Below are 211,507 nucleotides of genomic sequence, written 5' to 3'. Positions count from 1 at the left end.
CTGTTCAACATCTGGCAAAATATAAAAGCTAAATCTCCTGGAATCACTTGCCACAGATCATGGCATTAATAAATATGAACGCGGACAGCCTGTCTGCCTGATGTGTCCAAGATTTTTAGTAAGGATGTTGTCCAGTTTTAATTACTGTGTGACTTCAATGTTATAATATGATTTTAAGTTACCTCATTGTACTGTGACTTCCACTGCTAATTAAATCTACTTGTAATTAAAAAAGCTGCCCGATGGAAGTGCTGCTTGATAGCTTAATCCTTTATATTGCCAGTTAGTTCCTAGAGATAACCAGATTTTATGTGGCTTTATTTCTTTTTTACTTTTCCCAGTTTTCCCCTGTTGAAACTCTGCTTGTACAGAGAGTTCTTCTTTCGTCTCCTTAATCCCACGATGATAAATAAAAGGAAAATTCAGTCTCTCTATGATTTTATGTGGAAGAGGGAGATCCACTGACCTATATCCGTACTCAAACCTGAAACTGTAACAACCAGTGATGTAAAAAACCCCCAACACTTAGAAAATCCTGCAGCATTCTAAATCTTATTTAATATACCAGTTCTCTTGTATTTCACTTACTGTCATGATATTTGATTTTCAAATGGTAGCGGTTTCAGCCTCGTAGGCTCCACAATGGTCACAGTTTGGTTGGGTTTTTGTTTCAAAGTCTCTCTGAAGAATAAAAAACATTCATACAGGCAAACTTGTGAAGGGGCTTCCCCCTTAGGATCACTATAGCAGTGTGCCTTGTCAACAGATTTGTGCTGTAACACACATGCAAAATAAACCACTGTGCAGCTGGGCTCTTGGGGACTGCGTGACAAATTGCCAATGGTTTTGAAGGCAGATAAACAGGCTTTGCAAAGAGACTTTGCTAGAGATTTACTGCTCTGTGGGAAGGAGCCAGTACCTGACTGTACCACGTCCTTTCTCATGTCCCTGGAAGTCTTCTGGGGGCTATTTAATGTCTTTCAAGGATGCTGGGTACTTCGTGCACTACTTCTCCACCCAACAGTTTTGGTCTGTTTTCTTGCCTTTGCTGTAGCATGTATTGTTTTATTCCTCTTTCTCTTCTTCTGCCGGAATTTACTGTTCTTAACAGAGAACTGTTAAGAGATGTGGCTCAGCTGTTGGCCTCCTTATCTCACTGAAGCAAAGATAATCAAGGCTTACGAGCTTATTTTGATTTTTGGGAAGCAGCTTGATTTTTGTCACAAAACTGAAATCCTTGCCAGTAGTTGTTCCTCAGTTGTGGTGTTACTGGTCATCCCAGATCTCTCCAACACGGTGTCAGCAGTGAATCATGTCATCTAAAATGGTCTCTCCGAAGGTGCTCCGTAGCTGGTAGACTGGGCGAGTGTGCAGTAGTGCACTGTAGCATCCATGATGCTAACACCCAGAGGCAACTTTTCACAATTTCTCAAAGATTTTGAAAAGTTTCCAAAGGCTCAGTTAGACAAAAGCCGTGGCCCAACGGCAGGTCCTTACCAAGAGGTGTGAGAAGCCAAAACAGGTGCAGGTCCAAAGCACTCCTCCTAGCTCTCAACCACAGCTCATTGCATTGGGTTTAGAAATTACCGTATTTTCTGCATCAACAGGCAGATTTCCAAGCTTTGTGGGAATGCAGCAAACCTGTGTGACAACAGTGTTGCTCTGCGGAGAGTGTGGGTGTTTACCCTGCAGCAAAATCAAGTGGCACATCCAAGTACTCCTCTCTGCCTGTGCTCTTGGACCAGCATCCCAAGCTTAGCATTGTAGGAAACCGAACAACCAGGACTTTTGTGAACCCTAATCCAATGCCAATTAAAACACAGGAAAAACTTCTATTGATCTTACTGATTTCCTTGCTGTAGATCAGCTCTCACTTTCAGCCAGGTTGCTCTTGATTTTTTTCTGAAGACCTTTATCTGCTGAGAAGCACTGGATGATCAGATGTCTGCAAATCTTGCACGCATTACTCAAAATGTTAGCAAATCCAATATGTTACACATGAACCAACATGTTTTCTGAGTTGTTTGTGTAAAAGATGAAAAGAAAATTGTTTATATTTTTTCATCCCAAGTGATTATTCTGTTGTACAGTCTAAAAATGCTGTTGTACAAAATTTTATTTTTATTCTTGTTTTATTCATGGTTTTGTCTTTAATCTTCTATATAATGACTTTATAATATGAAAATGCACATTGGATTTCTTTCTCATATCTTGTTTCCTCAAAGTATTGAGAAATCCTGTACTGCACAATAATGTTTATAGAATCTTAAGTGTGTCAAACTCATTTAAAATTATAATTGTGTGTCTAGTAAGTAAATAATTTATACCACTGGAACTGATAGTGTTTCATTGATACCTAATTTCAACGTAGGGAAAACATGTGAAAAACGCTTTTTCAGTTATTCTAGGACCTGCTGCCATTTGGACAATACAGCTTCAATGAAGTATGAGACAATGTGGAACTGGCCTGCATTTTATTAGATTTTAGTGAATACGTCTTCTTAAACCTAGCTTACATAAAGAAATTCCTTTAAAAGGGGATTGTTAAGAATTTCTGCCAAATATTTATATACCTTAAAAATAGCTTATCTTCTGGAATTTAATAACAGTGGGTTAGCTCTTTAGCCTTTAATTAATTCCTTTTGCTCTATTCTAGCAACACAAAGTGATTGCAAACCTGAGGTAGGCCAGTAGCTCAATGTCTTCCAGGCACCGTGTAATCCTCCTCTGGCTTCCCTTCTGCGGTCGTGGTGGGTTGTCTAGCTCTGTGTTTATGAGTGGACAAATGATCAGAACTGCTCTGCCCTTGCAGCAGGCACTGCAAAAATACAAAAATGCTCTATCTACCAGAGAGTAAGACTGGAACTAACTGGGAGGCCCAGTGGCTCAGTGTCTGTGCACGCTAACCTGAGTCAGTGACATGATGCTCCTTAAATGTTTCCCTTCTCATTCACCATCCTCTTTGTGCTTTGACCACTCTGCCAGAGCAAGGGGCAATGCAGAAGTTTGAGCACCAACAGTAGAAAATAACAGCGGATGGGAATGGGATAAAATTTAAATCTTCCAAGTCCATGCCAACACTGCGTTGCTCCCTGTGAGACTCTTGTACCAGTTTGCAGTGATGATGCTGAATCCCACCCCTGCAGGTACATGGAGCTGCAAAGCCACCAGATCATTTCCAAGCGCCCATAGCCTGCATCAAACCTCAGGGCCAGTGCTGTAAAGACCACTCATCTACCTCACTAGAGAAGGCCCTGACATCCAAGTCTTCAATACCTTGTGTCTGCTTTGCACCAATCCATGTCTGCTTACTCACCAACCTGTACCTCGTTTGTGTTCTCTTCCTGCAAAGATCTGCTCGTAGTCTCAAAACTGTCTGTAACTTCATTATTGTACAGCTTCGAGCCTCAATTCCAGAGCAGGCTGATAAAAAAAATAAGAAAGGCCAGCTTGTTGTTTATCTAATTAAAGTTAATCCTCTTCAAGTGGCATAATCTTAAATTGGGGCACAAAAATGAAACTAATGCCTCTCCCTGTTCCTGCGAGAGATAACTGGGGTCTGTCTTAGTGATTTGAGTCTTTCCTGGAAAGATGAAACCATGCAATGAGGGGAAACTACCCTTTAATTACTGTTCTCCTTAATTCATTGACTTGCACAAGCATCTTTTTCAGTAACTGTATTTGCTAGTATATGAACAGCATGAAGTCAGATACCAACAACATCCACATAAATTCAACATCTTCCATGCTTCTAAAATTTCCAGAGCCTATTTGACAGCCAGGATGAAGCAATGCCTGGCTGATATCAGCCCTCTGTATGCAAAGCAGTTACCTGAAACTCGTTTGCAAGCAGGAGATTATCAGTGGTTGTGGGCACATATCTTTGATCTTGTCCTCGTTCATTTGAGCGTTGGGTAAAATATGTGCATGTGAGTATCAGAAAATCCAGAACAACCCATGCCGCAACTTCACTCCCTGGCGAGAGGGTGAAGGCACAGACAGGCAGATGTTCCTCTTCCTGATGGAAGGTGATGGATGGCTCAGTGTGCTCCACCAGTCTTGCACCACCTCAGCCTGCTGGAGAATGCTGGTTCTTCCATTGCATCCTGCCTGTTTGTTTTATCCTCTTGTGGAAAAGCACAGATACAGAGGTAGGAGATTTTGCCACCATTCATTGCAACAGCATCAGCTTATACCATGAAAGGATCCACACTGTGGTGCCATAAGATGTAATTTTCCTTGCCAGACAACAGGACTGGGCCTTGTGTGAGCAAAAGAAAGTCCAGTTTAATTCAAAATAGACTTAACAGAGCTCATCTGAAAGTCATGATCCTCTTTTAGGAGAACCCAGTTGGGATCTTTTTGCCTCATTTTAGGTGTCTACTCCAAAGCTGCCTTTGTATCCTAAACACGGATGTTACTTTATGTATTTGTTAGAGATATAGTTAATACTGTCCATGGATATAAAGAATGATTTGTTTCATCCTTGAGTTGAAACATGCTTTTGGACAGGTGACTTGTGCCTTAAATTTCACTCTCCTGTATCTTTTAGGTCTCCATTGCTGATATTGGGAGCCTCAATACCTGCCACAGATGTAAATACATATGCAGCCGGTCCCTGAAGCTAGGTGGGGTGACTGATCTGCCAGTTCCTCCTGATGTGCGAACAATGTAAGTCAATCTGCAGCTTGTTTCTGCAGCAATTATGCAGAGCAGCAATTACATTTCTGCAGCAATTATGAGGAATGGCACTGGAGGTACAGGGAGATGCGGGGAAAAAAAAAGAGAGAGAAGGAAATATAGCAGGGATATTGGCCAGGTTGTGAAATCTTTAACCTAAGCCTATTCTTCAGGCCAGCGGACAGGTTCACAGATCTGTGAACCACAGCGAGTGGTTCACAGATCACATCTGAGGTCAGGACTGGGAAGCAGGTAGAGGGCTGCTCACTGTGAGGGACCTCGTTTCTGCCTGGTGCACCTCTGCCTGCCTTACTTTAGGGAGTTCAGGGATAAGGGCCTTTAGATTTTGTCAGGGATGGAATCCCTGTTGATTTGGTGAAAAAACTGTGCAGCGGTCTCCAACAGGATGAGAAGGCAGACAGGCAAGAGCAGCAGGAGGTCATAGAGAAGAGGAGGCCATGGGTAGCAGGGCTTTTGTATGCAGTGGGAGCAGAGCCCTGGCTGAGGGTTCAGCAGGCAAGCTTGTCTCTCTGCCTGCCCGTTATGTTACCAGCTCTCCTGAATGCACCTCAAGATGGTGGGCTGGGGTGCAAGGGCCAAGCTCCTGCCTAGGAATGAGGTTGGCAGGGAGAAAGGCAGTGGGAGGAAGAGGCAGGAGGGGAAAAGGGATAAAGGAGATTTGTGTCTGATGGGGAAAGAAACTGCAATTTGTTGCTGTCCTAAGCAGCCAACTACTTGACTAGAACATCACTTACCCATGGTATAGTTAGAAATACCCTCTGGGGACAATCCCTTTGAGATTTGCCACCAGATTTGTAATGCAAAAAACCCAAGGAAAGCCTAGGCAGACACTACGCTAGATAAACAAGTTGAAAATACAGATTGATAAATCTAAGGTGAGCATCCTTATGACGACACTGCAAAATCCAGTGTCCACGCAGCCCAGCTGGCCCTGGGCGGCTGTGGCAGTGACACCGAGCGACAGGAGGGCTCCCTGCGTGGGGGGCAGGTTTAGCAGAGGGCACCTCATTGTGTGGCTGATCAACGAGTGTCGCCTGGCACTTCAACCTGTGGCACAGGAGTTACCTGCGAAGCAGAAAGTGAATGTTTAATAAGGCATCTGGTTTCCATACATATATGTAAACAGAAAAAATATATATAGAAAATATATATGTATGTATATATAGAGAGAGAGGTTTCTATACAGGGTATTATTAGGGCTGCAATCAGAATAATTATAGCACTACTTGTGAACTCTGCTCTCCACCCTACCATGGGAAATAACCCGAAAAGTCGAGGCAGGCTATGGGGCTGGCGTCCTTCCCATGGGGCTGTTTCTTCCCGGTTAGTGCTCTTTCCCACTCCAAAAGGGAAGAATTCAGCTGCCTTCAGCTGCAGCAGTGGAGCCTCCTTCCCTCACACATGCCTGACTTATAGACCGTTTTAAAATATGCCATGGGGGCGTCTAATATGCTAATGAAGAAAGTGGGTGGAATAGCAGGAATTTGAGCACAGCTAAAAATGTACGTGCCTAACAATTGCAAATCAGCCTGTGCTGAAGTTACCTAAACGGGTTGGCATTGGTGGAAGGTGGGTGCCTCTACACCTCTTCTTGTCAGTTTTCAGTGAGTACACAGCTAAAAAAAAATCATACGCCTCTGTATATGGGCCTACTGTTTCAGCCAGGGCTATCGGCAAAGGTTTGTATCAAAGTCCTTGAAAAATACAGTTACCTACTTTCCACTCTTAATACACAGTAGGAGGAACAGTCTTTTCATGCAAGCACATCCTAGACCGGTTGCAGGCACAGTATTTTAGGTATGTCATGACATCTGGGTGCATGAACAGAACTATCGTCTTGAAATGGACTTCTAAAATCTTGGCTAGTTTTTGCAACTAGATCCATGTCTGGGGTGTATAAATGGAGGTTCCGCATATTGTAGCAAGGCCTTAAGTTGCTCCCAGATTTGTGTGATGAGGGGTATAAAATTGCAATCTGGTTTTGTTTCTCCAGCTCAAGCCTAGCTCTTCCATTGCTACTTTTATATGATCTGATTTTTCAGATCAGAACTGAAGTTTTCTGGGTGCATGAAAGAAACATTTGTAAGCACAGCTGCAGGTAAATATTTTTTTTAATGTATACCTGCAACTGCAGTGTCTGAATCTGGCTTAAAAAGTGAGCAGGGGATGCCCCGGGCTTGCTGCTGCTGCAGAGACCCGGTTTGAAAGGCTGCACCTCTGGGTGCTGCGGTGTCGAGGGTCTTGCAGCCGCTCCTGCCAGACGCAGTGGATGAGGAAAGGCTGTGAAGCTCTGGGGTAGGGAAGGGAGACAAATACAACAACCCTCTGACTGGGGAGGGACTCGCAAGTTCTAATACTTTTAGCTGAAGGTAGGTATAGCTCTGAGCACTGACCCAGTGGTGTAGGAAGAGAAGATGCAAGACCAAAGAGGCCATCTCTGAGGGGCAGCAGTGAGGTAAGGGATCGAAGCAGCAGAGAAGCACCAGGATGTGGGGTTTGGTGACAAGCAATGTTTAATAAAAACACGCCAAGGCAAACTGGAGAAGCCATAGGAGAAAATTCATGAGTCCAGGGGCAGATCCATCTCCATGGGGACCTGTGGTGGAAGCATGAAGATCTGCAGAGCTGCCGAAGGAGTGCCCCAAGCCCTGCAGAAGGTAGAAGAAAAGAGCTGATAATGCAACGAGCCTGGCTTGTGCATGGAAGGAAGATATTCGTTCAGCTACCGTGCACTGGGGAGGCAGTGGAGGCTGCTGGCAAGGTCACGGTCCAGGATGGGACATCCACAGCCAGGGAGTCAATGAGGGATGAGGGAGTTGAGGGAGTGAGATGAAAAATAATGTTAGATCTGAGAACATTCTCAGTCCCTGGAGAGAAGAGAAAGGAAATTGGTGCAGAAAACCCCAGAGCTGTGAGCTCACAGGTGAAGGAAGCCAGGAGAGCTGCTGGAGCAGCGTGGGAGGTGTGAGGAGGAGTAAACATTTGGGTGAAGGCCTGTCTTTCTGTCCCAGGATTATCTGCTAAAGCGCAGCAGCGCCAAATCCGTGTTTGCTGGATCCCAGCTGCCCAGCAACCAACCTTCTGCAGCTGCGCTCTCACCAGCCTGGCTGCCCCTGGGAGAGGGAAGAATGGTTTGTAAAAGGATGTGTTTACCCTGTTGCCGTGTGGCAGAAGTTATGCACAGCGTGAGGAACATTAACAGCAGTCTGGTGCAGAAGAGGATGGACCTGGGACTCCAGTCCTCTCTGAAAGCCAAAACCATGTTGATTTTTTTTTCCCCAGGATTTCTGAAGCTCCCAGGAAGAGGAGGGGGTGACACCCTGAGGTGTTTGCCATTGCAATGTGGCTATGTGGAAAGCTGGGTGCTGCACTGTTTAAGATTCATATGAATAACTTAACTTTTCAGTTTGATTTGAGCCAAAGCTTTTCTTTTTTTTTTTCCTGCTGAAACAAGCAAACAAGTGAAATGAGTTCAGCTTTCTTCCTTTGCACATGGTGTTAGCAAGAGAAGCGCGATGGCTTTTCTCTAGGCACCACGCCAGAACAGAGGAGGTGGAGGCTCACTTCTTGCTCAGCAGTGAAGATGTTGGGTTTGGATGTGAGGGCCCAGATGGAGGTGGCACCATGTCCTGAGACAGGTCTGACCTACACTCTCCTGTGCTGGGGCAGCCCTAAGCGGTGGGGGTTAGAGGGAAGGGGAAGGGTCCCTTACACACTCCCAGTGTTGCTGTATTGCCTTATTTTAAAAAATCTTTAAAAAATCACTAGGCTTGGAGCCCATGAGTATTACCCTCAGTTCTGGTGGCTGGGATTTTCATTAAGTAATGGGGACAGCTGAGTTTTGGTGGGAATGATCTCAAGCAACAGAGTTGAAGGGAATCCCATCCAACAGTGACAGCAAGGCCTGCAGCATGACTTGCAGGTCCCCCAGAGGAAAAGAAGAGTCGGGAAGGTTTGTATGTCAGTCTCGGGTTGGCATTGGCTAGTACACCAGGAGCAGAATTGCCACGTGGGGCTGCTCGCATCGTACCCTCCTCGAAAGATGAATTTAAAGTTGTATTTTTTTTCATGCTAGAAATACTTCTAATTACTTCCAATTCACATGCACTCATCAGGTTGTATAAACGTCTCGGACAAAACACACTTGCAAAGACTTTAGTTCTGGCACTAGTCCCATGTGCCAGCAATGTTGTGGCCTGCAACTGTCTCCTTATCCAGGGAGCTGGCTTTAGGCTTCATAGAAATAATGTCAACTGAATCCTGGACATCAGATAATCTCAGGACGCAACACTGTCCCCTTAGTTGGCTGCCATACGTTACCTTCAAAAGGGATGAAGAACGTGGCCTTGAAAGAAGAAAACCTTATTACTGTTAAAAAGCATAAAAGTTTGCAAAAACACATGGAGGAATAAGTTGGTCACTAGAAAAGATTATACTTTTCTTCAGTTTTGCAGTAGCTGAGTGGTAGATTTCTCAGAAATGGTTACAATAGTCAGGAAATAATGTAAAAATGGAGTTCACTGATGAACTTGCACTCATGGGATAACCTTCCCCTAGTCTGCTCGGTAGCTGGCACATAAGAATGAATGCACATGAATGTGTGTGTGTTTAAATTTGTCTTTCCCACTTATGTCTAGTGAACTAATTGATGGGGGAAAAAAAAGCTATTTTATTATTTAATATTGGTGGCTGACTCAGTTAATTTACTTTTTGTTGCTATTTAATGATTTAGGATGGTTGTTAATATTGTTTCATTATCACCAAGTAGTTCAGATTCTGGGCTGAGTCTGGGCTTTTATTAATTATTGTTAAATTTAAAGAAATAAAAAACATTGCAATGTGAGGAGTGAGGAAAAGGCAGATGTATGAGGCAGCATTATCCATATGTGCTCTACCCCCTGCAGCAAGGATTTCTCTCCCTTTCTGCTCATTTACTGTGTGTTTATTTGCCTTTTCATTTTCCCACGATGATGTCAATATTAAGGGGAAAAATGCTGAAACTAAGGGATTTTAACATTTGGTATGGAAGGATTACAGTCTAGAAACACTATAAAAGGTTCCTAGTCTTATTTTGAAACCTTTCATTGACCTCAGCATTAGCAGAACTTGGCTCTAAATCATTTGGATTATGGGCGCTCCACAGGAAATGTTCAATATTACGTGCAGGAAAGTTAAGAATCAGAATGTGCCTTTCTTTAAAAGGAAAACAGAATTTTCTTAGAAAACAAAGACCAGACTCTAGCTGCAGTTTCACTGGTGGGATGAGCTGCAATACAGGCTCCAGGCCTTTGAGCTGCCAAATATTCTGTCACCCCAAAGCCAGATCTTTCCTCTAGCTCCTATTTCCAGATTTCCTCTCCTTTATACACACACACACAAAAAAAGAACTCTAAAATCTAATGCTAGGGACTTTATCTTGAATGCCATATGGATTGTTTCCATATCTTCATTGTTTTTCTCAGTATTGTTATGATATTTGCTCCATACACACCTGTTCTGGTTTTGTTAGTGAGGGGGGGGCCTAAGGTGGTAGCTTCTGTAGGAAACTGCTAGAAGTCGCTCCCCTTTGTTCAGTGGACTCGGCCGGGCCTAGGGCGGACCCGCTGCTGGCCAAGGCCGAGCCAATTGGTAGCAGAATGTCCCGTGATAACGCCTCTGCGATAACGTATTTAAGTAGGGGAAAACAGGAAAAAGAGGAGGGAAGATGTGAAGCAGCTGAGCGGGGGGCAGAGAGGGGGAGGCGCGAGCCTCATGGGCCTTGCAGGCCTCACCCTCTGGCCTCCCGCCGGGCAGCCGACTGGGCCCAACTCGGCCCGGCCCGGCTGCAAGAAGTGGAGAGGAGATGAGAAGTGAGTAAGATGTAAAAAGGATCCTGAGAGGCGTCTGCCAGCCTGTTGTGAGGAACGGCTGCAGACGCCAAGGTCAGTTCAGAAGGAGGGGGAGGAGTAATATGGCTCCTGGCCAAGATTCCTCTGCAACTCGTGGTGAAGACCATGGTGGAGCAGGTTGTCCCCCTGCAGCCCATGGAGGTCCACGGAGGGGCAGAGATCCACCTGCAGCTCGTGGAGGACCCCACGCCAGAGCAGGTGGAGGCCTGAAGGAGGCTGTGGCCCGTGGAGGGCCCGCTGGGGCAGCTGTTCTGAAGGGACTGCACCCCGTGGAAGAGATGACCCACGCCGGAGCAGTTTCACGGAGGACTGTGGCCCGTGGGAGGGACCCCACGATGGAGCAGAGGAGGAATGCGAGGAGTTCTTCCCCTGACGATGATACAGCGGCGTAAAACAACGCGTGATGAACTGACCGTGACCCCCATTCCCTTTTCCCCCCCTGTGCCGCTCGGGAGGGGAAGGTAGTAGAGATAATGTTAAGCCTGGGAAGAGGGAGGGGTGGGGGGAGGTTATCTTGTTCCCTGTCTCATTCTCCTGCTAGTTTTAGAAAATAAATGAATAGTTTTCCCCAAGTCGAGTCTGTTTTGCCCGTGACGGTAACTTTAAGGATTTCTCCCCGTCCTTATCTCAAACCTTGAGCCGTTTTTCTTATATCATCTCCCCCTGTTCTCTCGGAGGGTGGGGGGAGCGGGAGAGAGACTGCGTAGTCTGGTCCTGATCAGGGCTGATCTACAACAGTTATTTTGGCGCCCAACGTGGGGCTCGAGGAATTTGAGATAAGGATTGAGTTTAATTGGGAGCAGTAACGGGCAAAACAGGGATTGAACTTGACAAAAGAGCAAAATGATTATGGGGAATTTATGTTCTGATTGTGGTGAAGGGATAAGTGGTGAATTGTTTGTTAATTGTCTACCCACTGTTGGTGTTGTGAGGATATTATTTTGATTTTGGTGCGGGGAATTCTATTTTCTTCTGTTGATGTGTGTGTATTTTACTTATAATACTTAAATACGTAATTCGCAGAGGCGAGGGGTGGAATGTTCTGGTTTTGTTAGTGAGGGGGGGGCCTAAGGTGGTAGCTTCTGTAGGAAACTGCTAGAAGTCGCTCCCCTTTGTTCAGTGGACTCGGCCGGGCCTAGGGCGGACCCGCTGCTGGCCAAGGCCGAGCCAATTGGTAGCAGAATGTCCCGTGATAACGCCTCTGCGATAACGTATTTAAGTAGGGGAAAACAGGAAAAAGAGGAGGGAAGATGTGAAGCAGCTGAGCGGGGGGCAGAGAGGGGGAGGCGCGAGCCTCATGGGCCTTGCAGGCCTCACCCTCTGGCCTCCCGCCGGGCAGCCGACTGGGCCCAACTCGGCCCGGCCCGGCTGCAAGAAGTGGAGAGGAGATGAGAAGTGAGTAAGATGTAAAAAGGATCCTGAGAGGCGTCTGCCAGCCTGTTGTGAGGAACGGCTGCAGACGCCAAGGTCAGTTCAGAAGGAGGGGGAGGAGTAATATGGCTCCTGGCCAAGATTCCTCTGCAACTCGTGGTGAAGACCATGGTGGAGCAGGTTGTCCCCCTGCAGCCCATGGAGGTCCACGGAGGAGCAGAGATCCACCTGCAGCTCGTGGAGGACCCCACGCCAGAGCAGGTGGAGGCCTGAAGGAGGCTGTGGCCCGTGGAGGGCCCGCTGGGGCAGCTGTTCTGAAGGGACTGCACCCCGTGGAAGAGATGACCCACGCCGGAGCAGTTTCACGGAGGACTGTGGCCCGTGGGAGGGACCCCACGATGGAGCAGAGGAGGAATGCGAGGAGTTCTTCCCCTGACGATGATACAGCGGCGTAAAACAACGCATGATGAACTGACCGCGACCCCCATTCCCTTTTCCCCCCCTGTGCCGCTCGGGAGGGGAAGGTAGTAGAGATAATGTTAAGCCTGGGAAGAGGGAGGGGTGGGGGGAGGTTATCTTGTTCCCTGTCTCATTCTCCTGCTAGTTTTAGAAAATAAATGAATAGTTTTCCCCAAGTCGAGTCTGTTTTGCCCGTGACGGTAACTTTAAGGATTTCTCCCCGTCCTTATCTCAAACCTTGAGCCGTTTTTCTTATATCATCTCCCCCTGTTCTCTCGGAGGGTGGGGGGAGCGGGAGAGAGACTGCGTAGTCTGGTCCTGATCAGGGCTGACCTACGACAACACCTGACTCTTTTCTCCCTTTATGGAAATATTCCTTCAGTACACTGGAAATAGTGAGTCACAGATTAATCGATTTGAGAAGGTTAAGGAGAGCAACTCTGTGGGCTCATGAGCCTGACCCATGGGGCCATGGTTTTGGCATGGTGCCCTGGGTCTCGTGGGCTGGTGGGTTCTCAGCTGCAGCAATATAAACCAAACAGCATCTCCTCCCTGCAGCAGAAGACATTTCTTTCATGGTAGGTGTCCCCAGCAGTCTTAGCAACGTGCAATCTGGTTATATCTGAACATGAGAGTGGCTCTTTTTGATCTTTGGCAGAGGCAGAAAGCTGTGGACCATTTGATGTTCTGCGTGCTGAGGAGGCGGCTGGCTGTGTGCACTGGTTCTGCCTTCGTCTCTGGTTGTTAGTCTGTTCCTGAGGTCAGGTGCGATTCCCATAAACTGTCTGAGCACCAGTGATTGCAGCACCAGTGTACATGAGTAAATAAAAGAGGTTACGCTTGCTGAAACTCCTTAAGCTCTGTGCTGCTTATTTTTCCCCGATTTTTGTTATCTTCACATTGGAAGCTCTGTGCGTCTGGATTCTCGATGATGGGACTGCAGAGTCAGATGTGAACACGTGTTAGGGGAAGAGATGTCCTCCCTGCTTGGTGCCTCTCTGCCTTTGGGGCCATTCCAGGCTCACCCAGGACGTTGCTGCTGACTGGCTCTGTCTGGAATGGCATAAAACTGAACCAGCGTAAGGGATTCATGCGTCTCAGCTTTCTGTCCCCAGGTTTGTTCCCCAACTGTCCCTCCGTGCACACTTCTTGTGCTGCTCATGGCCAAATCTTCACATGACAACACACAAATATCTGCAGCCAAGACCTTATTCTTCACCCTTACGAACTCCCAAGTGAGGTTAACTGAATTGGCAGTTTTCTGAGTAGTTTCTTGCCAATAAGACACAATGTTTCTCAAAAAAATATCATTTTTACCCATTCTAGGAAAAGCCTGATGAAGGCAGGCAGACTTTCTTCAGGTTATAAGTAGCTGAAAGAGTCACTGATCACTTAACATAATTTACAAAAAAAATAAACCTTAAATGCTGCCTTTTCTCTGTGGCCATACGGCCTGTTAAGACACCTCTCTGCTGAATCAATTCAGACAGCGCACATGTAGTAGTTTAAGGTTTTTTTAATGATTCATATCTGTCTGAACCCTGCAATCACTGTTGGGTCGTTATTCAGACCTTACTCAGGGGTAATTCCCATTATATGGTGTTGCTTCTCTGGCAGATGTTGCAACTCCTGGCTTTGATGTCTTTTCCTGTCGCTTTGTGCCAGCACCGTTGTATCAGCTGAAGTGGCTCCTGATGTTGGTGTTTCTTCCTTTTTTCATCTGTTGAGGAATAGGTTGAGCTAAAACCTTGGAGTTGTGACTCCCCAGAAAGACCCTCTGCAACACTTGCTTGTAGTTCGATGCCTATGAAATACAGCAGACACATGCACACAGAATGCATTCTTGCTTTTCTTCTTTCTTACTTTCAGGTATGGGAAAATGCTTTCCTACAGCCTGCCTTGGTCATCACAGAAATATGTTTCTGATCCTGGAAGTGGATGGTTTTTGTTCTGGAAAACGGTGGAAGAGGCTATTTTTGCAGCTTTAAAGAAGTATCTTCCTCCTCCCCTCATTGTCCAGTCCTTGCTCCCCCTCTCCTCTATTTCCACAGAGCTTGTGGAAACCCTGATGGAACAGCAGCTAATGCTATTTTTCCCCTTTCTTTGCACAATTTTAGTAGGCTGGATGGTAAGGAGATGTCTACAAGCTATTATATAGGCCGTGCTAGTTTGACGCCTGATGGCCAAAGTCAAGAATGAGGACAGGAAGTGGAAATCTATGTTCCAGTTTGCCAGGTGCCCCCAGGAAGCTGAGACTGTCTGTACATCCTATTTCCGTGTTTGAAATGAGTGAAAATAAGGCAGATCTATTCCACAAGTCTATTGTGAAGCTTTATCTACTTCAAATCTTCAGGCAACAAACAATGCAAAGAGGCAAAGAAATTTTTTTTTCTGCTTGTTTGCTCTTTGCTAGATTTTGGGAAGGAAATTCCAAATTTGCCTGGTTCCTGCTGTTCTAAGCCATTAGGAAAGGTTTTTCCATAAACCTATATATGCATAACAGTACTAACAAGAGCTATTACTGTGATGACAGACACAACAGTGTGATAGCACAGTCAGTGGAAATCCCCTCCAATATTATCATAGAATTATAGAAAGGTTTGAGTTGGAAGGGACCTTTAAAGGTCATCTAATCCAACCCCCCTGCAAGGAGCAGGGACATCTCCAACCAGATCAGGTTGCTCAGAGACCTGCCCAACCTGGCCGTGAATGTTTCCAGGGATGGGGCATCCACCGCCTCTCTGGGCAACCTGTGCCAGTATTCCACCACCCTCAGTGTAAAAAATTATTATATATAAATATAATTTTATATATTTATATATTGTATATTTATGTATTATAAAATATCATGGCAACATTTTTCTGGACCCTACTGCCATGGTCTTGTTGGGTTAAAAAAAAAAAAAAAATCACATCCCTTCCATAGCTGTGCTGGTGAAACTTCAACGGCTCGAGCACAACTTAAGCAAGGACTATGGTATTCTTTCTGTTGTTGCGGCTGTGGGGATTTTGGGTGTGAAGAGGTGTGGTCCCTGATTGACAGGACATGGCTGGCAAAAGCCTCAAGCACAGACACAGTTGTACCAGCCAAACCTGTGGATTTTGGTTGTGGGGCAAGGTGGGGCTGAAACAGACTCCACTGGTGAAATCTCAGTTTTAGCAATACCCTCCATCCCTGTTAGAAATGCTTCTGCAGTGCAGCTGCCTCAGCGAAACACTTACAAGACAGAGATGGCTTTTCTCGGGCAGCTGCAGAAGGGAGCTTTTCAGTACACTAAATGTTTTGTTGAGTAATGTCTATTTTCTTTCTTTTCAATTTTCCCAGTCTGTGGCTGAAAGGCTGCTGTTGTAAGCCATGGCTGGGCAGGTAACCATCTGTTAATGAGTAATTTTGTCTGATATCGGCATTGATCTGGTCCATATTTGCAACGTAATGTCATCTCCTGAGTGGGCTTGCTTGGAGCTCCTTGTTATTGCTATACCACGCTTTTAATTAGCTCCTGAAGGGAAAGAGATGGGAAACGTCTGGATGGTAAATTGCCTCTGACTGCAAGCAACATTGGATCAGCTCCTCTGGAGGTGCTTTCAAATGCTTGCTGAGTACACCAGCGATCATCTCCGAGGGCCAGGCATTTTGTAAACCCTTCGCTCCCTGTGGTTTAGGGAGAATATCTCACTACCTGGCATTCCCATCTACCCATAAAGACATTAATGATTAACAATGATAACAGCTCTGCTTACTTAGAAAACTAAAATACCCTAAAGTCAAGTAAAACCCTGTCCCTTGCGAAAGCTCATTGCTGATTCACCCTCCCGCTTCAGCCCAGCCCTGGAAGTTTCCCTCTACCTGGCAAAACCTTCATGAGAGGAGAACAAAGATGAAAGTCTGTGCTCCTTTCACTGTTGTCTTGGCTCTGACTCTGAGCAGTGACTGTGCAAGGATGGTAAGTCTGATTCTTCTGTTTTGGAGTGGTGGATCACCGGTTGGCAGGGCAATGTTGCCTTGGGGTTGGATGAGTGAAGCTGTCGACCAGACTGAAAGGAAGAGAGCTTCAAATGAAAAACAAAAGGGATTTGCTAGATGAAGGCTCACAGCAATGCTCACTAAGCTGGGGGGCTGTAGGATGTAGGGCTGTAGGTCCCACATGTATCTGCGTTTAAAGAAATTCCTTACATCCATGCCCTGCTAGGCAGTAAGAACGGGAGGGGAGGAAGGACCACAAAAATTGAAATATTTTGAAAATGCATCTCAGAAATGTGTTGACAGAAGCAGCTACTTGCAGTAGCATGGAGGGAGGGTGCTCCCCCACCAGACATTATGGCTACCTGATAACTGAACACGCCAGCTTAGGTAACCATCTCCTTTTCAAACCTCTCCCTGTTTTCATGCCATGCCCTTCAATGTTTTCATCGTGTGCTTTGTGTCTTTTTCTGGGGTATGTCTGTCTGCAGAGCAGCTGCAGCACTGCTGAGCATGGCCCTGATGGTTTGATTTTGCTGATTTGCTTAAACCCCCCCACAGCCTGGCATCCACCCTGGACTAGCAGTGGATGCCCAGCTGTGTGGCTTTGTGATCAGCCTTATTTCACTAGCTAGTTTAAAACTAGCTCAGATATACTTAAACGATGCTGTAATCCTAACTATCCCAGTGAAGCACGGAAGTATCTCCTTAGGCACTGCAGGTAGGAGCAGAGAGGAATATTCATGGGCCCTAGGAAGATCAGCCCTGGCTGAAGCCACTGGAGACTGCTTAGTGCTGGCAGAATCAATGTAGTGTGCAAAGCCTGTTTTTTCCTCAGAAATGTTCAAGCCCTCCCTATATATTTTAGCAACAGCTTTGTCTTATCCCTTACTTGTTATGTCCCCTCTCCAGTTCTACATTCATGATGTTCTGCCTCCTTGACTGCTTCTGTGATTTTTATTTTGCTATAGTTCATCTGTCAGCACCTTTGGTGGCAGCAGCACTTTATGTGTGTTACCATTTTTTTATTATTTCCTGTGGCTTAAAATCAGCTCTTTGCTTGCTGATTGGCGAACCCAAATGAAGTAGAGGTTGCTTTTTTAACTAATGCCCCGAGGGATACAGCTAAATGGCAGGAAAAGTCAAATGCTGGGATATTATTTGTAACTGTGAACTGGCCCCAGAACGTATATATGTTTCCTGCCGAGAGAAACAGGAGATGTGTCCCTTGGCAATAGAAAGATATAATGGAACAGAGCCTTGGCCTTTTTTTTTTTTTTTTTTTTTTTTTTGTGCTGTGCTGGGTTTTTCTGGTTTAACAGAGACTTTTCACGAGCTGGTGTTTATCTACCCTTTTTCACCAGACTGTGCCCCAGCAAAAATCACACGCAAATAATAAGATCTTTGCAGAAGTGCTGGGAGAAACACATTTTCAGGGCACTCTACAAAGTATGTTTGTCTCTATAGGGTAGTTCCTGGAGTGAATTTCTGTCTCCAATCCACATTCTTTTTTTTTTTTTCTCTTTGTAGCACTACAAATCTGGGGCAGGAAGAGGCTCAAAACATGAGTTCACTCGCCCACAAGGTACAAAGCCAAATCCAATAGGTTTCATGACAGCAAGAACGATCTGCCTGTCTGTATCCATGCTGTGCAAGTCAGTAGTAAGCCTGTCTTTGTTTCAACATGAACAAGGATTATGGAATGGTTATGCCAATAGTAATTTCAGTGTAGAGGGGAATTTGGCTCAGGAATTTGGGGTAATTTTCCTTCAGGTGTGGATTAAAGGGAAGGTACTGATGGGATTTAAGTTTGTCTGAGCTGGCGTGGCTTATATTCAGTCTTAACATAGTGGGGCTGTAGATGTGCAACTCTATTTTAATCAGAGCTGAGTCTCTGGTATGACTGTGAAGTACATAAGCTCTTTGTATGTACAGGTTCAGCTTCTGCCACAGCCCTTGATCTCTCTGTGGGAGAAGTGGTTGAGTCCCATGCAATATGCTGGGTTGCATTTGTTTTGATGGCACCTGAACAATCAGGCATCCTGGCTGTGTGGAGGGAATTGTAGACTTCCCTTTTGAAAGCTTTTGTGGTCCTGTGCTTTTGCTGTTAAGGATTACATAAATTGGGCCTTAGTGGTGCCTTTACAGCTTAGCACAGCCTTTGCTGGCCTTTGGGATGCAATATATCTTCTGAATGGGGATGTATTTCACAACTCTCCTAACTGCTTATAGCAAGAGGTATCAGACAGAGAAGGTAAATATCTGAACGTTTGCTGAATTAGTTCAGACTAATGAAAACCAGGCTTGAAAAAGGGATAGCAGAGGGGCTAGCAGTACCTATTTCACATTGATGGATAAGGGCACAGTTAGGGCAGATGGAGTGACCATAATTCCAACTGGTTAGGAAGGGTTTGGACCACAATGATGGGTTATTTTTTTCTGTAATGCTAATATCTGGCCTCAGCAGCTCTTTGAGAGCTGGGCTTGGTGAGGGTTAACAGATATCACAAGGGTGTGCAGGAGCCCCAGCCGTGATGGAAGGGGTAAGCCTAGGACAAGAAGCAGTCGTGCATCATCACTGAGAAATGGAAATGTGCTGTGCTGCCAGCTCGGTTGTATGCCCCATTTCTCTCCTACGGCAACGGTTAGCTTCCCATTCACAATCTCAGCTCTCAAAAGTGATTGCTTTTAGTTTAATGGTTAAACAAGCTCTGACAATTTTTCATTGTCTTTTTTTTATCTTCAGTCTCCTTCATTCTCAAGACTCCTCCTGAAGTATTTTTTTTCTGCTAGACTCCCACTAGCCTTCCTTAGACACCCACCACCCTTCCTTAGACTCCCAACACTGACGTGGTAGATGTAAAACTTGCCCATTTTAGACACTGGTCCCATCAACTTCTCCCCACTTGTAAGGAATCTGCTATCCCAAAGGGAAGGTGGTATGATCAAAATTATCTATCTTCCCCCAGCCTTTAAAACCTTCTTTCTCTTGACTGTTTCTATTTCAGTTTATACTGTCTGGTGCCTTAATTGTTTTAAACAGATGTTACAATGTGATATGGAGCCTGAAAGGATACTACTTCAGAAATCAATTTAGTATGCTATTACAATACTACATAATTAGAAATGATAATTGCAATTAATGAATATAATTGGCATTTGCTGTACCAGAAATCGCAATATATTTTGAGCTGAAATGATCTGAGATCTTTATTCTACCGCAGAGCCCATTAATCTTTGTTGATTCAGTCATTACGTAGGATTTTAAGCTGCTTCTTACGCACTAGAAGTTGCAGAGACGCAGAGTCCAAAGTACAGCTGAAAAAACTTGAAGATATCTGTCTTCATAATTTCATATAATAACACATAATAGATACACCTGTGGGTTGGATTTCACCTACATGATGAGGTTTTTATTCTTGTATTTCAGTGTTTACGGAGGATGGAAATTTATGCAAATTTCCTTTCCGGTACGGTGGAAGGGTTTATCACTCGTGTTTATCAAATCTATTTTCCCAAAAGAAATGGTAAGTTAACATTGCTCATAAATTAAGACAGCATTCAAATTAAAATGTCATCCTTTTAGTGCTTTAATTTTGTTTTTAGAATAATTAACTTGATGTTGTGCCCAAGGAGAGCCATACAGTTCCCCTGCTTATAGTTAGGGCCCTCAGGTCAAGACTTGTGCTCAGCGGGGAGGTAGCCCAGGTGCGGGGTCTCCAGGGCCACAGAAACCTCAAGAACTGCAGAAATGCTTCCTTTCTGCCTTCATATTGGAATTGCAACTTATACAAGTGGCAAGAGCTTGTACAGAAAGGGCAGGATTGATGAAATGACCTGGTAGAATGCTCTGCTGAGGGAGAAAGGAGAGATACAGACACCTATAAGAGATGACACTTGGTTCAGGAATTGTTTGATTTGTGTGGGCCATACTTGTACTGCGGTGAGACCATCTGATTTTTGAGAAAAGTTGTTCCCACCCCGACCTCTAATTTCTATGCAGATTGACACTAGGCCTGTTTTGGACAGTGCAGTACTAAGAGGTGAGATATTACTCCTGCTTGTTGGGTAATGATTTATGGCCATGTTTAAGGCCAAGTCTCCTTATTTTGGGCAAAGGTTATTCTTTTATGTATGCAATTAAAAATTGTTGTTAAAAATATTCATTATTCATTTTGGAGCAGAGGCAAACAGGTGGGAACCCTGCTGCAGCAAGCAGTGAATAAATAAGACTAACTTTGCAGACAAACCTATCTAATGGGGATATATTAACACAAGTTAAAGGCAACAAATCAAGGCATACATGGGTACCAGTAATTTGAAAATACATGCACAGATGACCTATGTGAAAGGCATGTATTCACACACTTTCAGGGTGGAGATAATACTTTCTAGGGTTTTACTTGCCCATACAGTGCTGAACTCTCATTTTTTATACTGGACTGTCTAATTTTTTTTCATGATCTGTGTCATCTTTCTGATGGCACATCTGTTTTAAGTGTATGTACTGGTGTAATGTAAACACCACAACGTATGCCTTCTTGCACACATAGACATAGAGCTTCAAGCTAGGAGACCACTTCTGAATTTCCCCAACATACATAAATACAACCCAGACAATAAAAGCCTCAAGGAAATAAGAATTCCAGAATATCTTAACTAAAGGAAAGGAACTGGAATAATTTTCCAGTTTGTACCCTGTCTTTGATGAACTGTAGCCACAAAGAGTTTGACCTTTGGACCCACTTAATTTCATGCAATGCTTAAGATGGATCTTGTTGATACACGACACTGTGTATTTGCTTTCAGCCAGTTAGGCCACAGAAATGGAAAAAAAATTGAAAAACCCGTGAATGGATAGGATCCAAGGTTAGAGCACACTTTAGAGATGACCTTGGACAACTTTCTCTTGTACTTCCGACTTTTAAAAAGCCTTTTACAAGCAAGGAGATGAGGAGGAGGACAGCTGGAGCTGTTTGGTTTTGACAGGCCATTTCACCCTGTGGCTGACCTTCTGGCCACTGTTTACTTTTCTTTCATAAGCTAAAAGCAATGTAATGTGTGACTTCAGGCACAGAGATGCTGGGAAAAGAGCAGTGGGGAAACCTGCTCTGTGTGTTCTTGTGTGACTTGGCACTAGCCCATGCTGGACTGATGCTGAATGACTGATCCCATGGGACCTGGCAGGCAGCAGGCAAGGGCAAGGCTTGTGTCCTTCCTGCTCCTGCCTGCCTGCGAGTGGCTAGTAAGGACAGAGATGGTGGGAGGCTGGATGCAACCTGCCTTTTTGTGGGCAAACACAAGGAGACCAGACCAGAAGAGTGCTGGATTATTAATGAGTCCATGTCCTCTGTCATAGAATCATAGAATGGTTTGGGTTGGAAGGGACCTTCAAAAATCACACAGTCCAACTCCCCTGCAAGAAGCAGGGACATCTCCAACCAGATCAGGTTGCTCAGAGCCTCATCCAACCTGACCTTGAATGTTTCCAGGGATGGGGCATCCACCACCTCTCTGGGCAATCTGTTCCAGTGTTCTACCACCCCCAGGGTAAAAAGTTTTTTCCTAATATCTAGTCTGAATCCTGAATCTACCTCCCTCTATTTTAAAACCATTACCCCTTGTCCTGTCACAACACGGCCTAGTGAAGAGTCTCTCCCCGTCTTTCCTGTAGGCCCCCTTGAGGTACTGGAAGGCCACTATAAAGTTTCCCCAGAGCCTTCTCTTCTCCAGGTTGAACAGCCCCAACTCTCTCAGCCTGTCCTCATAACACAGGTGCTCCAGCCCTCTGATCATCTTCGTGGCCCTCCTCTGGACCAGTTGGACAGGGTCCAGAGGAGGGCCACGAAGATGATCAGAGGGCTGGAGACGTCAAGTCATACTTTAAGGCAGGTCTATAGGCAGGAATCTATGGTGTGAGCCAAAGCCTGCTCGAATTTGCTTTAATTTTATTATATGTTTTCACATACTACATATAACACAGGTATTTTGTACTAGCCCATCATATTAAGTTCTATAAAACAATAGTCATCCTGCAGAAAGCATTTAAGAGCAGTGTCTATCTTATACAGTGCTGGATATCTCATTTACGAAAGCTACTGGGTTGATTCAAAGGGCTAAATGTGGAAGGCAATCAGACATGACCTTGTCCAGCTGTAACATTAAATGTTTCAACATAAATCAGAGTCCTGACCGCAGAAATCTCTCCCTGCTTACTCTGAGAGCAACAAACAAGTTGTACCTTGATAAATATTTATGGAAAACACAGGAAAAAACCCAAAATAATTGGAGTATTCAAATAACAAACTTCCTTTAACAGCATCCTGTATTGCATTTCCCTTTAATTATAATCTGTTTCCACAGATAAATTCCTATTTAGAGGCCTCTTGCCACGTACTGAAGATCTCATGTAAATTTGTCTTTTGAAGAGAAAAGATTAGCTGGAATGGTTGCTAAAGTTCATTGGTACCTCCAGACAGACAAAACAGTGTGAGGAAAGACAAAGTGGGGGTGCAATGAACACTCGTGAGAGCAAATGAGGAGAGTGGTCTGAATTGTAGTCAAGCTGTGGCTGCAGGGATGTTGCCAGCACTCTGCCCCTGTGTCCCATGGTGGGATGGGCTCCCTCAAGATCCTGCTCAAGGGGAATGGTGGGAGCAGATTTTGGCCAGATTTTGGCTTTGACTTGGAAGGTGTTGACTCATATCCTGGAGAAGTCTTGTCCTGCACTCGAGTGCTGGATATATGGGTCCCGTTGTGCCAGGTTGCAAGGGTGGGCTTAGGTCTGTGCAGGAAGGGCATGATCTTACCATCTTCTCTGGAAACAGGAAGATTTGATGCTTTGGCCAAAGACTGAAAACAATGCAAAGGAGGGCTTTTTGGCCAGCTGGATTACAAGCTGGAAAGTTTATGCTAGTCCTGGAAAGGAGAAGGACATGTGAAGTGAGCCAGGAGACACCAAGCATCAGGCTCTGGATATTGATGGTGTTGGTGGTGGTTGCTCTGGTGTTGTCAGGTGAGGTCTGGCCATCTCTTATGGTCAGAACAACACCTAAAAGGTCTGAGAGAACCTTCACGCCTCAAACATGGTGATAGGATGAGGCGTGATGGCAAAGCTCTTTCCTTCCACCAGTTTGGCCCTGGCCTGAGGCTTTGCTTGCTCTCCCAACTGTCCTATTATTAAGGTTCCCAGTGCTCCTTATGGGTAAGGTAGCCTGCTTTCCATTTATCCTGCCTACCAGTTAGGCCTCATCTGTGATACACCATTTTGTCTGTCCATTCCTATGTTGTTTACCATGCATGGATTTAAAATATTGTTTGAATAAATCCCTAGCAGTGGACTTCTCTGGTGTAATTAATTAAGTATCTGTTTCTTTAAGTTTCCACTCTTTTATGTGACAGGCTGATGTAAAGACAATTGTTATCCCATAAATTTAGAGAGTGGGCCCATTTACAAGCAGCACAAAGAAATAATAAGCCTGTTTGGTTGGTGTGGCTGCTGGAGGTAACATCCCGTGAGACCAGAATGTCATCCCATTTTTGGTAAGCCTCCCAGAAAAGAAGAGATTTTAAAAAGAAAAGGAGAGACTAGTGAAGTAGCTTTGAGGATGCTGACCTTCTCCCAGCGTGAGAGATATGTGGCAGAAAATATAAAAAGATGATGTGAAAGTGCAAGAAGCCTGGCACTGAGGAGGCAACCTGGCATTACAGGGGAGGACCAACCTCTTTGTAGTCACTGCACAGTGATAAGGAAGGAGGGGACTGGTTGTGAAGAGCATTGGGTGGGAGGACCAGTGGGTTGTGGAAAGCTGGTGGAAGAAGGCTCTGTCAGAGTCTCTGATGACAAAAATTGTTTAAGAGGGGAAAAATTGAATTCTCCTTTTGCTTAGAACTTGGCTGCTACTGGACAGACTCCAGAGAGTATTAATTTGCATACACATTTTTTTTCCCCCCAAAATAATCAGAGTTTGCTCAAAGTATTTAGATATATATGGGGCCTTTTCCATTTGCCTCTCTCAAGCTGCTTAGTATAATGTCACTCTATTAAATCAATAATTAAGTCAGAAAAGTTTGGATACTCCTTCCCTGTCATGTCTGGCACAGACGAAATGTTCAGTCAGAGACAGTTTTGCCAACAATGACACAAGCAGTGCACTGCCAACAACCACTTTTAACTTGCTCCTCACCTTAATCCTCACGCGTAATAAACTGTCCTTTAAAAAAGCACGATCCACTTCCCACCGAAGGAGCACAGAGAAATTGCCATTAACGCCCAGCAGAGTCCCACAGGCCTTAACGCCTGTGAGAAAACAGCCTCTTTAGGAACATGTTAATTTAATCTGCACTTTTTGTGCACCTTATGTAATTGAGGTCACCAAACTTAGTATGCATGGCCTATTCAGACGCTCCATAGGAATTAAAGCATTTTAAATACCACATAGCATCTATTAAGAAGCAAAGCAGGGCAGTTAAAATGGTAGACATGATCAACAATAAAATTTCAGTCTAGCTCGTGATGTCCTAGGGTGAAAAATTATTTGATAAGGCAACTGCTCAAGGTATGAGAAAAAAAACACACAATAAAAATAGATTGCCAGGCACATTAAATAAAGCAAACTCCTGTTTCTTCCAATGCCTTGTAGCCACTCATTTTGCCGTGTAGTGGCGGCTGATATTTATTATGCTGCATTAGAACTGGTTAGGAAGGATGTTTTGGTGGATGGCACATGGGGACAAAACATAGACCTCCAAGGTTCTGCCTCAGTTCAGTCACACATTCTCTGTGTGGCCTCAGGGAAGCCTATAAGTCTACCTCTGCAAATGGAGACTAGCAATTTAATGCTCCTTGGAGTGCTATGAGCCTTGGAGATAACAGACTGATGAGGGCAGGTGTTGTGGTTTTGTTTATTGAGGGGGGCCCTAAGGTGGTAGCTTCTGTAGGAAACTGCTAGAAGTCGCTCCCCTTTGTTCAGTGGACTTGGCCAGGCCTAGGGCGGACCCGCTGCTGGCCAAGGCTGAGCTGATTGGTAGCAGAATGTCCCATGATAACGCCTCTGTGATAAGGTATTTAAGAAGGGGAAAACAGACAAAAAAAGAGAGAAGAGAAGATGTGAAGAAGATGAGCGGGGGCAGACGCGCAGAGGGGGAGGCGCAGGCCTCATGGGCCTTGCAGGCCTCACCCTCTGGCCTCTCGCCAGGCAGCCGACTGGGCCCGACTTGGTCCGGCCTGGCTGCAAGAAGTGGAGAGGAGATGAGAAGTGAATAAGGTGTAAAAAAGATCCTGAGAGACATCTACCAGCCTGTTGTGAGGAACAGCTGCAGACGCTAAGGTCAGTTCAGAAGTGAGGGGGAGGAGTAATGCGGCTCCTGGCCAAGATTCCCCTGCAGCCTGTGGTGATGACCATGGTGGAGCAGGTTGTCCCCCTGCAGCCTATGGAGGTCCATGGAGGAGCAGAGATCCACTTGGAGCCCGTGAAGGACCCCGTACCGGGGGAGGTGGATGCCTGAAGGTGGCTGTGGCCCATGGAGGGCCCGCTGGGACAGCCGTTCTGGAGAGACTGTACTCCGTGGAAGAGATGACCCACGCCGGAGCAGTTTCACGAAGGACTGTGGCGTAGGGGTGGGACCCCACAATGGAGCAGGGGAGGAATATGAGGAGTTCTTCCCCTGACCATGAAGCAGTGGCGTGAAACAATGTATGATGAACTGACTGCGACCCCCATTCCCTCTTCCCCCCTGTGCCACTCGGGGCGGGGGGAGGGTAGTAGAGATAATGTTAAGCTTGGGAAGAGGGAGGGGTGGAGGGAGGTTATCTTGTTCTCTGTCTCATTATCCTGCTGTTTGTAGTAATAAATGAATAGTTTTCCCCAAGTCGAGTCTGTTTTTGCCCATGACGGTAACTTTAAGGATTTCTCCCCGTCCTTATCTCAAACCTCAAGCCGTTTTTCCTTATAGTTTCTCTCCCTGTTCTCTCAGAAGGTGGGGGGAGTGAGAGAGAGACTGCATAGTCTGGTCCTGGTCAGGGCTGAACTACCATCAGCAGGGAAGGTGCGCAGATAAAAGAGCTGCCAAAGTTTGTCTGGGTACGATTCCCATATGCGACATAGCATGCAGGATTCAGTCCGCTGCTCTGCAAAAAGGAGAGGTTTTATCCGTGCATTTGGAAATCACCCCTGTGTCAGTTATTTCCTCATTTCATCTGGCAAGTCAAAAAATAGAAATACTTTGAAGGAATTGAGTGTGAAAAACGTTTGCCCCTGAAAGCCTGGAAAAAGTCCCTCTGAGGACAGTCTCATACCTCTGTAGATTATTAAAGTAACTGAAAGGCGTAAAAAATGGGTTGGGTCCTGTTTTGCTTGTTTTGTAATGAATAAAGGTTTGGTTTTGGTTTTTATTTCTGTCTTTCATTTTCTAATCTTAGAAATAGAAAGAAGGTTGGGTTTTTCTGGAGAATTAATTAGAGATCTTGGGTCCTGCTTCCACATCTCGTTCTTAATCTGTGTTTTGTTTGAGAGAAATGGGGCAGAGCGTCTTTAACAACAAGAAAAATAATATTTTTTCCTCTGATGTTAAGAGATTTTAATGAAACAGATGCTAATTAGGAAAAAAGTATGAATTTCCAGACTGACAAAGAATGAAGGCCATATAGTTTCAGTGCAAGCATCCAGGTGGTTTAAAGCTGCGCTAAACTGCACCTTTAATTCTTTTCAGGTGTTCAACAACACACAACTATGACCGGGACAGGAGATGGGGACACTGCGTTTTGTTGCCCAAAGACCACTCAGGTAAGGTGACCCACTGGCCATTGCTGAGTTGCTCCAGGTACCTGGCTCCTACTTTGCCACCTGCAGTAAGGAGGGATGGTGCCTTCAGTGCTGCTGTTATTTGGTGTTCATAGAACAAGCCTCCACATTAGCTGTTTCCGGGATCTCTCTGTGACTCTGCATAACCATAGCATGGGACTGTGAATATCACACAGTCTTTAATTCACTCTCTGTTGACTAACTTGAAATCACAGAAGGAAATTATGGTAACACCAACATGGAAATCTGAACTCCTGCCAGAGCCGAGCACAGAGGTGTTCATCTTCTCCCTCACAGCTTGGATGTGCCTTTAATTTTCCGTTCATTTAATCAGTTACATTTTCTGCCTCTTTGATGAATTAATTTTTTAGAAGACACAGAAACATTTCACACCCTGTGAAACACGCAGCCATCACTTCCAGCTGTCCTTTCTCAACACTTCAAGGTAAAGGGCAGGCCTTCAAAACCAGGCTTCCTTGGGCTTTGGGCTGTGTCAGGGAAGACAAGAGAACAGACACATTCATTGCAGGAGTACTGAGGGACAATGAAAGGGTTACTTAGCCGAGCAATGCTACAGCTTTATGTGTTCACCAAGCTCCAGTGCTACAGTTACCTCATTGTGAAAGTCTGTCTAAAACGGGAAGCCAAGGTCTGTGGCAAACTCTCCTTTCTATATAAGTTGCTTTAATTTACACGCTGGGTGGAAGTACCACGTTCCAAGCAGTTTGGTGGGGAACACGCATCCCTGTCCTCAGCAGTACCTTGATGGCTGGCCCTTGCTTGTCTCTGTCTCCCTACCTTGATGTTTCATGAGTTGGATGCTAGGGAATCTCATTTTATAAGGAACATATATATCTAATACTCAATTTATAAAGAGACAGATCAGGACTGAAAAATAAGGTTTTGCACTCATCAGACTTGCTGCCCCTGAGATTTGTTTTGGGTCTGTGTCTAAACCCTGATCGTGTTCCTCTTTTCTCCTTTGCACTACTTTCAGATGTGACCTGTCTTGTTTAGTCTGCGGGATGTGACCAGATGCCCTTAGATCTTTGCTTGCCACTTTCCAATAAAGGGCATTTTCCACCATCGCCTTATGGGGAGTTCTCTGTCATGTCAGGAGACTCATTGCCAAGCAGATTACAATCTACCAGAGCTCTTGAAAAGCCAACGTTAGCTGAATCATACTGAGAGTCTAAAATTAAGCAGTGCACAGCATCATCATTTTAAACTTAACAACTTGAAATTATTTTCCAGCCTGGCTTTAAAACAGATTAGCAGTAGATCAGAGACAAATGACCTAACCCCCAAACAAGCAGCAATGCGTGTGCCTTTGTAATGCAAGTATGTCAGACATGAACGTAGAATTTATAGAGAGTTCATTCTTACGAGAGTCAGGTTATGAGGGCTGCGCTTAGTTATTAATGAGTGCCCTCCCAGAGCTTAAAATGTTGGAAGTGGTACCTCGTTACTGCGTTAATCCTCCGTTGAAGCACTGACTGTCACGGTGGTGGCTGGCTGACTCAAGGAGGCTTTTCCAGTAGCTGAAGGAGGAGTTCTCCAAGCCTAGCATTGCATTTCTGGGGATGCCTTGTGCCATCTCTGTCCCTCCCTCAGCCCATTGCCATGGCCCTGCCAGCCCCACATGACGCCATCTCTGCAGCGAGCTGGATGGCGAGAAGCTTTTTTGGACTTTCTGGCTCATTTTTGCCGTTACCCACTGCAGCACTGGATAGGGTGGTTTGCAACAAGGAAGCCATCCTGTCTGCCTGCCCCTTGCTGAGGGGTATCGCTGACAATATATTCTAGCACCATGTCCTGGCTGCTGTTTTTTTCTTCAGAAAAAAAAAGTGTTATATATGTGAGAGAGGAAAGAAAACAGAAAAAAAGGATGGGGTAGCTGGAAGAGATCACTAGTGGCTATTAGGAAGAAAAGACTTTATTTGAGAAATCAAGAATTTTGTAAAATGAAATTTAAAAGTCTTTAGCTGTTCATTTATGTATAAACATAAGTCTCCTTATTTTTATTAAGCAGCAAGCACTGTCTTTGGACTGGGAAAAGGTTTAACAGATGACCAGCCATAGCTTAAAGAGAAAAGGCTTATGGTGAGGATGAAAGGAAGGAGCGGTGTAATGGCTAAAGGGAATTTCAAGTGAATGGGAGGAAAGTTTGCATGCTGGGGAAGATACCTAGGAAGAAAGAAGCAGTCAAACTGAATAACGCTTGTCTTTAAATTGTGGTAAATATATGATTTTGTTGTGAAAAAAATCCACTAAAATACTAAATCTTTGAGGAAATCTCAACTTTATAGACACTTGAAAAACAAGTAAAAATGAAATTTTGTGGGGAAAGAGTATCCTTTGGCCAGGAGAGATTGGTGAGGATTGTGTGAACTGGGATGGGGAAGGAGCTGCTTGAAAGCAAAGGCTGAAGCATGAACTCTCTCCAGATCAACACTGTGTGTACCTGGGGAGTTGACTGGAAACCAATGGAGCTGCTTACAAATTAGTGTTAAGCAAGCGTTGGAGGCATTGATCCAGAAAAATACATTTGCCAACCTGCCAACTTTAAGAGAAAGTTTAACCAAAAAGTGTTTAGCTTCAGGATGAAGTGAAGCTCAGCTAGGAAGGCTCTGCTGGAGGGAGATGATAGTACTGCCCTGTTCAGAGGCAGAGCTCACCGTAACAACACGCAAGGCTCTTGTTCACCCCCCTCACAAAATCAGTGGGAGCTTTATTGCTGCCTTCAGGTTCCCAGAGGATCCTCTGCTCCTGCCCAGGAGATCCCTGTGGAGACAGTGTATAGTACGTGCCCGATGTGACCCCTTCATACACATGAGTCAACTGGGCTGTGAACATGTAGCTCATGTATATGTACATACATATGCATAAAAGTGCAATGCCCCTACATGTGGGACTTCCAGCTCTTGGGCAGTCTGATAGGACTACAGCTCTGAATGTCTGGAAATCTTGAACAAACGTCTAAAACCCCAGGGAGGCCCAGACTTGGGAGAAAAGTGCCAGACAGTGAGGTTTTTTAAGAGACGTTTAGACTGATATGGAAAGAGGAAGTAGAGGGATGCAGGCTGCACAGGCAGGAGGAAGAGGCAGCATCCTAGGAGGGACTCTGAGGAAGAGCAGTCTGAGTTCTGGGAAAGGTGGGTGGCAGAAACTGAAAATTTTTGTGGGAAGATATGGTTAGAATGGTGAGATAAGGCTACTGCTTGTTCAGCAGAGCCTCAGAGAGGCGAAGCTGAAGTCAAGGTAATTGCTAGCAAGCATGGAGTGTTTTTCCCATGAGGGTGGGGAGATACTGCTGGGTAGCTTTAGACATCGGCTGAGCTTTCAGGGATCTAGCACTCCCCAGTTACTGCCTAGTTAATGGTGGGCAGGATTCCCTGTGGGGAACTGTGATGTGTCCATGTGCTTATGAATAGAAGTTGTTCGTGGACTTCATGAAAGATGGGGAGGAATGCAGAACATCCCAGGGAAGTCAGGCTGGAGTGGTGGGTGGGATACAGTGAGGGACTCCAACTGGGAAGGAAATGGAGCACTGGAAGTGCTCTTTGCAGATTTAACAAGGGTGCAAAAAAATGACTTGAGCACCACTGTATCAGAAGATGGCCTGGAGATCAAGTCATAGTTTGGATGTGTCAGGAACAGGAAATAGAGGATTTTCCTTTGAGGAAACATTACATCACTAAAAGTTTCATAACTATCAAACTGCAGGCAGTAGAAACATCACTGCCTTTACTTGCTTTCCCTTGATTTTATCTTGGAGTGAAACTACCAGTGAATACACCCAGGCCTGCTATCTGATATTGATTACACCACTCTATTCTGAAGTAAATATTTTGATCTGTGCAGGAGAATTTTCACATTTACACCACTGCAGCAAATCTCAGGATGTGTCTTTCATGCCTCTCTTCAGCCCTGTATGCATGTGCCTCTGTTTCTGTATGTTGCATCCCATGCTTAGGACCACGGACTCCAGCTGAAGGAGCACCTGGATTGAGTAACTCAACAGTTGCCCTTGCAGAGTTTGACTTGCATTAAAAAAGAGGATCTGAATGCAGACAAGCTGTGGGGCTAGCTCTACAGCAGGTGTAAAACATGATGTTTGTTGACTTCAGGGGAGATAGACCCCTCAATGCTGCCTGAAATCAGGAACAACGGCTGGCCAGCAAGACTCTTATACTTTTTACATTGCACATTGCCAAGTGAAACGTCTATCACAGGGATGAGAAAGTTGTCCTGGCATGTCTCTTCCTCTCCCACCCTATTTTCCCATGATTTATAAAATTCCTCTAAAAGCAGAGGTACATTAGACTGGTTCAGTTTAATCTTGCTTGGCCTGATTTACTTGGTTGTGCCCTTATTTTGCTTCAACATTTTTTCCTTTGTTCTATGCTTCAAACTTTTTTCGTTTGTTAAAGCTGTCAATTCGTTTTAGACAAAATCCCAAAATCCACAGCAGATCCTCCTGTGGAGGGTTGTCCTTTGTGTCATTTTAGAGAGAGATGCATAATCCTGGTCATTGGTGGTGAGATGCGAGGTGCGCAGGGCCGGAACCCGGGCGGAGGCAGAGCCGCAGCCTTCCTCCCCAGTGTAAAGGCACAGCTCCATCTTGTGGGCATTTCTCCCATCGTCTTCCTCACCACAGGGGCAGCTCTGGCAGCTTCATGCCTGCCTGGAGCTACCACCTTCGGACAAGTTACTCTGGCAAAGGAGGTTCAGCTCAGTGGTTTACTAAACGATTTTTAAAAGCTAAATAGATAGAGGTGCTGTACAACTGGAAACAAAAAACAAATGCAAATTGGTTGGATAAACACTGTTTTAGATTAATAGGTGTTACTGAAACCACCGTGCATTGAACCAAAATGGTTTGTGTAACCAAGCCGACACATAACACAACAAAGCACACTTATCTGGCACCTATTAACAACAACTTCTTATGTGGCCTGTCTAGATCACTGTGCAAACAACCCTTGCCAAAATGGAGGGACCTGTTCTCTCGCTCATGGCCGTAGGACGTACCACTGTACCTGCCCCGAGGAATTCATGGGCGAGGACTGTCGGATGAGTAAGTATCTTCTTCCATGAGCGTTACAACATGAAATACGAGCAGTAAGTAGAGCTCATTAATGTTTGCTTAATGAAAAGGTAGTGCTGTTGTGATGGGAGAGACCACTGCAGCAGGAATGTTTGTGTAGGCAGAGTTCCAACTGGTTGTGAGAGACAATCCATTACTGACAGAACAGCTGAAAAGAGCTTGATTATACAGTTATAGATCCAAGCATGCTCTGAGCCAGTGAGGTATTAAGCTATGGGAAACACAAAGAGCCTCTTCCCCTCCCTTTGCTGTTTTAAAGATTTAAATATCACTTACAGGGTTGGAAATGGCTAATAAAATCATCCAGTAGTAGGGCAGGGAGACATGAAAAAACAATAACAATTCAGGTGACGCGTCATCGCTTATGTATAAGCACACATGGGTCCAGTGCAGCTTTTCCTGTGATGTCAGCTTTACACCTGGGCAGCTGCTTCACCTTCAGGAGAGTAATTTCCTAAGAGAGTCAGGCCAAAAGGCTTTGCTTGGGTTATTTTTCCAGTTTTATGATGGTGTCACTCCCAATGTACTGCACGTCAAGTGAGGAGTTAGGCTTTTACACTGAGGATTTTCAGTTGTGTTTGCTCTTCCCTGCAGCTCCAGGCTTCTCTCCCAACATAAGCAAAGAAGCTTTTTTCGGTCCTGGTGCTCCACATCCATCTGTGGATGACGCAGTAAAGTGGGACAGACACAAGTATATATATTGGATGGGGCTCTGAGCAACCTGATCTAGTCGAAGATGTCCCTGCTTCTTGCAGGGGGGTTGGACTAGATGACCTTTGAAGGTCTCTTCCAACCCATACCATTCTATGATTCTATGATATACCACTGATGTGATTTTTTGTATTTGCTGAAGGACCTTTTGGAAGCGCTTAAGCAATGGTGATGCCGTCATGCTCACAGGGCTTTAGGAGAAAGTCACCTCTGCCTCGAGGTCCTTGGAGCAGCTGCTATAATGGCTGAGTGCCTCCACACTGTGGAAGCTGGCTTGCTTAACAAACATATCTGCTCAATAGGAAAAAAGAGATGAGCAGGGAATGATGGAGCCTATGGTCTCATTCCTCACAAGAAATAACCTCAGAAAGCTTGTGTTGTTTTTTAAACTGTCTTTTAGAGAAATGTTTTGACAACAGTCTCTACGAGTTCTTTGATGTCGGCATGAGCTGGTCAAGAGTCCAACAAGGAGCTGTGGAGCACTGCACGTGTGTGAACGGCCAGATTGAGTGTGAGCATGTCGAACACAGAAGTAAGGCACTGTTTTGTATCACGGCTGCTGGCCTGCATGGAGTGAGGATAAAGGACACTGAGGATATCAAAGCCTGAGTGGTGTTACACACAGTAGTGCTGCTCTCGCATCTCATGTACCCTCCCCTTACCTTTCCATGTGTGAGCAGTAATGTTGACCTAGGAAATCACTTCAACATGTCCACTCATATTTGAGGAAGAAATTACATGTATTAAGCTGAATTTTAGGAACACAACTCAATGTTTTCTTCACCAGGGATGCAATCCTAAACTTCAGCATGTAAGAACAGGCAACAGATTAATATAGTAGAAGTGGTAAAATTTCTGACCTTACGAGCTCTCTTCCAAAACTGTAACATGCCTGAGAGGTACACCCTCCTCTGTTCTTCTCCTGCACACCTACGATCGCTTCGTATTGCAGTTTCACATCTGGGATTTCTTCCCAACCCTATCCCACTCTCGAGTTGCCAGCATGTAAACTCTACCTGCCTCCAGGATCCCATTTGCCCTGTGTCGATCCCAGAGCCCCCATGATTTTTGGTCCAACACACCCATTCCTGGCTGGGGAGATGATTATGTTTAGAAGCCTCTTCCTTGTTTTGGGGCTCGCAGGTGCCTGACACAGCTGGCCAGCTAGCTGCAGGGCATGTGCTTTGGGTTGTCACTTACCTGTTGAAGGCAGCCCACCACCTCCCTTTTGGAGGGAATGATGCTGGGAAGCAAACCACATGTGTATGTGCTCTGGTATGGATAGTCTGTTATTTAGTCTGGCTGACTTTTACCCTGCCCAGACTCCCAAGTAACTTACAGTACTGGGTAAAAGAGGCATTTGAAATAGGTAGGTGCTTTTATTCACCCCTTACGGAACTGGAAACTAAAGCATGGAGAGAGTAGGTGGCTTTCTAGGACTGGGAGTCCATGGGAGAGTTGGGAAATTTAATAGGACTTAGTATTTCCCAGTCACAGATCCTAAATATTTAACTGAGCTCCCTGCTAGATATGCTATTATAAACTTTAATGCAGCTCAGTGGCAAACTTGGAATTGGCAGAACCTTCTGTGCGGAAAGAAATGCTAATGCCCTCACCATCTCCACTAGTAATAATCACCAGTAGTCTGTATCAGTAATAATAAGATCATCACCCCCATTTCACCTATTGTTCATTGGGTAAAATTTTTCAACAGCTAGGCTGACACATTATCCAATAAAAGTAAAAACAGTGAGACAGACCTCAGTAGGCAGAAACCAGCAGTTTACTTTTCTTCAATTTATATTGTGTGGGTCTGAGATGAGTGAAAAATGAAAAGCTTCCCCAAAATGTATATGCATGGAGAAAGTACTAAAGTAAGTTAAAACAGATCGATTCTCTTGAACAGTTTGTACCTTTTGTTTGATCTTTGCTTTCTGCTTGTAGGTTGTGTTCATGATCCTTGCATGAACAGTGGAGAATGTAAAATGGTTACCTTCAGTGGGAAAATAGTATGTGATTGCAAAGGAAATTATGCAGGAAAGTATTGCAATATTGGTAAGTATAACAACCCACCAACGGGCAGAGAATTTGGAGTTTTCATCTGGGTGTGAAGCTGGTGGTTTTTGCCTCTATACATTCTGCCTTTGCAGAGATTTCTTGTAATAAGCAGAGTCACACAGAACAAGTGTTTAATGTACTCCTCCTGTGTAAAACATAACACGCTCCTCACCACCAAGACCCTGATTCTAAAAATATTTGTTCATGTCCTTAACTCTATGGAAAATTAAGCACAGAAATTGCAGTCCAATTACTCATGCCCATAAAAAGAGCGCATGCTTCCATTTTGCAGGATCAGTCGCAGAGTTGTACTCTAGTGCAACCGCTTCCCCATAGGTCCATGCATCCTATGCTGTTGCCTCCTAAACTAGGGCTTTATGCTCTGACAAAATCTAGCAGCTGACTCTATTTGGTGGCACTAGATTATTGTGGGGCATAGACAAAGATGCAATGCACACCCTTTGTTTGGGTTACCTTGTACTTCAAATTAACAGCACACCTAGCCTGGTACAGCTTACCTGAAAATCCTTAGGTGCACCAGTGGGTCAGGGCAGATAAATCTGCTTTTTGGTGCCTATGTGTTAGTTCTGGGCTGCTTCCTACTAGATGCTACATAGTTTTTGATATAATTTTCCTCCAGAAGTTTTAGTATTTCTTACTGCAAGTTTTAAATCTGCTTCTAAATCTTACCTGCATGCTAAACCCTCAAGTTATATCAGTGGCTACTTTTCAGATACAGCAGCTTTTAGGCATCAATTATAATAGACTTTGAGTCATACCAGCCTGTGATCCCACCAACTCACTGGTTGTGCCTTTCTGGGTACAGATATCCCAGGGCACATCAAAATTGAAGACAAGACTCCCAGTAGCTGTCGTGGGCACATAGTTGGTCTGAATGGGTGGTGGGTTAAAAAAACATGGTAATGAACACTGGAATTGGTATCTGTTATTCCTTCATGTTATCCTGATGGTTAAAAAATGGTGTAGCCATCTATTCAAGCTGGAAGAAAAAATCAATTTGGGAGACCAGCAGTGCAGCTAGAGTAACAAAGAGTAGGAGTGAACTGGCAAATTGAAAGGTGTATGAACTGGTCCTGAACCTTCACCCCCCAGGTACCCAGTATATCGTGTAAAATGGGCTTCTGACTCAATTTTAAGTCCCTCCTATGGGGGGTAGGTCTGGGTTTTTTTTGTCCTTGAGCTGCCCTAGTGGGATTTGTCCCAGGCTTTGTGAATGCTGCTGCGATGATTGGGCGAGGGGATGCATGTGCACGGCGCACATGCCACTTGGCACCCCGGGGAGGACTGCACGCTACTTGTCTTCAAATAAAACTGCTTTTCACATTCCCATTTCGTTACCAGCTTCCCCTGCCCAATGCGGCAACGCTGTGCATAAACATCCACCCAGCACGGCTTGGATTATAAATATCAGGATGACAGTGTTAGAGCTGTAATGCTGGTTTCTGTCTGACTAGCTCAGAACAAGAAATAAGCAGGTGCTCTTTGATTACTTGAAAATAATAAAGCAAACATTTGGTTTGCTAAACAAATGGCTTTAGATGCTTACAATCCATCTGTGTTCGGCTGCTGAACACCCCCACACAAAACAGGAGCTGAAGGATTGTGTTTATGTGTCAGGGCCCTGCAGACAAGTTTAAAAATGAAAAAAAACTCTTTGCCAGGATTTAGTAATCCTAAATTAATGCAAATAAATTAGTGCTGGGGTCTGTAGACTTGATAGTATTGTCACAGGGGCAATGGCATTCCTGAGAAAGAACTGGGAGCTTGTGCTCTCAGAGCACATAGAACTGATTTTTAAATATATGTTGGATTAATTTTTTTCTTCAACTCTTCAGTTTGATGCTGTGAGCACAGCTGGCTTTTTTCCTTTGTTTTCCTTTTTACTGTCTTGTATAGTTTCCCTTGTCTAACAGAACAGAATTGTGAGGTTACCCTTTAGTTTGAATAGCTTATGGTTAGAATGCTTGCGCCAGAGAATGTTAGAGTCTCCAGAATGTGCTTTATTCTAAATTATTCATTAATAGAGGCAACCTTAAACCCAAGTTGTAATGCAAAAATGTCTTCTTTTTTAAAAAAATAAGAGAAAACAATCAATTTAATAAACAGTAAGTACGCCAAAATGCTATTGGGCTGTGATGCGTTTGAGGTCTCTGATGATATCCTCTGTCCTTGATTTCTACAAATAACCACTAATTTTCATATGTTTCTGATGGAAAACCAGCTAATTTATTTTGATGTCACACTCACAAATATTAATAAACCAAGTTCCATCCTGGCTCAGATCACAAGTCTAAGTACTATTGCGAGCTGAACATCGGCAAAATAGAGGATGACTGAGGAGTAATGTAAGTAGCAGAAAGTTACGGAGAAATGCCACTAGTTGAGGATTTTCTCAGCAGATGACTGGACTATCACATTTAATAGACTTTTACCTGTTTTCCATACATTTGTCTAAACTCTTTAGAACTCCTCTGTGCTTCTGCCTTTCACAGCATGCTATGTCAAGAAGTTCCAGAATGCAAATAGATGTGATGAGAAACAGTATTTTCTATTGTTAGCTTAAAACTTACTGCCTGATAATTTCATTTCCTTCCCTTTGAAGAGTGAGTAACAGAGAATAATCATAACTTTCATGATTTTACAGACACCTATCTTCTGTCCATTCGTTGCTTCTTTTTTTGGACTATGGGGTCTCTGCCAGTACTCAAAAATAATCTTTTCACTGTTCTTAAAATTATCTTGCACACAATCATTATATATATATGTGTATTTATATTTCCAGCCATTATCCTAGTAGTCATGCAGTTACTGTCAAATTATGAGCTGACTTAAAAAATATTGGAGGTGATAAACATAACATAGGAGACATCTATAACAAAGGAGATCAATACACAAATGACAGTTTCTAATATAGATTTCTATTCTTTGTGGTAATACATTGTTTTCTAGCCCTTAAAGAAAAAACCTTCAGTACTAAAGAAAGAACTGCCATTTTAAAAAATATTCATAGAATCATAGAACGGTTTGGGTTGGAAGGGACATTCAAAGGTCATCTAGTCCAGCCCCCCTGCCAGGAAACAGGGACATCTCCAACCAGATCAGGTTGCTCAGAGCCTCATCCAACCTGGCCTTGAATATTTCCAGGGATGGGGCATCCACCACCTCTCTGGGCAACCTGTGCCAGTGTTCTACCACCCTCGTAAAATTTTTTTCCTACTATCTAATCTAAATCTACCTCCCTCTACTTTGAAACTGTTACCCCTTGTCCTATCACAACAGGCCCTACTGAAGAGTTTCTCCCCATCTTTCCTGTAGGCCCCATTTTAGGCACTGGAAAGCCAGTATACTCAGGTATACTCAGAGCCTCCTCTTCTCCAGGCTTCTAACACAGTTTATGTACATAAGATGTCAGTTAAGTTTAATTTCAAAGAAAATGAGATTCATCACCAACAAATCCCTCCCCAAACAGATGCTGTTTAAAATTATTCAAGGATCTATTTTTAATTAAGTTTAATTCATAATAATTGCACTTAAATATGCAGTTATTTTCAGAAATAAGGAGTTTGTATTGAGTGTATCTGCATTCACTTTGGAGACAGAGTTCCTGCTGAGAGAGGTCTGCATCCAAGTTTTAGGTGAAAATTCAGAATTAATTATCCAACCATGAGTAGCAATAGTTGTCTTATAGTACAGAGAAAGTTACAAAAAGGGCCCGAATCTTTATCACTTTGACAGTACTAAATGTGAGGAAGAAGTTTAAACTAAGTAGGATGTGACAGTGATATTTTATCTCTGGCACAAGTTGGTATAGAGATGGAAGAGGGAATTGTGAAGATATTTTGGGAAATGTTTAACTTCAGAAATGTTTAACTTCATTGGAGGTGATAACTTATGATAAACATTTATAAACATGGAATTGTAAAACTGCTTTGACATTTTATGTTTCTTTGAACTGACAGGAGCCACGGTAGAGATGCTGGGTTAATACAGAGGAACAAACAACTAAAGACAGAGAACAAGCTATTTGTCCAGAGGATAGATAATTCATTATAATAAGTATTTATGCAGATGTTAAAGGGAGTTGGAGGGTGAAGGAAGGAGATGTTGAATTTTTTTTTAAGGGATTGGTGCCTTTAGGTTTCTGTAGTTGAAAACCCACCATTGCATTCACACTATCGCCTTTGGTTGACATGCAAATGGAAACTGATAGATATTTTGCCCTATTTCCCGCGTAAAAGCACTTCCCTTTCCTTACCATTGCTTTGGTACTGGTTTTGAGTGTGGGTTGTTAGTAAATTTGGGGGTTTATTCTTAATTGATTGTGGGGTATGCTATTGGGGTATCTTTATTCAGTTTAATTAGCTGCCAAGCCTTTTCCTGAAACATTTAGTCTATACAGGTGGCTTTGTTGTGTTACTGTTGAGGAGAGGAACAGCTGGTAGTCATGTGTAGATAACTGAGGTGGGATTTAGCACTATGTATTTCAATGGTTTGTCAGCTTTCAACTGGATTTTTAGGGTTTAGAATTAACGTAATCATTGGGTGGTACAGAGGGCTAGCCGGGGTTTATTTCAGGCCTGTTTCTTGTACTAGGACTCACCAACAGCTCAAGGTCTGTTCTTGTAGAACCATTTGTAAAAAAAAAAAAGGTAGCCATGTAAATCAGTGGGATGGATGAGTTGTGGCAGATTTTGGTACTTTTCATGATTGAACTAATGAAGAGTTATAAAGCAGGCAGATGGAAAGCCTGTTTGGATTTGTGTCACTGTGGTTGTGGGTTGCAGTGGATGGTAGGTTTAAGAGTTTTGGGAGAACCGCACAGAGGATTATATGTTTTGAGTTTTCTTTGGATTAAGGTTTAGGCAGCAATAATGTTTTTGCTAGTATTTTAGTCATGGAATCATAGAATTGTTAGGTCATGATGAAGTATGAAGTTGTTGCAGGTATTTTTGAAAACTCTATCTTTTCTAGTGGGCTTTTTCCTAGTAAGGGTATGGGTAATGGAATTAGAGGGGTACCATAGCTTTAAAGAAAGTATGACTTGGAATGCTAATTGTGGAAGGTTTATGGTTATATAAGGAGAGGTGTTGTTGTATGTCAGAAGTAGGTTGAAGACTTTTAGAAAAGGAAGATGACAGAATAGCTGAATATATAATTACATATAGGGAAAAAACATCTTGGTCACATCTTTGGGGGTTAAACTGGAGGAGTTTGAGGTAATGAAGTAAAAAAGACAGCAAGCCCACCTTTATAGTGGCTATTTTACTGAAATAGGGTGTTTGCATTTTTTAACTAAAAAAGGTACGTTAGTAAAGAAAATTCAGCTCTGGAGGCTAGAGGGGAAGTTTTAAACATTTTTCTTCTGAAGAAGACAGTGAGAAGAAAATAACGTATCTTCCCTTTTTGGTTTGTGTTTACCAATGTTATTTTATAATCTACTAGAATGCTTTTGGATTAGTGTTTAATTTTTTATTTTCTAGGATTCCAGGGGGGAAAAAAAGAAATAGGGTAAAGTATAATAACAAGGTCAGTTGTCTGACAACAAGCATTCAACCAGTCAGTCCCTCACTGAGCTTGAATAAGTAGGTCTGCTACTAAGAGTTGAGGAGGATTTGTAAGGGAGCTGATGTTGCTTGTTGTTTGCATGTATGAAGCACTGGAATTAGTAATAAAACTAGGATGGAAAAGAATTAGGTTAGTATTCCTCCATGGTTGTTGAAGAATGGATGGAAAAGCAGATTAAAAACCATCATTATGGTTTTATATGGCTTGGAGAGGTGACTACACTGTTTGCAGGGCTAAGGTTTTATGGGTTCCCTGTCAGGCTGCATGAGGGCAAGGCAAGTGTTAATAAGGCAAGGTTAATTAAGAGAAAGCCTATGGTACTGTTGCAGAAATAGTAGGGGTAGGTTGGATTTTTGTCAGATTTTGAATTATTTCAAAATAATTCAAATAATGCTGGAGTTCCATGGAGAAAAACTAAGTCTAGTAGACTATCACCTGCACTGATAAATGGTAGGAGGAACTAGAAGATGAAGTGAGTATGACTTTATCAACTGAGAACCCACCTCTGATTCATTGCACTAAGATGGTGCCAATATAGAGGATGATGGACAGGAGACTAGTTTTAACTATGGCTTCACAAAACAGTAATTAGCGGTCTTCCAGTACCTCAAGGGGGCCTACAAAAAAGATGGGGAGAGACTGTTCAGTAGGGCCGTTGTGACAGGTCTAGGGCTAATGGTTTTAAAGTAGAGGGAGATAGATTTAGATTAGATATTAGGAAAAAATTTTTGACAATGAGGGTGGTAGAACACTGGAACAGGTTGCTCAGAGAGGTGGTGGATGTCCCATCCCTGGGAACGTTTAAGGTCAGGCTGGATGAGCAACCTGATTTGGTTGGAGATGTCCCTGCTCCTTGCAGGGGGGTTGGACTATATGACCTTTGAAGGTCCCTTCCAACCCTAACCATTTTATGATTCTATGATCATTTATGGAGGCGATACTTATGAGCAATAATTGAGACACTACTCTGATCTCCCAGATTTCTTTATAGAACTAGGAATGATAACAAAGATTTTGGCTGATGTAGAGAAAAAAGGAAATTAAGAAGGGAGCACCATATGCATGGAGGTCATGGCCTAGTCCTTTACACTTAACATCTTCTTAAATGTGGGCTAGAGAGGAGAAAGCTAATGAGCTATCCTGTCAACAGCACAGGATATAGCAAGAATTAACTCTATAAGGGTCATAAGGCAAATACCAAGGAATAGGCAAAAATTTCTCCAGTCAGAGATAGGAAGTGGTTGGAGACCCACAGAGGACTTAATTCTTACCAAAAAAATGAGGTTTTTTTTTTCAGGTATTGGTGGGCACTAAGGTTTCTGTGGTGCCTTCTGTGTTCCTACAGTGGTACCTTTTTAGATGACAAGTTTTTGTTGTAATCCTAGTATAAACTAATACGATTAATATTACCAGCTGCTAATATGAAGCAGCTGCTTAGTCCTTACTCTTACGATAGGGTGCCTGACTTGGCAGCGGTGTTAGTTATTGGGTGATGGTTAATTTAGGGCCATAAAGGTGTTTTTAATCCTATGTTTTATTTATTTGAGACATGACAGTGGTATAAGTTATTTCTGTTTTACAGAGGGCACATCTCTTGAAAGGTGAAGGGACTGACATCATTTAATCCATGCGATCTGTTTTGCTGTAGAATTGCCAGTTAGGAAGGCAGTTGAAGGGAAGATGCAGTAGATGTGGTACAGCAGCTCGCAGGCTTTCAGCTCACCCCTTGAATTACTGCAGAAGTCTCCATTGCATTGTTTGTTTCTCCCATTGCCTGCTTTCTCCCACCAGCCCACGCTGGGTGCTTCAGGTGCTCCAGAGCCCCCTCTCTCATTACAGGCTCTCTTCAGAGCAACTGCTCATCCACTGACCATCATTAACTGCTATACAGTCTGTTTTTTTTCCTGTCCAGAAACTTATCTTGGGTCATATTCTTCACACATAAGGACCTACAGGTCTATTCAAAAGAATGAAAGCTTTGTCTATGAATTAAGCACTCAGATACTCTTGAAAATCCCGTAAGGTCCATGCAACAGGTTGTTTCCCTGTCAAAGTAACAGAGCACTGAGATTTGCTTGTTACTGCTGGAATTTCTTTCCCCTACCTACTGACAACGTATTTTCTACATCTGTTACTCATTTTAGCTCTATATGCTTACCTATTTGCTTGCATTTATGACTATAAATAGAAACCATTGTGCTAGATTTGAAGATAATCAATAGAAAAATTAAATGGAAAAAGAGCCAGTCCTCCTTCTTATCTAGGATATTACTATTCTAAGTTATAAGAAAAGTAATAATTCATCATAATTGCACTTAAATATGTACTCATTCAAACTGGCAGAGTTTAGAGATTTCTGGATTTAAACCTTTATATGAAAGGTTTCAACTCACTCAGAAGGTAGATTTGTACATTAGCTTTTCTAACATAAACTTCTTCAATTTTAGCTCAGTTGATCTTACTATTTGCATGTACGAAGGTACAAAAAGACTTTGAAGAAGAAATATATTTAAAAATAAGTCTAGTTTCAGTGACTGGAGTGTGCCATCCTTATGCTGGGATGCAACCTAAAGAGATCTTCTGTGCTATATAAATCACTTCGTTTTCACAGTCTTAAATCCATCCTTGTTTTACATGCTAAGTTTCTATTAGATTTAATTCATGACAAAAAGATGCCAATTTTTCAACATTCCTGCCTAGTTTTTGGCTCAGACGGATTGAATGTCTCATAATTGAGCAGGGATTTATTTCAGTGTTAGGGGCTGTCAGTCCAGAGGTTTTATTGCTATTCAACAAACCAGAAAGCAGCACAACTATTTGAATCAAGTATTTGTTATAAATTAGTGACATGCATTGTCTGCTATTGAATGAAATCTAGATAAATATTATAAATGTATGATTGAATTATATAGAAATATAGCTTTATACCTTCCCTTATACTTCAGTTATGGTTTATGTTCATTAATTTGGAAACTCTGAAAGCTACAGTGGGTGCTGTTATTCTCATTTTTACAGACAGGTAACAGTACGTGAAAATGTGAAGCAATTTGTTTCAAGCCAGGAACAGTCCAGTCCTGGGGCTGCTGCCATGCAATATCCTGCCCCTATGCTTTAGGCTTCACAGTCTCATCATTAAAGATGGCAACTGCTTTCTTCTCTGCAGTCTATGCCCACCTGGCCACCTTCCTAGGTATCTACAGAGACTTTCAGTGGTACAGGGAGCCACTGAAAGATAAAACAAATCTTCCTTTGGGAGCAGGGCTAGATTAAGAAGGATATGGACCTGATGGAGTGAGTCCAGAGGAGGCCATGAAGGTGATCAGAGGGCTGGAGAATGTCTCCTATGAGGACAGGTTGAGAGAGTTGGGGCTGTTCAGCCTGGAGAAGAGGAGGCTCTGGGGGACCTTATTGCGGCCTTCCAGTACTAAAGGGGGCCTACAGGAAAGACGGGGAAAAACTCTTCAGTAGGGCCTGTTTTCTGAGGTATTGCAAAAGGAGTAGGCATGTGCTCCAGGAGAGCTCTGGATGGAGGATGTTCTCCTAATTCCACCGAGGTTCTGCCTTAGTTTATGATTTTCTAAAGAGCTCTTCCACATGTATAGCTGGTAATTAAGACACTGGAGAAGACCTCTTGTAAAGGCAATTGCAAGCAGAGAGGGGATTTCTGTCCTCCTCCTCTTCCCTCCTCTCTGTTTCTGCCATCCGCTGATATAGAGCAATACCAAAAAAAGAAATTAATCTAACATTGTATTTAATAAAAGCATAACAGGTTGGTGAGAGATAAAACAAAGTATTACTGAATGAAGGGCTTACTTAAAGCTATACTGTCCCAGAATTGGAACCATCAGGGCAAAAAAATATTTTTATTAACAGAATGAAACAACTTATACATATCTAAAAGGAAAATACAGTCAAAGCTCAAAAACATTAGGAAAATTGCTGATGAGATGTTTGGGGGAAAAGAAAATCTTAAAATATACATGGTTTTCTACAGAAAGACTTACAAAAGAAACTCATACAACCGTTCAAGTATGTAACTACAGAACCTGAAATAAGATCTGATGATAATAAAAAGTCTTGTGAAATGTTTTCAGGAAGTTAGCAATTAGAACTGGTTGGATAACTGCTATTTCAGGTTGCTTTAATTTTAAGTCCTGAAGCTGTTTTTTACTGAAAAATTAAAAGGCAAAGAATTGGTGTGACATGCTGATAAAATATGCCATCCTAGCACAACTAGAATGTTTTATGTGAGCTATTTAAACTTCTTGGATTTTAAAAATAAAACGTAATAGGAAATTATTTCTAGTTTTAAATTTTAATTTTTTTTTTTTTCTGAAAAGAAATAAACAGTGGCAATAGTGGTATAGGTCTGCAGAGTAACTTGAATCTGCATTTGCATCAACACTTTCATCATCTGAAACTTTTGGCCATTTTTACTCTTAACATAGTGATTGGCAGTACCGCAGGGAAGTGAATGAACAAGAAAAATATATTTTGTCCTCTGTTACTTTCTTCCACATAAGAAAATAAATATCTTTCAGAGTTACAAGAAGTTGCAGAAGCTATAAAGAATTGAGAACAAACAATTCCCAGTCAGAGCAATCCATTAAGAACTGCTGAAAGCAGACCACCTACACAGCGTTTCTGACAAAGAGGGAAAAAGAGATTTCTTTTTTTCAGTGCTGCAACAGTTCAAAAAAAGAATTAGAAGCAAAAGATCTGTAAGACTGCAATAGCATCAGAGATTTTTTTTTTAAACTATTTGTTGTGAATTATAGATGATAAAATGTATCATCTTTGCGTGTACTTGTTAATGGCCTTAGATACATAATGAAGTACCCTTTAATGAGCAGTGATGTGGGTACTGTGGTGCTACTGAAGCCAGTTAAATAAAGCTTGGAGTGGAAAATAGACTGATGGAAAGCTACTAATGAAACAACAACTGTGTTAACCTAGATGCTTCTCCACAAGATATGAGATTACTTTACTCCTGTGCCCAAAATACTCTTTATAAAACCAAAAAGAAGAAAAAACCTGTCTGAGAGATATTACTATTCCTCTCAAGAAGTGCAGTATGCAATCCAAACTTCTTAGTTACAGGAGGAGAACACAAGGGATGATTTAGAAAGGGGCCAAATTCTTCCAGTCTTCGGGCAGCTTTAGCAATGACTGGCAGACTGACGAAACAGAGATTTTAAGCCTGACAAGGATGAGCACAACTTCTAAACACCATCTGCAAGATGTCCAAACCATTGGTATTGCAGAATATGTCCCTCGTTCTGCACTGAAATAGAATCTCTTGTTTCATTCTCATAAAAGTAATCAACTCTAAATCATTCCTGAATGTAATTAATACAGTACAAATAAAACTAGCACCTGATGCTTCCCTGGATAAATGAAAGAAGTCAGCACACAGCACGATGGCGGTATTTTCTTGACACTGTTTCAGGCAAACAAAGCAGTGTAACTTACAACTTGCTCAGAAGACAAATGGCAGGGATGCCAAGGAATGGTTACTATTGCTAGCAACACAAATGATAGACAAATTATTTTCTGTGAGCTCCTAGATTATGGTTGTTACAATATAAGTTGGATTTAATGTTTAATGTTATATGCATAGTTATTGAAATAAAGGGAATTTGATTCAGGGATCAGGTGGGAGAAAATGTTGTCTCACCATCTCAGAAGTGTCTGCCAGGCCAAGCTAGAAAACAAATTTTGCCAAGTATTTGTATGCTAACTCGCACAGAAATTCTTGCACCAAACTTTTTGACCTCCGGCTCTCAAATTTATGCCGTATGCTTGCTTGTGGTTTTGAGGTCTGTTGCTACACTGATGACTTGGAAGGATATTTAACATCAGCAATTCATTGCTGCAATTCACTGTTTCAGTGCTGGTTGTATTCCCTGGTTCAGATGTCACCTTATTCTGTCAAAATAAACAGATCTTTGACAATAGCTGTCCACACTGTGTGGTGTGATAGATCATCCTCACAGTGTGTTTTTCAACAGTAAAGGAATATCATGATGTTATATATTTAAGTATGTTTATAAGTTTAGAAGAAGATTTCCTCTAGTCTTGCAGATGTCAAGGATAAGTCATGCTGACATGGCTGGGATAAGAAACCCTCTGAGGCTTGGTCACAATTAATCCTCTTTGTACATTAGATGGTTTTGTGTTTCCTTTGGGATACTCTGAGCTGTGTTTTGAGGTGTAGACTTTCTGCTCAGTGTAGCTATTTGTATACAAATGCCTCCCCATATGTTTTTCAGCTATAATACTGGTATGTGCTGTTGATAGATCTTAGCAGCTGAGTATACAGGTCATAGAACATGTATGTGTCAGACCTATCTGAAGAAATAACCCATGCACAGGTGACAAAGAAATGAGTTTTGAATAAGAAAATTCAACCTACTAGTTAATTTTTGCAAAAATTATATCTTTGCAATATGCAGCTACATATATATAATACACATGGGTATAGTGTGTATATATATCGGAATGCATGAGGCCATAAAAAGAAGTATTTTCCAAAGTCAGACCTTTTAAGCACTTGCTGGCAGGGCAGGATTGTTTTCACTACTTTACAACATCGATATCTCTATCTGAGCTGGTTGGCTTAAGCTCCTTTTATTGGCAATGGAGATTAAGTCAATGCAGTCAAGAGTGTATGGCAAGATTAATCTCATCTTTAAAAAGTCACCTCAAACAGGCTGGATCAGTTTGGCGCTAGAAATGCCTGTTTCTCTTAATTGACTAAAAAGGGAGTCTCCAGTGATGAGCTCAGTTGTGTCTAAAATTAGAGACAAGGAATCCCAACCATATTGCTGACTTTGCTGCAGATTGCTGACTAAAATCTTCCATACTCAATACAAATTTTAGGTCTAATTTTCTGCTGTATTGCCTGTTGAATAGTTATTTGTGCCTGTGTAAAATGAAGTTAACTCACAACTAATTTTGAACAGAATTTTTAACTGCTTTGGTTCTTTGATTAAAAAAAAATCCTCATTCGATGTACTTAATATTGATTCCTGACCAATGCTTTGGCAGTTCCTAGCCATCGGTGCTATGTTGGCAACGGCACGGAGTACAGAGGTACGGCAAAGACGACCATTTCTGGACACAGCTGCTTGCCGTGGAATTCAGACTTGCTTTACCAAGAGCTTCATGTTGACAGTGTGGAGAAAGCCATACAGCTTGGCTTGGGGCCGTTCTCTTACTGCAGGTGAGAAAAGTTCTCATTTGCCTTGTATTTGTAAATCAAGAGACGGATGTATTGTGGAAGGGAGAAGGGCCAGGAATCTTTAAACAGGTGTTATCCTTGGCTTGGAAAAGCTAGGCTGACTTTAACAGCCTGACATGAGGGTTGAAAGTGTACAGAAGACAAGATCTGGTACACAGGCTAGATCAATAGCTTGGTCTGCCAAGTAAAGCTTAGACACAAAATACTGTTGCAAAATCCAGGTCATTATTTTTTTCTGGGAATTTTTTTTTCTTTCAAATGAGCCCATAGTGACTCCATAAATGACTATCCAAAAGGAGAAAGAAATGCACTAGCCAAATTGAAATTATTAACTTTTGATTTCTAATCCTTACACTGTGAAATACGTAACATAAAGGAAAATATTTTCAAAAGTGGAAAGTTATTTGCAAATGAAAAATGAAAGCAATATACTTCAATAATGTTGACATGGAATGTCAAATTTCTTTCCTTTCTAAAGCAAATGTCTTGCTTTTTCAAAGCAAAATTATCGTAAAATAAAATTTCACAGTGTTTCAATTTTGATTGAACCACACATATGATAAACTGCATTTCTGCTCAAGTTTTCTGTTCAGCTGTAATGAAAATAGCTTGTGGTATATACGTTTATGCTTTCTTCTCAGTCGTGTTATGTTCCTCCTGTCTCTGAAGTCTTCGTGAGATCAACGGATACCCACAAACAAAAGAAATGTTTCCATTTAGAGAGAATCCTGGAGATGAGCAATTGCTAGAAACGGCAAACTTCAGATGCTTCTCCATAAATTACTGGTTGATGTCTAGGATTTGTTGGGGTTTGTTTTGGGTTTTTTTGTTTTGTTTTGTTTTCTTTCTTCTTCTTCTTCTTTTTTTTTTTTTTCATGGAAGTTAGACCAGTATTTCAGGAAGATCAGAATGTACTGTACTTCCTAATTTGTTTGGTGATAAAAAGCATACATGCATGCTGAAAGTACCTCCAGCACAAACTAATAAGCCTTTCCAAGGCTTGGTCCTGATTCAAGCACTTAAATATGAGATTTATGGTGTCCCAGCATGGCAATTTATTTGGCACGTATTTTAAGCTTTGATAAAACTTGATCCCTTTGATTTGCATCACTGAAGCACAATATTCACTTGGAGATTTGAAATGCAAAGAATAAAGTGGTGTAGGAGCTGATGTGTTCACGTTCTGTAGAGCTGAGAAAAAAAAGCTTTTCATTTTTTTTGTCAGCTTGTTACAGTTCCTGGGAATATCTCTGCTACACTATATAATCCTGCAGATATCTTCTTCTTCAAATAGTCTAATTTAGAAACATTGTTGGCGGAAGATGACTCAAATCTGTGTTGCTTCTTCAGTGCTGAAAGAAGTGCTTTAATCTTTTTCTGAAGAGCAGTCATTAAAAAGAAAAAAAATATTGAAGAACCTTACAATAATAGATACTGCTCCTGATAAAGCCAACTGAAATTAGAATTACTGTTTATCTGGAGCCCTGAATTACCTTGTCTATTTTCTTGGCCTACTGAAGGTCTTTCTGGGTCTTCAAAGTTTCCCTATAATCTTGGAGCAGTAAACTGAGCAAATTTCTGGTTACTTATATGGCATTGATAAAAGCAATTAGTCTGTGCCACGGAGGAACCCTAATGGAATCAAACGAAAACCTGTTTAACACCAAGGTAACAAAGGACTAACTGCTTCTGATATTCTTTTTCCCTCTGCCTTTTGAGGAATACAATATTTTCGTGAGGTAATCTTTCATTTCCTCAGACTCTCCAGGAAATGTGAACCTGAGCTTCTTAAATTCATTTTTGCTAGCTAATCTTGTTATGGATTTTCTATGAACCTACCTGTGTTGGAATTTCCTTGCTTAAAAAAAATAATCTAAAAAAGGAATCTCTCCCATGGGATTTAGTCCTGACAATAGCTGAGCTGATACCTGTTAAAGCACTTCAGTGTGGGCTGTATTTAAACCATGTGAACGTGCTCATGCATCCCAATACTTGTAGGCAAATTTTACAGGTGTTTAGTCATGTGTCTGTATTTCAGGTCCTAGAGAACCTTAGACTGGGTTAGCTTTAAGCATGGAGAACACTACTGAAAGGCTGCTCACCCACTTAGGTGTTAGCAGGAGCTTCAGTGCTTGGTCAGATGGCTCGAAACCTGAGGGTGCTGTCAGTCCTCTGCATGGCGCAGAGGAAAGAGCAGAAAACCTCTGGGAAGCTTGGAACAACAACATGGTTAAAATCACTCTCCCTCTGAATTAATTAGAAATCCAGATGATGATGAGAAGCCATGGTGTTACATCATGAAGAACAACAGTGTGTCTTGGGAGTACTGTGACATTCCATCCTGTGGTATGTAAAGGCTCTCTTAAAATCCATGTTATGAATGAATTAAGAAAGATTTATTGATACTAGAACAAGCTGTAACTGTATAATTTTGAATGTTCTAGTGTTCCCAAGAGTGCTGAATATTTTACTGTTTGCAGTAAATCAAATGATAACAGCAAGCTTCTTTAACATTTTTGGGAGTTGCAATACAATCTGTGATTTTTGTCCTGAAACGCTGTTTAACAGCAGTGTCACACTACTGCTTTCAATCAAAATCATCCCAATAGCACCAAATTTTCTGCTAGAACATGGAAGATGCCAGAAATGATTGATGCTTTGGTACAAATTGTCATCATTGAGGGAATTACGGGCCCAGAGAAGTGAATGAGTCTCTGTGAGCAAATAGAGGACTGGATCCTGAAGATGTATGAGACACGTTTAATTTAAAAAACTAAAGATTCTACTCTTCCCCCAAATTAATATTTAACTGTTGTTAATGATGAAGCTGACCTTTAGAATGGACTTGTAATCTGACAAGTCAGTTTATAAAGTGGTCCTTTTATTTCCCTTCTATGTTTTTAATGCATTTGATACATGATACTAACATAAGTGTCCTAGTCCTTGCTATCACAATGGCAAAACTCAGTCCAGAATCCAAAAAACGAAGATGTGATGTATCATACATTCTGTTGTGCCTCCTCTGGTAGTGAAGGTTATATTTGTAGTGGTAAACGAAACAGTGTCTGGGGATGTTCATGGATACATTTAATTTACACTGGGACGTGTGTAGCCAGAGTGTTTGGAATAGGCATAGCTTTCAGTCTTGCAAATATCCTGAGGCACTGAATAAGATTCAGTTGTATGTGAATGTTTAATGACAAGTTAATTAACCTTCTTTTAAAGACTCCTGTAAAAGTTCCAGTCCTTAGAAACCAGGAGGATTTACAGTCTGATGCCATACCCCTTTATATCTCAGCAAGCAGGGAAAGGAGGCCACCAGTTCCAGACAATGTAGAAACTTTTGCAGTTACCAGAAGACCATGTGGGAGAAGACACAAAAAAAGAACTTTTGTGAGACCTAGGATTGTTGGGGGATCTTCATCTCTGCCTGGATCTCATCCCTGGACAGCAGCTATATATATCGGAGAGAGTTTCTGCGGTGGAAGCCTTATTCAGACTTGCTGGGTGGTGTCAGCAGCACACTGCTTTGCTAACAGGTAAACTCACTCGTTAGTTTGACAGTAGGTCCTCTCCTCCTCACAGTCACCGTCTGCTTGTGACTCACAACCAACCTGAACTGAACAAGTGAGAAAGATGAGATTTTAGGCCAATGTTTCAACAGGACGTTCCAGCAATTTGAGTGCAGTTCATGAGCTAACAGAATAGCTTGGAGTCCTATTATCTCACAAGCCCTTCTCTTGTTCCTTAAGGAGTCTCAAAGGAGGAAAATGACCCAGCCAAAGGAACAAGGTAGCACTGAGCAGGACATAGAATGGGAGCTTGCATGTGCAGGCATCTGCAAGGGGATAAAAGTATTTGTCTTCTTCTCAGTTACTTTTTTCAACATTTATGCTTGCTTTGACGTGAGGTTTGAGCTCATTGCTGTGTTTTGTTCAAAAAGGCTGAGACAGCCAAGCAGTGATCTATTTGAGACAATAAGTTACCGTTGGGTGACGCAAATAGAGTGGGCCGAGCTTTACAAAAAGCCAAAGGGAAGAACTGAACTGCTGTTAAATGTTTGAGGCTGATTTCTTGAGAGGTGTTTTGGAGTTCTTTTGAGTTGTTTTGTCCTCCAGCTGTGGGACACTAGAGAAAATATTGGCTACAGGTTGCTTTTACTTTATTCTAAATATTTCATTTTCCACAAATGCTGGACACTTTCCCTGAATTGAGTTTGATCACACTGATGGGAAAAATATTACATCATTTCATACCCATTGTTCCTTTGCATAGTAAAGAAGCCAAGAGAAACAGAAAACCTCATGCCAGAATACATACACTGATAGCTTGTAGAGCTAATAATACCGTTGTGAATGCTGTGCTGAAGCACTTGGAGCTCGAGCCACAAACGCATTTGTTTTTCAAATGTTGTGAAATAGCTACTAACTTTGGCAGCTATTCAGGACATTTTCCACCCACTTCCAGCTGGTGGTTTGGTACATACAGATTTTCCATAATTGTTGCATTGTAATTTGCACTCTTCCGTGTGTTTAGTACCTCTGTTAGCCACAATTTCAACTGTTTTCCGCTAGGCGACAACAGATACCTGTGCAGCTAACTTGGTTTTTGGTTGTTTTGTTTTTTTTTCCCTTTTCTGTAAACCCTCCTGTTTTATTTCTTTTCCTGAATGAACCACCTGTAAGTCATAGTAGAACCATTCAGTGCCTTTAAAATCTATTCTAAATACTGTTCTGGGAAGCAGACTTCCACTCTGTTCTACAGGCCCAAAATCTGATTTTCAAGGAGGTTGGTGTACCACTGCAAGAACACTGAGAAAATCCTTACCTTACATATTGATTGAAAAATATTTTATCTACTTCTTGTTTTCCAGCCACTAAAAAATAAACTTTGCACTTTCATTTGTTAATTGTAAGCATAGTTATTGTTGCAGGGTATCTGGCATCTCTCTGTGCTGGGAATTAGCCAGAACCTCTTTCCTCTAAGTACATTACTGTTGATCATTGCTTTGTGCTCGGTACTGGAAGAGACTCCGCGGTGCTTTTGTATCAGACAGGCAGTAGTGATGCACTGGGAAACGGCGATGCTGGTAACCTCTCTGCATGTGTGCATGATGTGTGACAGCGGATATTTTCTACTCCTGCACTGGATAACAAAATAGATGAGTGCTCCAATTTTGAAGACACGTACTAACTAAATTAATTGCACACTTCTGCACGTGCAAATTCAATAGGTTTTAAAACAAGAGTGAAATTTGAATTCTGCTGCATTTCAAACCTAGAGAATTTACTGCCTTTCAGAAAACTTCTTGATTATTCCCAAACGTCCCTTTCTTCCCAACTGTTATCCTGGTTCTTATTAATTGTCTGTCCTAAGACACTGGATATGAGAGGATTGTGGTCTTTTTAAGGTAAACAATCAATGGCTGATAAAGATGGTGTGAATTACAAAAACGGTATTCTCCTCTGGAGTGTGGTTTTTCCCATTAGACCAGTGTGCTGTTGGGACCTTCCTCCACCAAGTTGCTTTAGATTCTAGACAATAGATTTAACATAGATCAATTCAATCTCAGAGCAGAAGTGGTGATAGCCCTTAGGTGGAAGCTGCCTAGATGTTCCTGAGCTGTCAGCCTGCCAGCACCTTTAAAATCTTGACCTACGTCTGTAATATTTTAAGAGCCTGGTTTCCCAGAGAAATGAGAGATCCACCACTGACTCATCTTTTGGTACCTCGTTTCTTCCTCAGTATTTTTTGTACTCATTGGCAAGGTCTGGTCAAGGTTGACTCAGTTAAGTTTCGAGAACAAGAAGTGCTTGCAGCCCCTGCAGATGCGTGTTAGCTAGGCAGCAGTACATGTGCTTGCCTTTTACTTCTGTCAAGGAGTAGCAGCCTTTAATTAGGCTAATCAGGACCTGCAGAGCCTGGAACTCGCTGTAACATTAGTCATCTCTTTCCTGGCCCACAGTAGGTAGGAAGCCTGGGAAACAGGTCAGGGCATTATGAGTGGGTAAATAATGCATGTGTTGGGGGGCTGAGGTTATCACAGTTCATAGGGCACACAGCCATTGGAATTTGGGTTTTGTTTGACCTGCTAATCACAGAATTGCTTGTTCTCCCTTTTGTATTACAGTCCACTAAAATCAACCATTAAGGTAGTTCTGGGTCAGCATATATTTAATAAAACAACTGATGTAACACAAACATTTGAAATAGAGAAATACATATTACATCCTCAGTATTCTGTGTTCAACCCTACGGAACATGATATTGGTGAGTATTTTTGTTCTTATGGTTTTATCTTATGCTTACTCATTAGTTTCAAGTTGAGTTGATCTGTCAAAAACTGCCTTCAGAGTGGAAAAGTCATAGGCATTAGGAGAAGCTTTCGAGCAGAGAGGGTTTTTAGTTCTACCAGAGTTATAACAGCATCTGAAAGCTAGACAAATTCAGATAAGAAATAAATTACAAATTTTAAATAATTATGATAATTAGGCTTTCGAGTAATTTACTGAGATGTATGGCAGATTCATCATCACTTTAAGCCTTTGTGGGATTATGCATTTTTTCAGCCGAACCTGAAACTGTGGGCTTGATGCAGGAATTGCTTGGTAAAATTCTATTGTCTGTATTGTATAGAGGATCTGAGTAGATGAATATAATAGGCCCATCTGCTCTGAAAATCTGTTACTGAGATAGAGTTAAAAATCAGCTGTCTTATCAGTCAAAAGTTAAGTGCCCTTCTGATTGACCTTATAATATTAGTCAGAATGACAATGGAACAGCAATTTGCTTCTTATTTTCTCATCTGCTCTTGTGGAAGGTGGCACGTCACCCTGGGGTACCAAGATGTGTGAGCACTTGGTCTGTGGGACTATTTAATAGCCTGGCATTTGGGATATCTTAGGTCAGGCATATACTAGTTTTTTTTTTTCGCTCCCAGATGGTGAATATGTTCCACTATGTAGCAAAAAGCATTCAGATTCTATCTCTTGGTCACAGCGTACCAAGGTATTACTCTGCTCTGAAATATCCTGGTCTAAACCACCGCTGGGACATTGAGATCTCCTAACTTTTTAAATTACTCTGAAATTTGGTATGTGCAATGTCCAAATCTAGGGTCAGCTGAACATGGAGTTCCTAAGATGTGCCACACTGCAAACAAAAAGGCAGACAGAAGCTGGGGGAGGAAGATGTAGGGACACATCCTGCCCTGTCAGTGATTTCTACAGATGCAGCAGAAGAATTATCTCCTGCTGAAAATACTTTTCTAAAGGAAACAGACTACCACTTGACTGTTTGCTTGGAAATTTGAAGGATTCAGAAACAAGCAAAGTTGGTAGGGAAAAGGAGGAAGGCGAGGAAGAGCAAGATGCTGGGTGTTGGAGCACGGTTTGTGTGGGCTTCTCAGCCTGTGAGATATAAGGCCAACAAAAATGTAGTCAGTAGAGAAAGAAGACTATCGAGCAGGATCTCTCGCTTTCCACGCAGCTGTGCTCAGAAAACATGGAGCTTCCAAAAGGCGTGATGTGAAGTAATAGGTGCATTCACATTACCTCAGCTCCATCCTCTTTGAGCAGTGTGCCCAAACCCAGCATACTGCCCTTGTTACACCAAGCACAAAGTCCCCTTTGTTGCTCTACAGCCAAACACTGGAGTCTGCTACAGAGGAACCAACGTTTCTGCTACTTTTGACATCTTCTTTCAGTATCAAGCTCATGATGCTGCAGGGCTCCGTCTTTACACTGTTTTTAGCCACATGAGGGGATAGCAAATGTTGTGTGGGTTGTGTAATTTTTTGTAGCTTTCAGAAGCTTGGGTTTGAAATATTCTGATTTTTTTATTCCTTAATTTTCAAGATCTTGAATTTTGCTGAACTCAGTGATAACAGAGCATGAAATACACCAACTCTTGCAGTAATTACTTTTTAAAATCAAATTGGAATCAGGCAAGTGGCCAGATTTTCAGAAGCAGTGAGCACTTGCACATCCCACTTATTTCAGCTGAAAATTGTGGATATGTCACTGTTATTTAACTTTAAGGTGGGAGGAGACATGTACTTTTTTTTATCTTCCTCCTTCTCTACAAAGGCAGTGAAGCAAAATCTGCATAGGGAGTGCAGCATAAAATAAATATTCCCACAAGGGGAGTAGCTGAATGTTTCAGCCTTCAATTTGCTGTGAAATCAGGTGCTGTTGAGATGAGTCTGTCTGTCTTTGATTGAAATATCTTAATTAAGAGAGGCTTAGGGGATAATTAAAGTTGTATCTGAGACCCGTTGCTGCCAATCCCATTAAAGAATTGGAACAGTCACTTTATTCCTCCTGTATTTTCTGTTCTGCAGCTTTGATTAAGCTGAAGAAGAATGGCCAGCGTTGTGCCGTCAAGTCCCAGTTTGTTCAGCCCATCTGCTTGCCGGAAAGTAACACTATTTTCCCTGATCAGTTCAAATGTCAGATTTCTGGATGGGGACACAGGCATGAGAGTGAGTAAAATGAGAGCTGGTATCTGTAGAAAAAAAACTCATGATAATTAAAACATAATGCTCAAGTATATGTTACACAACTGATAGTCTGGTAAAGTATTTTCCAAGGGATTTCTGGTGGGATTCTTTTTACTTACTTTTAGATGATTACAACATTTACATCCAAAACAGTCATCCTGAACTTCCTTTATAGTCCTTGGAATTTGGAGCATGGTTCCCTTCACCAAATGTTTGCATCTATTTTAGGATGAGATGAGCTGTGAGCTAGCTAGATCTCCGTGGACTTGGAGGCGAGCAAGTAGCTTAGTTGTAGGTGCCAACAACTTGACACCTTAGTCAAGTGAATTCTATCCCTGGTTTCTCAAGGTAAATATCAAAGGCTGGAAACCAAACACAATCAACTTACTAGTCTGTGATGGAGGAGATCTTTACCTTCACCAGCAAGAAATTTTAGAAACATCTACAGGAGAGGACTTTGGGCTAAGAAGTGCTTTGATCCACCTTGAGAAAGGTGGAAAAATCCATCCCATCCTTTCAGATGAAGAATTTCAGGATTATGAGGCTTGGCTATGCTGCTTTGATGTGGAGATAGCAGAGACCTATGTAGATAGATGACAAGGGTGAGGGAGCTGGCTGCCTCATTTTGATAAGAGATTTAGTATAAGTAAATGCTGTCCTGGTCTAAATGTGTAGTCTAAAGGCAAAAAGAGGTAATTGAGCCTTTGATAATTGATGATTTAATATCACACCTGGAAAGAGGAGAGGGCAGGAGTGCTGGGGGAGTGTTCCTGAGTCTCTAGGAAATGGGAAAACCCAAAGTGGATTAATATCTGGACATGGCATACTGTTAATTAAAGGGCACGGAGTCTGACTGCAGGAGCAAAAAGTGATCTGGTCACTAGAAAAATTATTATCTTTTAAAGAGATCCACAACGTGAATATGACTGAGATGTGTTAAGTGTGTTTGTATGTTGCATTGTGCATTGTGTTTCCGTATTACACTCTTCACATTCTATAAAAATTACTCTTTTCTTTTCTGGGAATTTTTTAGACATATCTGGCTATTCAAATGTCCTGCAAGAAACACTCATTCCAATTATTCCTGAGGAGAAGTGCAGAAGCCCTGAAATTTATGGAACAGAAATCACTGAAAATATGTTCTGTGCTGGCTACTTTGATAGCAAATCTGATGCTTGTCAGGTAATGCTGTGAGTCACCTCTAGGCAGAGAATACAAATGTATATTATTGCCAGAAATGTTGCAGTGTTACAGTGCTTACTTTTGACATTACAGGGTTCCTAAAGAAAAGAAACGTTCCTAAAGAAAAGAAATGTTCCTAAAGAAAAGAAACTTATGTGACTGTACTATTTGCTTCCATCTTCATTTTTAACCTGTTCATTGACAATCAATTTCTACAGAAGGGCAAAAAAAAAAACCCCTCCAGGGTGTTATATTCCTCCTACCTTCACAAAAGGCAGTGGCTATGCATTGGAGAGTGAGTTGCTTTAGCCCCTGGCTGAGCTTGCAGTGTGGTGGCAATGGTTTGCTGGGCTGCTGGCGGGGATGTGCTGGCAGGCAAACCAGCACGCACCCGTGCGGAGCCACATCCCAGAGCTGCTGCCTCTTGCCTGAGTGGAAATAAGGATACTTGGGGAGGAGGCGGGGAGCAGTGGTGAGGTCTGGAGGAGGAAGGAGCTGAGGTTACTCTAGTGGGTGGGATTTAATGGTGTAGAATATCAGTCAATTGGAAAATGTGTTTGATGACTCCAGTCCTTCATGGAATGACCTCATGCTCTTACTCCCACGCATCTCTTTTTGAGTTATGTCACACCCTGGCTCTCAGTAAGGGTGCAGAATTGTTGTGGTGATAGATGAGACTATTTTTTAAACAAAGGATAGGATTATTCCTTACATAATCCTTCAGATTTTATCTTCAGTTCATTTTGAAGGACGAGGGTTATGTTCTATTAGCATAAATAGGGATCAGGCAGCACATAGCTAACAGCTGACAGTGAGATTCAGTAAAGCAAAGAGTATTGTATATACTGTGTGCTGGAACCCCTGTAGTGATCACAGAAGTGTCCAAAGAAAGGTATTGAGTGAAACGGCAGCAGCCAGCAGCGGCGCAGGGTTTCCGGGCCAGGGCTGAGAACTGGTTGTAGTTACTGGCTGCAGGTGTTCATGTACCCAGAGAGCTAGAAACTACCTTGCTGGCTCAGTTTTCCTTGCCTTACCCAGGCAGTACAAACACCAGATGCAGCATTACAGCATATTCTCGCTCCCTGGCATGGAAAAACAGAGTTGATCAGGAATGAGAGGGAGAGAGAAAAAAGCAGAGGGAACGAGAGAGAAGTTGCACACAGACAGGTCTGGAGAGAGCTGCAAATCTGAGAAACAGATTCAGAGTCACAGATATTGCTGAAGAACAGTGCTCATCATATGAAATCATTATTAGTGAATCATTATTAGGTTTTTTTTTTCCCTATTGGCAGACTTGTAGTGTGGTCTAAGGAGAAATAGCATAGACTTCTTAATGTCACAACAAATGTAGTTGACCTCTGGGTTTTCTCAATGTATGCTTAGGAAATTAGACTAGAAACCATCTGTTATGTTTAAAAATATTTCAAGATCAAGAAACACCAAGTAGATAATGTGTTCTCTGTGTTCTCCTTGATTATTTCTTAAAGATTTTATTGGAAACACTTTTTTTTTTTTAATCAGTGCATTGATACTAAAGTTTTGAGAAGAAAATAGATCTCATACATAAGACTTCATTTAATGTCCCCCATCTATCACAGAAATCTCCTAGTATAAAGGCAATACAGTTTTCCTACCTATGTTGCTCTCAAGGAATTTTCTTTTTAAATAGAAAAAACCATATTTCTCCTTAGTCTCAAATAACTAGGGATGGCTCCTTTCACCAGTACTGTTGAAGTCATATTTTTCTTTCCATTTCTAGCATTTTCTTTTCTGTAGAAAGTCAGTCTAAGATTAAAAAAAAAAAAAAAAAAACAACCCTTTCCTGAATGCTTGCAAGCTTTTAAATAAGTAGAAGTGTTCCACACTAATCCTTGTTGTAGTGTGTCATCAAACATTAGTTTGGTCTTATTTTTAGTTTATGGTTTTAACGACAAGGTAAATGCTCAATAGCATCAAAATCAACAGATGCAAAAAGCCCATATGCCACATAAAATTACAGCATCCCACAGTCACATGGAACAGTGTGTATCTATGCAACACCCTTCTTTGAAAACTTTCATGATCTCTGACAGTTGCAATAAACTGCATTGAGAAACTCTCCAAATATTCTCTGCCTTATGTAATCCATCCATGCAGAGCCCATATTACAATGTACTGTAAGCCTCAAAGACTTCCTTACTCCCATTGGAAGTGACCCAAATCAACCGTGCTCTTCAGTGGGTGTCTGAATATAAAAGAATTTCAGATTTTTAAACAAAATATTTTGATACTTCTGTTCAATATGGAATTAAAAAATTACAGCACTATATTGGAGGTGAGTGTGACTAAAAAAAACTTTTTATAATGAAACTTTAGTAGACCACTGCTTCCATATTATTTTTTAAGTTTAAATCTCACAGGCAAACATTCTTAATTTAGGACTTTCCCAAACTGATCATTTTCCAGTTGCTTTTTATCAAATAATATAATATTTGCTTACTTTTAACCTAGGGAGATTCTGGTGGACCTCTGGCTTGTGAGAAAAATGAAATCTCTTACCTCTATGGAGTTATCAGCTGGGGAGATGGCTGTGGCAGAGTCAACAAACCCGGAGTATACACACGAGTGACGAACTATGTAAACTGGATTAATGAGAAAATAAGTCCTCAAAAAACTAGTTGAACAGTTAAATATGCTAACATTTGGAGCAGAGTTCAGGAGTCTTTTGGTTTCATTAAAGTGGCATAAATATTTTATTATAAGCTAGTATGAAAAGTGTAACGGTAATTCTTAGCAATTCCAAACCAGACCACCAAAAGCGGGTCTACTCCATCTCATGTCAGCATCCTTGATGCAGAATTTTAGGGCTGTGGATTGCTTTTTACACGAGACTGTCTTTAGCTGGCTTAATAAAACAATCATGTCGAGATAGCGCATCAAAATCTACAACTGTTTGCTGGTGGATTACATAAAAAATGATTTGAATGTGTTTGTGCCGTTTCTGGTGAAGTTGTCATCCCCCAAACCAACCCGCAACAACCTTGTCCTTGCATTCTCAGATGAGATTAAAAGATAAATAGGAGGAGCACCAAAAATGAAATTTCCTTGATCTCTTGAAGTTCAGGTCAAGAGACACCAATAGAGCAATGCAGGTGAAACTGCTCCTCAGCTGACTGCAACAAACCAGTTCCGGGGAAAAAATAGAGGCTTCAGGTTTTGATTCAGCCAACCTGTAAGCATATTTTTATTTTCTACTGACGTAAAATTAGGAACATGCTTCGGAGCTCTGCTGAATCTGGTGTGCAATTTTCCAGCAAGGTTAATGCAACACCTCCTGAAAGCACAAAGTTTCTTGCTGAAAAATGTTGGAAGTCAGTGCATCTGATTTCAGGATAATTAGAACATTTGCGGAATGTGAGCTGCTCCTCACCCTGAGGACAGCAGTGGAAAATGCTTCACCTTGATGATAAATGCCTGAACATTTCTTAAATTTGACAGTGTTTTGAAGATGTCTTAGATTTTGTACTAGCAAGTTGTTCGACTGTTTAGATAATTCAGAAAGGAGGTTTCTCTTAACAGATTTTAAAACACGATGGCTGGGGGAGCAGCTTGACATTTTCCGTGGGGGTTTGGTAATATCATAAACCATAGGCTTTGCTGTTATGGTCTGTGGAATTGTTATGGGAACAATCAAAGGAATTATGACAATATATAGCTGTTTAGAGGCTGTGGACTCAGCTGTGTAAGCAAAAAAGGCATAAAATGATTCAACAAAAAAAAACTGTAGTCTGATAAAGAAAATTACTTTTTTTTTTTTTTTTTTAATATGGGGAACCTTTAGCCATGTCAGATGTGTACATTTGGAAGTGTTGATATGAAGTGTTCTGACAATGAACGTTTTTGAATTCTCTCAAGTATTTCAAGCAAAGCTATATTTTAAGATACAGAATTTTAAAGTGGTGCCTGGATACTCTTGTGTTTTGGTTTATAGTGCTGGCAGTGTCTTCATGGGTTTCTTAGTTGTGGTGAATTATTTCAGCAGTTAAAAGAAACTTTGTAAGGAAAAATAACCAAACCCTGAATTTGTGTAAGTATAAATATATAACAATGCTAATCTAGATAAATGATGTAAACTGTTTAATAAAAATGTTTACCCTCTGTTTCTTTGACTTACTCTGTTATGTATAAAGTGACAATTAAATCTTTGAATACCTCTGTAGGTTGTTCAACAGGTTGAGAGCTGGTAGAAAAATTAAATAACACTTCTCTGTGCTGGAAGGTATCTGAGAATTTCTGCATAAGGATCAATTTTAGATGGTGGTGCTCCCAGTTTTATGCAAGTGTCACACAAAATTTCCAGCAGGCAGATGTAAGACCTTAGATATGATTTTCAGCTATAAATACTGTGAATACTAAGATCAAAGTCTTCAGTTTGTTTTCCTGAAGCACTAAACACTAGCTTGAAGAATTGAGATCCACCTCTGGGGTCTGATTCCAAAACAAGCTGAAGACTCTCGCCTGGATTTGCCTTCCCGGCCATTTGCAGTACGAGTCCGGCTTGCTTAACTTCGTGAAACTGCACGACTGTGTAACAAGACTGACTGTACCTGCTGCTGAAAGACAAGCACTAAATCAGCGTGAAGGAACTATTTACTCTTCTTTGGAAAGGATTGCACTGGAACAGGTTTTTGCACATTTTTGCCATTCTAAACATCCATATCTTTTCTGTGACTTCAGTTTCACTATGAAATTAATATCCATCCACACTGTGCATGCTTTTAATCAGGTACTTTTGTGTTATATATATATTTTATCGGTCATCTTTTGCTGTAAAGGTGGCTGTTTGATAGGAAAGGTGTTAGACTGGTGTTTCTGACAGTTTTTGCGGAGCTTTTTTAGCTGTCCTGTTCTCAAAATATAGCAACATATAGCAACATATTTCAGCATATAGCAACACCAGTACAATCAATAAGATTTTTTTTTTAAACACATTGAATGTTCACAAGTGAAGCAGTCTATTTTCCACCCTCAAAGGCCTAAATGACAAATCTTCAGCCAATACTGTCACACTTTGAATGCACTAAAATGAATTTGTGGCTTTAAAAGCAGCCTGCTTGTCCACAGTTACTGCATTCATTCAGAGGAACTAAATTTCACCATTTGAGGATCTGTTGCATGGTGCCTAGCCCTGCATTAAATCCACAAACCAGACTAGGAGTGGCAAGGAAATGTCCAGGTTAAACGAGAGGTCCTTGCCTGACCTCTCACGCCCCTGACGTTGGTCACATTCCTACTGGGCACTCCAGGACCTTCTGCCTCCTGCCTTTCTGTGGAGCATTACCCCATGGAAACTCATCCTCCATATTTTTCCCCATTCTCTTTAAGTGCGTATCACTCTGGTTAAAATGAAAATCCGACTTAAATTCACTAGTAAAAATTTATCTGCTATTTTTCCTAACATATGTCTTGAAATCAAATTAGAATGCAAAGCCAGTTGAACAAACACATCCCTAATTCATTACAAAACACACTTAAAGATGGTTTTACTAAATTATATGTTCTTCCATGCAAACTGACCGATTCAAAGGGAAGGAATAAATGCAAACACCTAAAACTCCCTTCTATTATGTTCTTGAAAGAAAAATGTGCTGTGGTGCTGTTTAAAAAAGGCTGAAGAACTAATTACCATCAAATAAGATGCAGTGGGAGTATTTTTAGAATAATGGACCCTAATTAGTCCATTGCTCGTTGAAATAAATCCGAGGACATCATTAACATATCTTATTCTATTAATTGTAGCTGCTCTGAGTTTGGGGTAAGTGGGTTGTTATCTCGTGACAGTTGCATTGCAAAGGAAAGAAAAAAAAATAAAGTATTTTTATCTGGGGTAGTTGGCTGTACGCCTTCTGGGAGCCAAAGGGAGCGCTAATTACAGTTTTTGAAGGAGAAAGCTGGGCGTTTTCAGGCAGCCGCCGGTGCGGGGGCCCGGGGAAGGTGCTGTTTCGGCCGGCGTCCGCGTCCCGCTCCGCGGAGGCAGCGGGCGAAGGGAATGCGGTCCGGGCTTTCCCGCCGCCCCCAGGCACAGGGCTGCCGCGGCGGTCAGCTGCAAAGCCCGGAGCGGGAGCGGGGGCGGAGGGCGGCGCTCGGAGTTGATCGGCTGGGGCGGCTCGCGCGGGGCTATTGGCCCGGCTCGTACCTCCCGCTGCCGTAACCCTGGAGAGAAAAATAGTAATAATAATTAAACAAAAAACCCTCAACACCACAATAAAAGACATGAATAAAGAGCCAGTGGAAAGCTCCCCGCCACCCCCTCTCTCCCGGCCCCTGCCTGTCCCCCTGCCCGCTGGGGCGGGGGGCGCCGGGGAGGGCCGGGCCGGGCCGCGCTGGCCGCCGGCCCGCGCCGCTCGCTGTGCCCGTGCGGGGCCCTAATAAAGCTATTTTGAAAGTGACCCCTCGGCCAGAGCGCGGGGAGGGAGCGGCGAGCCGGGCGCAGCTGTCCGGAATCATGACTGAAGATGACGGATTCCGTGGTGGTGGAGGGTCACGTCAAGTTGAGAGATGGAAAAAAGGTCCCCGCTCCCGGCGCCCCTTCGGCCCGGCCCCGCTGCCGGCCGGGGGTCCCGGACCGACGCCCCCCGTCCCCTTCTCCCTCCCAAGGAGGGGAGAGAGCCCGCTCTCCCCCGCTCCGGCCCTGGCTAACCCTCTCCTTTTGCCTCTCGTTGCAGTGGAAGAGTAGGTGGCTGGTGCTGCGCAAGCCCTCCCCGGTGGCAGGTAAGAGCGGGGGCCATCCTGGGGGGGTGGGGGGGCACACACAGGGTTTGGGGCCCCCCCGAGGTTGGCTGCCGCTGGAGGTGGCTCTCCTCAAGCCGTCGCTGCTCTCTCCTATCTGGTTTTTTTTTTTTTTTTTTAATTTCTAATTAGAGGAAGGGGGAATAAATTATCTGGCAAAGAACCAGATGGCCAAAAATAGGAGGTGGCTGCCACCGGAGACCCCCCCGCCCCGAAGTGTAACGAAGGTGGAGGCGAGGGGAGAGCGCGGAGAGGTGTCGCCGGGCTCCGCGTCTCCTCACGGCCCGGGGCCGCTTTTCCCTCAGGGGAGGCCGGGGGCAGCCCGCGCTGCAGCGCTGAGCCCCGCAGGCCGCGGCCCGGATCTGAGGCCTCTCCTGCCCCGTTCGGCTGCCGGCGGCGCCCGGGCCTGCTCTGTTGGGTTGGGCAGCTTAGTACCAGGCGCCGACTTAAACCAAGGGGAAAGGTGACTTTTCAAGGCACAGCTATTTGGTTCTGGTTTAAAATACAATTTTTTAAAAAAATATTATTATTTCTGCAGGGTGATTGGTAGCTGTAAAAAAAAAGCTGGCGTTCTAAGCTCAGTAGTTATTTTTGATCAGTGTTTTGACATAAAATATCACTTTAATTTAAAAATAAAATGACATTTTGAATTAAAAAAAAAAATCACTTCCATGCTTCTGAAGGGGAAATTGAAAACGTTGTTCCGAGTGGATGTTTTACCGCTGGAGAAGGAAAAGTAGGTTTCAGGTTTCCCCGTCTGTTCCCAACGGGGAAAACGTTTGGGCCCAAAAGTGTATGTTTCCAGGGCTAAATGTTGCTTACACTTAGACAACGTGAATCTGCATTGCTGCAGAATGGATTATAGCATCTTTTCTACGTTGTTGCTGGTAGACTGAAGATTTCTTGGTAATTGAAGCTCTTCTGACCTCTTTCTTACTTGAGTTGTTGCAGTTATGTGTTAGCGTCTTAAATGCCTGTATTTTGGCTGAATCTGTTAAACTTGTCTGCATGAATGGTTGTCTGTTGATCCTAGAGCTAGTATCTACACGTGAATATGGGCTTGGATTTCTAACATGAGTAAGCCAGGTTTGAAGGAGTATGATGAGGGAGCTTGCTTTGAAAACTTATTGACTGATAAAGTAGCTTATTCCTCAAAAGCAGTATTTTTATTCTAGCAAAATTAGCCAGATTTACCAGAAAAAGCCCACAGTGATTTGCTTTTCCTGATCTGCAAATCATAGTTCTTTCTTCAGACATGCAACTGTATTGCAGAATGCTTAAGTATCGTGGTTGCAGCTGTTTTTGCTAACAGGTGCGCGAAAACAATGGGGAGTCAGTGCAAAGCTCCGCTCTAGTTAGCGGACAGTTCAGTCTTTCAGTCATTTTTCACCTCTTTGGAGATTTGCCAGAGCTTTGCCCAGCTGAGGGCTGCAGGGCACCTCTCCAGGGCTCAGAGCACCACACCCCAACATTCATAAAATGGTGTACATGGAGCTTTCTCCTTTGTGGTATGTAGGCCTGGTTAAGCTGTGGATGTTGCAGCTTTCATATCGACCATTAATGGCACTTACAACTGAGTGCTATGTGATAGGAAGGGAACCTGGGGGAAGAGGAGTGCTCTTGTTATAAAAGCAACAGGTGGGAGAGGGCTCTTCCCTTTTTCTTGTATTTTGGGTTTGCTTGTGAAATGTGCTTTTCCCATGGAACTGTGGCACTTGAATTCTTCTGTTGCATAGTTACTGTGTAATAAACACCTCTAGGAAGGGGTTAAAAACAAATAGTGACACCAGGAAGTATTTTTTTTTTTTTTTTAAAGAAAAGGTGTGGCACATAATGATTATTTAGCAATGGCTACTGTGTAACATTTAACTGGGAAACCTGAGCTGACACTAACAATCTGGCAGCGCAGTCTGTTCACCATTTAGTAGTTGAGTAATCTGTGAACTACAGTAAGAATTTCATTTGTGGTTCAGTATGTTCTAATGGAAATACAGATGACAATAGCCTCTCAGTCTTTACTGTTTGTAACGTGAACAGCTATTGCAGTGTAACTCCTAATGTTCAGAATTAATGACTCAGTCCTTTCCAGACTCGGGAGACTATCTGAAAAACCACTGGCTTTTTGAAAAGTAAAACTTTTCAAAGCCTCCTTATTTCTAAGCCTTCGAGATTACCACTGAAACATGCCTTCAGTGTTTGCTCCTTGAAAACAAGGTCTACAAACTACCTGAGGGTGGGGTGGGAAAAAGAAACTGAGTTCTTACATTGACTGGATCAGACTGACCCTGCAGTTGTCTAAAGCACCTTTGTGTTGAAGCAGAGTACTCAGAAATGTGTTATGTTCTATGTCCTGCCTCATCATCTCTGACAGTTTTGCTTCTTTTAGACTGTTTGCTCATGCTGGTGTACAAGGATAAATCTGAACGAGCAAAAGGGCATAAGGAGAGGAGCAGCATGACCTTAGAAGACATCTGCGGCTTGGATCCTGGGCTCTCCTATGAGGGCTTGAATCATACGCTTGCAATCATCTGTCTCTCTCAAGTTGTGATGCTGGGATTTGAGAACAAGGAAACAATGTATGCGTGGGATGTACGAATCCGCTACAGTTTAGGGGAAGGTAACCTTTGTCTTCCCACTTTTTTTTTTCCTTTCCTTTTTTCTATTTTTTTTTCAAAGTGGGGGAAAAAAGCAAAGCGTAGCTAAAATGCAGGTAACAAAGTACAGTTAAGGAAAAGACTGTCACTCATGTGAGAGTGAAGAGACTGGTCTTCTCCTTACATCTTAGAGCAGATGTCCCTTTTGATTACAGTACTACCCCGTACTAATGGCTAACTATGAGAGTTCTTAACTTAGTTTTTGATTTTGGCACTGAAAGTGTGTAGTTTTGAAGCAAAGTGATAAAACTTCTACTTCTGGTCCTGCAATTTACTTGGGAATTTTCACAACAGGATTCAGAGGGAGCCTGAATTAAGAGAAGCAGAGTCCAGAGTAGAACTTGGCTAGTTCGATCCCAGTTTTCTGAACTGCCTACTAGATGTTGCATTGATAATGCTTAGTGCTGATAGAGTCAGGAAGAGACATCTTCCAGTGAGGAGTGTCATCAGACACAGTCTTTCCAGCGAACTTCACTCTTATGCATCCTTTAATCTTACTGTCTTTGTTAGCAGCTCTAAAATGTACAGTGGTGAACAAAGAGTGATAAAATGGTAATCCATGGTATCTGTCTTATGTTTGTTTAGTCATAACTGGGAAGGAGGGTAGGTATGTGGGAGACACACATTAGCTATCTTAATCATTTGTTACATATGCCTTGCCATCTGTTGCATTCGTGGACTCGTTCCTTTGCAGTACATAGAAAGATGGCCTAGGAATGTTACAGTATTAAAATGTGAAGTGTGAGAAGAGAGGTGTATGCATGTACCGCTTGGAGCTGTCAAATATGAAGCTTTGCATTAGGGGAAAGGTTAGAGGAGGTTTCAGAACATTACAGGCATAAGTAGCTGAAACAGTTGGTACACTTTGATAACGTAGCTGTATTGTGTTCTGGTTCTGTTTCTTTACTAGATTTGGGATCTATGTACAGCACAGAGTTGTCCTAAAACTTGAAGGAGAATTTTAATTTGACAGAGTGGGCCTGGTTTTCATAGTCTTGCACTGATGCAGTGCTGGGATGGAGAGAGTATTTAATCTCAATCTGAGTGTAAGAGTTATGGTTGTGATAGGAGGAAATGCAGAAGCAGTGAAGAATTTATTTTTAAAGGAAAGCTGTGAGTCAGGTAGGAATAGAGCCTATTGGATGATGATAAGTGCAGCCATGGAGTAAAGATGGAGTGGGAGAGAATGTGTGTGGAGGTGAAGAAATGAAGAAGTAAGAAAAAAAAGTATAGTTGGTTGAACTGGCAATAATTTGTAGAATGCGAATTGCAAAAAAGGTTAGGGGAAGGGAGGATACACCAGAGTATAGAATTTTTTGGGGATTTTATCTTTCAGTGCAGGTTCAGTTAGGAGAAAGAAGTCAAGTTAAAACGAATCTAGTTTGAGTAGACAGAAATAGAAAAGAGTGGAGGCATAGAAGAAGGGAGGATGATGACTGGTGCTTTTTCTTAAAGTGTAGTTATGGGTGCCTTTGTGTGCCCTGGAAGTAAGGTGGCTGGATGATAAAAATAGACTATGGACAGATGACCTCAGAGTCTGGGAAGCCAAAAAAAAAAAAAAAAAGTGAAAGGAGTTGATGCTGCTCTTGAAAGAAGACCACAGAATGGAAGCATTTGCACTGGAGTTGCCTGTGTTTTATCTCCATTTTTAGCAGTGAGGTGGACGTGATTCCTGGAATAGAAGAACCAGGATTAGAGAAAACAGTGGAATTAAGTGAGCTGAGGTATAGGTCAGGTGTAAGAAGAGTGCTCATTTTGAGAAAGTTACCATACTGCAGGTCAGCACATAGCTGTGAAGAAGAAAAGATTAGTTAAAGGAAATGAGGAACTTAAATAGTACTTTTTGGTCATGGGTATATTCAGCTCTGTATCTTATTAATTTTTTTTTTCCCAGAGTAGGAGAAATAGATGGCTAGGGATAATTTTGAAAAAAAAATCCAATATACCAAGGCAGCAGCACATGGCAAAGGCTTCATGTCCACATCTGTTTTTTTTCTCTACTTTGCCTTTGTTCGTATTTGGATATGCTGTTTTTTTAACAGTGGTCTAGAATCTGAGCTGCAGCTCTTTGTTTTCAGCAGCTGTTGTAACTTGCAACAGATTATGTGAAGAGTGTGCTCCATTCTTCATTTATGAGGCAGAAAGAACCCTGATGCTTCTGCTCCCATGGTTTAATTACCAGCAAAGTAGTGGGCAGAGGGATCCAAAATGATATTAAAGATTCCTTACTGAAAATTATTCATCAAGATGGTTTTGGTATCTTTTTCATAGTTTATGTTTAAGCAGGTTGTGTAACAACTGTGTACCCAAAAGGGGACATCGTGTGACTATTGATTTGCTCCCTAGTAGTACTACTCGCAAAGCTGTAAGTAGAGCTGTGATTAGTTGGATCTATCTCTGTCTCCTTGCACATTTCACTCGAATGACTTTGTGGCTAATTCTGCTGGAGCCTTAGGGAACTTACCAAATGCATGACAAGGATGAGGAGTTGACTTACAGCTAACATGGTAACTAAGAATATAGCAAGTATTTAAATGAGAAGCAAGACTCAGACCTAGCTGAAATTAATGATGCTTGGAGAAGCATAGGCAAGAAACAGAGAAGAGTGGTTGTAAGTGAGACTCCCTGGAAGTTACCCTGTAGATTTCATAGGCAGGTAGCTGTTTCTATGATCTTTGATGGACAACCAACAGCTAAATCCATGTGCTTCTTGATAAATGCTCCACTGAAAACCTCTGATTGGAAATGTAACAGTCCTGATGCTTCTCTCTGCCAAGACAGATTTCTTTTTTTCTCTTTTTTTTTTTTTTTTTTTTTGTCTAATCAGAAGATGAAAGAAACTAGAGGAGTAGTGGAGGTCAAAACGGTTGTTTGAGAATTAAGTGCTTGCTCGCTTAAATTTCTCCCTTTGAAACACTGTGCTATTTGAGCTCTTAAAGTGATACCAATAGTTTATTATTCAGAATACAACAGTTCTGGAGGAGATGATGAGAGACTAGGCTAGAGCACCTGCTACTTCAGGTAAGGACCCGTGCACTATAGGGAGTTGGGACTTGAACCTGAATTTTGTGAACTTGAATGAGACAGGTGTTTCCTTTTTTCCCCACTCCTCTGAAGTTTAGGCTGTGAAATATGAAGAATTAACTGACATCTAACTGACTAAACATCTAAGAGTGTTTATTACCTATGAATCACATAATTTCCTAGTCATTTTTAATGTCTGGGCATCTACCGTCACCAACTCCCAAAAGATTTTCACAAAGGTGGGAAAATGTAATTTTCCCCATTTTACTGCTAGGGAAGGAGTGAAGCACTTATTAAAGGTTGCAAATGAGTCAGTGACAAAGTTCTGGTTAGAACTTGCCTACTTCTTTGAGCCTGGGCTTTTAGGCTCCTTGGGCACTGTGTTACGTGTGTGTGTGTATGTACATAGGAAAGGAGAGGCACAGGCTGTTTAGGGGAGGAGACAGAAAGAAACCCATGTAGTGATGGAAGAGGTAACTGAAGTGCGGGCTGGATTACTGACTAATTGGAAATCAGGAGTAGCCTGGAAGACTTAGGATAAATTAATGTAGCATTACAACTTAGTCATTTGTAGCATTAAGTCAAGATGTGTGGGTTTTTTTTTTGTTTTTTTTTTTTTTTTTTCCAATCTTAAACTGGCATAAGAGGGAGTAATGAGCTTAGAGCTACTTACATGGGGATGTCTGGGCTCTACTTAGAATCTTTATGCTGGAGCCTAGGGGTTTGGGCAGGTGTCCACATACCACAGCTCAACAGAATGGCTCATGTAACATAAGTCATGGTACCTTACTTTTGTTTTCTATAGTAATTTTATTTTTCTTCCTTATCTGATAGTTCATAGATTTCAAGTTTTTGTAGCACCTGGCACTAAACTAGAGAGCGGGCCTGCTACCCTGCACTTCTGCAATGACATTCTCGTCCTTGTAAAAGACCTTCCTCCTAGTGTCATGGGGCAATGGAAGCTCTCAGATCTGCGTCGGTACGGAGCTGTTCCAAATGGATTCATCTTTGAAGGGGGTACCAGGTGCGGCTTCTGTAAGTACAAATGGAACCTATCTTCTAAAAGTTGTTTGAAACCTTTTGTAGAAATGTAAATGCTAGTCTCAAAGTGGAGATTGCAGAACCAGCTGTGCTGCTTTGTCATACAGGCAGCCTCATATCAGAGGCTACTGGGTAGATTTCTGCAGGCTTCAATTCTGCTGTTCAGTAAAAATGTGACTATGTGGAGTCCTGATTGAACATCACCTTGTGGATCTCCAGAAGATGTTTAGTCAACTGTTGCTATTGGACAAATAAGAGCAAAAATAAGGTAAAGAAATTTTATTGTTTGTGTCATGCAAGAGATAAGGCAAAATGGTTTAATGTACAGATTATTAAATTTTATAGTTTACAGGCAACAACAAGGCTCTCATTGTGTAAATGCTAATGTCCAAATCCTCTAGAGGACTTCTAGCTCCTAAAAGTTAGGAACTTCTGTCTGTTAGTAGCTTTGTCACTTTATGGGACCATGAGATTCATGGCCTCAGAATGAAAGCAAGCAAAGCTGAAGCTAGTTTCTGTAAGATACTTCTTTACTTCTTTAGATGGGGAGAAATCTCTTGTTCCAATGTCCAGTTTAGGACTTCTCACATTCTCACTTCAGATAAAATGCAAAGCCTCCATGCAAAAGCTGAAAAGGAAAGGTAATTAATGCACTGGGATAGTACCATGTGCATCATTAGAAAACATAAGGTTCTAACTTCAAAAGCAGAGTTTGAAGCCATGCTGAATTGATGATCAGTGAGTGCAAGTGGGCTTGCAGATTGCCAGTTGGGATGTGAAGTTGTTTGACTTGTATACTGAAATGTGAAAATAATGGATTTCTTCAGTTACCAAAGTGAAAAGATAAAAGGTTTCAGACTTGATCCAAATTCAAATATATTCTTCCTTGGGACTTTTGGCAAAATTTAAGGAGGAAGGGGAAAGAAATTATTTTCGTTGTTTTACTCTAGTGAGAGGGCTATAGGTATAGCCTGTGTGGGAGCAAACAGAATGACATTAAAAGACAATGGTTTTCAGTTAGAAACTGGTATGGGAACAGCAAAACAAGTGCCTTGTTTCCTAGCAGTGTAGTTTAGACTGTGAGATAGTGTGTAAGGGGGAGTCAGCACAGTCACCTTTTCCCTCTCTCTTGTGGGTAATGGAGTTGACCCAGACTAAACTTGAATCTGCAGCTTACTGTAGGTCTGCCAATACCTGCAGTTTCAGTTCAAAAAGTTGGTTTTTTGTTTGGTTGGTTTTTTTTCCCTCCATGTAGAATAAAGCAATTGTTCATTCCTGTCTCTGTATGCAAGTGCCACTTCAAATGCAAGCTGCGCTTGGAATAAATGTGTGCACTGCTATGCCGACATAATTTCGATCTGCTTTTTGAATTATTAACTGAAAACAGAAAGCTTAATTTTGAACTAAACACTTCAGAATGCTTACAGGGAGAAAATTTCCAAAAGCTGAACCACAGTGTGTTTTTTCTCTGTTAAAAAGCTACTGCTGTTTCTGGAAAGCTTGTGTAGAGTACTAGTTTCTGAACTAATGACATCTGAAATAATTTAACTATGGAAAACTTATATTTAAAGTACAGGGAGCTGTAACAAGAGAAATGCTAAGCAATCTTTAAGTAAGATTAGCAGTGATTAGGTAGATAGAGTGCACAGGTTATAGAAATTATCAATGTAATTCCTCAAATGAGAGAATATAAGACTTAACTGTTTGAGTAATTTGTAGCCCTGAGGCTCTCTAGGGAAGCAGAGCCTCTGTAATTTTTATTAAGTAAGAGGTACAGCAGCACTGTATGTTGTATTTGTTTTTTCCTTTGAATCTCAATGCAGGTGCCTCAAAGGAAGAAGACAGTAATTTCTTGCTAATAAGAGCTTCAAATAATGGCTTGATTTTTGGAGTATATAGCTGATTGCAAATGGAGTATCTGTTAATTTGTGTTTTATGCAGACTTTAATTAGAATGTGGAAGGAGACAATATTCTGAGGACTATCTGAAAGTGGAAAGGACTAGAAGAAAATAATGATGGATGTCAGAACTTATGTTCCCCTTTTTAAAAAAAAAAGCACCAAACAAAAAGCCCAATTGTTGTTATTGTTTTTGGTTTTTTTTTTTTGGTTGTTGTTTCATGCTTTTTCTAGAAGGACTGTTCAGCACTGACTGACAAAGCATTTGCAGGTCATTGTCTGAAGAGTCCATTTCTTAGATGCACTGCAATTTTGAGAAGGACATTGTGATAGGCTATAAAGAACGGATATTCAGGACTCCTGATTTTTATGATAATGTTGATGAATGGATGTGACTTCCATTCCAGTTTTCATTATTGAAAGCATAAAAGTAAGGGGTATTTGCAGATCAAAATGAAATGTGCTGATTTATTTACCACCCATTCTGTATGGAAGGATCTTTCTTTAGTGGCTGCCTGAACCAATGAATTTAGAAAATGAAGCGCTTCTAGAGTGCTTCTCTCTACTAGAGAAGCACTCTAGTAGAACTGAGTGCTTTGCCTTCTTACTTGTATGGGTTATATTCATAGAATCATTTAGGTTGGAAAAGACCCTTAAGATCATTGAGTCCAACCATAAACCTAACACTGCCAAGTCCACCACTAAACCATGTCCTTGAGTACCTTTTAAATACCTCCAGGGTTGGTGACTCAACCACTTCCCTGGGCAGCCCATTCCAATGCCTGACATGCAAAAAAAAAAAAAAAATTTGGCTGCCCCTGCCCTGAGCCTCTCTGTAGCTGAAGCTCATTCACACATACTGTTTGAAAAAAAAAATGGCCTAGAAGTCAACTGAGAGGTTTATTTAGAGGAATGGGCTGAAAAAGGCAGCCTCTCACTTTAAGTTGCTGGCTCAATTAGTATGCAGTTAGTGCTTAATTAATGACCATTGGCCGTCAGAATCTTGAGTTGGAGGTCAGTGTGAAAAAATTGAAGTAGGGTAATAAAAGGGTATGTTAATGCTATGAGAATTCAGGCTCTCCAATGTTCAAGTACTTCAGGATTAGCTTTCAGAGCCTAGTTTGAAGATGCCTCATGTTTCCTAACAGTGTCTCCTGAAAGAGAGAGAGACACTGTAGGACCCTTGGTACCCTTTGAAAGAACAAATGATACTGCTGCTGCTAGTTGCAGGATAAGCAGGAGTATTTCTATGGTCTTTTGATGTTTTGATTAAATTATGTGCTTTTTCCTTTCTTTCTTTCTAAGACATCTGCATGTGGCTCTTAAAAATAATTCTGAAATAGTGGAGGTGGCTACCAGCATATCTGGAAGGGCCAAAGGAGAAAAGGAGGAGCTCTATAACAAATAGGAGTTTGAAAATTAGAAGCAATATAGGTGGTTGAACTGGGGCAACATCTGGAATTTCTTGAAAGATTCTGGGTTACGTAGATTAAAACTTCTGTTTATGTCCAGATATTGTTCTGTTGCTGTCTCCTACTTAGGCCTACTGCAGACAACAAACTGTATTGTAACATTCTTATCTTATTTTTAGTAGTTGTGCCTATGTCTTGCCAATAATAGGAACCTCAGTTGTCATTTTCACCACAGAAGAGCAGCCTGAGCCGTGCAGCCTGAGATACCTTCTGAAGGGGGTTGCTCAAGGCCAGGATTGATCATGCTTGTTGGATGACATGACGATTGCCGTAAACTGAGCTGGCATGGTTCGTACCTGTCCTGTGGCTAAAAGACTTCAGGCTCTAGTGTGTCTGGCGTCTGTTAGGAGTAATCATTCATGGGAAGGGACTGACTTTTCCTCCCTGCTTTCACATACAATACAGAGATTGAAGTAATTTTTGGTTATTGTGCATTATCAGGATGTGTTTGCCCATGGATTTGCTTTTATTAATATGGTGAATTCAAATAAAATTAGCAAGATTTAATAATACTTGGAAGTGTTATGAAATTGGCAACTTCTCTTGAATGTCTGGGAGACCGAACAGTGCTGTACTGCTAACTGCCAGAGACGACTGGCTTAGTGTTTCAGCCTCGTGCAAGTGGTTGCAGGCTGCTTTTCACCGAGTCTCCTCCATGGAGAGAGTGAGTGAGCGAGCTCTTCAGTCTAGTAAACAGCTGCATGGTATTACAGTGATGCATACCACATATTCCTCAGCTTCCAAATGCCTGTGTACCAAATCTGTTCCAACACATGACTGAGATGTGTAGTTTCTAGTAGTGAATCTCAGCTTTCTCCAGAAAGCAGAAAAGAAATGTAATTACTGGCTTTTATGTATGCTTTTAAAGCATAACTTTTAGTTAAGCCTTACCTATTTGTTCTTCTCACCTGATGTCTTTTGCAAGGACCCCAGAACTTCTTCCTTCTTTTGCAATCTAGTCTTACCTAGCAAAACAAGAAAGAAAACATTTCCTGTGAGAGTTGATCAGTGATTACAGTGATCATGTGAATAATAGAATCTTCAAATAAATATTTTATGCATATGTGTATATTGGATTTGTATCCATGTGCACATGTGGATACCCTGTTTGCACCTGTTACGTAAAGGCTGTCACATTTGTTTTTGTGATTTGCAAATGTGTGGTAGTTCTTTGCAGAAATCATGCTTTGATGCAGGCCAGCAGCAGTTAAGCAGCCAGCTCACATGCACACATTTACTTTTTTGTTTCCATTAAAGTCAAAGGTTTGTTGAGCCTCTTAGGAGTTTAAGTAAGACTCTTGACAATAGTGGTAAAAGACAAAGTGGTCCAGATGTAGTCTTTATGTACAGAAATATTTGAGGAATCTTTTTTTTTTTTTTTCTGAATGGCAACATGGATGTGTAAGATGCTGCTGAATTATCAAGCTGCACAGTGAATCACTGCTTGAAATATGAATATCTTCTGTTACGTTGTCTCTGTATCCTGCTTCCTTATTGTGTATGGGATGGGAAGGTCATCTGTTCAGAGCCCAGCGAGGCCTTGTGCTGCCCAGCCCCCTCAAGAAAGGCATGTCTTCTGGCATCAGTGTGATTCATGGGGGAAGAGCCATACCATCTAAGATTAGGCAGACTGATTTCCCTACACTCCATCTACTCTGGGGGGGGAGGAGAAGGCAGCTCAAAGGAAGGTCTGAATTTCAGATAATTCATGTATGTAATGAATACATACTTTGCACCCAGCTCTTTCTAGTACAGAGTTCTCTGACTCTTTGGCATCTCTTGGGGAGGGGAGATAGCACAAGATTGTGAGTGAGTCACCACCAGAAACTTTCATACATGTCAGACTGCATGATGAGTGTTGTAATCTCCTAGACGGTCTTTGATACTGAAGTCAGGGCCATGAGGAAATGTGGGACAACAAAACTTGTTTTTAAAAACAATAATAAAAAGCAATACCACAGAATTGCAGAGTTAAGTAGGCTTTGCTTTGGTTTACATTTCATGAGCTAGTTTTTGCTCATCTTTCCAGTTGCTTAACCATAGCTTAGTGTTTTAATATTTGTCTATCTTGAGTCTCAAGGAATCTGTTTGAGACCTTGTGCTCTAGAAATGATTGTCAAGCCAGCCCTTAAGTATAAATTTACTTCTACCAGTGAGGGAATTCTAATTCCAGTTGAATTTATAGCACTTCACCAAATGAAATAAACTGTACTAGGAACAGGATTTCTGTTTCTTTAGCTGGAGAGGTTCTGATCAGTAAGATCTGAAGAGGAACAAATGTGACGGAGCGACAAATGAAGTTACAAAGATGCTGCAAACAATATTGTCTTGAATAGATTTAAGCAAAGCAGGCAGTGACTTAGACGTGACATGAATTGAAAATGACAAAAGAGTGTGCATCAGAATATACTTTTCATAGAGTGGTCGCTTTACTGTTTGCTGCCTGTATCTAGTTTACTAAAATAGTTAATTTGGTTTGTTGTCCACTCTATTATCCTCTTCGTTTGAATCCTGTAGGAATTTTGTCAAGAAGTTAAAAGTGTGTCCTTTGCTTAAGTGAAATGTGAATATCCCGTTGGACGTGAGAGGGCATATATGTGGAAAGTGATGGGGATGCAGGCATTCTGGTCAAGAGCAGCTCTGCTGCTTTAAGTAAAATTGGCAAAAATATGCATGAAACTTTTTTTTTTTCCTCCTGATGTGAGTAATATTTGGACTGTCAATTCTCAAATAAAATGTTCTGTGGAATATTTATAGACTTGCGTGTTGTTCATGTAGCCATATATCATGCAGCTCAGAACTTGTTTGTTTATTTAGTGATTCTCATTCTAATTTTGCTTGGGGCTATTCTTAATGAATGGAAAGCAAAACATCAGAATAGAGCAAAGGGTAAAGATCTGATGACAACCTGTGGAGTTGTGTTACTATCTTTTAATAATAGACACATAGGACTTAGTCTAGGAAAATTTTTAATGTAATCCAGCAGTATAACCAAATCCTAATTCACTGGGATATAAAAAGCTGCTCTTGGTTAAAATCGGGTAGAAGTAGAGTTAGCTTGGTTCATTTTGATGAAGGCACTTCAAGTATCTCTGTCACTTGCCTAGCTAAGATTTGATCTACAAAATTTTAGGGGTAAATAAGAATAAAAGATCCAGACAGCTGTTGAGCATGTGACTTGTCATTTGGCATTACTCTAATTGCCTGAATCTTAGAAAATTAGTATAAATTATTAGGTAGCTACTGAATTTATGTGTATGTTTGTGATATACTGTGTGTATGCTGACCTGAATTTTTTCTTTTTATTTCTTCTCTCTGGAGAATGCAGTCTCTGGTTGATTTCTTTTCATGGCTTGTACTTAATACTCTTTTGATTGCCATCTTATAAATACCTTCAACTAAATGTATTTCTGATGTATCTATGTGAAAAACACGTATTTACGTTGTGCTTTTTTGCAGGGGCTGGTGTTTTTTTCCTTTCTTGTGCTGAAGGAGAGCAGATCAGCTTTCTGTTCGACTGTATCGTCCGTGGCATCTCTCCGACAAAAGGCCCTTTTGGTTTGCGTCCAGTCCTACCAGGTTAATATAGGAAGTATAGAGTAACTGAGTAAAGCAGGAACTTGCTATGTCTAGTGTTTATATTGCTGTGATTGTAAGAACAGCTTGCAAACACTAAGAGTGTAGAAAGTGCAAAGTGATTTTCATTCTGAAATGTCACAGTACAGATTTATCAGTTGAATGTACTCAGTTTCCCCCTGCTGCTCTGGCTCATTCATATTTCTGGTGATATCGCTAACTTTAGCCTTCTCTTATTTAACAGTACTAAAATATGTCAATTTGAATTGAAAAGAACCTTAACCTTTAGTTTTAAACTTACACAGTTCAACTTGGATCCATGTCTGCATTACTATTTTGATAGTTTAATGGAGAACTAACTTCTGGGGCATTTAGAGTTCATCCACAACACTTAGAACTAGGTCTTGCCAACCTTAGAAAACTTTGTCAGGCCTCCACATCACATTTCAGTTTTGCAGCTTGAGCTTTTTTTGTGATACGCAAGGATTAAATTACTTTTCCTATTTCACAGAAAATGCTGCATGCACTGTAATGTTCAGAGAGGAAATTAAATGGCACCATAGTAAGCCCTGTTGCCTTTTGACTTTAGCAGATGAATACATGTAATATTGAGTTGGAATTACCATGTCAAACAGGACAAGAGTGTGGAAATGAGATTGCAGAAAAATACCTGTGAAGTGGCAGTGGGATATAGTGGGAATAGGCTGCAAAAATGGTGAAGGATGAGGCAGGATTTGTGGGAAATACTAATACTTAGGAGTTTATGTTTACGGATTAGGCAGCTAATAGGTGTTAGACAGGGTTTTATTGCTGTTATAAGATTAAGATAATTGCAGGAAGGAAATGTGATGGAAGATATTAGATCTTGATGTGAAACTTGTGAAAAAAATTTATGAAAAGTTAGTTAAGGTAAATGCAGTAGATACAAGGCTCAGTTCATCTCTTCTTTCCCATAGTTGTAACACCAAAATAAGTAAAATAATCAAGAAGAATATTGAGCAATAAAACGTCATTCTTCTTATATGATGATCTGTGTTTGCATTCAACTAAATGGAGTGTTAAAAAAAGCAAAGAACAAAAAAAAAAAAACCAGAAACCCCAAAAACAGTGTCAATACTTAAAGCTTTGCCATTGAAGTCGTTTTTCAGCATATCTAAAACTGTATTACACATATACAACTCCTAAATCTTTAATTTAACAAAAACTTACATCCAGAAAAATTAAGCATACAAGAAATTATTCTGTTGTGGTTTTAAAAAATTATTATTTTAAAAATTTTAACTTTAGATTACACATTCTTTGAAAAATCTTTTTTAGAGGCATGTAGAATTAAATCTGCTTTAATATCTTAGTTATAACTCTGGCATTTGTGGGTTGCTATACATAGCCACGTACCATATTCCCTTCCCTCCTTCAAGAGCTCTGACCTCACTGAAGTGCATAAGTGGATGTGGCATATCCTGGGGATGATTTCATGATTTTTGTAAGGGAAGACCTCTTTTCTGAGGTCTTTTTCATCTGTCTTCTGTGTTTGATGGCCTTGCCACTAAAATGAAGTGGGCATGTACTCAGCCACTTGATTTCATGTTGCTTCCTTGCAGAGGAGCAGTGTTCTGTTGGGAACTGTGCTCATGTTCTTGCAGACTCCTCTGCAGCCCTCTTCCAGGCTACTTTGACCCCTCTAACTTACATTTCCCTGTATCTTTACCCTTGTATCTTCCAGTTTGTTGTCACACCCTATGTAGATGCCCCTTCATAGAAAACTTAGAAAATTTTTTTTTTATGTTCTACTTCATTTATTATCCCATGCAGAAGCTTGCACAGACCTGTTAAAGGCACAGGTACAATACCAGTGATACATCTATAAACTAATTTTCCCTATCAAGTATGCTGTAACACGGAATGTACTGTATTGCTTGAAAAGGTCATGTCTCTACCAACTGCATACTGGCAAGAGCACTGAAATTCACCCAGCCTTTTGAAAGGGTTAGTTATTAAATAGATTAATCATCTGCACACCTCAGATAACTAGATCAAAACTTCCAGATTGGGGATTCTACCAAGAAACCTCTAGCCAATGTTATTCATATTCATGTTTATCGCAGTGCAGAATGCTACACAGCCTCAACTGTGCTTTATATGGGCAATGTTCTGCTTTTGTGTAATTTAAAAGTTTTTATAGGAAGCAGCCTTTTCTCTACAGTTTGCTATTTGAATTTGGCTTCTTGCTGATACCTGAACAACCTTTCCAACTTAAACATTAAATATGCTTAAATAACTAATTTTCAAGAAAGGAAGACACACAAAGGGCAACTGCACAGAGAAAAGAATGTAATGTAGTCTGTGTTTGGAAAAAGGATAATGAATGAAGCCAGTGGCTTCACCTACAGACAACTGAACCATATGGTTAAATGGAGTCCTGAAATATTTAAGTGTTAGCAGGGAATTAATAGGAAATGATAGGGACTGGTTTGAGGAGGACTGGAAAATGACCAGTTTTCTTACTTGCCATAGTGATTCTTTAAACAAATGTAACAGTATCCAAAAGGAGTTTGTAAACTGCATGTGCAAGGGGTATTTGCTCAAGTAGAGTATTCACATCTTCTTTTCAGAATTGTAGTTTTAAAAATATACCTTACTTCCTTAGAAGCTTGATGTTCTTATAACATAGATATATAATTACTGTATTTTATTATGTCATCTACAAAATATGAAATGAAAATGCTGTGCAGTGGAACTCATAAAATTGACCGACCATTGCAAAGTATCAAAATCAGGTCTGATCTCTCAGAGCTGACCTGCTTTGAGCAGCAGGTTAGACCAGAGAACTTCTGAGAGCCCTTCCAACCTGAATTATTCTGTGACTTTTTGGAAATGAGTATCAAATGAATGTGAATATTCTCATGATAAAATAATTATATTGTGTGTACATCCAAAATAAAATGGAAAAGGAAAAGAACATTAGACCTTTTTTATTTATTTTTTTTTACTACTGTATGGTACTTATTTTGGGAATCCATTAATTCTGCAGAATTTTACAAAAATATTCCTGTTGGTAGCTCCATTAGCAGACTGGAGGTTTTGGTTTGTTAAAGCTCTCAAATTTAAGACATATGGCATTGAGTGGGAATGCAAAGGTAGTGTAGGTATTTGTAGATGTTTTTAGGCAGTATAACGTTTTAAATAAAATACTCAAATGAGTGACAGGATGTCTTTGGATGGCTTGTTTTACCCAGCTACTAGTTGAAAGACAATTGCTGTAATTGTCTACTTGCAACTTTTTTTCTTGAGAAGATACCTAGAAAATGGAGAATTTTATGTCCTTGTCTTGACAGTAGTCTAGGTATTGACAGAGTAATGGATCACTGATTGCATGGTTTGTAATCTCTACTGAATTTGCATGCATCTTATTTGGGAAATGTTTGATTATCAGGTGTGTGTTGAATTCCTTTTTTTCACTAGCAAAATTCATCTTGAACGCTAAATATGAACACAGCAAAGGCCCAACAGCCGATCAGTGATATCTTTGGTCAGTGGGCAGATCAGTATTCTCTAAATCTGGCTAAGGCTACGGGACAGTCTAGTCTTGCAGGCTGGAAAGACCCCAAGTGTAATGTTGATAGTCTTGATGCTCTCTTTTAATTTTGGAAGCTTTTTCAGGCTGCTTTGTGACTGACTGGAGAGTGTGCAGTGCTGCTTGCTGAGGATCTATCTGATGCTCTTTCGTTTTGTTGAAGCTTGATACACCTTTGGCCATTGCAAGACAGCTCTGTGGCTGCCTTCTGCAGTATCTGTACCAAGTGGATCCTCCTCAAACTTTTAGGACATCTTTTCATTCCTCCAGACATCTTACAAGGTGTGGAGATACTAGCATGAAGGTGAGGGTCCAGGCCTGATTTGCAGATGTGCCTACAGTTACAAAGAAAGAAAGAAAGAAAGGAGAGATGTTCAGCCTAACTTATCTAACTTTGTTTAATGAAGTAATTAACCAATGTTGCATTTTAAAGATGCATATAATCAAGCATATCTTAGGTAGCTACTGACTTAATACATTTTTTTCCTGGCAGGTGCTTACTGAACAACTCTGGAGCTTTGAATTACTGTGACACTTTATTTGTATGTTACCAAAGTATTCAGAATCTCCCATGATGAACAGCTGATGTGGCGTTAATGAATATCAACCAACGTAATATAAAAATAAAATCTCCATCAGAGAGATGGAGATTTGGCATTTTTTGGCATTTTTTTATCCAGCCAAATTTGATGTAATCCTTCCCATTTGGCCCAAAGCAGCATTTAAGAAGATCTCAATGATTGCCTTACACAAAAGACTTTTTTTTTCACAGCAAGGGATCAATTTTTTGTTCGGAAAATGATAAAACAGTTTCTTACTTGAAGGACCAGTGTGAATCTAACTGCCTAGATTCCATGGGAGTAAATCACGTTATAGGATACATTTGTTAAGAGTTTGGGAAATTAAAGTACTAATTGTTCTTAGAGTTGTTTGAGATACTGTAGGATGTTGTGTGGGCAGAAGCTGTCTGAACTTCCTTGGACAGCTGTCTCAGCACCGGTCATGCTGCTTCTGTCCTCCTGAGTTAGTAATAGGGCAAATTAGTACACAGTTATTTAGAGGCTTTGTATTGTGCATGCCCAAGGTGTAGGATGATGCCAACAAATCCAGCTTTACTGTTGAAAAACCCCTTGTTTTTATCACTTTTTAGGCCATATTTCATGACAGGAGTTCATAGGTTATGCCCTCCAGTAAGGACTGATCTCTAAAAGATGGCTGCCAATGACTTCAGTCCTTAGTCTGATCTTGTAGTAAAACGTCCTGATGGTAGTCTATAACCAAAAATACTAGTATAAGAATCTGCTGCTTCTAGGTAATAATATTGTGTATGTTTTCCATAGAAGTCTTGCTTATTAGCAGAGAAGATAAAAGGCAAAACAAAGACTTCAGTAAGACTGATGGACAGTTATCTTTAACAGCTGCCTAAGACTTAAATGTTTGGCAGGTTTTGAAGCTGTTTCTCTAGATAGTTCCTAGAGAACTTGCTGAGAAAGGGTTTTTCTAATCAATCTTCCAGAAAACTGGGCAATGAGAGGTCACAGCACATAAATATGAACCCAATTTTATACACACCTTTTATACATAGGCAGTCCTTAAGGAGAAGTTCAACCAAACAATTATCAATCCTGTATGTCTATAGATTTCATGTTGTTGGGTGAAGCCTGTTGTTTTCTGTAGCTGTGTAGCTGATAGGGAATTTGGCTTCTAGAAGCAAATGAACGTGTGAAGTGCAAACTTACTGATTTGCTTCAACTTCCCTCCTACCTCCCCATCGTGTATTTTCTTATAGGCCATTTTTGCAAGATCAGTTTTTTGACCAGGTTTTTTTTTAATTATATCTTTTGCTGTCTCTAAGAGGGATATCAGTTACTAAAAAACTAATATGGATGTGCCCTAGTAACGTTCTGAAAATCTCTATTTATCAAGTAATCGTATTCTGAGGAAAGGGGAAGGATCTTTCCTACTGACAGCTCTTTGCTGTGGGAAGGGTTAGTGTCTGTTGCATCTTGGTTTGACTAATTTGCTGATCTGTTATGTCAACTTTATACTCAAAGTGTTTGTAGAATATCTTTGTTGAACCTTTTTGGACATAAGGACGTTTAACTAGACGCAGTAGAGTAACTGGAGCAGAGGACGTTCAAAAATAGATTCGAGCAGCAGCCTGTAACACTGTATGCCACTGTGCAGATCCTTGCATAGACCTGTCTGGGTTGCACCATAGGTGCTGGTGGCCAAATCTGCTATTTTCCTTTGGCAGAGGTCCATATGGAAGCATTGGGGGTTTCGTTTGAGTAAGCAGTCACACAGGTTTGAACTAGTCATGCTTAATATGAGTTGCCTTGAAGGGGAAATGGGAATGGAGACTTAACAACATAATCCATATAAAACAGTCCTCTTTTCTGATCTTTAAGTTTGGAAGGTGTCAGACACTGACATCAAGCACTGTTTGAGCTGGGAGACACAGAGGTCACAGACCCTGTTTGTCACAGGCATTGTTGCCTTATCCCTGTTAGAACATCATTGGTTTCCAACATATGCTGTTATAGAAGGACTGCGTGTATGTCTGCCTTGTTCTGCTAATCTTGTACAGATTGCAGACTGCTAAAGATGGAAACCCCCTCTAGAGGGGAAAGAAAGTTCAGCCTTGTCACTTCTGTTCCTTTGATGCACTCAGATCTATCCAGGGTAGATCAGAAAGTGAATATGGTTAGGGAGGAGAAATGTGGCAGCTTGTTTCTCAGGTAGTTAATAATGCAGGGACTCCCATGGAGCTTCAGCTCACCCGGCAATGCTCCTTCCCCTGATTGTGAGCTTGCTTTGACTGCTGTCTTGGCAACATCAAACCCAAGTCTTTTAAAACTGAAAGACCTGGGATGAAAATGAACTTTTCTTTCATAATTTCAATTGTTTTTTATTTTACTAACTCAACCACAACAATGTGTAGTCCTTTTCGTGCCCTTTTCCTCTTATTAAATGATTCAGTGATTAAATGTTTTTGTGGTGTGCTACTACTACCCAGTTGATCAGATATGCAAAAGCAACAGTTGTGAGGAAGGTAGTCTGTTTTATCTGTCATTAATTACTTTCCCTGTGTAATTAATGAGAGCTACTGAAACTTCTGATGATGAACAGGTTACCAGACCATATCCTTTGCAACTGCTGAACATTGCACACTTGTCAGTGCTCTTTGAAGAAATCTGTAAGATTTCTCTTGAGATAATGGTTATGATTACTTCCAACATCTGGTTTTATTGTGTGCCTCGCTGGAAACAAAATAGTTTAGAGGAAACTGGCCTGTTTTACTAACAAAAGTTCTTCCACATTCCATGTAACTTTTGGTCTTTCTATTGGAATAGAGGCAGCCTTCTTCAGTGAGGTAATTTCAGCTAGAACAGCAAACTCACTAAAATGTATGGGGAAAATTCTCAACAGTATGTTTTAGGAAGTGATTTTTGCCATTCTAACTTGTCTTGTATAAACATGAAGACAGAGAGCCACCAGTTTGCTTATTTCATCTCTGACTTCTGAACTTAATAACCTTTAGAACATCAAACTTGAAGGGAATGCCTTTGTAAATAGATGATCTGGATTGGAAAGTACCAGTTTAATCACTGTGACTCTGAGTTTATGATGTACATTAGCAAATTTGTACGATGAAAAAATTGGTCTTTCTCAATGATAAAATTCCCAATGAGTTCAGTGAAGTCAAAGCACATTTTAAATGTCACATGTTTGTTTTCAACTCCTCTAGACCTGCTGGATCCTAATTATTCTTGTAGCTGCTGCCTTCGGTGCTGTGCTCTTCAGGGTTCTGTCGCTGGTGGTAGCTCTTCTAGACATTGGGTGTAGTCTCTGAAAGTCTTTGACACTTAAATTTATAACTTATTATGTGGCGTTGCTCCAGGATGTGCTTGAAGGCAGATTGTCTCATACATTTTCAAATGTAGTAGATCAAACACAAGAGCAGAGTACCTAACATAAGAATGTGTCTTTTTTTTCCTCCTTATTTTATATATGTTTTCCATGTTTCTTCTTTTTTGTTTATTTATTTTCTGTTTCTCTTTAAAGATCCAAGTACAAATCCAGCCTATTCAGAAGAAAGATTGGCTCATGAAGCTTTGCAGTTAGAAAAGCGCTTGAGCTTGCTGTCCCATACAAGTCGTCAGGGCAGTGGAGGTAAGAGATATCTTTAATTACATAAAAAAAAAAAGTGTTCCTGCCTTCCCAGGCTTTAGAAGATTGGAGATTATAAGATGCTGAGCTTTAAAGAAAAATAAAGTCAAGATACTTGATTTGGCTGCTGTTGCTTGTGGGGCTGTTCTTTAACTGCATTGTTTAAAATCCATTGAAGTAGATTGGAGTTTTTCAACTGAGCAGAGTGAGTTTTTGATCAAACACTGTTATCACAGGAAAATCCTTTAGTATGCTGAATCGTACTTAATTTGTGCATGTGCAACTTTAAAAGAATTGTCTGTGTCAAGTTTGATATCTGCCTAGGTACGTGACTCGCTGTAGCCTGTGAGATGGACTGACTTGTATAGTTCACACATCAGGCTTACAGCAGATTTTTTGCAGTAAAACCTAGGACTTCTGTGCTTTGGTTCTAAGTGTTATTATTCTTTCTCTTCATGGTGGTATCTGTGCATATCCCTTCTGGAATTGTTTATGTATCAGAGTAGACTTGGTGTCTAGCACTAGATTTGTAAGAGGGCTTATGCCCTCAACTGCCATTTAAATTGTTTCATAACAGGAGTTAGATCTTCAAAACATCTCCTTTGCTCTTGACTCTAAAGCCTAAAAGGCTAAAAACGACGCTGTGAAGATCCTCAAGAGCTTAATTATGTGCTCTTATACATGTCCATGGCTACTTTAGTCTTGACACTGCTGAGTAATGTGGTTAGTGACTACATTCCACTGAGATTTCCTGAGGTTTTTCTTAGCATATAACTACTAGACTTGACTAGATTGATGGAAAACAAATGAGACTTGACAGAGAAGCATGTTTTTTTTTTTTTTTTTTTTTTATCCAGTCACTCTGGTTAGAAAACATGTGGCCCAATTTTGTATATATTATCTGCTTGAGATTACTTGAATTTATCACCTGATTCTCCTAAGAATGTTACAATCCTCAAAGCATAAGGAATCCTCAAGTAAGATATTTCATATTCTGTTATTTGACTTCTGCATAGGAAAAGTAAGTATTTGTGTTTATGGGAAGTATTATAACAGGACTGTCCCTGTAGGTTTGGTGGGAGGACTCTTGCCTCAATCTGGAGATCTAGGTTTTGCCACAGCCTTGGAGAACATGTAGCTTTAGTTAAAGCATTTTCTTCAAGACTATGGGAGGGCTTTACTTCTGGAATTTTAAAGTCCCTAAAATATTTATCTAAGAGAAGTGATTTCAAATAAATTCAACACTTTTTTTTTTTTTCAGTGAAAACAGATGGTTTTGTAAGCCAAATAACTTTTATTTAAAAAGTATATTTGTTCTGGGCATATTGCTGAGAACTACACTAGCAGTTTTGTAATTCATACCTTCCATCTAGACAGATGTAGAATCTAATCTCAGGAGTTACACTTATGCAGGGGTCACAAGCCAGTGTCATGCAATGGACACTGGGGGAAAAGAAAGGATTAGATTTCACAGGATAAACATTGCTATTTTGTGATACCATATATCAAGAATTACTCCATGAAGAGCAGGAGAATTGTTCTAAGCTTTTCCCTCAACACCTGAGAATAGAAATAGCCTACTAACACCAAAAGCTCAGGTCAAAATTTGCAGTGGATCCTTTCTCTTTCTGTCCCATCTGGCAACTTATTGACCAAAGTTTAAAATTTAAAAATTAGCTGAAATTAATACCTGCAAAATGATCCTGCTGTCAGCCTTTGTTTTTGATTTAGTTTTATTAAGAAGGAAGGAAATAGCATTGGGAACTGTGTGTGCCACTACAAGAAAGTGTTTTTTTTTTTCCTTTGGTTGATTGGTTTTGTGTATCTGTTTGTGTGATGTTTGTGTTTTGTCCTTATGCCCTTTCATACCAATGCTTAATTTTTTTTCTTCCATCTTCTCTCTTGGATAGCAGTAATTACCAGTAAAAGTGACCTTCTTGCAAGTATCAGTGAGGAGAAAAAAGTTCTTACAATATGTGCGTAAATGAATCACGGAAGATCTTTTTGTATATAGATATGTAAACATTTTAGTAATAGTAGTATTTCATTTTTGTTTGTTACAGTGGTGTATGGTATTTTGGTATAGATATTACAGAGGTGTACAGTGTAGGAAAGCTCAGAGGAGACAACAGGACAGTCTTAAGTTTGATTTTATTTTTGCATTCTCTTTAACATTTACTTTTGTCATTCAAATAAGATTTAAATAGAGAAAATAGTACAAATAAGATGATAATTTGGTTGATTCAGATCAAATAGAAATGTGGAAATGTCTTACATGGCTTTGGGTTGCAGTAACAAGGTTTTCTTCAGAGCATCCTCAGTGATTCTGAGCATGGTACTTTGTGACTATTCCCTGTGATATAAGATAGGAGGCTCTAAAATAAAACCAGTTAACTGTATGGAAGTAAAATATGGTTGAAAAGGGGAGAACTTGGTGCATAAACTTAAAAAAAAATTAGCCTTCAATGCATTATGTTCCACAATGTGGTAGGGTTATGGCAGGTAACGTGCTATTTTCATTTTATTTTTCCTGTGGGGATAGGAATTATTGCAGGAATTCTGGTTTTCTGACAGAAATCCCCCTTAAAAAAGCTGATGGAATCTCAGGGTCCTTTCTGTTTGTACACGCTTGCCATGCTTCAGCCTGTCGATTGTGTTTTAAACATAGGCTGATATGTTTTCTTCTTTTCTAGGAGATGATAGAAGTCTTTCAAGCTCATCTTCAGATACCAGCCACTCAGATGTTAGTGTTGGGAGCAGACTGACAATTTGGCCTGAACAGTCTTCAGCCAGCACTTCTCAAGACAGTCACGGACTGGCAGCTGCAAAGGGCATTCATCTCGGGGAAGAAAAGACCCTTCCAGAAGGGGCACGTGGCACCACTAAACTGCCTCCAAAGCCCCTCCGATTCAGACAGCTACAGGAAATAGGTCGTCAGAGTTCTTCCGACAGTGGAATAGCTACTGGTAGTCACTCTTCTTACTCTGGAAGCTTCTCTTCCTATGCTGGGAGCTTGGACATTTGCCACGGTGATGAGTTTGGATCATTGCTAAGCTTGCCATTGAACTTTCCTTCGGATCAGAATTTATGTACTTGTCCTCACAGCGAGCCCCAGAGAGGTGCGGGATCAGAGTATCAGGTTCCCAGCTCTCTCAAACATATTTACGATATACCCAGGAGTTTGTTACAGGCAGCTTCTAAAGACGTGCAACCGAAGAGTGCAGATTCCACACAACCCAAGGACCAGGCCCGATCATCTCAAGGTGCTAGTGACCCCAAACTGCTACTACCACACTTGGAAGCACAGAGGGTACCTGAGCACAGCCAAGACAGAGGGAGGCCTTCATCCTTACTTGCAGAAAGCAGCAAGGACTCAAGTGATGAGACATACACGGATTTTGTTTCGAGGTGGTCAGACACAAAACCACAAGGACAGGTGTCAGACTCCAAAAGTAGTGAGTTGTCACCAGCTAGTGGGGCCTCAGCTGACCCCTATGACATATGTAGCCCCCACCTTGGGATGACAAGAGCTCTTTTTTCAGCTTGTCCAATCTGTGGTGGACTAAAGGTAAATACCTAATACTGAGCAGATGCTAACACGCCTTACGTAATAGAGCATGATTAATTTAAAATGACTTAAGTTGCAAGTCATGAATACTATTGTTTCCTTTATAATTTGAACAGGTAATAACTTTTGTGTTGTTTATGCTCAAGTTGAGAGGCTTAGCACACTATTTCCTCCAAATCTGTGCCTGTTAAGGAAACACTGACCAATATAGGCCATTAGTCACTAGTTTTAAATTGGCCAGTTTTGGTTTTGGGTGTATGTAAGTGGCTTGCAGTGTCAGAGACAGAAGCTTTACAGGCACAGAGGGCTGAATTTGTCATGTGATAGTAATTTAGCACTAAGGACATTGATCTGTCTTACTGCTGATGTTTCAAAGGATGAAAGAAGGGAGGCTCTTTATGTGACCACAGTACATATTTTTTATTTTATTGATGTTTTTATTTTCTTTATCATTGTAGTTTGAGCATGTCTTGCACAAGAAGCTAGATTAGCAAAGCTTCTCACTGAGGAAAAAGATAATCTAGTTAGCATGGCAATCTGTAGCAGATCAACTAATCCAGTCTTATATTTATAATTTGACAAACTTTAGAGGAGGTGTACAAAAACTCATCAGTGGTGTACTACCAGGACAGTGTATTTGCAGGAAAAAATAGTTTTGATCACCATTCACATAGAGACTTAAAACCTGAAGCTTGGCAATTCATATGGCTTTCTAAACACATTTGGCAGTATCTGTTACTGTGGCTGATATTCTCATAAGTTATTTTTGAACACTGATTAAATTCTTGGCTTTTTATGGTGGTAAAATTTATACATTAATTGTACATTGCATGGAGGAAATATTTCTGGTTTTACCTGTTCTGGAGAAGACTTTTTTAGTGAATGTGTTTGCTAAACTAGAAGAAGGTAAAGCTGTTTGTGTTGGTGAGCTGTTGAAAGGCTGGGAAGGTTACAGGGAGTGTTTAAATTAAGGAGTGTGTGAAGTAGGGATTCAGCAAGAGAGACTTTTGTTTGAGGAATTAAATACTGCCATTGAAGCGTGTGCATTTTAATTGAGCGTGTGAGATTACTTAAATCACTGCTATGAAAAGGGCTTGAGTGTATAGTAGGTTATGAATGAAAAATTAAAAGATTATGAACTTCAGGGATTATTTTCTTCTCATGAGGTGTTTCATGTATTTGCATCACTGGCTGCCTTCACATGTCTGAGAACTAAAAAATGCTGTCTGCCTGAAACATTTGTATAGCCTCTGTAACACCACCTTGGGCGTGACTTTGTGGTGTACTTGCAAGTTTGTGAGGTAGGGAGGCACTGGGGCAACAGGCGTTACAGGGTCGTGTCTACGCTGATCCTGAGGTTCACCGTACCTCCAAGACCATCCTTGCCAGCTGCTTGCACCAACAGCCCTCATCAGCCCTCTAGCATAATTTTGGCTGCATGCAAGGGCCTGAAATTCAGCCTCCCACTTCTGTTCATTCTCCAGTGAAGGCAGCGTGGTGCACAGCCCTGTATCTGCTGCTGGCTTCCTGTGTCTGCAGCCTGTAGTTAGAGAGAAGTTGGGAAAAACGCACAAGACTGATTCCTAGAAGGGCTCTGCTCTGGGATCGGAAGCTCCAAGATGGCTTTGTTATAGGCAGTGAGGAAAGAATTAGTTAAGTTACAGTTAGCTGATGTGGTCTAAATGTTTCTGTGTGATGTGAATTGTGAGTTTAGACATGAATTTGCCAAAGTTTACCTTGTCTATCTACGGCAGACAGGAAGCTGAAAGTGAGTATTCCATTGTATTTCTTCAAAGCCATTAAAGGCTAAATTTTCTCACTTCTTTATCTGCTTGTTGTCCCCAACAGCATATACACTCACATCTTTTATTGCAAAGTGCTGTCAGATTTCATGGTGTTTCTTGTTGCCTTAATAATATAAATTGGCAAGGATTTCAGGAATTGTCAATATTTAAACAAATTTAGTGAGAGAAGCACAGGTGTAACCCTCTTACTAACTCTTGTTTTAGCATGATATGCACATCTGCTTCTTATCTTTCTTTTCCCTACCCATTTGTAAGCAGTTGGGAAAGAAGTTTCATTAAATGGAATGATTCATGGGTTTGTTTTTACCTTTGAAAAAAAAAATCTTTTGATACATTGTCCTGATGAGTTATTTTAGTAGTATTTAGTGAACACTGTATTTGCCTTTGTCGTGATAAAAACACTGAAAGCACAAATCCATATACTGTAACTAAAAATAATTCTTATTCCTTGTGCTCTGAACAGAATATGTTTAAGATGCAGCTAGGGCCAGGAGGAGTTGATTTATGGATTAATGAAGACACCAGGTTTTCATGTTTATTGAAATTTATGTTCAAAAGGCTTTAGTGTGCCAGTCTTTGGAGTTGCTTTGCAATTCCAAGTTAAGCTGTTAATTAAATTGTGTTGATGGTTTTCAAATGTGTGCTATTTAAAGTGAGTGACCTGAGTAGAGGGAAGTCCACAGCAGTAATAAAGTATCTAAGTGTTGGTTTGTCTTCTGCCCTGTATGATAACTTTGGTAAATCGAGGTTAGATTTGGGCATATTGTCTGTGTGCGTTGGAGTTCAGCACGCAAAGAGTTGGAGACAGGTTGCAGGATGAAGACGTGTATGTGGAAGGCATGGTGGCATTCGTGATTGGAATTGACTTGGTTGAGAACCACTTGCTCCACTAATGACAAGGATGATGATGAACATAGGGAGAACATACCCTGGGAAAGTACCAAGGTTCAAAAAGAAAATAGGGCAAGGAAGCTTTTCTGTTTCACTCTGGATGATGAATAGAACCGGCATGAAGAAAGTCACTAAATATTGCTTCTATTATTTCTATATTGTATTTCATATTAGACACTGGGGATTAATAAGAAAGCATGCAGGGTGTTTTGCTTTCTGTTTTATGTTATTGTAGTGTGCTCAAGATGTCCTTCTTTACAAACTTCACACGGTGTGCCTTTGCTATGTAATTTTTGCCTAGGTGATTTCAGTGTTATAGATGATTGCAGAGATTAATTCTTTGTGTATTTTAAGTATATTTTAAGCTCAGAATGTTGGATTGTTATGGGATTTCTGAGTAAGCTGTAGAGATTTATTATTTGACTTTGCTTTTTACATTTTCAACTACTTAACTAATACTAATTTGATGACTAGAATGTCACTGTACACTTGTTGCTCTGTAACTTCATTTGATGCTATAGTTCGAGAAATTATGTCAACCTTTTTTATAGGGTGTCTTTTTTTTTTTTTTTTTTTTTTTTTTTTTACACCACCATTGTTTGTAAATTTTCTTAGAAGTCTGAAAAATAAAATTATTTTCCAACTGGTTTTGTTCTTTTCCATCTGACAAGTACTGGTTTTAGTTTTGCTCTGCTTTTTGTTCCCTGACCTTCATCTTCTTGCAAGTTGAATTAACATGGAATAATTATGGCTGCCTTTTCACACTAGTGTTATACTCTAATCACTGTTGACAGCTTGAAATGTGCCTATTAGTAGGAATGACTTTTATGTATTTTGAGCTCACCCTAAACTCATATTTATGTCAGAGGGAGTTCTTATGTATGTAGAAATATGGGCTTGATTACTGCTTTGGTAGTTAGCTTGCCATGATAGGGGATAAAAGAAAGTGTCAGTTTGTGTGTGGCTGTTACGATCAATCCTGTATTGGTATTCAGCCATCTGCTTTAGTTGATCATTTAAAAATACCAAAACTTCCCTGATGGCAATAGTCCCAAATTAGGAGCTGATCTACCTAAATCCTCTTTGAGGTATTTATAAAGTTCCTGCTGCCACAGTAACTGTATGCCTCAAACTTTGAATCTCCCAGCATATCTGTAGTAAGAGGAAATATGGGAATGCTGTGGTTACGATGCACAAAACAGTTTAGGGGTTTTGTCAGGTAGCAGGATCCACAGCTTTGAGCGGCTAAAAACCCTTCCCTACGCAATATGGGGAGATCTGCTACCTGCCTTGAGGGGAGGTGGATCTCAGTTTAAGTGGGGACTTGCTTTGTTTAGCTGATAGGAAATTTATGTCTTTTAGTCTGTTCTGTAGAAACTGCTTTATTTTGGACTATGACTTGAAGAGAAGGCCATGTGCATGTCTGTTCTGTGATCCTTGAGCAGGCACTTGACTCGGTATGTTTAATCATGCAGCACCACGTCCCTGCAGCGCTTGTTAATCACATGCAGCCTTTTGTGAGTGTAGAATCTCTGGGTGGACCTAGAGCTGACTATCTGTGCATTGTAGACCAGGGAGGGACAAAGTCTCTCTCAAAGAGAGAAGCAAGGCTGATGTGTTCTCAGGCAGAGAAGGGACTTCAGCGCTAAAGAACATCTTGCACTGAGGTCTGTTTTGTGGTCTTGCCTGGACTGATTTAAGCAAGGTCTTCCAAACCCTGTAGAAAACCCTTAAGCCTGGGTTTAGCTGGTGTGTCTCCTTTCATTGTAGATGCTGCTTTTGAAAATGGTGAAAGAGAATGCCTATAAGGTGTACCCTTCTGCAGTGAGACTCAAGAAATAGTGGCTGCAGCCTACATTGTCACATCTATGCAGCTGAGAATATTTTCATTTTTTTTTTTACTTTTAATCGGGTACTTTTCTAATGTAGTATTAAAATAGATACTAAAGAAATCACAATATATTGTTATATAAGAGTTTAATGCAGCTATTTTTTTTTCTGTTGGAGCCATTACCTCTTTCCCCATGAGACTGAACACCTTATGTGTTTATCTTGTAGTGTGTTTATTTCCCTGCTTTCTCTGAAAGTATAGGAACACCATTATTAGTAATTACACACCTTTTACATCTCTCTTCAAAGGTGTCTGGATTTTTTTTTTTTACATTATTGATGTGTGGTGCTGTAACATTTTATGCCTCCTACCACCTTCAAAAAAGCTACAGGCTGTCTAAATTCTCAGTTGAGGAGGATGCATTTGTCATCATCTACAGCATTGTTTCTGCTTGTATTTCTGCTCTAATCTCAGAGCTCTGGGCAGTTAGGCAACACACACACTGTCAAAACTATAAAAGGAACAGTTTGCACCTCAGAGGAATCTGGAAGTCAGTCGTCTGTATTGACCTGAGTGACAGTGTGTCTGTGAGGCTCTTGTGTGCTTTGATGACCATGGATTCTGGGTACTACTGGCTTTTGGCATGAGTTAGGAAACTTGCTCTCTTCTTTTAAGGTTTCATTCCAATTGTTTTTCTTTAACTCCTGACTGTTTTTCTTTGACTCCTGACCTGGAGTGAGGAGCATCTTCCATAACACGTAACACCACTAAAGGAGGTGATTGCACTGGGCGATGATTTGGCAATCTGGCATTTTACTTACATGACAGCTATTTTAAAAGGCTCTGAAATCTCTACAGTAAAGTAGTGTTATTTTTTGGGCTTTTTCGGGCAGATTCAAAGGCATCTTTAAAAACACCAATTTCCACACAACATGTTTCTGAAATAGAAGAAATCCATGATCATTGCTGTCCTTGACAATTAAATGCTCTCACTTCTGGAGCTGATTGTGCTTACAAAAGCACATAGCACTGTGCAAATCAAAGACTGGAGCAAAAGTATGTTCTTCAGTTGAAACTGGCAGAGGAAAGGGGCATAAAAGAGGTAGGTGTAGTGTCAGGCTTAGGGTTTGATTTGTTTTCCTTTTTGTAGATTTGGCCAGGACCCTAAGGTCACAGGGTTCACTCTCATCCTCTTACTAAGGTGCTGTTGGGTCTGCTTATGCACTGTGTTGGGATGTTGCTTATCAGCAGTTCACAGGGGAAGGAAGATTTTATTTTTTTTTTTCTTCTTAGTTTACTGCTGTTATTTTGTACAATATTTTAATGCATCTTGGCAGTAGGCTTCGCTCCCAAGTAATCAAGAAGAGACCCAGCTTCCTTTTACGTTGCAGTTGCTGGTAAGGACTCATGTAAGTGACCTGGCTCTTCCAAAGCTTTGCTTGGAGGAGGTCACTTAATGGGTATGACTTTGGATTTGAGATGTCACAGTAAAATACAAGACATGCCAACCCTGCCAGAACTGCGCATCTCTGACTTGCTTTCGGCAGTGTAGGACGCTGCCTTACCTCTTATCTAAAAAATAATACTGAAGATACTCTCCATCTATCATGAAAGAATCCCCACAGCATTTGTGCTAAGAATAAAGGTTTTAATCTGAATTCAGAATAATAAGAATTAAGCTCTCAGCACTTTTTGGGATCAGGCATAAGTGGAACAGATAACATGTGGTCTGTAATGGGAAAAGAAGTGCCTGCCACGAAAGCACTGGTAAGTCAAATGATTATTAATGCTGTCAAGATAAGAGCATATCTTTCCTACATGAGGGAATGTAGACAATGTAGCTCAGCAGAATTAATTCTATACTAAATAGAAGTGTTGCTGGATTGCTTTTCTGTCAGAGAGCCAGTGAAGATATTGATAAACCATGGTATTGACTTTTTATATACCCATCGGAATGAACAAATAGGAAAATCTACTCCCTCCCATAAATAAAGTTGGATAATAGCTTTTATTATTACTACAACTGATGGCCACTTCTTCCTCTGTTGGGAGCAATAGCTTTTCTGAAGAGAGAGAAAGAAATGTTTTGAAAGAGGAGTCATCTGACAATAAAATCTGTAAAAAAAAAATACTCCCTTTGGAATGTAGAGTTTGTGGGGTTTCTGGTTTTGATGCAGTTGTAGAGACTCATCAGATCACTTGCAACATGGTCAAAATGGGAAAACAGAAGATTTTTCCCTGTCTTTCTTCTTTTTTTTTTTCTAAATAGAAATATATTTATGTCTGGAAAAATTCTACACAATCCTATAAAGGGTTAGCAGACAATTTCTATCTTCATTTTCTAAAAGGGGGAAAGTAGAATTTGCCTGTGGAGGAAGAAAGCACAAAAAGAGATTAGGAGAGCACAGATTACATTGAGCTGAAGTCAGAAGGAAGACAATAACTGCTGTGGCAGCCCTGGATTAAGATTCCTAGGTTTGATTTGCATGTGGTTCATCTCCTTCTGCAAGATCATAAAAAAGTTGCTTTAAAAAAACCTCAATTCCTTGACTTGCATTTCTGCAAAATGTTTGCAATATCTACCAACGTTATATTTTCAAGATCATGCATTAAAGATGGCTACGTAGAAAATATTCTGTTTTGATTAACAGTCACTGATGCCAAAGTAATTGTGTGGCTCAGAAGGAACTGGCGAGTGTCAGTAGGATAGCAATCATTTGAATGGGATGTCTGGAGGGCTGACAGCAGCTCACTGTGAGTAGATGAGAGGACTGAAAATAGATGCTCAGTAGGGGTGTGACCTTTCCTAACAACCTTTTTTGACAGAGCCACTTAAAACTGGAAGTATGCAAATTAGAGGGATTAAATGTATCCCAAGAAAATTACACAAACTGTGCTTAAATTTGTCCACAACCCATGACAAGACATGTGAGTGGAAATAGTTTTGGTAATTCAAGATGCCCAACTTATTACCTCAAGATATCTATGGAAATACTTCCAGTCTGGCTGATAATATCCCATACGGACTTGTAATCAGATTAGATCCCTAAGCTTTCAGTCATGTAGAGGTTGTGGTGTAGGCAAATTCTTACTGTTTCTAATATAACTGTGCAACCCTATACCAAGTTGTATTACTTCATTCATAAAGAGAATGAATATTGGTTTAGTAATTGGTTCCTAATATTGGTTTAGTAATATTTAATAATGTGGTAACAACATCTTCATATGGATAACGTGATTCTGGCATTTGTTAGCAAGAAAATGGCAAATGTGGCAACAAATCCACTGAATAGAAAATTGTTTATTGCCTGCTCCACAAAAAAAAAAATACACTGAAACCAATTTCAGGAATGAATCACTGAAGAATATTTGTATGTTCAGAACAGAACGAATGCTTCGCATAGACAGGAAGTTTACAAAATGTGGGTAAGCCATTCTGGTATAGAAATGCCTGCCAAGCAGTTTTCAGGATAGACTGTTTTAAAGTTGCCTTGCGATTTTATGTATTGCTTTATTATGTATAGTTATGAATGCTTCTGCTGAAATGCTAAGGAACATGTCTAGAGAAGAAAAGACAAGCAGTTCTGCGAAAGTCCACATAGCAGAGACTAGAAGAGTGGGGTTGATTTTTCCGAACATCAGGAAATACAGAAGAAATCCATATTAAAATTTGGTGTTCTTGCCCTGCCTGGCTTAGTGTTGATGCATTTTACAAAGCCGTATGCCGTGCTATAAAGCTAGTTGTCTACTGCAGGCTCCTGGCAGGAATTTGCGATGGCAAAGTGCAGATGACAGTGTTTTGGGCACTGTCTCACTTTAAATGGGAGGGGAATCCCAGGGTGTGCAATAGAGGTAAGAAGCTTGATATTTGAACTGATCTAGGAAGTCTATCACTAATTTTTATAACTTCAACAAATAGTTCAAAGTCGTTCTCTAGTAGATGAAAGATCACAGAGCAGTGGCACTGAATACATTATTCAACGGATTTTTTTTTTTTTTTTTTCCTGTGAAACTGAGCTTGAAGAATGGGGTCTTTGAAGAATGGCAGGGTGACTGGAAAGAAGTTATTAATGCAGCAACCTTTAAACACGCAGTGGATTCAGAAAATCTACAGCTGAGGACATGGCAGTTGAAAATCAGTTCTTTTTAAGCATGGGATTAGCCTGAGGGTTGAGCAATTTTTTAGCATTTAGAAAGGACCAAGATGTCAAGAACATGCTTGAGGATGCGACTGAAATTCAAGCCAAGTTGTAACAACAGAGGAAGAAAGGAAAAACATAATTGTATTATGTTTTCTTCATGTATTCTTTTCTTAAATCCTTTTGGAGACGATATGGCATCAAATCTAATTTTGCAATTTTTTTTTTTTTTGATGTAATGTTTTTTTTTGAGGTCAGAAGTTGTTTTGCCTGAATAGGGATTAGGTAAAACTGTCCTCTGCTTTAGTAAGAGGTGTGAGAGCAGATGACCGCGGGGAACAAGCTGTCTGAAGATCTGCAGTTCAGTATTTCAGCTAGTCATTTGTCCCATCTTAAGTAAGTAGATACTCACTCTTGAGTTTCTTTTGTGGTGGCTAAACTCAGCTCAAAGTGTAGGAACTCTGGGTCAGAACCAAGATGACATAATGAAACCTTAAAGTTATGCACCTGAGCAAGTCTTTTACAGTGTAAAAAATACTCTTTACCCCACTTTTTACCAGTTGCACACAATTTTTTTCTTTTCCATTCCTAAATAACATCATGGACAGAAGGACCTCCCTGTGTTCTGGCCATCTTGCTAGTGGAGATGCAACTTTTTGAATCTTGAAGGATCGCTTGAAAACCTCTAACTTGCTTCAGGGAATAAGTGTGGGGGAAAATGTCATGTGGAGCTACTGTTGTTTTTCCATCCCCTCTGCTTCAGGTCCAGTGAAGTCTGAGGCATCAATAGGTCTGTAACAACACACAATTTTTGTGTGTGTGTAAAAGTTAGACTGAGTTTCCTCGGGTGGGATGGGGATGTTAAGATCAAAACAAGTATCTATTGATGTGATCCATGTGATAAATGACAGCCAGGATGGGGTGAGTGTGTACCAGAGTCTTACAGATTCTTGGCTGCAGTGAAGTGCCTTTGCTGCATACAGGCTCTGCTTGTATGTCTTCCTAGGCGTTATTTTTTATGTATTTCCATGTTTCCTTTCCTAAAGCAGAGTAGATGAAAGTAAGTAGTTGTCCATACTTTCTCTGAAGCAGTTCAATTCCACACAAGTCCAAAGGATAGATGGGCTTTAAAGCTGACTTTGTGCTCCTAAGTCTTGTCACATGAGGATATTGGGCTATTCACAGTCTAAACTGCAGCAGCCAGCTGTCAATCAACTGAAATGACTGTTTCAACAGCTGGGAATCAGTGGGACACGAACTCTGGCTGTGCTCCCTCTCCCCTAGCCACATCCTCTGCAGTAGTCTGGATTCTGTGGAATCCTCTGCTAATTCAATGCTGATTGGAAGCAATTTTGAATGCACAAGAAATTTGAGCCCGGAAAATATTAAGGAAATACAAACCTTTTCCAGATCTAGTTTATTACAAGGACAGAGAAGTGCTAAGTGGGCTATATCAGGGCTAGTAACTGTATACTTGAATCCTCTGAGCACTAGGAAAACATTTCCAGATGAAGTTTGCCAATTCATTTCATTCCTTGAGACACAAAGTCAAGCAGAGCACATGTGCTATGGAGATAACTGCTATAGAAAGCTTTGGAAAACTACAGAAATAATTATACCTAATAATTTATAGCAGTGCTCTCTGATACAGAAGCAGCCTGGGAACAGCCCCCATGCATAGTTAAGTATCTGTATCCTTTGAAGCTGTGCAGCTTAATTATAGTTTCAGTACCTTTGACAAACCATAATTTCAGTGATGGGCTGGGGAGAAAGGAAAACACGTGTCTTAATTTTACTATTTTGAGCTTTCTCTCACTTATTTGTCCTTCTAGCTCTATCCATTTCTTTCTAATGATCATCATTGATTATCTTGTTAATTTTTTTTTCTGGGAGAAGTTGGCTAACCTTAGCTCTAAATGTGAGGTTGACAAAGAAGGAAAATGAATGTGAAGACAATATTGCAAGGCTTTAGTTTTTATTCTTCATAGTCTTGTAATTAAGCCCACTCTAGTTCTCTCTGTGTGGAGCAGGATGCACAGGTTATTACAAGGATTCTTTTCTTTGTGTCTTTATGTGGAATGGGTTCGAAGGAAGGAATCAAATAACTAGTCTAATGTAAATTGGCACAGCTCCATCGGCTACATAACAGGCCCAAGTGTATTTTTAGTGCAAGCACAAGCTAAGCTCTCGCTGAGGAGCAACACTCTTTGGGGGAAGTAGAAGGAAGAACAGGCTTTCCTTAAGGCAGTCCCTAGGTGAACATTTCAAAATGGTAGTTATAGCTTAACATAAACTCTCCATCTCTAAGAATCTGTAGAGGTAGGTTTAATTTGTCTCTAACATCCGAGATTTCACTTGGCCAGCTTTTGAAATATTTCCACATTTGAGCCGTGACTGTTTGTCACTGTAGCTGTGGTGGTGTTAACTTTATTTGCAAAAAAAAATTCCCTTTTCTTCATGAAAAGATGACTTGGATTTAAACTCTTGTTGCAAGCAGAAAACTTGAGTAAAAGGCATACTTTATGCAATTTTGTGTCGTTGATGGAATTGATTTTCTGTTAATCAGAACCTTTTGACAAGAATACTTGTGATGAGTTAGGGTGCTTCTCAATGCAGTGGCGTAGGAGCTATTCTTCATTGAAAAGTGTATAATGTCTCTTATGTGTGTTGATTGAAGCTCATCCCCTTTCCTCATCAGAGAAGGTATGTCTCTGTGTCAAGAAATGAATGGATTACTGGACCTTTGGTCTTACATGTCTCTTCTGGTGTAAATTTGCTGTAAATCACTCCTTTGCGAATCAAGAGAGCAAGGGTATCCGAATCCCTTTGTGAGTGCATGGGTGCATGGGTGCATATGTGTATGTGTTAATGATTGTCCTCTTCATTTATTTTGAGTCTCTCCAGGCTTCCTGCTAAATAGTACTTTTGTATTGACTTTAAAAATCTTGAAAGGGGCTAATGCTCCTACTGCAGCAAAACTCTGTTGTTTCTACTGGGATGTACTAGGCTCAGAAAATGTAGAACAACTCTTCTCATTTGTCAAGCCCTCCTAATTTCACAGAATTTCTGCAGTACTGAGCTACTCAGTGGTGACACGTTTAGTCTCGTGAACTTTAAAACACAAAAGAAAGGGATCAAGTGAGGTGTTGCATCCAGCCTATGTGCACCTTGCCTCTTCTGTTTCTTTTACGTGCTGAGCAAGAAGCGTGAGATGAGAACACCGCTCTGCTGCTTGTCTGCACGGTGGAGTCGAGTCTGCTGTCACTCATGCCTGTTTGGGCCCCATCTGAGCCTTCTTTTCAGTGGTGCGGTAGTTTCTCTGGAGTCTCTTCCTGGAGTGGTTTTCACCTGGTGCAGAATAAGTGGAAATTAACAGATCTGTTGTACAAGGAAGCTCAGACTCGCAAATGTGGGGAAAGTGAGTGCATTTTAAATATCAAATGTTCTTGTAGCAGTGTAATGCTACCCCCTGTTGGAAACTGGAATCTATGGACTATAAACCAGAACACATGGAATAGAAACCTCTCTGACTTTGTGTACATGCCTTTGTTTCCATTGCACTTGACAGGACTTTAGAAGTGCCAGTCCCTATTAAAGAATAAAAATAAAAAGATGTTTTTCCCTCAGTTATCAGAACTGAGTTCAGTTTGAAATAATCCTCTTTTCATGTTAAATTACAGCTGTAGACACAGATGCCTGCAATTCTACTCTCTTTCTGTAAGAATGTGAACGTATAACTTACTATAGCTAACCTTGATTTTTATTGTTCATAAACAGCTTACCCCTTCTAAAAGAGAAACACATCCTGTGTTTTTGCACGGCTAAAGCTTTATACTGGCCTTACTGCATAACAGGCACTGTTATTCAGCTGCATTGTAAATAACAGCACTTGTGTTCACCTGTGGAAATGTGAATGGTTAAAGCAATGCTGTGGGTGCACTGCTGAACCTTCAACAGTCAGGACAAACATCTATTTGAACTTTTTTGCTTAAGAATTACAGCTGGAATTTCTGTATCTACCTTTGGAGACATGGTTTAACTAACAAGAGCCTAGCTGAACAAGGAATGTAATGTTGCTGTGAAAAAATCTCTAAAAAGTTGGCAACACTGTTGTGAATTGGAAAATCTGCTATGTGTCTTATGCTTAAATTAAAAATTGTCCATTTTCATAAAATTCCAGAACAGAACTTCTGCTACTGTAAATCAGCTCAGCTGAGGAGTTAGGGGGAAGGCAATGTATCTGATTTTTATTAACCAGAGGAATTGGCTGGCTATATTTTGTTCCTAGGAAAGTATGATACACTGAACTTAAGATTCTATCAGGAGTATCTGCCCTGGATCTTAGACCCAAATATTTCTGAAGAGGATTCTCATATTTGGAGAAAAAGTAGTTCTCATTTCTGAGCTCAGTGTATTTGATGGTTTATTTTACTGGCAGTTGTCTAAGGGGTCTTTCATGTCCTGAATGCAGAATGATTGTTATGAGATACATCTGGTGAAAGATAAGGCAGTGAAGGCTGATGTTAATATGTTTTATTATGTATCTAGCATCCGTTCACAGATGTATTTGTTCAGGGTTCTGTGCTGTGAAATCAGGAGTTGCTATGCCCCAGTTGTCATGTTTGATGAATATACCCTATGACATTTGCATACAGTGTTTTTATTTTTCGTGAAGAACTGTTTTTAGTTCCTGCCTTGTATCTCCTGCACCAATTCTGGCCATGTTTATCAAATACATTGAATTAAAATTGGTCTCAGAGGCAGAATGGCTTAGCCATTTCTTCTGGCTGGCCGAATTTCTCAGCTCCTGCTTTGGAAGTCGTCTTGTATCATTAACTGTGAGTGAAACATGTTCTGATCATGCTCCAGTGTCTTTGTGCTGTGAAGTCTGTCAGGAAGCTTGGATGAGATCATCTGTTCAGCAATATTCATAATAATTAGTGTCTACTTTTCATATGAGTTCCTTATACAGATCTACCTAGAGAGTTTGCTACTGCAGTATCTCCTTCTGCAGCTTGTCACTGTATCTGTCCTTACAAAACCTCCATGAAATAACGAAGTGGTTCTACCTATATGGAAACTAGTGCTTCTGATTGTTACCTGTGGTTAAGGAGGACAGACTCTTAAAGTCTAAGAAGTATTTAGTAGTCTTGTTTGATCTGGAACTGTCATACCAATTTTTTGAAGAACCATGAGAAACTCAAACCTTATGAAATTACTTTGAAAAATTATAAGACAAGACCAAAATCTGTGTTTGAAGGAGGTGGTGGAATGTCTTTATTTTCATAGAATCATAGAATGGTTTGGGTTGGAAGGGACCTTTAAAGGCCATCTAGTCCAACCCCCCTGCAAGAAGCAGGGACATCTTCAACCAGATCAAGTTGCTCAGAACCTCATCCAACCTGGCCTTGAATGTTTCCAGGGACTGGGCATCTGCTACCTCTCTGGGCAACCTGTTCCAGTGCTCTAATATTTATTTGTTTCTTAAATTGTTGTGGTTTTAGGTATTTCTCTGTAACCACAAGCTGTCTAGCTGATAGTGCTGTTAGGACAGCTTATGATGGTCTGATGTTTTGTGCGTTCAGAGTTTGCTGTCTACTTGGAATGAGTGTTAACTGCTTTGGACCAGCTGTACGTGCTCTTGACTTTGTTTTTTGTCTAGCAAGTATGCGAGGTTGACTTGTAGTATTGCCTGGAAACAGACACAAAACCTCACTGACATGTTTACACCAGATATTTTATATGCACTGGATGGTATTGCATAGCTGTTTCCTCTAGAATTCTGTCTGAATACTTTGTACATAATAAGATATGTGTGTGATGTTAAAAGGATGTTATTTAGGTTGAAAACTTAAGCCTCTCACTGTTAAGGAACTGACAGATTTACAGTTCCTCATGCCATCTTGATTTTACCCACACGTGTCCCTCTTGTGCAGTGAATGAGGCAGATGTCCCGTGGAAAAAGTGGTGTGTGACCATGTAATTCTGTCACAGTCCGGTTGTTCAGCGCACTTCTAGCATGACTCTTCGATGTGCAGTAATTCTAGGTCCGGTTTTGAAAAACAGAAGATGAGCAAATCATGTTCCTTGTTGCTGTGTCAGCTTTCCCACATATTATCAGTAGCAGAGCTTGAAATGTGACCCCTCAGCATTGCAACTGAGACTCCTGCCATCCGAATTTCAGAGCTGTTGCTGCTAGCTGGCAGCTGGAGATGGCTTTCATCTCAGGGTGGAGGCTGGGCAGCTGGATCCAGGCTTTGCGGTGGCTGTGGCGGAGGACTCGCCCCAGCTTTTCTTTCTCTGCCTTGAGTGGATGGCTTCAGAGCGTGCTAAAGGAAAGCCGCATCATTTTTGGAGCTAATGGTCATATTCTGGTGCCAATGGGCGTATTCTAGATTGGGTGACAAATGGCTGTGGCTGTGGGTAGCTGAGAAGACTGCAGCAAGAAGCTGAAGGCCCCTCTCAAGGTATCAAACATATATTTTGATAGCATATCAAAATCACAGCTGAAGAGTCCCTCTGTAAACACATGAGAGAGAGAAGATGAGCGCACAAATCTGGGCTAGAACTAAACAATACTTTTCATTCTTTCTCATCTCTTGTTTAAACACCTGTAACTTGCAGATGAGCTGAGCTGTGATTATCCCACAGGTTTTAGGAGGCACATTTTGATCTGACACAGAGCATGGCTTGCCAGTGCCACTGGAATTGCCAGCTTCATGCTTCAGAAAATAGCTGATGTTTGGGCTTGGCTGAGCAAACCAAGATGTTTCTGAACTGACTTCAGCAATCTTTCTGTAAGCCGACAGTTGGCTTGCGACAGATGAAGCTGAGTAATCAGAAGTTTGTGGCTGAAATCAGAGCCCTGCACCTGAAGCATGCCATGGACAGGAGTTTCTCTTTCAGTTGGAGTTGTAATGCAGGATCGCAGAGTTAAATAATCTTGTATCTTTTGTTCAGAACCTGATCAACTGCTGGGCATTGTGAAACAGCCCATTAAAGGTGATGACCTTTAAAGGTTGCTCCATGTGTCTGTATTTACTGACCTTTCCTAGGAACCTTTTTTTTTTTCCCCTGTGGCAGCCTAGGCATTCCAACTTTAATGTTTTATGGTGATTTGCTCCAAGAATAAGTCATAGTCTTTTAATCCTTATGAGGAAAGTACCTTAACTGTCAGTTTCATCAGGGACTCGTTTCTTTTTGCTGAAATATCTGAGCTTTGCGGAACTTTGGGCATGTTCAAGATTTTTCTCTTCCATTTTCTAAAAGCAATTGACGCTTTTCTGTTTTTATGATTCTAATTTCAAAACCTTCATTCAGAATTTCTCACTGTGTCCTTTGCTCCTTTGTGAAGTTGCTGATGGTTCAAGACACTACTGTCATAAACTATATAGTGTAACTGTAACCTGCTGCCTCCCTCTACACACAAACTACGCGAAGCAGTCAGAGGGATGGTGATGAAGGGCCACCAGCTATATAAAGCAGGCATGAGAGTGTTTGATGTTTGAGAAGTCTGCTTCACAGTTTCTGCTTTTCAGGGACCATCCTCTGGATTTTTGAGTCATGATTTTGATGGTTTTCTCTTGAAAAACAGGATGTTTTGCATGGTCTTGATATTGCACAATAGCTTTAAAATAAAGGAAGGGAGATGAGAAAAAATCTAGATCATATTCTCTGTGAAAATTAAGCAACTGTCCAATGTTGCAATGCATTCTTTCTGTTTATGAGGACATTTTTGGTATGTGCTGAATGAAAATCTCAGTGCAAATAGTTACTTCTATTACTGTATTGAGTATGAATTCCTCTTTCATAACAAGAAGAATCTGGGAGCCTCTCGTTTATGTTGAGCCTTTCTTCTTCCAGCCTGAGGACCCAGACTGGGGCAAAACTTCATACATGTGCTTAGACTAAAGCAAATGACACTGAAAAATCACAGAACCATAGAATAGTTTGGGTTGGAAGGGACTTAAAAGATCATCTCATCCAACCCACCTGCAAGGAGGATCTCCAACCAGATCAGGTTGCTCAGAGCCTCATCCGGCCTGGCCTTGAATGTTTCCAGGGATGGGGCATCTACCACCTCTATGGACAACCTGATCCAGTGTTCCACCACCCCCAGTGTAGAAAATTTCTTCCTTACGTCCAGTCTGAATCTACCCTCTTTTAGTTTAAAACCATTACCCCTTGTCCTGTTGCTACAGGCCCTGCTAAAGTGTTTCTCTCCATCTTTCCTGTAGGCCACCTTTAGGTACTGGAAGGCCACAATAAGATCTCCCTGGAGCCTTCTCTTCTCCAGGCTGAACAGCTCTAACTCTCTCAGCTTTTCTTCACAGGAGAGATGCTCCAGCCCTCTGATCATTTTTGTGGCCCTCCTCTGGACTCGCTCGTACAGGTCCATGTCTTTCCTGGGCTGAGAACTCTAACTCGTACTAGAGTGACAATAATGGAGCTATAAAAAGCTGCCAAACTTAGATGAGCTGAAAGAAAAGCTTTATTTCTAAAGATACACAAAGGGAATGACATAAGCTGTGACTGATGAGGTCTGTCTGAAATGTTGACAGTTATCAGGCAAGTGGCATTTCATTCCTCTTGCCAGTGATGACGGAGCCCAGCTCAGCATTACAATCTACAGAAGCTGATCTACTTTTTCTTGGAAGTGTGGTTTCCTCCTTTTTAGGAGGAAAATATGAAACAAAAAACATGTTTTGTTTCTTTGAAAATACATTTTTATATAAACATCTATCTATGAGTTCCTACCCTGACAGCCAGTAATGGGAGTGATTAGTCTTAAGGGAATATTTTCCTTCATTTTCTTCTGTTTATCTGACTTGTAAGCTCCTCGCTTCTTTTTTTACACCACAGAGATGAGCTCACAAAGCTGGTATGATGACTCTTGTCACTATGGATCTGGCAAACTTCTTCCAATAATAGGAAATTATGCAGTATAGTAATCGTTTCTCCTTGCTTTGGAGTTTATACTGGAAGATCTGGTCTTTGGGAGTGATCTCGTGTCCAAAGACTAAAACTCCCATTAGCAGCAGTGGAGCAGAATTGGGTATGTAGTTCATGGAAAGTGATTTGAGTATACAGAGAAAGGTAGGCATACTGCGCTTTATATGGGACAATATTTTTGTCTTGTAATTTTTAAAATCAAAAATTGTCTTGTAATTTGTATATTTAATGAAATTTAAACTGAATGAAATTTTGAATTAAAACAAATGAAACTTGAAAAAAAAAAGGGGAAAAACAAAGATATATCAAATATGCACAGGGGAAAAAAAGTCCATTTTGACTGTAAAAGGATTATGTAGTATGATGGTTATTTGCACACACAGAAATAAATCCCAAGGCTTAGGTTCTGTTTAGCTGTTAAGGGCAACAGAGCTAATCTATGAATAATGAGCCAGCATATCCAACTAGTGGATTCTCCTGCCATCTATCATTGAACCCTACCCAAGATATTTGGAAGCAGAACATCAAAAATGAATGTCATCTGACAGCAGCCAGATCATTACCAGAGTTAAAATAGCCCTGGACATGTAGTTCATGATGTGTGATATACAAGTGGTACATATCCATTTACTGGGGGTGTTGTAGTGGTGAGGCCGTTTGAACTAACAACCATGCATCGCATACTTCAGCACTCAGCTCTTGGGTCATAGATAAAATAATCTACATCATAAAGATATTTAACTTATATTTATGAGTAATATTATGAGATATGCAGGATTTAGATACTCACTTTGTTAGTTTTTGTCTAAATATCACAGCAGGCATAACAAAAGCATGTTATTTAGGTGAGGTCACTTACCCCTTTTCTTCTTTGGTGTAATCGTGTGGTAGGTTGAGATATTGCATTTGAAACCCATGCATTTACATTTGTACATTACACCTCAATAATTTTAAAAGTTTCTCCTACAGACAAAGACATGTTTTACCTGGGTGTTGTAGAATTACAAAAGATAGCTTTTAGATCTCCGACACTGTTCTTTCTACTGAATTGCCTTAGTGGTAGCCGCTGTAAGAGCAGACTCTCTCTTACAGACAATTGCAGCAGGAGGCCTGAGAGCTGCAGAAATAATAGGATGTGATATATTGAAATGGCAATGAAGATAACAATTTTATAGTCTGGAAAAATCACTTGATAACAAAAGACTGGTTTTATTTTTGTTATTATCTCAGAATAATTTTTTAATCTGATCACATCTGATTCATTTAGTTATTTGTTGTCTTTGTCTATTCATTATAAATCAATGATATTTTATCAGTGTTCCACATCTGACGTAAAGTTACATCTAACTTCTGTTTGCCTTTTTGTATCTTTCTTTGTCAAGTATAATCTAATCTTCTAACAATGGCTTTGAAAGTATAATTATTTTATATTATCTGTCTAGCCTTTATCAATTTTCTCATCTTACCTAATTTGTACATTTTTATGAAAAACTTTTTAGAATTTATTTTATAAGAGTGACTAGTTCCAGGCATGAAATAAGACTCCATTGTTGGACAAACTGTTCAGTCTGGAGAGGAGAAGGCTCCAGGGAGACTTTATAGCGGTCTTCCAGTACCTAAAGGGGACCTACAGGAAAGCTGGAGAGGGACTTTTCACAAGAGCATGTAGTGATAGGATGAGGGGTAATGGTTTTAAAATAGGAGGAGGCAGATTCAGACTGGACATAAAGAAGAAATTTTTTACACTGAGGGTGGTGGAACACTGGAGCAGGTTGCCCAGAGAGGTGGTGGATGCCCCATCCCTGGAAACGTTCAAGGCCAGGTTGGATGAGGCTCTGAGCAACCTGATCTGGTTGGAGATGTCCCTGCTCCTTGCAGGGGGGTTGGACTAGATGACCTTTAAAGGTCTCTTCCAAACCAAATTATTCTATGTTAACAAAATGATCTTTCTTTATTTTTTTTCAGTTATTTCCATGTCATATATGATGTGCAGAATAAAAGATGAATGATGGTTTGAATTTTCACTCACATTGAGGGGTCAGAAAGCCCCGTTGATTGATTTTAACTTGCACTAAGCAGCACATCACCAAAAAAAAAATTCTGCAACAGGAATGTTTTTAACAGTTTGATATTGCTGATTTTTAATACTCATTTTTTGCAGAAGTGCTCTACTTGTGCAAAACTGAGGGGAGAGAAAACCAGCAAAACTTAATTTGCAAGTAAATCAAGTAGTTATAACTTGAATTTACAGGGGGAGCAGAGCAGAGCTGTTTAGCAAGTAAGAGCTTACGCTAGTTTGCAAAAAACAACTTTGCTATAAGGTAAGAAGAAAACCAATCACTATCAAAATACTCAGTTTATTCCTTATTTTTTGCATTACTGTTGCTTGTAACATCTGTAATGATGAAAGAGGACTCCTCTCTGGGAGCCTATGTAGAAACAAAGAACAAAATGCCATTCTTTCTTCAAAGAGCTTTCGATCGCCTTTCAGGTTTTCTGCTTTCGAGACTTTATTTCTATCCATGTTTTTCCCATATTTTAGTATATTCTGATGTGTAATACATTTATGGAAAAAGAGCTAAAAATATTTTTCTGACTTGCTATCTGGTTTTATGCATCAGTCCCGTGCTCTGAATGATAGCAAGGCTGTGCAGATTAATGAATCTAGAGATCTAGAGGCAAAGGTGAGGAAGAAAAGGGTATTTTTTCCCTCCCCCAAAACAATTTTTTATTGACTTTGTGAACTAAATAACATGCAGTCCCACTCCCCCAAGTTAGGAAAAACAAAGATTTATTTTTAAAAGGAAAAAAGTTGCCAGAAAGTTGTGACATACTTTCTTATTAGCGAAATGTGATGTTTATGCATTTCAGCACTGCAGTCTGCCACTTTCTGTTCCGTTAAGTAAGCCAGCAGATGCTACCTTCCGAGGCAGCATAATCTCCTTTACATCCACAGACGTATCCAAAGTCAGGGAAATTATTTTTTGTATTCAGTATTAGTAAACCCCTAATAAGTTACTGGGGATAGGAAAAAAACATTTTCCAAGTCTACAATAAATAATTGTGATTAAAAATTTATAGTTCTATTGTAATGGAAAAAATATTGTTACCTAAACCTGTAGGATATTGCTCATAATGGACTCTGAAGTCCTCTGTCCTTTATTTCTGCAGAGACTTCTGCATATTCCCCAAATGAAAGCAGCAACTTCTGTGGTGGCACACAGTAACTATAGAAACAAATAACATCCACGAAGGTTAAATTAATAAAATGCTCTTTTTCTGAAATGCAGTGGGATGTTATTTCTCAAATTTGGTGTCTCATATTAAAATATACAACTAGCACAAAAGCTCAAGTAAATACTGAAGCTGTAGATTCAGTATTTAATTATATCAGTATTTAATTATATCTAATTAAACATTAGAATGTTTGCAATAGGATCAGGCAGAAACATCCTGTATATCGTGTGTTATTCCGCTGTTCAAAATTGTTCTGTATTGCAGATTTCAAAACTGTTTTTTTTTTTTTTAAAAAAAAAAAACCTTACACCCCCTGCAATTTGTCCAATTAAGCTTTTTTTTTTTTTGTATATTTTATTGGCTGAAACAAAATCAGCGTAATGTTTTCTAATCTTTTTTTATCTGGTTCATTGTAAGATCCATCAAAACAAAAAAAAAAAGCATTTCCACCTACTTGAACTGAAGTTGGATCTAGTTGCTAGCTCTGACAGTTCTTGTGACGGTCACATGTAATGAGCTTTACATCTTAGTATGTCTACATTAAGAAAAAGTTGTGCAGGAATTAGTATGACTCGAACTTCTACCTGGATAATAAGTTAATAGTCGATTTTTTTTTTTTTTTTCATGCTGAGAAATTTTGGGAAGTCAACACAGTGACTTTATAAGGGGAAGATACAGGTCAAGTATATGTAAAGTCCTAAGAGTGTCTGAAAAGCCACCACTTTGTAAGAAAGCATAGGAAATGGAGAGTTATCACAGATCACAAGTTTGTGTATTTAGGTGAAGAAAATTACGGCCAATATAAAATGGAATTTTATTGCTTTGAAATTAAGCAGCATTACTGCTCAGCTCCCATAGATATATAATGTTTTTCCACTTAAATGTCCAGAAGACACATTTATTTATGAAAAAGAATGGATCATGATGATGAATTCTTCTCACCAAGGTCACAGAAATAAAAGATCTCTTTGGCAGGGTGGTGGTCAGTAGCACAGACCAGAGTGACTTCACAGCCTGCCTTGATGCTGCCACGCAGGAGCAGCCTTGATAGCATCTGGAGATGGAAGTGCCAGTGTCCTTCAGGTCAGCTTTGAATGACATCGATAGTATAGCTGGCGAGAAACCTGGCCTGCAAGTGTGTTTTGGAATGCACTTACTCATAAGTGTGAATGGGCACTGGTACTCTACGCCTGACTGCTTTGATGTGCGTCAGCTGCCATTGTACCACTGTGGTACACCCAATGTGAAGCACTTGAGATGGCACAAAGCTTTTCTAGAAAGACCTTGATGTCACAGGTGGGATTTGTAGGCAGTCTGAAGTCAATGTGAGCTCTAGGATAAAATAAGTTGATTTTACGGAGCTGAGTCAGAAACACACCAGGCTTCGATCTGCTCACAGCACCTACCATTGCAAATATAGGCGTGACCTTAATTTACATACATCAGTCCTGTTACTCCAGCTTGGTATCATCTGCTTCGGAATAAAAAATTTTCCTGCTCTTTGCAGTTAAAATTAGGACCGATTCAATAGTGCTAAGCTACACTGTGCCTGCTATACTTGTTGCAAAGCACCCAAAGCCAAGTTAGTTAGCCTTTACTAAGGTACGTGAAGGCTTTACACCTTACTGATGTGTGTTCTGAACACCTTCAGGTCTGAAAACCTTTGCGTCTATTCTGGATTTTAAAAACGCATTTAAGCTTTTGTGATGGTGAAGTGATTTCTCTGCCATTCTTCCTATATTTTGTAAAGTTTCTATTTCTTGTAAAGATTTTTCATTCTAAAATTTTCTGTTTTCTTTAGGGAACAGCAATATTACAGTCTGGAGTCTTACCAGCTATATCAGGTAGGAGACATTTAGTTATTTGCTTTGCTAAAAAATAATGCTTATATCCCAAATTGTGATGAGAGAAACAGAAGATGTATGCAAGCAGAACTCAAGACTATATTGAGAGGTGTCCTGTTTGTGGTTGATTTTATGGCTGCAATTTGTGACTGCCAATTATGAAATATATTGTAACTGTAGTTTCTTTGGTTGCAAAGGTTAATATATTTGTTTTTCCCTTCCTTTTGTAATCCAAAGAAGTTCAAAGTTGTCAGTTTCCATATGAAGTTGCTTAGTGCTTTTTCTACTTACATAGTTGAAGAACGTCAAGAGTGTTCTTTTCAGGCCATATTAACGTCAAAGGGAAACTTGATTTATGCGTTCAGTGTGTATACCCAGTTTTCTAAATAACACAAAACCACAGGAGTGGATCCTTACCAGAGGCAACATGGAGATGCTTCTCGCGTGTCAGTGGAACTATTGGTTGACTGACAAAATCAATAAAGGGAGGAAGCTGAGTATCTGGCCTGGAAAGATTATTTAGGCTAAGGTAACACACTGACTGTCTTTCCATTGTAAATCTGCCTATCAGTAGAATGTGTTGATCATCTGGAGTTTTCTGTCTACCGTAGCCAAACTGGCACTCCTTGTATCATCATTTTACTCCAGAGATAACATTTTGTAAGCATTTGGTTTGGTATACTTGCTCCATCTTATTCCTTTGAGAGATGTCTGCTCAGAAGTTGTTCAGTATCTTAAACATCTTTGTATTCCTTAAACTGTTTACCTGATAATTCAGCGGATCCATTAAATTTCTCAGATTGCCTGCTTCCAGTAGACATAGAACAGCTCTTTGTGCTTGGGTTTCTTTATTACTTTAAAAAACCTTTGCAAATACGTAAAGAAGTATAACTGATTGATACTTGTGTGAACAAATCCAGTAAGATACCTAGGATCAGGAGGTGCCTCTAGAGAAGGTCATAAGTAACTCTATTCCTTTGTCGGTCTTAGCAGGAGAAAATCCAGGAGTGTTTAGCAGGTCTTGTTCCTAGTTATTCCACTCGAGTCAGTGGAACTACTCTTGATTTATAGAGGTGTAAGCAGAAGCATAAATTGAATCATTAACTCTAATTTTACCTTTCCTTCTGGTACTCAGGTTTCTTGTCCTCTAATCAACCCAAGTGAACCAGAGCACTTATGATTAAAGTGTGTGTAAATACAGGGGAACTTAGGTCTATAGCTGTGTGTGGTGGGCACAATATTATTTCTGCATTAATTTCAGTGGCAAATTAATTGTGGATGCAAACAATGTCTGACAAAAACTTAATCTCAGACTATTCATGCAGATGAAGGAGTTAGCTGTTTTGATAAAACCTATAATTAAGCAAATTGGAAATGTAGAAATACAGAACAGATTTTTAGATCAACAGAAAGGGAAGATACAAACTGAAGAAATTTGAGTGGGTGAGTTTTCATGTCTGCTACACTGGGAAAATATTGTTTAAGAAAAGAACTAAATACTTGTTGGAATAAGTATAAAGGCTTTAGGCAAATGCAGCATCTAAAGCCAGTGACTGAAGTTTTTAGAAATCTCTGTGGGGTTTCATCCTGCAAATGCTCTCATCATATACCCGTAGAACTTTATTCTTCAATACTACACTATTTTTCAGAATACAAAAGAAACTCATGTTTTCTTTGTCTCATCACATTTGTATTATCCTCAGATGGTAAATTTTAAAGTATTGCCTTTTATATACGTGAACATTTCAATTAAAATTGAACTTGGCATTGCAAAGCTTTCAAAATAGTACTATAGCCTTTGAATGTTTTGCTTTCACCATCTTTAATCCAAGCCATTAACTGAAGGTCCCTGGGTGCTGCGCAGTCATTCGAACAGTTCTGTTGGACTAAAGGAACAGCATTAGAGCTTTTCTATGTTTCTCTATTATGATTTTTTAAATCGTTGTTAAGGATGACATAAGGGCACACTAATCTGAGGTAACTGCTTTCAAAACCTGTCCTGCACAAGATAGGCAAGATACCTCTACTGCCACGAATGCTTGTACAGTGACCCAATACACAGTTCTAGTGTCTGCTAGTGTAGCAGTCCACGTAGTCACGAACACGTCTTTTTATCACAGAAAAGATTGTATTGTATTTTCATTCAAATACATTGTACTAATGCAAACCCACTTCTTCCAGTGTTATGTGCTGTACAATATTTTTCTCTTCAACGCGTCAGTTCTGTAGCAAGAAGTGAAGTTAAAGAGTCAGAATCAATTGTTTAAATATTTTTCAGTTTATTGATACTGAATGTGGGTGATGATGTTATATTTCTACTGTTAGTTACATATGCTGAGCAATAAACTTGGCAACTTCAGAGAAATGTTTCTAATTCTAATGGCAAGCTGAAAAGCATTCATAAAAGTGACAACAATTCTGTATTGTATTACTAGATGTAAAAAAACCCAAGATGAGATGAATCATTTAATCCTGGTTTAAATAATTTGGTTACCTTTGTTATAAATAACTTCATAAAGACTGATTAGAAGGAGAGACTGAATTAGATTGCTTGCATTTGTAGGAGGAAAGTGTTCCCATTGTTATCATAGCTTTGTAGTAGAGAGCAAGGTAAGGGATTCTTTGGAGTTGTATGACGTGAGTATGCTTGCTGTTAAGTATAATAGACTGGATTTGTGATTATTATGGACCTTAAAATAACATGACAGGATAGAGGTTTAAAAATATGATTCAGATTTCCTGATTTCTGAGACTGGCAGATTCTGGAGGCATCTAGGTTTAGTATATTTGGTCTAAGAAGTTCTCATGGGACCTGTACATAGTTTCTCATGAATGGTTAAGAAATTTTGTAGCATCATCTACTAGATGCAATTTCAGGGATGTGCATGTAGGCCCTTTTCTCAGGAGCTGCTTACGTGTTTTGAATTAAGGGGTCATGAATGAGATGCACAATCAGCGTTAAGAGGTGGAACGAAAAGACAGCACATTTCTTCACAGAATGGTGAGCTGAGGATCTCGTCATTATCTTGATTGTCTTTCTGGTACTCTAAGTCAAAGTACTATAGGAAACACAGGGCTGAAGGGTTTGCCTTGCTCAAACCTCTGCCCTGAGGTTAGGATGTACTTCTGTGTGTGTGCCAGACCGGGGTTTGTTTAGCATGTTCTGCAGTGAGAATCCTTAACCCACCTTAACTCAGCTGAAGTCCTTTGCTATTCTTACATTTAGAATGTATTTCCTAACAGTTGTGGCATCTCTCACTCTGATTTAGGCCTGTTACTTAAATCTTGGGCTGCTTTCTAATTCATTGCAACAACTTAGATAGGAACCTCCAGCCCTTACTTATAAAGTCTTCACGCTCTCCTTCAAAATACTTGGATTTTCTCAGTTGAATAGAATTCAGTCACAGCTCTCCTGATTTATCAATGATATTTAAGCCATGTTGTTTTGTTGAGGGGGAAAAAGTGCCACTATTTCTGTCCTTGGTTGCCAACCTTTCCAAGTGAACTGAGCAGACTGAATCCCAAGACTCCTATTTAAAGAAGAAAAATTGAGCTGGAATGAGTTTGCAGAAGTGCTTAGGGTCCCTCTGAAATCTCTGAGGAAGACATTTCATGCAGGCTGTATGCACTGTATTTCAGAAACTTTTGTCCCTTCCCATTAGCTACAGGGTAGCTGATTGCCCAGGCATTCCCAAGAGCCAGACCCAGCCTTGGGCATTGCAACACCCAAATTAAACTTCTGTAGTGGGAGGTCTCATCTCCCTGTTCTTCTGTGCTGCAGGCTCTGGCATGACAAAAATCAATAGCTGAATGGGAAAATAAGTTAACAAATATCCTCCCATGGAAGCAGCATACTTTAATATTGTTTTGTGTCTTTTAAATTCTCTTTTCTTTCATTTTGTCAGTGCAGTTCTATTTTTTCCATATTCCATGGGAGCAAATTCTTCAGCATTGCAACAGACACTCGTGCTATCTGACAGCTCCTTTGCTTGTAATGCCAAACCTACACAATACTTGACAGAAAATGTTCTGAGAGGATGCATGTCGTAGTTCAGCCCTGATCAGGACCAGACTATGCAGTCTCTCTCTCACTCCCCCCACCCTCCGAGAGAATAAGGGGAGATAATATAAGAAAAACAGCTCAAGGTTTGAGATAAGGACAGGGAGAAAATCCTTAAAGTTACCGTTACGAGCAAAACAGACTTGACTTGGGAAAAACTATTCATTTATTACTAAAAACAGCAGGATAATGAGACAGAGAACAAGATAACCTCCCTCCACCCCTCCCTCTTCCCAAGCTTAACATTATCTCTACTACCTTCCCCCCCGAGTGGCACAGGGGGGAAGAGGGAATGGGGATTGCGGTCAGTTCATCATGCATTGTTTTACGCCGCTGCTTCATGGTCGGGGGAAGAACTCCTCACATTCCTCCCCTGCTCCATTGTGGGGTCCCACCCATACACCACAGTCCTTCATGAAACTGCTCCGGTGTGGGTCATCTCTTTCATGGGGTGCAGTCCCTCCAGAATGGCTGTCCCAGCGGGCCCTCCACGGGCCACAGCTGCCTTCAGGCATCCACCTCCCCCGGTACGGGGTCCTTCACGGGCTCCAAGTGGATCTCTGCTCCTCCGTGGACCTCCATGGGCTGCAGGGGGACAACCTGCTCCACCATGGTCGTCACCACAGGCTGCAGGGGAATCTTGGCCAGGAGCTGCAGCTCCTTCTTCACTGACCTTGGCATCTGCAGCCGTTCCTCTCACAAGAAAAGTTCTTCACAACAGGCAGGCAGACACCTCTCAGAATCTCTTCACATCATCCATCTCCTCTCCTCTCCACTTCTTGCAGCTGGGCCGGGCCGAGTCGGGCCCAGTTGGCTGCCTGGTGAGAGGCCAGAGGGTGAAGCCTGCAAGGCCCACGAGGCCCATGCCTCTTCCTCTGTGCCTCTGCCCCCACTCAGCTTCTTCACATCTTCTCTTCTCTTTTTTTTTTTTTTTTTTTTTTTTTCCTGTTTTCCCCTTCTTAAATGCATTATCACAGAGGTGTTATCATGGAACATTCTGCTACCAATTGGCTCGGCCTTGGCCAGCAGCAGGTCCGCCCTAGGCCCGGCCAAGTCCACTGAACAAAGGGGAGCGACTTCTAGCAGTTTCCCGCAGAAGCTACTACCTTAGGGCCCCCCCCTACTAAACAAAACCACATCAATGCATTAAGGAATAAACATAATACAGTGCTGTGGATTGGAATTCAGCTGAAATGTCAGCTGAACGCTGATTATGAACATTGTATTTCTATTAAATTGTTCTTAGGTAGATAACGAGTCAAGGTAGGGAGATAAAAAGAATAAAATTAAGTATATAACAGATGGATACTGAAAATGAACACAGCTGTCTGACAACTTAGCTTTTATGATGAAAAACAGGGTTTCTTTCATGCATTTTGAAAATTTTTGTTGCAAACCTATGCAGCCTGATACTTCTGTTCCAAGCTTAGGAGTAAGCTTTCAAGGAATTAATTGAGAGCAGTGAGATAGAAGAATCTAGGCCATACTCTGTTCGTTGTTGTTCCTGAGGTTGAAAATAATTTATAATTCACAATTTTTTTTTTTTTTTTTTTTTTTGGGAAATGTGTTGCCAGCTCTTCAGATGTAGGAAGACAAAGTAGGCTGTGATACTTTTATTGAGCCAATAAAGGAGTGTGTGCTGAACACTGTCCACCATAGATATGTCATACCTCACAGGGCCAAGCACTGCGATAGAAGAGCTGTATTGTAATGAGAAACTGATTAATAAGACCCTGCCATAATATGGCATGCTCTTTCTTAATTGTGCTTATTTTGTAAGTGCACTCAAAATAATTCCTTACGGGAGGAAAAATAGGAGCTCAGAAAAAGTAAGGTGATTAAAATACGTATTGCATTTGCAAGCTAAACCTTGGCCTTAGTGACTATCTGAATTACTAGGGGCCTGACAGGAGGGGGAAAAAAAAGTCACTGTGGTGAAACCATGTGCTAATGAATGATCCAAATGCTGCTGCTTCGTGCTCTGGGATGAGTAGGACCAGCGGGTTCCTCTTTCCTGTTTTAGGGTGACAGGAGTTGGTAAGTCCATGCCGCAGTGACCCTCTAGTCCAGCTTTTTCTGTATTCCTGATTTGCTTCCCCATGCCTTCTCTGACAACTGAAATCTGGGAAAACTACATACCTCAGCCTTCTAGAACACAAAGGTGAGGGACCTTATTTGCAAACAGTGATTATTTCAGCTCTTCATTTAAAAAAAAATATTTTTTTTCCTATTAAGGAAACATAGTATGTGACTTTAATTCTTGGCCAATGTAGATCTTGAGCTTCAGATACATCAAGATTTTTGGAGCAAATATATGTAAAGCATCTTTGAAGGTGCATTTTTCAACAGACAGACACTGAGTTTCCTGGTAGAGGAAAATTATAATGATTCTAGCTTAACACTTCTGCATTTTTAAGGATATGAGGCTTGGCTGGAGTGGGCCTGCAGCATGGGAAGGTGAATAATAGCTCAAGGAGGTTAGATCCTCTGTGATTATTTTGGGCTCAGTAAACAGGCATCTTTGCGGGGCAATATTTGAACAGTCACTGTGCTTGAATGCATTTCTAATTTTGAGTAATTTTACTACTTCTGAAGTTGACTGTTAGAGAGAGGAGCAAGTAAGCATTTTTAAGCATCATCTTCAGCTTTTATGTATTGCAAATAATGCTGTTCGTATAGCAGAAAACATATGAAATCACTTTGAAAACTGAAGAGTAGCAAACTTAAAGAAGTTTTACACGGCAATTACAGAGCACCAGAAGTCTTTTATTACATTTACATGAAAAAACCTCCTGGTGCACTTACAGTATTTCTCCTGTTAACCAGAAGCTTTGGATGGTCTTTTAAGCAAGGTATCTGTTTTCAAAGGAGGAGATGGAAATGGTGCATGGCTGAGTGGTACTTCATAATAAAGGTAGTTTAAATCCAATTAGAAGCAAGAATTTATCATAGAGCAGAGTGTTTTCTTCTATCCTACCTCCTTGCCAGCAGATTTAATAGCCCAGACCTGCAGAGTTTGTGACCTACTCCATGAAGGCAAAGTAGAGGCTGGGCAGGAGGAAGTGATCACCCGGTGAATGCAGCGTAGTGTTGCACGTCTGCTCACTGGCCATGTTGTGATAGGTGACAGGATTTGAAAATGTAAACTGTCTGGGCTCAGTTTATAGCACATACTCCAGCTTCCCTCTCTTTTGTTAATTTTTTTTTCATGGCTCTTTCTTGTAGCACATGTGCTGTAAACTGTGCTTATTTTTGAAGAATGAGCAAAAAGAAAAGCCTATGAAGTTAGAAAAATGTTTCAAATAGTGATTGTCTTCACTCAGCTACATCAGACATTTGAGTCTAATCATGTGTAGGGATGCAAAATATTCTGCAGCATATTTTCATTTTGTCACATCTTTAATATCTTCTTCCTCTTGCACGCTGAGGATAGTGGCACAGAAATAACCCTCTTGATGAGCTACTCGGTTTTAAGAAGGACTTGAGCAAGTCAGCCACACAGAACTGGACGGCCGGGGAAACTGAAAATATTATTCTTAGCAATCCCTTGTAATACAAAAAGGGTGATGGAAGGGAGCATCTCTGTCCTGCTGGATGCTTTATATGTTTAGAAATTTTTCTTCCTAACTTACTTTTTCCATTTCTGCAAGTATTATCCTAGGATTCATAACTGTGAAACAAACCAGTTTATATGGTAGCTGTAAAGAAGGAGGAAGAAAAATATCTAGGTCTATCTCTGTTGAGATGTGTTTATACAATGCAGTTCAAAACTTCAAAAAAAATTCCATGAGAGATTTGACTATGTAAATATTTGTTAGTTGCCAGATTTGAAAATGAGGAAAATGCAACAGGTCAAATCCTGAAGCATTAAAATAGTTCTTTTAAACAAGCTCCAAATGTGAAAACTTCAACTTGACCATAAATGGATTGGAATATCTTACTGTTTTAAATCTCCTTTTCTGTCCTGTGTGCTTTTCACAAATCCTAAAAATGTTGCTTAAAAATCCACATTTCCTCTGGAATGATTTCTGCTGAATTATGTTAAGTTTTTGAGGGAGAAACCCCGCCTCCCCAACTTTTGTGATGAAGCTGCAATTAGCTTAAAGCTGTAATCTTTCTTCAAATTAAGGTAAGGCTTTCAGCTGCATAAAACATATTCTGATATGCTTAATAATGCAGAGACAGGATGCTCAGAGGTAAGAAAAAGGAAGATCAGTTACAGTGAAAATATAAGTAAATCAGCTAGTCCAGGGCTGTCCTATAGTTGTGTTTATTTTTATCAGCAGTCTTGTTAAAAACAAAATTTCAAATAACGTTTTTAGTGGTTATGTCCTCGCCAAGGCATGTAAAGGCTCTACAATCTGAACTCATTTGTTAAAGTAAAAAATCAGTTTCTCAGTAGGGTATGCTTGCAAATCGTTTTTGTGGTGTTGAATTACCATATATATGCTCTTGTGTGCACAAAGACTACAAAATTAATGGCTTTAGTTTGGTTGTGCACTCGGGGATAGGTGTTTATTATTTTTCTAATACATTGTCCTCCTTTAGTGAAATAATCTGTGGCTTTAATTTAGATTTTTTTTTTTTATAAAAGTGTAGGAATAAGCTTGCAAATTATTAGATTTAGAAAAAAAATTGTATGAGTATATACTTTATACAGGGGAAAAAAATAAGAAATCGCTGTTTTCTTTAGGTTCCTATGTCGGGCAGATTTCTTAGGTATTTGAGGCTGCTATTTATCTTACAGAATTTCTTCATGTTGCATAAGAATTATGATAATTTTTGGATGCTATTTTAAAAACAATTTGCAGAGAAGTGTCTCACCTGCTCAGAGACTATTCATCAGTTTAGAAGAGAGCGTTAATTTTATGCCTCATCCCCAACTCCCAGCAGCACGTGGCACAGCTGCCCTGTCACCGGTGGCAGGGTTACTCATAAGCACAGCCTCCTACGTTCTTTCTGTTAAGTACCATTTACTTGCACAAGAAGTTCCCTCAAAAATATTCATGTGGGGAAGTCAATGCCACTCATCTTGATTGAGGTGCCCACAGTAGAGACAAGACATCCGTGGCTGGATAGGGGTAATGCTAACTGAACAGGTAGGAATAATGCTGATTAGTTTGCTGGTTAAATAAAGGATGGAGATGTGTGTGTAGACAAACCACACTGCATGTGTACCACTCTGCAGGTTTCAGAGTCGCTAGCTCTTGTTTCCTCAAACTTCTGCATCTAATGCTGTACCTGGGGCAGCTTCCTGCTGATCTGAATGGGGCTGGGAAAGGAGACTGACTGTGCCACCTGACGTGCCCTCGGTAAAGCTTTCCTGGCTGTAACACTTGGAACGGTATTTCACAAGAACCAGCTATGACCTGGATTCAAACCCCGTGGACTTTGCCTACCCTTCACCCTGCCCCAGTTTATGTATGCATGTCTAAAACTGGATGGTGGACTACTGAAGTGGAATATGGTTCTTCCCAATAACTTTAATGGGTTTTGGATCTAGTCTGATGAGATTTTAATATCCACTTTAAATTTTGTGGTTGCCAAAACTACATTATGGATTGCAAAGGAAACTCCCCGCTCAGCTTTCATTGCCATTTTATTTCTCAGTTCAAGACAACTGTCTCTGTGAGTAAGGTAGTACTCACCACAAACAGGGAGGCCAGTACCTGAAGTTTTATAGAAGGCATCCTCTCTTTCTAAAGAAAGAAAACAACAAAATTAGATTATAATACCACAATCTCAGGATAAAGAAATTAGAAAAAAAAAAAAAAGAAATATTGCCTAAATGAAGAACAATGACTTGTAATTCTTATTGAAACTTTTCTTGATGTTTCAGAAACATCTAAGAAGAATGCTGATGCACAGCAGATATCTAATAATAGCAGCAGATATTTAGATTTAATGTGAATATCTCTCTTTGAAAACAGGTGGTGCTTCTGTCATGGCAGCTTCTGGGTCTTTGAAAGTGCATAAAGGGCACAGTCTCCAGGCTGGTAAGTATAAGTGGTTATGCGGTATTTGTGTGCATGTAAATTTAAATTAATTTAAACTTCAATTATTTTAAACTTCAGAAAATGTTAAAGGTAATGCATGACTTGATTCCCTGTTGTAAGACTTAGGTGTTTCTTTGGGTTTTTTGCTTTGCTGGGTTTTTGCTAGAAAGGCATTGACAGATGGGATAAGTTTGGAAGAGGCAGTGACAGATGAGATAAGTGTCAGAGCATAGGCAGTAATCTTATTCACAGCAGTAAAATGCTGCCAGCACTTTAACAAAAGACACCCACCAAAAAAACCGTACCTCAGGCCATGAGAAATCCTGTACCCTAGCAACGACATGTTGGGGAAAAACCCCCACCACATTTAAAGATACTTCTTCATGAGAATTGAGAAAAAAACAACACCAGCAGATAAAATTATAAGTGTGCGTCGTTCAAAATTAATCCCAATATGTTAATTCTATGGGCATAGCATTTTGGCTTGCCTTGTTTGAACTGAGGTGGAGTCTGAGATCATGAGGGAACATGGGCATCTTTTTTCAGCCTAGTGGTCTGGAAGGACCGCTGATGTTGTGTAACCCGGCTTCTTGCAAAGACAACAATTTGCACTTGAAGGCAAAGTTATCTTTGGAAGGGCTAGTTTAAGCATTTTCTACAGAGCTTTGTCAGAAATCAAGAAGTTATCTATCATGCTGGAGGTGGAATTTTAACAAGAGTCTTCCAGATGCTCCCATATCACCCACGCACTTCTCCCTGATTCATGCGTTCAAGACAGCTTTGCTCCCACATCGACGTACAGCAAAACACACTGTTGACTTCAGCGGCCTTCAGTGTGAATACTTGTAAAAATGTCCTCATGTTTGTTTCCCTAGTGTTACACTCATTAGAAAATGTTGGCATGACCACTCAGAAAAGTCAACACTAGCCACTGTTTATACTTTTTAAGATTATTTGGTATGATTATTCAGATTAGAAGGTTACAAGTCAAAACCAGAAAATTATATGCTTTCATTGTGCAGATTCCTAAATCCAAAGCTGTTGATGGTGTTCGTGTATTCTAGGTCCTAAAGGTGGTTATGAGATGCTGACAGTTCCTGCAGAACCTGGGACTCCTACCAGCCCTGAGGAACCTGGTGAGTACGGATCTTTGCAGCCAGTTGCATCACAGGGCACTAACATCTCCTGTTTCTTCTTCCTTTTTCGCTGTGGTCTCTTCTAAATGTTTATCTCTGAAGTGTTGCCCTTCAAACATGTCAGCTTTACATGCATATTCATGCACACACACACACACACTTATCCTCAGGGCTGTATTTACGGGGTTGGGTTTCTTTCTGTGTTATTGTACATTTCTGAGAATGGTCCCTCCATAGGGTAGAAAATATGAATAACTAACACTTGGTAAAGAAAGGCTAAAATACCACTTTCAAATATAATTTTCTTCTTCCTTCCCCAATATACTATTTTTTCCTTTCTTTCCCCCCTCATTTCAGTTCCATTGCAGCTTCTCTTCTACTCTTCTCTTTAACTGTCTTCTTTTCTTCCTGCCTTTTCCCCCTTTCTCTACAAGCAGTCATGATATTCTACCAATTCTTTCAGAAGTTGTAACCATGTGTTTTGGTCTGTTTTTTTCTCTCAAATTCTCTTTCCGTAATGGTCTCAAATACTGGTCCTCTGACCTTTTTTGGTAAGCATCTTCTACCTCTGTCCACCCGGAACAGACTGCTGAAAGCACTGTCTTTGTCCATGGCGCTCCATGTGTGCTTTGTTTTCTTAGTAGGAGACTCTGAGCTTTTGACTGTTTTATTCTTTTCAAATAAACCTTTTTCTTCAAACAAATACAAGCCAATTTTTAGTGTCTAATGAGTTTTTTTTTTATATATTTGAAGGAAAATGAAAAGCCAAGTATTTCTGTGTTTACAAAGAAAGCACAGTTTCTATTGAGACAGCACAGACTAAACAACAGAAGACTTTTCCTTTCCTTCTATTCCAGTTTGCCCAACTTTGTTCTTGTTTTTGTTTTTTTTTTTTTTCCTTTGAGAAGAATATTTCATTGTTGCTGGAGTTTCTTTATTCTATGTGTTTCTGTTGCTTTTCTTCCACAAAGCCCTACCAATTAACATGTTTTTCTCCATGTGTGTTTTTTCACTTCTCAGGAAAATCACTTGACTTGTCTGCATTAGGTATGACATTCAGTTCCTGAAACCTTTCAACTACTTAGCTCTCTAGAGAAGTTTGCTAGTTTTCATGCTAGCTAGCTTTGAGGAGACTTCACTTAAACTCCTGCTACATCAGTTTAACACCATATAGAAAGGCTTTAAAAATTACCTTTTTCTTCATGACTAATCATGACTCTGTATCAGGCCTTAAGATTGTCATTTGCTTACAACTTTAGCTATTTGGGATGTAAATTTTCAGTGCTATGGTTCTGCTGAATCCCTTTTGGCACAGTCAGGCCAAATTCTTTTGAAATACTTTAGACAGAATAATTGAGAATAATTTCTGATAATTACATTTGATGAAGATAAAGAAATTTCTTCTGTTTGATTTTTTTTTTTTTCTCCTCATTTTTTCTTCTCATTTTCTCATGTTTTCTAACACCTGACTTTGGAACAATAACTTGAAGTCTGACAGTCAGAAAAAAGTTCGGTTACTTTGTGGATGTTCCTATGTTTTCTTTATGAAAATCTGTCAGAAAATTGGCCAGTTTTCAAGGCTTTTAAAATTTTGGACTCCACAGTAGGCTCCTTTGATTTAAATAGCTTAAGCCTGGAGAAATTCCATTATCCTGGAACCTGCTGTAGCCTCTCACAACTCTTACTGTTGCCTGACTTTGTATGAGCTATCTCTGCTGTTCATAATACAGTCCAAGAAGAAGAAAAAAAGTTCCCCTTAATGGTTTTTCACAGCTGCTGTTGGTTGGATATAAGAAGTAATTGTCTCCTGGGCTCTAAAAAGCCTTGATCACCTACTGCCTCTCCATTCACATCTCAACGCTGTCTGAATGGGCAGAAAACAAAAGCAGTGATTTGGACAAATAAAGTTTTAATATGATTTTTATGTGGGGACAAGGAAAGGCTTACTGGGAGACCCTCAGGGAAAAGGAGAACGTGAAAGTGATACCATTTTTCCTGTGCACTCCTCTGTCCCAAGTTAACTTAACAGCAGGAAGTGTTAAAGGGTAAGAACTTCAACTGAACTGGACAGGGAGGTGAGTAGGACAACGAAAATGTGACTCAAAGCCTTGCCCAAGCACACGGGGAATACAGGTTTGTATTTGGGTCTGCTGTAGCCTAGGTAATTCTGGGAAGTTTTTTGTTATTCCTGGACTACTTTAAAGTAGCTCTAGAAGAAGTCTTGAGAATTCATCCAGTAGACAAAAAAAGTTGTTTTTCAGTCAGAGTCACTTTACAGAAAACTGTTTCCTTACTAGGTGTTAGTCTATCTCTATTTTAGAATTTTTTAGATGCAGAAATTCTTCAGCTTCTATGAGATTTCCTCTAGTGTTCTTGTGATCTTTACTATTAGAAAGGTTTTCCCACTGTCTAATCTTCTTCTTTTTTTCCTGCAATTGAAGTCTTTTATTACTTGGTCTGTCCCCACTTGGCATCATTCCTGTCTTTTTCAGCTGAGCACAGGGAAGCTGTCAACATTGTCTCCTTAAACTTGCCTTCCCCTTGCTTTATAGCAGTTCTTCAGTCCCTGTTTTCGGGATGTGCTTTCTGAACTTCTAGTGATTTTGTTTGCTCTGTTGCAGATAATATAATAGTCCACATCTTCCTAGAAGAGATTGCTTCATAGAAGGCTTTACTAACCTGAGTTAGAGCTGAAAACCTTGGGAGGTAGTGTTGCGTACGTTGCTTCTGTTTAAAAAATTCTGCATAGTGTTTGCTTTCTGTCACACCAGTGAGATCACTGGCTGTGGTCTATGGTCTTCTGCATAGATCCCACCTTGATCATTCTCTCAGGATCTTTTCTGTAGAAACTTTACTCTTCTCATGTCCGATCTACACCTGTACCATTTGGCAAGCTGTTGCTGCTGAATGTGTGCTTTCAGAACATTTGATGGAACATTGCGTTTTTATGAAAGGCATCACTGGTCATTGCAAACAGTGTCTATAATAACTTGTTATTTATTGTAGAAGGAGCAGTAGGTTATTCAGCTGATATTCCTGCATCAGATCGACCCCACAGCGAGACAGCCACCTATGTTAATATTCCTGTCAGCCCTACTTCCAAAAAACAACTTCATTACATGGAACTGGAACTTCAAGAGCCCAGCACAAGCATTAGAGGTAAGGAAGGCTGAAGTACTATTTAAACAGCAAAGGAAGCAGTAATGCAGACTGTATTGGGAATCTTAATTTATCATCTACCCATGGGCTCTTGCTAACAGAGAAGTTGAACCCCTGGTACATTTGTGAGGCAGTTCTTGTAATTGCCAACTCTTTTGGAAAAGATTTTGAAGTAATGAGGTTCTTTAAGATGTTGCATCCTTCTGACAGGTGCATTGTGTATGTACTCTTTCTAAAGTGAACATTTCTGTGACTGTGGATTTTGACAGACAGTAATTTGCTTCTTGTTCTCAAGATTTTCATCACACATATTAGGTCTACACTTGCTTAATTTTCCTTGCTTGCCTTCAGAAATAGAGCTGTGGGTGTAGCTGCACAGGGCTTGCTCCTGAAGATACTGACTTGAGCCATGCAGCAAATGCTTGAGAATAGAACCCAATGTTCTTCTATCTGCTGTCCATGAGGGTGTATGAAAGTGCTGCAGAGAGGAAGCCAGCCCAAGTATTTGATTATTTTTTAAAAAAATATTCTTCTGTCTGGATCTGTGTATTTTACTTTTAATGCTTAACTTGGACAATTAGCACATAAATATGCATTATAGCTACCGTGTACTGTCATTTAGAGATGCATTCCTCCTTACAGAAAGTCCCTGATCAGGATCTGGCATTTAATTGCTCACACTTGGTATTAATGGGTTTTCCATGTCTAATTTTCAGCTATTGAGATTTTATTTTGTATACTTTTAATTTTAGCAAGTCTATTGACTTTGAAATGCTAAGACTTTCCTCTTAGGTTGTTTATATGGCTCTAGTTAAGTAATTCTAAGCTTCTTCCAGACTTTAATGCCGTTCTCTGTACAACACCCTGTTGAGATGTAAAAGTGATGTTTTATCTTCATTTTAAAGACAGTGAACCAAGGCATTAAGAATGAAAGCCCATTTCCATAAACTGACATAAACTTTCCTAAATGTCAACTACCCTCCCATGCTCAACTTGTATAACTTTGAAGGTGCCTTTAATGACCATAAATATTTTGGTTTTTCATACTAAAGTTTTCACAACCTCCAGAGTTGTGTGTCTGAACCCGTACAGAACTGTTCTGTTCCTGAACAGGCTGAGCAGCTTCTGTCTCCCTTATTGCCGATTATTGGACTAAACTGTCATTCTGTCTGAGGCTGAAGGTGGTTTAGGCACAGAGTGCCTAATCCAGACAAAGAAGAATCCCTTCCAACTGCCCGGCCAATGGTGTTTTCTTTTCAAATACCAGGTGTTATTCACTTACTTCCTAATAACCTGCGGATGAAGCCTCCCAGAAATGGGAGAGCTGAGTTAATTTTTGTCTTCTACTGGGAGGTGTAGAGGTGGAGATTCAAACCTGGGGCAGAAATGCAAGTGGTTCATTTTCTTATTTGAAGAAAACTAGATAGCAAAATACATAGATAACAAGGCTTTTGAGGTTTGGTTTGGTTTTTTTTGTTTGTTTGTTTTTTGGTTTTTTTTGTTTTTTTTTAATTGTGGCTATCATCTTACTCCTTTCATAGAGCTTGCTGTAAAGACCAGACCAAGATCATCTGGGAAATCTATGGAAGGAGTGTCTTGATGGCTTAATGCTTGGGTCAGTTTTACCCAGGAATATATGAGGAGTATAGTGTTTTACATGGTGCCATTTGGTATTTCAGGGAGTGGATCATCCCGGTATGCACAGATTGACATTGCAGCCACCGAGACAGCCCACAAAGTGGGAACGCAGCATGCTCAGTGCCGGGAGGAACGCTTGCAGGAGCTAGAGCAGAAGAAGAAAGGGGCTCAGCAGTGACCTGTCTAGGAAAGAACTTTTTGCTCACCATAAATTGGTACTAATTTATCTTCCAAAAGATTCACATTTATTGTAAAAAATACTCATACAAAAAGCTGCCATTGCTTATAGCATTATACCAGATTCATTCCAATACGCTGATTCCTAATTGGAAAGCTGGTAGCATGAGGTGTGAGGTCTTTCTTTTTATTTTAATCTGTTTGTAAAGTCCAGGGTTTTTTTTCATACGCAATGACAGATGTAAGTTATGTTTTTCTATAATTCAAAAATCCTGGAGAACCTGGAACCAATTCCAGTGTTTATTAAATGGTGGCATTTTCTTTAAAAATAAAGAACTTGAATGTGTGCAGATAAGGGAACGTGAGTGTGTGTGTGGTAGGTGTACACATATGTTTGGAAATGTATGTATGAAAGCACACATTACCGGTAAAATATATGTATATATCTGAGTGTATAAAATATGTAAAACTTCTATTAATATATTAATGTACTCTTACAAAAGCAAGAAAATTCAGTGCCTGATTTTTGGCAGGCACAGTTTTGTTCAATTTATATGGTTATTTATGGACATGCTTAACTTTACCTATGGGTAATTCAGTTTTATACCTCACCAACAGTTCTGTAGCTTTGGCTAAAGTTGCCCAAATTTAAAAGCTGCAGTGTCAGGGATGCATATGTGTATGCATACAGACAAGAGCACACACAAACAAGTTAGTTAATTTAATTATGCCTATAAACCAAAGTAATGTGAAGGGACATTTTGGGTGCTTCTGTTCTTGGAAACCCTGTTTTAGACACCATAGGCTTTGATTTCATAGCTGCTGAATACCTGTAATTCTTAGCAATTTTCCTGGAGTTGAACATACATATCGCTTTGAAAATCAGGTTTCAGGTTTCTCATGCAGAAGATCTTAAAATCAAGGTACTCAAATGGAACATTTACTTTTGAAAACAGAGTCCTTTATTTATATCTCCAAAACCACCCCTAATGTAAACCAGCATCAAAACCAGATCATCCACCTTGAAGCTAAAATTTTCATTGAATAATTCTCTACTGTCCCTAAACAGCGTAAAACCAGTTCTGTGTAAGAGCATGAAGTCTTCAAGATGCAACAGAATTGAGGCACAACAGGTTGTTCTGTTGTAATATAGGTTTATCCAGGAGTCTTTGGCATCTTGCTTTTGTACAGTGAGGCTATATGATTCAAAACTTGACTTAGTTTCTTATGTTGCATTGTCTATGTAATTCTTGTGTTCTATGTATTTGTCCTGATACAAAATGTTATTTAAATAAAATGTGGTCGCAGTGACACTACACTAACAAAGCAGTGTACTTATCAAGAAAACTAAATTTTGACCTGCAATAACATAACAACTTTGACTTCCAGAAGTTATCAGGAGTGATATCTTGGGTATTATGGTTTTTTGCCTATGTCCTCTTAAAATACAGTATCACAGCCCAATTCTGTTTTTCAGACGTGCCTTATAATTCAGATTGGTGAGTGTTAGTTTTGTGCCAGTGAGGGTTTCACTAAGTGACTTAGAAGGAGAGGCGGGTGTTTGTTTTTGAGGCAGAATTTAACCTATAAATTTATTTGAATGTAGCCTCAATAATAATGTAAAGTATCAGAAATCTCTCAAGTAAATAAAAATGTGTTTGAGAGTTGACAATTGCCATTGTCATCTGTCCTGTGCTAAGATGTACTTTTCTGTTTATCAGCCTAGCATACTTCTGAAGGGAAAATAAATGTCTTCCAAGATTCCCAGTTTAAAAGATTTTTCTTATTTGACAAATGGACAGTGGTGATCTGCTTTGTAAACACATATCCAGTACAACTGGAATGGCCAGGACTTAGGGCTCCCTGGGACCAGGTTTATCTAACCAAACTGCTGTTCAATTAAGGATCCTCCACTGGAGGACTCGCAGGGTTAGATCTCTTGCTATGTGCTTATTTATATTTAATGTTTAAAACAAGTGTAGCTTGCCTGATGCACTGAAATGCAGCGTTTTCCATCATGACAGATAATGAAGATGCAGTATTTTTATCATAAAAATCTATTTACCAGGAAAATACATTACCAGGCTGTCTACAAAGACTGCCTTTCAGTATGTTGCGTTGAATCCTAGACTTGCAGCATGGGTAAAGATTTGACCCGAATAAAGGTCATCAGATTGCTGCTGGCCTTACAGGAGGAGACACAACTTTAAAAATATGTTTTTCAGGTTGAACAGGGCTGTGAATCTGTGCATGCACATGGTTTTCTGTGCACATGTGTTTGTGGGTGCCATAGTAACTTCAGCTAGGATTTGCTAGATGGCTGGATATAAATTTGTACTTACAACCTTTGTTAATGTCAATGTAATTACCCTATAGGGCTTTCCACAAATTAAGTATTTTACTTTTTAGGCTTCTTTTTATCTTTTTTTTTTTTTTCTTTTTACTTCACTTGAAGAGAACAAATAGAACTTTCACTTATTTTTTACATTCACGTCATATTCATGCACTAAATTATGTTTGGGATGCTGACACAGGAGGCCAAACCTGATGGTTGCATCTGTTAAAAACTGGTTGGTTTTGCAGCACCTCGCAGGCCTCCCTGTCAAGTTACAGGCTTGACATTTCTGTGGAAGAAACTAAAGTTTCCTCATTTGAAAAACAGGAGCTCACAGAAATGGAAAATATTTTTTCCTAAATAAATAAAATAATGTGCCTTCAGCTTCCAGTAGTGAACTGGGGAAAATGGAAGTCGAACCGTAATCCCATGAGCAGGCTTGTGCTCACGAGGTACCCTCCATGGGTGAACTCTAGTACTGCTGGTAATGTACAAAAAGTTAGGGGCTTATTCACATGCCTTGCATAAACCTTGTGCGTAAGTGATCTAAAATACAGATTGTGATTGCTAGGATGATGCCAGATTCAGAGCGCTTTGCAAAAAACCCCAGAAGATCTCCCACAGTTTTGAAGATAAATGTGACTCGAAACTTCTGCTGTTAAAAATGAAGGCTTTGCTCATTTTTAATGTAGCATTCTACCAGAGTCAGATCTCCTCCTGCATGAGGAATTAATTGCCAGAAGAACCAAACAATGTGATGTGGCTGATACTTCTGTAAGATGTTCCTGAAATACTTCAACGTGCCAGAAGTGCCAGTTAGGGCGCAGTGCTTGCTGTGATAAGAAAACTCGCTGTCAAGTGCGGTGTTTGGGCATAACGGTCAGTGTGTTGTGTACGTACCTCCTTCTGAGAGTCCTACTCAGTAGGTTACTGCCCAATGTAACTGCTACTTCACCGGGTTTTATGGCGTTGTTCATAAGCCGAACATTTTTATTTGCAAGTATTTGGTGTGATGGAATTTCTCCAAGTTAACATGTGCTGCAGGATGGAGGGATGGAGTTTGGAGGCATTTAATTGCCCAACAATGCAAATAGTTGTCTGAGTTTTAATAGCACTCTGGCACCTAATCGTGGAAAATGCCAGGAGGTGTCTAGGCATCTAAATGTGTGCGAAAATCTGCCCCAAGAGCTGTTTTTAGAAAATAGCTTGGCAAAATTCCTCATTTTCCTCTCTGCTGTAAACAAAACAGTTTTAATTACTGCAGCATGGAAAACTGTACTTCAATTTGAGTTATGAGTGATTGCACTTATTTTTTTTTATGAGGTGCTGAAACATGCACCCTTCAGTAAGTACCTTCTCTAGTTTGTCTGGGATAACACACATATTCCTTGCTAAAGTGACCACAAGAAGAAGACATAATTTTATGGGTTACTAAGCACTTGTTTCTATCAAAATTATGCATTTTTTCAGATGACTGTGTTGTGTAATATTTTTATGTCACCTTTTATCTGGGAAGGTGCTCAGCTCTCATTTGGCCAGTTGTGTAAATATTATTTTGCAATCAAGGTTAAAAGAAAATGTTAATTTAACATCATAGAGGAGTAAGGATGGAAGAATTAGAATTTATTGGATATTTGTAAGGAGTAGCTCTGTATAAACATGTCTTTTCAGTGTAGGTGAATAGAATTAAGGAAAAGTGCCATTTAAAAAAAATTGGATGGGTTCTGATGAGTTCATTTTTATGCTTTCCCTGAAAGATGACAGGCTTCAGGGTAGCCTCTATGTAAGACTTAGGACAGCAGTGAGCAGGGGGTTACAGATTAAAGCAAGTCTCCTGTGGACCTTCCTTTGAAAGGCTGAAACGTAAGTGACAGGAAAATAGGTGCAATTCACATCCTGGATTCTGATGCAATAAATAGCTTCATAAGGCAGTGGGCAGGTTTAGGAAAGTGCAGCTGCCAAGTAAACTTTGAGGTTGGTAAAAACTTTAGGGTGAGTGAAAGTTAACTTTAAAACTTACTTGCTTTCAAACATTTGTCTGCATCAGAGGATCTAGAAATAATTCAGATTTATTATCCCACTGTGTACACCGAGGCGTATGTAACCTCACCGTTTAACTGAAATAACAAGCATCAGCTTATTTGAGGAATGTGCAGAGGGGGGGTAAGATTATAAAGCAAAAGTAGCATGACAGTAATTTGTCTCTACAGTACATTATACTGTTGTGAAATCCCTAAAAAAAAAATGCCTAAAAAGCCCTAGCATCTGCTATTGTATAAGTTAAATTTTACTCATCTGTGGGTTGAGCTGGCAATTTATGGATAGTTCATATACAGAAAATACAGCAGATTGCATGCTCGGAAGGGAATCTGGCCTTTGGATACCGAACTTTTATTATGTAATGAGTTGCTCTGATTCATCACACATCGGTGTCTCTGCTAATGTTGGAACATGTACACTGTGGACTGCCTTCGGCTACCGTAACACTCTGCCCTTTTACTACCAACAGTCAGCAGTACTGGACACAAATTGGGAAGCACGGGAAAAATTCATATTGGGAGTTTGATGGAGAAGAAGGTAGGTTTCAACAGAGAGCTGGAAAGCAACAGTTGTCCTTTGGCAGCTGCTGTACTGAGAGGAAGGGCAGCAGCAGGGCAACAGAAGACTGTGTGAGTCTGTAAAATGCAGTTTGGGCCAGTGCTGGAGACCGCCGGCTGGATTGCTGCTGCTGGTACAAACTGCGGTCGTAGCAAGGAAGTGGAGTTTCCTGGAACAGGCTGAGGTTGCGGTTCTGTCCTCGGGCAAACAAAAGATGTGCTGGCACTGTCTCTACCAGGAATGGAGTAGAAACTGTGTGATGGTTAATGCTGATGCCCACTCTAAAGACGCAGACTGTCATGCTGTACGGGCAACAGCATCTCTCCCGTATTGTCCTTGCATCAAGTCATGTAAATGGCTCAAGCTTGCACTGCATATGCGGTCTAGACCTTGGAAGGAATTATCCTCCCTGTGTGGTTTTTCTCTTCTGTGGAAAGTCAATGAAAGCTTAGTGTGTACGTTGGGTGAGGGATGGTGGTAGCTGTGCCCTGCTACGGAGAGCCCGTGACACAGAGAGCACCATGACTTGACATGAAGGTGCACCTAATTCTGCCTTCAGCTATACTGGTGTCATTTACCACAGCTGGGAGATTTGCTAGAGATGGGTCAGGTCTATTGAAAGCCCAGGAACTGTCTTAGATGTTTTTTTTTTTTCCATCTCTGTGCTTTTTACAGTGAATGCATGAAACTAGTGACCATGAGTGACAGCTGTGAGAATGTGTTTGCTGTGGTGACTGAAGTCCCAGGTGGGCTGCTGTTCAGATCTGCTGACACTAGATGCTCCTTCCAGTGTGCATATCTCTGGCCAAGCTCTCCTTCACACTGACGACATTTGGTGTGTGTACACCCTCTCTTTGCTGTCTGTCTGTCTGGGGAACTGTCAAGGTGCAGGTTACAGCCTGCCACTGGTTGCATCTTTGATTTGGACTGTGTTGGGAACGCCATCTCGCCGTATATCAGCATGGCGCTTGCCCTGAGTGGTGCAGGAAGAGCCAGAAGCAACTGGATCTCAGAAAACCCGGTGGCCAAGCAGCAGAGTTGTCAACGTGAAAATGCTGACCTGCCTACCTCTGCTCTCAGCCTCTGCTGCATCACTGGAAAGCCGTAAGTGGTCAAAGCTGAACAGGATGAGTTGCTCTGTTCCTTGGTTTGAAGGAGCTACGGAGAATTTGTGTTTATTCTCACTGTATGCTTGTGGCTAAGCATGCTCACTCCTGTTTCTTCTGCAATCCTAGATACGTAGTGCAGCAGTACTTTGATCGGGATTTCTGACTGCCCTATTGGGATACATTGGCTGTTTTCTTCTTTCAAAAACTCTAGCACCACTGTTTATACAGATGGCAATAAAATGAGAAGGAAAACAATTCCTAAGAAATCTCTGGAAAACGATATCCTGAATTAATAACTAATCATAAATGAAAACTGTTTTGCAGTTCTGCAAAGCTCATGTCTCTGCAGAGGAACGAGGGTCAGTTTGCACAAGCCCAGTGGTAAGGGTTGAGCGACTCCCCAAGTAGGGTTAAAGCAAACGCGGTCTAGGACATATGCATCCCATACAGATTATGGTTATTAGCTGTTTGAAGAAAGGCTTGGAGAAGGGTAACTCGAGTGTTCCAGGCCACATTTACCTGTGTGGAAGATGTTCAGACTGCTGGAATGTGCTTTTTGTGTAAGAATCTGTGTCTGTTCAGTATAGATTAGGAACAAGGTATAACCTGAAAAATTTCTAACAAAAACTGGGAGAAAATTACTGTATTTCCCACTGCCAGTGGTCTGCTGTGGAACTGAAATGAGCAGTAACCCCTGTTCTAGGCTCTTGCCATGGAAGTCTCTTCTTTCCGAGACATCAGTTTTCGCACACAGTTCTTCTCACTCTCCTTTTGTTTACTTTAACTTCAAACCGGAACAAATACTAGATCGCCAATGGCCCCAGGAATTGGCATGAGTGGAGACTCTTTACACGGTAACAGGGCATATTCAGAATTGTAAATGGGAGTCCCAGAGCTTGGGTCTGAACTGAGGTTGGAGAATGGACTTTTTCCCCATTGAAGGCCCATTTAGTTAACGATTCTGGTCCAGATGTCTTCTTGAATGAGAAACTGAGATTTAAATTTTGAGGCTAGACTCCCTGATCCAATGCCAAGCATTGCAAATTACTGGATTTCATATGCAGGTTTCCAGTTCTCAGTGTATTTCCTCTTAAAATAATGTAGATCCTTTTCCTCTTTAAAGTAAGTTGACTGGAAAATTGTAATTGCAGAACATTAAATAGCGTTCTGTTTTAGTAGGCAGCTTATTTCAAAGTGATTCCACTTGCTTTGCCCTATAGAAATCACCAGGTTTAGTTCCAGTAGACCAGTTCTTGACAGGCAACCTTCGAGACTGAAAATGATTAGTTCTGTTACACGGATGTGTATAGCTTTCTGATAAGTTAACACATCAGTGAAGGAACACAGTATCTCCATGCTGTATTAATGTATCCATTGGTTTTATGTTCACATGTTAAGCGTTAATCTCTGTGTACTGTTTTCCTTTTGATTTAGGGGAGCGCTCTTTTGCTGAGTGGTGGGACAATATACATGAAGATCTGGATATGCAAGTGCATTAAGGGCTACTGATAAAAGCATTTGGGTTACAATCGTTGCTGTACCAAATATGGCTCAACTTGAAATCTTTACTGTGGATGGAAGTTTATAAATTTATTTTGGCTCAACTGGACAGATTTGATGAACACTTCCATTTTATGACTGTGGATACCAGTAAAAGAAATCCATACAAACTTTTTTTTTTTTCTGCAGATTAACAACCTGGTTCCCAACAGGTGCTATATGAATGGCCTAAAATACTTGTTAACTGTGTGTTGTTTTTGGAAATGTTGATTCTGGTATTGAGAAGCTGTTTGTTAGGTAACATAGTGCATATGGAAAATACAGCCTTCGTCTTTCATAGCTCCCCGTTCTCTGTTACAAGGGTAGGTCTGTTGTATTGAAAGCAATGGTCTATTCTATTTATTTACTTATATTTCATTACTTTTAAATTTATTTCTCTATTCTAATTAAATGCTATGGACAGAAAAATTATACTTAAAAACGATTTTAGAACTGCCTGTGTATTACTTACTGATAGATTTTTGTATGTGAAATGGCACCTTTTTAACCAAACCAACCTGAAACCCAAACACCTCTCTGAAGCAGTGCCAAATGACGACAGGAAGGTCTGTGACCCAAGCCTGTCACCTGTGCGTTACCTCTGACTGGGTTAGTCCTGAGCTGAACGCTGTACTTGGGCTTTTGACACGTGGGCCTAGGTGGGGGCCTGCAGAGGAGCTCTCAGCAGCCTGGCTCCCAGTGCAGCGGTCTGGTTTCTGGGCACTGTGGCACACTGGAGCCTGCCTGGGGACCTACATTCTTTCCTGGAGTGTAAGTGCACCAATTCACCTGAACACACATACTGAATAAATGGCAGAACTGAGCACAAGGTGAGTTAGAGCCCCTGCCAGCTCCATTTAGGGCCAGCGGGGCGAGATGCCTGCCTAAGCTGAGCTGTAGAGCCTGTGTGCCGGGATAGAGGCAGCGTACACACCGATGTGCTTCATGTTCTTGAGCTGGGAGCTGCCTTCTGCTCCCCAGTCAGAGCATGGAAACCTTCTAAATGCTCAGCCAAGATCAGCTGTTGAGGCAGCCATATACTGGAAGCTAAGCTGTCTTCTCTGTCTCTTGCAAATGCTGTATTACCCTGGCTAGAGGGAGCCTCACACATAGCAAGCTGGAGAAGGGCCCTACTACAGAAATCAGTTTGCACCTCAGCTTACAAAATGTCAATGATCTCTACTTGATGAATTTAAATACTCTGGCTATTGCCTGATCTATTAGGCATCAGAATCCCTTAGGAGAGGAGAGGGGAAATCATTACAGCAATACATCTGTTGTAGTGGCTGTTCATTATTTGTCTTGGTAGAATGATGTGATCTGAGCTACTCTACCAGCATGTAGGACATGGTGTTTATTTTAAGACTTGGTTATTTTTGTTGTATTTAATGCCTTGTGTAATTATTTTCCTCTCATTTCCACTCCCAACCTGTTTAATAAATAAAATCTGTTCTATGTGAAATCACTGACACGTTTATTTAAATTGAGGTTCTTGTTCAAGGCAGAATTTGACAGACTGTATAAAATGTTCTAATATTTATTTTTTTTTCCCCTAAGAAAAGCAGTTCATTCCTCTTTCTTCTCCTCCCACGTTTGTATTTCAAATTGTTTCTCAGAGTGGTTTGAAAAACTTGGTAATTTGAATAATTACAAAAGGATCAGATAAATACCAGTTAAGGAAGAGGAGGAGGTTCAACTGGTGTTTAAAAGCTGTTAGTTCTTTCCTATTCAGACGTCTCTTCCATGCAGTCTCACCCATGACCCCCATTATTCACCTTTCACTAGGTACAGGACTGCAGGCATCTTTCATTTATACCTTTTGTCTTGGCTTTGAATTTTTATTGCTATTTAGAGAAACACAAGAGTGCTGACTAAAGTTGGGGTTTTTTTTGTGGTTTTTTTTTTTTAAATTTTTTTTTAATCTTTAATGTCTCAAAGACTACCCACTCTTGTTATTTCAGCCACATGAATTGTCTTTGGAGGCTTAAAAGCTGCAATAATTGACTGTCTTTGTACACACGTTGAGGTGTGTGAGGTGCAGACTATAGAAACAAGAGGGATATCAGACTTTACAAGTCACTAGCCTGTGAGCCTGTGAGCCTGCTCTGTGCCTTTACAGGAATGGAGGCTGCTCCTACTGTCTTCTCTATGCTGTTGCAGACTCCAACTCAGCCACAGAGTATTTCAGGAAAAGTTGGATTCAGGGGGAGCAACCACTGCTGTTTAATATTTTTTCTCCTCTAGGATTGTGTGAACAGTCTTTGGGCCTGATGACTCATTAACAGCTATGTTAAATAACTGAAGTGAGGCAGCTGTGCTGACCCCAGTCTCCAACTTTTTTCACTGACATTTTGACGTGTTCCTAATTTGAAATTACTGTGTCATGTTAAATATTCTGTCAGCCTCTTGTACTTTTATGTACTTGCCAAGCATTCTCTCTGCTGGAGGCTGCCTGGCCTTTGAGTGTGATGATTACTGTCATGGCACAGTGGGTAAAGACACGGTACAGCAACCTCGGCGCGGTACAGCCATCACCTTACAGCCTGACGCCTGAAGCAGCTCTGTACTTGGAGACAACCCTTACTACTGCTGATCTGACCCTGGTTTCATGAATCCAGCACTCTGTGCTATTCCAAAATTCTTCAGACATTCCTTACGCATGTTCTATTTCAGGTACATACCTGAAACCCAGCTTTCTGATGTGCCCTCCTGTGTGGAGCATACAGCTACTCTGCCTTTATTGTACGCCGAGATACTCATATTGCTTTGCCTTGTGCATCAGACCTCCCCCAGCAGCAGTCTCTCAACATGGTCAGTGAAAGCGTTTCCATTCTTGTACAATTCAGCCAGGTCTGCTGAGCAGGAACCACTCCGATTTCAGTGCTTTGCTCAGTTCCTTTCCTCTGCTGATGCATTCAGTGCATTTGTTTAAATTCCTCACCCAAGCAGCCAGTGGTGTGGGTCTCTCCACATCCCAGCTACAGCCACCAAACACCAAACTGACCTGTAGTACATGGATTTATTTCTTCCTCCACCAAAGGGAAAAATGATGGACATATAGTGAAGTCTGCACCTCTCACACACAGTATAGAACACATTTCTATACTGCTTTCACCTCAAAAAATTAAAAAGAAAAATTATGACGATAAACCTGTACAACAATACAGCTACTGCTGTGTTAAAGGCAGCTGGACAGCCCTTAAAGTGACAGAGCGGGGAAGAAATGGTGTGTACTATCTAGGAAAAAACAAACCAGCTTTCTCATAAATGACTTTTAAACTATTTTGGGGTTTTTTTTTTTTAGCTTACCAACCAAAGGGAACATACACCATAAACTACATGAAGGGAACTATCTTTAAGGAGACTGCTAATACTAATGGTAGCCTATGTTTCTCGCAAAGGACAATGATTCTCTGGAATATAAGTAACTGTTAGCTTACATTAAAATAAAAAAAAAAGTAAAAAAAAAAAAAAAAGCTTACTTCTTCAAAAAGATATTCAGAATCTCAAAGTAAGACTGCTACCACAGTTTTGGTGTAGATCACTTGCACATGATGAAATAGTCTTTACGTACAAAATCATACTACGTTTAATCCATCATGGACCCAGGAACTGGATAAATACTATACAGAGTGGCGGATTCTGACTGAGCAGATCTCTACAATATGTCTCACAGAATAGCTACGCCAAGCGAGGCTCAGGGACAGCTTTCTCATGCAGCATGCTACAGCGCTGCACTGTGTGAGCACCAGAGCTTCTTAACCAAGCAGCTGTAATGATTTACCTACACCAGACCTTTGCCTCAACCTTGTTCCTTTAACAGTTTCATGTGAAACACTCCTTAGAAAAAAAGGGTCAGCATTATTCTTACAGAAACTTTCAACGCAGATGGCTAATGTTTGCCAAAGCTCTGACGCACAACAGAAAAATCTTGAAAGGGGAAGTGATAATAGCCATTACTGGAGATTTTACTGGAGTATATGCTCAGAGAGAAGCTGTTTTAGAGGAACTTCTGCCTATTCAGAACATAGACACGTTCTTGTGCTGGAAAACTACTCCTCCTGTCTTAAAAATTAACTTGTGAGTCAACTTAAGTTTAAAGGAATAAGCAACATGCTCAAAAATGAGGTCTGGTTACCTCTTACTAAATGAGAGGGAAAAAAAAAGGGTCACCAGTACTGTGGTTTGATTTTTTTAATGACAAAGTGTAACAAAACCAAGCAACCATGAACAAGATAATTGTACACATACATTCACTAACTTCAGCTGTGTTAGTCTGTAACTAAACTGTGTGAATTGACCTCAATACTTGTTCCCTCCTTACTCTTCCTCCCACTCTCACATGAGAGATTCATATACAGTGCAGCTCTGAGCTCCCGCTCAAAGTCAGTAGAAATATTTTCATTACCTTCAGTAGGAAATGTATTAGGCCAGGCATCGTAATAAAAGACTTTTCTGGCCTTTGTTTTAATGTCCTGTACCTCAGTGTTTGCTTTCATTGATCAGAATACCTTTCTACCTCAGACTACCTCAGGTTAGTATTTTTATACGGGCAGGAATCCTCTGAGAGTTCACATATTTTTTTCTTTTGACATAGAACTGCTTATTACAAAGGCTGTTACTTGATTCAGATGTAAGATTTACATGATCCAAGATATGTAACTTAAATTTATAACCTAATAATTTGATTTAATAGTGCAAATACAAAACTGGCAATTAAGTGGACCAAAACTATTTTTCTTACAGGACAACCGTGTTCAATCCTTATTATTTCAGAAGGACTCCTTGGTAAATCCTGTTCACAAATCACATTATCTGTTTTGTGTTAACAGACTGATCTCATGAAAGAGAACAAATTTTTATAATTCATTGTGTTGAAGACCTTGAGAGATTCTGCTGGACAAGTCTTGCAAGTGCTTCTTTACCTAGCAGGAAAACGAATCACATCAAAGAAATTTTAGTAAGGCAATGAATTATCAGTATCACAGATTCAAATTTTGCTATCAGGATATGTGACAACAGGAAAAACTGAGATCAGGGAGATTTCAGGCATTTTAGAATTAGGTTTATAAAAAACAATTATGTGCATCCTGTACTAAACATGGAGTACAGGTGTGCCTTAAACTCTCCCTCTGAAAGTCATTCAAATTGCATGAAAAATCAGCACAGGATAATCTACGTAACCTCTACTACTGAGTTAAACTTTCAACACATATTAAAATGGATCTACACAGACCTTATATCCTAGCTCTTTTGTCTTTTCTTCCAGCATGGCATATTTCTCCTTGTTTCTGTTCAGGTGATCCTTATCTCCAGTTCCCTCTATATGTTTCAGTTTCTGGTGTGAAATTTCTAATTGTTTCTGATAATGATGGTGTTTTTCAATTTTTGCTTCAAAGTGTTTCAGCTCCTCCTAAGATAAAAAAAACACACAGCTTTACAGGATTTTCTTTCCAAGGCTTCCTCTATCTTTTCCTGCCAAGACATCCCTAATGCTATTTTACTAAGTCAAGTATAGAAAGCTTTTTTGGTTCCCTGCTTCTTAAGAGTGTCTGGACAGTACATTATCATATCACCATCCAGACACCCAGTTTTGAAGGCAGCTGCTGAAAACAACCCACTGCAGAATCCCCAAAGGAGACTGCTGATGGCTGTGAGGTGCTAGGAGATGACTGCAGTGAGTACCAAATAAAAACTTACACGTAAGAATAGTGGACTAGGGGCAGGAAGACAGATAATTTTTAAGAGAAGCCTCTTTTTAAAAATCAGGTCCTGAATTTTCTATTTTCTGCTCAGATTTAAATGTTTTCTGCGTTTGCAGTCTGCTATGATGAATCTGAAATAGGATGAATTAGTTAACAAATAAAAAATCCTCTTACTTTGTCCCAAAGAGAGTGGCCAGACTAACTGTGATGTTCAGGGATACATCAGAGATGGTCCTCAGATACCTGATACAGTGCAAGGGGGACCAAAGAATGTGTAATGTCTCTAGACACCAAACTATGCTCTTGTTTTGCTACTTCAAGGCAGTAAACTCAGTTCCTCTGTGTCTTAGGACACGTCCTCTGTGAAGAGGATATGAACAGTTCAAAGTGTTACACCACTTACGGTTGTAGTTCTATGCATTACATCGAAAAAACTCAGACAAACCTTATAGTGAAATCCCCCTGTCTGACAGAGCCCACTTAATTTTGGTCACTGGTGTGTTTCAGTCCAGGTGGCTGACAAAATTCCTCTAATTTCAAGACAATTAAAAAAAAAAAAAGTAAACCATCATCCTAATATATCTTCTTCAGTTTTTAAAGCAGAGGGATTTTGTTTTCAACATTTCTGACAAGAAAATAGTTTCCTTTTGCTGCAAAACATTCCAGTCTGTTTTACATACTCTGTCCAGAACCTCAGCTTGGGGTTTTACCACTCTCATGAATCATTTTAGCTGCTCCTCTCAGAAGAGAGCAAAGCAGCACTCGCATCTTTCATTATGAAACCTTTATGAACGTTGGTACTAAGGCCACTCAGAAGACACAACTTCAGCTGCTCAAACAAGGCTGACTGGAATCAGCACATGATTTCTTTAATTCTGCTTTCATGGACTTTTTAAATAGGCAGATGTCTCACTGTGATTCTTACTGTCTTTCTTTTGTTAGGATGTCCCAGCATTCACAGTAACAAAACTGGTGAACATGGTTTGGTGAACAGGGATTGCATGAACGAAGATTTCTCTTAAAACAGTAAAATTAACAAGCAGGTATGCATTCCTGCTTATGGAATTGTTTGTTTTTTTTTTTTTTTCCATTGAGGCAGCTAGGAAGGCCAAATTTACCTCTCATGCAATTGACCAAAATGTCCCACTGTGGTCAGCAGAAGTTCTACTTACGCGAAAAGACTCAAGTTCTTTCTCAGTGAAATTGGCTGATTTGGCCATGTCCCACAAATCAATCACTCTTGGTTCTTCAAATTCTAAACAAACACATACCACTAAATGAAAATCTAGACACAATGGTTTCTATGCAAGATGAGCATGCTTTCTCACTTACATACACACAGTTGTATTAAGCACTGCATTACTAATAGGTCTATTTAGATGAAAAGGGAGAAAAATCCAAGTATGTAACAAAAAAACTATAGTATTGCTACAGCAAGTATTTTTTAAAAAGCAAAAAATTACCAAGGAACTGAATAATGGTGTTCCTTGCCCTGCATGTTGTCTCACTTAACCTGCCCTCCTGGGGCAGAAGCGTAATATCCCTTCTCACATGGGCATGGGAGACAGAACTATCCCTGTTACAGGTCGTCCCTCTCCGTTCATTAGGCTTCTAGTGTTGGCTTCCAAATAGAACAGGCTGACTGTATCTCTTCAGCCTACTGTGGTCACACCGTGTACTGTGATACCATGACTACATCTTATTACTTGCCCACTGATTTTTATTTTTTTTTAAATGAAACTGATCCCAAATAAGCATAAAACCCACTGTATCATACCACTGGTTGTGTCATATCCCTGGTGACTGACTTTACGCAAACGCTCAAACCCCTGATTAATGCTTCTTAGCTTGTCTTTGAGTTCTCTGTGTTTGTTGTGCAAGATTTCCTCTTTCACTAGGTTCTCTTCAGATGGGTTGATGACATTTTTATGGATATCTGTTGAAGAAGAAAAGTGTTATTCATTGTGGGCCAAATTCTGATAGGTCAAAAGTTCCAGAAATTCCCCAAATCTGAGGTGCATAAAAGATGGTAAGTTCTTAGCATTTGAACTGAGTGTAGATAAAGCATCCACACCACACTCTAATAAGCAGTAATTCCTTTTGCAGGTCAAAATTAAGATCAATGCCCCTCAGTGCTTTGGAGGGTGGTATTACAGAAATGCCTTTAACTTCTACTGGCCACCAGCCAAGATTTTAGTAAGGAAATGTTTCCTAGGTTAGCAATATCCTAGGGAAATGGGATAGGGACAGTTGCTGAGTCCTGTGCCCTCTTTCCTAGGCATTTAATGAACCAATCAGGACATCTGATGTAGAAGCGACTTCCAGCAGCTTCCAGCTTGGACTCTACAATGCAAACATAAAACTGCCTATAAACTTTATAATACTTTGGCTCTAACAAAATTTTAGCTAGGATTAGTACAGCAGGCTGGATTCAGATCCTTAATGCTTTAATAAACCTCAGGCTCAGTGCCTAAGATAATCAAGTATAGCCTCTTGGGCTCCCAGCTGGTGAGATAAAACATGCATGTTCTGCAGGCTTTAGGACCACATTTTGAAGCAGTGCATCTACACTTGATGCATAATTTCCAGTAAACTACTATGGCCATCACCGCTAATCTGATGGTATCTTCCCCGCTTGAAATGCAGGCAGAATTGGAAAAATGAAATGGCAACATTTTAATTAGCTGGCAAGATTTTTGGCAGCTAATGCAGAACTAAACCCAGCAAGTATCTGGAAATGTCAGCATCTGCAAGCAGTTCTGACAGAAATGTCAGACTTTAGGAGCTTCAAAGAAACTTGGAAACAATAGAAGCAATGGGGAGAGAAAAGAGTTGTACTGATCTTGAAACATCAGAGAAATGTTCAGGCACCTTCTGTTCTGCTCACAGTCTCCAGCAGAATATTGTATTCACGGATCTTTTCTTTGTGATGCTTAAATTCTCGCCAAAGCTTATCCAGCTCCTCATCAGAGAACTTCCCAGAGGTCTTGGCCTGAAAGAAACATGAGCTTATTACGCTTCCCAGGCCAAGTGCTTTTAACTGCACTCAACTGCCAAAACTTCTTCCCACTTCCCATCACATTTAGAAAATTATTAAGTCCAGCTTTTCCTTAAGATCTTTTGTTTTAAATCCCTTTATATTAGTATAAGGTCAGGATTTAGACATTGACGGATATGCTGGCTTTAATCATGTCAAAAAGAACTTGCTTCAAACTTACAAAGCTAGACATGCTATGGACTGCCCAGAGAAAGTGTCTGTCGTTTCTATTCTGTGGGAAACAATTTGATACAGAGATAACGGCCATGAAGGTTCATACGCAACTGTAAGCAGACTGTTTGCATGAGGGATGCAGCCTGATATTAAGCAGAGTCTTTACTCAAGAAATCTTACTCTACTGGCAAAAGATTTTATTGCTGCCGTGCATTTGCTCTGCAGTGATTTGCTTCTTACTGGACTACTTTTCACAATTAGGGAAGCACTAGTCAGACAGCTGGAGCACTGCCCACAAATCTGGTGACTTACTTGCTGCAACACATGATCAAAAGTGAATGTTTTTGATACCTATTCAGCCCTAACCCTTTTTTTTTTTGCTTAGGGAATATTTCTGTCTGATGCACCTCACTGTTCCCCAAACCACATGACGTCACGTCCCTCACCAGAGCTGTATTTAGTTACAGCAACATTTTAAAACCCAGCAAATCTTTTTCTCTGCTTTACTACCACTGCACTAGACTGGTCTAAGAATTCTTTGCTTTAGTTGACTACTTATTTTTAAAACTCTGAGTTGTTTAGTTTTTAAAGATTAGGATTTTGCCAGTTTTACCTGCCCAAATAAACAATACACTTCTTATTTTTTTAATGCATTAATGCAAATCCTGGAAAGTTTCACTTGAATACCAGGCAAAGTCTTTATTTAACATCGTCCACTATACACTTTATTTTTAAACATTCTGTGAAATCGTTCTATTTTAAATACATCTTTTTTTTAAAAAAAGCCCAGAAACAACCATAAGAAAACCAGGAAAACCAGCAAAGATATTCTACCACACAGCCTAACAGTCACACAAAGAGAAGTCATGAGTTCAGTGAAACTGTAGGAAAAACTCTGTCCTTAGTGGACTCAGGATCTCATCCTCCACACAAACTGATGTGTGTGTTTTCTTTGGCAAAGAGAATCTCCCACACCTGGTGACCTGGATGCAAGTGGGACGCCCTCAGGGCACAATGATGTGAGCTACAGAACCTAGCTTGGCAAGTACTTAAAAACAGAGTAGTAAAGCCATTCAGTTCCAAGTCTTGAGGCTCTCAAAAGACACAGGGTGTAGTTACATGAAGAGGCACTAATTTCCTACACTGCAATTCCTGGAAATCTTACCCACCTTGCTCCATAATTTTTCCAGTCTCGGATCATCTAGTATATCACTTTCTGTACCATCTTTGATGTAGTTAGTATCAACCAGTTGAGAGTCCTTCTTTCCATTCATTCCGTATTTAGCCATAATGACTGCAGGAAAATGGAAGATAGAGAAACAAAAGAACAATGGATGTACGGAAGATGAGAGACTGCCTACATCCTTGACTGCTAGAGCTGGATTTTGCAGCTCACAGTAGATAGTCTAAGAGTTTAACATACAGAGGTCCCAGGTTTAACGACCTCTTCTGAAAACATCAGGAGAAAAAGAAGCTGCTAGCCTCCTGTAGTTCCCTACTGACCTCCAAAGAACTTGTGTGTGCTCAGTGTCTTGAAAGACAACCTGTTATTTAATTATTCAAACACAAACACACATGTCAAACCACACACGTCTGATGCAAAGTCTAACCTCTTCTACAAAGATGTACCTTACCATTTAAGTTGCGTCTAAGTTTGGCTTCTTTCTCTCCATCTTCATCTAGCCCTTCAGCCTTCAGTTTTTTCCAGCTTAGCTCATCCTTTTCTTGTATTTTTAGATCACTGTGCAACTCTGCCAGTTTCACAGCAGAGAGATGAAGCTAACGAGAACAGAGAAAGGTTTGTATTCAGTTATGCAGAGCCACCTCTTACTGCAATGTTACCTCAGAAGCCAGTATAGCACAGCATTTGTTTCTTTTGCTGTAATGGTACGTATCCACCTGAATGTAAGGCCTTAAGGTATGAAGCATTGCCTACATATATCTCTTGTCTGTGAACATGGCTACACCGCCGGCACACTAGTGTTACCAGAGTGATCAGGTAGCCTTCTCTCTCAGCTCTTCAGCCACTTGGACAATAGCGAAATTATGCAAGGGTTAAAAATTTGTGTTTTTCTTGGGTGTTCCTTGGGCGTAATATTTAAATGGGACTTCCCCCCTACTTCTAATGGGGTTGCCTTATAAAAATGATTCTACTTTAAAAATGTCCTGTACCAACAACAAAGAATGCAAAAAAAAAAAAAAAAATTCAGTTTCACTAATTTACAAAAGGCAGTAAGGACTAAACTTCTCAAACAATGTGCCATTGCCACCACATGTCCTTTCTTGTGGTGAGGCACATCTTGTCACAACAAGCCATGCTGGAACTACACCAATGGCAACAAACACAGCACAGTGGACTGTTAGAGTCTAGCAGGCCAAACCACACGCTTTGTGAAACCTACACAGTATTTGCCATTGGTTCAAGCAACTACAGAACTAGGGTCTGATTAAGCACTCCTCTTGTATTAAAACAACTTTTTGAAGTTTTTATATAAAACATATACCTATGAAAAGAGACGCTGGAGAAAGACAAAACCTTCCCTCTCTTCCTCCCTCTGGGAAATAGGAAGGAACTCTGGATTGCCAGCCTCTGTTCCCACTAAGTAACATTTCAGGGCTTTCTGAAGGACTGCTTGTCCAGCTGTGTGTTGCAATGCTGAATTGCGATATCCAAACAAAGGAGTTCCTTATTTTCAGTACTATCTCCACCATACCAAAATGAAGGAAAGAAAGCTCAGCATTGTCACACAAATATTTCAAAGCAACTCTGACACACAGGCTGTTTTCCTTTTATTTCAGGCCTCTTCCAGACATACCAAAAAATCACTTTCTAAAAGACAGGCTGGGTGTCAATTGTACTCAAAAATTAAATTTATATGGTAGCAAATTTAGTTCAAGTAGGTGCTGTCTCTCTAAAGTCCGTCTCACACATACAGAAGTTACTAAAACTTAGTTCTTTACCCTGACAGAGTTGACTCCATTTTACATTTTAGCATCTCTAGCACCAAGACTTAATGTGGATGATGTAAAGCATCTCAAATTTGAATTCCAGGAGATCCAAGTATGAAAATTTAAAAAAGCCCGTAATTGGAAAAATAAGAGGAAACTGACAATAGTGTAATTATAGTTTATTTCTAGTCTTCATGTTGTTTCTTCTTCGGCTGTCAGTTCACGGCTGCAGTTCCATTATCACACACTGCCCTATCCCCTATCCCATTCCTCTCCCATTAAAGGAAGGAGTATTTCTGATACCTTATTTTGGCATGTTGGGAAGCTGGATATAACTACACAGCATTATGGCAGGGGTTTTATTTTTTCACTAAACCCAGGGATGTCCTGCCTCTAATCCAGTTGCTCAGGCTGGGGAATGCCAATCCAGGATACAGGAAACCCATCGTTATTAACTATGTTCCTTTGCCTGAAAAAACTGAACCTTTACCAGCCATGACCCTAACTTCCATGCTCCACAATAGTCATGGCATGAATACGGCTGTGCAGCATGTTCCTCCTCCCTTGTTGGAGCTGTTCTACTTCACTGCAGTTGAATACTTCCACTGTAACAAAATATTTTTACTCTATCTTCACCCTAATTAAATATTTTCTTAGCTCAGAATGGGAGAAACTAGAATATCACTGTCAAAATTAAGGCTCTTATCTGGGGATATCCATTTGCTGGTCCTCCTGCATGTGACCACATCCTTGGGTATCAATGAAATACCATAGGTGACATAACCACCAAGATGGAGTGTTTCTTACTCTCCTGTGCAGTGAGCTCCTGTCCTGTGCAAGAGAGAAACTATGGCCACTGCGAGAGCATCATGTCCTTTAACAAAAGTGATAAAGCATTCAACCAACAAGCGCAGGAGACAGTCTCAGCTTCTCCATTGTACTGGAGGGACTTCACTCTCTTTTCTGTTCCCTGGGCATAAGACTTAACTGCTGCACTGAAACACCGGAAGATCGATGCTACACAGGTACCTATGGCAGGAGAGGGGATGGAGACACCTCCTGAGAGACGTTCCCAGCCGCCTGGGCCAGCTCCAGGAGCGGGGCTGTGTGAATCCTGCCCAGAGCTGCCCGTTATGGGCAGCCAGGCCTGAAAACCAAACAAAAGCCGCCGCAGCCCGGAGGCCCAACACCAAGCCGGGGCCTGTCGAGGTAAGGCCGAGCCGGACAGCCCCGGCTTCTCCTCAGGTACAAGTCCCCGGCTCCAACCGCCGCCCGCGGCGCTTCTCCCGCCGCACCCCATCTCCTGAGGCAGCTGACGGGGAATGAAGGTCAGAAGCGGCCAAGCCCGACCCGGGGTCCCCCTCAGAGCTTTGCCGCAGCAGCCTCTCCGAGCGCCGCCATCATTCCCGCTCCTGCCGCGCCGCCGCACTCACCCGCTGCGCCTTCTCCCAGACCTGGTTCAGCCTCACCACCCGGAACTCCCCAGCCTCCCGCCGCTTGGCGCCGTCGGCCGCCAACCCCTCATTGGCCTCCCGCGAGTATTTGCTGGCCTGGGAGCCAGCGGCAAGGAGGAGAGCGGCACCTATAGCCGCCAGCGCCCGCGCCGCCGCCATGTTGCGCTGGCCGGGGAACTACAACTCCCGCGATGCCGTGCGGCTTCCCGCCCTCAGGACCCTGGGCGGGCGGACGCTGAGGCCAAAGGAAAAGGATATTTTTGTGAGGACAACAGGTTGAAAATTCAGTTTCTAGTGTCTGGTTTGGGGTTTGAGTAAGAAGAATTAGGTTTCCGCTGTTTCTCTTTAAGTGGCTTCATGTCATTCTCCTGAGTGTTTGTGTCACAAAAGGTGGAAATGAGCTGAGTGTGGCAGTGCTGAATGGGGCAGTTTTTGTGAGTGGAATTTTTTTTTTTTTTTTTTTTTTTTTTTCCACAGCCTGTAGCAGCTATAGCGAACACTTTCCTTCTGTGCCCTGTGTGTCCCTCAGCGAGGTGTTGCTATGAGCTACGCGAGGAAAAGGCGACGTGGCTGGGTTAAACGCAACCCCTTCGATGGAACAAAGTTTTCAGATATTAGCATGGTGTTCACAGTCTACAGAAAAATAAAAGGCAGCTCGGGAAGGGTGGAAAGCAAGACTGGCGACCAGTGCCGCAGTACTCCTGATGAGGGGAAGAAGGACTCAGTCCTCCCTTGGAGGTAGTGTTGAAGGGCACGACTACCCATGATGGTATCTAGGGTTTGATGGTGTGAGGAGAAGGAGGACTGTGAGCAATGTCTCAAGCAGATCAGGTCGTTATCGAGTGGTGAACTACGAGAATGGCCTTGAGGTTGATGGTGTGTGCCGAGAGTGCAGCTCTTCGGCAGGAGTGCCCTGTCCTGCATGGCACCAACGTCCCTTCGCAGTGCTTCTTCCTCAGGGACACAGACAAGCAGTGCAGTGGGCCACGGGAAATCTTTAGAGGCTACTAAGTCAAGTGGTATCAAGAAAAAGCATTATGCTATAACATAGACATCTTGGAGCAGGTCCAGAGCAGGGCCAAAGAGGATCAGAGGGCTGGAGCAGTTCTCCTATGAAGACAGGCTGAGAGAGCTGGGGCTGTTCAGCCTGGAGAAGAGAGGCTCCGGGGAGACGTTATAGTGGCCTTCCAATACCTAAAGGGGGCCTACAAGAAAGCTGGAGAGGGACTTTTTGACAAGAGCATGTAGTGATAGGACAAGGGCTAATGGTTTTAAACTATAAGAGGGTAGATTTACATTAGACTTAAGGAAGAAATTATTTACACTGAGGGTGGTGAAACACTGGAACAGGTTGCCCAGAGAGGCGGTGGATGCCCCATTCCTGGAAACAGTCAAGGCCAGGTTGGCCGGGGCTCTGAGCAACCTGATCTGGTTGGAGATGTCCCTGCTTCTTGCATGGAGGTTCGACTAGGTGACTTTTAAAGGTCCCTTCCAACCCAAGCTATTCTATGATTCTATGAAAATGCCCTGGGTTGGTATATATTCTCCCTGTTTTTAAAAAAAAGTCCGCCAAAATTGAATGCTGCTATGAAGGAAGTGCAGGCAATACAAAGCACACTCCATGTGGGTGTTTCTGAGGGGAAGGCAGTGAAGAAAGCTGTTAATTCTCTTGTCTTCTTGATGAATCCTCTTCTGCACACTGCACAGCTTGTGTAGTATGGGGTCTGCAGCACAGCTGGGCATTTCTGTGTTGAGTTTGTTTGGCAAGGTAGTGGTGAGGTTACTTTCCTGAGCCTAGCTGCTGGTGGAAATAAAAGTTCACTTCATAAATTCACCTCAGATCTCATGTGTGACCTTGAGCAAATTAAAGCATAGCTCTGTAGTGCTGTCAATGCCAAGCTTTAAGGCATTATAAATCACTCCTATGAAAACAAATAGATTGCCTAAACTGCAATGAGATTTCTGAAAACAATGCCCAGGGGAGGATTTTTACTGGACTTTAATTTTTGCCTTGTAAGCAATATAAACGTCTTTTCTCTTCTGCATTTTCCTAAGTCAATGCAGAGATTCTTAGTCATGTGAGCGTAGAAGGTCTTGCTGTAAGACTAAATTGCAGGAGTGGGCTAAAGTATTGCAGTATACATTGCACTGAAGAGCAGCTGAAGTGAGAATTGAAGTATCCGTTGAAGCACTGAAGTATAGCAAAATGATGATGGGAAAAGAAGCTCATCAGCCTTACTGAAATCTTGGAGAGCTCTCCGCATCAATTTTAGGATTTAAAGCTTGTTTTGGTCTCATTATTACAGCGTATATATGTATTGTTGAGTCATTTTGGAACAGATAGTTTCATCTTGTCTGTCATTTGAAGTATTGATTGAGTTTTCAGACTCTCTGCCAATAAATTAGACCTCCATGCTATATAAACTCTTAGAAGTCCCCACTTTTTCTTGTATTGAGCATAGTTGTGCATAACTTTATGCATTTGTTTGCTTGAGTTTTTGAGCTACACTAGGAGATATTTTAGAAATAGGTAAGGAATGCAGTACCATTAATTTGCTGATGCTGGCTTGTTGGATCTCACTCTCCAGTGCCCTTACATCTATGTCAAGTGAGTATTCAGTACCAGTGCCCACTATTGTTCTGTATGTCATGGCCCAAGTGCTCCATTCCTACAAGTAAAAAGTCAAAATAACTCTGTGGACTTCTGTATAGAGACTTTGGATTTACATTGGTGTTGATGAGGCCAAGCTCATCACAGAGAGCATCTTAGTGTTCATAACAAACATGCAGTGGGAAATCAACTCAATTGTTTCCCTGTCCTGTGCACTTTGGGTCAAATCCTCCCTTCATTTTTCTGTAGCACAGTTGAAAAGCAGCTCAGCTGAATCTTTGAGACTGTGCCAAAACTTATATAAGCAGTGGAAGTGTTAAGCTATTGTGGACTTTATTGTTTGCATTGTTCCAGAGAGCTGAGTTTATGGACCATCGCTTCTTGTGTATTCAGTCTTTATTATCCTTATTAAAAAGAAACATTAACAAAACGTGATGTAGATCACATTCAGAAGTATGTCTTCTGCCCTCTGCTCACTTGAAAAAACAAAATTAGAGAAATTTGGAAGGAAGATGACATTGCAAGGTAGGCACTCAGCCTCGCCAGGACCCTACAGAGGGTGTACTGAAGTGATGTCTGTGAACCTTTTGCAAATAATAACATTGGCAAAGTCTACCTGAGCTGGAAAGTGATATATTAGGTGTTTCCCAGGGTGCCTTTCCCTTCCCTCTGGGAAACGATAGATATCTCCCTGTAGTAACATGGAGTCTACAAGTTTTAGAACTTTTCCTATGCCTCACTCCTAGTGAAGATAAATTTTGGCGAAGAACAGCACAACTGCGTGTTTTCGTTCCATCCAAGTGAGACTGACAAGGTGAAATGTAAAAGCTTGTTTTTATGACCCTCAGTCCTCTCTGTAATGAATGCTTTTCTTAATAATCAAGAGTTGGTAAAATTCACACCAAACCCATCACCTCTTCCTAACCACAGCCCTCATCCCATGTATGAAAAAAGAATTCTACAGGCAGTGGGCTAACCTTTTCAACATTTCATTTTTCAAATCCTGGTCCTCATTCTAATTGTGCTAAGAGCAGCACTCAGGTGAATCAAATCTGTATCAAAGTTTTAGGAGAGCTGCTTGCTCTTCCCATCCAGTTCTTTCACATTGCCTCTGTGTGGCTTATTGTCCTGTAACAAATGCACTTCAATCTTTCATTCTCCAAAATCTAGCCCAAATCTTAACTTTGATAATATCCAGGTCACCAGGAGACGTACCTCTCCCAAAGTACTTCTACAACTTTGTCCCACTGCATTTCATCTTTGAAAGCCTAATTTAATCAACAATAAACTGACCTACCTAACTCTTTATTTGGAGAAAATCCTCATTCTCCAAACCCTAATCCTAATTGTCCTCCCAGCCAGAATATAACCCAAGACAGGTTTATCTATATTAAAGCAAAAACCATACTGTTTCCAACTAACTCCCTCATTCTACTTGTCTGTTCAGCCTGCAGTAAACGTTCTTTAGGACTCTACTTCCAAAGTGTAAACCTGATCATAACAGTAGCACTATACAGAAACAGACCGTGGCTGTGTTTTGCAAAGATAGAAGAAACCCAACAACTTATCTTCTAAGCCATGTTTATCACTCTACTTCTCCAAAGCCAACAAGAGTTTCTAAGTTGTAATGTATATTGAATCATAGAATCATAAAATGGTTTGGATTGGAAGGGACCTTCAAGATCACCTAGTTCCACCCTGCCTACCATGGGCAAGGACACCTTCCACTAGACCAGGCTGCTCAAAGCCCCATCCAACCTGGCTTTGAACACCTCCAGGGAGGGGGCGTTCACAACTTCTCTGAGTAATCTGTTCCAGTGCCTCACCACTCTCCTAGTAAGTAATTTCTTCCTAATATGTACTCTAAATTTACCCCTTTTCAGTTTAAAACCATTGCCTGTCATCCTGTCACTAAACTCCCTGACCCAGAGTCCCTTCCCATCTTTCCTGTAGGCCCCCTTTAGGTACTGGAAGGCTGCTGTAAGGTCCTCACTGCGGCTGCCAGGTCCAGGGCCTCTAGCGCTCACCCTTTCTCCTCCGACTGCTCCCGTCCTGCTGGGCACACACACTGGACAGTGTCGCACGAGCTGTGCCGCCAATAGTGGTCATTGAAGGCACCGTCCTCCTTGTGGGAGCTGCGGACCACTCAACCCTGGGAGTGAGCGGGACCCTCCACTGGCACCCAGGAAGGCAGGAGGGGGCTGGCCATCATGGAACAAGAGGGAGGCATTGGTGTGGTTGCCGGCTTGTTGTGGATTTTGAAGACCGTCCTGCTCCTCCAGTGTTTGAGGCAAACACGTCACTGAGCTGACAGCAGATGCCGGGGTGGGCTGACTGGCCCGAGGGGTTTGTGATCGGTCTCCACACGTGCTATGCAGGAAGGGCTCTGGGTGAGATGCTGGTGTCACCCCTTGGTGACACCCCTTGTCATTCTGGAGGGTAGAAGCAGTGCTTGTGCTGGGGAGAAGGAAGCACCGTGGGAGCTGCCATGGAGCTGAGGCTGCCCTGGCCAGAGGGAGCATTGAGGAGGGTGTGAGGAGGGTGAAGGGGTCCCCGTGGGTCCCTTCTCTCATGTTATGGCTCCAGCAGGGACTTCAGAGACTCTCAAAGGTTTTGATAATCCAAACACTTTATTTAGGCATCAAAACTCCTGGCTTCTCATTAATAGGCATGTTAATATCTTTTAAATCATTTTTGTATTTTAATTTTCTTAGCAAACAAAATTTAGTTGAACAAATGTTTGTCAATTAGAATAAATTTTCCCATCGAAGAAGGATGCAGCTCAAGCACTCTGTTGTGTGTCTGATGTCGGAGACCGAGCCTGCTTCCCTGGGGCAGCAGTGGGGAAGGGTCAGTTCTCCAGCGTGGAGAAATACTTCAGGTACGCCTGCACCCAGGATGCATTGGGGTCTGCGCACACTTCACGCCCCTTCTTGGTGACCAGGCTGCCGAGAGAAAACCACCACTGAGGCGCTTGGCCAGGGCAGCAGGGTGCCTGTGCTGGATCCCACTGGCAGTGCCCTGAGTGTGCCTGCCTGTGCCTCCTTCCCCCTCCCAGCCACCCTTGGACACATTTGGGACGCTGTCCTGACCATCACGCCCCAACCCGTGGCAGTGGTGGGTACTCACATCACTGCCGGCGTGGCGCACTGGCTGCTGGTCATGTAGGCGAATTTGATGAGGCTGCGCAGGATGGGGCGCTGCATATAGCTGAAGCAGCAGGTAATGGGGGTGGTGCCTGTAGGGGCAGAGAGACAGCCTCCATGGGACCCCGCAGAGCAGCAGAGGCTCTGCCTGGGGCTCTCAGGGAATTCTCCATCACCTGTGCTGTATCACCCAGGCCACTCCCTGGAAGCCTCCATCCCTGAGGCTGAGTCCCAGCACCAGTGGTGACTACCCACTCCCAGCCCTCCCCATGTACATGAGGGTCCCATCAGTGGGGATGGGGCTGTCTCCCAGGGAGGGACAACAAACCTGGCATCTGGGAAGTTGCAACATCGTCAGAGTCACTGAGACGGGCCTCAGCCAGGGAGCAGATGGCCATGAGGAGCAGAGCGGCCAGCACGGCTGCAGGGATCTTCATGGTGCTGCGGGGGCCGAGGGAGCTATGAGCGAGGCTGGAGCTGGGGTGTCTGCAGGGCTTCTCCTCTGCACAATGCTCAGCCCCTGCTGCCACTGCCCTCCTTTTATCTCCTGGCCACCGAGTGGGTGCAGGGTTTCTAGGAAAAAAAACCCAGTGCATCGTATCAGGGAAATTATTTCAGGATCACCCAGTTTTGCTGAGCTGGGGAAAGCAAGGAGACCACGGAACGGGAAGTGCCAGGCCTGGGGCTGTGACTTTCAGATTCAAGAGAGAACAAGTCTTATGAGGAGCGGCTGAGGGAACTGGGGTTATTTAGTCTGGAGAACTGTGATGGAGTCACCCTCACAGTGAAGAATTTCTTCCTAATATTTAATCAAATCTACATCTGCCCTCTTTCAGTTTACAACCATTACCTGTAATGCTATCACTAAACTCCCTGATCAAGAGTCCCTCCCCATCTTTCCTGTAGGCCCCTTTTAGGTACTGGAAGGCCACTGTAAGTTCTCCCTGGAGCCTTCTCTTCTCCAGGCTAAACAACCCCAACTCTCTCAGCCTGTCCTCATAGATGAGGTGTTCCAGCCCCTTGATCATTTTCGTGGCCCTCCTCTGGATCCGCTTGAGCAGGTCAATGTCTGTCTTATGCCCCAGAGCTGGATGCAGTAATCCAGGTGGGGTCTCACAAGAGCAGAGTAGAGGGCAAGAATCACCTGCCTCATCGTGCTGGCCACACTTCTTTTGAGGTAGCCCAGGATATGATTGCAACACCAGTTGCAGTTCAGTTTGTAGTTGAAAACGCTGAAAAATAGTTGTATCTGCACAATTCCATGTACTATTTACTCTTTTGTGGTATGCAGCATCCATCAATTTAAATTCAAAAAGTTTCAGTTTCTCCCTTTGCTCTTAGCCCAAGCCTGAACTACATGATTTATACCTTTATCAAATTTTAATATAATTATCAGCTCTTTGCATCACTCCTTCTCTCTCTTTGTTTCTGAGGATTGGAAGATCCACAAATAATGTGAATTCTACTTTCCCAGTTCTCTTTGTTCCCACTCCGGTCCTTAAACATAACCCTACCTGCAGTCTTAAATATAAGCTAAACATATCCATTATCCCTCCTCACTTATCTTTAGTTTTGCAGAGACGCGTAATCCACCAGTGAATTGAAATTATTGATGCTTAATTTCCCAAAGTACAATACATACTATAAGAAAATCCTAGCTTGTATTATGGCAAACCTGTGCCTATTTGAAAAGGTGTTCCATTAGTATATTTTACAGTAAACTTTCCACTCTGTGCTGTTGTGGTCTGAGTAACTTGAATTCTACTCACTTTCTGCCTTCTTCTCTATACTTAAAGCATGGAAAGGTCTTACACATATTTAACAGAACCTTAAACGTAACCTCGGGACTGCTATAAAGACCAAAAAATGAATATAGCTATTAGTATCTGCCAACTGTGATTTTATCCTCAGTTTTGTATGTCTGCAGTATCCCAACAATATATCCACATCACAAACTCATATTTTCCTAAATGTTAACTAGACACCGGCACAAGCTGAAGCCTGAGCTAGGTGACCTGTAACTGTTCAAAAATTGATTTAATTTCTTTCGTATAATATACCCTTGTCTTTGTTCAGAACACCCAGTAGCATACAAGGCACAAATTATGCCCTACTAATCCTCTTTAACCTAACACTAATTGTAACTCACCACTAACCATCTCCTTAAACACCTCCTTTCTTGTCTGTCCTGGTAAAAAGAAGGGCATGCATGCTTGTCTTTCAGTTCTAATTGAAATAAATGTAAGACATTTTTATGTTGGAGAGGCAAATAATTTTGAAACTAGATTATCTGGAGTTTTGTTTGTTTGTTGGCTGCTTTTGAGGTCATGCTCCCTTTTAGTTAAGACAGAAGCTACCCTTTGACTGACCTTTGATCCTCATGGAGGTAATATAATAAATAGATCATTTGTGCTTATCTAAATTGGACAAGTGTGTCCAAACTATAAAAGCAATAATAATTGAGTCTTGGCTATAATATATATCTATAGTTATAGTCCCATTCAGAAAGATGCATTACAAAAGTCAATGAAAGTTTTGAGAATGACAAGTAATTATGAATCCTAAATTTCTTGATTAAGATTAGTTATTGAGCAGCTTTTACATCTGTGCTGTAGCTATGCTTTTCCTCATTTACAAGAAGATTAATCTAGTTCCCAACACTATTTAGTGCTTTAGTAAATTAACCACATCGTAGCAGCCTGTCCATTTGGAAGAGAAGCAATAGTATAATGCCTTTCTAAAGAATGTAGCAGCACACAAGGAAAATAAGCTCAGGTACCCTCTAATTCAAAAGTTCTCCCAGTTCCAGGTTTCTGTGAAGTTGCTGTCATCTATGAAGTTTAGCATTTTCTACTTTCTGGGTTTCGGGGTGTTTTTGTTTTTGTTTTTTTTTTCCAGCAGTCTGCCTTGTATCTATAACGAACTCACAGCTTTGTGATTATTAAATATTACAGAATAAAAATAGAAAAGTATATAAATTGGTCACCAAATAGTCAAGGTTTGCCTGTAGCTTCATCAGAGGTACCACAGTAACTTTGCATACCAATGTAAGCCCTGCTACATTGCCTATTTTTGACATGGGTAAATAATACCGTTTTGGTGGTAACCACTCTAGATTTCACCCTCCTGAACATCTTGTCCTTTTCCCTTGGTTTTATGTGTTAAAATAATAGAGTTTAGCCAAAGTTGATCTACGATAACTGGAGATCCTCCATCAGCTGTCTTGTTCTACAGGAGAGTGTACAGGCTCCATGACTGACAAGATTTGGTCCTGAAGAACTGTAAGAAATGTGATGGGAAGGCAAAACTGGCTTGGAAGCATCTATCTGTCTGTCTGTCTATCTGTCTATCTATCTATCCCTTCTAAATGGTGGCAGCAAACCAAAGCTCCCTGTGATACATGTCACAGAAGTTAGCTACAGCCTGATCTGTTGAAGAGAGCCACAAATGTACCTTAACGCTATGTATAATCCTACTGGCTCTACTTGCATTTGCAGGATTTTATTTATATTTTGGTTTAGTTCTTAATAGTTTAAAATCTTTTTTTTTTGCACTATAAAGATCCAGGTCCGTGCTGGTAAAACACTCTTGGGTTAATGTCAGGAATTGCTAGCACAGGAACCTTCCAAATCAAGACAACTTTGGAGATGCCTGATTGTCTTTGCTCAGTCCGTGACACAAAACATTCTCTCTGTCTGCCTCTCAGTGTGGTTTTCTAAACACAGAGGGTTCCTATTTCTTCTTTTAGTTTCTTTTAATAACAGAGGAGGAAGCATCGTTCTGGATCTTATACACTCATTTTCACAGAGATATATAGTTCCTTATACTCCACTTCACTTTAAATTAAAGAGCATTTATTCACGTGTGCCTTAGGTTTTCCAGGACAAAGCAGTCAGAGATACGTATCTGGACTAACTGATCTGAAATCTCTCATAAAAGACACAATCCTGTTTGTCAAGGGATTAAGGCTGTTCCCTCAGTGTGTGCTGTTCTGTAAATCTCAGGCCAAGGTCAGAGTCAGCTGTTAGACATCAATTTTGACTACTTCAGCAGGGCTAACAGGAGCTGGATTACTCTGATATTCCCCTAAGGAGTCTGGGATAGCTCTCTGTGATGGAAAGTCATAGTTGTCTTAAAAGCACTTTATTCCTCAGACGTCCTGGGGGCTTACAGTTGTACCTGAGGCATCACTGTAAACCCTCCTTCTCTGTGCAAACCCCGTTTTCAGCTCAGAAGCAGTCCCCATAGCAGCATCTGTCTCTGTGATTCTCTGCATGGGTGACTCTCAGTTCCCTGTCCAAACAAACCCAGATAATGTGTCCTTTTCCAGTCTTGGAAGTTTTAAGTCTGTTTTGTTCCAAGTCTGAGCCATAAGAAAACTGCTCTGTGGTAGTGCGGATGAAACAGTTGAGGTTTTTTTTTTTTTAATTATTTTATTCATTTAAATTAAGTTAAGCTATGTAACTGTTTTCTTTTTCTGAAATAACTTCATATTTTCCTTGTATTCAATTCTGTGCATTCAAGCAGAAAGTTAAACAATGTCAAACTGAAAAAAAAGAATTGCATAATATGCACAAAAGATGAACTGGAGAACTGTTCGCTATTGCATTAACTTCTTACCTACGTCCTCAATGTGAATTACTGGAATGTCAGAGAGAACTAACCAGCTTGGAATTTATTTTTAAATATGTATTCTCATAAAGTGAATCCTTTCTTCTATGCACTTCATTTTAGTAAAAGAAAAAAGAAATGTTGGTATAATATTATTGCAAAATATCTCTCTAGACTAGTTAATTGTCATAAGGGGTAACAGCTTTCTATTGCTATTATCTTACAGAAATTACTTCCTTGGCTAAACTGTTTAGGGCTGATGCTAAAGATAAGTCTATGAAAACCAGTTCATGAATTCTACCCTTCTAGAAATGATCTTTCTGGCTGATTCAAGTGAACCTTGACTTGTTTTTGGGAAGAAATAAAGTACTTATTGTCATTCTTGGCTGTTTGTTTTAGTGCTCTTGACTACAGCTCTAGACGACTTCTGGCTGCTGTGGTGAATCCAGGTTTAGAATCACAGAATAATAGAATAATTTGGGTTGGAAGGGATCTTCAAAGGTCATCTAGTCCAACTCATCTGCAAGGAGCAGGGACATCTTTGACTAGATCAGGTTGCTCAGAGCTGTGTCCAACCTGGCCTTGAATGTTTCCAGGGATGGGGCATCCACCGCCTCTCTGGGCAACCTGGTCCAGTGTTCCATCACCCTCAGTGTAAAAAAATTCTTCCTTAAGTCTAATCTAAATCTACCTTCTTATAGTTTAAAACCATTACCCCTTGTCCAGTCACAACAGGCTCTGCTAAAAAGTTTGCCTCCATCTTTTTATAAGCCCCCTTGAGGTACTGGAAGGCCGCAATATGGTCTCTCTGGAGCCTTTTCTTCTCCAGGCTGAACAGCCCCAACTCTCTCAGCCTGTCCTCATAGGAGACATGCTCCAGCCCTCTGATCATTTTTGTGGCACTCCTCTGGACCCACTCCAACAGGTTCATGTCTTCCCTGTGCTGAGGGCTCCAGAGCTGGATACAATACTCCAGGTGGGGTCTCAACCATTCCTCCTTCATTGCATATATAGCTTTCAAACTTGAGCCATACAGAAAACATTTTATTTTCTGCTGTATTTGTTATCAGAACTGTTTCAGAAAAGCAGCAATATTTTTCAAGTTACTGTTATATGTGGGATTCAATTTTTGGTAAGAAGCCTTAAAAGGTGGCTTGGCATTTTAGAATATTACAAGCTCTAGCATGAAATCTTGAGAGTATTAGAGGAGTAGTTTTCTTTCTCATTACTGTTCCTGAAGTTTCAGCTGTTTCAGCAGAAGAGGGGTCGTGGGAGCTGTAGAAGAGTGAGCCAAATAAACAGATGGGATCTTCTAGTCCACCTGAAAGAACTGCTCTTCCTGTGGAAGGTTCAAAGAGACAATTTCAGAGCTAGAAAAATCTGCATCACCTGCTATGTCTTAGTGCTTCCCAGTGGGCATCACAGATAAATTCCTCAAGGAGGGAGAAACTGCAGTTGAGTTAGAAAAACTTCACCAGCCAAACACTAATTTCAGGGTATTTTGTTATCCTTATTGAATCATAGAATCATAGAATGGTTTGGGTTGGAAGGGACATTTAAAGGCTATCCAGTCCAACCCCCCTGCAAGGAGCAGGGACATCAACCAGATCAGGTTGCTCAGAGCCCCGTCCAACCTGGGCTATGAGGCATTCAAATGTAAAAAGTCTAAGCAGCAGGTGCTGATGAACATCTGCTCAGGAGGAATGAACCCAAAAGGACAGTAATTGCAGAGGGAGATGAGGTTACACCAGTCTCAAGAATCAGAGCCATTTTCATTGTTTTGTTAGCTTGGCATGTTATGACAGCCTGAAAAATAACTTACGAGCTGGAAGAAAAGATTTGCTCTTGGCCTGAAACACACACTATCCAAGTAGAGTTGAGCTGTGAAGGAGGAGTGCAGGTAGGGTTATACAACAGAGCAAGAAGTACTGAGCTTGCACATAGAAGAGAAATGGCGAGTGTGAGCTGTGCGAGGGATGATGAAGTGATGTTCTTTGCTATAGTCTGGGTCAAAATGCAAGAACAGAGGCAGACAAACCTGCACTAGCTGGTGGCATCCTGCTGTTGTACCCAGTTGTTTCAGTTGGATTCTGTTGCTTCTGCAAGATGGACTACCAGCAAAAAGAAATCAGTGTAATTATAATGAAAATTATTTTCTGTAGAAAAGTGGTTAAATTAAAAGAATAGTTCTGGATAGTGTTAAATGTACCATAGCTATTATCGAGTATTACAGATGACAGATCTACTAGGCAAAAATATAAATAAGTGGAAATCTAAATGTGAGCTGCTTAATTATTTCTATTTGCTTTTCCTAGATAGCATCCAAAATAAAAACTAATCAGGAAAGATGGAAAAATAAAGTGAACAATCAAAAATCTGCTGCATTTGTGAGCAAGCAGCAAGATCCAAACGTGGCAGTTTGCTGCCGCAGGGTTAGGAAGAAGGGACACAAAAAGAAATGGAGGAAGTCTTCAGGGTTTTCAGAAGAAATCTGAATGTCTGTCTATCTTCACCTGTGCTAAAGGACATGTTGCTGAAAGATATGGCCTGTGAACATCCTTGCTGTGACAGAGGAATGGAGCTTGACCTGGAAAAACACTGTTGTTTTTATACGTCCATTCAGAAGACACTGGTGATCTGCCCAATTAAACCAAATGCAAGCAAGCCTAATTTTTCTAGTGTTGTCTTAACTGGCACATATCTATAAACATTTATTACACAGAATTAATGAACCAGTGAGCAATGTTCACTGTGACCTTGTTGATAAAACCTTTTCAAACATTCTCCTTCCTTCTGGGCTGCAGTTCTGTATGCTAGGTCTGCACAAGATGTTCTTGGAAGGGAAACACAGGTAAACATCGTTTTTCAGATACTTCTAAAAGAATGAGAATTATTCCATATCCTGCCCTCCCGCTATATGTACCACGTAGGTAAGTAGTTCTCATTTTTCATCATGTTCTGTAGACCCTTCTGGAACCTAATGCTAAGCAGATACTGTTTCTCTTGAGATGATAATTAAAATTCATTGATCAGAAATAAATATTGACCAGTAAGGAAAATTTACTGTCAATACGTTTTCAAAAGAAAAGTTGATTTAATTTTAATCAGAACGAAACTGTGTTGTGGAGTGTGCATTGTTAAGTGCATTCCATTACACTGAAAAACTGCGGCTATGGCTGAGTATGTTAGTTGTGGCCCAGGATTCCTGTTGATTCTCTATTTTGGGCTGAATGTTTTACAGAAACGATTTAAAATACTTCTGAGTATTTTGAGCACAGATGTATCCCTTAACTTTCTCTGGCTGTATGGATTACTTGCGAGTGAGTTCTCCAACTTGAACAGAGAACAAAAAAATCCCAGTGTAGGAAATACTGAAACATATGGATAAATTGAAGTCAGGCTTGATTAAAGCCACACATGTTGGCTTGGAGTTGATTCTGACCTACTAAAGTTCATAGGGGGCTTCCTCCTTATTGCCACATGCTAAAGATGGCATAAGTCAGTTCTAGAAAATGGATCGTTCCCACATTTTTCTTAGAATTAGTGATAAGATTTGACTCTTCTTTTGCTTTATCAGGGATATTGATCACACGGTATTATTTCTGTTCCGTGCCTCAGAAGAGCCGTGAAGGTCGGACATGCATAGTCATGGTTAACAGTTTAAAATTCCATCACCGAAATTACTTTTAATACTCTGTATGAATTTGTTGCAGCACTGACAGTGTCTGTCAGAAAAAGACCATATGTGAGAAGGAAAAGGTAAGTCATTCTTGCACTGCATAGCTGGCAATCATAAAAGAAAGATAGAGGTGCTTGTCCTTAGTTCTCCAGCCCTGACAGCAGGACAGAAAAGCTGAGTCATATTAACTGACTATTGGCAGGTAAAATAGATCAGGTCAAGAACATTCCATGGAATATGTCAAGTGCAATTGATCTTCACAGAAACTGTAACTTGATTTTCAACAGCCCTTTGACATAATGGTGAAGAATTTAGACTGCTTTAAGCTACATTAATCCTGTCATTTATATGTATAAATCCTTTATTGCAACAGTTTTCTCTCAGGTGTGTGGCTGATCCAATGCTTAAGAAGTTTTTTATTATCTCCAAGATTTTACCCATGCAAAAGTTGTAATTGCGTTGGTTAAGCTAGACTGCTTGGCTAAATTATGGAGATTTCATAATCAGTGCTTTGAGGACTCTATATATTTAAGGGTGAGATAATCTCTTTTGCTTTACACATCCCTTCTGTAGCCTGGGGGACCTTGGTTTTGCCATGAGGAGCCTCATGTCAGCTCCTGGCCTGCATTGCAGTCTCTGTTATTGCTGCGTGTGCCTGCAAACTCTTTCATGATGTCTGACTCTAAGTCACTAAAGACCTGATCCAAAAGAAATTTAAGTCAGAGAGAATCTGTTTACTGACATGGGTTTTGAGGGAGGGCTGGAAGACCCATGTCTGCTCCCAGTGAAAGGACAGAGGAATGTCTCTGACTTTGAAGTGGGCAGGATGTGGTTCTGCTTCACTACTTAGTAAATCTAAGGTAGAAGAGGACTGATTAAAGAAAGAAATGCTGTCGCTATTAAACATGACCACTGAAGATAAACACAGATAGTTGTAATTTCTGCTGTGAATAATATTATCAGGAGAAATGTAAAGAGCCAGAGGGATGGGCATCATGTCTGCTGCTTACTCTTTCTGTTTAGCTGCTATGCCATAACATGCCAAAGCCAGCTTTGGATCTAGGTTTGGGAGGGTTTTTTCCAGAAAGAATGCCCAGTGTGTCTGAGGTTGTGCCTGAGAAACAAACAAATAAATAAATAAAGGACCCTCATGAGATTCGTTTCTTCAGAATAGTCTTTGGCCACAGGAGGGCAATACTGTTCTATAATAAATTTGACAAGCTTTATTCACTGGAAATCTGGTTTGCGAACAGGTACCTGAGGGAGGAATGGGATTGATCATGTTTAACAGTCATCAAAGTCGTATTGATCAGAAAGTGGATTTATGCCTTTAGCTATGTTTGCAGGTGTTGACCAGCGAGTCCTCCTAACATTGCTGTGGATATCATCCTCCTTTTCAGAAAAGCAAATTGCAGCACAGAAACTGAGAGCTGCAGTGAGATTTCAGGAGCTGCTGCTCTCCATCCTTCGTTTAGATTGCTACTGGTTTATGCCCTCCTTCCTTCCACACTCTGAACTGGAGGCCAGTACCAAGAGGTGGCACAAGCAATACAATAGTGAGTACGACAGCCTCTCATGGGGCTGGTGGAGGGTTTTTTGTCCCTCTTCCTGCATCTGTTTCAAACTGAAGTAAGGAGAGTTTTAGCTGAAAATAGTGAGAGTCTGAGAGTGTATGACTCTCACTAATACTGGTAGGAGTACTTAGCTGGAAAGGGTGGATCTTATTTTTATTTTCTTCCTTAAGAAAGTTTGTGTGTTTTCCCCAGTGGCCAAGGGCATTTTCCTCTTCACTAGGACCCAGACATAGGAGTAGGACTCCTAACTTATTAGGTTATTGATTCATGCCCTTGCTCTTAGCTGGTCAGATAAATCTTTCCTCCTAAGTCCTTTAGGCATATTAATTAGAAGATTCTCCAGAGAAGCAAAAGTTGTGGGTTTTAAGTCCCCAGAGCAGATGGGAGAGTTGAGGATGCCTTCTCTGGCTCTTAGATGAATAGGAGGTACCATTGTTGGGTCTTATGAAAGAAAATGGAAACTTCATTGTGTTCTCTATGAAGATTAATCTGCTAGGAGTGCTTTGAGACTAGTGGATTTAACCTTTAAAGGGAAGGGAATACTTGGTTTATGCAGACTGAAAGTTTAGTGTGAGAGTGGTGTTGGGCACGGTTAGAAATGTAAGTACGTTTGAGTACTTAATAAATTACTTAGCATACTTCAATTACTTAAATATTAATATGAATGTAATTTGTAGGGTCTGGGTATCTCCTGAGTTTGGAGACAGTTGAACTCCCCAGACTAATAGAAAAGAACAGGAAGCTTTCCAAGGGCCATGTCTCTCATCTGTGTTATTAGTGTGCCAGGAATGGTCTTCAAGAGAAGCTGAAATTGTATTGAAAGTTAGAAAGGCATATTTATGAAGGATAGATTGCTGGCTTCCAAGGCAATCTTTCAGGTCAGTGGGAAATGAAGATGTTTCAGAGAACGAATGCTACTGAGCTGCTGCCTCTTTAGCTTCTGTTTCTGAAGAAAGGCTCCAAGAGGTCCCCTTCTGAAAGATAGTTGTTCTGAGTGGTGTTTTTCAATCTGCAGTTTGCAGAGTACTTCTATGGACCTACAAATCTATCTGAGACCTTTTAGTTTCTCTTAGAAGTGGCTAAACTTGCACTGAATGTCTTTAAGGGAAGAAAGAGCATTTATGTCAGGTATGTCTTAAATATAAATTTATTTATTTTATGCTTTACTTTTTAAAGTATGTTTTCAGTTTCATAATCCAGAACATAGTCTTCTTTTGCAAGAACAAGTTTTATTGCTTTTATTTTTAAACTTGCCTAAGGGTAATTGAAACAAATCTGATGGTTCCGAGGTGCTTGCATTGGCAAGGAGATAAGAAACCCAAGGAAAATGGCAAGTCCTTTGCAGTGCTGGTAACCCAAGCTGGAAATTGTCACCTTTCAAACTATTGGAGTAATTTTGGGAACTGGAATCCTGAAATGCTCAAAAAAGAAAATGAATTCCTTCTAGTGAGCCACAACCAGTGTCACTTTGGCAAAGGGTAGGCAGTGATGATACAAACCATGGAAAGGTACTTCCAAGCACCCAACTTAGAATATTTAAAGTTGGGCTTCTGATTACCGAGGGCACTGGAGGAACCTCTATAAATATCCTGTAGGATCCACGTGTACACTTCTTTTCCGAGAGGTTTAATTTTGTTCCCTCTTTCTTTAGTAGCCCTTTGGGTACATGTTGGGGACTTATTGAAGGAAATATACTTCCAAAAAGAAAGGGTTGTAAATAAAAAAAAAGTTATTTAAACCTGAACTAAGGGTAGTTTTCGTGCCTCTGACAGATGAGTTCCTAGTTTGAGAGTGGTGGGTGACTGCTTACTCTTGTAGGTGAGAGAATAGTATTGATATACGTCAAGGGCATTTAAAGCCTCTGATACTCAATTACATAAACTAAAATCACCTCTGACCTCAGTCTGGAGAGAAGCTGTGTACCTTTTGTTAAGACTATCATTCTTAGTGAATAATTTTGTCTTTTTTTTTTTCAGAGTTTTGTTGTCATGTTTGTTTTTGTTTTATCTCATTTGGTGATGAAAAAGCACAGTGTGTGTGGGACTGTTCCTGAGCTCTAGAATTATGACAGCGCTTTGTCACTTTTCACTTAGACAAGCCACTGTGACATTCAATCTGGAAAAAAATATTATTCCTAAACATTGGGGCACATAAATTACAGGTTTTTATTGTTGCAAAGAAGAGTGTACTTTAGTCAGTCAGCTGTTCAACACAACATATCAACTTAAGTGATCAGAGAGGTTTTCAACAACATGGCCAGCACATACTGGAGGGGCATGATTTTTCTTTGGCTCTCAGGCTTCCCAAATTGCTGATATTTTACAGTAAAAATGTCTCATATCTTCTATTCAATCTTTAACAGGATGCTTATTAAATGTTATGTAGTAGCTGAAAGTTCCTGAGCAGTGATGCATTTGGCTCTCTAATGTATTGCTCCTAATTGAGTTCTCCTTTTGGCTCCTGCACAGAACTATACGGACTGACAACTGCTGTCACCACAGGCAGGCAAAAAGAACCCCTGTAATCTGAAGTGGAGGAAAGTTGTGCTGGTAGTAAAAACTTGGCTGTTTCATGGCCTTTGAGAGATGTCATGAGTCTTAGAATAATAGGTGCTTCAATTGGAGTAGGAATTAGGGAGATATGAATATAATTGACCATGTGAATCGGCATTGTAGAAATTAAAATGTGTGTTCTGTTGCCAGCTCTGTCACTGACTTGCTCTTTACCTTTAGCAAGGCCTTTAATAATTTTTCTCTTTCCTACAGTTGTTGATTTAAAGGGTGAGTCTTCTGGGATTGGACTCCTCTCATGTTATGCAATTTGGTCAGGCCCACTCTTTTTTTTTTGTGGCTTCTAGGTCCTTCTGTAAAATAAATGCTAACAAGAAGCTCCAAGGCTGTAGAGACATACAACTCTGTACTCTTTTGCAATTGATTTTTTTTTTTTTTAAGTGTTACTGTCATCACAAGATGTAGCTAATGGATCCAATGCCGTGTCACAGGCTGCTCCTTGGTGATACTCTGCAACAAGGGATGCTTATTTCTATTTGTTAGTTATTTATTCCAGGAAAAAAAAAAAGCAGCTTAAGTTTTTAAACCTATTATGCAGTATTCCAAAAGGTCAAGTTGCTGTTCTTTTTAAATACAATTTAATTGAAAATGGACAGTAGCCTGGATCTTCTTCAAGGCATAATGAAGCCGGCTATTGATATGCACCATGTGTCCCTGATTAAAATCAGAAGGCTAGGAATGTTCAGCCAATTAGGCAATTTGAGAGACACTGGCCCAATTAGTTTGGGACCATGGAGAAGCAGGTACACAGAAAGCTACTTTGTGTGTTCCTTGTAAACAAACAAACAAACAAAAAGAAACTACAAGGTGCTGAATTATGTCTAGGCTAATAAAGCCAATTAATTGGCTGAACTCTCTTGTTGCACTTTATTTGTGCCCTAGAAAGATTTGTCTGTAGCAGAAATTTACAGTGTAGATAAATATAACAGTAGGGAAGCACAGAATATTTTTTCCATGAAACAAAATAACTATTGAGCTGACATGAGGGTTTTGCAAACAGTTTCAAACCATACACTAAGGATGAACAGCCAAAGACATTAGAGAAGTTATGATTGTGTTTGGCTTTATTGACACCTGAATTATTCCTTTGAGATATTAATGCAATGATCAGAAACCAAAAGTATAGTTTAACATCTGGAAAAATCCTCTAATTTTGCATTGGTAATGTAGCAGTTTCTCAATGCTTCATTTTACAAATCTATGTAAGAGCAAGTGTCATTATCTAATTCTCTAATTAACAGACTGACTTATTTGAAGAAGTACAGATGTGGTTTTCATGATAAATGAACTTTTGGATCATCTTAACCAGGAAACTTTAACTGTGGAAGATGTTTACAGCCACAGACAAATAACTCCATATATTCCGAGTTCCAGTTTTTTCTTTCTGGTTTATCAGAAATTGCAGCTTGTACAGACTCTTATGAAGTACAAAGACACATTTTAGTGAAGTTGTATTATTTTGCAAGAATAGGGCTGATCATGAATCTACCCAAAGTACAGAAAAATCTCACAGTAGGTTTGAAACATCAGAATTATCTTTTTTTTTTTGTTTGTTAATAGATGTATTTTATTAGATAAAAAGGAAATGTTTAATTAGCTCTAGTCTGGGAGACACACACGAGGTGTTCATTGGATTTGCCAAATTTTTCAGAGCAGTAGTTATTTCTAAATCAAAGAAAATATTGTTTGACACTAACAAGTAAAGATGGGATAGCTAGCAATTCAGTCTTCCCCATGAAAAAAATAGCCACATTGCAGAGGCTTTAACTGAAAATTAAGCCTTTATGTAGTTTGCTTAGCTGGTGTTACAAAACGTGTGCTTCACAGCTCCTGAGTGTTTGAAAAACAGGTTGATTTAATCATGGGCTCAGGGGCTTTATTCACATGAGCAAGGGAATTAAACTTCAGCTACTTTGTTGTGGGCTAAATGTTAATCCCGAGGTGAGTGGTACTGAGGTGCCTAAGAGATAGCACTCAATTACTGAAGGTGATGAAGGCTTTTTGGCAGGCTGGTGCCTGTTCATTGTATTTGTGTGGAACAAGGAAGCCACTGGAACAAACAAAATAACAACCGTGAATCCTTCGGGGAATATATTAAGTCAGAATTAAGGAGTTTACTTCCTTCACCAGCCAAAAATTTCTGGTGGAAGGTGTGATTCTCATAACGAATGCAGCTGCAGAGTGGAGTCTGACAATACCTGTCAGGTATTTACGTTGCTAGTAGGGGCAGCAAATTTGGGACATTTACCTGTGTCTCAGTCCTGTCCCAGCAAAGTCAGATGGAGTCATTTGCCATCTGTACAGAGATTGTGTGGCCTTACTGCGGCTAGCTGCTCTGTGCTGGGAAGTTTAGGTTAAGCTGTAGTACATGGGAAAAGTAGTGAGGAATGCAGAAGCCTTCGCTTTGTAAGAGCTGTCCTGACCCGAGGACGGGGCATAGCTCTCAGTTCCTCCTGTCACTGTATTTAAAATAATGAAGTTCTTACTAGACTGTGGCAAATAAGTGTGAGAATGATTTTATAGCCTAGTAGCTGTGGTGTTTCCCTGAGAGAGGTCAGTGATAGACACCAATTTCTGAGTACCTAGTAGAAAATACTGGGGACATGGGCTGGGTAAGGGTCTTTTTCCAACAAGGTTCTAAATTATTCTATCAAAAGAGTAGATTTAATATGAAGGTCAGAAGAAGCTCTTATTTTCTAAAGAAATTGTAAGCGAGCTGTGTGTTAAAAGTGACTTCATACAGGAGTGGAGAACGAGGACAAATTACATATAGCTTAGGTGAATACTCTGACAGTCAGAGCAGTGAGTTAATAGAGATTGCATCCTCCTCTGGCTCAGTTTTGGGCAGGGAGGAGGCTGTGCTGCATTGCGAGTTGGATGGGACTAAGAGCTGAGAGCAGTACTTGCCTTCATGTGTTCATCAAGATACAGGCAGTCCTGGGCATTTTAAGCACCCTCAGGATGAGATGGAAACTGAGCAGGAGTTTTGAGGGGCCGAATTTTGGAAGAAGGCACCTCAGCCTTTTTGTGGATGCAGTCCAAAAGCAAACATAGGGAATCTATCACAAGTTTATGAATTGCTCCACCAGTTCCTGACTTCAGCCTTGTACCATAACCGTTGCACCGTCTTCCTTTCATAGCACTGAAATGCAAAGGACAGTATTTTATCTCACCTGGCTGTAGTAGTGCTGGTGATGGGACTTCTACCACTCCTGTTCCACGGTGTGTTAATCTTATTTTAGAACGTTTCACTTTTATGAACCTGCATTTTCTCTTAGATCACGTCCCTGTGTTATGCCGATTTATACACTCTGCATCCAGCCTTCTAAATAGATTCTCCCTCAGACCCCTGGAAGCACTGATCTCTATCCCCGCTTTTGCAGCTTTGCAGCGAGGCAAGAAACACCCACTGATTCTTAGATAACTAAATATGCTTTTCCAGGCCACCACCATCACCAAGACATTACTTAGTTTTCTTGCCCCAAAGGGGGATATGTCGTAAGTTTATTAGCTTTACGTAGACATTCTTTCAAGACCTGGCTGGTGGAAGGGAGGAAAGATGATGCTTGTTCCAGGAAAGCAAAATGTTAAATTATAATGTTATAAACACAATTTTAGAATGTATTAAACAACAGAAATCCTCATGAGCTGTTCCTGTATCTACTGCATAGAATTCTAAAAACTTGTAAAAATATGTCTTAGCTGGTAAGCTACAGGGACTCTCCATGGTGTAATTTGCAAGTTGTATCCCGTCTCTGGAGAACCACCTCACAAAATATACTCATGGGGTTTTCCTCTTCCCTCTAAATGCAACTGTGGCATTTGAGGATGAGTTAGGAAGGCCCTCTTTACTAAAATGCTACCTGGTAATCCCAGTCTCTGATTTAGGTAGTCATTTGTACTGTAATTTTGAAGGCTGTTTCGATGCTTAGAAAGTATTCAGATGTTAACTTGACTGTTATTTTTGGTATTTTCTGGGCTGTAGAAGCCAAGACCAACCCTCCCTGTCCACCTTTTTCACTTCCAAATTAAGATATACATTAAAATGTCTCTTTAACTGGTTCCTCCCTATTCAGATACCAGAAAATACTTTACAGAAACCTCTTTCTTAGCTTTGCACCATTAACAAATTAAACATAATTAAAAATCAATCCCACAGCATCGTATAATTCACATTCTTATACAAACACTGTAAGTCAACAATGTAAATATTAGATTAGATAACAGGAAATTTAGGCAGCCTCCTCCCTTCCCTTCCATATTTTGTTTCCAGTGGGAAGAAAAGAAGAGGAATCACTTTCAGTGATTAGGAGAAAGAAGCATGCAAGGCAGGTAAACACACAAAATACAAATAGACACAGCAGTGACCATGTTGATATGTGAGACGCATTCTTCAGTCTGCTGTTACTTTTTCCCGCGAAGGCACTAAAACGTTGAAATGCTGTCTTCCAAGTGAGAATCGAATCATAATTTCCTAAATGTATTTTACAGCCATGAGCTTCAGAAGCTATCCGTTTAACTGGGAATGAGCACCAGCACTCATCTGTTGGTGGCAAATTTGCATGACCGATACTCTGTATCTGCAGAAGATCTTCTTGTGTTGTAACGTACCTAGCACATCTTTTGCAACATGAATGATGTTTCTCCAGGACTGGAGTCTTTGGTCCTTTGGTAGCAAGTGCTGCATAAAGCTTTCCCTGTAGCTGGAGAATTTATGTGGTCTTTCAGCGTTGCAGATTTTCTGTGTGAGATCATGGTTCATGCTTCAAGAAACTGTTCTCCTTCAGGCCACCTATTTTTTGTGATGACAGTAAGAGCATAATCAACTTTGAAATGTCAACTCTTCGTTCATCTTGAACAGAAAAATGACCAATAGTACCACAGTTTATCAGGGAAGGCACTCAGATGATATTATCACATAGGTCTTATTTCCAAATGAAATCAGTCAAAAAATAGACAGGAAGTGTGATTAAGAATGTTGAAGTTACAATCTTCTGTTTCATAACTAGAAAAACACACTAATCAATGCATGTGCATGAATCTCTGCTACTGCTTCACAGCATAAAATTATTAAATTATATCTATAATAATTACTAGAGTGTTAAAAACTCTTTTTACTTCCACAAGTACATATCAAGTACATATCCTAACTAGTTTCAAACTGTCAATTTCCTTTGATTTCCTTCTGCAGCTCAGAAAATTTTGGAAATTTTTATCATTGTCCATAAAAGCTTACTCTGTGGAATTAAAGGTGTATTTTGCCTAAAATTTGTGTTTTGCTTATTTCCTCAAGCTTATGCTATTCTTCACATATAATGTACTCATGTATTGTATCTAAGTTTTGCATCACCAGGAAACTTCATTGGCCTACTTTTCTTTTGGTTGATGTCATTTGTGAAAACATTAGCTAACATCAGTTCCAAGACTAGTTCTTTAAAAAGTCCAAAAAGTAGAATCCTGTCATCCCTGTCGACACTTAGGCTTTTTCAAGTTCCTTACTTATCTTTGAATTTTTGCCTCAAGTTTTAAGTCTCAATTTTAAGGCAGTATATGGGCTTTGCACCGTATTCAGTGCTTTACTGAAAAATTAGATCTATTTTATATCTTACTGGAAGTTCTTGGGTCTTAGCTCTCAACCTCAGATCATCTTTATTCTTTAAAAGTCACCTACTACTTACCAAGTGCTTTATGCTTTACATTAATTGTAGTCATAAGCTGAAAAAGTGTGCCTGCGATTATTTACCAAAGCTAAAGTGTTATTCAAAGGAGAAACTGCAGCTTTCTCTTCTAGAAACTGTAAGTTCGATTTACCAGATGTGTTTAGGGTTATGATAACAGAAGCATAATAACTATGAGTCACCCATAGTTTATTTTATGTCAGATCCAAAAGTATAGGTCTCTTTTGATAATTTATACTCCAGAGTCTTGCCTCCAGAGGAAAAAGGTGAAGAAACAGCATCTGAAAATTAAATACCATACGGAGAACATGACAATTCATCTTTCCTGTCTTGGAGTTAAAGTTTAATTACAATCAAGGAACCCTTCAACCTAAATTGCATATTTTACAGCCACATGTGATAGTTCATGTCTTGCAAGTAGTTTCATAGAATGATTCACATGTTTATACTCAGTTGGGTAATAATACTTCTCTAAGAAAGGGCTCCACCTGAGATGACAGGCAATGTTTTTGAGATGCCCAGGGCTTCACTAGTTTGAATTTGTTTCTCCTCCTGTTTTCAAATATGAAATTGTCCCACAGCTGTGCAAGCCTGATAGCAAAAGTCTGCCTTTTACTTTTCTCAGTCAACCTCAGTTGGAAAAATCTCAAACTGTGGCTCTAATGAATTGTCATAGCAAATGGTGCAGTTTATCTAGTCAAGCAGGTCACAAAATGTGCACACTCTATCCATAGGAAACCCGGATGATTCTTTTTTGGACAAAATTATAGTGAGGTATACCAATAATTGTGTTGCACTGGTATCAGTCTTGCCCTACATCAATATAATATAGTTTTAGGGGTTTTTTTTGTGATGAGGGAGTTGGCTAGGAAACATGAATGAGTTTTAACTATTTGGCCAGCTGGAACTGTTTCAGCTCTGGATTTGGAGTCTTAACTCAAATTGTGTACAGCTGGAAATTTCTCCTCTTTTCTAAAAGCCTAGCTCTTTTCTGTATAATAAAGAAAAGAATCTAAGCCAGAGAAGGCTGGAGAACAGGAAAGAAAGCATAAGCAGGCTCAGGTAGAATTAAAAATAAAAATCAAGAATAGTGACTGTAGCGGGTTGGTTTCCTGTAGCAATTAAAATATAGATGAATCCAGATTTTTCAGCCTCAGATACAAAGGGAAAGCAAATTTTTGCTTGCATGTATTGCAAAATGAATTGTGACTAATTTCACCCAGCTAATTTGAGGATCCTTCTTTCTGAAATTAAGGGAGAGAAATCCAGGCCTAAATGTTTACAGTGGCCTTCCAGTACCTAAAGGGGGCCTACAGGAAAGGCAGGGAGAAACTCTTTAGCAGGGCCTGTTGTGATAGGATGAAGGGTAATGATTTTAAAATAGAGGAAGGTAGATTCAGATTAGACATTAGGAAAAAAAATTTTACAATGAGGGTGGTGGAACAGGTTGCCCAGAGAGGTTGTGGATGCTCCATCTCTGGAAACATTCAAGGCCGGGTTGGACGGGGCTCTGAGCAACTTGACCTGGTTGGAGATGTCCCTGCTCCTTGCAGGGGGTTTGGACTAGATGACCTTTGAAGGTCCCTTCCAACCCAAACCGTTCTATGATTCTGTGATCCTACAGTTGTTTCCACTGTGCTTTTGGTCATGTCTGAATGTGTACTTGAATAATAACATTGATAGAGAGCTATCCTGGTTATATGAAAGGCTTTGTATTTGTATTAAACTCATTATTCACTGGTATTAGTGAAATATAAACCAAGCCTAACCTTTGTCTTTTCCTCATCTTCAAAACTGGCTTAATACTTAATTATTTTCATAAGGGTTGATGAGTAATAACTCCTGGGTATTTATGTAACACTTCTGGATCCTCACAAAGAAGGCATAAAAGAAGGTTAGCCCTTGACCTGTGTTTAAATTTCCTCTGTTGTTTAACATTCTCAAGGCTTTTTATAAAGATTATCAGTTGAATGCTCAGAACGTGGGGGATTATAGCCTCTTTGTCTGAAGATTGCTCCAAGGGAGAGCTCATGTGCCCAGCGTCTTGTCTCATTCTCTCCAAGCTGGGAAGACACATAGATACCCCAAATCCAAACTCTGTGCTGCCCATCACACAGTGCTGGCTTCATACACCTTCAGAGCAGCTGTGCTTAATGGTCCACCTAGTCAATTTTGAAGTAAAAATGAATACATTTGCTTGGTCTCTTCTTTCAATAAACATCCCCAAGAAGATTAGTATCATCAAGATTGCCCTAAATGACTCCAAGCTGATGAGCACAAATATAATATGATTTAGAGGCTCTGATTTTAAGATTGCTTTAATAGCTTCAAGCTGATCACATCCTTTCACAACTACTTGTTGTATACTAGTATACAACAAATCTAAGTGCCATCCTATTTCTTCTCCCGCCTGTTTATGTGAATGCCTCTTTACAGCAATCATCTTTGATACAAAAGCAACACATTTCAATGCCCTTACTTCAAAAGAAAACACACCAGTATGAATACTCAGAGTGTTATAGGAAATGTGGGAATAAGGAGTTTGACTTAAACCCATCAAAGAGTTCTGATTCTTGAGAATTTTTTTTTTAATTTCCTTGCAGACTATGTGTTCACTGAAATTTACATCAGATCAGTCTGTTTGTTTGTAAGCAGTATTACATCAGAGTGTTCAGCACACAAAAGTGGTTGTTCTCTGTGCCGCAGAATTTTGAGAATACCTTTCAAAGATTTGAAGGGCATCATAAGCAGTTTTGAGAGAAGAAGGGTGGTTTCTTAATCAGGCACAGCAAATCCAGCCAAAAGCTCCTTTCTATCTAGGCAAGTGACCTGCCTGAATTTGGTGGGGAGGACCGAAGCCATACTGATATCATGAAGCTGTATAGGGAAGCTTCCTTCAAGAAAGAAGAAATGCCGTAAAGACAGCTTCTAGAACACTATATTGACTTTTTAAAGAGGATTCAACTGTGTTGAAAATGAGATATGTGGCTGTATATTTTTTCCTCTGATGCTTCAAAAATACATTTTTCAAGCTCTTGACTGGAACAAACCTGCAATCGTTTTGCTTCTTGTCAGGTCTATGTCTCTGTTAGATGTTCTTTAAAAAGGCTATTTGGCAGATGTATGAAACAATTCGTATAAAAAATCTTAAAGGTTTCAGGATAATGTCAGATAGCTATGCAAGGTACTGATCAAACGGGCAATTGCAAACATTTCATGGCACATTGTGCTAGCTTCTTTTGCATTATCTCTGCCTTCCTATGTCTACAACTAGACCCCTGAGGAAAGATTCAGGTGTATGTGTTACTATCCCCTGTTCTTGCAAGAGAAGTTTCAGCAGCAAGGTTGACCCCACTTCCATAGCAGGTTTCACAGTAAAAATGTGGCCAAAATAGGTTACTGACACTTTGGATGCATTGAGAGATATTAACTTTACAGAAATATTAGGCATGTCCATTAATCTGTTATGAGCAATTGGCCTTCTCGTAAGTGATCCATTTTACCATTTATTGTGTTCTGTCCCAGCCAAATTATTACCATTTTGGAACAACACGCCAAAAATCAGCTCATGCAGAAGTTTACAACTCACAGAAATGAGGCCTATTAAATTCATAAGAGCTTTGGAAAACAACCTATACAAGCCTACGTACATCACAATTTCAGAAAGGCAACAATTATTACAATTTATTTTATTACTGTTTAATCAGACAATAAATGAGGTACATTTGAACTCTTCATAAGGCTTTAGACTATACTGTCTTGTAGATAATAGGCTTTACTGCAAATCAATATAAAAACAAATGTACTTATGATTTATGACAAATAATTCAACCTCTGGGAATATTTAGAGGTTTAAAAAGAGAAAAGTTGCCATGATAGCACATGAGATCATAATAGCTGTTCTGCTCTGAGTGAGAGGTCTTTTTTATGGTTGACGTTTTAAATGTAATGTTCAGGAATATGCTTTGATACTTAAAATATGTGCATTGTTTTATAGTTGCTTTTAACTAATTAAAAAGAATGCAGAGTGCTTATGTATGTCTGATATAGAGTGCTTATATCCATTAATAATTATGCAAGTATGGTAGTTTACAAAGATATAATTTATTTCTTCTAAATTGCTATAAAAAAATCAAAATTGTATTTAATTGTATTTATTGAGTTTTAAATAAATATCCTTTTTGTTGTCAGGTAGAATGGAAAAGTCAGATATTTAATGAGATAATACTGTCTAGTAATGTTATTTTTGTCAATTCTGACAGGCAGAGTTAACAAATTAGAAAATCTCTGTACAATATAAAATTCTTCAGCCTTGTCAATAGTTATTAATGTAATTCTGTTTACTCCTTCTCCTAGGCTTTTCGTATGCTGTCGTGGCCATCTTGAGATTCAATCAATAAGGTACCAGCGAGCATGGCTATACTGTTAATGTTTTTGATTATCAGATATTTGCTATTTCCATATCTAAGAAGGATGGGCTTACAACAGTACATTTCTTCTCTGAGATGAGTGTATAGATTTTGGATTTTAGTGGATTATACAATGCTTTTAGAGGAAGTATTCATAGAATTTAGAGCAGTTTAAAAGTTTACACAGTTTTGGCTTATGTTCCTCTATTAAGAGCAGGTATATATTTTGACTCTCACATACTCAGTCCTTTAGTTCTTCTGCCTATATAGCAAGCAAAGAAAAGAGCAAGTCTATGTAGGTGCCGAAACCCATTCTTACCATGAGACCTCTGAACTCCCTGGCTGGGGATGCTGGGTGCTGGCACTAGGGGAAGGTAACGTGAAGGATATTTTTTTTTAATGTGACTCTGGCCTCTCCACAGCATAGGATTCATGCACTCCCATTTTATTTTGTCTTGCAGAAGATAGCAGGAGTGCAAGGGACTCCTGTTCTGAAAGTCAGTGAGGCTGTTGTGGGCTTCCTTTTACCTATCCTGTGGCTTCTGCTCAGATACCACTGACTGTAGCCGGGTCTCTTTGGTCAAGCAGGCAGATAACGCTGCCCGACCAGAAGCCTGGAGGTTTGAACGTAATTCTGGTTAGGCTAGAGATGAGGATCATCGCTGTGTTTTGAGTGAGTATGTGTTTGTTTTTTACTAAAACATATGAGGACAACTAGTCAATAGAGCAATTTATGAAGTGCTTGATGGAGTCTCCATCACTGGGAATTGTTGGCTGAGAATGCAGATTTTCTAATGAGTGAGCTCTGCTTCAGGCACGATTAAAATCAGGGAAGGTTGTTAGTCTGCCTTATGCTGAAAGTTAGAAGTTGATTTCACAAAGGTCCTTTCGGTTTTTTCAGAGTAGGAGCATCTTTTTGTTATCATTAAAAGCAAAACCATTTCTGCATCAGTAATGAAGTGATTGTTTGTAATGTTAATTGCTTTGGCTTACTGTCTAATAAAATCTGCCACTTTCAAACTTATAACTAATTTTCCATTTGTAACAATTTGTAACAATGAGTAATGGCACCGTGCAGGATTCTTTTTTTTTGGCTTTCACCTGCAAACATCGTTGTGTGCTGGTGACTCCATTAACCATAATTTGAATGTTTTCAATCAGTTCGATAAAGACAACATTAATTTTTAGGTAGTGCCAAGTTTTTGAAATCAGTCTGTGATATGGCATTAAGTGAAATGCTTTGCAGAGATCTGAATATTTTATGTCAACACAATTACTTTTATCAGCAAGATTGAAATCTTGTCAGGGACCCTGCCTTCTATCAGATTCACAGCTTTTAGCTTTAGTGAAGAGAAAGAAAATTAAATATAGAATTTCAGCTTAAGATTTGAAGTCAACTGAAGGACTAACCTGTCCTTCCCAAAAGGTAGGCTTTCGTTTGCATATCTATATCTATGGCATGTTCATTTTCAGGAACTTAGATGTTTTTTATGCCGCTTCAGTAACTGATGGATGAACTGGGAGTTAGGTTTCGTTTCACACATCACAGCTGTAGGACCATCCAACTTGCTAGCTGAGGCACAGGAATGTTGCAGACTCTCATTAATACCTGTCAGAAGTTTTAATTTACCACAAAAAAATCCTGATTCAGAAACAGCTTGCTGGATTCTCAGAGTGTAAGGGCATGCACTTTTCTGAAATCTTCCCAAAGGTGGTGGAAGTGTGTCTGTTTTGGAGCTAATAAATTTTCTGACTCTGTGAGCAATTTCTGCCTTGATAAAGGAAAAAAGCACACTACAAAAGATTTGTGTTCAGAGAATATTCTAGAGAATCACTTTGGCTTTTGCAAATTGTCAGAGCTTGATTGACTTCAGTGGCATTGTTCCAGTTTGCACTGTCTGGATATTTGGCTCTGCTTCTGATTGCGCTTCCTTCCCACCCCCCCCCCCCAATCTTCCTCATCTAAAAGATTTCACCCCAACCTTGAGACTGCAGGTGTTCAAATGTAGCTATTACAAACATTCAGCTATTTGCTTCCTTGTCCTGAATCCTAATCTCTGAGAGGAATTCACTGCATCTTGTGGTATCCTATGTGTAATTCAGAGATATTCTCCTGCATTTTTTATGGCAATATTTAAAGTTTACAGGTGTTTTTTTACTCATCAGTATCATATAAACATACAAATACCCAGGTTAAGTGTCTGAATTTATCTGGGATATTCAGAACAGAAGTAATTGTATTTTCCTGTCTTTGTACTGACAAGTGCTTGGGAGATACAGAGATTTTCAGTCCTTGTTTAGTTAGCATTCAGCACAATCAACATGTTTTCCATTTAGCATTATTTATGTAGCGCACCCAGAGAGGCAGATATATCCTCACTGTCTGCTTCTCCACACCACAGAAACTTCTGATTAATAAAAAAGAACGCTACCTTCTCTTCTTAAGGGACTTTATGCTCTAGATTTCAAACAGGATGGAAAAAGTAACAAAAACATCTCTCCATAACAAAGAGAGATACAAGACTCACCATGGAAAACAGCCTTTCTTCCCTAACCCCAAACACCACATCAGCCACAGGGTGAAATATTCCTGGGTCCTCATCTCACAGGTAAAATGAGTTGCCCATTTGAGCATTATTAGAGAAAAAACAAGTAATTCCTGTGTGGCTGAAGGTAGAATCAGGTTTAGGCGGCCCTCAAAGCAGGAGAACGAGTCTGAGGTGTCAGAGACTGTCGATACCTACATGTTGTTTGTAAGCTAGTGAAAGCTGAAGGAGTTCAGCCCCTCTGAAAACCAGGTCATGTTTACGGAGGACCTAGATCCTTCTGTTAACCAAGGAAATTTGAACACTTCTGCCACATTTCCTCACTGGGAAGATGATGAGTTCAGATAAGCCTGCGTTCAGATAAGCCTGCCCCATTCCATCCATGGCCCGCAGCGGCTACTCTGTTTCCTAGCAGATACTTGTCTAAGTTTTTTTTAAGAACCTTCAGTGATGTAAAGTCCAGTTTTCCAGGCAGGCTTTTCCGGGTTTTAATTATCCTAAATGAGAAAGCATTTTCTCTTTTGCAGCAATTTAAGTTCATTACTCCCTGTCCTGTGCTCAGTGGACATGAATAACGGTTTGCTGTCTTCATTTTTGTTGCAATCTTTAACAAGCTAGAAGATTATTAAGTTTTTTCACTCTTATCTTCTCTATGCACAACCAGCCCAGTCCTTTCAGGTTTTCATTTTTGCACCTTAAATACAGCACTCCTCTTTGTACAATATGACATTCTCACAGCGGCATGTTTGCCTATATGGTGGCAGTAGGCAAACAAAGTCAAGTGCATGGAATTTCTAGGAGAAATCTTGCCAGTTGTCTTTTGATGTTCATGGTATATTAAAATCCACAGCCAAACCAAACTTTGTCCTTTATGCATTCCCAGCAGATTGCTACTGGGGATTCTTATTCTTATCACCTGGAAAAAGACATGGACAATATGGTCAATAAAGTTTGCAGAGGTAGAAGTTATTAATGGTCCTAAAAGTGACAGCTGACTGCGAGGAATGGTGGAAAGAACAGGTTCAAATGACCAGTAAACAGAGTGTCAGATAGAATTCAGTGTAGATCAATTGATGAATGTAGGAAAAGTTATGTGGACTTCACCTAATGGGCTCCAATTGGTGTTACCTCTTGGTGGGAAGGTCAAGGTTTGTTCATGATCAAGTTCAGGGAAGGCAAACAAGGATCAAAGGCATGAAATGGCTTCTGGGCAAGGAACAGTTGTATAAATTTTGAATCTTCTTACTTTAAAAGGGACAGTTTGGGTGACGCCACCAAATCACAGCAATAGATGGGGACTGTTCTCTGACTTTTAATAGAAAAGGAGTATTGAATGAAAATAATGGGAACCATGTTCTAATCAGACAGGAGGAAGCAGTTTGTCATGTGGTGGGTTGCAGGCTTGTGAATGCCCTTGTCCGGGGTGTTGTGGCTGCTGGATTCAAAGGAATTTACCATGGGCTCAGAGAGAGACTGGAGAGTTTCATGGCAGAGAGATTCACTGAGGGTAACTAGATATACAGAAATGCACATACAGCCCAGGAATCCCCTGAAGAGATGATAGTTTGAATGTGGGAAGTCGGGGGAAAGCATCATTGTTCTGAATTTTGGTGCCAGCAGTTTGTGCAGACAGAATATTAGGCCACGTGGACCTTTGATGTCACCCAGTACTACCTTTCTTCCCGAAGGCAGACAAGTGCACTGCATTTTTTTCCAGGTGCAACCAGTATTTCTTCTTCAAAGGAGATAATTGGGAAATTCTGGCCTTGTTAAAGACAAAGGCAACTTTCACATTGACATCAATAAAGGGGCACTTCATTCCAGGAGCTTCAGCCACCATAAATTGTTCTGGAATGAAACAATGGACCAGAGAAACCTGCCAGGATGTTGGAATCTCTGAGAAGATAATGCAAACTTCAAAGTACAGCACGATGTTAATTGGATTATCCCAAATGCACAGAACAAATACACAGAATGCTGACTGTCGCAGAAAAGGACTTAATTAGAGTAATCTTTTGATTTATCATATTCGAACTTTGAGGTTTTATGCTTGCTCCCAAAAGCCCAGAAACATTATTCTAGAAATAACAGTTTTCTGAAAACGAAATCGCTGTGACCATACCATGGTAATAGTGTCTCATTCCTGTTTTGAATTACAGCAATTGAAAGAGACTCACAAGACCCTAGTCAAAAGTGAAAGGTTTAGGGCAGAGAAGGGCAGTAGATTCTGGAAATTATTTTCAGAGACTTGACACTGCTGCCATGTTAATGGTTTTATTGTGGGAGGTAGATATGGTGTTACATATGGAGAAACTTAATTAGAAGTTTAACTTTATTTTGCTCTAAAAGCCCTTTCTCTGTTCCTGAGGTGTGACAGCCTCATATGTTTGTTCTGATTCTGACATTGATCACTGTGGTTCCAGCTATCATCCCCTGCAGAGCCGTAACCAAATTTCCCTCTGAGGAAGACAGAAAATTTGTATATGACCGTATGGCACAAACACTACCTCTCCCGTCCTGTGGGTATACTGCTGGGGAGCAAAGACTATATGAAGTGTCACAAATGTGCTAAATACAAGAAAGTGCTGGCTCACTTAACAGCAATTTAGATGCTTTGTAAAAATCTTAGGCTTTATGGAACTATAATGAGATTGCGTCGGTTCCCAGATAGAGCTTGGATGCCAAAATAAAATATATGAGTATTTGAGTGCCCAGAGTGGGACTTTAATCCTCTACACAGAACCATAAAGCCATGATTTATATAGTTAAGTATGTAAAGTGAAAACATGTACAGAGATACCTGAAGTAAGCTGCAGCTGTTATTTATTGCTTGTTCTATAGCAGTGCTTAGTAATTCATTCAAGGGGCAGAACCTGGTGTATGAGAAGCACTGTATACACAGGTATCAGGAAACCTGACTGTTTGGAAAACAATGAGTATATTCCAATGAATATTTCCAAATAAATTATTCTCTATTTGTGTCTGGAAATTTAGTTGTCCTTTTAAAATAAGATGGAAGCATCAGTTAAAAAAAAAGGTTCATTTATTTCTAGTGGAACAGTTTTGAAGGGAATGGAAATACTGATAAAAAGAAAAGCCATCTTTAAATGGCTTAGCAAGATTTTTGTCCTGAGGCTTAAGAATTCTACTTCCCAGTGTAGACAGCCGTCTGCTTTCCTTTACATTTGGTATGGCTTTCCATTCCTCATAGAGATTCTCATTCCAGAATTTAGTTTTTGACAAAGTGTTGAAGTTTAATGTTGGCTTGTGTGAACAGGCATTCAAATGAATGTGATTCCAGGTCAAAGTACACAAAACTGAGTATTTTTATGAGATCTGTCAAACCCAAACCACTCTTTCTGTTGACTTTGGTGGGAGGTGAATCAGGGTCTTAAATGGCATGACAACACAGATTGTTCATACAGATGTGTTAAGTTTGTAAGTTTGAAGAAGCTGTGTGATGCATGGTTCTGTGACTGCTAAGCAACCAAGATGATGTTCCTTTTCTGTGCTGTATTTTCTACGCAGTGGTGACACAGACTGCCACTCCTTCGGTGTTTTTTTGTAATATGGCAGATACTTCTGTCCATTGGATTAATGTGCTTGACATCTCTGGTAGGATTTTATCAGACATTTGCCAAGCAAGGGCTTTGCTATAGTGGTGTGCAACAGTTTGTGAGGAGAGCAAGGGCCCATCAGCCTCAGCTGGAAAGTAGGTTAGAGCCAGCTGTAGTGGGAATGGGGCAGGAAAAAGCCATGGCAGCCATGGCCATATCAGTGAACTGGGACTGTGTCTGTTACACCAGTACAGGAAAAATGATAACAGGAGCGGCCCCTGGTTCCTTAGTGAATCTCTGATTAATGACCTTCAGAAATCACCTTTCACTCATCTTCTTTTACAGCGTCACTTTATATCTTCATAATGTATTGGCTGACAACAACTGACTGTGAAAGGATCCAGAAGTCAGTTTATCTAGAGGGCTGAAGCCTTAATTAGTGTGAGAAGTGGTCTGATTGTAGGTAGCTCTTCAATCTAGCAGAGAAAGGTAAAACAAGATCCAAGATTTGCAGGCTGAAACTAGACAATTTCAGGCAAGACATAAAGTATGGTTTCAATTTGTTTATTTATTTATAATAACAAAGTTATTATAAAAAAGTTATTATAAAGTTCCCGGAACAATTTATGAAAGTAAAAAAGAGTATTTAGCCTTAAAATTGCTAGCTTTGATACTTAAGTCAAGTAGTTATACAGAATAAGTTGCTCTTGTCTTCTCCTTGGATTTCATTGTAGGTTGGTTTTTGTACTATATTTAAAATATATTGTAGCAAAATTTAAAGTCTGTCACAATGACTTACCAGTTCTAAATTCTTCATATTTAATCTTGCCAGGACATTCTCCTGCCTCAGCTATTTGGTTTTTGGTATTAATTTTAAAAGTGTACACACAGCTGCCAAGTAGAAGTACTAGGATGTGTGCTCTGGGGTATGGATAAATATGATAGAGGCAACAGAAAACAGTTCTTTGAGTAAATACATACTTCAGAGGGTGGAGTGGCGTTAATTAGAAAACTGTGATCAGAGAACACTGGAGGAGACATGGCATTACATAGGTAAAGATGAAGAGGTAATGAGGGGTAATGCCACAAACATTGGTGGCTGGTAGTGCTCTACATGATTACGTGTCTTGAGATCGTGTTATTGTGGAGAAGTGTAGTGTGGAAAACCTAGAAGAAAGGCTCACCCTGCAGCCACAGCTACCAAAGCAATGCAAGTGGCTCCAGTAGTTCTGATAATGCTTCCATGCACCTTTTCCAGCAGCAGAGCACGTCCCTGCCCCTCCATCAGCCACAGGACTGTCGTGCTTTCTGTGTGACATGGCTTCTGACAGATTCTTGCTCACGTACTCTACCCTGATAGAAATCTTGAGCCTTGGCATTGTGCTGGCTGGCTGCTAATTAGAATGTTCTGTTTTCCTTCCTTCTTTCTTGTTTTCCTTGTCCAAAATTTAACTCCCGGTGAGCATCCCAGAGCAGGAGGTTATACAGATGTTTGGGAGGAGGTACTCCCTTGGGGCTGATTTTCTGCTTGCTGTACATAGATATCTGCCTGCTGGCCATACTTCAGTGTATCATGTTATATCTAGATATCTAAGTATATCATGGTGTAACTATATCATTCATGTATATCAACTAGGTATATCATCATGGTAGAGCATCTAAGTGTATCAAGCTGTAGATACATTTTAGTCTTTACTCTGAAGGCTCTGAAATGAGCTTCTTTCAGAGCAGTGATGTTGGAAAAGACTGACTAGTTTTCTGGCAATTCCTAAATTCTCCTTTTAAAAAATTCTTTTGTAATAAATGTTTTCTACCAGACATTCACCCATGTTATTTTATCATCCTATTAAAACGCACACTCAAGTGTCCCATTATCTAATAAGCTCGCTAATCTTCTAGGAAAATAATATTTGAATGCAATATATTTTCTGTTTCTTTGCTGTGAAGAGGTGCACATCCCTTACTCTGCTGAAGCATTGAAGTGTGTTACAGTCTGCCACCCTCAGAAGTAAGTGATGACACTCACAAGGTTCCCACTTCTCCAAAATCATTTATCCAAGCTGACATGTAGGCTTTAAAAGAAATGTTGTAGCTGGTAGGGTTAAAATCGTATGAGCTTCGTACAATTCATTTTTCATAAGAGGCACAGAGCTCTTTGTTATGCAGATCTGTGTCTGTGCCAGTGATGTGCTGCATCTCTCACGTGCTACTGTTCCTTCCTACTGTTATTCCTACATTCACATAAGGCCCAAGTGGGATCTTTAACGTATATTAAGCTGGGGAGAAGCAATTGAAGACATGCTCAGGGTATAAAGTGATGGCTGCTGAATTTAGGGCCGCCTTTGTACTCACCCTGAGGCAGCTAACAGAAAATAATAGCAATGGCACCAATATTTTATCCAGTGCTTTTTGAGGGCAAAGCACTTTACGGAAGTGGTTAGCAAAGCTGTAACGGAAACCGCAGTCACTCTTTGCCTCAGTGACTTTTCTATCCAGGAATATACTAACAGTGCAGTTCTGTGCTATGGGCTAATGCCGTCCTTTGAGGTGACTCCCTGGTGGGGACTTGCTGCATTTCATCCCGGAGAAAACTGTAGGTGGGAGAAAAGAGTAAGACATGAAAGATCAGTGAACTGAGGTGGTCAGTCGTAACTGGTTCACGTAGATTTTTAAGGGCAGCCCGGCTGAGTAGTACTACTTATATGACAGTTTGAGCAAATACCAAACCTAGACACTGTGGTGAAATTAGGCAAGTGATGAGAAAGGTGTTATTCTGCTGTGGAAAGTGGATGCCTGGTTGGGGTATTCCAGAAGGCGGTGCTTTTCCTAGAGCACTGTAGATGTTTGCTTTGCATAGTTATCAGTTACCTGGGAAATTCAGATATGGTTGGAGTCGGGGTGGGACCTAATTTACCAGCCCTTCCTGTGAACAGGACATAACAGCTTTTCCAAAGCCTCCACTTCTGCCTGGACAGCTTGGACGTCTATTTTGGCCTGGTGACCTGTGATTGTCCTGACAAATAATTGCAGGCATGGGATTAGCATCCCACTTGAGACCACTGCAGCCCAAAGACAGGCAAGCTATTCCTACTGAATAATGCATAGTTAAATGTAAAATGCGTTTCCCAACCAGTGAAATTTTTCCTTCTTTCTTTTTTTTTTAATGTCTTTTTTTTTTTTTCAAATGTCACAAGTTTCAACTCTTAACATTGCAGGCACTTAAAATAGGCGCACTCCATGCTATAAAATCTTTTCACCAGGAGAAAGCTTTCATACTAAAGTGAAAGAGAAAATATTTCAGGAGCTAACTTTTTTCTGGTTGGCTTTTTTATTATAACTTTTTTTCTGGTCCTATTTTGTAGATAAAACTCCCCAATGCTTTTCTCCTAGATAAAAAATAGCAGGATTAAAATATATTTGTGTACAATCTCCATTATATCTTTTTATTCCTATTTGAGCTGACATAAGGTTTCTTCTTGCATGTTTTGCACTGTCATTCATTGCTTCCGGCAGTCTCAGAGGTAGTGCACAGTCACTGACTCCTCAAGTCTTTTCTGAGACTTCCAGTGATGACAAAATTTCATTAAATGTGGTGATTTTTTTTTTAAAACAGCTTTTGCTTCCAAATGTTTAATTTCCCTCTTTTTTTTTTTTCATGTTTTTCTCTTCATTACATCAAGTGGATGTGAACAAGTGTAATCTTCCCTTTCATCCAGGTGTGCGACGGGATGCAGTCAGCAGTGTCTGTACAGGAGGCTGAGGGAGGAAGGGCATGTGCACAATGCTCAGCATCCTTCCCCATGGTCTGGAACATCCTCTTCCGATACACATTGTGCTGTGGGGATTATAGTCTGGTCTCCACAGGCCCCCTTGTCAAGTTTCTTTTCAGGTGCCTTCGCTGTTGCACAAAGGTTTCCATAAAGCAGCAGCTCATTTTATGAAACAGGACCAGAGGGAGAAAAGGGAGCGGAAGGGGCTTTCTAGGACTTCATTCCCCTTCTGCAGGACGGGCAGCTGCTGCTGTGAGTGCTTAAGTCAATGAAGCATTGAATTTGCTGTCTCCCTGGGCTCGGATCGTTAGCTGCAGTGTTATTATAGGTGTGCAGGTTAATCTAGGCCTATTTCAATTCTCTGGGGGTTTGAAACATGGGAGAAAAGCCTTATCCCTCAGTGATCTCTTCCTTTAGTGGTGACCTCCCCTTGGAGCAGCGGGGCCTGGGCTCCCTACTGCATGCTAATAAGAGCTGTTAAGTGCTGTTAATAAGAGGGCAGAGAGTCTCATTCACGGAGAAATAGGGAGGGCTTTGCACAGCAGAGATTTTGGAAGGTGCTGAGCAGAGCTTACTGGCTTGTAAAATTATGCACCGTTTTGTTTATAAACTTGCTACTGAGCATGATTGGTTATTTTTCTTTTTAATGATTGCATCCAGGATGAAAAGGATGGCTGGAGGGCTTGCATGTGGTGGTAAAGATAACTCATGTCTAAAGCAGGACCACAGTTCAGGGAAAAAGATCTGCAGAGAGAAGGAAACCTGCAGAACTGAAGAACAAAGTGTGTATTAGTATCAGGTATAATATTCTGGGAAGGAGGGGTAGGTACAGCAAACAAGAGGGGAGAAATCTTTCCTAATGACAGTGACAGAAGTGCTGTGGTCCCAGTCGTAAATAGGTATAGCTCCAGCAGATAAACAAGCAAAAGCCTCTTGAAGCTATAGCAGTTTGTGCCATTCAAAAACAGATTATTAGTGGTTCAAGACACCCTGAAAGTGAAGTTTACATTTTATTACTAATAATAACTTTTCATAAGTAAGTCTGGCTAGAAAACCACTTCAAATGGTGTGTTTCAAGAATAAGCTTATTATATCCAACATGGTCATGCTCTGTCATTTGCAGGAGGTGTATTGTACATTATGATCTAAATCTATAATGAATTACTTCAAACATTACTAGATGCAACTGCTTCTTGAAAAATCACTCTGAACACTTGATGGGGGCTGGATGGTCTTTCTGATCATAAGCAGCAGTCAAGCTAATAGAAGCAATCTTGAAATACAGAAATCAGCTACTTGAAACAGTAGGGATGAGTCTGCTGTCACCTGGTTGTTGGAACTGACCACTACTGAAATAAAGTATCTTTTGTTTTTCACAGGTCAGTTCTGAGACACCTTATAAACATATGTAAAAAATGGTATTAAGTATAGAAGGTCATAAAACATAGAAGGCCAATATATAACCAGCAAGAGGACTGGCAAATGTAACATGGAGAACATCAAGGCTATCAGAACAGAGGAAAGCTGGGAGGTTCTAGTACTGGTAATATAGGATACTTTGTGCACTATAGTAAAAAACTTGTTAGGTGAGATTGTTAGACTATGTTATTACTTACACCAAAATCCGTGTAATATTATTTACAGCTGGTGTATTTTTCTCTGAATTATGTTGAGATAAACTAGAACAAGATGTGGCACAGAACTTTTTAGAACAAGTCTTTAAATTGAACTGCATAATATCGTCTTTGTTTCTTTTTGCCAGCGTTGACTGGGAATTCTCTGTATGCTCATCTAATATGGACCCTCATCTTCTTCATGAGTCTTGTGTTCTTCCCAATGCACTCATGGCAAAATTATTTCCAGGACAGTAGAGGATGATGTGTTATTTCCATAATAGAGAGCAAAAATAATCTCCAAGAGTTATGATGTTGCAAGGAAAGTATTAAGACACCCTAAAATAATTTAGTGGGTAAAGAGTGGTGCTGAAGTGTTTGCTGGATATTTAGGTTATGTTATTTCTGTATGTCCAACTGTTCTGCAATCTATTGGACATATATGCCTTTTTCCATTGGAATTAACTAAACTGCAGACTCAAATATGGGCCAAACCTTCATCTCTCAACCAGATAGTAAGACTAGAAATGCTAGCCTGCTTTTTCCTACCAGCTGAGAAAACTGCTGTTTGCATTTGGGAACATATTTCCTGCAGGGAAAGACACTATGACTCTTCTGGTAGGCCAGGCTGCAGCTCCTGAGTGTGCGTTAACACAGGAGCTTGTGAAGCCCTACAGCCAGTGGAAGCACATGTGATGCTCAACATGACTTTCCACCCGTGTGTGTATTGGTCAGAGAAAAGCTACTAAATAGGATTCCAAAACCTCTTCATTTTTCTTATAAAATATATATTCTCTTCAATCTCTCCTTTGCACAAGGGGATAACATTATGTATGTTTTTCTTCAGGTTCGTAATCATGTGGTGTGGTAAATTCTTTGTTTTTCAGCCGCAGTAATGCCTTCAGTGAGAAGCTCTTAAAATGGGTATGTGTGATCTGGTGGGCCAGAAGTTTCAATGTCAACATGTGAACTTGCTCTAACCATGGAAATTTAAAGTCATACCAGACAAACTAAAATGCTAGGGACTTAAGTCTGGCCAGGTCAAATCATTATATAAAGAAGGAAAATAAGTCAGAGTAAGCAGGAACTCATTTTCTGTTTATGGATTGTATATGAACATATCACTGGCCTCAACTTCAATACAAAATGATTTGCTGAATATTGGGCTCTACCCAGAGGCAGCTAATAACTGGTTTCTGATTTTCTTAGTTCATATTTTAAATTATCAGTGGCATCTCAACCTTTTTCTCCCTAGTCTCTATTAAAAGAAATATAATTTTGAGTATAAAAATTTAGTACCTTTGGACCCTATGTTATCATAGACTCAAAGTTCACTTTCTTTGAATATTAACTTAATCCATATTTTACTTCTAGAATAGCTAGAATATTTGTAGAAGATAAACACAGAAACAGGCACCAAGAGTAAATTCATTTAGTGCCTTATGGCAAGGCTACTAAAGGCAATGGCAGTCTTCATATCGACCTTGATGGGCTTTGATTAGGTCCTTCAGGAACTTATTTCTGTAGGATTCATTCAGTTCTGTAATTTGTATTTCAGATTAATAAACAGATCCAGAGGGACAGAATTTACAAATCACTCACAAAACATCTAATTCAGCTGTTTCTAGAAGCTGCTGCATAGCTTTTGCTTTCAGCTTCGCTGTTGAATTTGAAATATTTTTACATGTCATTACCTTCTGTGGCACTAAGCATTTTGCAGTAAGCAAAATGCCAGAGAGAAGGTATTCAAATTCCCTCACATTCTTGCTTGCATGCCTGATGTAGGCAATTCACTCTTTCTGTGTCAACTATAGTTTTTCTTTCAATTAGTAAGACGGTTAACTATCAGAGCGTATAATCCCCAAATTTAATTTTTTTCATTTGGCTCATTGCCTCTCTTATCTGCTAATTAAAAAGGTTAAGGCAGCCACTGCATTTCCTTCTGCCATTTCAGAGAAGTGTCACCCAAATTTATTTATGTTTTATATTACTTTATATTAGCATAGTGTACCAACTTATTTCTCACCAACAAACCAAACCCCATGATCCTTCCTGGAGCTTGGAAGACTGTCTGTGGTGAACAGGTCTGTGGCAACAGCTTGCTTTGATCTGTCTGTCCCTGTAAGGAGATTTTAATATTGAGCTGCTCACAGCTGTCTTTGCAGAAATCTTGACTATTTTTTACAATGGCTTTCCTTACCCATGTCATAATTTTTGCCATGTCATGTATTTGCCAGCCCAGTAGTTTCCTTAGCTGCATTTCTAATATGCTGCTGTTCAGAATTCATCGCTTGCACTGAGTTGCTGGTGAGTTAAGTAATTGAAACCACCCCTAATTAAGTGAGTCCCAGAGACCTCTCATCAACACATCTCAACTCTTTATTCCTGAAACCTGTAGATGTTTGGAGCATTGTCGGACAGAGGCTGCCATCTCTCCTGCTGACTCTGTTGTTTCCATCCATCTGTACCAGGGGTGTTCCTGTCTCTCATTCCTTATCTACCACTTTGACTCTAAATTACTGGAGCAGTGGCCATCTTTCCCTTTTTCACTGAAGACCTAGAAGGGAGGAGTCCCAACACATCACCAAGGCTACTAGGTGCAAACTGACTTTGTGCAAATATTAATCCATTAAGTGCTATATAAAAAGCAGACAAAAGGTAGTGATATATGTATGCCAGCTCAGAAACAAAATCATTTGTATTAAATGTAACAGCTTTCATCCATTTTCCAATCAATTCAGATTGCTCTGCAGTTGTATTATTGGATTATTCATGCTTAAATTGTAGACAGATGCCCTTTAAATAACATAGAAAAAAAATTCTGAATGGAGTCGAACAAGTAAGAGACAAAGAAAGATCCATAATGGAACTGAATTGTTTCAATTAACATCTGTCTTGCTCAGACAGTGTTATTGACAGAAGCGGGGCTGGGAAGTTAGTGTTGTGTTTCAGCCAAGCAGGATCAGTGGGATCCTTGCACTGTTTTTGCTGGCTTTCCTGTTCTCAGCAGGAGCAGGGCTTGGTCCAGATAGTGCTGAGAAGTTTCCGCTTGCCAGGCCCATAGTCCTTCCCAAAGTGTTTTTTTTTTTAGGGGGGTTCCAGTTTCTGCCCTCCCTCTGTCCCCTCTTTCAGAGGACCTGGAGAAACCCAGCCTTGCATTGGGTGAGGGGCAGCTGTAGTGCTGAGACTGGGAATTTACTGCCTCATCTAATGCCCCATCCTATAGACATGTGAGCTACAGATCAGGGGGGTGTCAGATATGCAAGGAGACAATCCTAGTTTCTAGCAAGTCTTCCTTCTTGTCTACCGAAATAATGTTGGCTAGCAAGCTGAGAAGCTCTGGTTGTTGTGTGGCTGGGTCCCAGCTCATCTAACATTTCAGAGCCACTCTGTGTGCAGCATACAGTACAAGGCCATCAGAGCCCTGGCTGACAGTTCATTGTGAACATAACCTAATAATTCACCTATGAGGCCTTACTCTGTGGTATATTTTATCCTATGTTCTCATCATACACAGTCTCATTTTACTTGATTGCATTGGTTTTTGTTGTAAATACCTCTGTATTAGAGTGGAGGGTATGTTAGATACACTTACTTTTATTATTTTTCCTCTGTGGTATTTCACTCTGACTTTAAAGTTCTTGGCATGAAACCAAAAGATAAAACAAAACTCACAGGCAATATTAATCCCAGTAAGAAAGACAAAGCTCTCTTCTTAGGAAATCTCTATTAAGGAACTGCTTTGGCCATATGGAGAAATTGTTGTTGCTCCCTCAGCACAGAAATAAACAAGGCGAAATAGCTAACTGAAATGACAAATTCTTTCTATTTAGTATTAGAGAGACATTCTGCATTGACAGTATCTCCCTGCCTGTGCCATTAAAATGGAGCAGGAAATAAGAAAATCAGAATGACAAAGAACAGTAGCGCTCATAATGGAGAGCCTTGAACGTTGTGTAGAAGTAGGTGTTGCTCCTCTTGACTTCAGAGAGGGCTGCATTGTGTTGGTTGGTGGAAGCATGCCAGTGCACTGTATTATAAAGTTTATAAAGAAGCCTGTGACCTTTTAAAATTACTACAAAATTGCAGCAGATTAACAAAATGCCTTAGCACTTAGAGTGGAAAAACTTTTTTAATATTTTATGTGCCCTGACTTACAGCAGAAAATAAATCGTTATTTTGTATTGCAATAAACTTTAACTTTGTTTTCTAGAAGCAACCTGCATCCAAGAAACTATACTCTTAATGGAAATATTGAACAAAACCTAGAGAAAGTTATTAAAGCTTCATTTGGATGGTCAAACAGGCCATTGTTGACTTCATTTCTATTTGTCTTCCTCTAAAGATGATATTGTAATAATAACAGATGTAAGGCAATAATAGATATAAGCCAAGTAGAAATACTCAGAAAACTGAGCAGATCAATCTGATAATACTGAGGAAATGATGAGTCTGATTCTGACTTTTTCTTATGTTGGTGGACAAAAATCAAGAGTGTCTCCTTAGCTACCAGAGAAGTTACCTGGAAGTAAGTGATAGCAAAAGCAGTCCTTGTACCTTGTAGGAAAAATAAAAGACACTAAAATGTTGCATGTGATAGTTCAAATGTGAACAGAATAATGAATTATACTGCAAAATGAAAAAGGGTGTTAATCAGAATGAGCACATTTCGTAACGGAGGGTTAAGCTGTATTTGAAGTACTTTGGGAGGGCTTCACAAGGTGGGGAGTGTTTACCAAGGTAATCTATTGCTTGTCTCTCATTTCTGTAGTTGTAACTGTGATGGGTAGAGGACTATTGTTCTTAGAAATGAACATTTCACAAATGTTTTTCATTTGGCTGAACTGGAAAACTCATTTTTGAAACAGAAAACGGCATCTTTGGGGCTGCTGCAAGCAGATCAGATGTTCTCTGAATAGGTGTGTTCTACAGCATGAATACTGCCTACACCTGACAGCTTAGGAGAGGGACAAGGTACACCAGGTCCTGGCCTCTTGACCGTGCTGAATCTTTTAAAATGTGACTGCATGTTGCCAACTATCTTTAATTCTTTGTAATTCTAACAAACAGCTTTAGTGATTGGTTAAATTGCTTGGGCCATTTCAATCAAACCACAGCTGCTGTTTAATTTACAAAGCAGTTAGGATCATCCTCTAAACCCGTGGGCTTTTGAGCTAAATTAGCAAGTGAGAACACTTTCTCTCTTCCAGGTATCATTCAGTAAATATTGCTTTATTACAGCTTTGAGACTTTAGATCAGTAACGTGCATTTAAGTAAATCAGTTGATAGGGTTGTATATGTAAGAATATCTGCCTTACTTTCACAAGGCACTTTTTCTCTCAAGACTTTATGACTGAAGTGAGAGCAGTGCAGCTTTGTAGACGCGCTGTGTTCTGACAAGGCAATGACATTTGCGATTACCTGCTTTGTGTCATTGCCTTGATGTGTCCATTCACAGGCAATGCTGTAAGATGTAAGGGAGGCCAGCTGAGACTGATTTTACATTGGAGTCTTCAAATGATGGATTGGTGGATAAATATCTTATTTATTTCTTTCAAATGCAGTTACTCTAGCATTGTACCATCCACAGTTGTAATCCCTGTTGGCGTACTGTACTGGAGAATTGACCAAGTGCAGCTCTGTCATAGTCTTTCAGCCAAATAAATGTCTGTCCTCTTGTTTAACCATCACCTAGGGAAGTGCTAGAAATCATAGAATTACAGAATCATAAAATGGTTTGGGTTGGAAGGGACCTTCAAAGGCCATCTAGTCCAACCCCCCTGCAAGGAGCAGGGACATCTTCAACCAGATCAAGTTGCTCAGAGCCTCATCCAACCTGGCCTTGAACGTTTCCAGGGAAATGTGCAGACTGAGCCTGAAGACTTATGAGTTCCTGAGATCTCATCTCATGTATGAAACCCGCTGGACTCTCAACTGTTTCCAGTTCTGATTCCACTCAGTTTGGCTGCTTATTCGAGTTGAATGTCTGAGGGCTGTATTTCCAATCTGTCTGGTTACCCACAGTGTCAGGAGCACTGAGGGGATAATATGGGATCTGAACACTGCCTAAAATCAGGACTTGATGTCCCTTATAGTGCAGAGGTGAGTTTCAAAATCTTATCTTACTTTTTGTATCTGTTTGTTTGCATATTTGAATGTATAATTTTTATGATTGCATTGCCAGAACAATTGGTATGTTGAGATACAACTATTGCTTCATGTCTAGAACTCAGTGATTAATATGTTAAAAATTGATTAGTATTTGTCAAGTCAAAAAGGACTGAAAATAAAATTATTTTCTAATGAGGACTGCAAAAGATGGTACAATTCCAGTTTCCTCTAAGGCAAGGAGATCTTCCTCCTGATGTGGAAAAGAACATTATTTCCATAACTCTGGTGTTTCCCTTACTTACATTGTAGATAGCGAACCATGACTAAGTGACAAAATAATCTATTTGGCATTGACTTTCAGGGACAAAACCCTTTGGTAACTTTGACATGCAAGTACTACATAACCCACCATATATTGCCATGAGAAATTAGTTCAGCAATTATTTTTGTATCTTTTTTTTTTTTTTGGAATTACTGTCCAGAAATACTACGCTATAGTTTTCATAGAATTGGGCAATAGTGTTGTTTCACTGGAGGATCATTCCTGATGGTCAGGTGTGATGTATATGCAGAAAAAGATTATGCAGTGACTTTGCTAATTATCTGATACACCACAAGGCAAGGTTGCCATCTACAACTCATCCCTATCTTCTGTAACTTGTAGCAGACTTGGATTTGCTTGTCTAAAGGCACACTGAGTTCGATTTTTCATTTAAAATGGATGTTAATGATATCATACCTGACCAACATCTCAAAAACTAAAAGGCAGTTTAATTATGTGATCTCCTTCCATTCTTTTGTCCATGGAGATGTAACATTTTTATTTTTTTTTTTTCGAACCTTTAGGTTGAATATATTCTGAGAGCAGCTGCATTTCCTCCTTTAGAAATAATTTACCTACTCTATAACTCATAAGAATTCTGACAAGCTTCAAGAACCTGAGTGAAGATGGAAATGGAAGCTATTTTGTTTCAAGATATTCTTTCCCCTATGTTGCTGTAAATCTTGGAAGCAATGCATCTTTCATAGGCAATTCCCACTCAGCAGAGACTTGCAGTCTGGTTGTGTTTTTACATTCAACGGTTTCAATTTCTTCTGTTATGACTAATATGAAATAAATTTGGTTTTGTTTTCTTTTTTAATTCTTGATTTTAAACCGTACAATTTGTAAAAAATAACTCTAACTCCACAAGATATAGTGTTCTCCAATCCTGCTCCATTTGCGTTGCCTCATTCAATTCAGAGAGGCCACAGATATCCCAGAACTCTACAAATTAGAACTTCAGTGCCTTCATTGGCAGTTTTTGAAGATACTTGTAATCACTTTATTTTTTTTTGTTAAGTCAGTGACACTGAAATATGGAGGGCTTCCATGTGCCTGGAGGTCACTCAGAAAATAGCCCTAATTGTCTGATGGATATCTATAAAGGAAAGTATTATTTTGCTTTACATAAAGATATTAAACAAATTTCACGTTGGCAAAGAAAAGCACAGAAATGTAGGACATTCCATAATTAAAACCACTCATGAAAGCTTAACTTGGCTAATGTGAGCATATGTATTGTGATACTTTTTTAATTACTGTAATCATAATTTTTTTTTCCCTTCAAGACATCTGCCAATTTCAACATCTATTTGGCAAATTCTATCATCTTCATCTTTCTTTGAGAAGATTCCAGCTTCTGTGCTTGGAGGATGTGTTGGTCAAGAGATTTGTTGTTGGCTTTTTAGGTGGCTGTGTCCAGTGTGTTGGAAGACTCAGAATAAGGCTACATACAAATCCCACTTCTGCACTTCTCTGGGTGTTCCAATCATCCTCTCCAAGCTGAGGCCAGAACTCTGACTCCTGGTGCTGAGAGAAGTCTCTCCCTTTACCAGGGCTCTGGCTGGACTGGGACATCCAGTTTTGGAAAGGTCAGATTTTTTTTCTTGTGGTTCTTTTTCAGCGTTCCTCTCACTTGTGCCTCCTGGACCAGGCTTTATGCTGCACTGGGTCCTGTAGTGCAAGACCAAAGCTCTGCTGTTTAAATCCAGCAGCCTCTGGGGTGCTGCTTGAAGGTGTGGCGTTGCTGTATAGAGCCGAATGGATGCAGAGTTAGATGGCATCAATACCTCCCAGGAGGGAGAACAGAATGGCAGCTTGCCTCAGTGATGCTCAGCTTCTGCACAATAACCTGTTTTTTAGCATGCTACCTTTGTTTACATCCCTGCTGACTGAGCGTTCAGTTTTGAAGTGACAAAGGCTTGTCTGATAATTTTAAGTAACATATTCTGTAGGACAGCATGCTGCCACAGCCATATGCCTTCAGTGACCTCTCAATGCTCATTTTCTCCTGATATTAAACCAAGACATTTCAGATCATCTGTGGCATTTTAAATGGGTCTTGGTTTGGGAAAGCAGACTATAAATGTAAGATAACTCTCATGATCATTATACAAACAACCCCACAAAGTTCACATTCTGCTTGGAGCAATTTAAAATCTTTCCCAGTGTTTTCAGGTATGTTGGCCTTAGAGGATCTTTTGAACTCATTTCTACTTCCTCTGTATTTAAACTAATTAATTCAGCTTTAACCCCATTCAAAAGGAGGAACTTCTGATGGAGCTGTGGGAGGCTGCATCAAAGGGTCATTAATATAGCACTGGGACAGCAGAGTAGCAGTGTGTTCACTGCCCGTTTCAGTGGTTTTACTTGTGTAGTCTCCTGGTTAATGCCTCTTTATAGCTATTACAGAGCCAGGCTACCTGGATTTCAACCTGAAATCCTCTTTGTCCCAGTGCTGACAAACAGGAGAGAAGATAGCCTGCAGTAAGACACGGTAGCATGGGATACCAGGCTTGCAAGTCGGGAGACACAAGGACTCATTTCTCAGCCACTGACCTGCCATGTCTCTCAGTCTGTTAGTGCAATTTCTCCTTCCACTGCGTCTCATCTGTTTTGTAAGCTCCTGAAGCAGGACACAATCTTGTTTAGCATTTGCTCAGGGTGTAGAAAAAGAGAAGCCTCAATATAAAATATTCCCTTTCTAAGCTGCTTGGAATGGAGACAAGTCTAATGGAAAAATGATGGTAACAGAAGGGCAAACACAGATAATAACTTTACTCCTGAGCACTTGAGGAGGATGGGCTGTTATTGCTCTTTGATTTCTTGAGACAGCCTGGTCATCTGATGCCATATGCTTGCCATGGCTGACATCTTTCAAAGCAAAATGCAGTACGGTACTATAACTGATGAAAATGATTGATTGTGAACACAACACATTTTAAATGATTTATTTATACTCCAGATACAGCAGAATTATATTATTTTGTAGGATAAATAAATTCAATTAAAAACTGAGCTGCAGAGGGACAAATAAGCTGTTTTTCCAGTTCAAATTCAACTTGGTTGAATTATCCCACATATATACTCAGAGCTGGATTACAACAGCCTATAGCCATGACTCCATCAAAGTAAATAGGATCATCATGAGAGGTTTAGCCCACAAAAAGTAGGGGAAAATATTAAAGTATCCAAGTATTGCACCTCAGTGAATTTGAAGTTAACCTGTTTTGCTTCAGATTGCATTTTTTTTCTATTTAAATATCTACCTAAATTGTATGTACAGATCTACCTCCATATTCTTGCCATCTTTTGACCAAATGAAACAATCTAAGCTCCCCACCTACTTTGCTGCATCTAGACAGAAAAACATAATTATTTTTCAAGAGGGAAGCCACTTTTGCCCACACAAATGTGACCAATATTCATTCATTTTTCAATCAGCCTAAGTGGCCGTACTCATTAAATCTCCATAGTTTATTTACTTCTAAAACATGTTTGTATCTCTTTTCATTAAAGTGAAATATGACCACTGTAGCAGTCCAGTATATTCCCATTTCAGATTTACTTTTAAGGAAATTAAGCAATTATCTTCAAGGCGCCTATAAATTAGAAAATGCATGTCAAAAACTGTACTAAGTAAATGGCTTCATAATTACAGCTATGCTGAGATGTTTGACAGAATCTCATGCTAACAAAACCCCAAGTCCCTGCAGAGTTACTACGAGGTCAAAAGAAACCTGACACGGAGGTGCTGAAGCCCCAGCACTTTTAAAGCTGCTCCCAGTGAGTGAACCGATGACCTTTCTGAGACTGGAAGGTGAATATGGAATGAATTAATGCACTGTGGTCTTGTTCTGAATATAGTTATGTTTAAGATGCAAGGGAACCAAGATGTGAATGACTGTGAGGGACCAAGGGATTGGGATGCGCATGGGGAACCAAGCTTTGATACATCTCTCGAGTGTTTTTTCACCTTGGCAGAGTATGTGATTGGAATTAGTGTTGAACGCTTTTCTCACTGCGACATTGTTAAACGTAATTTGGCATATGCTTGAATAGGTAGGCCTCTGAGACTGACTGCAAAATTTGAGGTGCAGACACCATCCCCTGGAAACAAGAACTAGTTATCCTCCTGCTGCTGATATGCTGAGCTCTGCAGACCACAGCAATGGGTGGGCAGCCACAAGAGCAACAACAGAACCTACTCTGAACAGGTGTCTGGAGCAGGTGAACCAGGGCTGGGTTAACAGTGAGGTGGAAGCCAAACTCCTTAATTTGCCATTCCTGAGGAATAGGCAATGACATGTTACCTGCCCTGGGGAGGAATTCCTGGCTGTATTATATGGGAGGAGAAACAGCAAATGCCCACTCAGATAGTTGTTCAGGAATTTATCATCTTGCAAAGTCTTATGATTATTACAGGGAATGAGAGTGCTGAGTTGTGCACTCACCACAGACTTGGAGGTATCGCTCTGAAAGAGCAAAGAATAGAAACTATTCTAGGAATAGCTTTCAAGCAAGGAATGTGAGATGATCCTATTTATTTTGATGGTCAGGGCTACAGGCTGTTATAATCCAGCCCTGAGTATATATTTTTTAGCTTCATTTTTTTAAGAAGGAAAGAGGATAAGAGTTCACCATCCTGTTCTGGGAAACAGGTTCCTTATAGACCTTGTTGGTTTTCACAGGGGACTTTCTCAATATTAGCTATTAGGGACCTTTCAAACCCACTAGGTTGAACAATGATTCAGTAACTATTCTGCTGTTTTCTTCTAGGAATTGAACCTCAGTCCTATGAAGCTAATAATATATTTTAGTGTAGCAACTAAATTACCCATCTGGTAGCTGTATTGTGTTTATATCTTCATTTACTCGCTTCTAGAGTTTTATGAAGGGGTATCTGGAGGTTTTCTTTTACAGGGTACCTTCTTTGGACTAGATGATCATTGTAGGTCCCTTCCAACTGAAATAGTCTATTCTATTCTATTAATCCTTCTCTCCATGGCTGTTCATCTCCCTGTCCTCATTCTGTTTTAGGAGCGTTCCCTCTGGCTATGCTCTGGTGCTGAGTGCCCCCCTTGCAAAGGTGAGCTGCCAGCAGCAAATATCTCAGTCTGTACTGGATGCTTCTGGCTCTGGTGTCTCTACAGAATATAGCAATTCAGACAACTTATTTGTTCAAGGCTAAGCCAAGTCCTGCATCCAGTCTAAACATTTGATTAAGCTCTTTGTCTGTCTTGTACTTTCCATGTCAGAGAACTGGCTTTAAACTTCAGCACTTTAAAGTTCTTCCACTATAGCTACAAACCGTACACCTTGCACAGAGGTACGTGGGTCTCCATTGCTGTCACAGCACTTCTGTTCGTTGATGTGCTGTAGTTATTAAGCTATTCCATCACCTACATGTAGACTACAGGGGTAGGATTCAGAGTGAAAGCACAAAACATCCTTGCAAAAAATGAGGTCTTTTGCTATTAATTAATCCATATGATTCATTGTTTTTTTAAAAAAATTTAAAAAGCATTTTCTTAGCAAGGTACTTCCCTAAGAACAAACCCCTCGTTAATTTTGAGCATTTCAGCCTATATGGACTATTAAAGCCTAATAATAACCATCTTATAAGGAATGCCACTCATCACATGATCTCAAAAGAAGATGTATTTATTAACCTGATAAGCACTTTGATTATTTATATTTATTGCCTACTTAGACTGCCCAGTGTGCAGATTGTTCATCTCTGTATTATCCAGCACTCCTGACAGAGGTATTTTTTCCAGCCTCTTGAGTTCTGTTTTGCATCTTGATGGCCATTTGGGCAAAACCAATTTTTTGGTATCCCAGTGGTCAACATAATGAGTAGCAGAGGCAAGACATACAAAGTAGTTAACCTGTAAGCTGGACTTAAAGAAGCCGGGAAAAAGACAAGAAAGTGGAAGGAGAAAAGAAAAGGAAAGACAAAAGGGATAACAAGCATGAATCAATATTCATTCCACTGATTTTCATTTCACAGCTTTTGCTGAGGATTTTGACTTCATCCAGCTCAGATTCAGCAGAAGAGCTCTATATAGGCAATGTTAAGAAAATGTCATATTTTCCATATGCCAGTGTGGTTTATGTGTTCATGTTTCTCACAGTTTGTAGTAATGGGAAGAAATGCAATCCGAAACTTCTAGTCAAATGGGGAAACCATTGAAAGATCATCTCTGGCTAACACTAGGCTGCAGAAGTTGTTTTCTTAACCAAAATGAAGATCTTTAATAAAAGCTCGTTATCAGCCTACTAAAGCTTTTTATGCCAGTGAAGAGTCTGACAGTTCATCCAAAGCTAACTACAAAGACAGAAGCTCGTACAAAAGAATAAATCTTGAAATCTACTTATTTTAAACTCTTATATTTAATTAATATCATTACAGAGCCCAGAATCCTTAACCCAGCTTCTTCTCCTTTGTGCACACACCCTTGTAACCTCATAGTACCTTCACTCCTGTTCATGCAGAGTCAGAAGCAGATGCTGCCTTCTTGCCCCCAGTTTGGGTAAACTGCCTTTCTTGGTTCAGAAATGAGCACTTCTTCTTTGTGTTTCATGCTGTTCCAAGTTCTGGCTACAGCCACTGTTTATGTGGACTCTAATAATTGTTTTTGATAAGGTTAGCCAAGTGTTATATTTAACGAATTATTTTTAAAACTTGTATAAAATGCAGTATTTCCAGTTGCTTCCTACATTTGCATGGACATCACAGTTTGTGATTTGATTACCAATATGGACTTTTCTGTGTTTAAGCCCCTCTTGGTAAACCTTCTGAGAACTATGGCCTGATAAATGTTGCGGTGTTATGCATTTTCCAGTCTCAGATGAATAACCGAAGTGGATGTGTAAGAAACAAACTTCCCCTATCATGTCATTAAATAATTTATAGAATCTTATTTGGTGAAATTCACTGAGGGGCGGCTGGCTTGAAATAATCAAAATTTGACTTGATGTTAAGGAAATACATATTCAGATCTGTTGCTAATCAAGAAAAATATCCACGTAGTGAAATTCTTCAAGTCATTTTGATAGAACACAGTAACCAGGCTGTGTAAATAATGACAAGGCCAGCTCCCATCCAGGTAGATTTGTTCAAAATGGTCGTCACCTGTGCAAGTACCTGTGCCTAACACCCTCTGGGCATCTCTCTGTCTTCCCTTCTGCTACATGCTGTTCTTTGGATCCTGAAGGCCTTCCTGGGAACAATCTATTCCAGTGTCGTGTTGTCAGTATCTTGGCATGGAAGGGTCTAATTTGGTATTCTGTTGCAGTTGCAACATTTTTCTGGCCTTTTTTTTTCTTCCTTAAGAATATCTCTCTCTTATTTTGTTTTCTTTCCCCCCTAGAGTTCAAATTTTCTTGGAATTTCTCCATCTGGAGGTACATAGACTCTTGAATTATCTGTCCCCATGAGCACATCCTGATTCTGTTATTTTCTACTTCATATTAGTTCATATTTGTGCTGAACCATCTCAGTAATCTCACAGTCAAGGTTCCCACAAGCCTCTGTAGCCATTTCAGTGTTAAGGGCAGACTGCCTTCACCACTGTTATTTGAATTCTTAAAAATAATTTCTGAAAGTATGTGTTCATTATGAGGCTGGTGGTGTCCTAGAACTGTACTTTTGAGTGAAAGTATTGTACTGGTGGGCACTGCTCAAAGAAAAGTTGTTGTCTTCTGACTCCAGATTCCTGAGGTCAACAAATGCAAATAGGTCATTGCATTCAGCTGGTGCTTCTGAAGGCTGATCTACAGCCACCTCTGTCCAGGCAAAAGATCACCAAACATCTTTTCCACAAGATATGAGGGACCAGGTTCTCTCCTCCAGTTTGGGCTGTTTTCAAGGTAGGCAATACAATTACAATAATTTACAATTCCAAGCTACTCCTCTTGTCCCTCCTACACTGGTCAGCCTTTTAAATAGCTGACTCTCATTCCTTGCACCTGATTGTCTTGCCCATTAGGGCCAGTGGCCTTTGGGAGTCTTCAATGTAGTGGGATGATCTGGGAAAGGGCTACTGCAAAATACTACTTCTGCTCTGAGAAAAGGAAACGTGTAACTGCCCGTAAAACTGTGAATTCAGGGCTTTGAGGAGTGGTTAAAGGACAATGAGGTGAGGTTGCGGTCTCCCTTTTTCATGTGAACTTATGCAGACTTGGTAAAAGCATTGCACATTCTGGTGAGTACATTTGTCTTCAGCATCCCTTGACAAAAAGAATAAATTACAAGCTGTTGTGATGCTTTGTGGCTTGAGTCTCCTAGCAACAGCGCTTCCTCCAAAAATGACCCTTGTCATTTCAGAGTGCCTGAACCTGAAAATTTTAAACAGCATTGTATGGTTATAATGAACTTTAAATAAGCCTTTTCTTTATGAAAGCCTCGTTTCCCATTAAGCAGATTTTATTTCCAAATCTCATGATAGCTTAATGATAAAATATGGTAATAGTTGTGCTTATCATGAATAGAATCACAAAGGAGGTAAGTGGTTTCTTTTTCATAAATGCACCTGGGTTGATGGTTGATAAGCCAGCTGTTCTTTAAAAACTTGTCATCTCTGAGGTTGAGAAAAACAATGCTTATTTACTGAACTAAGGGTCTAGGGCTTTACAATTGATATCTATTGTTATTAGTATACCTGAGATGCTACCGGGTACATGACTGGTGAAGTAGTTTTACTTGTCTTTCATTTTTCTAAACTTAAAATTTTATTTAAAATTCTTTCCCCACCACATTTCTTTTTTCAAAATTCAGGCTTTTTCATTTGTTTGTGGAATGGAGACTTGTGGAATAGAAAGGCATTTAAGGGGTGCAAAACTGGCTGAAGGCTTTGAAGAGGTAGATACAAGTTGTGCACTGAGTGGTGCACAGCTGTGTCATGGAGAACCTTCAGAGATCCATCCTGGCTGTAATGCTGTTTAGTACTTTTACTCATGGACTAAATGATGGTATGGAACTGATGTTTACACACCTTACGGATTCTCTGGATAATTGGATGAGTACTTAAGCTGATCTTGACATAGTAAAGAACAGGATGCAATTTGATGAAGATGAAGCCCTTCACTCTTTCAGGAATATTCCCTTATAGTTACATAGAATCAGAGAATGGTTTGGGTTGGAAGGGACCTTCAAGATCCCCTAGTTCCACCCCTCCTTGCCCTGGGTGGGGACACCTTCCACCAGGTTGCTCAAAGCCCCATCCAAACTGGCCTTGAACACTTCCAGGGACGGGGCATCTAGAGCTTCTCTGGGCAACCTGTTCCAGTGCCTCACCACCCTCATGATGAAGAATTTCTTCCTTATATCTAATTTAAACCTACCCTCTTCCAGTTTAAAACCATTATCCCTTGTCCTGTCACTACATGCCCTTGTCAAAAGTCCCTCCCCAGTTTTCTTGTAGGTCCCCTTTCGGTACTGGAAATAGCCAGTGAAAATGTCCACAGGAAAAAGATCCACCATACAGAATGGCCCGCTCATCAGGCATGAATCAATAATGTCAGTGTGTCAGGGAAAAATACCAAACACTTTTCCTGATAAAATGTCATGTGAAAAAAGTAAGTCCTTCTCCTTTATTGGGCTGTAGTGGGAGTGCTGTATTCAGTTTGGGGCAGCATGATGCCAGAAAGATAACAAGGGCAGTGGCAAAGACTGTGAAACTAGAAAACATGATTTCTGAAGAAAATTGAAAGAAAAAAAAAAGATTTGCTTACCTTCAGAAAAGCTGAGAAGCAACATAGTAAAAACCTTTTAATATCTAGCTGGAATACCACTGAAAGTGGCATTTGCTCCCTGTCTCCAGAGAGCCTCTGTCTCTTGTATATGAAACTAAGAACAAAGGAAGTCATTAGAGGAGGATAAGCTGAGGCTCTGTTTTGAATCTTACATGCAAGGCACAGATTTAGAGTGATCTTTTCTTAATGCTTCAAGAAATAAGATGGTATTTCAGAGGACAGCATTAAGAAAAACATGACATGCAGATAAACTGGTCACAGTTCTGTGTCATTCAGGTTTCAGACACCTTGATTATCAACTAGAGAAACATATATTTAGCATTTAACAATATACAGCTTTATTTCCCAAAAATAAAATCAGAGATGCAGCTGGATTCAGTGGCTGAAAACCTGGATAACGAATCTAGTGTGCTTTTTTACCATATGTGCAGTCTGAACTGCAGTTACTGGTTGTACTGTATTGGCTGCATACATTGCCAGAAAATATATATAGGAATCCTTGTCCACCTGCCATGTTAATAAATTCACATTATTTCCCTCAACATCTAGCAGTGTGCTGGACAAATTGTAAAGAAATTTGTGAATTGCTGTCAGATATGATGCTAAGGGCTGAAGGTCACACTGAAAAGGGATAGGAGAAGGTTGTATTCGTGTAATACACTTGTATGATTACCACAGTCCTATACTCTGACCTAGAAAAGGAAAGTGATAGACTAGAAAGGGGCTTAAATTACATACATTTTCTCACCAGCTCTTGTCAAAGTATTTAAAGCAGTTTGATTTGGTCTATTGGAGGATATCACAAGAATCCTTTTGAATAAGTATAGTCCTAGATAGGGTGAAAAGATTACCTCTGCATCTCAAGTGTATAAATGCAAGGCAAAAAACCAACAAACCCTCTGTGACTCTGTTGAACAGCTGTTCTTGTCTTGTGTTTGAGATTCCCGTGCCTGAGATACAGTGAAATAAATGGCTTGCTTTAGTCAGGATAGGGAACACAGTATTTGCCAGTTGGAAAGTTGGAGTTTCCTTAACTCCCATTAGGGCCAGTGGTGATCTGGAAGTCCTTCAGAGTTTGTCCGGAGACCTGACTCACTGCTGTGGTGCTCCTCAGGAATTACTTACACTTGCATGGGATGGGTGGAAAAAGCTGCTATTTGGAGCTGTAGGCGGCTGTACCTGTATAAGAGGCTGTAGGAAGAGCCAGGCCCTAGCAAACCAAGGCAGGCAACAGTGGACTGGATCTCCAGAAAATTCTGCTTTGGGGCAACCTGTGTCACCAGCAAGGAATAGCCAAAGGTGAACCAGTGCCTATTTAAGTGGCATGGCCGCAGTGGGAAGGAAACCTCCCCAGTGTTCTGATCTGCTTGAACATATCTGAAATTAAACAGCAACACTATCAATAAACTATTGCTAAGTGAGAACCACATACTCATCTGCTATGCATTTTATTAAAACAAAAATCTTGGGCATGCAGCACATTTCTCTTGCCCTGATGACATTCCCCCCATCCGCTGAAGTAGCAGGTTCCTCTGTATTCTTGTCAGAGCTATTTGCATGCATTAGTGGCAATGGCAGAGCACACAGCAGCAAATTAATAGAAACATTTTCATTTGTTTCTGGTGAATGCAAAGAAGTTGATCAATTACCTTCCGTTATAATTAAATAGCCATTGTAACACTTGTCTCAGCAAAGGAAAAATCACAGACTTCATAGGGAAATACATGTTATTCTGAAGCATCTCAGAGCATGCTAAATTGTTAAAGAAACAAGAATATTCTATGGAGGGTACTAAAGGCACACAAAAGATGTTTAGGTGCAACAGGATAAATCCATTCAGAACATGAAGACAGACAGATAAAAGCACTTTGTATCATACACAGGTTACACAAGGCAAGACAAATGAATATTAAGATACAAGTCTGGTCTGTACTCCTTTTTGCTCCGTCTCTTGACTGTAGGAATTATGCATAGCAGAACGCTCTGAAAGCAAGTGAATCAGCGCCTAACTCTCAGTGTCTTTAGTGGTGTAAGTAAAAGGTGACTGATATACAAATATGCACTCGTGTGAAATATGGCAGCTAAGATAAATGATGTCACTTAAATTTTACAGAAATACAGGATCTCATAAGAAGTCAGACTGGAAGAGATTTCCAATTCAGTACTGGGTCAGCTGGAAGGTCAGACCTGGATGCTCAGGTACTTATCCAGTCGGGTTTAGAAAGCCTCCAGAGGACAGGGACTGCCCCTCTGGGCAACTGTCTCACTGTTTGACTGTCATCCCAGTGAAAATTTTTCTGCTTGAGTCTGGTCTGAACCTCTCTGGTTTCAATGTATACCTGAGGGCACTCTTGGGACTTACTGTCCATGACTGGTCTCAACTGAGACCTCCAGCTGCACTCCTCAGACTCCTGGGTCTGAGATCCCCATTTAAGCCAAGACCTTAGCACCCAGTCCTTTGCACTTTGGACGTGTATTGTAGCCTTGTCTCTAGCCCTGTCTCTGGCCTCATCTCCTTTTGCTCCTGGCTGGACTCCATGGAGGGACCCTGGATCTGGTTCACCACTCACGCTGGCTGTCAGTGGACCCTGTTGGAAGCACATGGCTCTGCTCGCTATGTCCAGAACCTGTGGGGCTGTGCCCCATTGGTAAGTACATCCTGAGTTCCCGGCTCACCTGTCCTTTGGGAGCTGCCAGCCCTCGCTGCTCTCTGACAACCTGTTGTCCTGTTGCCCCACCATGCACCACTGTGAAGAGCCTACAGGCAGGCTGGTGCTAGGTCCCCAGAGGCTCTTTCTTCTGAGAGCTGAACAAGCCCAGGTCCCTCAGCCTCTTCACACAGGACTGGTGCTTCAGCCCCATTGCCATCTTGGTCATCCTCCGCCAAACTCACTGCAGTTTATGCTTTTCTGAATATACTAATGTAAGGGGAGATCTTCTGTAATGGACCAAAGACCACAGCTCTTCTTCTGACTGGGTTCTGAAAACCTCATGTCCATGGTGCTGCCTCGTGTTCCAGACTCTTTACCTCTGTTCCTGCATGGTATTTTCACTGATACCACTGGACTTCAGCCTGAGGATGCTTCATTATCATAACTTTTTCATTCATATCAGTCTAACAGCTTAGCAGCTAACAGACAGTTGGCAATTAGAGCTAAACAATGAAAGAACAGGGCAGCTTCTTAATTAAATAGTCTAGAATATCTGCAATGGGAGCAAAGTAACTAAATAAATCAGTAAGTAATAAGTTGCATTTTAAATATTCATGTGATCATATAGCATTTCATCACTTCATAGTTTTTGTTTAGTAACGTTATATATCAGTGAGTCTTTAAGTCTGATTTTCTTAGCCTCTCTTCTCTAGATACCTCAATAAAACCCAAGCAGAAATTTAAGCACAAAAGAAAATCATTAATATGACACTAATAACTTAAAATTCGCCTATAGCCTTTTGACTTAAAACAAATAAAGGAGATATGACTGGACAAGTCTGTAAAATCATGTCAAAGTTATTATAGCTGCCTGTAAGTAAAGATAAATACTGATTTCTTCTTAAGTCCAAGTTTTGAATCCACAAATAGTTTGGCACTTGCAGTAGAATGGAAGGGTAGGTATTTGTGGAAAACACAAGTAAATGTTTTCATATCTGGAATCACTGTTGCAGATTTTTTTTTTTTTTTTTTTTATTCTGGACAGGTATTGGGTCTCTGTGCATGATCTGCAGGCAGAACCTCTGCTTAAAAACAGCGCAAGTATGCAGAGAAACCTGGCAGAAGAGCAAGAGAATAGAGAAAAATTATCAGCCTTTGATATCAAAATATCACTCACTAAGTGAAACTTGATGACATCATATTTCTGGCCTGATTGTTCTGTACCTTTTAATATCTCAGGGCCTTTGGGAGAATCTGATCTCAGTACATACGTGGGTGGCTGTGATCCAGTGATTTCTGCTTCTTATCGTCTGCTGCTGTTCCTCCCTGGACTACGTGTCTGGTCACGATAATCACCCTTAGCCAGATATCTTATTCTCTCTCTCACTTGGAAATATCCACCTTGAAGACTTTCAGGAAATCCTGAGAGCCTGTAGAATTGCAAAATCCATTCACTCTCTTGAATCCCTGTTTGGGACCTGTATAAAGCAAAGGCAATTCTCCTCCATCATTTGCTGCTTCCACATTGCTTTTACTTCAAATCCCTCTGGAAGAAAGCTCTGTCTTAAGTTCCTCATGAACGACGCTTATGTTTTTGTAGGAAATTTTTCACAAGGGTTTCTATAGCCTCTTTATTTCTAGGTAGTGTAAGGCCATTGTCTGATCCCAGATGTGTTTATGGTTCATCTCCAAATTAAACTATGAGCAACTAGAACAGCTGAGAACATTATGCATCTCATAACAGATGAATATGTGAGTTTCCTGACAAAAGACTCTGGCTAAGACGATGCAGCCCCAAAAGAAAAAGTAAATAAGTTAGGAATTTAATTACTGCCTCACACGATATATATTCAGAAGTTTCTGTGCACAGCAAAACAAGTTCAGGGAATTGCAGTAATTTCCTCTGCCACTTTATTTGATTGTGTAGCGATGGAGAGGGAATGAGGTAACTTCATTTGCATTAAAATTATTATGATTTCTGTATTTCAAATAGCAAATATTCACTGAGATCCAGAATAACAATAAAACATCCCATTTAGGTGTTTTATTTTCAGTGTTATTTTGCATCAGTGATAAATGCCAGCTAGATCGCATTCCATCAACAGTATATTAAAATGCATTGTAATAAGCAGTTGTTAACAAAACACTTCTAAAAATATTGTACAGACCAGCTTTACAGTGGAATGAACCAACAGTTTTATGACCAGAAGAACCTTAGAATGAGAAGAACTGGGGCCAGACCCCTGCTAAAAGTCTGTATGGAAAGAGCAGTGTTTATAGCCCCATGCTTACAGAAGTAATTAAGTCAGAGGCCAAAAATGGTACCAGAACAGATTATATATCATGCAATTTTAAAGCAGGTCACATCTGAGATTTTTAAATTTGTTTTTCTGGTGTGGAAGCCTTTAGGCTGTACATTTTCAACTTATCTTCCTAAGCCACAGGAACTTGGAAACTTATGTTTTGTTCCTCAAACAAAAGCTGAGATTATTATTTACAGACATGAGTTAGGAGCTTGGACTCCAGAAAGAACACCAAATGCATTGCAAAGAAACTTTTAAAAGTTTAAGTTTAAAAGCTAGTTTGTTTTCTTGTACTGTTTTTTTTCTTAAACTTTCACATAAGCACAGTACAGACTTAAGTGACATGGATTGGTTAAATCTAAATATATGAGCATTTGGCTGAGCACATATTGGTGGTAAAATGAAGCCAACACCAAGAACTGCTGCTGAGGACCTCACTGTCTCTCAGGTGAAATCCCATACGCTCCTGTACAATTTTGTTTTGTATTTGAAAACAACTGTCCTGGCTCTAAGCTGAATTACACCTCTTCTCCCCTTTGTTTGATTTACAGCTTTGTCAGGAAGTTTCGTGTGGGATCATATTTACTTTGAGAGCCTGTTGGACTGATTTCTTCTGTGAGTCTCCATATGTGTGGAGATACATATTGCAACGCTGTAGGAAACACAAAGGGACATAATCTTGGACAAGCAGCTTCAAGAAGAGCCTTTCTGGTCCAAATGGATACAGCTCGCATGGACTGAGAATAAAATTACAGCTTCTCAGTACATCCCAGTCTGCACACACTGACTGAGTAGGACCTGGGAAAACAGGGACAGTCCCGTCACAGCAGGAACATTGTCTTCCTGTTTTGGGTTGTCCAGAACCCTTCCCTGAAAATGTATCTACTTCTGTCTTCCTTTATTTGATAAGACTGAGTTAGAGCACTTTTTCAGAGCATTCCTACAGTGGAAACCCATGGAACAGATGGATTTTGAGTATTTTCCCACATCCCAACCCTTTTTTTTTTTTTTTTTTTTTAATCTTTTCTTTCTCTGACTATCAATATGTAACGCAGTGCAAATTTTAAAGACTGTTTTGAAGTCTGAAGACATTTGAATTCGAAAGAGACATTTGGAATGTGAAGAAGATGTCTCTGCCCATGGCAGCAGGGGTGGAAGCACGTGATCTTGAAGGTGCCTTCCAACCCAAACCATTCTATGATTCTATGAACTTACTCCTCCGGATACCAAAATGTTGCAGCACAGCCTGATGACTGCCACAACACCTCAGCAAGAGTTTCAGTTTCAAAGAAAAAGAGTGACTGAATCATGGCAGGAGGAAGGGCTGAAACAGTAAAATGTCCCTCTGGTGTATATGGACTGAAGCTTAAATCAGACTCTGTGGGGGGGGAGCTGGGTTGGCAAAGGCATGGACTTTTGGGAGACCATGTTCCACTCAAGCACTGATCCCTTCTTGGGGATCCCTTCAGATCCTCCTGGCTTCTTAAGCAGCTTATTTTATTATTATTTTT

At 40.5% G+C, this 211,507-nt stretch overlaps 4 protein-coding genes across 8 annotated transcripts; 2 read left to right on the top strand and 2 right to left on the bottom strand.

Annotated features, from left to right (window-relative positions):
* Positions 1 to 16,249: 16,249 nt before the first annotated feature.
* Positions 16,250 to 61,711, top strand: HGFAC (HGF activator). Of its 2 annotated transcripts, none has more exons than XM_086746697.1 (14): positions 16,250 to 16,363; positions 17,911 to 17,965; positions 19,811 to 19,907; positions 27,091 to 27,164; positions 32,149 to 32,262; positions 33,404 to 33,535; positions 34,948 to 35,058; positions 47,698 to 47,872; positions 50,151 to 50,236; positions 51,189 to 51,429; positions 54,021 to 54,160; positions 56,232 to 56,372; positions 57,424 to 57,572; positions 60,063 to 61,711. In XM_086746697.1, exons 1-14 carry the CDS (start codon positions 16,298 to 16,300, stop codon positions 60,231 to 60,233), a joined length of 1,752 nt encoding a protein of 583 aa, XP_086602823.1. In that variant the 5' UTR covers positions 16,250 to 16,297; the 3' UTR covers positions 60,234 to 61,711. The 2 variants fall into 2 exon arrangements, with proteins under 2 accessions (XP_086602823.1, XP_086602824.1); XM_086746698.1 differs by having other exon boundaries at positions 57,424 to 57,580.
* Positions 61,712 to 63,990: 2,279 nt separating this feature from the next.
* Positions 63,991 to 133,079, top strand: DOK7 (docking protein 7). Of its 4 annotated transcripts, none has more exons than XM_086746696.1 (12): positions 63,991 to 64,120; positions 64,277 to 64,322; positions 66,727 to 66,957; positions 70,853 to 71,053; positions 77,889 to 78,008; positions 85,648 to 85,755; positions 88,446 to 89,320; positions 111,977 to 112,019; positions 122,010 to 122,075; positions 123,140 to 123,211; positions 126,218 to 126,370; positions 128,050 to 129,799. In XM_086746696.1, exons 1-12 carry the CDS (start codon positions 64,067 to 64,069, stop codon positions 128,184 to 128,186), a joined length of 2,106 nt encoding a protein of 701 aa, XP_086602822.1. In that variant the 5' UTR covers positions 63,991 to 64,066; the 3' UTR covers positions 128,187 to 129,799. The 4 variants fall into 4 exon arrangements, with proteins under 4 accessions (XP_086602822.1, XP_086602821.1, XP_086602820.1 ...); XM_086746695.1 differs by having other exon boundaries at positions 66,712 to 66,957; XM_086746694.1 differs by adding an exon at positions 133,030 to 133,079 and having other exon boundaries at positions 64,067 to 64,322; positions 128,050 to 128,223.
* A 6,866-nt stretch (positions 133,080 to 139,945) lies between these two features.
* On the bottom strand, positions 139,946 to 149,245 carry LRPAP1 (LDL receptor related protein associated protein 1). The gene is made up of 8 exons (XM_086747317.1): positions 149,065 to 149,245; positions 146,317 to 146,461; positions 145,852 to 145,976; positions 144,343 to 144,463; positions 143,249 to 143,407; positions 142,644 to 142,726; positions 141,003 to 141,179; positions 139,946 to 140,691 (listed from the first exon to the last, which is right to left on the bottom strand). The coding sequence occupies exons 1-8, from the start codon at positions 149,242 to 149,244 to the stop codon at positions 140,626 to 140,628; spliced, it is 1,056 nt and encodes a 351-aa protein (XP_086603443.1). The 5' UTR covers position 149,245; the 3' UTR covers positions 139,946 to 140,625.
* A 5,143-nt stretch (positions 149,246 to 154,388) lies between these two features.
* Positions 154,389 to 155,331, bottom strand: LOC104486411 (C-C motif chemokine 3). The gene is made up of 3 exons (XM_086747318.1): positions 155,171 to 155,331; positions 154,826 to 154,934; positions 154,389 to 154,641 (listed from the first exon to the last, which is right to left on the bottom strand). The coding sequence occupies exons 1-3, from the start codon at positions 155,277 to 155,279 to the stop codon at positions 154,548 to 154,550; spliced, it is 312 nt and encodes a 103-aa protein (XP_086603444.1). The 5' UTR covers positions 155,280 to 155,331; the 3' UTR covers positions 154,389 to 154,547.
* Between the last annotated feature and the right edge of the window lie 56,176 nt (positions 155,332 to 211,507).

Source organism: Chlamydotis macqueenii, chromosome 4 (assembly GCF_036417535.1).
Source record: "Chlamydotis macqueenii isolate bChlMac1 chromosome 4, bChlMac1.mat, whole genome shotgun sequence".
NCBI lineage: Eukaryota > Metazoa > Chordata > Aves > Otidiformes > Otididae > Chlamydotis > Chlamydotis macqueenii.
The sequence above is the reverse complement of the archived record's forward strand: the minus strand, read 5'-3'. Positions and strand labels throughout refer to the sequence as shown.

What these genes read in the sequence shown, in the direction of transcription:
- LRPAP1 (XM_086747317.1), bottom strand. Translation starts at nt 149,244, where the DNA reads ATGGCGGCGGCGCGGGCGCTGGCGGCTATAGGTGCCGCTCTCCTCCTT. An exon ending in TCTGGGAGAAGGCGCAGCGG is followed by an intron (nt 146,462 to 149,064) that starts GTGAGTGCGGCG and finishes TGTTCTCGTTAG; the next exon opens with CTTCATCTCTCTGCTGTGAA. An exon ending in GACTGTGAGCAGAACAGAAG is followed by an intron (nt 143,408 to 144,342) that starts GTGCCTGAACAT and finishes CTTCTTCAACAG; the next exon opens with ATATCCATAAAAATGTCATC.
- LOC104486411 (XM_086747318.1), bottom strand. Translation starts at nt 155,279, where the DNA reads ATGAAGATCCCTGCAGCCGTGCTGGCCGCTCTGCTCCTCATGGCCATC. An exon ending in TGCAACTTCCCAGATGCCAG is followed by an intron (nt 154,935 to 155,170) that starts GTTTGTTGTCCC and finishes CTGCCCCTACAG; the next exon opens with GCACCACCCCCATTACCTGC. An exon ending in TGCGCCACGCCGGCAGTGAT is followed by an intron (nt 154,642 to 154,825) that starts GTGAGTACCCAC and finishes TTCTCTCGGCAG; the next exon opens with CCTGGTCACCAAGAAGGGGC.
- HGFAC (XM_086746697.1), top strand. Translation starts at nt 16,298, where the DNA reads ATGAAAGTCTGTGCTCCTTTCACTGTTGTCTTGGCTCTGACTCTGAGC. An exon ending in GTTGCCCAAAGACCACTCAG is followed by an intron (nt 27,165 to 32,148) that starts GTAAGGTGACCC and finishes TGGCCTGTCTAG; the next exon opens with ATCACTGTGCAAACAACCCT. An exon ending in ATGGGGACACAGGCATGAGA is followed by an intron (nt 56,373 to 57,423) that starts GTGAGTAAAATG and finishes GGAATTTTTTAG; the next exon opens with ACATATCTGGCTATTCAAAT.
- DOK7 (XM_086746694.1), top strand. Translation starts at nt 64,067, where the DNA reads ATGACGGATTCCGTGGTGGTGGAGGGTCACGTCAAGTTGAGAGATGGA. An exon ending in CAATCTGTGGTGGACTAAAG is followed by an intron (nt 89,321 to 111,976) that starts GTAAATACCTAA and finishes TGTTTTCTTTAG; the next exon opens with GGAACAGCAATATTACAGTC. An exon ending in AGGGCACAGTCTCCAGGCTG is followed by an intron (nt 122,076 to 123,139) that starts GTAAGTATAAGT and finishes CGTGTATTCTAG; the next exon opens with GTCCTAAAGGTGGTTATGAG.